Source organism: Salvelinus fontinalis, chromosome 22, assembly GCF_029448725.1.
Source record: "Salvelinus fontinalis isolate EN_2023a chromosome 22, ASM2944872v1, whole genome shotgun sequence".
NCBI classification, from domain to species: domain Eukaryota; kingdom Metazoa; phylum Chordata; class Actinopteri; order Salmoniformes; family Salmonidae; genus Salvelinus; species Salvelinus fontinalis.
The window spans coordinates 10,345,105-10,633,462 of record NC_074686.1 but is presented as its reverse complement, the minus strand read 5'-3'; the positions used below and the strand labels follow the sequence as shown (position 1 = coordinate 10,633,462).

The window sequence follows — 288,358 nt, the reverse complement described above, 5'->3', positions numbered from 1 at the left end:
AAGGGATTACAAAAACCGGTAACTGTAATCCGTTACGTTACCAGCAAAAATATTGTAATCAGATTACAGATACTTTTGAAAAACTTGATGATTACTTTGAGGATTACTTTTAAATTCATTAAGTAGGTTTGCGAAAAATAATCTCTGACACGTCTATGTTTTATCAATGACATTCATTAATTGAAAAAGGTGCAAGTTTAAGTTTGTTCCACCTGAGCGAGTCTGACTATAAGTCAGAGACCACTATGATGACCCACCAAATGTGTTTGATCAATCGCGGGAAAAGAGCAGGAATAGGCTTTTGTAGGCTACAGTCCAAGCTATGTCTTCCAATGGGGCGACTGCTGTCGGCATCCAAATATTATCCAACTTGAATAAACTCTTGGAGGTATGGATGACAGCACTGGTGTAGTCTACAGCAATACAGATATCAAGTATTATTGATATCTGTATAGTGCATTGATTTGAGTCACACTGTTGCTCTCTTATTTTGCTATTTGCGCCTTACAGACTGTGGTTGTTGTGGATGGCAGTTCACAAATCTAAATGTGTATTTCAATCCAATAATGGTTGAATTCAAGAAGTTTAAAATGCCTATCAATCATTGCTCTTACAACAGCTGTGTAGTTAGGATCCCAGCCTTTGGAATAAAAGTGGGGCTTTTATTGCTCAATCTAATTCATGCTGATAAAATAAATGAATCCATAGGCCTAATGGACACATGCTCAAACACAAACACTTTTGATAGACTTAAAGGAGCAATCTGTAGTTGCTACATCCATTTTTGTACTTATGAATTATATATATGTGTATATGTATGTACAGTTGAAGTCGGAAGTTTACATACACTTAGGTTGGAGTCATTAAAACACATTTTTCAACCACTCCACAAATTTCTTATTAACAAACTATAGTTTTGGCAAGTCGGTTAGGAAATCTACTTTGTACATGACACAAGTAATTTTTCCAACAATTGTTTACAGACAGATAATTTCACTGTATCACACTGTATCACAATTCCAGTGGGTCAGAAGTTTACATACACTAAGTTGACTGTGCCTTTAAACAGCTTAGAAAATTCCAGAAAATGAATTCATGGCTTTAGAAGCTTCTGATAGGCTAATTGACATCATTTGAGTCAATTGGAGGTGTACCTGGAGATGTATTTCAAGGCCTACCTTCATACTCAGTGCCTCTTTGCTTGACATCATGGGAAAATCTAAAGAAATCAGCCAAGACCTCAGAAAAATCATTGTCGACCTCCACAAGTCTGGTTCATCCTTGGGAGCAATTTCCAAACACCTGAAGGAACCATGTTCACCTATACAGACAATAGTACGCAAGTATAAACAACATGGGACCACGCAGCCGTCATACCGCTCAGGAAGGAGACGCATTCTGTTTCATATAGATGAACGTACAAAGGTACTTTGGTGCGAAAAGTGCAAATCAATCCCAGAACAACAGCAAAGGACCTCGTGAAGATGCTGGAGGAAACGGGTACTTAGGACTCGTTTTACTGGGGATATAGATACTTATGTCGACATAACCCGAAAGGTCGCTTGGCGTCATACCCATGAAGAGGAAGAAGCCACTGGTCCAAAACCGCCATTAAAAAAAAACAGACTACGGTTTGCAACTGCACATGGGGACAAAGATCGTACTTTTTGGAGAAATGTCCTCTGGTCTGATGAAACAAAAATAGAACTCTTTGGCCATAATGACCACCGTTATGTTTGGAGGAAAAAAGGGGGACGCTTGCAAGCCGACGAACACCATCCCAACCGTGAAGCACGGGGTGGCAGCATCATGTTGTGGGTGTGCTTTGCTGCAGGAGAGACTGGTGCACTTCACAAAATAGATGGCATCATGAGGTAGGAAAATTTTGTGGACATATTGAAGCAACATCTAAAGACATGTCAGGAATTTAAAGCTTGGTCGCAAATGGGTCTTCCAAATGGACAATGACCCCAAGCGTACTTCCAAAGTTGTGGCAAAATGGCTTAAGGACAACAAAGGCAAGGTATTGGAGTGGCCATCACAAAGCCCTGACCTCAATCCTATAGAAAACTTGTGGGCAGAACTGAAAAAGCATGTGCGAGCAAGGAGGCCTACAAACCTGACTCGGTTACACCAGCTCTGTCAGGAGGAATGGGCCAAAATTCACCCAACTTATTGTGGGAAGCTTGTGGAAGGCTACCCTAAATGTTTGACCCAAGTTAAACAATTTAAAGGCAATGCTACCAAATACTAAATGAGTGCATGTAAACTTCTGACCCACTGGGAATGTGATGAAAGAAATAAAATCTGAAATAAATCATTCTCTCTACTATTATTCTGACATTTCACATTCTTAAAATCAAGTGGTGATCCTAACTGACCTAAGACAGGGAATTTTTACTAGGATTAAATGTCAGAAATTGTGAAACTGAGTTGAAATGTATTTGGCTAAGGTGTATGCAAACTTCCGACTTCAACTGTATGTGTGTGTATACATATATGAAAATGCCTGAGCTTAGTTCAACTGTCACACTCCACGAGAACCCAAAATATATGCTTGTTTTTGTCCAATGTTTGTAAACATTGTACATGTAAACGAACTCGGTAAAGCCTCATAACATGGTTAAAACAATAATTTTGGATGATCAGTCCTTGCATCCATAGCTATGCCTATTAATCTGAGAGTGGTTACATTTCTCCAGGCCCATCCCTCAGCTTTTTACCAAAACAGCGGCGGGGCAACCATTTTGTTATTGTTTCATTTGTGGATTTGCCCTTTAAACAGCCCTCAAGATATCAAAGTGTCACCAACAAAATTTAAACAATAGGCCTAAAGTAAATGCAGCATATGGCCTTCATTTTTCACATGTAAATAGCACTTTTCAGTAGTGCTCAAAGCATGCCATTCCATGAGTGCAGCATTTGACAACATGACAACAAAATCATAAACAACAGAGTAGGGCTGGCTAATAAAGTCCTTCGTTTTGGGGTTATGAGCAGGTAAAACAATTTGGCTAATCTATACTTCCATATTTCCAAGTACTTTTCTTGAAGATCAAGGGGTCTAACATTTACTGGAATGACTGGAATTCCGATAGACTTTGATTTTGTAAAGATATAATTTAATCATATTATTATATGTAGTAGAAAGCGATGGCTTAGAAGAAGCCTACATAACCAACTAATAAAGTAACATTTAACATCCATATATGGCCAGCTATGTAAACTTTAACATTAATTTATCCTGCAATAGATGTAATTCAGTTAGTAACAAACATTTTTGTCTTCTTCTAATGCCTCTTAAGGGGGAAGTAATCTAAAAGTAACTGAATGTAATCAGATTATGTTACTGAGTTTGGGTCATCCAAAAGGTACGTTACTGATTACAATTTTGAACAGGTAACTGTACTGGATTACATTTAGAAAGTAACCTACCTATACCTGAAAATGGCTCATATCGTTAAAAGTACCAGAGAGCCCACTCTAGAAATGCTGCTCTAGAAATGTGTTTGGAGAGTATATTGTTGCAAACAAAGTCTAAAAATAAGACAAATCTAAAAGGGTACTTTTGAGATATTAATATGAATATTTTTTATGTTAAATAAATTCATATTAAATGGTTTGTGATACAAATGTAAAAGGCATTTCAAATGAAGTTACTATGTGAGAATTGCCAGAAGAATCTGATATACCAACAATATATAGTTTAGTACACGGTCGTTCTTTTATTCATAAAATAAAAATAATTCCATCCATATCTTTCTTGGAAATTCAACATACTGTAGTTCGACATCCACCTACTAAAGGGGAGTGAACAAGGTCAGAAGGGAGAGAGGAAGCAATTGTTCTGGATCAAAACCCAAACTTTGTTGGGACACGCAAGCTCTTTCTGCCTTTGAACCACTTTTGAATATTTTCACCCCTTGTTGTGACCGTCTTACATTAACACACTCAGACAGGTCATTTGATTGTTGTTCATTTTGTGGCTGCAAGAAAGCAACATATCCTTATAAGCTTGAAGAGAATCAAATTGCACGGCAGTCCATTTCGTGGTCATCCCCGAAAGTCATTTAGGGATATGACACAGTGGGTCCCATTACAACATTCTGGCTACTTTCTGGTGCAATAATTTACAGCTGTGATGAAATTGATGACAGAAGGCCTATGTGGTTCAAATTACAGTGAATTTGCAGTTTTCTTTGTAGTCTCTTCATTATTAAGATCATTGGCCTCATTACTTTTCCTGGTCATTGGATTTAGTGAGAAACTCTGGAGCAGACAGTGGTTGGATTCAGCTGCGTAGAAGTGAAGGTATCCTGAGCTTTTTACCCAAAAATGTGCTTTGTAGGCCACCAAAATCAACAGTCATTACAATGGTATTTGATCTGGTTAAGATACAATGTTCTGTAACTTTTTCAATGGGTAAGTTTATGTGTTGAACTAAAGTGACCAAGTCGGTCTTGCCCTTGACCCAAGTACATTGCTCAGGACCATGATGACATACAGTGCATTCGGGAAGTATTCAGACCGTGATCATGGAGAATAAGAGCACCTCCTCCCAGCTGCCCACTGCACTGAGGCTAGGAAACACTGTCACCACTGATAAATCCACTATAATTGAGAATTTCAATAAGCATTTTTCTACGGCTTGCCATACTTTCCACCTGGCTACCCCTACCCCAATCAACAGCCCTCCACCCCCCACAGCAACGCGCCCAAGCCTCCCCATTCCTCCTTCACCCAAATCCAGATAGCTGATGCTCTGAAAGAGCTGCAAAATCTGGACCCCCTACAAATCAGCCAGGCTAGACAATCTGGACCCTCTCTTTCTAAAATTATCTGCCGAAATTGTTGCAACCCCTATTACTAGCCTGTTCAACCTCTCTTTCGTATCGTCTGAGATCCCCATAGATTGGAAAGCTACCGCGGTCATCCCCCTCTTCATAGGTGGAGACACTCGAGACCCAAACTGCTACATCTATCCTACCCTGCCTTTCTAAGGTCTTCGAAAGCCAAGTTAACAAACAGATTACTGACCATTTCGAATCCCAGCGTACCTTCTCCGCTACGCAATCTGGTTTCAGAGCTGGTCATGTGTGCACCTCAGCCACGCTCAAGGTCCTAAACGATATCATAACCGCCATCGATAAGAGACAATACTGTGCAGCCGAATTCTTCGACCTAGCTAAGCCTTTCGACTCTGTCAATCACAACATTCTTATTGGCAGACTCAACAGCCTTGGATTCTCAAATGATTGCTTTGCCTGCGTCACCAACTACTTCTCTGATAGAGTTCAGTGTGTCAAATCGGAGGGCCTGTTGTCCGAACCTCTGGCAGTCTCTATGGGAGTGCCACAGGGTTCAATTCTCGGGCTGACTCTCTTCTCTGTATATATCAATGATGTCGCTCTTGCTGCTGGTGAGTCTCTGATCCACCTCTACGCAGACGACACAATTCTGTATACCTCTGGCCCTTCTTTGGACACTGTGTTAACAACCCTCCAGACGAGCTTCAATGCCATACAACTCCTTCCGTGGCTCCAACTGCTCTTTCGTATCGTCTGAGATCAACTGCTGTTAAATGCAAGCAAAACTAAATGCATGCTCTTCAACCGATTGCTGGCTGCACCCGCCCGCCCGTCCAGCATCACTACTCTGGATGGTTCTGACTTAGGTTTTTGTAGTTGTCTACATATTCTATTATCTGGTTAGACTGTAAACTCTCCTTCCAGACTCACATTAAGCATCTCCAATCCAAAATTAAATCTAGAATCGGCTTCCTATTTTGCAACAAAGCATCCTGCACTCATGCTGCCAAATATACCCTCGTAAAACTGACCATCCTACCAATCCTTGACTTTGGCAATGTCATTTACAAAATAGCCTCCAACACTCGACTCAACAAATTGGATGCAGTCTATCACAGTGCCATCCATTTTGTCACCAAAGCCCCATATACTACTCACCACTGCGACCTGTACGCTCTCGTTGGTTGGCCCTCGCTTCATACTCGTCGCCAAACCCATTGGCTCCAGGTCATCTACAAGTCTCTGCTAGGTAAAGCCCCGCCTGAAGGAGATCCCACAAGCTTTGGTAGCGGGCCGTGTCAGTGGCACTGTATTGTCCTCAAAGCGAGCAAAAAAGTTGTTTAATTTGTCTGGGAGCAAGACGTCGATGTCCGCGATGGGGCTAGTTTTCTTTTTGTAAACCGTGATTGACTGTAGACCCTGCCACATACATAGTAGAATATTAGTGAAGACATCAAAACAATGGAATCATATAGTAACCAAAAAAGTGTTAAACAAATCTAAATATATTTGAGATTCTTCAAAGTAACCACCCTTTGCCTTGATGATAGCTTTGGACACCGTAGGCATTCTCACAACCAGCTTCATGAGGTAGTCACCTGGTATGCATTTTAATTAACAGGTGAGGCTCATTAGAAGTTAATTTGTGGAATTTCTTTCCTTCTTAATGCGTTTGAGCCAACCAGTTGTGTTGTGACAAGGTAGGGGTAGTATACAGATAATAGCCCTATTTGGTAAAAGACCAAGTCCATATTATGGCAAGAACTGCTCAAATAAGCAAAGAGAAACTACAGTCCATCATTAATTTAAGACATGATTGTCAGTCAATCCGGAACATTTCAAGAACTTTTCAAGTTTGATGAAACTGGCTCTCATGAGGACCGCCACAAGAAAGGAAGACCCAGAGTTACCTCTGCTGCAGAGGGTAAGTTCATTAGAGTTACCAGCCTCAGAAATAGCAGCCCAAATAAATTCTTCAGAATTCAAGTAACCAACACATCTCCACATCAACTGTTCAGAGAAGATTGCGTGAATCAAGCCTTCAATTGCTGCAAAGAAACCACTACTAATGGACACCAATAAGAAGACGATACCTGCTTTGCCCAAGAAACACGAGCAATGGACATTAGACCGGTGAAAATCTGTCCTTTGGTCTGATGAGTCCAAATGTGAGATTTTTGGTTCCAACCGCTATGTCTTTGTGAGACGCCGAATATGTGAACGGATGATCTCCGCATGTGATGGTGTGGGGGGTGCTTAACCAGTATGTCTACCACAGCATTCTGCAGTGATACGCCATTCCATCTGGTTTGCTCTTAGTCCCACTATCATTTGTTTTTGAACAGGACAGGCTGTGTAAGGGCTATTTGACCAAGAAGGCGAGTGATGCAGAACTGCATCAGATGACCTGGCCTCCATAATCACCTAACCTCAACCCAATTGAGATGGTTGGTACTACATGATTCCATATGTGTTATTTCATAGTTTTGAAGTATTCACTATTATTCTACAATGTAGAAAATAATAAAAATCAAGAAAAACACTTGAATGAGTAGGTGTGTTCAAATGTTTGACTGGTACTGTATAAATTATTATGTATGAAGATGAGTCCACCTCTCCTTGATGTACAAGATGTTTGTAATGTGATGTAATAGTTTATAGACACAGAGCCATATATCTCTAGGGCTTTGGTTGGGTGAATGGCTATTGACATAAGCATACGCAACAGTCAAATCAGGTGGGATAATTTTGGCCCAATTTTTTTTTTATTCAAATTGGCACAATACACAAGACTGAAGTACTAGACACGACTGAGTTACTCAATTTCCTGCTAGGTGATCTTGAATTTCTCAAAGGTCATTGACCACCAGATTGCAGTATCAGATGTTGATGTGACAATCACTTCACATGCAGAATAAAACTTTTTTTCAATATTATTCTGTTCGGTACAATATCTTCAAATTTAGTATTTTATTAGGATCCCCATTTAGCTGTTGTAAAAGCAGCAGCTACTCTTCCTGGGGTCCACACAAAACATGAAACAGAACATAATACAGAACATTAATAGAAAAGAACCGCTCAAGGACAGAACTACATACATTTTTTTAAAGGCACACGTAGCCTACATATCAATGCATACACACACACACTATCTTGGTCAAATAGGGGAGAGGTGTTATGTTTATCTGTTTTTTGAAACCAGGTTTGCTGTTAATTTGAGCAAAATGAGATGGAATGGAGTTCCATACAATAATGTCTCTATATAACCAAGATGGCGTAGCAGTCGGACGTGTGTTTTGTCTTGTCCTGTCCCGTGTAAATATCGTTTTTCCTTGTTTTTTTTTGTTTTTTTAAACTCTCCTTCCAGACTCACATTAAGCATCTCCAATCCAAAATTAAATCTAGAAACGGCTTCCTATTTTGCAACAAAGCATCCTTCACTCATGCTGCCATAACATTCCCTCGTAAAACGGACCATCCTACCGATCCTTGACTTCGGCGATGTCATTTACAAAATAGCCTCCAACACTCGACTCAGCAAATTGGATGCCGTATCTCAGTGTCATCCATTTTGTAACCAAAGCCCCATATACTACCCACCACTGCGACCTGTATGCTCTCGTTGGCTGGCCCTCGCTTCATATCCGTCGCCAAACCCACTGGCTCCAGGTCATCTATAAGTCTTTGCTGGGTAAAGCCCCGCCTTATCTCAGCTCGCTGGTCACCATAGTAGCCCCCACCTGCAGAACTCGCTCCAGCAGGTATATTTCACTGGTCACCCCGAAAGCCAATTCCTCCTTCGGCTGCCTTTCCTTCCATTTCTCTGCTGCCAATGACTGGAACGAACTGCAAAAATCACTGAAGCTGGAGACACATATCTCCCTCACTAGCTTTAAGCACCAGCTCATAGATCACTGCACCTGTACATAGCCAATCTGTAAATAGCCCATCCAACTACCTCATCACCATATTGTTATTTATTTTGCTCTTTTGCACCCCAGTACTGCTACTTGCACACTCATCTTCTGCACATCTATCACCCCAGTGTTTAATTAGCCATACTGTAATACTTTTGACACTATGGCCTATTTATTGCCTCACCCCCCTTATCCTACCTCATTTGCACACACTGTATATAGATGTTCTCTATTGTATTATTGACTGTATGTTTGTCTATTCCATGTGTAACTCTGTGTTGTTTGTGTCGCACTGCTTTGCTTTATCTTGGCCAGGTCACAGTTGTAAATGAGAACTTGTTCTCATCTAGCCTATCTGGTTAAATAAAGGTCAAATAAAATATATAATACTGTATGCTTTCTTGAATTTGGGGACTGTGAAATGACCCCTGGTGGCATGTCTGGTGGGGTAAGGGTGTGTGTCAGAGCTGTGTGTAAGTTGACTATTCAAACCGTTTTGGGATTTTCAACACAATGTTTCATATAAAAAGAAGAAATTGTGGAACTCATTAGAAATAGATGATAAAAGCACAGAGTTTTTTTCAATGGTTTCATAGAATGGTAATTTCTAAGTAATCAAAGCCAGGCAAACTCTTCAATTTGCGTAGAAGGGTATGGTTTGTGTTTTTTATGGGCAGCAGGTGAGTTAATATATTTAGATCACATTTCTGGTGTACGTTGGTAAAATGTTTTGTTTATTAGGGTGGTTTCTATTTTTGAAGTTACATCTACTCAGCATGCACCTCTAGTCAAATTAACTTTTGCGAAGTAATTTGCATAGACTGAATGCTCTGTCAGGTGTGCGCTGGGAAAACCCAGCCTGGTCTCATGAGATCATGTTGAGAAACCAGACAACCCCATTCAGGTAAAATGCTTTTGTGTCAGCAGCATTCATATTGTACTGTACTGTCTCTGTACCTATAGTAAAAACATCTGCATCAAATATTTACTAAACAAATGCATGGTTGGCTTCGTGCGGTGTCTGTTTTCAGAACAAGAACAGCACAGAACTGATAAAACAGAACTGCATTAGGCTATGTAATAGCTACGTTAACAAAATGCAAAAATAGAACACTTTGCATGATACACTACACTTACAGTGCATTCGGAAAGTATTCAGGCGCCTTGACTTTATTGCATTGGCCTTCTTATCAGTCAACTGGACAATACTAGAAAGTGTGTAAACCGTAGTGCTTCAGCATGGACATTTGGTTAAGGGACTTCATGGACGTATTGACTATGGAACGAGTGGCATCGGCCCTCCAGAGCTATGAAAATGGCCTAGAGGGTATTTGGGACGTTATAAGAACTTAGGTGAATGGCAGTGAATAGTACTTGGGAGCATAGACCAGAAGCCCTCCAGTTACCAGATCAGTTCTCACTTTTATCGACCGGCACTGGGCTTGAACCTTCCGGCTACTGATCCGCCTCTCTAATCTTCCTAAACCTAGAGAGGGACCAGGCTCTGAGGGCAGCCCAGTCCTCTTCTGGCTGTGCCAGGTGGAGATTATATGAGTACATGGCCGTTGAGGCCAGATCATTCTTTAAGATGTTCAAATATTCATAGATGACCAGCAGGGTCAAATAATAATCACAGTGGTTGTAGAGGGTGCAACAGGTCTGCACCTCAGGAGTAAATGTCACTTGACTTTTCATAGCTGAGCATTCAGAGGTCAAGACAGCAGGTGAGACAGGGAGGGAGAAAGACAGAGAGAGAGGGTCGAACAGCAGGTCCAGGACAAGGTAGCAGGTCTGATGAACAGGTCAGGGTTCTATAGCCGTAGGCAAAACAGCAGAAACTGGATCAGCAGCACGACCAGGTGGACTGGGGACAGCCAGGAGTCATCAGGCCAGATAGTCCTGAGGCAATGTCCTAGGGCTCAGTCCTCTGGGAGAGGAGAGACTTGAGAGAGAGATTTGAGAAAGATATTTATAGAGAGCTATTTATAACCGGTCAGACATTTCCAGTTGATCACTAGGCTAACCAGCTATCTAAATCTTGTAGTTATCATGGCCAGGGGCCTCAACCCCTGGGGGCCCACATTTGATTTTGTTTGGTCACTCAAGTATCATATGAACACACATAAGACATGGCAAAATGTGTAGAATTGCAGCAGATTAGCTATAAAACTGCAATGTTTTCTCTCCGCCCCATGGTAAAATGTGTAGAATTGCAGTGAATTAGCTTTAAAACAAGTGAACAAGAAGGTTGGGAACAGTTTGGGGTCGCATGGGTTGTGAGCTGGAGGTTTGTTACTATGCCGATAAATGACAATATCCATCCGGAACTTACCCATCTAGGAAATGTGCGTGACCGGAGCTTCTCAAATAATATTTGCGTACCCTTGCTCCAGGTCCACAGATGCTCTTGTTTTGTTATATTTAATGAACACTTTAGCCTCTTTGCCACTTTTCAGCAGTGGATAATCCAGTTTCACTGTTCACCGGCCTTTATTTAAGGTAGTAGGCCTGCACATGCTGTCTCATGCACATGTACACACAGAGCAAAGCAATGAGACCTTTTTATGGGTAGAAGGAAACAGGAAATAGGAGCTTCACTGTCTCTGGGGACATTTCCCTTTTCCTTCTACCCAATAAAAGGCATCATTGCTTTGCTCTGTGTGTACATGTGCATGAGACAGCATGTGCAGGCCTACTACCTTAAATAAAGGCCGGTGTTGTGATACAGTATCTGCGTAACGCACACTCCCTTATTCGCTCATAAGAAGAGAATGTTGTCAAACACTATCAGTCAGCGTCACTGATCTTGCCAAATACATGTCTGTGTAACATGGATAACATTGTGCACTGTCAGTGATGATGACCATGACTGGTGAACATGTGGTGTACTACCTTAAAAGGATTGGTATGTTCTGTATGTGGTCTATCACACAAAAAGTGGTCGTGATGAAGCCTGATAAAACGGAAAGGTATCTGATGAGCAGATGATGGACAGGTGATGACTAAGCAAATACTACAACACTGTGTTGAGTATTTATTTGCTAGGTGGTCACTGTGCACTCGGTGACGAACATGGAGGAGCTGTTCTTTAAAACTTGAACATTTAGAAGAAGCTAACCTCTGTGAGCCTATAGCTCGGGTTATTGTCTGTAGCCTAGGAAGAAGTGATAACCTAGATAATACTGTATTAACAGTTTGGGTTATTGACTGGATTATTTGATTGCGGATTGTTTGTGTAAATGGAGAGTTTGTTATTTGAGTGGAGAAAGCACTGTGCTCATGTCAATGCCAGCGTTATTAAATTGAAAACCTTTAGCTGAAATAATCATTTCAACTCTTCCCAATCCATTTGTGTATGTTGAATTGTTTGAATTGACTACAAATTCCAAGGGTAAGACTCCATGAGAAATGACACTAGCAGATCAGAAACGTGTACTGTAAGTGTATCTATGTCATGTAGAAAGAAAAATAGCTACCTTGAAGTGTAGAGAGACGTTTATGTAAGAGTAGACAAAAGTGCTTGTGTCTCACATGAACAATTACATGAAAAGGACGTTTAAGAAAGAATAACCTTTTATTGCAAAAAGCATTTCAAGACTTCATGCTATACTATTAGAATGTTGTATATTTCATTTAAATATTATGTAACAATCCATATATTAGAAGTTAAATACACATTTTCATTCTGCAACAATTGAATTTTCTATATCTATAAAGTGTGCCTTTTTAAAATCTTTCTTAAAATGCAACAAAATCACAAAACGCCAACATTATGTGTGTTTGAATGTGTAATCATTGACTGCCACAGAGATCAGTAGAAACATGCAATCAATGAACGATAGGTCTAGATCAGGAGTCCCCAGTTACATATAAATAATTAAATAAAGGTATACCCAAATGCGCTTCAGCCCAGTTTAAACGAAAAGGCTGGTTTGTTCCATCAATAAATCTATCAGATTTACGCAGAAACAGAATGCTCTTTTTTGTTGTTGTTATTCTGCCGGATAGTACCCAGTATGCTGGGGTAAGGAATGTTTTTTTGGATAGTTAGAAATAATTTGTAAACTGCAAATTGACCACAAGAATCCCAAACAGATATAGTATTTGACAAAAACAGAATACTTTCAAACCTTGATTACACTGGGATATGATCTCACATGCCTCTATTTATGCATATGAATACTTGGGAACATACACTACATGACCAAAAGTATGTCGACACCTGCTTGTTGAATATCTAATTCCAAAATCATGGGCATTAATATGGAGTTGGTCCCCCTTTTGCTGCTATAACAGCCTCTACTCTTCTGGGAAGAGTGAAGAGGTGACTCCGGGATGCTGGCCTTCTAGGCAGAGTTCCTATGTCCAGTGCCTGTGTTCTTTTGCTCATCTTAATCTTTTCTTTTTATTGGCTAGTCTGAGATATGGCTTTTTCTTTGCAACTACGCCTAGAAGGCCAGCATCCCGGAGTCGCCTCTTCACTGTTGACGTTGAGACTGGTGTTTTGCGGGTACTATTTAATGAAGCTGCCAGTTGAGGATCTGTGAGGTGTCTGTTTCTCAAACGCTAATGTACTTGTCCTCTTGCTCAGTGTGCACCGGGGCCTCCCACTCCTCTTTCTATTCTGGTTAGAACCAGTTTGCGCTGTTCTGCGAAGGGTGTAGTACACAGCATTGTACGAGATCTTAGGTTTCATGGCAATTTCTCACATGGAATAGCCTTCATTTCTCAGAACAAGAATAGACTGACGAGTTTCAGAAGATAGTTCTTTGTTTCTGCCCATTTTGAGCCTGTAATCAAATGCTGATGCTCCAGAAACTCAATTAGTCTACAGAAGGCCAGTTTTATTGCTTCTTTAAATAAGAACAACAGTTTTCAGCTGTGCTAACATAATTACAAAAGGGTTTTCTAATGCTCAATTAGCCTTTTAAAATGATAAACTTGGATTAACTTACACAACATGCTATTGGAACACAGGAGTGATGGTTGCTGATAATGGACCTCTGTACGCCTATGTAGATATTCCATTTTAAAAAATCAGCCGTTTCCAGTTACAATAGTCATTTACAACATTAATGTCTACACTGTATTTCTGATAAATTGATGTTATTTCAATGGACAAAAAATGTGCTTCTCTTTCAAAAACAAGGACATTTAAGTGACCCCAAAATAAATAAATATATATATATATAGATTTATGATAATTCTTCAAATGTTTTACTTTTTTTGCTCAGAAGACTCGGGAGGCCAAATAAAATCACGGCCACATATTGGGGAACCCTGGTCTAGACTGCATAGCCCACGTACCCTATATGAACCATTTTAAAATGGACAACTTACTTTTTCCTGTCAAGATATGTTATTAAGAAGATGGGGATGAGAGGCTACTTTAACCCATTTTAGGCTACTTCAACTAACCCTTCACAGAGTTTGAATTGTTGGTCTATATATTTCAGTTTAAGCTCTAGTTTGTCTGCTGCATTGTGGGCCCCTGTCTTCCTTAACATCTCTGGAAGTTTCCTAACTTGGTCTTTCCCTGCACCTTGGTCCCAACTGTTCATAAAGTCATTAAGACCCCTCCTAGAAAGTTTCATGACTGTTCCTCGGAGCGGTTTCTTGCCTCCCTCTTGTGGCAGCCTCATCGCTAACCGACGTATTCTCTTAATGCCCATCTTCTGGTGAAGTTGAGTGAAGAACGCAGGAAGGATTTCCTGCAGATATCCAGCTCCATCTGAAGAAAAAATAAACATGGTTGAGAAACGTAAACTCAATTGAGGCCACAAATGATTAGTCTTTCAGTATAGATATTGTTATTCATAATGTGTTTTACCACGAGTTTTGAGGTCATCACATGAGGCACACAGTGTATCGTGCCAGCCCCTGCCTTTCAGCACCACGCGCAGTCCACCAGCTTCGCAGTTTGAGTGGGCAACACAGATTGCTTTTGCCGAGGAAACGTTAGAATAGAATCCGGGTTGACACTGCACACATTCTGTATCTTGTTGTGGTGTACCTGAGGAAATGTTTTGATGTGTATGCCACAATATTTATCTCAACATTATTTTAAAGCAATTCATTGAGGAACACAATCCATTTAAGATTTGATTATGGCATTTGATACATGCTAAACGGGGGGGACTGATTTGCATGGGGAATTGATAAAACATTGCTAATATTTGCTAATTGTTTGCAGTGGCTAGTTTAACAAACCCGAAGTGTGTTTTGCAGTCACTACTTGTCCATATGTTGCATTAGACTGCTATAATGCTATCTACATACAGTGCATTTGGGAAGTATGCAGACCCCTTGACTTTTTCCACATTTTGTTACATTACAACATTATTCAAAAATATATTAAAACATTTTCCTCATCAATCTACACACAATACCTACCCCATGATGACAAAGTGAAAACAGGTTTTTATAAATGTTTGCAAATGTATTAACAATAAAAACATACCTTATTTACATAAGTATTCAGACCCTTTGCTATGAGACTTGAAATTGAGCTCAGATGCATCCTGTTTCTATTGATCATCCTTGAGATGTTTCTACAACTTGATTGGAGTCCACCTGTGGTAAATTCAATTGATCGGACATTATTTAAAAGAAACACACCTGTCTATATAAGGTCCCACAGTTGACAGTGCATGTCAGAGCAAAAACCAAGCCATGAGGTCGAAAGAATTGTCCGTAGAGCGCCGAGACAGGATTGTGTCGAGGCACAGATCTGGGGAAGGGTACCAAAACATTTCTGCAGTATTGAAGGTCCCCAAGAACACAGTGGCCGCCATCATTCTTAAATGGAAGAAGTTTGGAACCACCAACACTCTTCCTAGAGCTGGCCGACAGGCCTAACTGAGCAATCAGGGGAGAAGGGCCTTGGTCAGTGAGGTGACCAAGAACCCGATGGCCACTCAAAGAGCTCCAGAGTTCCTCTGTGGAGATGGGCGATCCTTCCATAAGGACAACCATCGCTGCAGCACTCCACCAATCAGGCCTTTGTGGTAGAATGGCCAGACGGAAGCCACTCCTCAGTAAAAGACACATGACAGCCCACTTGGAGTTTGACAAAAGGTACCTAAAGACTCTCAGACCATGATAAACAAGATTCTCTGATCTGATGAACCCAAGATTGAACTCTGACCTGAATGCCAAGCGTCATGTCTGGAGGAAACCTGGCACCATCCCTACGGTGAAGCATGGTGGTGGCAGCATCATGCTATGGGGATGTTTTCAGCAGCAGAGACTGGGTCACTACTCAGGATCGAGGGAAAGCTGAACGGAGCAAAGTACAGAGAGATCCTTGATGAAAACCTGCTCCTGAGTGCTCAGGACCTCAGACTGGGGGCGAAGGTTCACCTTCCAACAGGACAACGACCCTAAGCACATATCCAAGACAATGCAGGAGTGGCTTCGGGACAAGTCTCTGAATGTCCTTGAGTGGCTTAGCCAGAGCCCAGACTTGAACCTGATCAAACATCTCTGGAGAGACCTGAAAATAGCTGTGCAGCAACGCTCCCCATCCAACCTGACAGAGCATGAGAGGATCTGCAGAGAAGAATGGGAGAAACTCCAAATACAGGTGTGCCAAGCTTGTAGCATTATACCCAAGAAGACTCATGGCTGTAATAGCTGCCAAAGGTGCTTCAACAAAGTACTGAGTAAAGGGTCAGAATACTTATGTAAATGTGATATTTATTTTTTATTTTTGCAAAAATATCTAAACCTGTTTCTGCTCATCATTATGGGGTAATGTGTGTAGATTGATGAGAAGAAAAAAAATATGTAATCAATTTTAGAATAAGGCTGTAACATAACAAAATGTGGAAAAAGTCAAGGGGTCTGAATACTTTCCGAATGCACTGTAAAATAATTGAAGTATTCCTTAAATTCGCCTTAATTAGTAAATTCGGTATTGATACCAAATGCCATTTTTCTCTTTTTACAATCCAAACAAAGACAAACGCAGTCAGAATAATACTGAGACATGTGAACATTCAATGTATGCATATGGAACTATCGACTATTATGATTAAAACACTTTGTTATCATAGACTTAAGTGGAAATAGTCATTTCTCGTAGGCCTATTATTTTTTTCCGTGCGTATAACTGGCTATTTTTTAGTCATACCTGTAGTATTCGCTCCATAACCAGGGGGGCATTCTTTATGTTTGATGCATGCTTCGTATCTCTTGTTGAAGTAGGAACCCTCCTTGCACTCGCACTCGCAGTTGTTGGATGGAGAACACTCCTGCTTGACAACCTGGTTCTCGGCGCACATGCTGCAGCGCAGGCACATGGAGATGTGGTTCCAAAATTCTGTGTATGCCCCTTTGGGACATTTCGCACAGTCGCTCTTTCGGGTGGCACTGCAGGGCGCGCGGAGGTACGTTCCAGGTGGACAGCGATCACACACTAACGAACGACCGGAGTACGGATCATCTTTTTTGAAAGTTTGGGCGTGAAGTGCCATACTGGCATCAGCACTGACTAGCATCACCGTAAAAAAGAGCTGTGAAGAAAGAACAGACAGGTTGTCATTCAGTTTGTTTATAAAGCATTCGGTTCACAATTTCATATTCCGTTAATTGCAATGAACTAAAACCACCGTTTTCAATACAGACTAAACATATGTTTCCACATACCATCATTGTGTAGGCTAATGCAGTTCTCCTTGGATTCAAAAGGATGCTTTCTTTCTTTGGTCCAGAAACGAGTCCGGCTATTTAAGCGCGCGCCTACAAGCGCATTGAGCGTGGGCGTCACTGCGGTTGGTTTTAACGGAACCTATTTTACTTATCAATTAAACGTGTTGACGTGGATATCTGTAACCTATTTTAGGATTCTGCTCAATCTATAACATTCCTCGAAAGAAATGTAAAGGTCATTTCCTATTGAGATGACACATCCAGCGTTTATCCTTTATCCTAACGCAGGAACCATACGTGATGGTAGGTAGACTATTCATGGAATCATGCATTAATTGCACTGATAGGAAAGAGTGGTTCTGGTTCTCGTTAGTCTATTCATTGGAGGAAATCTCACTAAGATACCAGGAAATGCCAAAGAACATATTCCTGCTTCCTGATGCGTATTTGCTATTAGCCTAGAAACCGGGTTGGTGTGTGACTGCCGTCAAAGGAAGTAGATCAAAGCGCAGAGTGTTGAGCGTACATATTCCTTTGATTTAGAAATGACGCCGACAAAAACAATAAACAATACAAAACAACCGTGAAGCTTAAGGGCTATGTGCCACAAACAAAGTTAACTTCCCACAAAGAAAGGAGGGAAAAGGGCTACCTAAGTATGGTTCCCAATCAGAGACAACGATAGATTTAGATTGAGAACCATACCCAGCCAAAACATAGAAATACAAAATCATAGAAAACAAAAACATAGAATGCCACCCCAAATCACACCCTGACCAAACCAAATAGAGACATAAAAAGGCTCTCTAAGGTCAGGGCGTGACATGGTGAGGTTACTTTCTAAATGTAACATGTTAGTTACTAGTTACCTGTCCAAAACTGTAATCAGTAAAGTAACTTTTGGACTCAGTAACACACTGATTACTTTCTGTTACTTTTGGCTTACTTTATCCTTAAGAAGCATTAGAAGAAGACAAAATGTATCCATCAAACGCATTTGGTGTGTCATCATAGTGGTCTCTGACAGGTGCTCAGACTTCCTTAGGTAGAACAAACTTGAACTTGCACTTTTTTTCAATGCTAACTTGAATGTCATTAACAAAACAGATTGGTGTCATAATGTGTATATATATTTTTTTTTCACTAACATAATTTCTGTATTTAAAAGTAATCCAAGAAGTAATCATCTAGTTTTTCAAAGTATCTTTAATCTGATTGCAATATTTTAGCTGGTAATGTAGTTTTTGTTTTTTATTACATTTTTTGTACTTACCAAACCTGAAAGACATACAGTACCAGTCAAAAGTTTGGACACACCTACTCATTTTGGGGGTTTTCTTAATGTTTTACTATTTTCTACATTGTAGAACAATAGTGAAGACATCACAAATATGAAATAGCACATATGGAATCATGTAGTAAGCAAAAAGGTGTTAAACAAATCAAAATACATGTTATATTTGAGATTCTTCGAAGTAGGCACCCTTTGCCTTGATGACAGCTTTGCACACTCTTGGCATTCTCTCAACCAGCTTCATGAGGTAGTCACCTGGAATGCATTTAATTTGTGGAATTTCTTTCCCTCTTAATGCGTTTGAGCCAATCCGTTGTGTTGTGACAAGGTGGGGATGGTTTACAGAAGTTAGCCCTATTTGGTAAAAGAGTCCATATTATTAACCATATTATGGCAAGAACAGCTCAAATAAGCAAAAAGAAATGACAGTCCATCATTACTGTAAGACATGAAGGTCAGTGAATCCTGAAAATGTCAAGAACTTTGAAAGTTTCTTCAAGTGCAGTTGCAAAAACCATCAAGCGCAATGATGAAACTGGCTCTCATGAGGACCGCCACAGAAAAGGAAGACCCAGAGTTACCTCTGCTGCAGAGGATAAGTTCATTAGTGTTAACTGCACCTCAGATTGCAGGCCAAATGAATGTTTCACAGAGTTCAAGTACCATATACATCTCAACATCAACTGTTCAGAGGAGACTGCGTGAATCAGGCCTCCATGGTCGAATTGCTGCAAAGAAACCACTACTAAAGGACACCAATAAGAACAAAATACTTGCTTGGGCCAAGAAACACAAGCAATGGACATTAGACTGGTGGAAATCTGTCCTTTTGTCTGATGAGTCCAAATTTGAGAGTTTTGGTTCCAACCGCTGTGTCTTTGTGAGACGCAGAGTAGGTGAACGGATGATCTCCGCATGTGTGGTTCCCACCGTGATTCATGGAGGAGGAGGTGTGATGGTGTGGGGTTGCTTTGCTGGTGAGACTGTCTGATTTATTTATAATTCAAGGCACACTTAACCAGCATGGCTACCACAGCATTCTGCAGCGATACGCCATCCCATCTGGCCTGGAGGTCAATCTGACCAAGGAGAGTGATGGAGTGTTGCATCAGATGAACTGGCCTACACAATCACCTGACCTCAACCAAATCGAGATGGTTTGGGATGAGTTGGACCGCAGAGAAAAGCAGCCAACATGTGCTAGGCATATGTGGGAACTCCTTCAAGACTTTTGGAAAAGCATTCCTCATGAAGCTGGTTGAGAGAATGCCAAGAGTGTGAAAAGCTGTCATCAAGGCAAAGGGTGGCTACTTTGAAGAATCTCAAATGTAAAATTTACTTTTTTTGGTTACTACATGATTCCATATGTTATTTCACAGTCTTCACTATTATTCTACAATGTAGGAAATAGTAAAAATTAAGAAAAACCCTTAAATGAGTAGGTGTGTCCAAACTTTTGACTGGTACTGTATATTAGAAAAATAATTGTTCACCCATATGCAAAACCTACCTTTTGAAAGTTCCACGTGGATGTCTTCTTCAGCTGACCCTTGACAGGAAGACTTTCACAGCTCTCTGGTCCATCTGGGTGAAGTAACTGATGTTGCCCAGGCTGCTATACTTGGGCTGCATCCTCAGTGGGCCACACCTGCAGACAGCAGAAAAAGGTTAACACTAGGCAGCAGTTGTACATACCTGTACATTTGACCCAGAGTTTTTCATGAGTCTCACCTGAGCTGTGGGTTTTCTTCCTTTGCAAAACTCATGGGTTGTTAGACACTGACTAGTTTACGGATTACCAGAGGCATACTGTACCCTCTTCTTAGATGGTCTGTTCATTGTAATTAATCTCTGACAATGTCCCAGAGGTCTTTATTTTAATTGGTGTTTTGGGGGTCATTTTAATTAACGTGCTATGCAATGCAGAACAACAAGTTGTCATTGCATTGCCTGTTTGTGCAGGATGAGTCTTCCATTTCAAAGGCAATAGTTAAAACGATAGATCACACAAATCCATCAACAACACAAATAGACAAATTGTTTTATTGGGTGTTTGTTTGTGCCAAAAACAATACCAATTTCATGGCAATGCCTCCCCATTTGAAGTTCCACACAGTATGACTGTGCTAAGTGCCTTTATTGGCATTTTCCATAAAACACTTTTAAACAATCTTTCGCTGTATTTATTTTCAAAAGTGCTGATGTAAATGGAAACAATTATTTGGCATAGGATAATGAACAAATCATTCCTCAAGTATGCCCAACAGACTTTCCTATTGCAAAAACACATTTGTGTCCACAACTATATTTGATTCCATTGGTGACTCCGGAGAAGACCTTTCTCAGGTACTTAACCGTTATTTGATTACACACACATGTGCATTGCCCTAATTTGGATGACAAACTGACCACTTAAATAAAAAGCCTGTAAAACGAGGTTTACATGAAGTCTGGAAGGTTTATGAAGAACCTTCATAGGTACGGCTGGTGAAAATGCCATTTGTTTTATTGCAGTTGATCCTCAACTTGTTTACTCAGAAGAGTCTTCAAACTGTAAACATTTGGACAACATTGAGAACCCGGGTTAAGCTGTAAGTATAAAGTATGTTACACTGTAAGAGCATTCATATCTGTTACACAACTCAGTGCAGCCATATTGGCTGTTTACCATGTTATTGTATAAGAACCAACTGTACTGTAAAACCAGGGTCATGTTCAGTTGAGAAAAAACATTTGACAAAAAGTAGCAGTATTTACTGTAAAATAGAACAAAGATTTTTGTTTTCCATTGCAAAACATTTTGTCATGCTTTGCCCTTCTATACACAACCCCGGTGAATGGATTCTATAGCCAATCGTCCCAGCAGCAGAGAGCGAAGGATGGTCTGATTGCACAATGTGAGATCTGTGTCAGCAGATAAGTTGTGCAAAGGTGTGTTTTCTTGGCCCGATCCAATTTTTGTTGCCATTTATTTACACCTTAATCTCCACCTCCATCATTTCCTTCTGTTCCGTCATTTACGATCAGCTTCGATCAGCGTCATTTCCATTTTTAAAGTGAAATATCAAATGTCATCCACTTTTAGCCTCAGGATATAAATTGAGGTATTACATACATCAATGGTTACTTTATTTGAATGACAGTGAAAAAAGGGCCTTCCAATGTCCACTCAAAATCAAAAGGATAAATCAATTACAATACACATACCTACCGTACATTCTTCCTGGGTAATGCAAAATATATTGACTATGTGATGTCCCTAGGTTGATCAAACTGATCAACCTACTCTTTGACTGTCCTTTTAACCAAAATATGGCTAACATAGTCCAAGACTAAAGTCAGAAAGAGGATAGAGGAATTTTTGCATGACAACTTCCACAGTGGTGTGAAGTACTTAAGTAAAAATACTTTAATGTACTACTTAAGTAATTTTGGGGGGTATCTGTACTTTACCTTACTATTTCTATTTTTGACTACTTTTACTTCACTACATTCTTAAAGAATGTACTTTTTACTCCATACATTTTCCTTGACACCCTGAAGTACTCGTTACATTTTGAATGCTTAACAGGAAAATTGTCCAATTCGCTCATTTATCAAGAGAACATCCTTGGTCACCCCTACTACCTCTGATCTGGCGGACTCACTAAACATAAATGCTTTTTTTGTAAATTATGTCTGAGTGTTGGAGTGTGCCGCTGGCTATCCGTAATATATTTTTTTCATTGTGCTGTCATCTGGTTTGCTTAATATAGGTAGGTATATTTGAAATGATTTATAGTTTTACTTTTGATTATTAAGTATATTTGAGCAACTATATTTACTTTTGATACTTAAGTATATTTAAAACCAAATACTTTTGGAGTTTTATTCAAGTAGTACTTACACTTTTACTTGAGTCATTTTCTATTAAGGTACCTTTTTACTCAAGTAGGAAAATGGGGGACTTTTTCCACCACTGTAACTTCCCCATTTTAGGTAAGCAGAATACCACAGTATTTGGTCATTGGATTTCAAGCACAGGCTGCGTCACCTCCTCATAACATATTTTCTCAATTCATTCACTTTCACTCTACTCATTTTACCAAAGTTGTAATGGTCTTGTTCACAGCCGTTGACACCAAGATGTGTCACTTGACAGCATATTCACTGCAATATCATGAATGCCTTGAAGAGATTGGCACGATTGTGGTAGGCCTACTTCCTTTCTCTGTGGGATTTTAATAACATTCAATTTAGTTACTTTAGTTGTGAGTATATAACACACACAATGATAGACTCAGAGGGAACACATGATGATGCCCTGACTAACTTAATTGACCAAAAGTATACATGATTACACATGGATAAACAAACTGATTTATATGACTATGACTTGACCTATGAATAATGTTGGTACGTACAGTATTTACCTGTCTGGCACCATAGACAAGGCAGGAGGCAGTCTTTTGGATGCTGAAGCAACGCTGGAGAAATAGCCCTCTGTACACTCTTCCCACACTGTCACTTAGCGATGTTCCTGTATGTAAGAAATGCTCATTATTACAAGGAATGGTACAGAACTGTGTATACAAGCATGGCATATTTGCCTGGATATTGGGTATTATGATTTTTTTCTTGTTTTGTAAAGAGAGCACAGTCAACCTTTTGTAATAACTGCACCTCCTCCACCACAGGTCAGTTCACTCCTGACTTTCTATTTACAGAATACAATTCTATCTCCACCTGCTGGTTGTATCCATCTACATGTAAGACTGTTAGCTTCTGTCCCTGAACAAATTAGATCCCCACTTGTACACTTTAGAATGATGGAGGATGACTGAAGGACTTTGCGAAATTATACATTCAGATAATCTTTTGCAGAATGATTGCATGCTGTCAAGACACCTAATTTATGGGTTTACCTGTTGCATAATCAATTGACTGAATTTGGATCTTGTCCATCACTCATCTTCAAATTATTAATTGAGAAACTCCCAAGAAATATTTTGCAAAGTTCTCAAGAATATAAAGAAACTATCATAAGAACTGGCGACACACAGTTGAGTGAGACGATGAGAAGCTGTGAGGCAGAGGGCAAAGAGAGTGAGGTCACACCATTACATTTGTATGGACAAAGGTCAGGGTCAAAGGTAACATGAGGCACACGACACAAACATTGCGTAATCAGTGTATCAATGCATGCAGGCACATAGGTTTCAGAGGCCTCACTATAACAACTGCATGCTCTTTGTCTTTTCTCTAAACAATGTTACTGTTTATAAACTGGGTGGTTTGAGCCCAGAATGCTGGTTGGCTGGTACTGTTCTTATTACATACAGTACGCACAAAAAGCTTATTTCTCTCAAATTTTGTGCACAAATTTGTTTACATCCCTGTTACGGAGCATTTCTGTTTTGCCAAGATAATCCATCCACTTGACAGGTGCACCTTGTGCTGGGGACAATTAAAGGCCACTCTAAAATGTGAAGTTTTATCTGTGACATTGTGTTGTGTGACGTCTCAAGTTTTGAGGGAGTGTGCAATTGGCATGCTGACTACCAGAATATTAATTTCTCTACCACAAGCCAATGTTGTTTTAGAGAATTTGGCAGTACGTCCAACTGGCCTCACAACCACAGATCACGTGTAACCACTACAGCCCAGGACCTCCAAATCTGGCTTCTTAATTTGCGGGATTATCTGAGATCAGTTACCTGGACAGCTGATGAAACTGTGGTTTTGCACAACCGAATAATTTCTGGATAAACTGTCAGAAACTGCCTCAGGGAAGCTCATCTGCATGCTCGTCGTCCTCACCAGGGTCTTGACCTGACTGCAGTTCAGTGGGCAAATGCTCTCCTTCGATGGCCACTGGCACGCTGGAGAAGTGTGCTCTTCACGGATGAATCCCGTATTCAACTGTACCGGCAGATTTGCTGACGTCAACATTGTGAACAAAGTGCCCATGTAGTAGATTGGCATATTATAAGGTTAATTGACCCCACCTTGTGGTACCACCGTATAGTGTCATTTGTGACTGGATATTCCTAATATGCAGTGCACTGAATTGGTAAGGGACATTGGTAAGGGTTGTTAGACTCTAGCTTGAAATGTACTGATTCATGTTACTATACTAGTGAACACATTAATTACTTTACATGTATAAGGAATGTATATGTTGGGTTCAATGAAGGGTAGATGGGACTAGGGAAATGGAAAGTTATTGATAGTAAAAGCTTCATATTCTGTTCCATGTTTCTGAGAGGAGAGGTGAAAGGTATTTGTTAGTCTCTGATAAGGCAGGATGGCTGCGGAACTAGGGAGGAGTGAGGAATGCGTCTCGAGGTCAAGTCAACAGATGAAGTGTGTAAGGACAGACACTGAGAGACGAGAAGCAAGTACAGGGAGTGAATATTTAATGAATAAACAGACAGGAAACAAAACACGAACTACGTTGTCTGGACAAGGGACACATAACAACATTAATGCTGACTCGGGAAAGAAACTGAGGAAGTGACAGATATAGGGGAGGTAATTAATAACGTAATGGAGTCCGGGTGAGTCCGATGAAGCGCTGGTGTGCGTAACGATGGTGACAGGTGTGTGTAATGATGAGCAGCCTGGCGGCCTCGAGCGCCAGAGAGGGAGCAGACGTGACAAAGTGAGAAGAAACCTCTGGGAGGGGGGCCAGAGAGGCACGCCACAATGCCACTACTGCTGCAGTACTACCGCACACATACATTCCACGCCCATGAATGTTTTAGTAACAGGCAGGGCTGTGACTACACCAGTGAGTTGAACCAATTATATTCCTGCCTAGAAACAGAAATATATTAGTTGTCTAGATGTGTAAGGAGTTGACCGCGCCTATTAGGTTATAAATATATGTGCTTGTGTAATCATTCCTTGTTTTTGCAGCTGTATGACCAAGTGGGTGAATAAACTTGGTTTGAGCTTTTTCTAGTTGTCCATTTGGGTTTTTACTCAGTTAGGTTCTGAACAAACAGGGTGAACGAGCAGGTTGTTGGGACGTGGGTTGATCGGAGCTCCTGTATCAATCGTTAATGAATGTATGTGTGAGACTGATTGGCTGAGAGAAATGTATGATAAAATGATTGTGGGGGCTGTCTTTTTAGACTTCAGTGCAGCTTTTGACATTATCGATCATAGTCTGCTGCTGGAAAACGTATGTGTTAGAGCTTTACACCCCCTGCTATAATGTGGATAAAGAGATACTCGTCTAACAGAACAGTGTTCTTTAATGGAAGCCTCTCAAACATAATCCAGGTAGAATCAGGAATACCCCAGGGTAGCTTTTTTTCCAATCTTTACTAACGACATGCCACTGACTGAGTAAAGCCAGAGTGTCTACAGTACGTATGCGGATGACTCAACACTATACACGTCAGCGACTGAAATACTCAGTTGCATTTAGTTTCAGTGGGTAGCAAGGAATACGCCAGCCCTAAACATTTCTAAAACTAAAAGTATTGTATTTGGAATAAATCATTCACTGAACCCTAAACCTCAACTAAATATTGTAATAAATCATGTGGAAATTGAGCTCTGAGGAAGTGTAAGGTGGTGTTGGGCAGCTGGACTGATCAAACAGGGAAGCAGTGGATTAAAGGGGTGATAACAGGAGTGCCTGTGAGTGTTAGCACTAAAGAGGTCAGCAACAACTTGAGGCGTTCTAGTGAATGTTCAAAGATTGCAAGCAACAAGGGATGGAGCCTTTAAGATGTTCTAATTGCCAGAGGTTTGTGCATGTGGCAACAGCCTTTAAAAAGAAAGGTGTGGAGGGGAGCATGAGTATGGGAAGTGGGGGGGGGTGGTGTACAACCAACGTGCTGCAGCTGTGGGGGTGCTCATAGTGTCCCATATGATGGTGTGAGGCAATGGAGCAGGCAGTGGAGGTGCAACAAGTGAGTGGAGAGAAGGGTGTCATATGCTGAGGCAGTGAGGGTGGTACAGGTCCAGGGAGATACAGGTTCAACGGAGAGATGTTAGGAGCATCTAGACCGGGGATTACGGGGCAGGTGGGCGGCGATATGGCATACATAGTGTTAGCAATTTGTTATTCTTCAATAACAGAAACTTCAAAGCAAATCAGGTGGAGGAAAATAGGTTTATTCAAAAAGGAGAAATCATATAGGGAGGTAGATGGTCATTTCTCTCCTGTCCTCGGTGATTCTCTCCAGTGGTTCTCTCTCTCGACAGAACAGCATGTAGTTTTATAACCCAGCCCTAGCCTGTGGTTGACCAATTAGAATTCCTTGCAATAAAATTAGCCAATGGCCAAATAACAAGTATCCCATTTCAGAAGACATATTCCTCCCATGTTTCTGAACCATTGATCATAAATTCCCTATTACAGAAAAAACACTTTCCATTGATCGTTATGACTCTTGTCCTCTGTCTCTGCGTTGTGTATTTATCTTCGACATTCTTACTCCCCCTAGACCATTTTTAAAGGAAATACTTCAAATGTATTTTTTAGAAAACAATTTAAAAACAAGACAAAAAATATATATTTATGCAGTAAGCATAGTCATTCACATTAAACACCTTGTATTTCTATAAAACACAAAGGGCACATTGTACTTGCTGTTACAATAAGAAATAGTATTAACAGGTGTAATGGTGATGTACATCTTGTGTTAAGAAACTCACAAATGTTTGTCTACAAGACAATAATATTCAAATCGTCCTATTGGCAAGGTAATCATTCACCAAGTCCTTTAAAAGTGACCAGCTCTTCCACACTGGTATCAGTCCCACATAGATAACTATTAGACATGATGTTCTGACAGTCTGCCGATAGTGAGGAATTCTTCTTCCGTTCCACTGGTTGCACTTCAGGTACAGTCCTTGAATCAAAGGATATTGCTGCAGTCTCAGACGATAGATTCTCATAACCTGTAACGAATGAAACAAAAGTAACATGTCCTGGTTTCAAGAGAAATTGATATTTCACAGATTTCCATAAGTAAGCATGTCCCAATTTTCAGGAAAACGTTGGACATTTCACCTAGATATCCCTAATATGACGACTGCGGTATACAACATAGAAGCTTATCAGGTTCTGATCATCTTACTATGCTTCTTCACCCGAGATTGGCCCCAATTGCTAATCAATCAGTTCTTTATTCTCCAGGGTCCACTTTGTCATCAAAATGGACAACCTTGCAATGAATGACATGTATCCATCGTGATTTTCCCTTAACTTTTACTGCTGACATCGTTATGAGCAAAACTTCATTAGGACCTTCCCATTTTGGCCCTAATGTGTCTGTTACATACAGTTGGAAGTCAGAAGTTTACATACGAGTTTTAATGACCCCAACATAAGTGTTTTTCAACCACTCCACAAATTTCTTGTTAACAAACTATAGCTTTGGCAAGTCAGTTAGGACATCTACTTTGAGAATGACAAGTAATTTTTCCAACAATTGTTTACAGACAGATTATTTCATTTGTAACTCACTGTATCACAATTCCAGTGGGTCAGAAGTTTACATACATTAAGTTGACTGTGCCTATAAACAGCTTAGAAAGTTCCAGAAAATGATGTCATGGCTTTAGAAGCTTCTGATAGGCTAATTGACATAATTTACATAATTTGAGTCAATTGGAGGTGTACCTGTGGATGTATTTCAAGGCCTACCTTCAAACTCAGTGCCTCTGCTTGACATCATGGGAAAATCAAAAGAAATCAGCCAAGACCTCAGGAAAAAAAAATGGTAGACCTCCACAAGTCTGGTTCATCCTTGGGAGTAATTTCCAAATGCTGGAAGGTACCACGTTCATCTGTACAAACAATAGTACGCAAGTATAAACACCATGGGACCACGCAACCATCATACTACTCAGGAAGGAGACGCATTTTGTCTCCTAGAGATGAACGTACTTTGGAGCAAAAAGTGCAAATCAATCCCAGTACCTCAGCAAAGGACCTTGTGAAGATGCTGGAGGAAACGGGTACAACAGTATCTATATCCACAGTAAAACGAGTCCTATATCGACAACCTTAAAGGCCGCTCAGCAAGGCAGAAGCCACTGCTCCAAAACCGCCATAAAAAGCCAGACTACAGTTTGCAACTGCACATGGGGACAAAAATCGTACTTTCGGAGAAATGTCCTATGGTCTCATGAAACAAAAATATAACTTTTTGGCCATAGTTATGTTTGGAGGAAAAAGGGGGAGGCTTGCAAGCCAAAGAACACCATCCCAACCGTGAAGCACGGGGTGGCAGCATCATGTTGTGGGGATGCTTTGCTGCAGGAGGGACTGGTGCACTTCACAAAATAGATGGCATCACAAGTGTTACGAATCCCTTTTGCTCTACAGTCTAGGGGGGGATGGCAACGAGACCCGTAACATAACTCATGCAAATTATAACAGTGAAAAAGTGAAAAGTGAGAACGAAAAACCAGACAACTAAATGACCGTCAAACACTCATGGTTTATTTGCTAAACACACGGTAAAGGGGGGGCAGGAAGAGGGGCTGAGCTGGACCCAAGGAAAGAAACAAATATCCAAAAACACCCCTAAGCTAGACTAGCCTACTTCAACAACAACTAACTAACCAAAAATATACAGTGGGTTCTAACTAGTGTTCTTAGACAAAGTATTCCTACGGGTAGTGTATGACCATGGGCGACTTGTCTTTCTACCCCCATCAAACAAACACCATAAAAACAATACACAGGGTAACGGACAAAGTGACATGTAGTTGCACAAACAAGAGATCTACAGAGAGATTGCATGACAGAGATTGAGCTCCAGAGAAAACTGAATGGGTTTTTAAACCAAGGGAAAGGGGTTGTGATTGGATAATGTAAACAAGAGGAGATGTGTCTTCTGATTGATGACTGACGAATGATTTTTGCCACCTGTGAGGGGAGAAGGGGAGAAAAGAAATACACGAGCACCCTTAAAAGAGCAACCATGGGGATTGCGAACAAAGTATTTACAATGAATACCCACAAGAATAACAAAGTTAACCTTACAAAAATCATTTTCACACACGAGACAAAGCATCTGCTACTACATTATCAGAACCCTTGTGGCGGATCTCCAAATTATAATTCTGCACAATAAGCGCCCAATGCATAAGGCGCTGGGTCTGGTTGTACATACGGTGGAGAAACACTAAGGGGTTATGATCAGCATATACGATCACTGGTAGGGCACTGGAACCAATATATACTTCAAAGTATTGCAGAGATAACAATAAAGCAAGAGCTTCTTGTTCAATAGTTGCATAGTTTGCCTGACATTGGTTAAACTTACGAGAAAACAAACAGGATGATCCACTCAACTCTTGTCCTGCTGCAGTAGAACAGCACCAGCACCTCTGGCACTAGCATCTACCTCCAGTTTAAATGGTCACTCAAAATCCGGAGCAGCAAGTACAGGGGTATTACTAAAGAGTGCTTTAGCAGATAAAGCTACCTTGCAATCAGGGGACCACTCAAACACTCTAGCCGGACTGAGCAAATCGGTTAATGGAGCAACTACCGCAGAGACATTTTTACAGAAACTACGGTAGTAGCCAACCATCCCTAAAAAGCGGCGTAGCTCTCGTCTGGAGGTAGGTGCGGGAAATGCAGTTATAGCCAAGACCTTGGCATCAACAGGGCGCACCTGTCCATGGCCGACCTCTTTGCCGAGATAGGTAACAGTAGCCTTCCCAAACTCGCACTTTTCCAAGTTCAGGGTTAGAGAAGCAGCTGCCAAACATTCACATACTACCCTTAGAGAGTTAACATGATCTGACCACTCAGACGAATAAATTACTAAATCATCAAGGTATGCACTACAATTGGGAACGCCAGCTAATACGGAGTTAACAGGATATCTGTATCCGTAACATGGGGGCTCTTCCGGGATCTGTCATTACTGACACCCATGCCGCTCGTGCAGATTGTTATAGTGGTATAGTTCAGTGTTGAGCGTCATAGCTGATGTAGCATTAGTGTTTGCTATTTGTTGGCTCGTGCGTAGTAGTTCAAGATGGCTACTTTTGATTTGAAATCCTTTTTGGATAACCCTTCATGGGAGGTTTTTGACAAATGTCGTAGAGTTGATTTACAGACCTTGGCTGACCATTATTCTGTATCGATTCCGCAGAGTGTAGTTAAGGCGGAGGTTAAACAGCTAGTGTTAAGTTGTTGGAAGAGCAGGTGCTTGTATTACCGCTGCCTGAGTCTACTACCCCTGTAGGGGATGTTGCTGCTCCTGTAAGCCCGTTGGTGTCTGAGAACGAGGGCAAAACTCCAGCCACATTGCCCCGTTTTGATCCACTCTCTCCAATGAGCTGGCAGAGTTATCCACATGTGTTCCCCGCTTGTGCTGTCACTCGTGCTCAGGCACGACAAGTGGGTGACGTGATAGATTTGTCGAACACTGTTCTGTTCAAAGAGTTTGATCAAGAGGATGGGTTGGGTGCTACCTCTGGGAAGCTGATCACCTGACAAACAGCCCAGGGAAGAATCGAAGTATGTTGAAATTATTGCTGATGCAATACAGTTACCAGTCACTCGTGAGCAGCTGATTGCTAACCAAAAGGTTGACAACAAGTTTACTAAATGTTTTTCTAGTGCTGTCTCATTGGAAGACGTAAAGAAGAACGTGGCTTACTTCATTGATGGTCATCTCCTCATGCGTAAATGGACATCCCATGTTGACGTGGGCGGAGACTGGAATGCTGTTTACCAAATAGTGATTCCTACAGCCTTTCAACAAAATGTGTTATCCCTTACTCATGATCACCAGTGGTCTGGTCATTTAGGAATCACCAAAACTTATGATCGGATCCTTCGACATTTCTTTTGGCCAGGTTTAAAACAAGATGTGGCTCAGTTCTGTCGGACATGCCACATGTCAGATAACAGGAAAACCAAATCAGGTTATTCCTCCCGCTCTTCTTTGTCCAATACCTGTCATAGGTGAACCATTCGAACATGTGGTGGTTGATTGTGTTGGACCGTTACCGAAGACAAAATCGGGTAACCAGTTTCTGTTAACGGTTATGTGTATGGCAACAAGATACCCAGAGGCCATTCCTCTGCGAAGGATTACTGCTCCGGTAGTGAGTAAAGCCTTAATTAAATACTTTGACATTCAGGTTACCTAAGGTGGTACAAAGTGATCAAGGTACCAATTTCCTATCAAAGCTCTTCAAGCAGGTGTTAAAATCCTTGTCAATTACGCACCATGTGTCAAGCGCATATCACCCAGAGTCTCAGGGTGCGCTTGAACGATGGCATCAGACACTGAAGTCTATGCTACGTAAATATTGTTTGGAATCTGAGAAAGATTGGGATGAGGGAGTTCCTCTAGTTTTGTTTGCTGCTCGTGAAACTGTGCGAGAGGTCCCGGGTTCAAATCCCAGACAAGCCCCCACTTGTTACAAATCCCTTTTGCTCTACAGTCAAGGGGGGGATGGCAACGATACCCGTAACATAACTCATGCAAATAAGTGAAAAAAGTGAGAACGAAAAACCACAGACAACTAAATGACCGTCAAAACACTCATCGTTTATTTGCTAAACACACGGTAAAGGGGGGAGGGGGGGGGGGGAGGAAAAGGGGCTGAACTGGACCCAAGGAAAGAAACAAATATCCCAAAACACCCCTAAGCTAGACTAGCCTACTTCAACAACAGCTAACTAACCAAAAATACAGTGGGTGGTCCGCCCAGTTCTAACTAGTGTTCTTAGACAAAGTATTCCTACGGGTAGTGTATGCCCATGGGCGACTTGTCTTTCTACCCCTTTTTCCCACCATCAAACAAACAGTCAAACACCATAACAAAACAATACTCACAGGGTAACGGACAAAGTGACATGTAGTTGCACAAACAAGAGATCTACAGAGAGATTGAGCTCCAAAGAAAACAACTGAATGGGTTTTTAAACCAAGGGAAAGGGGTTGTGATTGGATAATGGAAACAGGAGGAGGTGTGTCTTCTGATTGATGCCTGATTGGTGACTGATTGGGGAATGATTATTGCCACCTGTGAGGGGAGAAGGGGAGAAAATAAATACACACACAGGATACACACACACACACACACACAGGATACCTGTATCCGTAACAACAAGGAAGGAAAATTATGTGGATATATTGAAGCAACATCTCAAGACATCAGTCAGGAAGTTAAAGCTTGGTCGCAATTGGGTCTTCCAAATGGACAATGACCCCAAGCATACTTCCAAAGTTATGGCTTAAGGACAACAACGTCAAGGTATTGGAGTGGCCATCCAAAGCCCTGACCTCAATCCTATCGAAAATGTGTGGGCAGAACTAAAAAAAGCGTGTGCGTGCAAGGAGGCCTACAAACCTGACTCAGTTACACCAGCTCTGTCAGGAGGAATGGGCCAAAATTCACCCAACTTATTGTGGGAAGCTGGTGGAAGGCTACCCTAAATGTTTGACCCAAGTTAAACAATTTAAAGGCAATGCTACCAAATGCTAATTGAGTGTAAACTTCTGACCCACTGGGAATGTGATGAAAGAAATAAAATCTGAAATAAATCATTCTCTCTACTATTATTCTGACATTTTACATTCTTAAAATAAAGTGGTGATCTTAACTGACCTAAAAGAGAGAATTTTTACTTGGATTAAATGTCAGGCATTGTGAAAAACTGAGTTTAAATGTATTTGGCTAAGGTATATGTAAACTTCTGACTTCAACTGTATTTATTTACCATCACCCACTGTCCTGGCACTATGACATGCCCCCCCCCCCTAGGAGTTATTTCCCATTAGAGAGTTGTATAGTTAAGCATTGTGTCATTCATAAAGTGAACGTCTGCTTTTCTCAAATCTAACGTGCCTGGTATTATCACATTGTCCATTGTAGTAACTGCCAAGCCTGCCTCACACCCCCCTCCACAATGCTTGAACCGTCTGTGTATAAGATAAACTCAGGGTTTTCCAACGGATGACTGTATAAACCTATCAGAAAGCTGATCCAAAACCAACTCACAACAGTCGTGTTCAAGTAATGTGGTATCTGTAGGATACATCAGAGTAGCTTGGATTACATGGTGTCTTTTCAACTATACCCATGTCCTATAGATCTTTGATCACTACTTTAGTAGAGTCCATAGCTTCCTTGCTAATGGGATATTGTTTTGTGCACAGTGGGGCAACACCTGTCAAGCAGACTGTGTTAAGCAGACTGTGTTTGTCTATTGTTGTCACTTAGATGAAGATCAGATCAAGTATTATGACCAATTTATGCAGAAATTCAGGTAATTCCAAAGTGTTCACATACTTTTTCATGCCTCTGTAACTCTGATAACCATATCCCGTGAATGCTTAAAAGTTTCTGACCATTCATCCAGCTGTTTTGGAGATGCTGATTTATGTGTGATTACTGTCACTAGAAGTTTATCTTTGCTTCCTTTTACAGCTTGTGTTCTTGTTGCCTAAGACATCGTTCGTCACTGCTATCAGAATCTGTTGACTCAAAGCCAGGCAGTGCCGACCAGATGCTTGAAACCTGATCTGCCTTGCCCGATTCAATGGAAGGATATATAGAGGAGACAGAGAGCCCAAAAGTGGGGGTCAAATCTGACTTTTTCACCCATGTCTCCTGCTGCATTAGTTGAATTTCTCCTTTTAAGGTCTTTATTTGTTCACGAGAGCTTTCAAACTATCCTTTTCTCTCTGCAATGTACTGTCATGAACTGTCATGATTCTCCAGAAATAATTTCTCATCCCGTTTTTTTACTTTGGCCAATACAGTTAAAGACCATCGTGTCTGTGTCAAGGAGTTAGACATTCTCTGTATTGTTCCCCAAGCTTTTTATATATCAGACAGATTCCATATTCCATCTTTGTCAACAATGATGGAATGTTTCTTTATTATCTCTTGCCTACACTTCTCTACTTTGAAATGGTTTTTCATATCAATAGACATTGAATTTAAAATCTTTTTCAATACTCACATCTGGAGGAGCTGTCCCAAATTTATCCAGAGTGGTTTTCTCACTTAACAATGGCATTGCATTAACTTCAAAAGTTGTATAATATATATCTATATGTTTAGATATTTATTTAACCCCAATATATATGTGGGAGGCAGTAATTGTACCAATCCAGAAGCCAGGGAAAGACCCAATGAGGCCAACAAGCTATCAGCCAATAGCTTTATCATCACATGTATGTAAGATTATGGAATGTATGATTACGGAGAGGCTAACTTACTTCCTGGAGAGCAGGGGGCTAGTATCGCCACATCAGAGTGGGTTCAGGAAGGGTAGGGGAACTATGGACCCAGTGCTCTGCTTAGAAGCAGAGGTCAGGAAGGCTCAGGTGAACAGGGATACTGTTGTAGCTGCCTTTTTTGATGTGGAGAAGTATGATATGATGTGGAAGGAGGGGTTGTTAATCATTATTGATATTATGGGGGTCGGAGGAAGAATGTACAACTGGATATAGGATTTCCTGTTTGGAAGGTCTATCCAGGTGAGGGTGGGGAAGTCTCTATCAGGTATCTACCTGGTGGGTTAACGGTACACCACAGGGGAGCGTGATTAGTCCTCTGTTGTTCTAAATCATGATCAATGATGTTTACTCTCAGGTATGGCTGGACATTGGGAGGTCGTTATTTGCAGATGATGGGGCCTTATGGAAAAGGGGAAGATATGTCCCATACATAGTCAGAAAGGTACAGGAAGCAACTGATGAGGTAGATCAGCGGGCATTAATGTAGGGATTCGGGTTCTTTGTAGAGAAAAACCAGACAGTGTTCTTTACCAGGAGGAAGGTGGGAGGTTATATGGGAGAAACTTAGAGAGGGTGGGGGCCTTCAGGTTCTTTGGGATATACTTTGGCACTAGACTGATCTGGGCAGAACACATTGAGAGAGTGGTGGGAAAGTATAAGGTGCTAAATGTGATGCGCTGTCTGACGGGGAAGGAGTGGGGGGCTGGGCGTTCCTCATTGAGGACCAGGTATGTTGCATTGATCTGATCTGTAATATACTATGGCAGTATAGCGTATGGTTCGTCAGCCCGGACCTCATTGGAAAGGCTAAATGTCATACAGGGGCAAGGACTCAGAATATGTAGTGGGGCGTTTCGGACCTCCCCAGTGGCTGCACTACAGGTGGAGATGGGGAATAGGTCATTGCAGATTAGGAGACAGCAACTGGCAATTCATTATTGGGCCAACCTACAGGGACATGGGGTGTCTCATCCTGTGAAAGGGATTTTACAGGCATGCTGGGAACATAAGCAAGGATGAGCTTTGGGTGCTTTGGGTGGGTGGGTAATACCCAGGCGAAGGAAATGGGGCTGTATGGAAGGTAGTTTAGTCCAACGGTAGCGATTCCTGTAAATCCACCATGGCTACACTCACCTCCAGTAGTTGATCTAGAAGTGTTGGAGAGACTACAGAAATATAGGGAAGGTGTTGATCTCATCTGATTTGTTTAATAGACATCTGGATACTGTGTATCAGGATTTTGGAGCCATTTACAGATGGCCATACTGTTGGCCTTGCAGTGGGTGGAGGAAGTCAAGCCAGACAGAGTAGTTATTTGCTCTGATTCATCTGCAGTGTTGATGAGTCTCCAGTCCTTTACTGTACCTCGCGTTTATGATGTACTACAAACCCATGACAGGATTAGACAGATGGGTATAAGGATAAGATTTACTTCGGTCCCAGCCCATGTGGGGGTGGAGGGGAACGAGGCAGTTGATATACTGGTAAAACAAACACTTAGTAGTGGGGATGTTGATGTTGTAGTTTCAATGAGCAAGACCGAGGCAAAAAGCTTGATATGGAGAGTGATGGTGCAGAGATGGCAGGATCAGCGGAATAGAGATAAGGGCGTACATTTATTTCAAGTACAGAGGAAAGTCGGGGAGGGTAGGACGGCAGGAAGGGACAAAAGAGAGGAGGCTATTTTTACAATATTAAGGGTGGGACACAGCCAGTTGAATAAGACTTCAACAGGAAAGTGTGATTTTTGCCAGGAAACCGAGATCGTGGGGCATGTATTGCTACAGTGTGGGCAGTATCAGAGGGAAAGAGAGAGAGGCTGAGATCTAGTATGAGGGAGAAGGGGATACAGGAAATTAGTTTAAAGAGTATATTGAGTAGAACTTTATTAGATATAGTCTCAAATATATTTTTTAAGAGCAACAGGGCTGGCAGGTAGGATTTAGTTTGTCTCTGGCTGACACTCCAGTACAATAGGTGGCGGTAATGCACCATAACATTGGATGCTAATCGCTGATAAACCCCACAGAAGAAGAAGTAGAGGATCTTGACATTAAACTGACCAGCATGGCAGCATCCAGCTTACTTTCGGTCTCGCTCTCTTTTATTTAATATCCCCAAATATATTACAGTGGCGACGAGGATGGGATGCCTAAAACCATTAGGTTTCTCATAGATGAGATATGAACCCGTAGCTAGCCAAGTTAATAGAAAAGTGTATTTTGAGGCACAGAATTTAGCTAACGAGAGACTGGCTAAGCTAGCAAACATGGTGTCAATAGGCAACATATCCGAATATAAAGAAGGACAAGAAGATTTTGAGTCTTACCTTGAATGCATGGAACAGTGGATGTTGGCAAACGATGTTAAGATGAGAAGGTCGGTGTATTCCTATCAGTCATAGGACCTAAAGCCTATAGACTACTGAAGAATCTCTCCATGCCAGATAAGCCTAGCGAGCTCAGCTACCTGCAGCTTAGTGAAATACTATCTATCTGACCATTACAAGCTGAAACTGCTCACACTTGCAGAAAGATTTCTTATCCAAAAGGTGGACAAGCAAAAGGGCGAGTTAATCGCTGACTACATTGTAGCTCTAAAACAACTTTGTACTGTGAGTACGGCCGAAATGTAAATGAATCAAATCAAATTTATATAGCCCTTCTTACATCAGCTGATATATCAAAGTGCTGTACAGAAACCCAGCCTAAAACCCCAAACAGCAAGCAATGCAGGTGTAGAAGCAGGAAAAACTCCCTAGAAAGGCCAAAACCTAGGAAGAAACCTAGAAAGGAACCAGGGGTGGCCAGTCCTCTTCTGGCTGTGCCGGGTGGAGATTATAACAGAACATGGCCAAGATGTTCAAATGTTCATAAATGACCAGCATGGTCAAATAATAGTAATCACAGTGAACAGGTCAGGGTTCCATAGCCGCAGGCAGAACAGTTGAAACTGGAGCAGCAGCACGGTCAGATGGACTGGGGACAACAAGGAGTCATGGACTGGGGACATGCCAGGTAGTCCTGAGGCATGGTCCTAGGGCTCAGGTCCTCCTCCGAGAGAAAGAAAGAAAGAAAGAGAGAATTAGAGAGAGCATACTTAAATTCACACAGGACACCGGATAAGACAGGAGAAATACTCCAGATATAACAGACTGACCCTAGCCTCCCGACACATAAACTACAGCAGCATAAATACTGTGCGACCGTTTTGTGAGTGGTTTGAAAGCGAGGCAATACAGAGAAAATTGCTAGCGGAAAGGGAGCATGTGACATTGCTTTTTCAATGGAGAGGGCATCTAGGAATACTCTTGAATTTCCTGGGAAAGTGAAGGAGGCGGCAACAGTAAACAAAGTGTTTTCTCCGAAAAAGAAAGGGGACTGGGAAAAAAAATCCTACTCAAGGAGTGGGGAAAAACACGGATGATAAGCAGCACCAGCCCTGTTACTGATACCACATGGTGATGCTGCTTATCATCCTTGTTTTTCCCCACTCCTTGAGTAGGATTTTTTTTTTCTTCTCAGTAATCACTCAACCCAGGTAAGCAAATTCAAATAGGAAATATATATATTTTTTTCATGTTTTGAATAGAAAAACGCAAGCCCAGACTCAGTATGTTGAAAATGAAGTTAAACGAAAGTAAAATTAATATTAACTTTTTGTAGTTTATACAGTATACACAGCTTCAGATGGAAATAATGGCATTGCTGTAAATGTACATTTAGAGGGCAAGAGAGTAGAAATGCAGTTAGATAGCAGAGCTGCAGTGAGACTAGTGTCTGAGAAGGTGTATAGTGAATCACTCTCTCACCTACCCCTTGAGAAAAGCAATATGCAGCTCTCTACCTTCTCTGGTGAGAACATACCCTTACTAGGTTATATTGTGACTCACCACCTGGATTCGGTCTTATATAGCAACATTTGAAATAGTTTTGGGACCCAAGTCAGCCATCCCTACCTTAGCAGCATTGAGGATGCAGCGGTGGGCACTGATCCTGATGGCATACGCCTATGAGGTTGAATACCGAAAATCAGAGGGCCATGCAAACACACACTCGCTTTCCCGGCTGTTGAGAGGCAATGAAGACAAAACAACCAACGAAGGTAACGTCTTTCACATCTCTTTCGTGGATGAGTTGCCTGTGCAGGCGAATGATATTGCACAGAGCACACGCAAAGACCCAACTCGAAGCAGAGTGCGAGAGTTCACTTTAAATGAATGGCCAAACTACAAAGAGGATGAAGCTCTACGACCGTTCTTCAACCGAAGTACCGAGCTGAAGAACATGAATGTGTATTATGGGTACTGAGATTCATCATTCCCTCAGCACACTGAGAACGACTGAGTGATGTACACCAAAGACACCCAGGCATTTGTCGCATGAAGGCGTTTGCAAGAAGCTATGTGTGGTGGCCCAACCTAGACAGTGACATCGAAAAAACAGTACAAAACTGTGGTCAAGCAGTGTATGGCAGAAAACACACATTGACTTTGCTGAGATAGACAAACAGGATGTTTTAGTACTCGTCAACAGCCATTCAAAATGGTTGGAGGTAATCCCGACGTCTGCCACGACCTCAGCCAAAACCATAGAAGTTCAGTGAAATCTATTTTCTTCTCATGGGCTGCCAGAGGAAATGGTCACTAACGGACCACAGTTTACGTCCATGGAGTACAAAATATTCCTGAGGCGCAACGGTATCAAGCAAACGCTTGTACCAGCGTACCACCCTGAAAGGATAGTGCAGACTGAAGTCGTTCTGGGAGAAGAGTCTTGTAGAACTGTGACATTACAACATTGACTGGCAAACTTATTTTTGATGTACAGAAGCACACCACACACTGTGACGGGCTGCAAGCCAGCGGAACTCTTCCTAAAATGTCAGCTATGGACCAGATTCATCCTACTCAATCCTGATCTTCCAGAACAGTGGAAGACAATCAACAAAAACAAAATACTTATCACAACAGATCCCTTTCCACTCTAAGAAGCCTGACAGGAGACAACTCTGTTCATGTCAGCAACTTCTGTGACAGGAAAGAAAAGTGAATCAGAGCAACAGTGCTCAAGCGCCTTTGACTAGTTACTTACCTGATTCATGATGGTCTGAGACAATGCACAGTACACATTGACCATCTGTTGCTTTCAAAGGAAAATGTCCTGGATTTAACAGATAATCAAGGTGAAGACCTGAAGACAGACTTTGCCGTTCCAACCACAAGCAGAGCCTCAGCAGGAGCTGTACCCACCAGAGAGTTCTTATGTCCAACAACTCACTCACAAAGGATGCCTGCAACAGAGAACTATAAAGACATTCCAACCTTCCCCCTTGTCCAGTAACAACCCTGCTATGTCTGTGGAAATAGCCACAGCATCTCCAGTGCAGGAACTCTTTAGGTGCACATATCCTGACTGAGTGCGCAAAAGGCTGACCCTGTGAATAATCCCCTAGACTTGCTGTTGCAAGGCCAGAGAGGTCTACCTCTGGTTTGTTTCGTTGAAGAACTGTTTGCCAGAAAATATTTGAAAACAAAAAAATTGCTGGGATTTGAGAAACAAAAGTTTGTGTATATGTATGGACAGTTGAAGTCGGAAGTTTACATACACTTAGGTTGGAGTCATTAAAACTTGTTTTTCAACCACACACATTTCTTGTTAACAAACTATAGTTTTGGCAAGTCGGTAAGGACATCTACTTTGTGCATGACACAAGTCATTTTTCCAACATTTGTTTACAGACAGATAATTTTACTTATAATTCACAGTATCACAATTCCAGTGGGTCAGAAGTTTACATACACTAAGTTGACTGTGCCTATAAACAGCTTAGAAAATTCCAGAAAATTATGTCATGGCTTTAGAAGCTTCTGATAGGCTAATTAACATCATTTGAGTCAATTGGAGATGTACCTGTGGATGTATTTCAAGGCCTACCTTCAAATTCAGCGCCTCTTTGCTTGACACCATGGGAAAATCTAAAGAAATCAGCCAAGACCTCAGAAAAATAATTGTGGACCCCCACAAGTCTGGTTCATCCTTGGGAGCAATTTCCAAACACCTGAAGGTACCACGTTCATCTGTACAAACAATAGTATGCAAGTATTAACACCATGGGACCACGCAACCGTCATACCGCTCAGGAAGGAGAAGCGTTCTATCTCCTACAGATGAACGTACTTTGGTGCGAAAAGTTCAAATCAATCCAGGAACAACAGCAAAGGACCTTGTGAAGATGCTGGAGGAAACAGATACAAAAGTATCAATATCCACAGTAAAACGAGTACTATATTGACATAACTTGAAAGGCCGCTCAGCAAGGAAGAAGCGACTGCTCCAAAACCACCATAAAAAAGCCAGACTACGGTTTGCAACTGCACATGGGGAAAAATATTGTACTTTTTGGAAAAATGTCCTCTGGTCTGATGAAACAAAAATAGAATTGTTTGGCCAAAATGACCATCGTTATGTTTGGAGGAAAAAGGGTGAGGCTTGCAAGCCGAAGAACACCATCCCAACCGTGAAGCATGGGGGTGGCAGCATCATATTGTGCGGGTGCTTTGCTGCAGGAGGGCCTGGTGCACTTCACAAAATAGATGGCATCATGAGAAGGGAAAATTATGTGGATATATTGAAGCAACATCTCAAGACATCTTTCAGGAAGTTAAAGCTTTGTCGCAAATGGACAATGACCCCAAGCATACTTCCAAAATCGTGGCAAAATGGTTTAAGGACAACAAAGTCAAGGTATTGGAGTGGCCATCACAAAGCCCTGACCTCAATCCTATAGACAATTTGTGGGCTGAACTGAAAAAGCGTGTGTGAGCAAGGACGCCTACAAACCTGACTCAGTTATACCAGCTCTGTCAGGAGGAATGGGCCAAAATTCACCCAACTTAGTTAAGCAATGTAAAGGCAATGCTACCAAATACTAATTGAGTGTATGTAAACTTCTGACCCACTGGGAATGTGAGGAAAGAACTAAAAGCTGAAATATATCATTCTCTCTACTATTATTCTGACATTTCACATTTATTAAAATAAAGTGGTTATCCTAACTGACATAAGACAGGGCATTTTTACGATGATTAAATGTCAGAAATTGTGAAACTGGGATAAAATGCATTTGGCTCAGGTGTATGTAAACTTCCGACTTCAACTGTACATACATGCATACATACATACATAAACTCAGCTAAAAAAGAATCGTCCTCTCACTGTTAACTGCGTTTATTTTCAGCAAACTTATCATGTGTAAATATTTGTATGAACATAACAAGATTCAACAACTGAGACATAAACTGAACAAGTTCCACAGACATGTGACTAACAGAAATAGAATAATGCGTCCCTGAACAAAGGGGGGGTCAAAATCAAAAGTAACAGTCAGTATCTGGTGTGCATCTCCTCCTCGTGGACTGTACCAGATTTGCCAGTTCTTGCTGTGAGATGTTACCCCACTCTTCCACCACGGCACCTGCAAGATCCCAGACATTTCCGGGGGGAATGGCCCTAGCCCTCACTCCGATCCAACAGGTCCCAGACGTGCTCAATGGGATTGAGATCATTAATTGTTTATGGTTCATTGAACAAGCATGGGAAACAGTGTTTAAACCGTTTACAATGAAGAACTGTGAAGTTATTTGGATTTTTACGAATTATCTTTGAAAGACAGGGTCCTGAAAAAGGTCTGTTTCTTTTTTTTGCTGAGTTTGCTGAGTTTACATACACACACACTTTTTCCCCAATCCCAGCTAATTATTTTGTACTAATCATAACTGTTGCTCCTCAGGAATGTTTTGTATTTCATGGACGTAAACAGTACCAGTCAACAGTTTGGACATACCTACTCATTCAAGGGTTTTCTGAAATAACACATATAGAATCATGTAGTAACCAAAAAAGTATATTTTAGATTCTTCAAAGTAGCCACCCTTTGCCTTGATTACAGCTTTGCACACTTGTCATTCTCTCAAACAGCTTCACATGGAATGCTTTTCCAACAGTCTTGAAGGAGTTCCCACATATGCTGAGCACTTGTTGGCTGTTTTTCCTTCACTCTGCGGTCCAACTCACCCCAAACATTGCTGTGAAAAAGTATTATCCCCCTTTCTAATTGTCTCTACTTTTGCATATTTTGCATACTGAATGTTATCAGATCTTCAATCAAAACCTAATATCAGATAAAGGGAACCTGAGTGAACATAACAATGACAGTTATTTCATAAACAAAGTTATGCAACACCCAATGCCCCTGTGTGAAAAAGTAAATGCCCCCTTACAGTCAATAACTGGTTGTGCCACCTTTAGCTGCAATGACTCCAACCAAACACTTCCTGTAGTTGTTGATCAGTCTCTCATGTCACTGTGGAGGAATTTTGGCCATGCAGAACTGTTACCAACAGATGCATTTCTATATTCCCAGTCATGTGAAATCTATAGATTAGGGCCTAATGAATTTATTTCAATTGACTAATTTCCTTATTTGAACTGTAACTCAGTAAAGTCTTTGAAATTGTTGCATTTATATTTTGGTTTGTAGGCTGACAATCCTGTGAGATCATTGTATATTCTTCCCAAGAGAGCGCATAAACACTCATAATCAGTTTATATTCCTAGAGAGTTTGTTGGAAAGGATTTCTCACCGCACAAATCTCAAACAAGGTGTGTTTGTTGTGTGTATATAACCATCTGCCACATGGTAAAGAAAACCACCGACCAGAAACAGTCTCACAGATACTTCCAGACTACCAACAGTCATCTGCTGTTTATTATGCTTTCAGTGAGTCAGTGATAGCTCATGGTTAAAAGATCAAGTCAACATTACCTCATTGTCTACATACAAACTAAGCCACTTTGTTATTACATCAGATGTTATTCTTCTGGTAGTTTCCCCTCCAATGTATTTTATACAAGCATCTCACTGGTTCACATTGAGACGAGATAGGAGGAACTGAACAAAGAGAAAATAAGAGGAATAGTCAGTTGTCCAACTGAATGTATTCAACTGAAATGTGTCTTCTGCGTTTAACCCAACCCCTCTGAATCAAGAGAGAGGGGGCTGCCTTCTTCGGGTTCCCGGAGAACAGTGGGTTAACTGCCTTGCTCAGGGGCAGAACAACAGATTTTTACCTTGTCAGCTCAGGGATTCAATTCAGCAACCTTCCGGTTACTGGCCCAACGCTCTAACCACTAGGCTACAAGCAGTGAAAAGTGATTATTCGCACATGTCGGAATTGTAGTTCACATGCAGCCATTCGGGCCAAAGCTAACTCCTGAAAACCCTACAGATAATAGAGTAGCACAGTATGAGTCATATTACCCATAAAACCTAGCAGTCAAACAGGGAAATGTTTGCAATCGTTTTTCCACAATTCATTTTCCCATAGGGGATTTTAGAAACACTTAAAATATGGGCTGTGTTTTGTGTAGGCTTACGCTGGTGTGACGTTTTGATAACCATGTAAATCTCTCTAGGCCAAGGTGACTTTTATCAATATATTTGCCTGTATTTACCCACAAAAAATGTATGGCTATCATAAAGAACTACAAATACCACGGTGATCTGGACGAGACTCTCTGGTTTAACTTTTTAATGTTAGCTAAATGTAGTAATGAATTGGCTACATTTCTTTAAATGGACAATTCTGTGAACTGTTATGTGCAAGTTATAAATTGACACAATACTTGTTTAGCAAAAGGTTTCAGCTAGAGATTACGTGCAGGAGCTTGCAGGGATTTGTAGTCTTGCATGATGTCTACTTTGATGTTAATTAGTATTTTTGAATATGAGAATAAATACAGCCGAAATATATTGATAAAAGTCACCTTGTCCAAGAGAAATTTACATGGTTATCAAAATGTCACGCCAGGGTAAGCCTACACGAAGCACAGCCCTTATTTTAAGTGTTTCTAAAATCCCCTACGGGAAAAATGAATGGTGGAAAAACGATTGGAAGCATTTCCCTGTTTTGAACGCTAGGTTTTATGGGTATTATGACACCTTCACTGTGGGGCTGTATAAGGTTTTTTGAGAGCTAACTATCAAGTAGCCAAGAGCAGTGTTTCCCAACTCCAGTCCTCAAGTACCCCCAACAGCACACCTTTTTATTGTAGCCCCAGACAAGCACACCTGATTCAACTTGTCAACTAATCATTTTTATGTTTGGGGCTACAACAAAAATGTGTGCTGTTGGGGGTACTCGGGAACCAGAGTAGGGATACACTTGCCTTAAGGGTGCTAAAAGTGCATGTTGTTTTCCTCAGAGATTGTCACAAGCTATGTTTCCATTAACTTATCCAGGGATTTTGGGGGGGGATAGAATATCTGCAACAATTGCCTGCTATGGTGCGGTTCCATAAAGACCCATGACACCGGAAAGATAAAGAGCTGCTGTTAAACATCTGAATCCTGTCCAAAAAGAGTGTCACACCCTGACTTTAGTTATATTTGTTTTCTTTATTTTTTGGTTAGGTCAGGGTGTGACAAGGGTGGTTTGTTTAGTTGTTGTATTGTCTAGGGGCTTTTGTCTTGTCTAGGGTTTTTGTTTATCTATGGGGATTTTGTATGGTTTAGGGGTATGTAGGTTTATGGTGGCCTGAATTGGTTCCCAATCAGAGACAGCTGTTTCTCATTGTCTCTGATTGGGGAGCCTATTTAGGTTGCCATTTTCCATGTTGGTTTTGTGGGTAGTTGTTTTCTGTTTTGTGTTGCTGCACCTGACAGGACTGTTTTGTTTTCGTTTCACTCTTTTTGTTATTTTGTTTAGTGTTTCTGTTCTAATAAAAATAACATGAACACTTACCACGCTGCGCCTGTCAGGAGACAGGCCAGTACATCAGGAGACGTGGAGGAGGCCGTAGGAGGGCAACAACCCAGCATGCACATTTGTGGCCTGCTGGAGGTCATTTTGCAGGGCTCTGGCAGTGCTCCTCATTGCACAAAGGCGGAGGTAGCGGTCCTGCTGCTGGGTTGTTGCCCTCCTACGGCCTCCTCCACGTCTCCTGATGTACTGGCCTGTCTCCTGGTAGCGCCTCCATGCTCTGGACACTACGCTGACAGACACAGCAAACCTTCTTGCCACAGCTCGCATTGATGTGCCATCCTGGATGAGCTGCACTACCTGAGCCACTTGTGTGGGTTGTAGACTCCGTCTCATGCTACCACTAGAGTGAAAGCACCGCCAGCATTCACAAGTGACCAAAACATCAGCCAGGAAGCATAGGAACTGAAAAGTGGTCTGTGGTCACCACCTGCAGAATCACTCCTTTATTGGGGGTGTCTTGCTAATTGCCTATAATTTCGACCTTTTGTCTATTCCATTTGCACAACAGCATGTGAAATTTATTGTCAATCAGTGTTGCTTCCTAAGTGGACTGTTTGATTTCACAGAAGTGTGATTGACTTGGAGTTACATTGTGTTGTTTAAGTGTTCCCTTTATTTTTTTTGAGCAGTGTATGATTTTCATGGTCCAATTCTGAACATTGAAATATTGAACATTGAAATATTTGCCTTGAAATGCCACCAACATACATTGACTCACAGTTTGCATACACACTTTCCAACTCAATTACATAAAATACTTCATGCATATTATAAATATGTTCCTTATCAACCTAATATTTTACATCATGACGAATGTGGGCCTTCTCTTCCAGTGTCCCCTTCAGTTATGAAAAACAAACAGATCAATTTGAAGAAGAGTTCTTGTGCTCAATCATCTCAGAAGAGCCTTGTTGTTTTGTGACCATCTGGTGCAGATAATTCAATGGCCCACTGAGACACACACACACACACACACTTTGCTAATTGTGTCCCAGCCCTGGGGAGTTTCCCAGATCTTAGGTGCAACAGATGTGGATCAGAGAGACAGAATTCTTGGAACATAATGAAACTTTAAACCCAAATAATGAAGACCGTAATCACACAAGCAATTGACTCAATCTCCTTCCATGAGAATACAATTTTACCAAAATATCTGGGTTTCTCATGTAACCTCTGTTCTTTGTGATTGAGGAGTTTTCACCCTGTGGCAATTTTGGTTGCATTCCCCATACAGCATTTGTTTTGTTTCTGAAAAGAATGTTCAGCCCTCATTTCCTTGTAAGAGAAAGAAGCAAATATCTATTCCGAAGAAAGCCAACCCTGTGATTATTCAAAGTATACTGAACAAAAATATAAACGCAACATGCAACAATTTACAGTTCATATGAGGAAATCAGTCAATTGAAATATATGTATTAGGCCCTAATCTATGGGTTTCACATGATTGGGAATACACACATATATATAGATAGATCTCTGTTGGTCATAGATACCTTAAAAAGAATGGGCCTCACAATGGGCTTCAGGATCTCGTCACGGTATTTCTGTGCATTCAAATAGCCATCAATAAAATGCAATTGTGTTGGTTGTCTTTAGTTTATGCCTGCACATACCATGGGATACTCTGTTCACAACATTGACATCGGCAAACCGCTCGCCCACACGACTCCGTACACGTGGTCTGCGGTTGGACGTACTGCCAAATTCTCTAAAATGACATTGGAGGCGGCTAATGGTAGAGAAATTAACAGAAAATTATTGGGCAACGCTCCCTCAACTTGAGACATCTGTGGCGTTGTGTGACACAACTGCACATTTTAGAGTGGCCTTTTATTGCCCCCAGCACAAGGTGCACCTGTGTAATGATCATGCTGTTTAATCAGCTTCTTGATATGCCACATTTGTCAGGTGGATGGATTATTTTGGCAAAGGAGAAATGCTCACTAACAGCAATGTAAACATTTGAGAAAAATACACTTTTTGTGCGTATGGAAAATATCTGGGACAAACACTTAACATGTTGAGTTTATATTTTTGTTCAATATAATTATCAAGATTAATGAATATCACTCTGGTAATTGTCATCTAAACGATAAAGAAATGTGTTGGAAGTAATTTTCTCCCTCAAGCATTTTCCGAATAAATGACTGACTTTCAGTTGTATCATTGTCTGTTTCTTCTGAACTGAACTAAAATGATCTCTGCCCAAGTTGTTGCACCAGGTGCACAATAGAACACCAGCTGGGTAACAACACCTGCAGAGCAGCAATGGATTCTAGTATGCATGATGAAAATGTAGCCTATAGGCTTTTCAAATGATCCTGTTTATGTTGGGTTAGGTTTATTTGGAATTGATCTTCACACATTTCTATTGATGTCTAATGTATTGATGTCACAGTCCTGATCATTAATAACCATAGCTGTTCTACACCAAATTAGATTTGGCAAGACGCCATTTTTTTATTATGTGGTCCCATATGTAACTTTTAGTTCAACATCCTCTTCCCCAGATCAAGCTATGGTTCCACAAGCTCCATACTCACTATTTCAACTTCCTCTACCTTGACAATGGTCTATGAATCACATCCAAATAAATAATCTCAAGGCTGGAGTTGGAAGATTAAGGGGCGGTTTCCCGGACAGAGTTTAATTTAAATCAAGACTAGGCTAAATCCACTTTAAATTAATCCTGATTTTTTACAAATATTTCTGAGACATTGCTTAGCTTCAGATTAATTCATTCTAGACTAGGGAGTCCCAGACTAAGGGAAGTAAGGACTAACCCGTTAATCTTTCTGAAACCTAATTAGATTAATACTGTGCACTTAGTGCTAACCTGAGTATGCTTTGAAAAACAGGGATGGGACACCAATACATAAGACTTGTGTGGAATTGGACCAAGTCACCTAAACCAAACAATGGACGGAGGTAAGAGAAAACGTTTAAAAATGTCAGTGACTTTGAAAAAAAACCTCTTCAAGCAAATTGTGCCAAACCACCCAATTATCAAGAACAAACAGAATGATTCATCAACAGAAAACAAGAAAATTAATCGCTGGACTACTATTTGTAATTAATTAAACAAAAGGACTCTTCAACAGCTTGTACAAATCAGTAATTTTTAAATGTTTGTTTTCTTCTGTAAAAAAAAACACAGTGGGGCCGAAATGTATTTGCAACACAAATTATTTTTATAATATAATATTATTGTTTTGTCTTTCTAAGGTCCTGTGGCTAAACAATCTATTTACAGAAGACAAATGCTCTTGCTCGTAGGAAACGTTTCAAGACTGGTGGTGGTCCCAGTAAGATCAGAGACAGATGAGCGTGGGGACTTGATAGCTAGCAACCCCTGGAAGGTATCCCCGATGATGACCATTTGGTCAGATAGTCAGATGGTGGACCGTTCATTCAAAAAATTCATTCAACATGTGCAATCCCCGGACTGCAGGGAATGTGTAATATTGCTAGTCATCTTTTGCACTCCCATAATACAATTATGTAATGAACTAAACTCTTGAAAAAATTGTTCTCTAATGCAGCAATGTGATCATTTCTTGAGGCAGATGATCACAATAGCTTGGAGGGGATAAGACAGGATGAAGGTTGATGGGAATATGACATCCATCTATACAGCCAATGACTCCAGGGAAGTTCCCCCCATATTCATAGAACTCTACCTGGTAGTTGGCTTGGGCAGCAGCATCAGGGAACTTTATGTAATTGTCTTTCAGTTCACATATAGCATTGCAGACTTTGTAGACTATTCTGATACTTACACCACACAAATCTCCTATTTCACGATGGAAGGTTCAAGATGCCAAAAACCTCAAGGTGATCAGTACTAGTAGGAAAGGAGGGATGAGCCTTCCCCGAAGAGAGTCAGATGAAAGCCTTGGCTCAAGCAAGCAAACAAATGATGTCAGTTGCATTTTCTTTGTACATGCGTAAATGGTCATGGATATGCATTTCATTCAGTGGGTTGCTCTGTCAATAAAATAAAATGTTATTTGTCAAATGTGCTGAATACAACATGTACCTTACAGTGAAATGATTACTTACGAGCCCTTAACCAATTTATTTTATTTAACCTTTATTTAACTAGACAAGTCAGTTGAGACCAAATTCTTTACAATGACAGCCTACCCCGGCCAAACCCGGACGACGGTGGGCCAATTGTGCGCCGTCCTATGGGACTCCCAATCACAGCCGGATGTGATTCACCCTGGATTCGAACCAGGGACTGTAGTGTCGCCTCTTGCACTGAGCTGCATTGCCTTAGACGACTGTGTCAGTCAGGAGTCCAAAACCAACAATGCAGTTAAGAAAAATAAGTGTTAAGTAGAAAATAGATAAGTAAATGTTTTTAATAACAAACAATTAAAGAGCAGCAGTAAAATAACAATAGCGAGGCTATATACCGGTACCGGTACAGAGTCAATGTGTGGGGGCACATGTTAGTCGAGGTAATTGAGGTAATATGTTATTGTAGGTAGAGTTGAAGTGACTATGCATAGATAATAAACAGAGAGTAGCAGCAGCGTAAAAGAGAGGGGGGGAACAATGCAAATTGTCTGGGTATCCATTTGATTAACTGTTCAGGAGTCTTATGGATTGGGGTAGAAGCTGTTAAGAAGCTTTTTGGACCTAGACTTGGCGCTCTGGTACGGCTTGCCGTGCGGTAGCAGAGAGAACAGTCTATGACTAGGGTTGCTGGAGTCTTTGACAATTTTTAGGGCCTTCCTCTGACACCGCCTGGTATAGAGGTCATGGATGGTAGGAAGCTTGGCCCCAGTGATGTACTGGGCCGTACTGACTACCCTCCGTAGTGCCTTACAGACTACAAAGGGAAGCACAGCCGTGAGCTGCCCAGTGACACGAGCCTACCAGACAAATTACTTCTATAAATCGCTTCGAGGAAAGCAACACTGAAGCATGCATGACAGCATCAGCTGTTCCGGACGTCTGTGTGATCACGCTCTCCGTAGCCGATGTGAGTAAGACCTTTAAACGGGTCAACATTCACAGGGCCAGACGGATTACCAGGACGTGTACTCTGAGCATGCACTGACCAACTGGCAAGTGTCTTCACTAACATTTTCAACTTGTCCCTAACTGAGTCTGTAATACCAACATGTTTCAAGCAGTTTTTAATGTCCCATTCGTGATCGTAGTTTGTCTATTTTGCTATTTTGGAGGCAGAAACAATATGTACAAAATAAGTTACAAATAACACGAAAGAACACACAATAGCACAATTGGTTAGGAGACCGTAAAACGGCAGGCATCTCCTCCGGCGCCATTATTTAATATAACCACCCTTCTGTCTGGCCTTGGTGGTGCTCTTTGATCATCATTGAAATAGTTCATGTAATCATTGCTAAGGTCAACCTGGGGGCCAGCATCCATTAATCTGAAGATAAACCTGCCTCTGGCCAGGTTTAATTTGAGCCCTCACTTAGATCTAGATGAACTTTAATCGTTCGTCTGCAAATCAGACTTTTTGAATTTAGACTAGGGCAAGTCTGGGACTATTTTAAACCATGTCTGAGAAATGCTATTTCAATTAGTCCAGTTTTAAAACTGCCATTTAATCCAGGATTAGGCTTAATCTATGTCCTCGAAACTGCCCCTATGTATCGGTTGGAAAGAAATTCACCTGGCAACACCCTTTCCACGCTAATTGAGTCATTAAAAACCCATGAGTATGAATGGTGATAACTGGATACAATACGTTGCTCAGCCTTTTACATAGGGATAGAGTACATTGGGCATAAAAGTACATTGGGACAATTTATTTTCTGGGAATGTGATGTCAGGAATAAAAACTGAAATCTACTTTGCCATCATATCCTCCTTTGAAATGTTCATAAGAAGTTGAATACTCAATATGTTACACTGCACTTACAATAACCAATAATCCACTCAATGCTACTGCAAAGTGTATTACTCATCAGACTGACTGTGGACATAAGGCCAAATGCTCATTACTTGGAAGAACCATAACTGTTCATAAATACATTTTACACTATTACATATAAATCATGATGCATTATTAACATGTTCAACAAATAAAATTAAAAAAGTCAAAAGGTCTTCCACAGCATTGCTGTATCTATGCCAGCAGATAACAGTAATGCCATGTGAGGGTTTGGCTGAGTGGAAATACTGCATTATACAGTGCCTTCGGAAAGTATTCAGACCACTTTTTGTTAGGTTACAGCCTTATTCTAAAATTGATTGAATCGTTTTTTCCCCTCAATCTACACACAATACTCAATAATGACAAAGCAAAAACGTAAAAATCACATTTACATAAGTATTCAGACCCTTTATTTGTTGAAGCACCTTTGGTAGCGATTACAGCCTCGAGTCTTCTTGGGTATGACGCTACAAGCTTGGCACACCTGTATTTGGAGAGATTCTCCCATTCTTCTCTGCAGATTCTCTCAAGCTCTGTCAGGTTGGATGGGGAGAGTTGCTGCACAGCTATTTTGGGGTATTTCAAGAGATGCTCGATCGGGTTCAAGTCCAGGCTCTGGCTGGGCCACTCAAGGACATTCAGAGACTTCTCCCAAAGCCACTCCTGCGTTGTCTTGGCTGTGTGCTTAGGGTCGTTGTCCTGTTGGAAGGTGAACCTTTGCCCCAGTCTGAGGTCCTGAGCCCTCTGGAGCAGGTTTTCATCAAGGAATTCTCTGTACTTTGCTCCGTTCATCTTTGCCTCGATCCTGACTAGTTTCCCAGTCCCTGCCGCTGAAAAACATAACCCACAGCATGATGCTGCCACCACCATGGTTCACCGTAGGGATGGTGCCAGGTTTCCTCCAGACATTACATTTAGCACTCAGGCCAAAGAGTTCAATCTTGGTTTCATCAGACCAGAGAATCTTGTTTCTCATGGTCTGAGAGTCTTTAGGTGCATTTTGGCAAACTCCAAGCGGGCTGTCATGTGCCTTTTACTGAGGAGTGGCTTCCGTCTGGCCACTCTACCATAAAGGCCTGATTGGTGGAGTGCTGCAGAGATGGTTGTCCCTCTGGAAGGTTCTCCCATCTCCACAGAGGAACTCTGGAGCTCTGTCAGAGTGACCATCCGATTCTTGGTCACCTCCCTGCCAAGGCCCTTCTCCCCCGATTGCTCAGTTTGGCCGGACGGCCAGCTCGAGGAAAAGTCTTGGTGGTTCCAAACCACTGTGTTCTTGGGGACCCACAATGCTGCAGAAATGTTTTGGTACCCTTCCCCAGATCTGTGTCTTAACACAATCCTGTCTAGGAGCTCTACGGACAGTTAGTTCGATCTCATGGCTTGGATTTTGAGCTGACTTTCACTGTCAACTGTGGGACCTTATATAGACAGGTGTGTGCCTTTCCAAATTATGTCCAATCAATTTAATTTACCACAGGTGGACTGCAATTAAGTTGTAGAAACATCTCAAGGATGATCAATGGAAACAGGATGCAAGTCTCATAGCAAAGGGTCTGAATTATTTTGTAAATAAGGTATTTCTGTTTTTTTGCTTTTAATACATTTGTTAAAATTTCTAAAAACCTGTTTTCACTTTGTCATTATGGGATATTGTGTGTAGATTGAGGATTTTTTTATTGAATCCATTTTAGAATAAGGCTGTAACATAACAAAATGTGGAAAAAGTCAAGGGGTCTGTACACATTCCGAAGACACTGTACATTAAGTCATTTAGCTGATATGTTTCCTGTAATTGTCAAACACGTCTTTCTGTGGAAGTCAGAAGATTAGGGGATAATCTCTGCACAGGAATTTAAAGGTGGAAAAGACTTGTGTGGTGATTGTGGCCTACAGAAGCATTGTACATGTTTCATGACATTTGCATTCCTCCCTGCATTGATTTGAATCATTAAATATTTATTAACAAGTGGATAAATACCCACACTAGACAAACTAAATAAAATGTATGTTTTTATAATGATCAAATACCTCTACCAATACATGTATATTTCAAAAGGTCATTCATTTCAAGGCCTTCTGTGAATGGCAGCAGTTGGCCGAGTCTTTACTTTTAGAAGTTCCGGGATAGGCCTGGTGCTGCCTTGATAGAAATCCAATCCTGTGAGCCACTCTACATCTCTGACACGTGATTGGTGGAACCACAGGTGGTCTTCAACCCATAGAGATGCCGTGTCACCATTCTGTGGAAGTATAAAAACAAGCGGATCAGTGACACAGACCCTAATTATCACTACTTAGGTGTTGACAAGACAGAGGTACAGACAAAAACAATGAGATCAAGTTGCGAACCAGAGGTTTTCCACCAAAACATCATGATAGTTGCCAGGTGTTGGGAAAGGGGCATGCAAAAGTTGACTGTGTTCAAAACAGATGAACGTATGGGTGTTCTCACCCATACTTTGGGTGAGAAAGGCATGCTAGCTAACTTTTTAGCTAATGTTAGCTTACCTAGCTAGCTAGCTCATTACAAATTAGTTAGGTCATAGCTTATACAAGTGTATTGTCTAGATACTACTGGTTATGTGACATTATAATTGGATAATGCTAGAGAGGCAGGCTAGCTAGCTACAGGTTAGCTAACGTTAGACACAATCCACATCAATGTGCGAACCAGGGTTTCTCACCAAAACATCATGATAGTTGCCAGGTGTTGGGAAAGGGTCATGTAAAAGGTTACACTGTCTTCAAAACAGATGAAAGTATAGGTGTTCTCAACTTTACAACACAATTGTTTTTGCATTTCACTACGTGTTTGTCAGTAGTAGGAGAGAGTACAGAATGTACATCATTCCAAAACACTCTGTACTTGCAATTCAAGTACTTAGACCTGTCCAGTTTTTCTTGTTTTTTGTTATTTTTTTTACAAAGAAAGTGTGCAGTGCTTTGAGGTGATATGGTTGCCTTACATTACAACTCTCTGAGTTGTCCGCTTTGTGTGGTATCAAGAAGGAAACTGTCTGTAGCTCATTGTTACAGCTGCTCACTGGTTGCGAGTCCTTACAGCTCGTGAGAACTGCAAAGTAATGGGTTGGGATTGGAATCTGTGTACCTGTTACAAACCTTAATGAAAACAAGAAATAAAACACTGGTTAAGACTGAAGTGTCTGGCATCGCTGCAATCATCTGTGCCCCATTGATAGCGCTCTGCAACACTATGTGTTTCATGATTGCCTTTTGTGAGATTTATAAACTTCGCTTCCTCTCTGCTCCATGGCATGTTCCCCATGTTAGAACACACAATTGGCTCTGTTTTGTATGATAAAGAAAAGCTCACATACTGTTGTATCTGGTCTTGAGAATCAAACTGTCCGTCGTAGTTGTAGTCAAATGCCGGGCCTGTCACCACATTAATGCCATTATATTGACCGGCATATTTTTTCAGCAATGTAGTCTGGAAGTAATCCCAGATCTCTATAAAATAAAGACATGTGTATCTATTTATCATGAGCTGAAGCTACTTGTATGACGTGTGGTGTTGACTGTGTTTGTTGTGTCTGTTTTATTTGTTGATGTTCTTCTTTTATGTTGTGTGAAAACTAAATACAAATGTAATTTCAAAATAAAAGTACATATAAATAATAGAAATTAAATGTATGTTTAATCATATAACATGTAGGAGATGTGAATAAGGGAGAGAAGTAGAGAGACAAGCTGAATTCGAGTACAGTGAGTGAACAAGAGAGGAAAATATGAGTTTGAAGGAAGCAAGAGAGAGCTGTCTCAGACTGTGAAGAGTGTACGTACTCTTAAACTCAGGATACATGGGTACAACATTGCTCATCAACAGGCCATCATACTCCTCCTGTGCTGTCTTGTTGAGATCTGGACGTCACAAGAAATAACAAACGAGATACTTCAATAAGACTAAATTCCTCATTATTTTGACAGCTGGATGCCTGGGGGGAGAAGTATATTATTATTTTAGTGGGGGGGAGACCAGATGAACAACAGTTTCTTTTTGACATACATTCTACTATTACATCACTTACAGCAAATCTCTCTGGTTATGAGTGTCTGCTAACTAAATGACATAGAAAAACAAAGTTAAGGGGGTGGGAGTTAGACTTTTTTGTTGTTTCAGCCTTATTCTGTTTGCTTAAGACTAGTGTATTTGAAAGTATAGATGTGAAATCATCACACGTACTGGGAGGGTAGAGGAAACCGTGGGTAATGTTCCTGGCTGGAGCATACTGGTCACATCTGGGACTTTTATCTGCCGCGATGCGGACATCAGCCCTCAGACAGTCTGGTGTGACTGCTGGCAAAGGGTCCATGTTTTCCTACAGAGGGTGACAAAGAGGAGGAAATTACAAAAGTCCTTCCTGCATTACTCACATCCACCCTCCACAAACTTTTGAAAACATCCAAGGGAAGCAAGGACAACATTGGAGAAGACAATAGCAAAAGAGCAACTTTGGATCTTCTCCAATGCATTTTGACAATGATGACCCCTGTACTTTGTATGTCAATTTACATTCTAACCTTCCTTTAGATATAATTTAATCAAAGTTAGCTTCTGTGGATGATCTTTGAGAGGCAATATTTAAACTCATCATAGCTCATGTTTGACTAAAGAATAGGTAATTTGAAGACTTGTGGATGTGCAAGTGTCATGACATTGACATATCAAAGTAAGAATTAACTGAAAGTTCAAATGAATGTGTCTAACAAATTACACTTGATCAGTTACTGATTTGTAAAAATGATGGCCTTTAGATGAAATGACTTACAGGTTTGTCCAAAGTGTATGAGTTCCACACTGGCATGAGGGATTTTTTGCTATAGGCGTTGACAAAGCCCTGATGATACAGTAAGCAGTAGTCATTGCTGGGTTGCAGCATTATTGGTCTTCCAAACAACATGTGCTTCTGCTCAACAGCCTTCACTGAAAGTGAGTAGACAAACAGATGTCAGATAAAGATGCACTATACAGAAATCACTCTGCCATTTCCTGGTTGCAGAAATTCTAAAAGTTTGCCTAATTTCAGTTTATGTAACAAAACAATCATTGTACCATATAACCAGCTGTGAATTTCCCATAACCATACGTATTATTGTATGTTTGAAGCTGGTGTACAAAATCTAAAGTAAAAGACGCAAAAAACAAATTTAAGCATGCGAAGATTAGAAATAGTTCACATAGAACGCTTCTTAGATTTGCTTTCAATGAGAAGGACAGGACTATATCTCCAAATTCTGTGTGAATTAGGTCGGGTTGGTCAAAAAGTTACATATTGCAGCTTTAAATGTTTTTTATATTGGACAAGACCTAATTGTCCAATAAGATTCAGCATATAGGATGTACTACATAACATTCATTTTGTTTGACTCAAACTATTTGTTTTGGAGGAGCAGTAGGCTATTATTGGCACTATGTAAAGGATAATCAACAAGGGATTCTATGTCAAATAATAAACATGTGGAAGGTGTTTTCCACGACGCACTAGCAGACTAGCAACACGGAGTTTTAGATATTTTAGATAGAGCGCCATGTTCGTTCTCCCTTGCTATCAAGTTTACCAGATAGCTGCAGTAGTTGCCTTGGTAACCAAACAAACAGACTTGCTAGTTTAGCTAGCTACACCTACCGAGGTAAAGTTGGTTTGATATTCACACATTCGGACATTCAACAGACATTCATCAGGCATTCAGACATTCGCCAAAAGCCATTTAAAAATGTATAAATCAATAACTAATTCACCGTTTGTCACAGAAACATCAAGCTAGGTATGATTTATTCTATAAATGTCTAGCATACTTTTACAACCTTTGTTTTGAGGAAAAATGACAGTTTTGACTTGATAGAAATACATAAAATCTATAAAATGCCATTTCAAGCAGTCTAAATCAATAATTAATTCACCGTTTGTCACAAACATCAAACTAGGTATAATTTATTCTATAAATGTCTAGCATACTTTTATAACTTTTGTTTTGAGTACAAATTCCAGTTTTGATTTGATAGAAGGCATGTAGTCAGTCTAGAGGACGTGTGGTCAAAGTCTGCTGTACCCTATTAGAAGGGGCCTGGCAGAAAATTCTGCATCTTCAGTCATATTAAATTAAATTACAGGAAAAACTACGTGATGAAGGGATCAGGCCTGACTGGCTATAGAAGACAGGTGGATGGATCAAGAGGACCAAGATAACCAAGAGGATCAACATGGACATTCCACAGTGGAGATAAGGAAAACTAAGAGTGAACCATAACATATACTGTATATATATATATATATATATATATATATATATATATATATATATATATATATATATATATATATATATATATATATATATATATATATATATATATATATTAGCATGGGTATTGAAAGATACCAGAGGGTGGATAACAAAAAAAAGCATTAATATAAGAAGTAGATGGTACATGTTTGGTTTTTGGGCTAAATGTATACATTATGATTTGCCTCTTATCTGTATGTGAACCCCTCTGCAATCTACTGGCACAAACCATTAAAAAGTAGGACTTCAACCAGGCTTTCCCTATGCTATCTGCTCTCTTAAACTGCTAGCCCAAAGCCTACGTGAAAATGTGGTTTTTCACAAAAGATCATGAAAAAACTGGCCCAAATCAGCTCTATATAATTCAGCAGGGAGGTGTGCAACTACCACACATTATGTTTTTTGCAATGGATATATTTACCATATCATATGGAGACAGAAACCTTTACCTTATCATAAGTAGGCAAATTGCTAATTATTAAATCCTTCCAATAGAAAAAAAACAATTTAGTTACGAATTGAATTAAATGAGTTGACTCTTCACATGAGATGAATGCACTGAACAACAAAAGAAAGGGAATATTGAATGATCCCCAATGATCCATCGCATTTCCCAAAAACGTTTTCAACATACATCTGTAAAATGATAGTCTAGAAACTAAAGCTTTGGTTGTCTTCTTCTCAGTCTTCTCCCTGGACCTCCTCAATGTCCACCGCTTGAACAGACTCTGAGGCCTCATCTTCACTGTCACTTTCCAACCTTGTTGAGGATGGCTCGTTGTCAGGCTCGAAAAGCTTCAAACTTGCCTGGACGGCCACCAATTTTTCAACCCTTGTATTGGTCAGCCTGTTGCATGCTTTGGTGTGTGTTCCCAAACAAGGACCAGTTGCGCTCTGAGGCGGCTGATGTTGGTGGGTTTTGGTGGATGATGGAGGCAACAGGGGAAAGAGCCTCAGATCCACAAAGTCCCTTCCACCAGGTGGCCGATGAGATATGCTGACACGACTGCCATATTGCATCTCCATCCCAAAGCCCTTGCTTGGAAGTGTACTTCGCCAGACTGCCAAGAACCTTGCCCTCATCCAGGCCAAGGTGCGAGACACGGTAGTGATGACACCATAGGCCTTGTTGATCTTTGAACCAGACAGGATGCTCTTGCCAGCATACGTTGGGTCCAACATGTATGCTGTGGCGTGTATGGGCTTCAGGCAGAAGTCTTCACGCTTTTTGATATATTTAATTATTGCAGTTTCCTCTGCTTGGAGCAACAGTGAAGTGGGCAGGGCAGTACGGATTTCTTCTCTTACATCTGCAAGCAGAGTCTGAACATCAGACAGGATGGCATTGTCTCCCTCAATCCGTGCAATGGCTGCTGCTATAGGTTTCAGGAGTTTCAGGCTGGACTCTCTCCCAAAGTACATCATCCAGGAGGATCCTCTTGATGGGGCTGTCCATATCAGCAGATTGTGATATGGCCATTTCTTGGAGAGACTCCTTCCCCTCCAGGAGACTGTCAAACATGCTGACAACACCACCCCAACGGGTGTTGCTGGGCAGCTTCAATGTGGTGCTCTTATTCTTCTAACTTTGCTTGGTGAGGTAGATTGCTGCTATAACTTGATGACCCTTCACATACCTAACCATTTATTTGGCTCTCTTGTAGAGTGTATCCATTGTTTTCAGTGCCATGATGTCCTTGAGGAGCAGATTCAATGCATGAGCAGCACAGCCAATGGGTGTGATGTGAGGGTAGGACTCCTCCACGTTAGACCAAGCAGCCTTCATGTTTGCAGCATTGTCCAACACCAGTGCAAATACCTTCTGTGGTCCAAGGTCATTGATGACCTTGATGACCTTGGTCATTGATGAAATCTCTTCCAATACACATTGCCTGTGAGCATCAGAGGTGAACCAGTTGCATATACAGCTAGAGCAAGACATTCATCTGCATCTCTCTGACTACGTTCCTCCATTGAGTCAAAAAAACTTCTGATTCCAGGAGGACCATGAGCTCTTGCTATCGATAAGGTGTCTGGTTCATCATTTTCACCTTGAATAGAAGTAGAGGGACTTTTGTCAGAGGTTGTGAGCGAATTTAAGCAAAATTCCCAAAATTCCCGGGCTTAACTTCCCATGGAAAATTTCCAGAAAAATTCCAGCCCTTTGCAACCCGAGTTAATGCTCTAATGTTCTATTATCATTACTCTATTTTATTATTCTACTATGAGAGATACTAGATACATACTATGACAGAAATTCACTATAATAGGTACACACATTGTATCTGGCACAAGTGACGATTAAACTGATTTGGATTTCAAAGACTGCCATTATTGTAAGGTTTGATATTACAACATTGATGTGTGATACCTTTTTTATCAACGCATATGTTTTTTGCAAATGTATGCCTTTATTACTATGTGATTTATATTGCCTGAATACTCAACGATGATTAACACCTTAGTTATGGGTGCTTCTGTCAGGGTTGTGGTCAAATGCATGTCATTTATTTGAGATTTTATGTATTTCTATCATATCAAAACTGGAATTTCTACTCAAAGCAAAGGTTGTTAAAAGTATACTAGACATTTATACCTAATTTGATGATTCTATCATAATCAGTGAAAACGTTATTGATTTTATATAGTTTTAAACTGAATTTTATAGATTTTTTGTATTTCTATCAAGTCAAAACTGGACTTTTTCTTCAAAACAAAAGTATGGATATAGAATAAATCATACATCGTTTGATGTTTGTGACAAACAGTGAATTAGTTATTGATTTATACCGCTTTAAATGGCATTTTATAGATTTTATGTATTTCTATCAAATCAAAACTGCAGTTTGTCCTCAAAACAAAGGTTGTAAAAGTATGCTAGACATTTATAGAATAAATAATACCTCGTTTTATGTGACAAACAGTGAAACAGTTATTGATTTTTACATTTTTACATTGACTTTTGGCGAATGTCTGTTGAATGTCTGATGAATATCTGTTGAATGTCCGAATGTGTGAATATAAAACCAACTTTACCTCGATCCAAACCTTCAGTCCAAGCTTGCTATTTATGAAATTCAAATTCAGCCATGCCAATAATGTTTTCAATTCGACTTTTGATTTCAAAAGCAGCTCAAACATTGAACATGCAAGATTGAACTATAGCCATTGAATTCTACCAGTACTGATATACTGTACTGTCCGTTATAGGGAATTATAAACTGGGTGGTTCGAGCCCTGAATGCTGATTGGCTGATAGACGTATACCACGGGTATCTATTCCACAGTTTACCAGTGGCTAAATCTATGACGTTAAAATGAGCTGATGCAGCTACGACGTTAAAATGAGCTGATGCAGCTCGGCAGGGCTAGGCTGTCTCCAGCCGAATGTGTACGCAGACTTGACACCCAATACAGTTGTCTGTATTGCGGTCCTGCCGGTCATTTTGTGTCTACCTGTCCCTTCAAGTGACCTAGCTCATTCGTTGGAGTGAGTACTCTAGTGGGTCTTAAAGATAATTGTTCTTCTCCCCTTACTCACCCCCCTCTCCATGCCACCCTGTTGTGGGGCGATCAGCCCAAGTCTCTCCAGGTACTCATTGACTCGGGGGCCAATGTGAGTCTCATGGACGTTACCCTTGCGTCCGACCTGGGTATCCCCACTCAACACCTCTCCATTCCCATGGGTGTTAGAGCCCTGGATGGGCGCTCTATAGGCTGGGTCACCCACCAGACCAACCTACGAGTGTCGGGGAATCACAGCGAGACGATCCAATTCCTACTGGTTGAGTCTCCGCAGGTTCCCGTGGTATTGGGATTCTCTTGGCTCCAGCAATACAATCTCTCCATTGACTGGGCTACTGGTGCCATCGTGGGCTGGAGCCCGTCCTGCCACAATCATTGCCTGAAGTCAGCTCTGCCTGCCCCGGGACGTCTTCCTGGGGGCTTGGAAATTGCCCCGGACCTCTCCGCCAGCCCCACGGAGTACCAGGACCCCCGGGAGGGGTTCAGTAAGGCCTGGGCCACTTCACTTCTGCAGCACCGACCGGTATCCAAGAAGGTCAAGCCAGATGCGCTGGCACGCCGCTATAGCCCCGCGGCTACACCCCCGTCCCCCCTGCTCCAAGATCATTAGCTCCTCTGTTGTTCGTCTTCTGTTGCCTGGTACCCTCTGTATACCTCCTACCCTTCCTGTGTTAGGAATTAAAGCCATGTCTCACAGCCCTTTGTCTTCTGTTTCCAAGTTTGTCCTGTCAGCTCCTGTCTTTTCCCAGCCTCTCTTTTTCTCGTCCTCCTGGTTTTTACCCTGAGCCTGTACCTTTGCTCCTACTCTGGATTATCGAGCCCTGCCTGCCTTGACCTGTCGTTTGCCTGCCCCTGTTACAATAAACATTGTTACTTCACACAGTCTGCACTTGGGTCTTACCTTGATACCTGAGAGTTTGAAGTGATTGTGTTAGCTGTGTTGTTGGCTAGCTCATCTGAACAACAGTGTCCTGACGAGTGAGCACGTTTTTTATGCCAGTCAAAATCACGCCTTAATTAGCTCATTGCTATGGATGTATCCAAATAAATGTTACTAGAAAACAGCTTAAACAAATAAAAACGCAGCTACATTGCTGTTATTCTGGCTGCACTTTTTGACTTGACTGTAAGTTAGCCGTAGTTGGCTAGCTAGAAAGCATGGGATAAGAACGTTGCCAGCCAGTATGGCAATGGAACATTTAGAACCAACGACTGGGTCGTGTCCATAAAAAAAAAAAGACTGAACGACTGGGTCTTGTCTCTGGCAACCGAACAGATAGAACGAACGAGCAGCCGGCTTGGGTAGCAACTCTAGATTTGTGTCGGGACTATATCTTGTGGAAGGATGAAATAGTATGAATAAATTCATCAAAATAATGTTTATGAAAATATGACAATCATTATTTGAATATGTTGGTAACCCATTGCATAAAAGTGATAATGCCCTCGAATCCAGTGTTTGGAGGATATATTGGCACGGTTTTCTAACAACACCCATGCCAATATATCCTCCAAACACCGGCTTCTCGGGTATTATCACTTAAATAATGCACGCTCTAGAATGCCCTTCAAGGCAATCAGAAACGGGTATTCAACAATGCCATAGATTTGGTAAAGGAGTCAATGGGATGCAGACGCATTGACCAGATTGGCGCACATTCAACAAATCTGTTCTAACAATGTGGCTATTCTTCAAATCTGTCCTGATTTATGTATTGTAACAGGGCCACAATGTGGTTACTTAAGTCCGATTTGGATATATTTGGCTGCATACCATGTAGAAGTTGTCCCTTTTCAGGTTAAGAAGTGACTGCTAAATGCTAACTTTCGTTCCTATAAGCTGGTTAGCATAGCTAGCATACAGAAATCGATGGTGCTCATTTGCACTTCCAGAATTTAAATTAATTTCTTAATTTCCTTTACTAATGTGTTATACTTTTAGCTAGCAGTGTTCAGCTGTTAGAAGCCAATGGCTAGCAGTGTTCAGCTGTTAGCAGCCAATGGCTAGCAGTGTTCAGCTGTTAGCAGCCAATGGCTAGCAGTTTCTTACTGGCAGTAAAAACGGATGATTGACATCATTTTTTTGAGCCATTACTGAATTATTTAAATCATTTATTTAACAAATCAAACATTACATCTTGTAAACAATTCATGGTAATTCACAGTAACCTCGTAAACATTTCATTTAGTCAGGGCGTTTATTTGAAACAGGCGTTTAATTTGCTGAAATGTGTGCTCTTGTTCGGCTATTAAAAGGGACAGGTGACTATTTCAGACTCTGCTTTTAAATTACGTTTTACGGTATACCACAACCCCCCTTAGTGCTATTATAAACTGGTTACCAACGTAATTAAAACAGTAAAAAGTATTTTGGGGTCAGACCCGTGGTATACCACGGCTTTCAGACAATCAGCATTCAGGGCTCAAACCAACCAGTTTATAATGAAGTATTATTGCTAAACTCAATGTACCATATGGTATCATAATTGATTGTTAATCATGACAATATTCCGGCAATAATCTGTCCATACTCTCTCTCTCACACAATATTTACCTTCAGCAGCTGTCAGATTCAGACGACTATTTGGATTAGTTACACCCTGGAAAGAAACAAGATATGATGTTGTTATAGATAAGACTGACAATATTGATCCTTTAATTAATTGATTCTTTCATGAATATCAACAACATTGGAGACAGAGACGTTCTATGGTTAGCGTAATTCATATGTGCTTAATATACTGTATAATACCAGCTTCTTATCACTATAGGATTCAGAGGTGTATACTGTAACTTCAAAGCAGCGGTGTAGGCATGGGAGGACCATCGTAAAAAAAAAATAATAATAAAATAAACTTTGTTTGTCATAGATGGACAAGATTAATATGAGATGAAAGGCTAGTTCAAGAAGTCAAGCTATAGAGCTGTGTGATGTCCATATTTTCTCTAAGACTGAACATAGAAATATGTATTTTGCAGTTATAAGGTGAAATGTTATAGTTATTGGTTTTATCATTTGTTTATACTATATTTAGAAAGCATATACGTCATTTCAAGCCTTATTCATACAGTTGTATTGAATAGGACATATGTCATATAACATATTTCATATTTTTATCATATTGTACTGTATACTTGCACTTGTGTCCTCAAAAGTGACTACTACACCTCAGCAATTTATATAAAAAAACTATTCCAGAAAGGTGAGATTTGAACCTTTCTTGGCATATGCAGCATTACTAGATATTGTTTATGGTCCTCTAATGAGAAATAATTACTCTTGGGGATTATATAGATTACATTTTAGATGAACATGCCCTGAGGAATTGAGGCTGTTCTGAGAGCAAAAGGGGGTGCAACTCAATATTTGGAAGGTGTTCCTAATGTTTGGTGTACTCAATGTAAGCAAGGGGTACTACCAGGGAGGTGCATGTGCAGTCCAGGGTATCTGTGGGTTCAAGGATCACCAGAGGGCACTGCCCAGGGGTTGTCTGCTCTGCGGGGTGTATGGGAGTGTGCCAGGGAGTCCTCAGGAGATGGTTCATACTGCCATGGCTTCCATTGTTCTGCGATGGGGAGATCCCCAACACATCTGAAAGGGTTTCACATGGACAATGTTACAATGCACATACTATTCATGTTTGAGATCAAATAAAATGAAATCTTATTTGTCGTTTGTGCAGGATACAACCGGTGTAAAACAGTCCGGTGAAATGCTTACTTACAAGCTCTTCCTCAACAATGCAGTGTTCAAATACCAGGAGTTATATTTTCGTCTGGCGTTAAAGCAGCGCAATTGTCAAACTTCGTCACGTAAAAACTGGCGCTCTGGCATTTCCACACCTTGCGCCAGGTTCAGCTATTTACCTGTCTTACATCAGCTCACTTGTGCTGTGGGAGGGTTGGTAATATGTGAAGTGTGTCCTTAAAAACTAGCACAACAGTGACAATTTCATTTAGCACAAATAGGGAGATTTAAGACTCCACAAAAGCTATTCTTATAAGTAACAATGTTGATTACGGCATGGATTTTGACGGCGGAAGCACAGCCTATTCAGACTTGATGCATAGTGCCCATGGAACAAGAGAGATGTGCTTTTTTGTGCGGTGAATCTACTATTTAGAAACCTAAAAAACGTTGTTTTTGTTAGCATTTTGTTTCATTTGATTAAAAACCCAAAACATCCTCAATCAGGATTGTTTTTTGTCCTGCCCAATGCATTCATTAAGCAGCCAAGACTATCAATAAACGGGTTGGCTCATGAGACCGTTTTGAAATAAATCTTTATCACCAAAGCTTTATTAAACAGATCAAGGGAGCAGTAAAACAGTAAGCAGACATCCCCTTTTGTATCTATGTCTTGTACCTTGTTTTAGCCAGCTCCTGTTATTATTTTGGAACCTTTTATCCATAAAAGGTTTCTAAGTGGTCTTCTAGAGAGGCTTTTGCTGTCATGCTTTTGCATTATTCACAATTAACATAGGCCTACCTGCATACTCCATTTCACTTGTATCCATCCCCATTTACAAAGAGCGCCTATTGTACGGTTAGTGGGGTTACCAAAGATGCGCTCCTCCAAACCTATTCAAAATATTCAGTCCCATAATGCAATATCAACGGTGGTATATCTTGATATTGCGAACTAGCCTCACATATAGCCTTCAATACATTTTAAGGGGAGCCTAGTATTTTTTATTTCAGGAGAAATGCGATGCGTAAAGACATGTATAGGCCTATAGGTGAAGCGATTACAATGTTGACTGCCAACACTCCAAACATATTATCAAAAACTGGATGTATATAGTTGTTGCTGTTATTAATTACAGTGGCCTATGCTATTTAATAAACGGATTAGGACGAGAATATTCCGTGGCCCCAGCCGAATTGGAGTTGATGACATCGAAAGACCGTCAATAACCTCCACAACTTGAGACAACCTCATGCAATATTAAGCCATGGAACACGTTGATTGGCCAGTGAATGGTCAAGCCTTCGCCCCGCGTACAACTTACTTATTAATCAAAACCCAGCCCTTTCACAACAAATTCTGCCACTTAATGATGGACTGACAGAAACAATTTCTTGGTTAACACAGACAACTGACACTGTAATTTACTGCTATATTTACTGCTACTCACCACACATGAGATTGTAGAGCTCAATATTGGAGAATGGTTCTATTTCGGTTTTATAATGAAACTTGGGTCCATAGCTTAAGAACATAGCCTGAGGAGAATAAAGAGGGTATTCATCATAGGGTTAAGTTGTCAATTTTCCATCTCTTAAATACAACAATATCAATATACACGGAGTGTAAAAAACATTAGGAACACCCTCCTAATATTGAGTTGCACCCCCTTTTGCACTCAGAACAGCCTCCTCGTGGCATGGTATCTACAAGTTGTCGAAAGCGTTCCATAGAGATGCTGGCCCGTGTTGACTGCAATGCTTCCCACAGTTGTGTCAAGTTGGCTGGATGTCCTTTGGGTGGTGGACCATTATTGATACACTGTGCAGCATTGTGGTTCTTGACACAAACCGGTGCGCCTGGCACCTACTACCATATCCCGTTCAAAAGTACTTCAATCTTTTGTCTTGCCCATTCACCCCCTGATTGGCCCACAAACACAATACATGTCTCTATGTTTAAAAATCCTTATTTAACCTGTCTCTTCCCCTTCAGCTACACTGATTGAAGTGGATTTAACAAGGGACATCAATAAGAGACCATAGCTTTCACCTGGTCAGTCTATGTCATGGAATGAGCAGGTGTTCCTAATGTTTTGTGCACTCAGTGCAAAGATGTGTGTGTATGTACAGTATATCACAAAAGTGAGTACACCCCTCACATTTTTGTAAATATTTGAGTATATCTTTTCATGTGACAACACTGAAGAAATGACACTTTGCTACAATGTAAAGTAGTGAGTGTACAGCTTGTATAACACTGTAAATTTGCTGTCCCCTCAAAATAACTCACACAGCCATTAATGTCTAAACCGCTGGCAACAAAAGTGAGTACACCCCTAATTGAAAACGTCCAAACTGGGCCCAATTAGCCATTTTCCCTCCCCGGTGTCATGTGACTCGTTAGTGTTACAAGGTCTCAGGTGTGAATGGGGAGCAGGTGTGTTAAATTTGGTGTCATAGCTCTCACACTCCCTCATACTGACTGGTCACTGGAAGTTCAACATGGCACCTCATGTCAAACAACTCTGAGGATCTGAAAAAATAATTATTGCTCTACATAAAAATGGCCTGGGCTATAAGAAGATTGCCAAGACCCTGAAACTGAGCTGCAGCATGGTGGCCAAGACCATACAGCGGTTTCACTGGACAGGTTCCACTCAGAACAGGCCTCGCCATGGTCGACCAAAGAAGTTGAGTGCACGTGCTCAGCGTCATATCCAGAGGTTGTCTTTGGGAAATGGACGTATGAGTGCTGCCAGCATTGCTGCAGAGGTTGAAGGGGTGGGGGGTCAGCCTGTCAGTGCTCAGACCATACGCCGTACACTGTATCAAATTGGTCTGCATGGCTGTCGTCCCAGAAGTATTTCTGTCTGTGATAAAGCCCTTTTATGGGGGGAAAAACTCATTCTGATTGTCTGAGCCTGGCTCCCCAGTGGGTGGGCCTATCCCCTCCAAGGCCCACCCATGGCTGTGCCCCTGACTAGTAATGTGATATCCATAGGGTCTAATGAATGTATTTCAATTGACTGATTTCCTTATATTAACTGTAACTCAGTAAAATCGTTGAAATTGTTGCATGTTGTGTTTATATTTTTGTTCAGTATATTTTTTAAACCAATCAAATTAAGTTTGTACTCATTAACTAACTGATTTATTTGAGTAAATGGCTCTCCTTCCTACTCACATGCATACTAGCATCATCATTGTCATACCCATGAGCTCCACCTGCACAGAAGGTCAAAGACCCTGGGTATCTATAACATAACACAGAAATATGTAAGAAGCCAACATTTTGCTACATCATGCCCTACTAAAATCCACACCAGGATTATGTTTATAAAGTAGGGTGGAGTTTCTTAAATCGGTACCTCTCGAACAGCCATCCTGGATTGACTATCACGCTGACGTCCTCAATGCGTCTACTGTTTGCATAGTGGAACCGCTTGGGCAGATGGTTTTTCAGGTAAGCCTTGACCTTCTGACCGTTCTTCTTGCACTGGAATCCCAAGAAAACAACATAATGTTTTTGATCAATCACTAGGTTTCTATAACAGATACAGTATTAGGGACAAAACATTATGGGACTGAATACAAACAACATACAGTGGGGAGAACAAGTATTTGATACACTGCCGATTTTGCAGGTTTTCCTACTTACAAAGCATGTAGAGGTCTGTCATTTTTATCATAGGTACACTTCAACTGTGAGAGACGGAATCTAAAACAAAAATCCAGAAAATCACATTGTATGATTTTTAAGTAATTAATTTGCATTTTATTGCATGACATAAGTATTTGATCACCTACCAACCAGTAAGAATTCCGGCTCTCACAGACCTGTTAGTTTTTCTTTAAGAAGCCCTCCTGTTCTCCACTCATTACCTGTATTAACTGCACCTGTTTGAACTCGTTACCTGTATAAAAGACACCTGTCCACACACTCAATCAAACAGACTCCAACCTCTCCACAATGGCCAAGACCAGAGAGCTGTGTAAGGACATCAGGGATAAATTGTAGACCTGTACAAGGCTGGGATGGGCTACAGGACAATAGGCAAGCAGCTTGGTGAGAAGGCAACAACTGTTGGCACAATTATTAGAAAATGGAAGAAGTTCAAGATGACGGTCAATCACCCTCGGTCTGGGGCTCCATGCAAGATCTCACCTCGTGGGGCATCAATGATCATGAGGAATGTGAGGCATCAGCCCAGAACTACACGGCAGGACCTGGTCAATGACCTGAAGAGAGCTGGGACCACAGTCTCAAAGAAAACCATTAGTAACACACTACGCCGTCATGGATTAAAATCCTGCAGCGCACGCAAGGTCCCCCTGCTCAAGCCAGCGCATGTCCAGGCCCGTCTGAAGTTTGCCAATGACCATCTGGATGATCCAGAGGAGGAATGGGAGAAGGTCATGTGGTCTGATGAGACAAAAATAGAGCTTTTTGCTCTAAACTCCACTCGCCGTGTTTGGAGGAATAGAAGGATGAGTACAACCCCAAGAACACCATCCCAACCGTGAAGCATGGAGGTGGAAACATCATTCTTTGGGGATGCTTTTCTGCAAAGGGGACAGGACGACTGCACCGTATTGAGGGGAGGATGGATGGGGCCATGTATCGCGAGATCTTGACCAACAACCTCCTTCCCTCAGTAAGAGCATTGAAGATGGGTCGTGGCTGGGTCTTCCAGCATGACAACGACCCGAAACACACAGCCAGGGCAACTAAGGAGTGGCTCCGTAAGAAGCATCTCAAGGTCCTGGAGTGGCCTAGCCAGTCTCCAGACCTGAACCCAATAGAAAATCTTTGGAGGGAGCCGAAAGTCCGTATTGCCCAGCGACAGCCCCGAAACCTGAAGGATCTGGAGAAGGTCTGTATGGAGGAGTGGGCCAAAATCCCTGCTGCAGTGTGTGCAAACCTGGTCAAGAACTACAGGAAACGTATGATCTCTGTAATTGCAAACTAAGGTTTCTGTACCAAATATTCAGTTCTGCTTTTCTGATGTATCAAATACTTATGTCATGCAATAAAATGCAAATTAATTACTTAAAAATCATACAAAGTGATTTTCTGGATTTTTGTTTTAGATTCCTTCTCTCACAGTTGAAGTGTACCTATGATAAAAATTACAGACCTCTACATGCTTTGTAAGTAGGAAAACCTGCAAAATCGTCAGTGTATCAAATACTTGTTCTCCCCACTGTATGAACATCTTCAGTTTGCCTAAACATTTGATTATTCCTCAATTGGAGCATTTCCAGTCAATATGGCAGTCACGGCTAGTTTAAATCAAGGTGAATGATTTATTGTAGCTTCTTACTCACCGTCATGTTGGCTACAAGTTGGGCCGAGTCCACTGTCAAAGGAAACAACAGGAATATGTCATTTTTATTGCGATACAAAGAAAGGGTACATTTTCTACATGTTTGGTCTTACACTCACAGGGTTGGTTTTTGTCATTGGATCTAATTCTCCCAAATGGTCCCTCGTAGACATATAGATCACGAACATTTTCCACCTGGAGTAGATCCTGGAGGACTTCCTTCCTGTCACAACTTGTGTCCTCCATACCTATTGGTGTAGCCCAATAAAGTTTTTGTTGAAGTTTCCACACAAACTTATTTGTACAGCCTTGAACTATTAAGCCACAACACGAGTACAACAATGCTCACTATTTTTTCATGTTTGTAGACTAATTCCATATTATTCTAAATACGTTACATTTTTAGATATACTAGGTCTATGGGAAAGAGGTCCATTTGCTGTCCAGATGTCAGATTTGTGGAGGTAAAGGGCGAATACATTTGATTCCTTTGATTTATTAGCCTCCTACCGTGGTCCGCTACGATGATGATGTTGAGACACTGATGCAGGTTCAGCTGTTTGAGTCCGTTCATCAGTTGACCAATGACCTTGTCCACTCCCGTGAGAGCCTCGATCAACTGAAATACAGTGAGAAACTTGTGAGACTGTTATATCTGTGACTGTAGTCTTCAATGACCAATCAAACCTTGATTATTGTTAAGTACCAGTCTATTTACAAAAAGTAAACACACTTTGACGTGATTTATGCATGATTATATGAAAACAAATGTTGAGTTCTATAAAAAAAATAACTATGTAATTTTCTCTTGGGGTTACTACAATATGTAAATGTCATTAGATCATAACTTTGCATCATGATGATTTTACAATATGTTTGCATTTATAAGGCAACTGATTTGAAGGGGCCTTTTCAATGGAGAAAAAGTATGCCCAACTTAATTTTCAATGGCACCATTTGTTCACATGTGAGCAAGACATTGAACTTTCACCTTTTGGTGAGCACTTTCATTTGGCGGTCAGCATTGAATCTAAGCCATGTGTTTTGTATACAGTGGTCATGGATATGTATACAGCGGTCATGGATCAAAATCATTCAGTGGGTTGCTCTGTCTATCAAATCAAATATTTTTTGTCACATGCACTGAAAACAACAGGTACCTTACAGTGAAATGCTTACTTACAAGCCCTTAACCAATTTATTTTATTTAACCTTCATTTAACTAGACAAATCAGTTAAAAACAAATTCCTATTTACAATGAAGGCCTACCCCGGCCAAACCCGGACGACACTTGGCCAATTGTGCGCCGCCCTATGGCACTCCCAATCACGGCCGGATGTGATTCAACCTGGATTCGAACCAGTGGGGGGCTTAGAACCAGGGGCTTAGATTGAGATGCAGTGCCTTAGACCGCTGTGCCACTCGGGAGGCCAAAACCAACAATGCAGTTTTAAGAAAAATAAGTGTTAAGTAGAAAACAGATTAGTAAAAAATAAAAATAAAAAATAATTAAAGAGCAGGAGTAAAATAACAGTAGCGAGGATATATACAGGGAGAACCGGTATAGAGTCAGTGTGTGGGGGCACAGGTTAGTCGAGGTAATTGAGGTAATATGTACATGTAGATAGAGTTAAAGTGACTATGCATAGATAATAAACAGAGAGTAGCAGCAGCGTAAAAGAGGGGGGCAATGCAAATAGTCTGGGTAGCCATTTGAATAGCTGTTCAGGAGTCTTATTGATTGGGGGTAGAAGCTGTTAAGAAGCCTTTTGGACCTAGACTTGGCGCTCTGGTACCGGTTTCCGTGTGGTAGCAGAGAGAACAGTCTATGACTTGGGTGGCTGGAGTCTGACAGTTTTTAGGGCCTTCCTCTGACACCGCCTGGTATTGAGGTCCTGGAAGGCAGGAAGCTTGGCCCCGATGATGTACTGGGCCATACGCACTACCCTCTGTAGTGCCTTGCGGTCGGAGGCTGAGCAGTTGCCATACCAGGTGGTGATGCAACCAGTCAGGATGCTCTCGATGGGGCAGATGTAGAACTTTTTGAGGATCTGAGGATCCATGCCAAATCTTTTTAGTCTCCTGAGGGGGAATAGGCTTTGTCATGCCCTCTTCACTGTCTCTTCACTGACTGTCTTGGTGTGTTCGGACCATGATAGTTTGTTGGTGATGTGGACACAAAGGAACTTGAAGCTCTCTATCTGCTCCACTACAGCCCCGTCGATGAGAATGGGGGCGTGCTCAGTCCTCCTTTTCCTGTAGTCCACAATAATCTCCTTTGTCTTGATCACGTTGAGGGAGAGGCTGTTATTCTGGCACCACACGGCCAGGTCTCTGACCTCCTCCCTATAGGCTGTCTCATCGTTGTCGGTGATCAGGCCTACCACTGTTGTCGTCAGCAAACTTAATGATGGTGTTGGAGTCATGCCTGGCCATGCAGTCATGAGTGAACAGGGAGTACAGGAGGGGACTGAGCATGCACCCCTGAGGGACCCCCGTGTTGAGGATCAGCGTGGTGGATGTGTTGTTACCTACCCTTACCACTTGGGGACGGCCCATCAGGAAGTCCAGGATCCAGTCGCAGAGGGAGGTGTATAGTCCCAGGGTCCTTAGTGAAGAGCTTTGAGGGCACCACTATGGTGTTGAACGCTGAGCTGTAGTCAATGAGTAGCATTTCCACATAGGTGTTCCTTTTGTCCAGGTGGGAAAGGGCAGTGTGGAATGCAATCTATATTGCATCATCTGTTGATCTGTTGGGGCAGTATGCAAATTGGAGTGGGTCTAGTTTTTCTGGGATAATGGTGTTGATGTGAGCCATGACCAGTCTTTCAAAGCATTTCATGGCTACAGATGTGAGTGCCACGGGTCGGTAGGTATTTTGGCAGGTTACCTTAGTGCTCTTGGGCACAGGGACTATGGTGGTCTGCTTGAAGCATGTTGGTATTACAGACTCAGTCAGGGACAGGTTGAAAATGTCAGTGAAGACACTTGCCATATGTTGTGTAAATGTTATGTCAGGGGTTGATAGTGGTGCTATAAAAGCATGTTAAAAGCAGTTACGAGAACAAAAACAAAGGGTAGTTTCGACACATTCCTGACCTAAACACAAGAAGTGAGCCTTTTTGGATTACATTACGTAACAACAAAGCAGTACATCATGACCTTTTGCTGTTTTGTCCTCGACAGGAATCGAACAACACCTTTGAGGTGGCAGCCTTAATGCTTGACTGAAATAGGTGCCAGTACTCATTTTGTGTGCTGGTACTGTTTCTATTTAGGTGCAGGAACTCTGCAGTAGTGTTAATTCTAATATTAGTTATTTTGTCATTTTGGTTATTTTATTAATAAAGATTTATGGACCATTTCATCAAAGTACTTCAGAGCGTCTGAAGTGTATCTTATTAATGCGAGAGCTTTGGACTATAAAGTTCTATCAGAAAAAAATATTATTCTGAGATAATTAGCTTTAATGTTCCGGACTCTCATTGGTTTGAATGGTGTCAACAATTTCTTGTATTCTTTTGAACTTAACAACATGAATTGTTGCATTTAGAGTACTTTATAGGTAGAGAACATTGAACAGAACAAGGCTATGTCAATAACAACATATATATTTTTTTTTTATGCAGATATAGCTTTATTGTCCCAAGCTCTCGAATGGTAGATACAGTATAAGCTTAACAATCCAGAACCTGCTTTGACCTGCAGGTTGTTGTAAGGTTGTTGCACCAGAGGTATTTCAATGATCTGAGAACACAGGGCAGGAGAAAGCAATATGGTGGACAGAAACCAGTTTTTTGCCCTTCGCCTCTCAAGGTATTTCAGTTAATTGCATATGAAATAACTTCAGACTAATGAGATGCATCCTGGTTGTTTTCCTATTGACCTTACCCCTCCACTGACAGGACCAAAGCTGTGCCCCGACTTGTCCGGCTCCTCGAGGTACAACGTGAAGAAATCTGGCCTGCAGGGACAACAATTGTTATACACCACGACATTATACACAATGCACTTTAGGCTTGAATGTCTCTGATAAAGGCTTGCTAGTAGCTGGGATGCCTCTAACTTAAATGGGGGATTTACCTCTCATTATCTGGCAACTGTAGCCACTTCAGGAGTGTGAAGACCCTCTCCTCAAAAGGTATTTTTCTGAAATGAAATTAAAGGCATGACAATAGAAAATGACAGTTCTTATCATCCAAGGGCAATAAAGCTATCGGTCTATTCATATATGAGAAACAAGATAATTTATTCCTGATTATATTACCCGTTGTAGTCTTCGTTGATGTCTGGGAAACTGCCATTGATTTTGACATCTGAGCCAGGCCAGAAATACGTCCCTGCTCTCAGTCCTTGGTAACTGGCAGTGTGCCAAATCTACAATGACAAGGTTATGAGCGAGAATATTTTCGAATCACTCCTCAGTACTGATCGAAGTATTCTGTTGAGCAGAGAGTTGTGTTATTTTGTGAACTACAGCAACACACGTAAATGCACAACACACAATGAAAAATAAATATTGACGTCAGGCTGACTTTCAACGCTATGGTCAAAAGATGGCAGTAGGCCCCGTATCTGACTGTGGGAAACCAAATAAAAGTATTCTTATCTTGCTTATTTAGCTCTCTAAAGGTCTCAATGTGAATGGCAAAGCAGGAAGCAGGAGGGTGGACTCACCGGCTGACCAAGGTACCATCTGGGGTTGGACTTCTCATCGTTTGACAGACTGAAGGAAGCGTCGAACACAGGGTCATACATCTTGTTGTCAACCAGCCCGTGGGACTCGGAGTACATGCCCTAAAGATGACACAGTGGACATTTTGTGAAGAATACAAAATTAATGACACAGTTTTGGTAATGACACAAACTGCTGCATATTTTTTATTTCTTATACAGTTGAAGTCAGAAGTTTACATACACCTTAGCCAAATTGATACAGATCAGTTTCACAATTCCTGACATTTAATCCTAGTAAAAATTCCCTGTCTTAGGTCAGTTAGGATCACCACTTTATTTAAAGAATGTGAAATGTCAGAATAATAGTAGAGAGAACGATTTATTTCAGCTTTTATTTCTTTCATCACATTCCCAGTGGGGCAAAAGTTTACATACACTCAATTAGTATTTGGTAGCATTGCCTTTAAATTATTTAACTTGGGTCAAACGTTTGGGTAGCCTTCCATAAGCTTCCCACAATAAGTTGGGTGAATTTTGGCCCATTCCTCCTGACAGAGCTGGTGTAACTGAGTCAGGTTTGTAGACCTCCTTGCTCGCACACGCTTTTTCAGTTCTGCCCACAAATTTTCTATAGCATTGAGGTCAGGGCTTTGTGATGGCCACTCCAATACCTTGACTTTCTTGTCTTTAAGCCATTTTGCCACAACTTTGGAAGTATGCTTGGAGTCATTGACCATTTAGAAGACCCATTTGCGACCAAGCTTTAACTTCCTGACTGATGTCTTGAGATGTTGCTTCAATATAGCCACATCATTTTCCTACCTCATGATGCCATCTATTTTGTGAAGTGCACCAGTCCCTCCTGCAGCAAAGCACCCCCACAACATGATGCTGCCACACACGTCCTTCACGGTTGGGATGGTGTTCTTCGGCTTGCAAGCATCCCCCTTTTTCCTCCAAATATAACGATGGTCATTATGGCCAAACAGTTCTATTTTTGTTTCATCAGACCAGAGGATATTTCTCCAAAAAGATCCATCTTTGTCAGCATCTACAGTTGCAAACCGTAGTCTGGCATTTTTTATGGCGGTTTTGGAGTAGTGGCATCTTCTTTGCTGAGTGGCCTTTCAGGTTATGTCGATATAGGACTCGTTTTACTGTGGATATAGATACTTTTGTACCTGTTTTCTCCAGCATCTTCATAAGGTCCTTTGCTGTTGTTCTGGGTGTCACGATCGTCGTAACTTTGAAGAAGAGTGGACCAAGGCGCAGCGTGATAGAAAGACATCTTCTTTTATTATGAAGACGAACAAACGAACAAAACAACAAACAGACGACCGTGAAGCTATTCAAACAAAATAGTGCTGACACTAAACACTACACATAGACAATTACCCACAATAGCCTAATGCCTATGGCTGCCTTAAATATGGCTCCCAATCAGAGACAATGAAAGACAGCTGTCTCTGAGAACCATTCAGGCAACCATAGACTTACCTAGACACCTACACTGAACACAACCCCATAACCTCTACAAAACCCCCTATACAATACAACCACCCAAGACGAGACAAATAGACACAAACATCCCCCCTGTCACACCCTGACCTAACCAAAATATTACAGAAAACAAAGAATACTAAGGCCAGGGCGTGACACTGGGATTGATTTGCACTTTTCGCACCAAAGTACATTCATCTTTAGGAGACAGAACGCGTCTCCTTCCTGAGCGGTATGACAGCTGCGTGGTCCCATGGTGTTTATACTTGCGTACTATTGTTTGTACAGATGAACGTGGTACCTTCAGGCGTTTGGAAATTGCTCCCAAGTATGAACCAGACTTCTGAGGTCTTGGCTGATTTCTTTTGATTTTCCCCTAATGTCAAGCAAAGAGGCACTGCCTCTGAAGGTAGGCCTTGAAATACATCCATAGGTACACCTCCAATTGACTCAAATGATGTTAATTAGCCTATCAGAAGCTTCTAAAGTCATGACATAATTTTCTGGAATTTTCCAAGCTGTTTAAAGGCACAGTCAACTTAGTGTATGTAAACTTCTGACCCACCGGAATTGTGATACTGTGAATTATAAGTGAAATAATCTGTCTGTAAACAATTGTTGGAAAAATGATTTGTGGCATGCACAAAGTAGATGTCCTAACCGACTTGCCAAAACTATAGTTTGTTCACAAGAAATGTGTGGAGTGGTTGATAAACAAGTTTTAATGACTCCAACCTAAGTGTATGTAAACTTCCGACTTCAACTGTATATTTGATATCCCCTTTTTGGCTGATATACAATTCTGTGGGTCTTTAAAAATGCCTGTCATTGTGCATAACAATGGGTTTGTGTGTGAGGATATGAGGCTAACCGTGGCAATGGTGTAGTGATTAGGGAAGGTAATGCTGGGGAACACAGGCTGCATGTAAGGTGCAGAGGTGCCACAGGTTCCTGTTAGAGGGATAAGGACAAAGATGAGCCCTTATGTGCAAGCCCATTGGTATGGTTAAGGCAGTTGAATAGGGATGATGGCACAAACTGATCCCATCTGACAAAGGGATGATGGGACTCACTCAGTTTGTCCAGGACGGGGATGAGGGAACTCCATGTTTGTTGATACTCTGCTCTCAAGCCGTCCAGTGAGATGAGGAGCAGCGGCTGCAGTTTAAAGCTAAGGGTAAAAATATAGATTTTAGAAACATTTAGAAAATATGTAGAATTTTACATTTTACATTTAGTTTAGTAATTCAGGTAGATATTGAAGCCTTTTCTAATCATCTTGGCATTCTTGTTTTTTTCAATTTTGTGCATTCCTTAATGCGCTAAACCATACTTCGCTGGACATTTAGGGCTCGTCAAATCCACACAGTCATCTGCCACCCATTCTGTCTCTCCTTCATTTATGGGAAAACAAGTACAAGTGAGAAAATTGAAGGAAAAAAATCATTTCATCATTTCAAATCAAGTCTTCTTCCAAATCTGTCTCAATGCAAACATTTGAGCTATTGAGGATACATGGATACATGGTAATGTGTACATTGACGTGTACATTTCATAAAGTTCTTCTCACCTTGACAGACATGTTTGAAGTTGGTACAACAGTCACCAGCACCCAGGCAGTCGTCAGAGCAGTGGCACCTGCTCTCCGCCAACCTCGTTTCTCCACAGCGCAGTTTGGTGCACTCCCATTGTTGAGCTGTTGGATTAAACCATTAGAAGTGGTGAAGCTAGCTAAACCATAATAAGCTGACATGTGAACAAGGTAACAATTCTGTCATCAAAGTTCAGTCTTTTCTTAGTTTAATAAAGTGGTAGACTTGAACCCTATTGGTCATAATATGCTATCATAAAAAATTCTACAACATGACAACACCCAGTGGCGGTCGGTGCCGTTTATGATGAGGGAGGAAGTTTTTTTTTTCATGAGCATGACCTTATTTCTATTACAGCGTATTGAATGACTGTCATTCATATTCTATTCACCCAGCTCAATGTAACATCGATAGGTTTAGGCTACTACATAATACTCAAATTTTCACTATAATATCATGAGGTTGCTAAAAACCTAGCCTATGAATGAAAGCTTACAACGTAGGTGCACACAGGTCAGGAGAAACATGTGAGGCCTTGCACACTCTTGCCTGCATCTAGCTGGTAAAGAGGGTGTAATCATTAGTCCAACAGTTGCAAACGAGAGTTCAGATATGTTCATCCCTGTTTTGTTCTGTTTGCTTCCGTTTAAGAAACGTTTTTCAACAGAATTGGCGGAATGAATACAACCCGCTAAACACAGTTCACTTTCATAGCAGCCACATTGTACTCCTTCTCGCATCTATTCACTCTCCTCCTCTCACCTTGTCCCGTCGTTTGTGGACTTCAATGCACAACACATCAGCTGTATGTGACCAGGTGAAAAAAACTCATTCTCTAATTCATTCTCTAATCCTTTGATTGGGTGGACAACATGTCAGTTCATGCTACTAGAACTCTGATAGGTTGGAGGATGTCCTCCGGAAGTTGTCATAATTACTGTGTAAGTCTATAGAAGGGGGTGAGAACCATAAGCCTCCTAGGATTTGTATTGAAGTCAATATATCCAGAGGAGAACGGAAGCTAACTGTCCTCCGGCTAAATCATGGTGCTACCCTACAGAGTGCTGTTGAGGTGTAATGGCTTTCTTCCTGGGATGAAGGAGAGGACCAAAATGCAGCGCGGCTAGTGTGCAACATGATTTAATAAAGAATAGACAATAACGTGAACACTATACAAAATACAAAATAACAAATGTGAAAACCGAGACAGTCCTATCTGGTGCAGAACACAAAGACAGAAGACAACCACCCACAATCCCCAACACAAAACAAGCCACCTATATATGATTCTCAATCAGGGACAACGATTGACAGCTGCCTCTGATTGAGAACCATATTAGGCTGAACACAGAAACAGACAAACTAGACACACAACATAGAATGCCCACCCAGCTCACGTCCTGACCAACACTAAAACAAGCACATGAGGCTACTGCAGACTTTCATTGCAAAACTGTGTTTTTCATTGCAAAACAATTATTTGGTGACGTGAATATATTTAGTTTAGTTTTATCTAAACTAAATATATTAAATTTTTATGAAATTCACTGAGGAGGATTGTCCTCCCCTTCCTCCTCTGAGGAGCCTCCACTGATAACACCATACTTTTCAAAGGTATTCATATCAGTATGCCAATGTATGAGTTCAATTTGTGAGGACATTCAGTGGGTGATATAGGGCAGGGGTTCCCAAACTTTTTCACTCCGGGTCCCTGTTCCAGCATTGGGTAATCCCGCGCCCCAAATTTCTGACAAGTTATAAATAGCTTTCTAAGGTATGCAATGACTAACATGGCAAGAGGAACTGAGAATGCACTATGCAATTTCGAAATTGCACCTTGTGCATTCTACTATTACTGCCCCCCCCCCCCCCCCCCCCCCCCCCCCCCCGCCCCCGCTAGGTGGCGCGCCCCACAGTTTGGGAACCACTGATGTAATTTACAGTAAACATGGCTCACTTGGTTGGAAACAGGTGTCCTGAAAGTCATAGCAACAGTTATTGTTGATGACACACTGAGTATCACAGCGACAGCCTGGTGTCTCATCGTCGAAGGGCTCGTAGCATCTGTTCTTGCAGGAGGTAGTGGGAACCACTGGAACACATGAAGGTACATTGAGCACTTCCAGTGTATTTCACAGGTGCAGCTTATACAGTAGAACAGGGGGCACCAACTGATCAGGGGGCCAAATCCGGCCCACGAGCCAATTTGATTTGGCACACCAAGGTAGTCTTTGTTTTATTGTTGAAGTGGTGATATCAAATATCACATATAATTGTAATTATACATATTGTGGTTGTGTATGTGATTTTTTTACAGAATATGCTCCAATAAGAAATAGTGTACCTTTGTTTCGACAGTCCTCTAGTTGTAAACCAAGCCCCAGTCCGAGCCCTAGGATTATGGTGACCATGGAGATCGCCAAAGCACCTATCTACACATACAGACACACACAGACACATACATGCGTGTAAGCGCGTACACACACACACGCACACACACACACACACACACACACAAACATACACACACAGTATAAGTACAAGTATCAACCACAAAGACACTAGTTGTACTATTTTCTAATACAAAATGTTTTTGAAAAAAGGGCATCCCATTTACTGTGGTATACCAAGACGGTAACACTTTACAATGTTCCATTTGTAAAGGGTTTATAAAGGGTTTGTAATTACGATACTAACACTTATTTAATCATTTTTAAATGCATTATTAACCATTAATAAATGGGTTATAACAAATTAGTCAAAATAGTGCTTGCCAAAAAGTGAGCCACTATTTACCTCCAGCTATTAACCATTTATAAATGCTCTTCCAAATGCGTATACTATTGAACCCTTATGTATCATCATGCAACCTTATTTTCAATGGTTGCACAGTTAACTATAGTCATTTTCTCACTTTTGGGTGTGATGCATTGTTGCCCTGTCCCAGGAACAGAAGAGGTTGGTTTTCAGACCAACGGTCAACTCCCATGATGTGTCTTTCCCCCACGTTTGAAACCCTGATGATGCATTGGTACACATATTTAAGGACTCATCTGAAGAGACCTCATCTGAAGATCTCAAGCCATATTACTGGTGTGGTTCGCTGGTTTCTGAAAAATGTCCCCTACTTTGTGAGATCTGGCCATCTGTGAAACGTGCTTGAAATAAAGATGACCTGGAACGTGTCCAGAATGTTGTGTTGGCACTGACATTATGTGACAGTGCGTAATGAAGAATCATGATGGACGTGGCTATGAGAAGTGTGCAAAGTCCAGACAGAAGAGATTACATGAAATAATCATTGGTAATCATTGGTTTCTCATTTGCAACTGCGACCTGGCCAAGGTAAAGCAAAGCAGTTCGACACATACAACAACACAGAGTTACATGTTAAACACTGGCTATTATTAGTTTTAGCTTGCAGTGGTTAACATAACTAGCTAAGGCTAAATGGTGAGAATCATGATGATGATATCCAAGCACGACTCCAACACCATCATTAAGTTTGCCGACGACACAACGGAGGTAGGCCTGATCACCGACAACGATGAGACAGCCTATAGGGAGGAGCTCAGAGACCTGGCAGTGTGGTGCCAGGACAACAACCTCTCCCTCAACAAGATCAAGACAAAGGAGATGATTGTGGACTTCAAGAAAAGGAGGGACGAGCACACCCCATTCTCATCGTCAGGGCTGTAGTGGAGCAGGTAGAGAGCTTCAAGTTCCTTTGTGTCCACATCACCAACAAACTATCATGGTCCAAACATATCAAGACAATCGTGAAGAGGGCACGACAACACCTATTCCCCCTCAGGAGACTGAAAAGATTTGGCATGGGTCCTCAGATCCTCAAAAAGTTCTACAGCTGCACCATCGAGACCTTCCTGACTGGTTGCATGACTGCCTGGTATGGCAACTGCTCGGCCTCCGACTGCAAGGCACTACAGGGGGTAGTGCGTATGGCCCAGTACATCACTGGGGCCAAGCTTCCTGCCATCCAGGACCTCAGAGGAAGGCCCTAAAACCCAATGGAATCTGTTTTTCTTCAATATAGCCACGCAGCACACTGAACATCCCCTGTGCCGTTTCATGCTCGCGACCCCATTTTCATATCAGGGAACCCCACATGGGGTTGTGACCCTTAGTTTAGGAACCGCTATAGTAGAGTAATGTAGCTATTATCTATGCTAAATTGTCATAAATTCCTCTTATCTCCCAAACATTCCCATAAGGTCTGCGACTTCAGGATGGGAAAATGCTTAACAAGAAAGAAACGGATGAAGACAGAATGAGACCCTATGTGGTATTTTAAATAATTAATCTGTCAATTTCTCTTCTGATTTGTAATGTTAAAAAGGGGAGAAAAAGACACCCCTGTTTATCTGAATTAGATAGGCTACTCACTATTCCAATGATAGGCTACAGATTTGAGTCACTGCAATTAAAATTGTTTTCCCAATGTATCCTTCTATTCAATTCTTTTTTTTTTCTTACTATGTATTGCAGGTTTGAGGAGATTACTGTATATACTGTTAGAAATGTTTGTAACAACATGAATAAATGGCCAGAAGTTTTCTACTTTCTTTTAAGCAATTTAATGTTTTTAAGTTATAAATACTGGTAGGCCTAACTCGTGAATAAATGGTCAGTATGTTTCCACTTTCTTTAAAGTTTATAGATCTGTCATTCTCATTGAAAGCAAGTCTAAGAAGTGATAGATCTGTTTTTATGTGTGCTATTTCAATGCTTCCTGTTCTTATGTTTCATGTCTTTTACTTTCAGTTTTGTACACCAGCTTCAAACAGCTGAAAATACAATATATTTGGTTATGGAAAATATATTTCATAGCGGTTTAGATGGTACAATGATTCTCTACACAATGACTGCTTGTTTTGTTACATAAACTGAAATGTGTCTAACTATTTGAATTTTAGCAACCAGGAAATGGTGGAGCAATATTGCAACTTTAAAAGTATTTTTTGATAACTTAGTTATAAATGTTTACAGGCCTGTTGTTTAAGAAACATGATACTTTTAGCAGTTATACATGTTGATAACTCAGTTATAAATGTTTATAGGTCTGTCACCTTTAAAATAAGGTATACTTTTAGCAGTTATACATGTGGGTAAATCATTTATAGATGATTTGAGAGTTCAGTCAGAAGTTAGACATACTTATAGACAGTATTGGGTACTCATCACTACATACATGAGAGAAGATTCAACACTTTGTTAAATATGTTCAGTCAATGAATGGTGGGTGTGAAGACCAAAACAATCAACGCTGTGAGAGGATACCTCCTCCAATGTTTCACCAACCAAAGGTATTACGGTTACCGTTTCACACCAGAGCGTTCACCATACTTAGACTATCACAGAGAAGTGATGTGTGTTGAATCGGGTAATCTGTTAAGGGGTAATGATGATTGAATAATGTCCTGGATGTAAATGACCAGGGTATCAGGGTTTCAAAGGTCTGTCAAGACACGTCAGAAAAACCAACCTCTTCTGTTCCTGGGACAGAGCAACAATGCATCACACCCAAACGTTAGAAAATGACTATAGTGTAACTGTGCAACCATTGAAAATGAGGTTGCAAGATTACATAGAGGTTAATCTTATAAACATTTGTAAGTGCATTTATAAATGGTTAATAACAGGAGGTAAATATTGGCTTACTATTTGGCAAACACTGACCAGTTATTACACTATTTTGGCCAATGTAATATAACTGTTTATTAATGGTTTATAAGGCATTTACAAATGATTAAATAACCGTTCTAACCCATTTATTACCCCTTTACAAATGGAACCTTATTGTAAAGTGTTACGAAACAAAATGTAGGGTTGCTGAGTCACTGTGGAGAAAATATGGTAAAAAATGTGCAAAGGACACAAATACACTGGGCATGTGGAGTGGGCCATACACAATAAGCACACATCTGTGATGGTAAAGCTACCAGTCCCACTGAAAAACCTTTCCAAACAATGACCCTTCATATGCCTTACGAGTATCCTTTTGATTGTCATGAGCATTTTTTTGTAGTGCATTTCATGAGTAGTATAAGTATTATTCTAAGAGTAGTTTATTTGTATGCATTATAAAGTACAATTACACCCTTTCCCATAAATCCAATCAATCTTATGCATTTCCTATCTCGATAACATTTAAACTACTTAAAACCTGCTGGTATGTTTTATAACTTACATTAAGCATTTATGAGCCTTTGTAAGGTTTTATAATAACGATTATAATATCTTATGTCTATGTATCAACATTTCAACTGGCTGGTATTTACATAGGATTGCGATGAAATGATGATGAGACAAAAGTCTCACAATACATTATGACTGCATCATGATAAATATTACCTGCAGGCTTTAAGTTTAGTATTACCCATATCTCATTATACACCATTTCCATTAGTGAAACATTCAAAAGAAGCTGGATGTTGGATGCACTTACGACAATAGTCTTCTTTCCCTGCAACTCCTTGCTTATCCCCATACTTGAGAGCTGTCCAATTCTAAACACAGTCAACACGAGGTGCTACTTCACCACAACAATGAACTCTGGAACTGAGTGTGGGAAAGTAACTTATTGCCAGAAGAGGGAACCTCATGTTTCTGCAACTGTAAAATGCAGGAGACCAATTGAAAGCTTTGGGAACCTGTCCAGAACTCACCTGATATTAAGCTTCACAGGAAAAGCTAATGATTTACAGGGAAGACATTTTGCAACTCTGATTTTACAATGTTCAGATCTGATTGCAGAGGGCTAAAAGGTTAGAGAGGCGAGCCAGCAACCGGAGGGTTGTGAGTTCAAATCCGGGGTCCGACAAGAAAATCTGTTGGGAAGTGAGCTAGCAGCCAGAGGGTTGCTGGTATCAAATCCTAGATGCCATTGCCTGCTGTTGTGCCCTTGAGCAAAACACTTAACCCCCCACAATAGCTCCCCGCACCTCTCCAAAAGCCTGTGTATAAATGTGTCTTTCAGAGTGGTTGGGTTGAAAGTGAAAGTCATATTTCGGTTGGACCCAGTGTGCAATTGACCAATAAAGTGATCTTAATCTTAAAATCAATATTTTCTGAGAGTAGGAGACTTTATTAATTTATAGGGGAAGTATTGCCCTGGTCGTATTAGGAATTGGTGACCAATTGTTGATGGTGCAATTGTTGAAATAAATAAATATAGATCATTTAAATCAGCAATCAGCAGTTGAAACAATAATAAAGCATTTCCCCCGCCCCTGTTTCAGTAAAAAGCTGAGGGATGGGGCTGGAGAAATGTACTGTAACCACTCTCAAATTCATATACAGAGCTATGGATACAAAAATGACAGTGTTATGTACAGTGGGGCAAAAAAGTATTTAGTCAGTCACCAATTGTGCAAGTTCTCCCACTTAAAAAGATGAGAGAGGCCAGTAATGTTCATCATAGGTACACTTCAACTATGACAGACAAAATGAGAAAGAAAAATCCAGAAAATCACATTGTAGGACTTTTAATGAATTTATTTGCAAATGATGGTGGAAAATAAGTATTTGGTCAATAACAAAAGTTTATCTCAATACTTTGTTATATACCCTTTGTTGGCAATGACAGAGGTCAAACGTTTTCTGTAAGTCTTCACAAGGTTTTCACACACTGTTTGTCACGTCTGCTCCCGCTCTTTCCCTCCCCCTGGCGCTTGAGGGTGCCAGAATGCCTTGCATCACTCACTCCTGCCATCCATCACGTACACCTGCCTTTCCTTGTCACGCGCATCAGCGTTATTGGACTCACCTGGACTCTCTTATCACCTGTTCATTTCCTCCCCTATATGTGTCAGTTCCCCAGCTCTGTTCTGCATTGATTGTTTTTCTGTTTGCTAAGCTGTTTATGTCTCGTTCCATGTCCGTTATTTATTAAATGTTACTCCCCGTACCTGCTTCGTCTCTCCAGCGTCATCCTTGTGATAGATCGTGACACTGTTGCTGGTATTTTGGCCCATTCCTCCATGCAGATCTCCTCTAGAGCAGTGATGTTTTGGGGCTGTTGCTGGGCAACACGGACTTTCAACTCCCTCCAAAGATTTTCTATGGGGTTGAGATATGGAGACTGGCTAGGCCACTCCAGGACCTTGAAATGCTTCTTACGAAGCCACTCCTTTGTTGCCCGGGCGGTGTGTTTGGGATCATTGTCATGCTGAAAGACCCAGCCACGTTTCATCTTCAATGCCCTTGCTGATGGAAGGAGGTTTTCACTCAAAATCTCACAATACATGGCCCCATTCATTCTTTCCTTTACACGGATCAGTCGTCCTGGTCCCTTTGCAGAAAAACAGCCCCAAAGCATGATGTTTCCACCCCCATGCTTCACAGTAGGTATGGTGTTCTTTGGATGCAACTCAGCATTCTTTGTCCTCCAAACACGACGAGTTGAGTTTTTACCAAAAATTTCTATTTTGGTTTCATCTGACCATATGACATTCTCCCAATCTTCTTCTGGATCATCCAAATGCTCTCTAGCAAACTTCAGACGGGCCTGGACATGTGCTGGCTTAAGCAGGGGGACACGTCTGGCACTGCAGGATTTGAGTCCCTGGCGGCGTAGTGTGTTACTGATGGTAGGCTTTGTTACTTTGGACCCAGCTCTCTGCAGGTCATTCACTAGGTCCCCCCGTGTGGTTCTGGGATTTTTGCTCACCGTTCTTGTGATCTTTTTGACCCCACGGGGTGAGATCTTGCGTGGAGCCCCAGATCGAGGGAGATTATCAGTGGTCTTGTATGTCTTCCATTTCCTAATAATTGCTCCCACAGTTGATTTCTTCAAACCAAGCTGCTTACCTATTGCAGATTCAGTCTTCCCAGCCTGGTGCAGGTCTACAATTTTGTTTCTGGTGTCCTTTGACAGCTCTTTGGTCTTGGCCATAGTGGAGTTTGGAGTGTGACTGTTTGAGGTTGTGCACAGGTGTCTTTTATACTGATAACAAGTTCAAACAGGTGCCATTAATACAGGTAACGAGTGGAGGACAGAGGAGCCTCTTAAAGAAGAAGTTACAGGTCTGTGAGAGCCAGAAATCTTGCTTGTTTGTAGGTGACCAAATACTTATTTTCCACCATAATTTGCAAATAAATTCATTAAAAATCATACAATGTGATTTTTTCCCCTCAGTTTGTCTGTCATAGTTGAAGTGTACCTATGATGAAAATTACAGGCCTCTCTCATCTTTTTAAGTGGGAGAACTTGCACAATTGTTGGCTGACTAAATACTTTTTTGCCCCACTGTATGTTGCTCTGGAGGAACTGCCCCTCCCTACCTTCAGGCCATGCTCAAACCCAACACCCCAACCCGAGCACCGTTCTGCCACATCAGGTCTCTTGGCCCTCCCTCACCTACAGGAGTATAGCTCCCGCTCAGCCAAGTCCAAGCTCTTCTCTGTCCTGGCACCCCAGTGGTGGAACCAGCTTCCCCCTGAAGCTAGGACAGCAGAGTCCTTGCCCATCTGTCACGCCCTGACCATGGAGAGCTGCTTATTCTCTATGTTGTTTGGGGCGTGACAGTGACTTGGGTGGGTTATCTAGGTGAATAATGATCTATGTTGGCCTGGTATGGTTACCAATCAGAGGCAGCTGTTTATTGTTGTCTCTGATTGGAGTTCATATTTAGGCAGCCATTTCCCCATTGTGCTTTGTGGGATCTTGACTATGTTTTTGTGTAGCTGCCTGTGAGCAGCCCAGAACGTCATGCTTAGTTTTTTCTTCTGTTTTGTTTGGTGAGTTTATTCTTTATTAAACATGTGGAATTCTACGCACGCTGCGCATTGGTCCAATCATTATAACGATCATGACACCATCTTCTGAATGCATCTGAAACCCTACCTCTTTAAAGAGTATCTTAAATAATCCCCCTCCTCACCTAGACCCCCCCCAAAAAACAAAATCCTGAACCAACACTTGCATTTGACTCCCCCCCCCCCCTCCCTTTCCTAGCACTGACTTTGCTGATAACTACTTTATTGAGGAAAAGTGTACTACTATGCCTGTGATATGTGCTTGTCCCACCTAGCTATTTTAAGATGAATGCACTAACTGTATGTTGCTCTGGATAAGAATGTCTGCTAAATTACAAAAAAATAAAAAAATTAATGTAAAAGTCAATAAATCGTTCATAACCACTGACTTTGGAACTTTAAGAAAACCTTTGAGTCTCTGTATGTAAGATCAGTGTAAAGACTGAATCAACGTTTTTTTCCTTCAAAGCATAATCTAAACAGTAGCCTAATCCAGCAATGATTCCACTGAAGGAGGGAATTAAGCTTTGTAAATTATCTGGAAAAACACTTTGCAGAGCCACTGTCATCTAAATCTGAAATAACAACCACCCAGATTCTAGTGCGTAGCTTCCACAATTATTCCTCATGGATAAACAGACAAGTACAGTGGGGAGAACAAGTATTTGATACACTGCCGATTTTGCAGGTTTTCCTACTTACAAAGCATGTAGAGGTCTGTCATTTTTATCATAGGTACACTTCAACTGTGAGAGACGGAATCTAAAACAAAAATCCAGAAAATCACATTGTATGATTTTTAAATAATTAATTTGCATTTTATTGCATGACATAAGTATTTGATCACCTACCAACCAGTAAGAATTCCGGCTCTCACAGACGTGTTAGTTTTTCTTTAAGAAGCCCTCCTGTTCTCCACTCATTACCTGTATTAACTGCACCTGTTTGAACTCGTTACCTGTATAAAAGACACCTGTCCACACACTCAATCAAACAGACTCCAACCTCTCCACAATGGCCAAGACCAGAGAGCTGTGTAAGGACATCAGGGATAAATTGTAGACCTGTACAAGGCTGGGATGGGCTACAGGACAATAGCCAAGCAGCTTGGTGAGAAGGCAACAACTGTTGGCACAATTATTAGAAAATGGAAGAAGTTCAAGATGACGGTCAATCACCCTCGGTCTGGGGCTCCATGCAAGATCTCACCTCGTGGGGCATCAATGATCATGAGGAATGTGAGGGATCAGCCCAGAACTACACGGTAGGACCTGGTCAATGACCTGAAGAGAGCTGGGACCACAGTCTCAAAGAAAACCATTAGTAACACACTACGCCGTCATGGATTAAAATCCTGCAGCGCACGCAAGGTCCCCCTGCTCAAGCCAGCGCATGTCCAGGCCCGTCTGAAGTTTGCCAATGACCATCTGGATGATCCAGAGGAGGAATGGGAGAAGGTCATGTGGTCTGATGAGACAAAAAAAGAGCTTTTTGCTCTAAACTCCACTCGCCGTGTTTGGAGGAATAGAAGGATGTGTACAACCCCAAGAACACCATCCCAACCGTGAAGCATGGAGGTGGAAACATCATTCTTTGGGGATGCTTTTCTGCAAAGGGGACAGGACGACTGCACCGTATTGAAGGGAGGATGGATGGGGCCATGTATCTCGAGATCTTGACCAACAACCTCCTTCCCTCAGTAAGAGCATTGAAGATGGGTCGTGGCTGGGTCTTCCAGCATGACAACGACCCGAAACACACAGCCAGGGCAACTAAGGAGTGGCTCCGTAAGAAGCATCTCAAGGTCCTGGAGTGGCCTAGCCAGTCTCCAGACCTGAACCCAATAGAAAATCTTTGGAGGGAGCCGAAAGTCCGTATTGCCCAGCGACAGCCCCGAAACCTGAAGGATCTGGAGAAGGTCTGTATGGAGGAGTGGGCCAAAATCCCTGCTGCAGTGTGTGCAAACCTGGTCAAGAACTACAGGAAACGTATGATCTCTGTAATTGCAAACTAAGGTTTCTGTACCAAATATTCAGTTCTGCTTTTCTGATGTATCAAATACTTATGTCATGCAATAAAATGCAAATTAATTAATTAAAAATCATACAATGTGATTTTCTGGATTTTTGTTTTAGATTCCTTCTCTCACAGTTGAAGTGTACCTATGATAAAAATTACAGACCTCTACATGCTTTGTAAGTAGGAAAACCTGCAAAATTGTCAGTGTATCAAATACTTGTTCTCCCCACTGTATAGCATAAGAAAACACACCTTTTAAACTTAGCGTTTTGGTTACTTAGCTTACTCTTATACTACAGCCAAGGTTAAATGATTAAATGATTGACAAGATGGTGCTCTCAAATTTCTCTATACATAAACATACATTCTAATTGAATGGTCACCTGCAATATAAGAATTTATTCTGATCAGAACCTTGCCACATGTTAATAATACACAATTTAGAAGGGAAAAACATATCCAGATACCATCAACATACATATCAACCATTTGAGGCCGTCAATGGAGCTTGTATTAAGTGACATGAAAATGATTGTTAATTGTGATGAATCTCTATGACTGGCTGAGTTAAGTGTGCTGCAAGCAGGGCCGTCATCAGTAATAGATGTAGTACGGTACGCTCAATGCCAAACAGCCAATCATTGCACTTGACTCCACTGTCATAAGGCCTACGTAACACTGTCATAAACATCATATACCGGTTGTTAAAGTTGTTATAACACAGTTCTAAGATCTTATAACAACTGACTTAGCACTTATAACACCCATAACACCAATGCACTAGCCTGTTAGCTAACCTGAACAACGCTTTGTGTCACCAATAAAGTACTACAGCAAGTTGTCGTTGATGCCTCGACTGTTTATAACATTTGCTCTGTCATCCTTATGTAAACCTTATGTAGGTGTAGGAGGTGGCAATAAAGTCTTCACACGAATTACACAGATACTTCAGGCTATAGTACATCATCACTGTGCGGCATTAAGAGATATGACATCATCTTCCTGCAACCAAAAGGGCCCATTACCTAATCCAACCCATTACTCCACTTCCCCAAACAAACACTCCATTCACGACACAACACTTTCTCTCAAACCACACACAACAAAAGTCTAATTCCACTTCTACACAAGAGCTCTCTGAATTAGTGTGACTATAAGTGGTAGCATTATTATCTTCTACCTAATAAATATGACAAATTGTATACAAATATACACCTAAAGATCAGAGATGTACTGGGGAGAGAGAGAGACCCCACTGGGCACACGCTGGTTGAATCAACATTGTTTCCACATCATTTCAATGAAATTACGTTGCACCAATGTGGAGTAGACGTTGAATTGGCGTCTGTGCCCAGTAGGACAGAGAGGGGAAGTGAAACACAGTAACAAGATTGAGAAGAGAGTGAAAACAATACAGAGATACAGTAAGAGTGAGTCTGTGTGTGTCTGTTTTAGGTGTCACTCTCAAAGGTGTGCAGGAAGGTCTTGAGGGAGAGGGTCTGGGTGTAGTTCAGGGTGGTGGAGCGGTACATGTCCAGCCCTGTGAGGATCTCCACATCTCTGACCCGCGCTGTGTGCAACTTCAGCAGCTCCTCCACCCACTGCGACTCGTCGTCTGAGCTCTGCAGGACCACCACAAGTCAAGATGAAATTGTTATGTACGTACAGTACCAGTCAACTTTGGACACACCTACAGTACTCATTCAAGGGTTTCTATTTATTTGGACTATTTTCTACATTGTAGAATAGTGAAGACATCAAAACTATGAAATAAGATATGGAATCGTGTAGTAACCAAAAAAGTGTTAAACAAATCAAAATATATTTTATATTTGAGATTCTTCAAAGTAGCCACCCTTTGTCTTGATGACAGCTTTGCACACTCTCGCTTCATCTGGAATGCTTTTCCAACAGTCTTGAAGGAGTTCCCACATATGCTGAGCACTTGTTGGCTGCTTTTCCTTCTCTCTGCGGTCCAACTCATCCCAAACTATCTCAATTGGGTTGAGGTCGAGTGATTGTGTAAGCCAGGTCCTCTGATGCAGGACTCCATCACTCTCCTTATTGGTCAAATAGCCCTTACACAGCATGAAGGTGTGTTGGGTCCTTGTCCTGTTGAAAAACAAATGATAGTCCCACTAAGCGCAAAACAGATGGAATGGTGTATCGCTGCAGAATGCTGTGGTATCCATGCTGGTTAAGTGTGCCTTGAATTCTAAATAAATCACTGACAGTGTCACCAGCAAAACACTCCCACAACATTACACCTCCTCCTCCATGCTTCACGGTGGGAACCACACATGCGGAGATCATCCGTTCACCTATTCTGCGTCTCCCAGAGACACGGCGGTTGGAACCAAAAATCTCACATTTGGACAGATTTCCACCGGTCTAATGTCCATTGCTCATGTTTCATGGCCCAAACAAGTATCTTCTTCTTATTGGTATCCTTTAGTAGTGGTTTCTTGCAGCAATTTGACCATGGCCTGATTCACATAGTCTCCTCTGAACAGTTGATGTTGAGATGTGTCTGTTACTTGAACTCTGTGAAGCATTTATTTGGGCTGCAATTTCTGAGGGTGGTAACTCTAATGAACATATCCTCTGCAGCGGAGGTAACTCTGGGTCTTCCATTCCTGTGGCGGTCCTCATGAGAGCCAGTTTCATCATAGCACTTGATGGTTTTTGCAACTGCACTTGAAGAAACTTCCAAAGTTCTTGACATTTTCCAGATTGACTGACCTTCATGTCTTAAAGTAATGATGGACTGTCGTTTCTCTTTGCTTTTTTGAGCTGTTCTTGCCATAGTATGCCATAGTTTTACCAAATAGGGCTATCTTCTGTATACCACCCCTACCTTGTCACAACACAAATGATTGGCTCGAACGCATTAAGGAAAGGAAAGAAATTCCACAAATTAACTTTTAACAAGGCACACCTTTTAATTTAAATGCATTCCAGCTGACTACCTCATGAAGCTGGTTGAGAGAATGCCAAGGGTGTGCAAAGCTGTCAAGGTAAAGGGTGGCTACTTTGAAAAATCTCAAATAGAAAAAAATATTTTTGATTTGTTTAACCCTTTTTTGGTTAGTACACGATTCCATATGTCTTATTTCATAGTTTTGATGTCTTCACTATTATTCTACAAAGTAGAAAATAGTAAAAATAAAGAAAACCCCTGGAATGAGTAGGAGCAACTTTTGACTGGTACTGTATGTTACATATAAATCACATGTAATTCTGAAATTATTATGATCATCACCTGGCTCATTAAATCTCTTTGTATTATTTATAGAAAGCATTTCAAAAGACTACACTACATGGTAATCAATTTCGAAAGAGCGGAAATTACAATGATGTTACCAAAACAAGCATAGCTGCATTCATAGAAAATTCACTATATGACCGTCACAAGACAAGGTCATAGTTCAACACAGATAGACAAGAGGTCACGGTCATAAACTGATACCATGGGATAAATGGTGATAGTCATGTAGCCTCAGATGACCAATTACAGTACGTTTAGTAAAGGTCACAAACAGATAAGTGATCATGCTCATAAACAGTAGCACTAATGAAAGACCAAGGCACATAACCCAAATTGTTCTTGTAAGTTGCTCTGGATAAGAGTGTCTGCTAAATAACTATACTATGCAACCAAAAAACTGTCGCCGGCAGGGAATTCATAAAATAGTGCTTTTGGAAAGTATTCAGACCCCTTGACTTTTTCCAATTTTTTTTACGTTACAGCCTTATTCTAAAATTGATTTTAAATAATTTCCCTCGTCAATCTACACACATTACCCCATAATGACAAGGCGAAAACAGGTTTTTAGAAATGTTTGAAAATGTATTAAAAAAAAACTGAAATATCACATTTACATAAGTATTCAGACCCTTTACTGAGTACTTTGTTGAAGGACCTTTAGCAGAGATTACAGCCTTGAGTCTTCTCGAGTATAACGCTACAAGCTTGGCACACCTGTATTTGGGGAGTTTCTCCCATTCTTCTCTGCAGATCCTCTCAAGCTCTGTCAGGTTGGATGGGGAACGTTGCTGCACAGCTATTTTCAGGTCTCTCCAGAGATGTTCAATCGGGTTCAAGTCCGAGCACTGGTTGGGCCACTAAAGGACATTCAGTGACATTACCCAAAGCCACTCCTGCGTTGTCTTGGCTGTGAGCTTAGGGCCGTTGTCCTGTTGGAAAGTGAACCTTCACCCCAGTCTGAGGTCCTGAGCACTCTGGAGCAGGTTTTCATCAAGGATCTCTCTGTACTTTGCTCCGTTCATCTTTTACTCGATCCCAAGTAGTCTCTCAATCCCTGCCGCTGAAAAACATCCCAACAGCATGATGCTGCCACCACCATGCTTCACCGTAGGGATGGTGCCAGGTTTCCGCAAGACGTGACGCTTGGCATTCAGGCCAAAGAGTTCAATCTTGCTTTCATCAGACCAGAGAATCTTGTTTCCCATGGTCTGAGAGTCTTTAGGTGCCTTTTGGCAAACTCCAGGTGGGCTGTCATGGGCCTTTTACTGAGGAGTGGCTTCCATCTGGCCATTCTACCATGAAGGCCTAATTGGTTGAGTGCTGCAGAGATGATTGTCCTTCTGGAAGGTTCTCCCATCTCCACAGAGGAACTCTAGAGCTCAGTCAGAGTGACAATCGGGTTCTTGGTCACCTCCCTGACCAATGCCCTTCTCCCCTGATTGCTCAGCCAGCTCTAGGAAGAGTCTTGGTGGTTCCAAACTTCTTCCATTTAAGAATGATTGAGGCCACTATGTTCTTGGGGACCTTCAATGCAGCAGAAATGTTTTGGTACCCTTCCCCAAATATGTGCCTCGACACAATCCTGTCTCGGAGCTCTACGGACAATTCCTTCAACCTCATGGCTCAGTTTTTGCTCTGACATGCACTGTCAACTGTGTGACCTTATATAGACAGGTGTGTGCCTTTCCAAATGATGTCCAATCAATTTACCACAGGTGGACTCCAATCAGAAACATCTCAAGGATGAATGCACCTGAGCTCAATTTCGAGTCTCATAGCAAAGGGTCTGAATACTTATGTAAATAAGGTATTTCTGTTTATTACATTTCTAAAAACCTGTTTTCGCTTTGTCATTATGGGGTATCGTGTGTACATTGCTGAGGACATTTAAAAAAAATCTATTTTAGAATAAGGCTGTAACATAACATGAGGAAAAATTCAAGCGGTCTTAATACTACTCGAAGGCACTGTATTGTGAAATTTGAACTGACACAGAAGGCTGCAATAAATGCCACCTTCTGCTGACAATGCAAAGCTTAATACATCCTAATCAAACTTCAAAGAAATTGAGTTCCAAACTTAATGTGTAATCTGCACATTGTTTAAGTCATTAACGTGAAGGTCAGAGTTGTGTGGATATCTCGGCCCTGAATCAGACCCTTTATGAGTTTGTGTGGCAAACGGTTAGTGAGAAGAGTGACAGGTAGCCTACAGAGATAGTCATCTGTATTCATTCTAAATGTCACTCCAATAATTCAGTAGGGCAAGGGATGTCCCATGAATGGAAGTCTGAACATAAGAAACTGTAGTAAAGGTTGTTAGATGCAGAGTTGACTCAAGGACTGTGCACTGGAAACAACAAAGTACTTCCCCTACACCCTTTAAGTGTTCCCTTGAAATGATTCTAGGATGTCATGCTAGTACTTTCCCTAAGATTCTTAAGAACTCATCAGCATGAAAGTATCATGTGGTGCCAAGAGTTTGTCAAGGGAATAACGTCAGTTGAGTTAGTTCACATAAATACCAACCGTTGCCATGTAATTTCTAAGTAAATAACTTTTTAATTATGTGGTATTGTTCTGTGAAGTAAATACGCACTCTGAGGTTGGATTCTATTTCTATAGAATCCTGAGGTTAAAGCAACTGTGGTTGAATATAGAGAGTCACAGCCATGGGGAAGAATGGGGAAGAGCCAGTTCCAAGTTACACATAACCACTCATACAGGGTCAGATACTATTTCATCTATCTAATGGTTACAGTAAGGGCTAGCAGTAGGATAACCTGATCCTTGATCTGCGGTGAATGACAATTTATTATGTAGGCTTCTTCAAGCAGAGAGCTAGTCATAGACATAGTGCCCCCATGTGGTGAGAGAATTACCTTGCAGCTCTCATCATTATCTGAGCGGTGGGGTAAGAGGAAGGAGAAGACATTGAGGGGGCCGTCACACGCCTCGGCCGTCTTGTTGACATCCTGACAGTTGGTGATCACTACGTAGTAGTGGGTGGGGACCGGAGCCGAGACTCCGGCGTACCTGGGGGTGACAGTCATTAGTGGTCACTTCAATGAATATACAGACACACACACACACACGATGGTGCTGAAGGGAATAGCAGATGTTTTACAGGCTCCTGACTATTTTGTGTATTTTTTTGGCACTGATCTTAACTTTGTTTGTACATAATGTTTCTGCCATTGTTTCCTATGACCGAAAAATAACTTCTGGACATCAGAACAGCTATCAGCTATCACAGAACAGCTATCACTAACCTCGATTTGGACGAGGTCTTCTATTTCAATGAGTCGGAGGCAAAAGACATATTGATTTTCCCGGACCAGGCCCAAATCCCCGACACTCGAAGGAGACGGCGCTATACAATTATCAAAATGCCACCCAGAGGTGGCGCTCCTACTGGCCGGTGACTTTAATGCAGGAAAACAGAAATCAGTTTTACCTCATTTCTACCAGCATGTCACCTGTGCAACTAGAAGCAAAAAAAAACCTCTAGATCACCTTTACTCCACACACAGAGATGCATACACGCTCTCCCTCGCCCTCCATTTGGCAAATCTGACCATAACTCTATCCGCCTGATTCCTTCTTACAAGCAAAAACTCAAATAGGAAGTACCAGTGACGTGCTCAATACGGAAGTGGTCCGATGACGCTACGCTACTGGACTGTTTCGCTAGCACAGACTGGAACATGTTCGATGGCATTGAGGAGTTTACCACATCAGTCACCAGCTATATTAATAAGTGCATCGACGACGTGGTAACCACAGTGACTGTACGTACATATCCCAACCAGAATCCATGGATTACATGCAACATCCACACTGAGCTAAAGGCTAGAGCTGGAGCTGTCAAGGAGCGGCACACTAATTTGGACACTTATAAGAAATCCCACTCCGATGAACCATCAAACAGGCAAAGCCTCAATACAGGACCAAGATCGAATCCTATTACACCAGCTCTGACGGTCGTCGAATGTAGTAGGGCTTGCAAACTATCACGGACTATAAAGGGAAACCCAGCAGTGATGCAAGCCTACCAGACAAGCTAAATACCTTCTATGTTCGCTTCGAGGCTAGCAACACTGAACCATGCATGAAAGCACCAGCTGTTCCGGGCGACTGTGTGATCATGCGCTCCATAGCCAATGTGAGTAAGACCTTTAAACAGGTTAACAGACCACCATAGTCCCTGTGCCCATGAACTCCAAGGTAATCTGTCTAAATGACTATCGTCCCATAGCACTCACATCTGTAGCCATGTAATGCTTTGAAAGGCTGTTCATGGCTCACATCAATACCATCATACCACCCCAACAGATCCACAGATGATGCAATCTCTATTGCACACCACACTGCCCTTTCCCACCTGGACAAAATAAACACCTACGTGTTCAGCATTCAACAGCATAGTTGAATGGGTGGCAGGTAGCCTAGTGGTTAGAGCGTTGGACTTGTAACCGGAAGGTTGCAAGATCGAATCGATGAGCTGACAAGGTAAAAATCTGTTGTTCTGCCCCTGAACAAGGCAGTTAACCCACTGTTCCTAGGCCGTCATTGAAAATAAGAATTTGTTCTTAACTGACTTGCCTAGTAAAATTGAAAAAAATAGTGCCCTCGAAGCTCATCACTAAACACTGGGATTAAACACCTCCCTTTCCTGAAGTGCTGCTGAGGGTAGGCAACAAGACATCTGTCACACTGACCTCAACACGTGGGCACCTCAGCCCCTCAGCTGTGCATGTTTAGTCCCCTCCACATCACTAAGGAATTACCATGGTCCACACACCAACACAGCCATGAAGAGGGCACAACAATGCCTATTACCCCTCAGGAGGCTGAAAAGATTTGGCATGGACCCTCAAGTCCTCAAAAAGTTCTACAGCTGCACCAGTGAGAGCATTTTGACTGGCTGCATCACCACTTGGTATGGTAACTGCTTGGCATCTGACCACAATGCGCTACAGAGGGTAGTGCGTACAGACCATTACATCCCTGGAGCCAAGCTCCCTGCCATCCAGGACCTCTATACCAGGCAGTGTCAGAGGAAGACCCTAAAAATTGTCAAATACCAGCCACCAAAGTCATAGACTGTTCACTCTGCTACCGCACGACAAGCAGTACCGATGCACCAGGTCTGGAACCAACAGGACCCTGAACAGCTTCTACCCCCAAGCCATAAGACTGCTAAATAGTTAGTTAAATAATAGCTACCCAGACTATCTGCAATGACCCTTTTTGTACTAACTATTTTGACTCATCACATAAGCTGTTGTTACTGTTTATTATCTATCCTGTTGCCTAGTCACTTTACCCCTACCTATATGTACATATCTATCTCAATTACCTCTTACCCCTGCACATCGACTCGGTTGTGGCACCCCATGTATATAGCCAAGTTATCGTTACTCGTTGTGTATTTATTCCTCGTGTTAATATTTGTATATTATTTCTATTATTTTCTCTCTGCCGTGTTGTTCACACCTGTTGTTTACGAAGCATGTGCCAAATACAATTTGATTTGACACACACACACACACACACAGAGAAACACGCACAGCTGCAGACACAAACCAAAAAATCACGACCAGAGGAACCGGACCTGGTCGGTCTTATTAAACAAACAAAGCAGTTATGATCAGAAATATTGCCTCTGAACAATTCCAGAATTCAGATGCTATAATTTATGAAATGTCACCCCCAAATGTATGTATGCATATTTATATTACAGTACTTTCCCATTTATCTGAACTTCAATCGCTACTAAAATGGATGGGCGTCAGTACCATATTCAGCAACCCATTCCTCCACTAGTTGGGAGGACAAGCCCATACATTTATCCTGGTGGTTATGCTTGTGACACTCATTATTTAGGTAAAAGCAGTGGCGTGTTGTCACGCCCTGACCTTAGAGCTTTTTATGTCTCTATTTTGGATTTGGTCAGGGTGTGATTTGGGTGGGCATTCTATGTTCTATTTTCTATGTTTTGTATTTCTTTGTTTTGGCCGGGTATGGTTCTCAATCAGGGACAGCTGTCTATCGTTAGGTACCCCTTCTATACTTAGGTACCCCTTTTCCCTCCTTTCTGGGTGGGAAGTTAACTTTGTTTGTGGCACATAGCCCTTAAGCTTCACAGTTGTTTTGTATTGTTTTTGTCGGCGTCATTTCTAATAAAAGGAATATGTACGCTCACAACGCTGCGCTTTGGTCCAGTTCTTTCGACGGCCGTGACACGTGTATTCATGGACGTCAAGGGAAGCCAAGCTTCCCCCCAAAAAGAATTATATACTGTATATATATATACAGTATACATATAATGACTTAAGTCGCTGTGTTTTATAATTTTCATTAAATTCGATTTTGTAAAATTGTCATTTGAGCAGCAACTGAAAATCAAGGTGAATGGGAAGCCGACCCCAAAATTGGATATTGCGCAGGGGAGAGGAGTAAGGGGTGGGACCGGATATTTCAACACTGAGAATTACAATACGACTGGCTAACTGGGAGTGCTAAGTAAAAAAATATGTTTTGCTGACCATGCCTTCTATTTGACAAGAGCACATGCTTGCTTAACAACCCTTGGGCCACCACAGGTTTTTCTGATCTTGCAAATCTGGGCAGGTCCCTTGACCAATATGGAAAATCTAAAAAACACATTATGGCGAGCCTGAAACTAAAGCTCTTTGGTCGAGTCCGGATCAAAAAGGCTCTCGACCAGGCCGCAGTGATCAGTGTCCAGAGGCACATCAAACAGGTGAATAAAGCAGAGACATTCTGAAGAAACTGTTAACCGCAGTAATATACCTGGGACAGCAGGAGCAAGCCTTCAGGAATCATGACGAGTCAGCAACAAGCCTTAACAAAGGTCATTTTGTGGAACTTGTCAATGCATTTGCAGAGTTCGATACTGCCATGACTGAACACCTTGGGACAAGCCCCATATTTACAGGTACAGTACAAGTCAAAAGTTTGGACAACTGCTCATTCAAAGGTTTTTCTTTATTTTTACTATTTTCTACATTGTAGAATAATAGTGAAGACATCAGAACTATAAAAAGAACACATATGGAATGAAGTTGTAACAAAAAATTATTTAATCATAATATATATAATAATTTGAGATTCTTCAAAGTAGCCTTGATGAGAGCTTTGCACACTCTTGGCATTCTCACAACCAGCTTTATTAGATAGTCTCCTGGAATGCATTTGAATTAACAGCTGTGCCTTGTTGTTACAAGGTAGGGTTGGTATACAGAAGATAGCACTATTTGGTAAAAGACCAAGTCCATATTATGGCAAGAACAGCTCAAATAAGCAAAGAGAAACGACAGTCCATCATTACTTTAAGACATGAAGGTCAGTCAATCAGGAACATGTCAAAAACTTTGGAAGTTTCTTCAAGTGCAGTCACAAAAACCATCAAGCACTATGATGAAACTGTCTCTCATGTGGACCGCTACAGGAAAGGAAGACTCAGAGTTACCTCTGCTGCAGAGGATACGTTTATTAGAATTATCTGCACCTCAGATTGTAGCCCAAATAAATGCTTCACAGAGTTCAAGTAACAGACATCTCAACATCAACTGTTCAGAGAAGACTATGTGAATCAGGCCTCCATGGTCGAATTGCTGCAAAGAAACCACTACTAAAAGACACCAATTGATTGGGCCAAGAAACACGAGCAATAGACATTAGACTGGTGGAAATCTGTCCTTTGGTCTGATGAGTCTAAATGTGAGATTTTTGGTTCCAACCGCTGTGTCTTTGTGAGACGCAGAGTAGGTGAAGGATGATCTCTGCATGTGTGGTTCCCACCGTGAAGCATGGAAGAGGAGGTGTGATGGTGTGGGGGTTCTTTGCTGATGACACTGTCAGTGATGTATTTAAGATTCAAGGCACACTTAACCAGCACACTTAACCATTCTGCAGCGATACACCCTTCCATCTAGTTTGCGCTTAGTGGGACTATCATTTGTTTTTCAACAAGGCAATGACCCAACACACCTCCAGGCTGTGTAAGGGCTATTTGTCCAAGAAGGAGAGTGATGGAGTGCTGCATCAGATGACCTGGCCTCCACAATCACCCGACCTCAACCCAATTGAGAATGTTTGGGATGAGTTGGACCGCAGAGAGAAGGAAAAGCAGCCAACAAGTGCTCAGCATATGTGGGAACTCCTTCAAGACTGTTGGAAAAGCATTCCAGGTGAAGCTGGTTGAGAGAATGCCAAGAGTGTGCAAAGCTGTCAACATTTTGGGACTCACAGAACCGCTGTTTCAGGCCCTGTAGAGCAAATCTCTTGATGTAAGACATTCTTGTGTACAGGTTGATAGTACACTAAATGCATTGAAAGCCAATAGAAGTGATGCAAAGTTTCAAAGGATATATGACAACACTGATCAGACTGTTGAATGGAAGATGAAAGACGCAAAAGAAGCAGCCGTGGCTGGGATGACTATGAACAGGGACTCAACCACCGGGACAACACTGACAATGCCCCAGGCTTCCTGGACAGATACCAAACGACTGTACTTCGAAACAACTCAATTCAATCATACTACACATGACCCAGAGGTTTGCTAACATGAAGAGCCTCGACCTCTTCTGTGTTCTTGATCATGGGTCATTTCCCGAGGTCTCCAAGCAAGAGGGGTTTCCTGACAGAGTATTCACACAGCTGTTCCAGACGTACCCTTTCTTTGACAACCAGAGGTTGAAACATTTGCTGCAGGTAGTCTATGCTGATGCCTCCTTCCATAAACCACTAGGTGAGCTGCTGAAATCACTCGTGAAAAATTACGTGACCAACACTTTACCCGAGGTATGCAAGCTCCTGAAACTGATGATCACCATCCCTTGTCACAAGTACATCGGCTGAAAGGCCATTTTCCTGTCTGAAAATGATTAAAACCTGCCTAAACAATAGCTGTGGACAAGAGAGACTCACATTTGGCAAAAATGTCAATGGAAACGTGTGTGTTGCATGAACTTAAGTCCAGCGGAGTACTGTATGACAAAGTCATTGACCATTTTGCCAGCATGAAAGAGAGGAAGGTGAGTCAACAAGTAGGGTGAGTCAACATGTTTTTCTCTTTGCACACAGACGGCTTGATTGGACTAAATTGTTTTTCGGTGTTTTTATATTGCCATTGTATTAGACTAGGCATATACTTGATGTTGTTGAAATGTTGTTTTTTAAATGGTTTGTGTTTTCATCTTTGCCGTAAGATGATCAATGTCTATATGCTTACAATTTCTGTACCATGTTATTCATTATTTTAGCTCGGTTTATTTCATGTTTGCTTCCATCTTCGCCGCCAGATGATAATACTTAACTATTTATCTAGTCTGGACTGTGGGCATATATTCTGCACAGGTTTATTCTAACTTGCATATATTTTTGTGATGAGTCAATGTGAATGTGCTCGTTGAGATGCGGCCTCCGCCAGAAAGGCGCTGTCCAACTTGAGGTGCTGATAGTGGAGGCCGCGCTTTCCGGTAACTCTCCGTGGTCCTGAATCAATAGTTAGACTGTTCAGAGTCTGTTTTAATGCACTTCTTGGGGTTACCACAAGTTAACATCAGTATTCCGGGGGGCTTCTCCCTAAAGTTAGCCTACAACATGTCCAAGTTGAAGTGCATTGCAGTTGTATTTCCCAATAGGCTATTATAATCTTGCTGCTTCAGAAACATTTTAGTAAGGATGTTATTGTAACTTGAGCAAACCGTTGGTCAAATGAACTTTTACAACTAACTTTAACTTTCATTTGACCATGCTGTGTAGGTCAACTGTTTGTTACATGCAATATTATCTTTGTGGACTTAAACAGGACAGAAGTTGCTCTCTGGTTTTAACTGTGATGAAACACAAATGTATGTGGTTGAATTTATTACGCCACTGTGTGACACTTGTCTTTTGGGACTGTCTGTGACACGATGTAGGCTATGGTTTATCAGCCTTATATCGGCTATCACGGTGCTGTATAAATGCATTTCTAACAGGTTATAGTGAAAACAACACAGGTTGTAAAAAATAATATTTGCCTGGCTTGGCTTCCCCATTGATTTTACACACACATCGCTACTGTGTAAAAGGAGATATCATAGCTAAATGTACCAGCCAGTAAAAAAACAAAATACATCCAAATGAATCCAAATCACTCCAATTGAACAGCCATAACTATTTGAAAATAGAAATAGAATAACACAAAACATGATCCCCTTTGTTTGTAACATCTTACAAACACAGGTCAAAGGGCATCATCTTGACCTGTCACTAGGGCTGGGAATTGCTAGGGACCTCACGATACTATATTATCACGACACTTAGGTGCCGATAAAATATGTTTTGCGATTCTCAAGATTCTCACGATACATTATGCATCGGGATTTGATACTGCGATTTTATTGCGATTTGATGTTATGAACATATTGATTACCATATGTCTGCATCAGAGAGAAAAGAGAGAGCATGAGAAAACAAGTTTTGATCAGTCAGGGAATTAAAAGGGCTGAAAACATGTGGGCTCACTATTTAAAAAGAAGACGGGGGAACAAACTATAGGAGGGAAATACTGGAGTTTTGGCGCAGGTACAGCCGACTAGTGCCAGCTAACGCTACCTAGAGTTGCAAAATCGATACTTGTAATCAAATATTGACATAATATCGTCCCAGAAATAATATTGCGATATGTGACTTGCTTCAGGGAACTAGGCGTATGTCACACTTCACTACTTCACAGGAGAGGCATTTGAATGTAAACATGTATTTCTTTTAATCAAAATGCGTTTTTGGTCAGAAATGCCTTCGGGAACATGTATACTTTCATGTGCTTTAATAACAAACTTGTATTCCATACGTAAATACAAATAAAAGTGTTAAATTACGAGCCTCGTTGGTCTAGCCACGGAAAAAGTCAGGAACCTTCCCGCTAGCCATGATTGGCAGAGATAATGGATGGGCTGCACATGCCGGGAGATGAGTTTGGATTGGTCTGCATGTAGCATGCTTCTGTCTATAACATGAGCTGCTCAGTATGTGTTGATAGTCCTTTCCACGGTGTGGTTTTTGAAAGATATAACATCGAGAACTACAAACGTTTTGCTACTTTGCTCAACAACATTGATGCACTGAATTTAGCAGGTGCTATTGGTAGATCAGTTGGAAAAGGGAAGGGCTACTTTCTGCACACGCCACGGTCAGTGTGAACCGGAGTGACTTGACAACGCTGGCCAAACAAGATGTAGCTACAAACAAAAACATAGTTAAATGGTTCCAGTCTGCTGTGAAGCGTTCATCCAACTATAGGGGTAAGCGTCTAGCTGCATTTTCAGATTTTCTAAGTTTAAAATTTTGTCAGAAAGTCATTTTCCTTGCAAGTTAAAGTGTACTGTTCTCTAGCTAGCGAACGTTATCTTGCTGGTTCGCTAGCCAACGTTACGTGTATGATCTGTGTAGTAATATTATTCTAATCAGAAATCCATTTGCATTGCTAGTTATAGCCTATTGTTAGCTTTAGCTACCTGCAGATTTATACTACAGCTATGACAATGTTTGTATTGGTAGTAGTACGAATTGGGATTATGCCGATTCATTGTTTGGCTAGCACCATTTCTAAACAAAAGGCTCCACTTCGCCAGATGATTACATGATCCATCAAGTTAGCCAGGTGTGTCTGGGGGTGATTAAGGCCATATATTGTATTTAATCAACATGTGTACATGTCTAGACAATAGTGACCCATCCACTTAGCTAGATGTGGCTGGGGGGTGGTTATAGCATTTCCTTCACATGACCCATCAATTTAGACAAGTGTGTCGGGTGAGCATCGTCTAATAATTATACAATATTTATAAATCATTTTTATCTGGACACTTTCTGTTTTTAATCTTGCAAATGTGCAAGTAACCATTTCACTGTACCACCTTCTGTATCCTGTGCATGTGACAAATAAACTTTTGATTTTATTTGATATAGTGTGTGTTTACCATTGAAGAACAACATGACCTGCACCAAAGTCAGATTGGGATATAGGCAAAGGAATAGATAAAGTGTGATTTTACCTGGAGTTTTTCCTTATTATAGGCTACTACTTTTACCACTTTAATCTTGAAATCTTTGGTTGTTTACTAAACTACTCACTTAGTTTAGCACATGGCCACACATGTGAATCCTCAAAGAGATGGGTGGGGCTAAGGCTTAAGAGGGTGTGAACGATGCTGAATGGGTGTAGACAAAGAAGAGCTCTCCAGTAGGTGTACCAAAACTTTCAAGTGCCATTTTCTCAAAAGTGGGGTTACAAGTTTATCAAGTTTCAAAGCAGACATACTTTCCCATTGTTCCTCAACTGCGGCAGGTAGCCTAACCGAAAGGTTGCTGGATCGAATCACTGAGCTGACAAGGTAAAAATATGTTGTTCTGCCCCTGAACAAGGCAGTTAACCCACTGTTCCCTGGTAGGCCGTCATTGTAAATAAGAATTTGTTCTTAACTGACTTGCCTAGTTAAATAAAGGTTAAATAAAAAAAACTGCAAGGTACGATATACCATTTTCTAGCTCTGAGTCTCTACTTTTATCCAATGTAACACCATTACAAATTTTCATCTTCCCCCATCACTACCTGTCACCCTTATAGCTCGCACACATCGCACCAAATGTGGATATAGCAGTCATCTGCCGATCGTTCAGCATGCTGTGTTTTAGGGACTACCCGCCCGCTGTAGATGTAAAATCGGTGTAAAATCGGTAACGCACTCGGTTCGCAAATTACTTTCAAAGGTGCTAAGTACTCTCGGCCAGCAAACGCTGTTGTTATGTCTGAGTCCTTACTCTTTGATTTTCACAGTGGTGTCGCGGTGGCCATCGTAGTTGTTGTCAAAGATGGGACCGGTGACCACGTTTATGCCGTTATTCTCCTCTGCATAGCGCTTGAGAAGAGTCCCCTGGAGGTAGCTCCATACTTCTGCAGAGTTGAAGGGAAAAGAGAACAAGGGAATAAGACAATCAACAATTAGAGAACCAAATAATGTTTTGCAACATTATGTGTAGGTCAGGAACTGAAATGAATGCTTATAGCCAACCTTGAAAAATGCTCTCTATACTGCATTTGCGTATAGCATTTTGGGAATACATGTTATTAATGTGTTATTGCGCCATTTGAATCATGACAGGGCACCTTCTAAGCATTTCAAAAGCCAAAGGCTGCTGGTCTGATCTTGATGCTAATTCTTTCACGAGGAAGTAAAAGCCATGCCCCACACTAAAATTCCCCAGACAAGGCAACTGACCTTCACATCCTTTTCTAGTCTTTCACCACACCAGGCTTCACTGGCCTAGACTGAGGCTCTCTTTGTATGTGTGTGTGTGTGGGGGGTGTGTGGGGGGGGGGGGGGGGGGGGGGTCAGCCTGTCCATTCTCCCCCAGACCTGAGGTCATCCTACTAGCCTCCCGCCTCACTCCTCCTCCCACCTCTCCCTCCACACATTAGAATGGGCAGTCCAAGCAAAGACGCAGAACAAGAGTCCAGAGGCCCACATGTACTATATATGATGTGATTGGTAACCGTAAAAGCTTTGGAAGGAAGCATCTACCAGAGAAAAACAGAAAGTGAGCAACAAGGATCTCCTTTGAGAACCTTACAGCATAACAACTTTCTTAACAAAACGCAGTGACAGATTTATTACAATTGATATAAGTAGATATAAATAAATGAATACTCACTTTTGAACGCAGGGTACATGGGAACAGTGTTCGTGATCAGTGATGCATCATATTTTGATTCAGAAGACATGGCCAGCTCTAGCATAGAAAATACAAATATATACTTTCATTTACCTCCCATTTAAGCCTGGAACAAAAGCCTGCACACCATGTAGCGCCACAAGACCAGGGTCGTCTTCATTAAGCACAAAACCGATTGAAAAAGGAGGTACTATCTAACTCCAATAAGAAATGCTTGTTTTGCTTCAGTGTGCCTTAATGAACATGACCAGTGTGCAACCCACCTGGTGGATAGAGGAAGCCATAGGAGCCATCGGTGTCCTGGCTGTAGGTGGTGCAGGCCTGGCTGTGTTCAGGAGCGACCCGCATGTCTGCTCTCACACACTCAATCACTGGCTCAGGCTCAGGGAGGGGCATGACTTCTTCCTTGGAAGGGTTGTCATTTGTAACACATAGTGAAATCCCATCGCCAAATGAGAGAGAACCGGTACACAAACAGCCAGTGTTAAAAAACAGCCAATACAGTGTTGCTGTATGTGATTGGGACCACACCATTAGTTGGTATTTGTGTGCTGTATCGTGTCTGCGTCTGTATAGGGTTCTGTTAGGTTAGTGTTACGCAAGTACCTATCCAGATTCTCTCCCCCCAATAAAACAAAACCAGGCTCATTTTAATACAAAATGCAATTAACCAGTTGAGTCAAAGACCAAAATAACATTTACGATCTCCCAACGGGAGTAGTAATTATTTTCACACATGCTTCTCCTTGTAACCACTCAAGTAAACAGAGACATTTCAAAAGAGCTTTGGAAAGATATGACCTAATGCTTCCCAAATGGTGGCTCTGGACCGACTGGTACGTCATAGCCAGTCCCTGTGACTATGATCTTTTTTGTGTGTCTATTCTGTGGGTAAGAAGAAAACTAGAAAAGCCTTGTGGGTCACAATTCAAAAACCGTTCGGCAACCACTGATCAACGACTCAACATGACCCAGGTCTGAGGACAAGCTCTCAAATCATATGGATCGACTCATTAAATTACTACTACTAGTTCCATTTGTTGTGTTCCATGTGATGAATAGCCTACTTGTTTGGGCACTGTGAATGATGTCCATAGGGGCATGGAGAGCTCCTGGCTGTATCCACTGATGAAGTCACTGTGGAGGAGGAGGCTATACGTCGTTTGGAAAAGAACCGCTGGTCGACCGAAGGGGAGGTGTGTGGCGTCTGTGAAAATACCAGTTAATCAAGCAAGTAGGGCAGTAGTTAACCTGGGCTCAAAATCAGTCATTTTGTTTTTGAATTCTACAGCAGGCTATGTGACTATATAGTATTTCATATTGTCTAAATATTGCAAACTGGATCGTTTTTTTATTTTTAGCTTTCGACTTACCTGAGTTTCATCCAAAGTTCTAAGTTCGTTAGCTGGTTCAATAGAAGGTCCAGAATCCCCTGGCTAGTGTTTTGGGGGGATGTAGCAATGCTAGTGGAAACTAATTGTATCAGTTAGGGCATTAGTATTAGGATTAGCATTAGCATAAGTTCGTGTATTCAAAAGCATGGGGATAAGGCGTTGGAGTTGGCTGGAGTAACTCAGGAGTGTGTACAATGTGTAACGCTCTGCACTACGGGCTCTCGACTAATCACATTCACATTGTCATGGTGCAACCGAGTTGAGTTGGTAAAGCTCACTCTTCAGCTTGAAATACCACCCCCCGTGCCATTGAATTGCTTTTCGGTGGCTCAGCTGGCTAAGGTGTTTCAAGAGGGCGGTCACGTGTATTTGCGAGACAAAGTGCCCAAGATCAATCCCTTTCAGTAGTGGACTTGTTAGCTAGGAAGCAAAGCTGTTAAGCAAGTAGCATGTAGCTGTTACAGGGGCACCGTGCCCTGGATCTGCAGTGCGTTCATTTCAAAGGCTGGGGTGGCTGTGGACTGAGAGGGGCGGGTGTAACCGAGTTGAGTTGGCAAAGTTCACTCAGCTTGAAATACCACCACCAGCAGCATGGAATTGCTTGCATTATGGTGGTGCAGCTGGCTATGGTGAATCGAGAGTGTTCGGGATACATAGGACACAAGATCAATCCCAGTAGCAGACGTGTGAGCGAGGAAGCAAAGCTGCTAAGCCACACATACCACAGGTTACACGTCAGATGGTTGCTAAGCTCCTAGTCACTCAGTAAGTGGGAAAGTCGGGGTATGAGTTTAAAAATAGTTCAAAAGAGTTCACCCAAATTACAAAATTACAGTTTCCCTGTGAGCAGTATATGGACAAGGTAAGACAGCAAACAATGTTTTTGTTTTGTTTACCTGGTTATTAGTGTTTAAAAACACTGATCAATATCACCGATATTAGCATTTTGGGCGTTTCATGGCATACCTTGTCACGAGAGACTAGGCCAGTTGTAATACTTTTGAATGCACTGCTAACTGATACAATCTTCCACATTTTCAAAAACTGTTAGCCTGGAGATTCTGGAAGTTGGTAAATTACCAGCAAACAAACGTTTAAATTATTTGGATTACTCCATAACACCCTAGGTAAGTGGAAAATAAGCACAAAATGTAAAAATAAAAGGGAACTATCACTTTAAATAAACTGTAACCGAACACACTCTAAAAGATTGACACTTACCATCTACGGCTGGGCTGAATCTCTGATTGTTCTCCTCTACTTTGTTCTGTAACAGAGGAACAGAGATCTTAGTCCCAGTGCAGTCAAAAGCATGATTTTCCTGTGTGTTATATACACTGAAAAAAAATGAAAACGCAACCTGCAACAATTTCAAAGATTTTACTGAGTTGCAGTTCATATAAGGAAATCAGTAAATTGAAATAAATTCATGAAATCTGTGGATCAGTAAATTGAAATAAATTCATGAAATCTGGGAATACAGATATGCATCTATTGGTCAAAGATATATTTTTAAAAAGGTAGGGGCGTGGATTAGAAAACCACCATTTGCCTCGTGCAGCGCAACACATCTCTTTCGCATAGAGTGGATCAGGCTGTTGAATGTGGCCTGTGGAACGTTGTCCCACTCCTGTTCAATGGCTGTGTGAAGTTGCTGGATATTGGTGGGAACTGGAAAATGCTGCCGTACACGTTGATCCAGAGCATCCCAAACATGCTCAATGGATGACATGTCCGGTGAGTATGGAAGAACTGGGACATGTTCAGCTTCCAGGAATTGTGTACAGATCCTTGCAACATGAGGCTGCGCATTATCATATTGAAACATGAGGTGATGGAGGTGGATGAATGGCACGACAATGGGACTCAGGGTCTCATCATGGTATCTCTGTGCATTCAAATTCCCAACGATAAAATGCAATTGTGTTCATTGTCCGTAGCTTATTCCTGCCCATACCTTAACCCCACTGCCACCATGGGGCACTCTGTTCACAACACTCGCCCACACAACGCCACCTACCCGGTACAGTTGAAACCGGGATTCATCCGTGAAGAGCACACTTATCCAGCGTGCCACTGGCCATCGAAGGAGAGCATTTGACGCAGATGAGCTTGCCTGAGACGTTTTCTGACAGTTTGTGCAGACATTTTTCAGTTGTGCAAACCCACAGTTTCATCAGCTGTCCAGGTGGCTGGTCTCAGATGATCCCTTAGGTGAAGAAACTGGATGTGGAGGCCCTGGGCTGGCGTGGTTACAAGTGGTCTGTGGTTGTGAGGCCGTTTGGACGTACTGCCAAATTCTCTAAAACGACTTTGGTGTCACGTATACTCCCCCTCTGGCCTCTAGGTCACCAGACTGCTGATTATTAGGCACACCTGTCACCATCGTCACACGCACCAGTGCTTATTGACACTCACCTGGACTTCATCACCTCCTTGATTACCTGCCCTAGTTATGTCACTCCCTTTGGTTCCTTCCCCAGGCGTTATTGTTTCTGTGTCTGTTTCATGTCGGTGCGCTGTTCATGTTTCTTGTTTTGTTCTGTTCATGTTCATGTTCGTTAATTTATTAAATGTCTTCACTCCCTGAACTTGCTTCCCGACTCTCAGCGTACATAAATCATGGGACCAATACAAACACATTGCATAACAGATTCCCTACAAGGAACAGCAGATAGTCCCCCCTAAAAAAATCCAAAGGAAGTTTGTTCTGAAGTGTCTGTCCTATATTTACATTTAGCAGACTTACAGCAGCAATTAGGGTTAAGTGCACATTGACAGATTTTTCACATAGCAGCTCAGGGATTTGAACCAGCAACCTTGTGGCTACTGTCCCAATGCTCTTAATCGCTAGGCTACCTGCCACCAAAGAGAAAGTTCAGAAAACATTTGCTTTTTTTTTTTTTTTTTTACATGTATTTAACCCCTTATTTTTGCCACTAAACAGTCTCCATATATACTAGCATTCATCGGACATCAACCTTATGGGGTTTAAAATGGAATGGACCCCGACCCTGTTACTCAATAAAACTCTTTGAGTTGGTTCCCACTCATGACCTCCCCACTGACCTCATTGTCACAGCTACATCCCAGGTCGTAGGTTGTGGCAGAGGATGTGTCAGAGCTGGTGGGAGCAGTCACTTCCTCTGGCATGGTGGGTGTGAAAGGAGGGGCTTTCAGCATGTCATTCAGACTGCCATGGGTTCCATTGTTAGGGGCAGGGGTCAAGCCCAGGAGGTCTGAGAAAGAAGGGCATATGAGATTGATTTAGTATGGAACAAAGTTTCCACAGAAACTTTCAATTTCCTAGTTCTGAAATATTTATTGTAAATATCTGTTTCAGAGTAAGGGGGTGGTGCCAACAAATAAGCTCTTAAGTACAGAAAGAAATCGTACCGCACATGACATTGTACAACTCAATACTTTCAAATTCTGCCACTTTTGTCTGGAACATAAAGCTTGGTCCGTAGCCCAAAAAGATTGTCTATACAGGGAACAAACATTGAAAACAATGTAAACACAAGCAGCTAAGAATATGATATCTGGAAAATGTTACGATTATAGAATTTTTATTTAAGTGGTTTACCCGCATACTGGTGATCTTATTGTCAAATCCGTGGTCACCAAAGAAACCACATCTCCCAGGATGCCTCCTGTTTTCAGGCACTTTCCTGCATCACATAGAATATACAAAATAAAAAGCATTAGACAAATGCCAATTTGTCCCCAAATTCCACTTTTTAACTTAATCTAAACTCAGCAAAAAAAGAAATGTTCCTTTTTCAGGACCCTGTCTTTCAAAGATAATTCGTAAAAATCAAAATAACTTCACAGATCTTCATTGTAAAGGGTTGAAACACTGTTTCCCATGCTTGTTCAATGAACCATAAATAATTAATGAACATGCACTTGTGGAACGGTCGTTAAGACACTAACAGCTTACAGATGGTAGGCAATTAAGTCACAGTTATAAAAACTTAGGACACTAAAGAGGCCTTTCTACTGACTCTGAAAAACACCAAAAGAAAAATGCCCAGGGTCCTTGCTCATCTGCGGGAACGTGCCTTAGGCATGCTGCAAGGAGGCATGAGGACTGCAGATGTGACCAGGGAAATAAATTGCAATGTCCGTACTGTGAGACGCCGAAGACAGCGCTGCAGAGAGACAGGACGGACAGCTGATCGTCCTCGCAGTGGCAGACAACGTGTAACAACATCTGCACAGGATCGGTACATCCGAACATCACACTTGCGGGACAGGTACAGGATGGCAATAACAACTGCCCGAGTTACACCAGGAACGCACAATCCCTCCATCAGTGCTCAGACTGTCCGCAATAGGCTGAGAGAGGCTTGACTGAGGGCTTGTAGGCCAGTTGTAAGGCAGGTCCTCACCAGACATCACCGGCAACAACGTCGCCTATGGGCACAAACCCACCATCGCTGGACCAGACAGGACTGGCAAAAAGTGCTCTTTACTGACGAGTCGCGATTTTGTCTCACCAGGGGTGATGGTCTGATTTGCGTTTATCGTCGAAGGAATGATCGTTACACCGAGGCCTGTACTCTGGAGCGGGATTAATTTGGAGGTGGAGGGTCCGTCATGGTCTGGGGCGGTGTGTCAAAGCATCATCGGACTGAGCTTGTTGTCATTGCAGGCAATCTCAACGCTGTGCGTTAAAGGGAAGACATCCTCCTCCCTCATGTGGTACCATTCCTGCAGGCTCATCCTGACATGACCCTCCAGCATGAAAATGCCACCAGTCATACTGCTCATTCTGTGCGTGATTTCCTGCAAGACAGGAATGTCAGTTTTCTGCCATGGCCAGCGAAGAGCACGGATCTCAATCCCATTGAGCACGTCTGGGATCTGTTGGATCAGAGGGTGAGGGCTAGGGTCATTCCCCCCAGAAATGTCCGGGAACTTGCAGGTGCCTTGGTGGAAGAGTGGGGTAACATCTCACAGCAAAAACTGGCAAATCTGGTGCAGTCCATGAGGAGGAAGATGCACTGCAGTACTTGTTGCAGCTGGTGGCCACACCAGATACTGACTGTTACTTTGGATATTGACCCCCCCTTTGTTCAGGGACACATTATTCCATTTCTGTTAGTCACATGTCTGTGGAACTTATTCAGTTTATGTCTCAGTTGTGGAATCTTGTTATGTTCATACAAATATTTACACATGTTAAGTTTGCTGAAAATCAACACAGTTGACAGTGAGAGGACGTTTCTTTTTTTGCTGAGTTTAGTTGAGTTGATAGTACTAGTACTGTAGAAAAATACAATACTTGGCAATGTGCCACTTTCTCTCCATGAGTAAGTGGACATCCTCAATTCTGCGGTTGTTGGCGTAGTGAAGCCGTTTCGGGAGGTGTTGTTTCAAGTAAGGCTTAAAGTGCTGGGTTGGCATTTTACACTGTAAAACAAGGTCATTACATGGACTACGTGATCGCTCATGTAGATGACTTACAGTAAGTTATACACAGCCAGCAAAATAACTAACAAAAACATAATAATTGTTTTGTTTCGTAAATGTTTCATGTGTACTTACTGTAAGATTCGCCACAACTACTTTTGGGTCGTCTGAAAAATTGTAAACATAAAAAAGTAAAACAGCTATATAGGAAAATATATACTATAAAGAAAGAAAGATGCATGAACACATTGTAGTTCACACATCTATCCAGCTATGTCCATTCTCTTACAGTACTGTGTAACTCACAGGTGGTTGACTTGGGATCCCGGGCCCGGATTCTCCCAAGAGATCCAGGGATCAGATTGATCTCGTCCACGTTCACAGGATAGGTACTGAGGAACTCAGTCCTTTCACAGTGGGCCTCCTCCATTCCTAGGGGCAGAAAGAGACAAGTTATTTTTATTTTTTATTTTTTATTTAACCTTTATTAACTAGGTAAGTCAGTTAAGAACAAATTCTTATTTACAATGACGGCCTTACGCATAAGCCAAGGTTAGTAAACATTTCCCATGGAACAAAAGTCGACATGGGACTTCATAATAACTTCATTTAATGGTTCTAAAATGTTTTTCTGGTTGCAGACATCAAGTAACAAGATTACAACAAGGTAAATCTGTATTTTTTCACATTGTTATCAAGACATCAGGGAAATATGTTTTTGTGTTATTAGGTCAGTTAACCAGAGTAGACATAGGCTCGTTGTGGTTCTTGTGGTCCGTTGTTCCATACCATGGTCTCCAACGACGATGATGTTAACACATCGGTGGAGTTTCATCTGTTTCAGGCCGTCCATCAGCTGACCAATGATCTTGTCAATCTCCTTCAGAGGGTTGTCCAACTATAACACACAAAACACAAAAGTTACTACAGTAAGTCATACCTCAACAACAATCTCTGGAATTTGTCATTTGTGGTTCATGACAACATTTTACCTGTATTTACAGTATTAATGTGTAAAAATGCGTAAATATCACCAAAGTTAGAGACCGCAACATGGTTTAGCTCTTTATCCCCTTAAGATGAGTTACTCTTACGTGAACCGCTCCCCGCACAACACCCACCCCGCCCCATAGCATCCATCAACTATCTCTGGCCTAATCTCATCCACCAGCCGGCTCTCTCTCTGTCGAACCAATTCGGGACTGGGGACGAGGTTATGTCTGGCCCAATCAAAGGAGCTCACCTCGTTGCTGAAGGGTCCCAGTCTGTGTCCGAACGTGTCGGGCTGCTCTGAGTGGACAGCGTACACATAGGGCCTAGAAATATCACACAGACACACAGCTCAACCTCTGACCTAATCAGTACAGTACAGCAGCTTGATTCTCTATCTATTAACGCTTTTATAAGGCTGAGTAGCTTAGTCCATCTCTGAGTCTTTTGGGGAAATTGGTGGAAGTGAGATTGGCGCAGATTGATGTTCATATTTAATGAGCCTTGGGGATGAATATCTAACCTCTCATCGTCAGGAAGACTAAGCCAACGCAGGATGGTCAGGATTCTCCTCTCCAGTGGAATCACCCTGCAACGACACAGACATGTCAGTCAAGTATACTTGCAAGTATCTCATGACTTAGTTCTAGAATAACTACACGTTATGAGGGTACATTATTTTGCAAAAAGAAATATCAACAAAAGTGTTTGCCTGGCAGTCTAACATGTGTTTATGCTAATGAGTGAAACTCGCTAGCAAAACAAACTGGGCTCTAGGCTACCATGCTTTGGAAGCTCAATGGCCAATGTGTCTGATTGTGTGGGGGGGGCATTGTTTGTATGGATGTGCCGCAGGAAGGACCAGCCCCCTCGTCATTATTAGTTCATAGATATGCAAATGATTTGCATTATTTCAGTAAAATCCCAACTTATTTGTATTTATATTGACCCTTATTATCATCTTTATATTAAGTTTCACCACTCAGTATTAATGTTTTATAAATAATTAATGGTCTTGGTTTTTTAATCAACTGATCAATTATTTGTTGTGTCATTTTGCTCTAACAGGCCACCGTAGTTGACGGTCAAAATAGTCATTGACAAAGAGACCGAGTTAACTCACCACGGCCAGAAGAAGGTTCCTGCCTTCACCCCTTGCTTCTCTGCAGTGATCCAGATCTACAGACATACAGGGAAACAGGTCATGTTCCAAGCACAGATATAAAACATGAAGCATACAGTATGCAAAAAACCCATTCACGTATTATCTTATCCATTCCTAACCACTTGATGCTGCGCCAAGTTACTATCTTACATTAGAAATGCCATTGTGATTCTGCAAACCTTTAGTGTATTTCCCTAAGTTTAAAAACGGTGTAAGTGTGAAGAATTGGACAGTATCTATACACTCACAGGTTGGCCACCCCACCAGCGGTGGTTCAGTTTCTCCCTCCCCCTCAGGCTGAAGTTGGCGTCAAACACGGGGTCGTGCATTGAGTTGCCCACTATTCCATGAGACTCGGGATATAGCCCCTTGAAAACATCACAACTCATAGATTTACCAGCGAAACATAATTGACGAAGATCTGTATAAAAGCTGTTACAATGTTATTATAATGTTGCTACATGTTGTTACAATGTATATGACTTGGAAATTGGAAACCATCTAATTGAAAACATATTTTATTTCAAGTTTCAATAAAACAGTGGTATATTCATATGGACATGCATCGGAATAAGTAACCATACCGTGGCAAGAGTATACAAATTGGGGAAAGTTTTGGAGGGGTACACTGGTCTCATGTAGGGTGCGTGAGTGCCACATGTTCCTATATGGAAAGAAATTAACAAATGATCAATATATTATCAGTAGCCTAGAATCTTTCATCACACTGCATGAAATCTAAAGTGAAAGCACCTCACTTCAACTCATCCATTACGGTCTAAAGTCTAATAGTAGAGTAGAGTAGAGTAGAGTAGAGGAGAGGAGAGGAGAGGAGAGGAGAGGAGAGGAGAGGAGAGGAGAGGAGAGGAGAGGAGAGGAGAGGAGAGGAGAGGAGAGGAGAGGAGAGGAGAGGAGAGGAGAGGAGAGGAGAGGAGAGGAGGACATTGTTTTATTCCTAGAGACCCTTATGCCTTCTAGGGAGTTTTTCCGAGCCACTGTGCTTCTGCCTCTGCATTGCTTGCTCTTTGGGGGTTTTTAGGCTGGGTTTCTGTAAGGCACTCTGTGACAACTGCTGATGTAAAAAAGGAATTTATAAAATACATTTGATTGATATGTAACTAAGTCGCTTGGGTTCCTGACTTTGTCTGCCTTCAACAACAGTATAGCTACACTATGGCCTATCTAGTGTCAGGATGTGAGTGGGAGTGACTTACTCAGTTTCTCCATGTTGGGGATCACCGCTTTGCCCTTCTTCATGTAGGAGTCCCGGAACCCATCCACCGACAGCATGATCAGAGGAGGGCGGATAAAACTGGGAATAAGGACCAAATACTCAAAAGCTGTCATGGAAAATTAGCTGTTGATGGGATGTCACTTGTTTAGTTTACACAAATGATATGGGAACCAAATGGCCTTGTAGTGTTAGGTCAAAAGGTGCCCACTGGGCTACTGGTTCCAGTCCAAGTTGGAGCTGACTGCTCAGCTGCTGCCCCTTTCCCCCAGACCATAAAGCCACTGTCACTGTTTCTGAGGATAAAATCATGAACGTTTATTGAGTTTTTGATTCAAACTTACCCTGCAGGACATTCAGGGCCTGTGATCTCCTCACACTCATCGTCCACCCATTTAGTGTCTCCTGCTAATAGGAGAATTTGAAAAGTTAAAGTCTAGCGCAAGTCTGCAAAAGTCTGTTGACGGTGCATTGGAATTTGATTCAAAAGAAGAATTGTTGCAACGTTGCAAAGTTTCACTTCTTCATTTTGAAAGTATTTGGATGATCAAAGCTTGTCAGAGTGTGAGAAGAATAGAAAACATGTATGCAATGTAGAACCCTCAAACTCAACTCTGGACCTCGAAGCCAGTTTCACTGCGTCTTTTTCACTGTTGCCCTTTAATCAGGGACTGATTTAGACCTGGGACACCAGGTGGGTGCAATTAATTATTAGGTTGAACAGAAAACCAGCAGACTCCGGACCACAAGTGTAAGAGTTGAATACCCCTGATGTAGAATGTGAAAGTTACTATGTATATAAGAGACTCACAACTTTTTATAGGTTCATTGTAGTGTAAACAACAAAAGTGAAACTAATGGACTTCTGCTGTCCAAAGGTAAAATGCACAACAAACCCAAAGGCCACATTCTACTTTTCCTTCTAACCGACTGCCTTCTCATTTGGTTCCCTTGTGTGTCCAATACAGAATGAACTGACCTAAATTCACTTTCTTCAAAAGCCTTTCATACATCCCTAGTTTGAGTGTGTACCTTTGCAGAGGGCTTTGTAGTTGGTGCAGCAGTCTCCTTTCACCAGACAGTCTTCTGAGCAGTGGCAAGCGTGGTCATCGTTTCTCGTCTCCCCACAGCGATCTTCACTGCACTCAAAGCCACCCGCTGCACCAGGGAAGGGACATAAGAGTCTGTATTCAGCATCAACAACTAGCTACTACAAAACCATAGTCATGACTCATGCACACACACAAAATCAGAAAGCAAATTCAATATCAGCCATTGTTTAATTTGGTGTACATTATTATTAACAGTAGTGGATGGTTATACTCTGTGCATACTGAGGAATATAAACTGGGTGGTTCGAGCCCCGAATGCTGATTGGCTGAAAGCTGTGGTATATCAGACCGTATACCACAGGTATGGCAAAACATTTATTTTTACTGCTCTAATTACATTGGTAACCAGTTTATATTAGCAATAAGGCACCTCGGGGGTTTGTGGTATTTTGCCAATATACGTATCACGGCTAAGGGCTGAATCCAGTCACTCTGCATTGCGTCGTGCGTTAAAACAGCACTAAGCTGTGGTATATTAGCCATATACCACAGCACTTGGGCCTTATTCCTTCATTACACCATAGCACCAGAGTAAGATATACAGTACAAGAAAACAGTTCAAAGACAAGCTGGTATACAAACCTGTTTTTAAACAGTGCTCGTCGAAATCTGAGCAGCAGCTGTAGTAGGTTTTGCACAAGTTGTCACATCTGCAACCTGGCGGTAAAGCTTCCTCCAATTCAAAACATCTGCCCTTACATGATCCTGCTGAGCTAACCCACAGGGAGTCTGAGAGAGCTGGGACAATCGAACACAATTAGCATCAACGCTAACGAGACACACTAACACACCAACAAGTGATTGACACAACGTCCGTGGATGTGTCCTTAATATGGACACCATACTCACTAGCAAAGGCTTCAGCGTACTGAAAATGTAGCCTGGTAAACACAGTTTGTGTGCTACACATAATAGGCTATGGCATCATGACAACACAAATGACCAAGGCTAAAGGCAACCAGGCTGCAGAAAATGTAACGTCAATCTTAAATATTGGGTTACTACTGTAAGTCTATTAGCCTACTGTTCCAGAAAAAAGGTGCAATGTGGAAGAAAAGGTACAGTGGTGATGCCAACGAACAATTTCCATCCTTGAACGGACAAAACAGTTCTATTACTCTCTATTTTATTATACTGTAATAAAACCATTATTAGTCAACTGTGTCAGAGCAGGAAAGGCCAAATGTCAACGCATCGATCCATGTCTCACTTTTGGTTTGGGGCGGAGATCCAGCATCTTCTCCAGGTCGACTTGCTTGAAAGACATATGCCACACTAACACTGGATCCCGTAAGGAGTGCGAAGAGAACAACTGCCTGAGAATAAGAGATAGACGTCATCCTAAAGTTGTTCACGCAACATCAGAATCAAGGAGTCAAGCCTAGAACATTAGGTAATCCACCTGATGAATTCAAACAAATCCCCAAATCCCTTTTTACTGGTACAAAAACACCCCTTATAGGTAGGTACTGTGACAACTTAAATATGTGTACACTGGTTGATGTCAACTACATTCAAATACTCAAGCTGGGCATGATTTAGCCTACACTGTACAATGGAACCAATGTAATAGTCCCAAAATCAAGTGCCCTTAAATAGGGTAGTTGAAAGCATTTGACCTATAGCCTATATTTGACTCAGGTCTGATGATAGCACCGTCATATTGACAAATATTCTGTTATTACTAGTGTGTGTTGAGCTTGAAATATGATCAAACAAACCAGAGTATCATTGAAGAGAGGAACATAATATTGTTTACCTTGAAGTACTCCTTTAAAATCATCACAACTAGTGGTTGCCTTTTGTTATTCCATAAGCAGCCCACGGTTTGAAGTTTGAAGAGAGGTTTGTTTTTCAATTGGAGGACAGAATAGCTGAATTTATGTATAACTTGATTATCATGGCAAAATATTTCATACACAAATATCGCTATTTGAAAACGATCCCCCTGTTTATTGTCTTTTTGAAAGTTATAGACAATCGTTTAAATTAGTCCCAACAAGCCCTTTATGTTCACAATCTTTGTAATTTGATCCCTGATTAGACCACCCTGTGTATTTTTTATGCTCCGTCTATGTGAAATTGTCTAAAACAAAAATGTAAGCAGATACTGATATTTGTGTCAGCGAAGAGAAAAATTAAATGAATGTGATTCATTATATAAGCTAATCAGTCTGAGCAGACGATTCCTGTCACTCATTGATTGCATCGATATTGATTCAAGTTCATCTGAACTGCTGCACTTAAAATGATACATCTGACACATAGGCCTATTCAGTTTCAGTTGAAACATTTACTCTCAAATAAAAGCTGGTATCGATTAAGAACATAAAAAATAATGTGTTGCAGAACATAACGGATACTTACATGACTATACAAAATATTAATCACTAACCAATTTAGCATGTTTACTTGCCCGGGTAAACAAGTGCGTGTGCCACTATTTACAGACTGTATGTAGCCTACCGACAATTTGGCTATTCATCAGTTGTTTATTTTCGTTGTTAATGCATTATGCATAGGATGAATCATTACATACGTTTTCTTAAAGCTCGCTTGCAAGATCTGGACCGCTGTTGCAAGGACGCATTTAGCATTTTGTCAGGTTGCCCAAAAGAAATCCAAGAATTTCATGACTACATTTCAGAATACAACAATTATGAAACAATCTTACCGTACCAATTTTCCCAGTAACATGTTCCAAATAGCTTATCCTCTTAGTGCATTCCCCAAAAGTGTCAAAAAAAATGGTGGGCAAAGTCCACCCTGACCGTTCTGAATCGATGGACAGGGCGCAGGAGTTCAGCGCTGTTCAGTTGTCTTGCTCAATTTGGTTTTTGCTGCAAACCAATGCGGATTAAGTAATGGTGACAGCTGCGCTCTGGTACAATGGTGCTGCTGGCAGATGATCTGTTAACCATAGTCAGCACTAAACTGTGGGCTCACTCCTACGCACGACCCGCGCAATGACCGAGGGAGAAGGAGAGAGAGAGACGCTCAGAGAGAGAAGGGGTGGGTTTTTATAACACTTTCTCAACTACAGTTTATGTTGAAATGACAGCTGTAAAAATAATTTTTGAAAACACCACAACAATAACTTGTGGCCTTGGGAGCATAGCGAAATTTCCAGGGGGGATGGGGGGACATGTCCCCCCCAATATTCAGAAAAGGTAGACTGTCCCCCAAATAATTTATTTAAAAAATATTAATTAGCTTTAATGGTCGACTTTTGCCAAGAAAAACACTCTCAGAAATGGGGTGTGCCTTTGGTGGTTCATCAATGTATCATTCTGGTCATGTGCGCTGTGACCGGCATAGCTAGTTCGTTAGCTAAGTTAGCCACTTGTAGCTAGCCAGTAACTCCTTCAGTATGTGTTGATGTCATTTCACATAATTTTGGGGGGGACGGAAGCTGTAGAGATCAGTAAGAAATGGCACTTCTGTTGCTAAATATCTTATTCATTCATTTATTTTGGCTTTTATGCACTACCTGGTATGATTGTGCATTGATCAGTTATACAGTGTAAAGCTGTTATTTTTGCGATTTTGCTCAAGGCAACCTTTAAAGTAAGTGTCCAGTGTTAGCAGATTAATATGACCTATAATTAATTACAATATAAGTTAAATAGTTTTCCTTACAAAATATTGTAATTAAGTATGTTAAAAAAGCAGCTTTTCTGTGTTGGAATGGTGTGGGTGCACCCAAACAACAGAATTGTGTGGGCGCATACTGGTCATTAAAAATATTAATGCGAGTAAAACGCTGATTGGCCAGCTCATCCTCCTCAGCATTTTTGAAATACCAAGCATTTTGAGGTGAGGGTTTTTAAGTGTTTTTTTTTCTCCAATTCATTGTGTAGCCACAAATATGAGTATAGGATGAGTCAACAACATTATTTGGGTATGGGTTAACATAATATGAACTTTTAAAAGTTCGATTTTCACTTGACAATTACTTTAAAATGGCAAAAATGTATGTCAGCGACATGGAAAACTGTGTAGAATTGCAGGAAATGCATTTTAAAATGTAAACAAAAATTCTGGGGGAGGACCCCCAGTCTACTGTTCGCCCTTCCCAGTATCTACACCCTTGCATGGGAGGGTGAGCGCACAGGGTGATTCCATGTTTATCATAGGCCTGTACTGTATGTCAGATACCCCATGTGTACCCTTGTTGACCTCTACTTGTGGTGCTAGGGGTTTGACTTGAAATTGACACTTTATTGAAATATGTTTTGGAAATGCATGGAAAGCACTCCTTTTGCCATTTGTAATTTCCTGTGTGATTATGCTCTAAATTCATCAAGCCCGAAAAGCAAAGATGAAAGTATTTTGATACTGAACGGGGCAATGCATATTTGAGGTAAGAGTCCTCAATTGTATTTACTACAACAAATACACCCCATTCTGTCTCGTTCACCAATCATTCTGTTCTGTTTATTGAGTCAAAGGGGATGTCACAACGCAAAGGGAACAGTTACTCAATGCTACTCTCAAGGCTAGAAGTATAGAGGGTTCAAACAGCACACAGGGGCATCCTTCAGTGCATGCTGATATACAGTACAGAACACAATGTTATATTCCACTCATTTAGCAGGGGCTCTTATCCACAGCCTTGTAAAGGCGCCAATGTTACCAATTCTCAGAAATCTATTTTTTTCTGGTAGTCAAGGCCTTTACAGGAGGCTCTCTGTCACTGCTTTATTGTTTTGAAACTAATCAGGACAAACTTTGCTTGAGGGCATCCACTTTATTGTTTTGAAACTAATTAGGACAAACTTTGCTTGAGGGCATCCACTTCCTAAAATGTACTCCGATGTTATGAAATATTTATCAAACAATGGTGTTTTGTTCAGTTGTTGGAGGCTTAGGTAGTTATGGGTAGCTGTTGAATGACACAGCATTAAGACTAAAAGCTTGTCCTGTCTCATTCGGCTATTCGGCCTTTGGAGTGGATTACCTGGCATGGCCATGGAGCAATTTAATTGGGCAGTGAACCTCTGCTACCTGGGGCTATGCTTACCTCCCTGATCCTATAGGAAGTTGGATCGGATAGGGTTTCAACCTACATGTCACCTGGGGACCAGATTCATAAAAAAAATCTCTCTCTCTCTCTCTCTCTCTCTCTCTCTCTCTCTCTCTCTCTCTCTCTCTCTCTCTCTCTCTCTCTCTCTCTCTCTCTCTCTCTCTCTCTCTCTCTCTCTCTCTCTCTCTCTCTCTCTCTCTCTCTCTCTCTCTCTCTCTCTCTCTCTCTCTCTCTCTCTCTCTCTCTCTCTCTCTCTCTCTCTCTCTCTCTCTCTCTCTCTCTCTCTCTCTCTGAAAAAGAGCAACTTCTGATACGGGCAAAAATTACAGCCTGTCTTGGATTGGACACGGTCCCTTTCCCCCTCAGGCTCTGGTTGACAAACTTTACTATAAGGACACTTATTGGATATGGTTTCTAACAATGTTATACTGTGAATTTTGACCAGGGAATCCTGCATGTTTTATGAAACTCCAGATGCACACCACAAGTTTAAATGGTTAAAGAAAATACCTTAGACAAAGAAGAATATAATGAATTTGTGAGTTTGTCTCTGCTCTACATGCAGTAACCATTGCTCAGGACCCACCCTGTCTCAGTCTTTGTGCAGTCAAATGTGTCAACCACTATGATAGACCTTAAAAGGAAACATTGTTGTCGCTCTAGATTAATTGAACATATTGAGAATTGTCCAGGAATAAAATGGACAGTGATATGGTTATGGGAAGTGATGTCAAGAGTATACTCAAATAAGCTTATGCAATAAGCTTATGCTGACATTGGTTGAGAGCAAAGTGAAAGAGCACACTACAGGTCAGTAAATATTTGCCCCACCACACACATATACACACACACACATACACACACACACACATACACACCAGTCACCTGTAACAACGTAAAGATGACTTGTCCTCCTATGAGGTGTTTCTATCATTTTTATTAGCCAGTGTACCTTACTGCTGCCATTGGGTTTCTTTTTGACAATGATGGTGGCTGTCAGCTAATCCCAGCAAAGTTTGAAGGTCTATATGCCTCAATTAAAGTGAATGGAGAAGATAGGATTTTATTTGGTGCTTATCCATCTATTCATCTGGGGCATGTAGCTGGATCTACGCAACCATGGAATCATAATGACAGACTACTTTTGAGGTCTGAAAACTCTCTTTACTGTCTCTTTAAATACAGCATGGTACGTTTGTGTATGTTACCCTTTTCTTGGAATATGTATTCCATGTAATGTTTACAGAGGACTAATCCTATTAAAGGTAATCTCAGCAACCCATAACCAAATCTGGCTTGACCGCTGGCTTTCCTGCCAGCTTCTTGATTTGGGTCTGGGAGGAAAGGCTTGAGATGTTTCACCTAGTACAACTGGCGGAACCACGGTGGATCCTATCTGGTAGCAGACAAGTCAACACACCCTCACCTCTTAAAACATCAGTCAAGTCTATTGCTCAAATGAACCCCTCCTTTTTGGAAAATTCTAAAGATGCCAGACAGGTGTAGGTGCACTCATGCATGATCCGTCCAAATGAACAGTGATGCAAAATCCAGCACACCGATAGAATTGTTCCTCGTAATACTCATATCCCACAGCCTACGGACAGACGCGACATGTTATTGTTTTATGTTATTCACGTTGTTTATTGCTCCTAGTGTGCAGTGGCGAGTTGACTTCAATTTCGCCCACACAGCCCACTGACGTAGTGCAAACAACACAATGTAACTAAAAAACATACTTGAACTACCGCATGCTGAGAGGCTGGTTCAGGAGTATCATTTCTTTCTAGTATTTTTAAGGCCAAGCCAGTATTCACGAGTTTGACCATTGTGAGAGTTGACAGTTCGCTGCTTGAAAGGCATGCAGGTTTGAGGCTGGATGTCTCTATGCTCTGCAAATCTTAAAAATCAGCAGCTTCAAAAGACATGTCTCAGCATGGAGTTAGTGCAAAACGCAGCATCATATGATGCAAAATGCCTCATACGGAGAACGATTTCTGTCCTTTGCAAGTTACATATCTTGAAAACGTGATTGATGACAAGCAAAACATTCTGGGACTGTGTCAACAATGGACTAATGAAACAAATACCAAAAGATAGTTTTTGGGTGGAGTTTTCCATTAACCATTTGTGTGATAAAATAAATATCTGACGCTGTATCAGTTGTTAGGAACTTCAACGTCATTGGAGGAAGTGGAGGACCATTCCTCCTGTATTTGAATTTAAGAAAAAAATATGAGACAAAAACAATTTTAGATTAATCTGTACTGAATAAATATAATGTCTTGTCACTAACTTCAGTATCTGGATAAAAACACTGTTTTTCAATGGTCTACAGTTGTCTCAACAGCACACCCTATAGGTGAGGGTGGCTTTTTTCTGTCCTCCTCTAGATTCCCATTCAGTATTTAAAAACGGTCCATTGCTTTATAATTGACACATTCCTGAAATCCCAATTAGTTTGTTTAGCCAAAGAGTTTGAAACCTATCTGGTTTAACTGTTCATGTAAACAGCTGATGACGAGGTTGCATCACTGCACTAAGCAGACACAATCTGATACATATGTTGTGAATGTTCCCTTCTGTTCTACTGCTTTCAGCACCCATGTGTCTTCATCTGTCCATTTGTCTATAGTTATTCAACTTATCTGTGGGACATTTAACAAGTTTCTGGTCCAACTACCCACCATTGCTGTTTTGAAAGGTAATTCGACTTTTGGATCTTTTAAATTATCCAGGGAAGAATGAACAGATAGCCATTCAGATCTCTTGTAGTAGCAATTTACATATTTCCCATCCAATCAAATGATGGCATGAACTGACATGCGCAATTCAGAAGATTTTTTTATTTGCGAGAAGATATTTGGGGGAGAGAATCATTTTTGATAGCATTTAGTGAAACACCCTGCCTCAGTTTCAGTAAAAGGCTGAGAGATGGGGCTAGAGAAATGTAAATACTCTCAAATTTATAGACTTAGCTATGGATGCAAGGAATGACCATCCACGATATCAAAAGTATCATGTTAACTATGGTTTGAGGCTATACAGTGTTTGTTTACATTTACTTTATTTATAAACATTGGAGTAAAACAAGCTTTTATATTGGGTTCTGATGCAGTTGAACTAAACAGTTGAACTGAACTCATGAGGCATTTATAAGTTAAATTCTTCATGAATCAATTGGAACATATCCTTCATTTATAAGTCCAAATATGGATGTAGCAATTGCAGATTGCCACTTTAAACAAATGTGCACCTTGGTGCTGTAGTGTCGACAGCTAGATTAAAAAAAGTATTTTTCCAAATAATTTTCATCCATCGTCCTCAATTTCACAAGTCTAAACCTGACACTGATATAAATGCACAGAAACATATGATGTACCATCTGCACTGGGACTCTTGAACTCCTCAATCTGAAACGTACTCTCTCTGCTGGTGAATAGTGGTACTGGTGGTAAATAGTGGTAACATAATTTCTACTTCTGAGTAAACTAGGGTCATAGGAGTCTTTGTTAAAGCACTGTTACTATACAACTACAAATATAAACCTGGCTGGATCATGACTGCTTGTCAGTTAACTTGTCCATTGTTATGAACAAATGTAGATGTCCTCAATAATTCCCACCGGACTAGTATAAAGATCTTGGATGGAGACTGTCTGCGAAAGTAGAGTTTTTTTCTTACAACCCAATAAAGAGTATAAAGTATTTTTTTTATTTTTTTTTATATACCTTTATTTAACAAGGAAGGGCTCATTGAGATTTAAAATCTCTTTTTCAAGAGCGTCCTGGCCAAGATAGGCAGCACCAAGTCATTACAAAAAATTACAGACAGACAACATGAAAAACTACAAGTAATCTAGTAAAAACCATTGAGTTCACAAGAGTATAACAATATCAAAAACAGCAAATTAAAAACATTGACAGGTCAGGGAATCAGCCTCAAAATCCTTCATCAGTGATTTAAAAACACCAATCGGGACAAGTTCTTCCAGTTTAAAATTATTTTGTAAGGTGTTCCAAGACGATGGCGCAGAGTACACAAAAGACCTTTTACCAAATTCAGTTCGGACATTTGGAACAGTTAGCAGGATAAAGTCTAGCGAACGAAGAGAGTGAACTTCAAAGAGTGGTTTCTAGCAGAGAATTACAAACTATGATCGCATTATTAGCATATTATTACGATCAGAGGAGACGGTGGAACGACTATAGGAGGACAGGCTCATTGTAATGGCTGGAATGGCATACATGGAACAGAGTCAAACGTGTGGTTTCATATGTTTGATACCATTTCATTTATCCCATTACAGACATTACAATGAGCCCGTCCTCCTATAGCTCCCACAACCAGCCTCCACTGATTATGATCAACAAAATGGTAGTCATGTTTTGAATGGATCACTGTTACTCAGTCAATGGCCAGTCGATGGCAATGTTATCTATAATACAAAAGCATCATAACAGTGGTCACCAACCCTGGTACTGTCAAGCGCTACACTGAAACCTGACCGAAACACCACATCCAACTGACCAACCATTGTCTCCTGAAAATTGTGTCATTCCTTCAACTGTCTCTCAACTGACCTTAAATGGCAAATGATTAACCATGTATAAGACAAACAGAAGTGGCACGTGTTGACTGTTGAAACAAGCCCCGCTGTAAAAATTACTGTGAAATGACACTGCGCGCCTGCCATTGCTATCATGTAGGCCTATAGCAGGGATGGACTCTGTTACACATGATACAAAGCAAGGACAAATCTAAACTCCATTTGTGGTTCCAATGTAGTACACGTGCTGATAAACAGTAAGACATGTTGTCAAATCAAATCAAATCCAATTTTATTAGTCACATGCGCCGAATACAACAGAATACAACCTTACAGTGAAATGCTTATTTACGAGCAGCTAACCGACAGTGCAGTTAAAAAAAATATGGATAAGAATAAGAGATAAAAGTAACAAGTAATTAAAGAGGAGCAGTAAAAAATAACATTATATACAGGGGAGTGCCGGTACAGAGTCAATGTGCGGGGGCACCGGTTAGTTGAGATAGTATGTACATGTAGGTTGAGTTAATTAAAGTGACTATGCATAGATGACAACAGAGAGTGGCAGTGGTGTGGAGAGGGGAGGGGGGGGGGGGGGGGGGGGGGGCAATGTGAATAGTCTGGGTAGCCATTTGACTAGATGTTCAGGAGTCATGGCTTGGAGGTAGAAGCTGTTTAGAAGCCTCTTGGACCTAGACTTGGCACTCCGGTACCGCTTGCCGTGTGGTAGCAGAGAGAACAGTGTATGACTTGAGTGGCTGGAGTCTTTTGCAACTTTTAGGGCCTTCCTCTGACACCGCCTGGTGTATAGGTCCTGGATGGCAGGAAGCTTGGCCCCAGTGATGTACTGGGCCGATCGCACTACCCTTTGTAGTGCCTTGCGGTCGGAGGCCGAGCAGTTGCCATACCAAGCAGTGATGCAACCAGTCAGGATGCTCTCGATGGTGCAGCTGTAGAACCTTTTGAGGATCTGAGGACACATGCCAAATCTTTTCAGTCTCCTGAGAGGGAATAGGTTTGTCGTGCCCGCTTCACGATTGTCATGGTGTGCTTGGACCATGTTAGTTTGTTGGTGATGTGGACACCAAGGAACTTGAAGCTCTCAGCCTGCTCCACTGCAGCCCCGTCGATGAGAATGGGGGCGTGATCGGGATTCTTTTTCCTGTAGTCCACAATCATCTCCTTTGTCTTGATCACGTTGAGGGAGAGGTTGTTGTCCTGGCACCACACGGCCAGGTCTCTGACCTCCTCCCTATAGGCTGTCTCGTTGTTGTCGGTGATCAGGCCTACCACTGTTGTGTCATCAGCAAATGTAATGATGGTGTTGGAGTCGTGCCTGGCCGTGCAGTCATGAGTGAACAGGGAGTACAGGAGGGGGCTGAGCACGCACCCCTGAGGGGCCCCTGTGTTGAGGATCAGCGTGGCGGATGTGTTGTTACCTACCCTTACCACCTGGGGGGCGGCCCGTAAGGAAGTCCAGGATCCAGTTGCAGAGGGAGGGGTTTAGTCCCAGGGTCCTTAGCTTAGTGATGAGCTTGAGGGCACTATGGTGTTGAACGCTGAGCTGTAGTCAATGAATAGCATTCTCACATAGGTGTTCCTTTTGTCCAGGTAGGAAAGGGCAGTGTGGAGTGCAATAGAGACTGCATCATCTGTGGATCTGTTGGGGTGGTATGCAAATTGGAGTGGGTCTAGGGTTTCTGGGATGTTGGTGTTGATGTGAGCCATGACCAGCCTTTCAAAGCACTTCATGGCTACAGATGTGAGTGCTACGGGTCGGTAGTCATTTAGGCAGGTTACCTTAGTGTTCTTGGGCACAGGCACTATGGTGGTCTGCTTAACATATGTTGGTATTACAGACTTAGACAGGGAGAGGTTGAAAATGTCAGTGAAGACACTTGCTAGTTGGTCAGCCCATGCTCGCAGTACACGTCCTGGTAATCCGTCTGGCCCTGCGGCCTTGTGAATGTTGACCTGTCTAAAGGTCTTACTCACATCGGCTGCGGAGAGCGTGATCACACAGTCTTCCGGTACAGCTGGTGCTTTCATGCATGTTTCAGTGTTATTTGCCTCGAATCGAACATAGAAGTAGTTTAACTCATCCGGTAGGCTCGTGTCACTGGGCAGCTCTCTGCTGTGCTTCCCTTTGTAGTCTGTAATGGTTTGCAGGCTCTGCCACATCCGACGAGCATCAGAGCCGGTGTAGTACGACTCGATCTTAGTCCTGTATTGACGCTTTGCCTGTTTGATGGTTCATTGGAGGGCATAGCGGGATTTCTTATAAGCTTCCGGGTTAGAGTCCCGCTCCTTGAAAGCGGCAGCTCTAGCCTTTAGCTCAGTGCGGATGCTGCCTGTAATCCATGATTTCTGGATGGGGTATGTACGTACAGGCACTGTGGGGGCGACGTCAATGATGCACTTATTGATGAAGCCAATGACAGATGTGGTGTACAGATGTTGTAATACTATCATGTTGTCTGTATGGTCATTTTGCAGCTCTGTAAACTGAGCTTATCTTCTATATTTTTGTCACTGTTCAGTGCAGGCTTTTATGGTCATCTTGACCTGGGGAAAGACATGTCTTGAAGGAAGTTGGGACACATACAGTATGGTACGTACTGTACAGTGTGAATTCAGTCAAACCTGCCATAGCAAGTGTATTTACTATTATACAACAGGTGGTTCTAATCCTGAATGCTGATTAGTTCAAAGCATATTCCAGCTGGTGTCTATTCCAAAAGTTACCGCCGTCTAAATCTACAACGTTAAAATGCCTATTTACTCTGTTCCATCTGACTGCGCAATCCACTGTCTCATCAGCCCAGCCAGGCAATTTATAAACTTGAATTCCACTATAAAATGCATCTAGACATTATCTCACGTTTCTTTTAGACTAACATTTAGTTTTCAACAGCAGAGATTTGTATAAAACTTGCTGTCTATCTCTCTGACATTTGCAACATTGTTTCAATATTTAAATTTGATTTCCAGCTGTCCCATAGTAATGAACATGTCGGGAGTCGGGACGAGACAGACAGACAGACAGGCAGCATTTCTCAGCCAGTCGTTTCTCAGCCAGTCATGCGTCAGCTGGCATAATTCTTATGGTTATATACAAAGAAATGTCAATTGAAAAAAGGTCAAACAAATGAAGTGCAGCTAGTTTGCGGTCTTTCCAGCTATACTGTTTCAAGTGACTGTAAATTAGCCGTAGTTGGCTAGCTAGTAAGCAAAGGATAAAAACGTTGCCAGCCAGTATGGCAATGGAACATTTAGAATGAACAACTGTGTCGCGTCCATGTTTACAGAACAAAAAGACTGAATCAACTGAATCGATAGAATGAACAACCGACCGGCTTGGGAAGCAACCCTAAACTTGTGTCAGGACTATATCTTGTGGAAGGATGAAATAGTATGAATAAATTCATCAAAATTAAAGTGATAATGCCCTCGATGCCAGTGTTTGAGGGATATATATATACCCTCCAAACACCGTCTTCTAGGGCATTATCACTTAAGCGGATCTGTGCACAGTTACACACACACGCTACGTTTTCGGAAATCCGGAGGCATCTACCTTTGAGCAGAGCCTAACTGTTACTAATAGTAGTATAATATCCAGGAACATTCTGTTGTTTTATTTGGGGACATGGGGAAAGAGCTTAGCGCTACATTTGGGATTTATTGAATTGAGCTCCAAATCTACAGACGTAGGATCTTAATTTGAGCCAATTTGCTACTGTCACGCCCTGGCCTTAGTATTATTTGTTTTCTTTATTATTTTAGTTAGGTCAGGGTGTGACATGGGGTATGTGTGTGTTTTGGGTGATTATATGGTATAGGGGGTGTTGGTTGTAGTGTATGGGTTTGTGTTGAGTGTATGTGTCTAGGTATGTCTATGGTTGAGTGTAGGTGTTTAGGAAAGTCTATGGTTGCCTGATTTGGTTCTCAATCAGAGACAGCTGGTTATTGTTGTCTCTGATTGGGAGCCATATTTAAGGTAGCCATAGGCTTTAGGTGTTTGTGGGTAATTGTCTATGTGTAGTGTTTGTGTCAGCACTATTTTCTATTATAGCTTCACGGTCGTCTGTTTGTTATTTTGTAAAGTGTTTTGTTTTGTGTTTTTTCTCTTCTAATAAAAGAAGATGTTCTTTTCACGCGCTGCGCCTTGGTCCTCTCTCTCACGAAGACGATCGTGACAGCTACAGCAGGAAAGTAATCCTGCAGCAACAGAAAATGTGAATTACTATATGGATTATAACGATGGACTTTTTTTTTTTTATAGGGGTTGATGCATTTTTCTTTAAGGCAAATCAAATTTGACATTTTAAAGTGAAAATTACAAACTTTAGAAGCTTTTTTAAACATTAAATACACAACAAGTTTGCATTTCCTGCTGTGCAGGATGATTCTCAGCAACAAAAGAGTGATCATCCTACATCTGTATGTAAGAAAAGGCCTATGTAAAGTTATTGAGCTGTATGTTCTCGAAATACCTCAGGCAGTGTGACATCCATATCAGACTTTATAAGCCTATTGATCATGACTCACCTCTATACATTATGAATTATGTCTCTACCTTTTAGCAATGTGAGAGGAGAGAGATATTGCTATTGGATATTGCTCTCTGGCTGGGCAACCAGGCAAAGGAGCCACATAATAGAGGTCATCATGTTATACTACTGATCATGATGCACTCAGTGTTGGTGTGTGGTCAATGAACATCTTGGTTTGATGATCATCTTGGTTTGTCATTGAAATTATACAATACACGTTATTTTATTTCTTTCTTTCATCACATTCCCAGTGGGTCAGAAGTTTACATACACTCAATTAGTATTTGGTAGCATTGCCTTTAAATTGTTTAACTTGGGTCAAATGTTTCAGGTAGCCTTCCACAAGCTTCCCACAATAAGTTGGGTGAATTTTGGCCCATTCCTCCTGACAGGGCTGGTGTAACTGATTCAGGTTTGTAGGCCTCCTCACTCGCACATGCTTTTTCACTTCTGCCCACAAATTTCCTATAGGATTGAGGTCAGGGCTTTGAGTTGGCCACTCCAATACCTTGATTTTGTTGTCCTTAAGCCATTTTACCACAACTTTGAAAGTATGCTTGGGGGCATTGTCCATTTGGAAGACCCATTTGCGACCAAGCTTTAACTTCCTGACTGATGTCTTGAGATGTTGCTTCAATATATCCACATAATTTTCCTATCTCATGATGCCATCTATTTTGTGAAGTGCACCAGTCCCTCCTGCAGGAAAGCACCCCCACAACATGATGCTGCAACCCCCGTGCTTCACGGTTGGGATGGTATTCTTTGGCTTGCAAGCCTCCCACTTTTTCCTCCAAACATAACGATGGTTATTATGGCCAAACAGTTCTATTTTTGCTTCATAATTTCTCCAAAAAGTACCTTATTTGTCCCCATGTGCAGTTGCAAACCGTAGTCTGGCTTTTTATGGTGGTTTTGGAGCAGTGGCTTCTTCCTTGCTGAGCGGCCTTTCAGGTCATGTCGATATAGGACTTGTTTTACTGTGGATATAGATCATTTTGTACCTGTTTCCTCCAGCATCTTCACAAGTTCCTTTGCTGTTGTTCTGGGATTGATTTGCACTTTTCGCACCAAGGTACGTTCATCTCTAAGAGACAGAACGTGTCTCCTTCCTGAGAGGTATGACGGCTGCGTGCTCCCATGGTGTTTATACTTGCGTACTATTGTTTGTACAGATGAACGTGGTACCTTCAGGCATTTGAAAATTGCTCCCAAGGATGAACCAGACTTGTGGAGGTCTACATTTTTTTTCCTGAGGTCTTGGCTGATTTCTTTTGATTTTCCCATGATGTCAAGCAAAGAGGCACTGAGTTTGAAGGTAGGCCTTGAAATACATCCACAGGCACACCTCCAATTGACTCAAATGATGTCAATTAGCCTATCAGAAGCTTCTAAAGCCATGACATAATTTTCTGGAATTTTCCAAGCTGTTTAAAGGCACAGTCAACTTAGGGTATGTAAACTTCTGACCCACTGGAATTGTGATACAGTAAATTATAAGTGAAATTATCTGTCTGTAAACAATTGTTGGAAAAATTACTTGTGGCATGCACAAAGTAGATGTCCTAACCGACTTACCAACACTATAGTTCGTTAACAAGAAATTTGTAGAGTGGTTGAAAAACAAGTTTTAATGACTCCATCCTAAGTGTATGTAAACTTCCGACTTCAACTGTAATTGGGTAAATACATTGAATATTGTATTTGTAGAGGCAAATACCTCATGCTGTCAACAGCTAGGAATGTTCTTGATTTATCTCACAGAAGGCCATTATCATTAGGCCATTATCATCAGTTTGTTTGTCCATATGTCATTGTGGATGTAGTCATTGTTGATATGGATGTTGTTGAACCTTCCCACTGACCATGTCTCTCATCCATGTACCATGACAGAGAATGTGTGTGTGCGTGTGTGTTTGTTTGTGTGCGTGTGTGTGTGTGTGTAATAGAGAATGGCCAGTCCTTCCACTCCACCTTGCCTGGCCGCAGTGACCAGTGGAAAACTCCACTGATTCTTTCCCTACCTCCATTAGAGCATTAGTGATCCCAATATGCCTTTCTCAGCTCTTATCGCCTACCCTGGGATAGCCTGGCAACAAGGCATCCCTCAACCCCTCCCACTCCCTCCCGGCCAGCCTAGACTGTTTACTCTCTCTGGGGGTTAACATTTAACATTTATACCGGAGCACCACAGCTGACTACATCATCAGAGATTGTGGACAACAACCTTCCCAAGTTACTTGGCACTTTGGCTGGCAAACCTTTGAAGTGAATTGTACGATGGGACCTCGGACAGCTGGTAAGGGCAACTTTTATTGCGCGAGGCAAATACGTGAAAGGTGGAGATTGTAGGTTTACTGAACTTGTTTTCCTTGCTATGGCTAATGTAATATTGTGTCTCTTGTTAAATCATAAGCATTGGTGTTGAGTTCACCTATATGAGTGCTGTGAATACAATGGTATCACAAGTGGCTGTGGACATGTTTTTACTCCTAGTTGGGCTCTTGTTAAGTATTTTTAAATGATAATGTTTATTCCTTTTTTTTTTGTGAGACTGAGAACCATTTTATTGATGAAAAATTATAGATTAGTCCAATTATATGCAACTACAAATTAGAAGAGATATCCAGCACAGAAGAAAGCATTATTACATTGTGTTTGACTGGGGGTGAATTTGACCTTTATTCTATATGTCATCATAATAGTATGCTGGTGATTGTTATGTAACTAAGTGCAGTAACCATAGCTTCCACGATAGGCTGGTATAAATATAAGCTTGTCAGGAAGTGTTTCTGTGATATCAATCAGTTCAGGGAGTGTTCATCAACACATTATGTGGCTATATTTGATTAGCAGCAGACACTTAGTTCTTTCATAACACTCAGATATGAAATGGGAGGCAGAGGGGTATATGGTGTGTGTTTGATGTGTTCTACTGTAAACTACAGCACTGCTAACAGTTCTGAAACTGGAGTGTGTGTCTGTGTGTGTGTGACATTTCAGAATGAATAACATGGTGGCTTCCTTTTGTTATTCGTGCTTTTTCCTCTCAGTACACTTTGTCAATCACTCTCAATCATAAAACAAGTCTATGCTCTCTGTGTGATATCTCTATATGTTCTTCTTTTCCTTCTCTCAGTCACTCCATCTAAGGAAAGAAAGATGGTGTCCGGGGGGCAAGATAACAGTCTTAGTAGTGGCAACAGCGGGTATTGTAACAGAGGTCCCATGCTTACCCCTACCTCACCTGTGCTGTCAAACCCCAAATCAGGTAAGAATCTCTCTGGTCTTCACCTAAAGCTGTATCACGTCCTCTCTACTGTACAGATTCAATTTAAACACCACTGTTCATGATTACACTGAGAATCTGCTAACAGTGTCTGTGTTCCATTGACAGTGCTAAAGAGACAAGTAAGTCCAGAGGAGCTGCGGAGACCAGGAGGTTCATACATAAAGAGGACGTTTACAGTACGTTACCACAGTGTTATTTCTTATTCATGCTAAAATAATGAAACACAACCAAATATCAATAAAAATCCATTATATTTTTTCACAATTCTATTCCTAAGTCATGTGATCAATCTATCTCCAGATTGTAGGTGATGCGGTGGGCTGGGGCTTCGTGGTCAGGGGGAGTAGGCCATGTCATATCCAGGCAGTGGACCCCAGTGGCCCTGCAGCAGCAGTAGGAGTGAAAGTGAGTACCATGGCATTGTGGGACATTTAGTGCAAAGAGCATCGCCAGGGCCTACAGGTTGATAGCTTTGTCAAATCAATATATTTGTTAGACTGGTAGACAATAATAAGTATGCCTCTGCTATGTGCAGCTCTCATAAATTCTCTTCATTACGTACAGTATTTGACCAAAGTCCGTTTTCCAGGTGTGCCAGTTTGTGGTCTCTGTCAATGGTCTGGACGTCCTGTCTCTGGACTACAAGACGGTCAGCAACCTCATCCTCACTGGATCGCGAACCGTGGTCATGGAGGTTATGGAGGAGTCTGATTGCTGAGGTTGAGGTTGTATTGTATTCGGTTACAGTCAACTTAAGGCCTCAGTAACCCATTGGCTCTTGGTGGTCGAAAGCTTAGAGTAAGAATGTGGACTATATTGGCCGAAATAAATCCATAGAAACCTTACGACCTTGATATGGAGCCAAATGGACTTAGCTACATGATCGACTTGAGACGCGGGTCACAGCAACAGAAACCTGATGAGCCCCACTGTGAAGCCATGTGTGCTTACATCATCAGTCTGAGACTCTGACCAGTGTTCCGTGGTTAACATGGATACAGCTTGTGTTTTTCGCTCTCCCACAGCAGTTTAGACTTTTGACCTGTGCGCCTACTCCTTGCCTGCTGTTTGCTTTTCCATCCACTCCCTTGTTTGCTCCAATGGAGGGTTCCTTCCTAGAAAGACAAGTACTTAGGGTGTTGTTGATTAAGTGAGGTGGCACATATTGTAAACAACACCGCACTTTGTGACGTGGCAAAGGTGATTTTGAGTAGTGTAGAATTTCTTTTGATGATTTAGCTTTGCATTTTGCTTGGAATATGTTTGGCATTGAATGCTAAAGTTTGGTAGCAGGAGTAACTTAAACCTTGTATTCATATTGGACTGAAAATAGCACAATACTGTCAAACTGCAGATCACATACTTTCTAGCAGCATAAAAAGGCTTGGATGTCATCTTGGCTTCTGATTCCACTGCAATATTTTGGGAAACCCACAATACTGATAAAAGTTCAAATAATCAAACAGTAGTAGCCTATCAACATGTTAATCCTTTTTTATTTTTGAAACAACAAATCCATGTGTTATGTCAATGCACTTTACAGGGAAATAGATAGGTTATAGCAGTGATATTGTGCATTTGTAATGCATGATCACATAGTCCAACATAAGATATAAAGGACCCAAAGCACTAAAGGAGTTGTACTTTTATATAGCCATATAACCCGACACTATACATTTGCTATGGTCAACTGATCTTTAAAGGGTATTAGTGCAGACCAGGCCAGCAAAGAGTATCTGAATTTGTGTTAGCGTCTGATCAGTGTGAAAATATTTCAATTAGCCAATGAATTAATAAAATAAAGTAATTCAATTGAAAATGTTAGCAAATGTGTATTTGAATCAATGTTTATGATATTAAAGCAATAATATGATTCATCACTTGCAAATAATCAATCTTATTATCGTTAAAATAAGGGCTCACATCAACTGAAGCAAATTATTTTAGCAACATTACCGGAAAATCAATATTATGGATAGAAATGTAACTGCTTCAATCTAATAGCAATAAAGTAAGAGCATTTATTGAACCCTGACAGGAACTTTAAACTGCAATAAAAGTTTAAATAACCTTGAAGATCAAGATCAACAGGATCACATTGGCATTCCTAGATTATGTGGTTAAAATATCTGGTCAAGGAATGTGCATTGTGCAATAATATCTGTAGATGGCATGTGAACTACAAGGAACAACATTCAATCACGTAAGCAGACTATATGTCTCTGACCACCAGGTGGCAGTATGTACCATATATACAACTGATATTTCCCAATTGGATCTCATTGACTGAATATCCAAATCTCTTTTACAGGCGTTTTACTGTAAATACCTTTCCAGTACTTTGAGAAGTTTTTTTGTTTGTCATGTTTGTTTGATGTCACTTTTGCCACAATAATATTACAATAACAATCCACAAGCTGCATTATATGTTTCCTGCAATATTAGTAGGGTTGCTATCACTACAGATTACTAAAATATCCAGCCTGTTAGTGTAGGAAACTTATGATAAGATAACCCCTCTGCTGCCCTCATCAGAGTTCAGGGGTCAAGGGTTTAAGTGCAGTAGCATGGAATGCTCTTAAAATGGGTCAGGGCTTGTGTCAAGGGCAGAAATTGTGAGCTATTTCAAACTCCATCTAGTGATGAGCTCAGCATTCTGAATGCACAAGGATCTTCAAAAGCAAAAAGAGTAAGTGATATAGTGTAACCATATCCTACTGTAACTACAGTAACTACAGTAACAACTGTGAATTCTATAACTGCAGGAATGTTAACCCCATAAGAGGCCTCCAATAAAAAAGAGTTATAGAGGGATTCCACAAGTAATTGATTTTAAAAAGATGATTCTTTATCACTTCTGTCATGACCATGACCTTGCTGTCATGGCGATGCATAAAACACAGCGTACCTAACTACCCCTCTGTGCTTGTAGAAACACATTCGACATTGGGTCAACTGGGAAAGGTGTGTAGCCCAAGGAGCTCTCGTAGACCCTATGACTTCATGGGGCTACCCATGCTAACATACTGTATTCAGTCACAGTCAGGCTTTAGTCAATGATGTGTTAACTGTCCATTGATGAGTGGGATCTAGTTTGCTGTGAGATGGTCTAATCAAAACAGCTATGTAGAAGTTACTCCGATAAGTCTAAACTACTATCTTTTTCAACAGCAAGACTAGAGCCTGTGTGTTTGGAACCATTTAAATTAAAAATAAAATATTTATTGAGTGAAACATTAAACTTCATTGGATATTCATTCCAAAAATGTAGGCTGCACCGGAGTGCCATTCCACTCATAACACCAAAGTGGCAAATTCGGGGGTAACCTGACGGGCATTCTGACCGTCAGTGCAACACCTTATCTGTTATTCCAAGAGGTCCAAACCTCTTGAAGTAGATGCTAGGTTGCATTAAGGTTGCTGCAACATGAGTGAATGGTACTATATCTTAACTTGGGTCTGTGCTATCTGGGATCCTTGGGACGTCACTACCCCATTGAAGTTGACATTTTAAATTGTTACGGTAAGGGTTAAGGTTAGGGCTAGGTAAGGGTTATGGTTAAGGTTAGGGTAGGGGTTAAGGTTAGGGTTAGGGTTTAGGGTAGGGACGTCCCAAAGATACCGGATTGCACTGACCTCTTAACTTGACACAGATAGGGGCTTATTATTAAAGGCATTAACACATTTAATGTGGTCAAGATAGGTAGTTAGTTCATTTTTTTAAACAAAGTCACTTTCCAGAAATTATTTTATTTCTTACCCAACCAATCAAATATAATTCAGACTGATGGTACATATAAAAGTTTGGACACAGCTACTCATTCAAGGGTTTTTCTTTATTTTGACTATTTTCTACATTGTAGAAGAATAACATCAAAACTATGAAATAACACATATGGAATCATGTAGTAACTAAACAATGGTTAAACAAATCAAAATATATTTTAAGTTTGAGATTCTTCAAAGTAGCCCCCCTTTACCTTGATGACAGCTTTGCACACTCTTGGCATTCTCTCAACCAGTTTTATGAGGTAGTCACCTGGAATGTATTTCAATTAACAGGTGTGCCTTGTTAAAAATTAATTTGTGGAATTTCTTTCCTTCTTAATGCTTTTGAGCCAATCAGTTGTGTTGTGACAAGGTAGGGGGGTATACAGAATATAGCCCTATTTGGTAAAATACTAATTCCATTATTATGGCAAGAACAGCTCAAATAAGCAAAGAGAAACGACAGTCCATCATTTCTTAAAGACATAAAGGTCAGTCAAAAATGTAAGAACTTTGACAGTTTCTTCAAGTGCAGTCGCAAAAACCATCAAGCGCTATGAGGAAACTGTCTCTCATGAGGACCGCCACAGGAAAGGAAGACCCAGAGTTACCTCTGCTGCAGAGGATACGTTTATTAGAATTATCTGCACCTCAGATTGCAGCCCAAATAAATGCTTCACAGAGTTCAAGCAACAGACACATCTCAACATCAACTGTTCAGAGGAGACTATGTGAATCAGGCCTTCATGGTCGAATTGCTGCAAAGAAACCACTACTAAAGGACACCAATAATAATAAGAGACTTGCTTGGGCCAAGAAAAATGAGCAATGGACATTAGACCGGTGGAAATCTGTCCTTTGGTCTGATAGGTACCAATTATACATTTTTGGTTCCAACCGCCGTGTCTTTGTGAGACGCAGAGTAGGTGAACGGATGATCTCCGCATGTGTGGTTCCCACCGTGAAGCATGGAGGAGGAGTTGTAATGGTGTGGGGGTGCTTTTTCTGCACAGCATTCCTCAGCGATACGCCATCACATCTGGTTTGCGCTTAGTTGGACAATTATTTGTTTTTCGACAGGACAATGACCCAACACACCTCCAGGCTGTGTAAGGGCTATTTGACCAAGAGGGAGAGTGATGGAGTGCTGCATCAGATGACCTGGCCTCCACAATCACCCAACCTCAACCCAATTGGTTGAGAGAATGCCAAGAGTGTGCAAAGCTGTCATCAAGGCAAATGGTGGCTACTTTGAAGAATCTCAAATATAACATATTTTGATTTGTTTAACACTTTTTTGGTTACTACATGATTCCATATATGTTATTTCGTAGTTTTGATGTCTTCACTATTATTCTACAATGTAGAAAATGAATGAGTAGGTGAATGAGTAGGTGTGTCCAAACTTTTGACTGGTACTGTATTGATACAACACTTTCATACATGTCCCATTGCATATTGAGCCAAGAACAACTTGCTGCACCCTGATGATCGTGATGGCCAGATAGATGGAATGCAAACAAGTAATAGAGCAGAGATGAGGATGTATTGTCAATTAAAACCTTGAAACCTGAAATTGTTGCATTTTCAGGTCTTGAGAATACTAAGCTAATCATGAACCAAGGTTGACAGTTAAATATTGTTGTTATAGGCCTACATAACAACACGTATCTATGTCTGTGTGTGCGTAATATAATAATAATAACATTAAATAATAATAATAATATAAAATATGCCAAGTCACCATATGGCTGGCTGATTAAGCTACCTCAAGTATTACTGCCACATTAGTAAATTCTCCCCTGAAAGGAGGAATGAACATTTGCACGCAGGTAGCGCTCGTACTGACCAGAAAGCGCGAGAAAAAAAGACATACCTGAAAAAAAGCTTATGGACGAGGAGTGAAAGCATGTAGCCTACCCTGGGGGCGGTCAGAACAGAATTCACATTTCATAGCTTATCGCCTCTTTTATATTGGCTGCCGCCGAAACACATTTTTCTGCCTCAGTCAAGATTAAACGAGGTGAAGGAATGAATCGCTCAAGGGATGGGTGAATGAATACCAGCACGGGATACACCCACCATAGCAAGTCTGAAACTGAAGGAGCTGGAGATAGTTTTCCAACAGCCCGCGAAGCAAGACACACAGGAAGGGTCATTTGGGAGCAATATTACCTGTAAACATATGTTTTGAAAAGGTATGAGATATTTTCTTTAGTTTGGGATAAAGTCCGTGTTTAATTACAACACATTTCAAGTAGAAGTGGTCGGAAACGGAACCTCACCTGTCAGTGGTGGTCGTGGGGGCGCGTTTGACAATATATGCAAATTTGGTTAAGTCAATTTATTACATCTGTTTTTGTACTTCGTCGATACTGTTTGTTTATCACATTTATAATTAAAATATAATGTACAGTCGTTTTCCATTTTTCCCTAAGTCTATAGGCCTACACGAACCATCACCGAGGACTGTGGACTACTACTGTGGTTTACCTGTAGGTTAGCCTACTTGTACACCTGCAATTTGTCATAATCGCAAGATTAGAAGGCTATTTAGGTACATTGAGTAGTTGAGGAGAATGATTAGGCACGGCGAACTGAAGTGCTGCTTTGAAATACCAGCTAGCCTAATGATGAAGTATTCCTATCGAAGTGTTTGCATACGTTTGAGAGAAAGGTGTGACATCATGCTCATCTATTTTTTACATCCTCCATTTGTTTGAGAAAATACTACTGCCACAGTACTCTGCAGAAGCATGCCACGTTTCAAATATAATTTGAGTGATTTTTGGGTGTCATTATGGTTATGCCAAAGTTTAGATGCTTTGTTGAGTTTATTTCCAAAACTATTTGAAATGTAATTGGGAATCTACTGTTTATCAACCTACAGTTGAAGTTTATCAATGATATTCATAAAATTGCTCTATAACTTCTAGGGATGTGCATCTTTCCCTTTCAAGACGATTCGATACTTATCTAGATACATGGGCTCCGATATGATACAGGAACGATATGTTTTAGTTTGAAACGATTCATGCAATTCAGTTTGATTAGAGAACAAATCGATGCGATTCAGTTCGATGTGATACAATTCGATGCACTAACATTTGTTGCATAAACACATTCATTTGCCATTATAAACTAAAATATGCTGTTGATGGAGCTCATGAGCTGGGCCTCTCTGAGCTGGATCGGTCTGAGCTGACTTCTGTGTGTGTGTGTGTGTGTGTGTGTGTGTGTGTGTGTGTGTGTGTGTGTGTGTGTGTGTGTGTGTGTGTGTGTGTGTGTGTGTGTGTGTGTGTGTGTGTGGTGTGTGTAAATTATGTATGTCTATGGTGTACTGTATGTACTATGTAGGCACCTGAGCTGAGCTATAAGTGAGACTAGGTATCTATCATCCTACTACCACTATCAGATTAGGGCGGCAATGTAGCCTAGGTCTCCCCCCCCAGATTAAGTGTTTGAGCTAGTAATATATCAATATTTATTGTTTACAAATGAGCTATGACATAGCCAATGAACATATAGCACAATTTTGGATTTCACCCCCATCTCAAAATTGAATGATTTTGACCATTTGGATGTTTTTATGGAGGGATCTTCTCTTTTCTTCTTGCTTCGGCCATACAGTGCGCCTCAGTGATTTCTGTCCTCATTATGAAATCATCAATTTTACCCTGTATATCTAAAAATGACTATTTACACATACTGTTTAAAGCAAAATTACCAGAACTATTGCTGATGGTGAACCTGAACAATCACAATAAAATAGATTGTAGTAAGCCCCGTTCAGCAGGCATAACCTGGGCACAGACCTCAGTTCAATGTCTAGTTTTGAATTACATTTGGTTAAGTTTTCAACATAAAATGTTAAAAAAAATAATAATAATTTTTTAAGAATCACCATGTCTGTGGATTACGGTTAAAAGTTGGGTGAAAGAAAGACAAAATGCCATTACGTTGATTACTTTCTTCAAATCCAAATCAGTTTTTCACGTTGATAAGTCATTACATAGATTTTTGGGGGTTGAAATTCCGGTAAAACACACTTTTCAACAGTGCTAAGATAACAATAACTAGCGTTAGCACAATGACTGGAAGTCTACATGACTTCCAGTCAAGCTGTTCCTCTAGACTTCCTTTAATAATGGAGCTTATCTATTCATTTTCAATGGCATCAGGCATTGTCATTCCGTTTGATGTCTCGTCAGGTTTTCTAAGCTCCTCTCCTATACCAGTGTGAAGGATGCCGGCTACAGGACTGAAGACGTGGGTATGGAATCCTCTACTCTGTCTGGCTCTTATCTCTCTCTCACCTGCACCAGCTCAGGGTCAAGGTAAACACAATCATATAGGCTGCTTCTTATCCTCAGTCGTCCCGTGTGTGTCTTTTTGATGTGAAGCTTTTGTCAAAGCGTTTGTCTTTGTGTCACTGTCACTGGGATTATTTTATTTCAAAAGGGAAAAGTCACTATTTTCTGGTAATATGAGTAAATATTTGTGTGTAAAATCAAATCATTAACATTCCATTTGATGTGCCGCTTTTGTCGAAGCATTTGTCTTTGTGTCACTTTCACTTTGTGATTATTTTACTTCAAAGGGAAAAGTCACTATTTTCTGGTAATAAAAGTTCATTTTTGTGTGTAAAATCACATCATTAACATTCCATTTGCAGTCAACTCAAGTGTTTTGAGATTATGCTTTTACATGAACTACCTACCCTTATGGTCTTTGCCCATATATACAATGTTGCAAACAATATCTGCCTTTGGCCTTATCCTTGTTGATGTGAAGACAAACAAAAACTGCACCCTCAAACAGCTGCAGTTTGTTTATCTGGGCTTGTCTTGACACCGTTGCCCAGTCCTCAAGTGAAACGAACCACAGCATTCCTGTGCTAAGAGTGCACTCTGTACTGTGCTAACCTGGGCTACAGCATAGTGCCGCTTTGTGTTGTATTGTAGCATTACACCTTGGACAGTATCCATTGGGTGTCGGCAGAAGCCTTCTGGTCAGAAGGGCCGGCCTCTTGTTTAAAGTAAACAACCTGTCCTTTTTACAGTTCAGAGTTCAAAGTGTACGGTCAGTGGGCTTCAATAGAAGTTTCCTTCAAAGTGCGCTAAAGACGTTTAACTGAAAGCATCCGGCCCTTGAGGCGATAGACAAGGGAGGGATGTCTGGGAACACAGGCCACTGTCACCCAATGGCATGTGGCCACGTGCCCATCCCTACAGTGTCAGCATCTCAGCCAAAATGTCCCTTATAACTAATTCTTACATATGAATTAAAATGCATTAAACATTCTGTACTGTATCTGACTTCCAAACTCCCTATGGGTACTTGTGGCCTCTTAAACCCTCCGCAGCCTGCTGGCTGCTTGCACAAGATGGCTATGAAAAATATATGAGAACTTAAGCCCATCTTCACACAGGCAAGTCCTTTGTCTTGGAGATGTTGTTTACCGAGCGTACAACTAGTCTGAGACGTCTGTTCTGGATATTTCCTGGCTCACTGTACATGGTGATGCATAAAGTCTCTGAAGGTTTAAAAAAAAAAAATACACAAACAACACACATGCTAATTCTCTCACTCGGGGAAACGACATTCTTCAGAGAAGATCTTTTTTTCAGAGAGAGTTAAGCCCTGCTGAATACCCACCCCCCATTTCAGGTTGGTGAGCTCAGTACAGTATTATTATTCGCCTGTTTGCACCATGTACCATCTCCGGGCTCTTTACCTTCCGATGAGTTACTCCATTCTATGTGCTTGGTTGTATTCTTTCCATACCTACATCAATGTCTCCAAATATAATCTCATACACACATCATTATTCTGTATGTTTCAACTGTAGAGCTTCGCTCTCATTTATGTCAGTCATAGTGAAGGTATTTAAAGAATACATTGGCACCAGATAGCTTGCCTGCTCCTAATGAGGACACAAACAAGACAAGTTTGTGGGACTGTTTGCAGAACTTTCCATTATTACCAAATTAGATGGGAATGTTTATTTGTATTTTATTTTACTCTGGGATTTGGTCATGCCTAGTATTAACTACTGTGCGGAGCTGTGGGATGTTGACCCAAGAGGAAGTGGTGAAGTGGTATATTGCTCTACTTGTAGATAGATATCTTCTTGAAGACAGGAATAGATGCTATTCCAGTGCCTTTCCCTTTGTCGCTGCTACAACTGAAAAAAAGTCACATTCTCCTCTGAAAAGGCCTCAAAGTAAAGAGCACACGCTTTGTAATACACCCTCAATTCGACTGCTCCGGCCAAATGCAATCGTGATGAGATCAGGGATGGTCCTTTGATGCTGAGATAAGTGCTGCACAAAAGACCCCCACCCCTCCAAAAGAGACATGAGAGCTATCAATGGCAAAGGGAGAGAATGTGACTGCTTTTTTTGTGACATCTGTGGTACTCTTTGAATCTGTATCTTTTTTATTTGGCCAAGATACAATCTTTTAGGACTTGAAACACAGATGGAGTGCCTGTTACCTCGCCAAACTCTGGCTGGAGTTCAATCTAGCTGCTAACAGTTTTATAATCTCTTTTAACTTGGGAATCTCAGGTTTCATGCATTTTCATTGGCAAAAAAAAATCACCAAACCTGTCGCACTCTACTAGTTACTGAATCCGGACAGTTTTTTCAAAGAACATTGTTTTTTTTTTTACACTTGATTGAACCCCAGCCACTGTCTTGGTGTCATATTAACCATGCATTCAATATTACTATTGAATATTATATACAAACGTTTCTTGAATTAGTCAATTATTGTTAAAAACTGTGTTTTGTGCCTTTTTTTTTGTCTAGTTGCCACTCCACGAAGACTTCGTTTCAAAGTCCTGAGCGCAACCCAGCTGCATGTGTCATGGAAAGAGCCGAAAGGAGACTTTGAAAGCTACAGATTTATTTATAGCACACAATCAGGTAAGGTCCAGCAATGTTACGATCAAGTTACGATTCGGCCCTGAAGGACTACGCTTTCTAACTTATGTTCCGTGTTTCACAAACGGCTTCATACTTGTAGTGTAGAAAACAGAATGACATATCAATTACATGTCAGATAATGATGTCATCTGGTTATAGCCCGTCTCCTATGACGTGAATGACTTCTGGAGGTTTGACTATAGTTCATTAACGGTAATTGGAGTAGGAGTTGAAGAAGACACAGACTGATTGGTAATGATCATGAAGAAATTAGGAGAGTGAGATAGCCAATGTCTTTGGCACACACTCTCAGTAAAGAAATAGGAGTACTTCAGAGTATGTGATTTTCCTCCATTTTATAATCACGTTGAGAAATGAACTCCAAACATCCATTTTGTAATCTATGTTAATCACTGTGATTGATACACGTAGTAAGCCAACGACGTGTATCAACTTGAGAAACACTGTATTAGGCGAATTTGACTCAATGTGTAGTACAGCCTACCATTTCACTTCTCAAGTTGTTCTTAAGGAAAGATATTTATAAATTGCCAATTCTCAATGTATAGATAGACTCCATGACATTCCACCATGGCTTTTACTTTGAGTCCTTACAGTACCATACCTGCAGCTAGGGGGAAAGCTGCAGCTCCAGTGGCTTGCCTGGCCCTTGATCTGGTGTTGATAAAGATGATGGAGTAAGCGCCAGTGAGCAGAGCACAAGCAGCTGTATCTAAACTGCCTGAGGCAGGCCAGGGTGGGGGGCACAATCTTATCCCAGCTCTGGCACCCTGCTAAAGGAGCACATCTCCCCACCAAGCCTGCTTCCTCTGGTGAACTTCTCCTTATGCCAGCTGCAAAATAGAGGATATTTCAACAGTCAGAATTGTCATATTCTGTGTGGGTTGAAATGGGAGCTCCTGAGAGAGGCTAGTCAGTGAGCCTTTGTTCATTGAATAAGAGTTGCTTTGACAGAGGGCAACACCCGCATACATACACAAACCATTATGATTGGGGTGGAATTGAATGCAGCCCTAGATTGTGGGTAGTAACACTGGCAGTAGGATTATAGGTTCAGGGGTGTGTCAGAAATATTCACAACCAGAATTATAGGCGCAGTAGCTGGCGGTGGCAATAACGGTCTGGGATTTGACGATTTAATTAAATACATTTTTTTACCCCAATTTCATGGTATCCAATTGGTAGTAGTTACAGTCTTGCCTCATCGCTGCAACTCCCGTACGGACTTGTGAGAGGCGAAGGTCGAGAGCCATGTATCCGAAACACAACCCAACCAAGCCGCACTGCTTCTTGACACAATGCATATCCAACCCAGAAGCCAGCCGCACCAATGTGTCGGCGGAAACACCGTACACCTGGCGACCTGGTCAGCGTGCACTGCGCCCGGCCCGCCACAGGAGTCGCTAGTGCGCGATGAGACAAGGATATCCCTGCCGGCCAAACCCTCCCTAACCCGGACGACGCTGGGCCAATTGTGCGCCAACCCATGGCTCGAACCCAGAATCTCTGGTGGCACAGCTAGCACTGCGATGCAGTGCCTTAAACCACTGCACCACCCGGGAGGCCGGGATTTTACAAATTAATACATTTGAGGTGTGACGAGGGCGTAGCCATTCACTGGCCAAACAACGCGGTTCATGGAGTAATATTGCATGCCGTTGTACCAAGTTCTGTAGGTTATTGACAGTCTTTGCATTGTCGTCAACTCCAATGCGGCTGGGGGCATGGAATATTCTCATCGTAGTCCATTGTGGATTGATACTACAGTTTATTAAATAGGATAGGCTATAGTAACAGTGTTGACAGTCAACATTGTTCAAATTGGCTTCAACGAGTACAGGCCTACATGTATTTAAGCGTCGCACTTCTCCTCAAAAAAAAGACTACCATACTAGACTACCATAAATTGTATTGTATGTGTGAGGCACGTTCTCAATAAGCACGTTATAGGACTGAATCATTTGAATATGTTTGGTGGAGTGAGTCTTTGGTAGGCGTGTTCTGAAAATGGGGACGGATACAAGCCGAATAGAGTTTGAATTGTGAATAACGCAAAAGCATGACGGCAAAAGCCTCACGAGTAGACAATTATTTTAGAAACCTTTTATGGATAGGCTCCTTGGCAAATGCATGAAATACACCCAACGCATTGCTGTTGAAACAGCTTTCGTTATAGTTGGCCTAAATGTTTCTAAATAGGGTCACTGCCAGCATCAGCTAATCTCTTTTGAGGTTTAGGGGCACAAAAAGCACATCTCTCTTGTTCCTTGCGCATATGGGCAATGTCCGTCATGGCTGGATAGGCTGCGCTGGTTACAAGAAAGAGACGTTGATTTCAGACTTTTGAAAAGGTCCTGAGGACGTCGATATATGCCTATATGCCCCCCCCCCAAAAAAAAAACAATAGCACTGGGCTCAAACTCACAAGGCTCAGAGCCAGAGCATGCGGCTTAAATCACTGCGCCACGGCAGTTCACAATTCTCTAGCAAGCAGGGAGAGTACTTGATGATACTTAATGGAAACGGAGCATTGTTTTTAATTATTTTGTTATAAGCCTTCCCCAAACCATAGCCGTAACCTTAACCACTTGAAATGAATACCTAAACTTAACCCTTTAAGTTGTTGTTGTTTTAACCCTGCAACGATGCAGAATTAATCGGTTTAAAAAAATCGACCTTCATCCAATTATGGCAAATTCCGTGGTGAAATTATGACATCAGGTTTGTGAAATCCATGCCATAACCAACCTGCTAAGACCAGCTTTTGGTTGGTCTTATATATCCCCACCAGCGCCGCCTGAAGTTGGCACTTTGGCGCACGTTTTTAAGGACACACCTCAGATATTGCCACCCCTCCCACCTCAGTGCAAGCGAGCTCATATAAGACAGGCAAATTACCAATCCATTCCTGGCGCAAGTGTTTGAAAATAGACAAGCGCCGGTCGAAAAGAAGGAAAGAGAGGAAGGCTCCACACCACTTTCTCTCTTGAGTATTTTACCTAGTTATTTACAGATTATCTCATTTTTCTCTTTTGTAGCTTTGTCAACTATGTGTCTGTTTTCTGACCTGTTCGCACCACTCCCTGTAGGCTTTAGAGACGCTCCCCACCGCTTCGCTGCAACCCTTCTAACGTAGTGTACCCTGTGCGCACAACCCATGTGGAATTCCCGGTCTCTGGCAGCATTTGTAACTGCCGATCTGCGGTCAAGAACCAGAGTTCATCTCAGCCTGTGCTGCACTTCAGTCCCTTGACTTTTTGTCCCTGACGGAGACAAGGATCACCACAGAAAACACTGCTACTCCGGCTGCTCTTTATTCATCTGACTATGTTTTCTCTCATAGTCCGAGAGCATCTGGTCGTTGCGGTGGTAGCACAGGTCTACTCATGTGGAGATTTTCTCTTTTCTCACTCTCTCACCTGTCCATCTCCTCATTTGAATTCCATGCTGTCACTGTCACTTGTCCACTCAAGCTTAACATTATTGTAATCTATCACCCACCAGGTGCCCTTGGAGAGTTCCTCAATGAGCTTGACACCTTGGTAAGCTCATTTCCTGACGATGGCTCACTGCTCTTCGTACTTGGCAACTTCAACCTCCCGACATCTGCCTTCAATTCATTTCATTTCTCTCTTTCCCCTCCTTGCCTCTTTTGACCTCACCTTTTCCCAATCCCCTCCAAATCACAAGGCAGGCAATACGCTTAACCTCATCTTTACAAGAGGCTGCTCGCCTACTAATCTCACTGCAACCCCCCCCCCCTCCTCCAGGTCTCTGATTTCCCTTTCCTCCAACCCTAACCACTCAGCCCCTACCCAGATGGTCATGCAATTTTTCACTCTCTCTCCAACTACTCTCTCATCTTCTATCCTATCATCTCTCCCTTCTGCTAAATCCTTCTCCCTCCTGTCTCCTGATTCTGCCTCTTCAACCCAACTCTCCTCCCTTTCTGCATCCTATGGCTTGCACTGTTCCCATTTCTCCTGGCCGGCTCGGCCCTCCCCTCCTGCTCCGTGGCTGAGTGACTCATTGCGAGCTTACAGAACAGGGCTGCGGGCAGCTGAGCAAAAATGGAGGAAAAATAAACTTCGGAGGACCTATCATCCTTTCACTCCCTCCTCTCTACCTTCTCTTCCTCTGTATCTGCTGCTAAAGCCACTTTCTACCACTCTAAATTTCTGCCTGTAGCTTCTGCCTATAACCCTAGGAAACTCTTCCACCTTCCCCTTAATCCATCCCCGCTCTGCGGACAACTTTGTCAACCACTTTGAAAAAAAGGTTGACAACATCGACTACTCATTCACTCAGCCTATTGAGTCCACTGGTCTCACTCACACAGAACTACCCTACGCCTTGACCTCTTTCTCCCTCTCTCTCCAGATGAAATCCTGCGACTAGTGAGGTCTGGCCACCCGACAACCTGCCCGCTCAACCCCATCCCTTCCTCCCTTCTCCAGACCATCTCCGGAGACCTTCTTCCATTCGACCCCTCTGACTTAAAAATGGCTTGAGTTGTTCCCCTCCTCAAGAAACCAACACTCGACTCATCTGACATCAAAAACAATAGACTGTATCCCTTCTTTCTTTTCTTTACAGAACACTTGAGCGTGTTGTCTCTGATCAACTTTCTTGTTATCTCTCTCAGAATGATCTTCTTGACCCCAGCCAGTCAGGCTTCACGACATGTCATTCAAACGAGACTGTTATTCTCTGTGTCACGAAGGCTCTCCGCACTGCCAAAGCTGACTGTCTCTCCTCTGTTCTCATCCTCCTAGATCTATCCGCTGCCTTTGTCACCGTGAACCATCAGATCCTTCTCTCCACCTACTCAGGACTGGGTGTTTCAGGCAATGCACACTCTTGGATTGCATCCTACCTGGCAGCCGCTCCTACCAGGTGACGTGGGGAGGATCTGTGTCTGCACCACGTACTCTCACTACTGGTGTCCCCCAGGGCTCTGTTCTAAGCCCTCTCCTCTTCTCTTTATACACCAAGTCACTCGGCTCCGTCATATCCTCACATGGTCTCTCCTATCATTGCTATGCCGATGACACTCAACTACTTTTCTCCTTCCCCCCTTCTGACACCAAGGTGGCGACACGCATCTCTGCGTGCCTGGCAGATATCTCAACTTGGATGTCGGTCCACCACCTCAAGCTCAAACTCAACAAGACGGAACTGCTCTTCCTCCCAGGGAAGGCCTGCCCGCTCAAAGACCGCTCCATCACGGTTGACCACTCCACCGTCTCCCCCTCCCAATGTGCAAAGAACCTTGGCGTGACCCTGGACAACACCCTGTCATTCTCTGCAAACATCAAAGCAGTGACCCGCTCCTGCAGGTTCATGTTCTATAACATCCGTAGAGTACGACCCTACCTCACACAGGAAGCGTGTCCTCTCCCATCTGGGCTACTGCAACTCGCTGTTGGCTGGGCTCCCTGCTGTGCCATAAAACCCCTGCAACTTATCCAGAACGCAGCAGCCCGCCTGGTTTTCAACCTTCCCAAGTTCTCTCTTGTCACCCCGCTCCTCCGCACACTCCACTGGCTTCCAGTTGAAGCTCGCATCCACCACAAGACCATGGTGTTTACCTACGGAACAGCAAAAGGAACTGCCCCTCCCTACCTTCAGGCTATGCTCAAACCCTACACCCCAACCCGAGCATTCCGTTCTGCCACATCAGGTCTCTTGGCCCTCCCATCCATACCGGAGGGCAGCTCCCGCTCAGCACAGTCCAAGCGCTTCTCTGTCCTGGCACCCCAATGGTAGAACAAGTTTCCCCCTGAAGCTAGGACAGCAGAGTCCCTTCCGATCTTCCGAAAACATCTGAAACCCTACCTCTTCAAACAGTATCTTAAATAATCCTCCTCACCTTCTATTTGACTATTTGGAGAATGCATTGGGCAGGACATAAAAACAGCCTTCACCCCCCCCCCCCCCCCCCCCCACTAGCTCTGACTCTACCGATAACTACTTTATTGGGAAAAATTTACATTATAATGCCTGTGATATGTGGTTGTCCCACCTAGCAATCTTAAGATAAATGCACTAACTGTAAGTTGCTCTGGATAAGAGCATCTGCTAAATGACTCAAATATAAATATATACGGAGTGTGCTGCAACACAGACATTTTGCTGAAAAAGACAGAAAAATATCAGTGCTTGCTTTTCAAGTATTCTGCGGTACATTCGGAAGTATTGGTCAAGATTGTTTGAATCATTCATACGGGTGCGTCTAAGGTCCAGTTGTGTCAGATAAGGCCTCCATAATACCTATGAATGACCTATGATGGGCGCATCATCTTTAAGCAAGACCTGACAAGACTTGACACCCCCATTTCTACAACATGCCTACACACTTCCATTTGCAACACGTTGGCTTCAGGCCGTGCTTAGCAGCTATATCAAAATAGTAATAAAGAAGGAACTGTACGTGTCAGTGAACACCGTTAAAGACGAGTGTTAAATGTCAGGATAATTGTAATTCCGTAGTTCTGTTCTGATATGCAAAACAAGAATGATGAAACCTAGGGTCAATGCATAAATAGTACATTTTAGCTACATTCCCTTAAGTGCTTTAATGGTCTGCCAGGCTCGATTTATATAAATTGATTTAGAATCAGTAGGCTACACGGGGAGTGCGTTCTCTCCTGTTTTCACACAGCCCTGTTAAGTTGTTTTCGAAGAGAGAGACAGTTGAGTGAGTCCAACTGAGTGTCTCCATGTACTGTGCATACTGCTTCTTAAAGTAATTCAGGTGTGTTGGAACACTGAGGCCTCACTTTACTTGTCCTGCAGCAGCCTGCTGAGCCGCTGCCCAGTTCATTTACTGCCGTATCCAGTGGTATCCTTCATTGCAACATCAAATGTCATTCCTGACATTCCACCTGAAAAGGAGATTTCAAAATAGTCAAAATATCCCAAAAAGTATATTTTTATTATGGTAAACTCATTTTCAATCGAATGTACTTAATAAACAATCAGGTGAAAACAATTTCTTGGATATTTACAAAGATTGGTCTTGTTTGTTACTTTCTCCCGATTACAGATGCAGAGGAGACTGAACTAGAGGTGACAAAGAAGGAAGCCAAAGTGATCATAGACTTTGACCCCAGAAAGTTGTACACAGTCAAGGTCACTGCTCTGAAAGGTGCTCGGGAGAGCAAGCCACTTCTAGGAACATTTGAGGGTGAGAAGAGCCTTTTACCTTTTACAACCTATTCCATGATTTCATGAACTTGTTCAATCAAAGGTAATAGCTGGTCTGTGTGATTGCCATTGTTCCAACACATTTGACAAAATGTATTCTACGGTATGTGTCAATGGAAATGTGTTTGCTTTGTTTCAGCCCAACTTTCAGAGCCTGACGTTAAGAACGTACAGCCCCAGAATGTACAACCCAAGAACCAGAAAGACACCAGTGTCACAGAGGAGAACAATGAGATATCTGAAGGTAAGTATGGGATGTATGAGTGACCAACCTGAAATCTGGAAATTGCCATGGCTCAGTCTTCAAATCAACCAAGAAATCAACATGGAGAAGATTAGCTTGAAGGCACACAGGTAAGTTGAAGCTCCAAAGGGCTCTTGGTTTGTGCTGAGGCTATACCTGGTGGTGGAGTGGACAGCTGTACATTTTTCATTGGGAGTGGATGCGACAATTAGAAAACATTGCCCTTGTGATGTATTCGTTCGAACTTTTCTGAAGAAGAAAGGCCTTGAATGTGATCCCACTCACTCCTTGGAGCAACAACTGCAATGTGCTTCATTTCAAGTGGACTTTGAAGGAAATTCCAGGGCTGAAAAATTGTCAATTAAAGTAAGTCTACATTGGATCCCAGTATACAAAACTTCTAACTGGACACCAGAGGTACCACAGACACTGTCTTGTGGTCCTGAAACAGACAGAGCCTGAGAGGATCTGATTAAAACAAAAGCACTGGATATTGAAGCATTTTGGAGCAATGATCTACTTGTGATTGCCATGTTCCGTAAAACCAAGGTAAGCATAAAACTGTTTTCCTTTTAAAATGAGCATGAAGTTGTTATAAATCTGTTATGGTAAACGATCGGCCAGGATGTAAAGACTGGAATGACAAAGTTTAAAACCAGTCATCATGACACTGATACAAAGCTGTAATGTTATAGGAGTCTACAGTTATGTCTCAGGGCTAATACTGTATAGGAGGATTCAGCCCCAACTGAAATAACATCTGTCAGGGTAAAGGCTGTGTATGCAATAGTTGCAGAGGTATTTTAACACACCCTTCCAGCTGAGTTTTTATTTTTATTTTTTATTTTACCGTTATTTTACCAGGTAAGTTGACTGAGAACATGTTCTCATTTGCAGCAACGACCTGGGGAATAGTTACAGGGGAGAGGAGGGGGATGAATGAGCCAATTATAAACTGGGGATTATTAGGTGACCATGATGGTTTGAGGGCCAGATTGGGAATTTAGTTCAAACAGATAAAAGAGACCTGGAGACTAAATATTGATTATTTGCAAAGGATTGATCTCAAAGTGTCTGCCACAGTATTGCCCCTTGTCTGTAACCAGTGTCAATATATTTAAAAAAAACAGGGATATTGTAAAAGCTGTTGGTGGGCTGAAACAGGCTATTAGTGGTAGATTTAGGATTTTGTTTTCAGACAAAGATAGTAACAGTGTTTATGAAACGCCTGTGGAGTGTGTGTTTCATGGTGACTTGGATCGTCTGTGCTTCTGGCTTAAAGAGCTATGATTTGGCCGAGGTGTCAAAAAGTGTTTTGCAGTTATGGAGTGTGGTGTAAGGATCCCTGTGGTGCTTTGAGGTCTGCGATGGATCACCTGCCGTCTCTTAAAATGCTGGAATTGCCTATGAGTAAAAGACAGAAGGGGAAAATAACTCGGATATAATGATGCTGCTTTGCTTTCTCCTTCACTCTCTATCTTCTCTCTTTCTCCAACTCTTTCTTTCCCTGTCAAGCTCTCATTTCTTCCTCCTCACTGTTTCCCTCCCTCCCTCCCTCCCTCCCTCCCTCCCTCCCTCCCTCTCTCCCTCTCTCTCTCGACTCTCCCTCTCTCTCTCCATTGCATGTAGACAGTTGACACAGGCAGCTATCTCCTTGCCCACACTTGCAGAATACCTTTGCTATGTTATCACAGGGGCCCATTCTTGGACAGCTCCAGGCTTGCTAAGTAAACCCCCTGTAGCTCCCTGCCTGCCTGGGTGTGCAGATATACCAGAGGGCATAAAGGTGTGCCCAAGGCCTGGCAGACGCCTCAGTCCCACACAACCTAGCACTTACCTCCACGCCTACCCTCTCTGAACTGGGCCCAGGAAGGATATTAGGCCCCTATATTTATGCCCTAATTGAAGCTGCTGGGGCCGTGCTCGGCAGAGTCGGCGCATCCAGAGGTGGCGATGGTGTCATAAGGGACACAAATAGGTAATTAAGGCCGGATGACTCATGCATCGCCATGGCAGCGCTTATGTTGTGCAGTGGCCGGGGTTTGGGATCCGAGGCTCAGGGTTGATTGACACATTTTTGAGCGAAAAGTAATTGGTGTCAGTCAGTGAAGGGATAAAATGGCGTAGTTTATGTATGACACATTGATTTTTAGCCCCTTTTGGCTCTAGATGAGTATATGGGTATGGGCGTGTGCCATGTGGTATATTACACTGCCATAACATTATCATAGGCATTACTTAACCTCTTTTCATTTCTTTCCAGTTTATGTTTGCCCTTCCAGCTTTGAGGTATATTCTATATGCAGCGGCATAAGCAGTTACCAGTACATCTGAACCAATAACCACAACCAGTACCAGACCATATCCTTTACCTTTCAGCTAGACGGCTTTCAGTTCCCGCTGGCTACACTGCTACTTGCTCAAGTTAGCGCAGATAGCATTAGCTTATCATCCGCCCTGTCGCTTGGGGGTCAAGGAGGATATTACGCTTCCTCAATGTCCCTTAACTAGCAGGTGGTTGGGGAGGTGGTGCTGCCAGACAGTATTACGCTGCGATGACATGGCCCATTTGTTTAACTTTAATTACACGGTCATTTGTTCACACGGAGGTAATTGGGCTGTATCCGGAGAGGCCGGCGAGATAATGAAATCACAGCTTGCTCCTGATTTCCCCCACTCTTCAGGGGACCCTAACGTGCTGTAGTGTCGCCCCCCAGGAACCACAGGTCATATTTTAAGCATAGAAGACATTTAGTGGTCTGTAGTAGCCTACAGGCAGGGCTGCTTAGAGGACAGAGAGGTTCTCTCTAGGCTCATGAACAACAGCTAAGAGATGGGTACAGAATATGTTATGGTAGTGGTGTCTTTTGTGGCAATGTTTAGCGAAGGAGGAGGTCGTTATTTCGCTTTTTTGTTGATTAAGATGCGATTAAATATCTGTGCAGTAGTGAATGAAAATGTGACAATTTGCCTTGTAAAACAGCACAAATTCAGCAATAACAGGTGCAAACTAGTGTTTTGAAGCATGGCTTACTTTCCTAATTCTCTTGGATGTCTGGAAAACACAGTATTTTCACAAGACATAAGAGCAACCTGAGGTATTTTTGTAACCATGGACACAGTCACAGGCATGTTTTTTTTAAGGCTGAACTCATGTAACTGTTGGAATTCTCTGTTCAGTGTCAAAGGCACACAATTCCCTGTAATTAATTAGTTTGGTAACAGACTGTATAGTACTTTTGATCTTCAGCCGTAATGCTGTTCATGTAAGACACGCAGGAAACACTGTTATGAAATGGAAATAATTTGATGGACAAATGGAGCATTGCAACTTTTATGCTGGACTCTTGGGATACTGCTTCCTATTGAGTGACAGGTATTATGTCATTCATTTGATGGTGTTATAACAGGTTTTATAACAGTTTCATTGCAAAAGAAATTCACCTGGCTGGCTCGGTCTGTCAGCTTGTCGTGAAAGGAACCCGTTTACTGTACATGGCTCTAGCTCAGGGATGGACAACTTTGATGGGGGTGGAGGCCACAACAAATCGGACTCATCATGAGGGGCTGCGTACCCACATCCATACCCACACATGCAGTCAGAGTCGGCCCTAGCCTTTTGGGGGCTCTTGTTAACTAATTTCATGCAATTCTACTCATTTTGCCATGAGGTGGAGAGAGAAATTCGCAATTTTACAGCTAATTTCCTGCAATTCTTCACTTTTTGCCAAAGGGTAGAGACAAATGTTTGCCGTTTTTAATATGATATCTGATGATCAATGGTGGCCCCCAGGTCGATAATTCGACCATGATTTAGATAGCTGGTCGCTAGACTAACATTTCAATAAAAATAATGTTAGCTGACATGGGCTAATTGAGTGACTGTCATTGACTGAAATAACAAGAGAAAAACTGCTGATGCACAACCAAATTTCGAAATTACACTTTGTGTATTCTACTATTGATCTGCAGGCCTACAAAAAGTGGTACACGGTCCATCAGTTGCCCATCCCTGCTTTAGCTGATGCATATACAGACCACAGCGAACTTACCGGATACATTATGTACAAAATCAACAGCAATCAACAAACAACTCAACGCAATGTCATTTCCCCCTGCTACAAATCACGATGAACGATGAATCAACAGAGCATGCCTCATCGCAGATGGATCCACTGTTGATAAAGCCAAATTGAAAGTGAGCAAAATAGTGCTGTGGCCTAGACTGAGAGAGTCTGGCATTCCATGAATGCAAGTGCGGGCTTTACTGAGTTATGAAGCGTGGAGAAAAATCTCCATCAATGGAACTTGACATTCAGACAGAGTCATTTGGAGTCCCAAGTAGAAATAGAAGGGTTAGGAATGTGACAGGTGACGGATGCTCTCAGGCAGTTAGACGGGCACACGTTTAAAGTCACCTAGTCAACCCCATCCAGAGAAAAGATGCCACGTGATCATGTCCATCTTGCCCGAGGGAATGGGCCTCTGTTGACCAGCATCATTCATTAGGTGGACGTGTTTAGCCTCGGAGGCTTGAACTTTTGATGACAGTTTTCTTATGAAAAAAATGTGATGTTTCCTTTGTTGTTATTGGTGTTGGTTTTGGGTGAGTGAGTGAGTGAGTGAGTGTACACTTTCTGAGATGTCACACACACACACACCTGCCAGGATGTTGTGTGAGTCAGTGTGGCTGTCACATCACCCAACTCCTCCAGTCTGTTGTTAATTGTTTCTAGCGACAGAAGTGCATTTGAATATTCGCAGGACAAGTCTGACTTACAGTAATTTCCCCCGGGTTCCCACGACAACGTCTGAACGTTGTCACATTGTCTGCTCATTGTTCGGTTCTCTACCGTATGGGGCTGACAGATAAACGAGTAACATCCTCGCTTGGTTGACAGCGCGGCCCTTTCTTCATATGCTGCATCGCCTCACAGTCACAAAGCCAATACCCAGAGGTGAGGCTTTACCTGTTCCACTCTGCCCCAGTCGCTGTAGTCCCATCACTCACTGGGAGTGGGGCCGTGTGGCCTCTTAGCTTAAACATCTTCACAAATAAGCTTATGGTATGAGAAAGTATGGTGGAAAATATGCAGACAGAAGGCCATACATTTTGTAGACACATTTTGGATTTTATTGGACAATAGGAGATTCTTCTGTCACAACATCCTTCATCAGGCCCGATGATGAAGTCAATTTTAAGTCGATTCTTTTCAAATTACCCATTGAAAAACATTAGCCTATACCTGCATTGTTTTCAGAGAAATGCATGAGGAAAAATCCACCTGGATCCCCTAGAGAATTATGAATGCCATAGAGACCTATCATAATCTGATATCAATGGACCAGTAAGAACCGTACAGATGAACCATACACCATTCGATCACTATTAATAAGACACTGCTCATATCTAATGCCTTACATATTTCAGCCACATATTCCATATACTAGAATAACATTAAGAGAAAACTAGCATTGCTATATTGAGGCTTGTATTATTGGTTTTACTGTCGTCTGCGGGATGCCTGTGGGAGGGAAGCATGGAGAGTCCTCCTTATATACTGGAACAAAAATATAAAGGTATAAAGGTAGGGACGTGGATCAGAAAACCAGTCGGTATCTGGTGTGACCACCATTTGCCTCATGCAGCGCAACACATCTCCTTCACATAGAGTTGATCAGGCTGTTGATTGTGGCCTGTAGAATGTTGTCCCTCCTCTTCAATGACTGTGCGAAGTTGGTGGATATTGGCGGGAACTGGAACGCGCTGTTGTACACGTCGCTCCAGAGCATCCCAAACATGCTCAATGGGTGACGTGTCTGGTGAGTATGCAGGCCAAGAACTGAAAGAACTGGGACATTTTCAGATTCCAGGAATTGTGTACAAATCCTTGCTACATGGGGCCGTGCATTATCATGCTGAAACATGAGGTGATGGCGGCGGATGAATGGCACGACAATGGGACTCAGGATCTTGTCATGGTATCTCTGTACATTGAAATTGCCATCAATAAAATGCAATTGTGGTCGTTGTCCATAGCTTATGCCTGCCCATACCATAACCCTACTGCCACCATGAGGTACTCTGTTCACAATGTTGACGTCAGCAAACCGCTCACCTACACAATGCCATACACGTACTCTGCGATTGTCAGGCCAGTTGGACGTACTGCCAAATTTTCTAAAAGACGTTTTTCAAATTTTCTAAAAGACTTATGGTAGAGAAATAAACATTTGATTCTCTGGCAACAGCTTTGGTGGACACTCCTGCAGTCAGCATGCCAATTGCACGCTCCCTCAAAATTTGAGACGTAAAACTGCACGTTTTAGAGTGGCCTTTTATTGTCCCGAGCACAAGGTGCACATGTGTAATGATCATGCTGTTTAATCAGCTTCTTGATATTCCACACCTGTCAGGTTGATGGATTATCTTGGCAATGGAGAAATGCTCACTAACAGGGATGTAAACAAATTTGTGCGTTTGGAAAATGTCTGGGATCTTTTACTTCAGCTCATGAAACATGGGACCTACATTTTAAATGTTGCGTTTATATTTGTTTGTTTAGTGTAGTTTATTCTGCATGATTTCATTATTCTCCTGTATGGTAGAGCTCCTCGGAGACAGCTCCTGTGAATAATGTCAACCCTATGAGATTATTAGGCTTAGATTTGCCACTGGGGTAGGAGGGCTGGTGTGGAGCTCCACTGGCTAATCACATCTATTATTGTCAGACGGACCACTGGCTAATCACATCTGTTATTGTCAGAGGGACCACTGGCTGATCACATCTGTTATTGTCAGAGGGACCACTGGCTGATCACATCTATTATTGTCAGAGGGACCACTGGCTGATCATATATATTATTGTCAGAGGGACCACTGGCTGATCACATCAATTATTGTTGGAGGGATCACTGGCTGATCACATGTATTTTTGTCAGAGGGATCACTGGCTGATCACATGTATTTTTGTCAGAGGGATCACTGGCTGATCACATGTATTATTGTCAGAGGGATCACTGGCTGATCACATGTATTATTGTCAGAGGGATCACTGGCTGATCACATGTATTTTTGTCAGAGGGATCACTGGCTGATCACATGTATTATTGTCAGAGGGAGCTAGTTTGTTTCGAGTAGTTGCATAAATTCATGGTATATGTGACCAGATTGTATATTTTTCTTACCTGCTTATTTACACTGAGTGTACAGAACATTAGGAACACCTTCCTAATATTTAGTTGCACCCCATTTTGCCCTTAGAACAGCCTCAATACGTTGGGGCATGGACTCTGCAAGATATCGAAAGCGTTCCACAGGGATGCTGGCCCATGTTGACTTCAATGCTTCCCACAGTTGTGTCAAGTTGGCTGGATTGGCTGGATTGGTGGACCATCCTTAATACACACGGGAAACTGTTGACAGCAGCGTTGCAGTTCTTGGGACAATCAAACCGGTGCGCCTGGCACCTACTACCATACCCCGTTCAAAGGCACTTCAATCTTTTGTCTTGCCCATTCACCCATTCAATTGTCTTAAGGCTTAAAAGTCATTCTTTAACCTGTCTCCTCCCCATCATCTACTCTGATTTAAGTGGAATTAACAAGGCATCATAGCTTTCACCTGGATTCAAATGGTCAATCTCTGTCATGGAAAGAGCAAGTGTTCCTAATGTTTTGTACACTCAGTGTATAGGAATAAGCAAGTATGTGTGTGTATATACAGTACCAGTCAAAAGTTTGGACACACCTACTCATTTTTTATTGAACCTTTATTTAACTAGGCAAGTCAGTTAAGAACAAATTCTTATTTACAGTGATGGCCTACCCCGGCCAAACCCGGACGAAGCTGGGCCAATTGTGCACCGCCCTATGGGACTCCCTATTTTCTACATTGTAGAATAATAGTGAAGACATCAAAACTATTAAATAGCACATATGGAATCGTGTAGTAACCAAAAAAGTGTAAAACAATTCCAAATATATTTTATATTTGAGATTCTTCAAAGTTGCCACCCTTTGTCTTGATGACAGCTTTGCACACTCTTGGCATTCCCTCAACCAGCTTCACGAGGGATGCTTTTTAAACAGTCTTGAAGGAGTTCCCACGTATGCTGAGCACTTGTTGGCTGCTTTTTCTTTTTCTTTTTTTTTCACTCTGCGGTACAACTCATCCCAAACCATCTCAATTGGGTTGAGGTGGTGTGATTGTGGAGGCCAGGTCATCTGATCCAGCACTCCATCACTCTTTTTCTTGGTCAAATAGCCCTTACACAGCCTGGAGGTGTGTTGGGTCATTGTCCTGTTGAAAAACAAATGATAGTCCCACTAAGCGCAAACCAGATGGGATGGCGTATCGCTGCAGAAAGCTGTGGTAGCCATATTGGTTAAGTGTGCCTTGAATTCTAAATAAATCACTGACAGTGTCACCAGCAAAGCACCCCTACACCATCACATCTCCTCCTCCATGGTTCACGGTGGGAACCACACATGCGGAGATCATCCGTTCACCTATTCTGCGTCTCACACAGACACAGAGGTTGGAACCAAAAATCGCTAATTTGGACTCATCAGACAAAAGGACATATTTCTACCAGTCTAATGTCCATTGCTTGTGTTTCATGGCCCAAGCAAGTCTCTTCTTCTTATTGGTGTCATTTAGTAGTGGTTTCTTTGCAGCAATTCGACCATGAAGGCCTGATTCATGCAGTCTCTTCTGAACAGTTGATGTTGAGATGTGTCTGTTACTTGTGAAGCATTTATTTGTGAAGCATCTGTGAAGCATTTATTTGGGCTAGATGAGAGCCAGTTTCATCATAGCGCTTGATGGTTTTTGTGACTGCACTTGAAGAAGAAACTTTAAAAGTTCTTGAAATTTTCCAGATTAACTGACCTTCATGTTTTAAAGTAATGATGAACTGTCGTTTCTCTTTGCTTATTTGAGCTGTTCTAGTCATAATATGGACTTGGTCTTTTACCAAATAGGGCTATCTTCTGTATACCACCCCTACCTTGTCACAACACAACTGATTGGCTCAAACGCATTAAGAAGGAAAGAAATTTCACAAATTAACTTTTAACAAGTCACACCTGTTAATTGAAATGGATTCCAGCTGACTACCTCATGAAGCTGGTTGAGAGAATGCCAAAAGTGTGCAAAGCTGTCATCAAGGTAAAGGGTGGCTACGTTTTTGGTAACTACATGTTTCCATATGTGTTATTTCATAGTTTTGATGTCTTCACTATTATTCTACAATGTAGAAAATAGTAAAAATAAAGAAAAATCCTGGAATGAGTAGGTGTGTCCAAACTTTTGACTGGTACTGTGCATACGTGTCACTTTTGTCACGTGTAGCTTTCACTAATCGATCACTTTAACCCTGCCATGTTCATACTGTAGATTAATGAGCTGACCTTTGAGGTTATCTGCCTAGTGGACATACATCTTTGGAATCTGCTACTAGCCGCTGCACACAACTACTTTGCCCTTTCATGTTTTTGGAGAGGAATGTTAGGCCCTTATCTTGAGGCGATGGTGACTTCTCTCCTCTGTGTTTGTAAATTACACACATTATAAATCTGGATGCGGATGAGGGAGCGGTGCATGGACCAGCTTTGACATGGAGGAATGGGAACTCTTGGTTCCCTCTCCCTCTAGGCGTTACCGCAGTCACCTTAACCCTGACCCCGGCTTGGCCTTGACTGTTGACCCTGTGACCCATCAGAGCCACAAGCGCCTGAGGTCCTCCACTAATAGCTATGTTCTAAAAGAATCTCTCCCTCCCTCTTTCAACCCTCTCCCTTTCTCTATTCTTACTATCCCCTCTACTTTTCAGTGTCCTTCTCCTATCCGTCTGTCTGTATAGTGTCTACCACTCTCTCCACCCTCTGTCCTCCTATACCTTGGAAAGGTGGCATCCTATGACGGTGCCACGTTGAAAGTCACTGAGCTCTTCAGTAAGGCCATTCTACTGTCTGTCTATGGAGATCGCATGGCTGTGTGCTCGATGTTATACACGTCAGGAACGGGTGTGGCTGAAATAGCCGAATCCGCTAATTTGAAAGGGTGTCCAAATACTTTCTTATATATAGTGTATTCAGGAAAACTGGTTTGAATGTGAAGCCACCTGTTGTGACAACTACTCAGTGTAGTGATATGTCATCTAGAGATGTCTTGTTCTACTCATCTCTCTCTCTTTCCTTCGCCCTCTCTCTTCACACTTCTCACTCCCCATCTCCCACCGTCTATCCACCTGGCTATGTTTGCTGCCCTGCTATTAAGGCACTCAGACAATGCTCTTTCATTCACTCCAAAATGGTGCCCTGCCCTTCAATTAAATGTTCAGGAAACAGGAGGTTATTTTATGAGGTTGACACACACAAAACACTTTTTTGTTTTACTTCCTTTACTAAGGTCTATTATGCTGAGATATTGATTGGTTTGGAAACAGAGATTCCAGGACTGTACAGACTTGTAGGAAGTGATAGACCACTCTGTTTCTGTCAGTGACAAATTAAATGACTCTTAAAAAATGCAGTTCTACCCTAGATTGGGTAAAATGTTCCAGCCTGATAAGTATTTGTTCTACATCTGGGGGATAAGATGGTTATTGAATTATATATTATATATTTTCCAACCAACATCGTATTGTTCAGTATGTCTTTTGCATGGATTTGAACCCAACCACACCTTTTTGATTGAAATATTGTTTAAGTGATGATCTCGACATTGATGTTATGTACTGTATTTCCTCTCTCCCCAGAGGTAGAGCTAAACATCCAGAAGATATCGGTCCTCTCAGCTCAGACGGAATTTGTGTGCCACTGCAGCTGTGTGCATGGAATGCTCGATGGGGAAAAGTGGCACATACCACCTACAGCTAATTTACAATCTGAAATCAATCATTGTAATCCACCATAAAGGCTGATGGAATGCTGGATTACTTTTACAGTATTTTGCTTTTAAACAATAAACTGCTGCCCTATTCTAGTTATCTGTGTCTTTCCTGGTCACCCAATTTCACAATTCTCACACACAATAATTGGCATAGGAGAAATATACTGTCAACAAAAAAATCTTGATTCTGGGTATATTATTTCCTATAAGACTCTGAAAGTTTTCTGAACTGTGAAAGTCAGAGTTTCTTTCATGAATTATTTCCTGAACTTAAGATACATACAGTATTCAATGCAGATTTGTGCATACCCTGCAGAAACCTTCTGAATCCACACAGAGAGAGAGTTCTGGCTCAATGGCTTTCACTCACGCTCTCTGAGTATGTCGGATCAGGATAATATCCAGCACATTGCTGTCATCATGTCTGTTTATGGTCTAATGACAGGCCTCTCTACTTTAATAGATCGGCACAGATTGTGAGAGGAGGCATAATGAGATATGTTATTATGTGAAAAGCTATGTAGCATAGAGTGTCTAAATAAAATGTCACCTAATCAAGGCCTATTTTCTCTTCATTGACTGGGTGTATTCATGAGCACTAGCATTATTTTGCATGAATTATGCACTAAATTACCCCTCAGGGAATTTTATGGGAAGATGTATTGAACTGAATAAACAAATGCTTTGGACCTAAGCTGCACTTCAAAGAATTACAAATGTTTTTTAAATTGTTTTTAAATCATGATAACATTGTAATTGTTTGATTCAGTTTACCATTATTTGATAAGTTACTCTCTTCAGTGACCTTACTTTCCCCTTTACGCTCAGTAGTGGTATGTTGTATATTCTTGTGTTTTATCTAGGCTATTGTTTAAATGCTTTGTCATTAGTATGTTGGTTTAAACATAATCTGGTCTGTATGTTTTTCCTTTACAGAGCAGTTCATGTGTAAGACCCCGGCCATAGCGGATATTGTGATCCTGGTGGACGGATCATGGAGTATCGGACGGATAAACTTCCGTCTGGTCCGCATGTTCCTGGAGAATCTGGTTAGCGCCTTCCATGTGGAGTTTGACAAGACACGGATAGGTGAGGAAACGATCTGTCAGCCATTTTACTGGTGTCTTTATTCATCGCCATTGGTGACGTTGTTTCCCTATCATTGTCATCATCATTATAATTATAAGCATGAGAAAGCAGCGTTGCTAAAGCGCTCATGATTAGATGATTAGCCTTTCTATCCCACCCACTCAAGTCACGGGTACTGTAGTTTCTGTGTTGTTGTGCTGCTGTGTTTCATCTGGGTAATAAATGATTAGCTGCTCGTCAGTACAATAACAGCGTGTGTTTGTGTGTTGAGAGAAGCTACCCTGAGTGTTGATTCCCTTTGCACAGGTCTGGCCCAGTATAGTGGTGACCCCAGGATTGAGTGGCACCTGAACACTTTCACCACCAAAGAAGCAGTCATCGACGCTGTGAAGAACCTTCCCTACAAAGGAGGGAACACACTGACGGGTACTGGAAAGGAATCCTTTCTTCCTCTGTACTCTGTAATACCACTGAACTCCACATAATACACATTACCCACTCTGCAACAAATTACGCTCATGATGTCATTCTACCACATTTTATTACATGTCCAGATAACCTGATTGACAATCCGTTTTCCATTACATTTTGACCATATCTTAGAGATTTAGCCAGGCAACCCAATAACCCAACAAAGACGCTAATACTGTATGTGACAGCCCTCAAGAACCCCTGTGTATGCAAGAGTTAGACAGTATACTGCTCTTCTCTACTGTAGGTCTTGCATTGACATACATCCTTGAGAACAGTTACAAACCCGAGTCCGGATCCAGGGCCGGCGTTCCCAAAATTGGAATCCTGATCACAGATGGGAAGTCTCAAGACGATGTCCAACCCCCGGCGCGGAGTCTGAGAGAGGCGGGAATAGAGCTGTTTGCCATTGGTACGAGACAAAGCCTCATCTTAGTTTTCTCTAAATGCTCATATACTACTGTAGTTAAACAGATTGAATGCAGATGCACTTTTCTTGACGGATGGAGGGCATTCTTTCACCTTTTACATTCATACAGTATTTGGGAAATCTGGTTTGAATGTGAAGCCACCTGTTCTGACACCTGCCCAGTGTAGTGATATGTCCTCTAGATATGTCTAAATCTATTCATCTCTCTCTCTCAATTCAAAGGGCTTTAATGGCATGGGAAACATATATTTACATCTCTTTCTCTCTCTATCTCCCTCTCTCTCTCTATAAAGGTGTGAAGAACGCCGATGAGAAAGAGCTGAAGGCCATTGGCTCGCCTCCAGAGGAGACGCACGTCTACAACGTGGCTGACTTCAGCGCCATGAGCTCCATCGTGGAGGGTCTGACCAGGACCGTCTGTGACCGGGTCGAACAGCTCGACAAGGCCATCAAAGGTGAGCCAGATTCAAGTAGAGTAGTAGATTCAGAAAGGAGAATTGAGAATGTTACATCCAGACCTAGGTTCAAATACATGTGTATTTGACTATCTAGTATTTAAAATTATTTTCTGTGTATTTTTGTATTTTCAAATACACAGCCCAAACAAGTACAGTACTTTTATTTGAGTATTTGAATGGTTATTTGTAAAAAAACAAATAGTTTCCCATACCTGGGTCAAATGCATGGGATTGTATAGACATTTAGTCATATAGTATACCTTTGTACAAGCAGACATTGTTTAAATAGTGACACTTCAGTGATTTTGGATAGATCCACCGGAACACAAACAAATCCATCCTCCCATCCTTTCTATTTCCTCTGCCATCCTACATCTTCTACCCTTTCTATTTCCTCTGCCATCCTACATCCTCTAACCCTTTCTATTTCCTCTGCCATCCTACATCTTCTAACCCTTTCTATGTCCTCTGCCATCCTACATCTTCTAACCCTTTCTATTTCCTCTGCCATCCTACATCTTCTAACCCTTTCTATGTCCTCTGCCATCCTACATCTTCTAACCCTTTCTATTTCCTCTGCCATCCTACATTTTCAAACCCTTTCTATTTCCTCTGCCATCCTACATCTTCTAACCCTTTCTATTTCCTCTGCCATCCTACATTTTCTAACCCTTTCTATTTCCTCTGCCATCCTACATCTTCTAACCCTTTCTATTTCCTCTGCCACCCTACATCTTCTACCCTTTCTATTTCCTCTGCCATCCTACATCTTCTAACCCTTTCTATTTCCTCTGCCATCCTACATCTTCTAACTCTTTCTATTTCCTCTGCCATCCTACATCCTCCCATCCTTTCTCTCATTCTTCTCCCACTCTACAATCTCTCAGGCGACACAGGCCCAGAAGTCACCATGGCTGCTCCCAGAGACCTAGTGACCTCAGAAGTGACGGCCAGGAGTTTCCGGGTGTCGTGGACCCACTCCCCTGGCACGGTGGAGAAGTACCGGGTGGTGTTCTACCCTGCCAGCGGGGGCCAGCCCGAGGAGAAGGTGGTGCAGGGCACAGTGGACACAGTGGTGCTCAACTACCTCCTCTCCCTGACTGAGTACCAGGTGGCCGTGTTCGCCATCTACGCCAGATCAGCTAGCGAGGCCCTCCGAGGCAGCACTACCACATGTAAGTCTAGTTACAAAACTGAATCTCATCTAATTTAGTGGGGGCTAGAAGTTGATGAATGGCAATGAAATCCCCCCATGGAAATCTGTGAATACTAAGTACACAATTGACCTTGTCTCAAAGTTAATGGGGATGGTGAGTAACCTACCGCTGTCAAGACTGACATACAGATGGAGGAGGAAGTAAGACAATTTATGACATCCAGACATCCAGTAATGCTGTAAAGGCTCTCACTTTTTGACGCTTAAGTAGCCCGTATTGCGTTTAGGCTCACCATTTATGTATTTCTATAGACAGGTTAAGGGAGGGGCTAAGGCCACTTTTGGTCAAACAGGTTAACAGGAATGGAGATTGCTTTGCTGTGTGAATTGTGAATTATGCCAAATTGTTTACAATTTGACCTTTGCTTTTCCTCTTAGTATGTTACGAAACTAGAAAGGGTTCTTCATGGAACCCAAAAGGGTTCTACCTAGAACCAAAAGGGTTATAACTGGAACCCCAAAAATATTTTTCAAAGGGTTCTCCTATGGGGACTGCTGATGAACCATTTTAGGTTCTAGATAGCACCTTTTTTTCTAAGAGTGTATATAAACTCTGGCCAATCAAGGGAAGCTAAGACATTCTAACGAGTCTGTAACCTTGAGGTGTGCGATCAGGGTGTTGTATGTCTTTGTCCATAGACAGTATAGCCTACTCACCAAGGTTCAGGAAGAGCTCAGTTGGGAATCCCTAGTCGGCCAGCACAAGCAAGTTATTAGGTTCAAATGGGGACAAAGATAATAGTTTACAAAAGGAAAAACAAAAAGGCATGCCAACCTAAGGAAACAGATTCAGACACAAATGGGAAAACCCTGCCGGGTCAGGAGGCTACTTCCAATCAGCTTCTCAGCTAGGTAATCCCTCTCAACTGTGAGTAATCACTCCCTACTGGTACTCTGAGCACCTGGCCCTGCTGCTGCTGGGATATGAATAATGGACTGCTAGTGAAATGTACTGCTAGTGTAACTGTGTCCTAACCCACTTCCTACCGCTAACCCCTGATCAGCTGCACGTCAGGACCTTAATTAGAGTAGAAGCAGGGCTGGAGCAAAAACCTACAATGCAGTAGGTAATCATTTCACTCTTAGTCTGCACCTGTTGTTTACAAAGCATGTGACAAATAAAATTTGATTTGATTTGATGTTAGTGCTCCATAAGGAGGGTTTTGCTAAACCTGGTCTACTGGTCTAAGTCAGGACCTAGTCTGAACCCTGTGTGAACTGTGTGTGACTCGTAGAAATAAAATTACTAGAACGGGCAAAGCCCCTCTGACCAATTTGACTGCACCCTCATTGGTACCCTCAATATGACTAATATAGAATTGTAATCCTGAATGTTGACTTGAATGTTGATGGCTGTTGTAGTAGTTCTATGGCGTGACCCCTGTATAACCCTTGTGTGTTACAGTGGCCCTACCCATGGTGAACAACCTGGAGCTGTTTGACATCACCCACAATAGCATGAGAGCCCGCTGGAGGGTCGCAGAGGGGGCTTCTGGCTACATGATCCTCTATGCCCCACTGACCGAGGGAGACGCCGCCGACGAGAAGGAGGTGAGAGAAAAAAGAGAGAGAAGGGAGGACGGAGAGGATAGAGAAAGGAGGATGAGAGAATGAGCGAGATGAGGAATGAGATGGTAAAATAAAGACAGAGAGAAGGAGAAAAGACTGTCAGAAAGAAAAGGAAAGAAGAAATATAATCCAAAGCACAGATGGAGACGGAAAGAGAGAGAAGAGGATTTAAGAAATGGAGTGGCTAAATTTAAATACAGAGGAAAATAAAGAAGTAGCAAGGGAGGGAGTTTAGACTCAAATCAAGGAAATATTTAGAATACATTGTAACTAGTACAGTGAAAGGGGGTGTGGGGAGAGGGAGAGAGAGAGAGAAAATGAGGGCAAAGTCCTCCACCGCTCAAATTCCACCCATCCTGTTAGTGCTCATTAAAAAAGAACACTCCCTCCAGGCACAGTAATCAGTTCAGGTTCACAGTTTCACTTGCTCAGCCTGTTGGGGCACAACATGGCTTCCAGGACTTTTCTCTCTTTTTCTCAAAGTGATGCTTGAAGTTTTTGTGCTAAATGTTACATTGACTGTTGTCGATTGATCCAGACAGGTTTTAAGTGCATATCTGGGTTGTTTAGTTAAAATCTGCAGCCTCTATATAGAATAGCCTAAAACGAATGCAATCTTGGGGCAGTATGGTTCATTCTGTAAAATGCAGGAAAAATCACTTTTTTTCACACCCTCGTGTATCACGTCTGGCTGGCTGGCTGCCACTTTATCTGGCTGTGTGACTGCCTTGCCCTTGTCTGTTTGATGGTTGATATTCTGTCTCTGTCAACCCCCTGTATATATCTTGCTCCTTTGCCAACCTCTCTGCGTACCTGTCTGTCACCCCGTCTAAGGTCTCTGATGACTGTTTGTGCAGGTGAAAGTGGCTGAGACTGTGAACGAAGTGGAACTGGAGAACCTGACTCCAGACACAGAGTACACAGTGACCGTGTACGCCATGTATGGAGAGGAGGCCAGTGACCCTATGACCAGTCAGGAGACCACGCGTGAGTAACCGCCTCATACACTCGTACGCATGCACGTGTACACACAGATTCACATACATTATGAATAAGCTGACACACATGTACAGTACCAGTCAAAAGTTTGGACACACGTACTCATTCCAGGGGTTTTCTTTATTTTTACTATTTTCTACATTGTAGAATAGTACTGAAGACATCACAACTATGAAATAACACATATGGAATCACGTAGTAACCAAAAAAGTGTTAAACAAATCAAAATATATTTGAGATTTGAGATTCTTCAAATAGCCACCCTTTGCCTTGATGACAGCTTTGCACACTCTTGGCATTCTCTCAACAAGCTTCATGAGGTAGTCACCTGGAATGTATTAAAATTAATATGTGGAATTTCTTTCCATCTTAATGCGCTTGAACCAATCAGTTGTGTTTTGACAAGGTAGGGGTGGTATACAGAAGATAGCCCTATTTGGTAAAAGACCCGGTCTATATTATGGGACGAACAGCTCAAATAAGCAAAGAGAAAAGACAGTCCATCATTACTTTAAGACATGAAGGTCAGTCAATCCGGAACATTTCAAGAACTTTTAAAGTTTCTTCAACTGCATGTTGAAACTGGCTCTCATGAGGACCGCCACAGGAAAGGAAGACACAGGCTTACCTCTGCTGCAGTGGATAAGAAATTGCAGCCCAAATAAATGCTTCACAGAGTTCAAGTAACAGACATATCTCAACATCGATTGTTCAGAGTAGACTGTGTGAATCAGGCCTTCATGGTCGTATTGCTTCAAAGAAACCATTACTAAAGGACACCAATAAGAAGAAGAGACTTGCTTGGGCCAAGAAACACGAGCAATGGACATTAGACTGGTGGAAATCTGTCCTTTGGTCTGATGAGTCCAAATTTGAGAGTAGGTGAACGGATGATCTCCGCATGTGTGGTTCCCACCGTGAAGCATGGAGGAGGAGGTGTGGGGGTGCTTTGCTGGTGACGCTGTCTGTGATTAATTTAGAATTCAAGGCACACTTAACCAGCATTTCTACCACAGCTTTCTGCAGCCATATGCCATCTGGTTTACTCTTAGTGGGACTGTCATTTGTTTTTCAACACAACAATGACCCAACACACCTCCATGCTGTGTAAGGGCTATTTGACCAAGAAGGAGAGTGATGGAGTGCTGCATGAGATGACCTGGCCTCCACAATCACCAGACCTCAACCCAATTGAGATGGTTTGGGATGAGTTGAACCGCAGAGTGGTGAAGGAAAAGCAGCCAACAAGTGCTCGGCGTATGTGGCAACTACTTCAAGACTGTTGGAAAAGCATTCCAGATGAAGCTGGTTGAGAGAATGCCAAGAGTGTGCAAAGCTGTCATCAAGGCAAAGGGTGGCTACTTTGAAGAATCTCAAATATAACACTTTTTTGGTTACTACATGATTCCATGTGTGTTATTTCATGTGTTGATGTCTTCACTATTCTACAATGTATTTTTTATATTTTTTATATATACTTAAAAACCCTGGAATGAGAGAGTGTGTCCATACTTTTTACTGGTAAAACAGTTGCGGCACTTGTAGGTAAAGCTGTCATAATAATTGTAAATCTCTATCAGAACAGGGGATGCATATTTACTGGCTGAGCATGAGATACTTACTGTAGGTATTTAGATGTTTTGTTAGCCATCAGGCCTAGTGAATGTTCATGCTTCTGCCTGCACCTTGATGTCAAGCCCTGGCAAGCTTTAGAGCAAGACCTAACGAACAGGCTGCCAAAACAATGGTGTTTGTGCTAACTTTGCACTTCAGAGCTATTACGGTTGCATCAATTTAGTGTTGACGTTGACCAACTGTCAGTCACCCCCTTGCTAGTTAATGTGTTATTGTCCTTCTTTGAACGCTTCTAAGGGCGGTGTCACGACACGTGTTGTAGATATACAGAGGCTTGAAAACAGTTCAGAAAGTAGTTGTCCTTAGACGTTCTGTCTGTTTTAAGGGAACAGGATAGTGCCTTAAAAAGGAACAGTTCACTCCTGAATTCAACTTTGTTGGATGTGGTGTAGATCCAGCCTATTTATCTCAACCCCAAAAGAAGGGGAAAGATAAACACTGTCTAAGAATGCTGCTAGTATGTCCAGTTCATTTGGAATGGAGGTATGTAACATGATCGAAATAACAGAGTGTGTGTTCTCAACTCATCTCAACATTGGACCACTTAGGAGATCTGTAAACATTAGACAAACAGATTTTTTGGAGTGATCTGTCACATGTAATAAATGACAGCATTGAAGTATAGTAGGAATAGATCGTTGCCAAACTTTAATACCCTCCTTTCCGACTTCCCCCCCTCCCCGATTCCCTCATGAACCCAGTCCCCCTTTACTGCATCCTTTTCATGCTCCCTGCTTCTAAAGCTAAATGCTGACCCTCATTTATATTGAAGAGAATGAACCGCAGCAAGAAAAAACAGGGCTAATTGTAAGCAGGACTTCTAGCCCTACCTAAAGCTCCTTGTTAAATTCTAACTCTGCCAGAGAATGTACTTTGTCCGCAAAAGGCCATTCTCCTGCCCTTTTGTTTTCTTCGGAGAGGAACTCTCAATCAAAAAGAGTCAGGTCATGCACCAGCGGGAGGGTGACTCAGGTTATTGTGTTTAATTACAACTATATTAGGGTTGACCCGTGTTCCTGTTCTCTACCCCCCTCATGTCCCAGTACCCCTGACCCCGGCGCGGAACCTCCGCTTCTCTGACGTCGACCACAGCTCGGCCAGGCTCACCTGGGAGGCGACGTCCAAGAAGGCCAACGGCTACCGCATCATGTACGTCAAGACAAACGGAGTGCAGACCAATGAGGTGAGAGCTCACGGCACTTGGCCAATAACGTAACTCGACTTTAAACCCATGAATAGATCGTGTTAATGTTAATGTTGCGGACTTTCCCCCTAAAGAAATAACTTTTCAAAGACAGTTCTGTGTTTCTGCACGAATAGCATCTTGCAAACATGTAAACCTGATAGAATGTGATATATAATCTGGTGCTGACTGATTTATAGAAAACTAGGCATCACTGGAATGGATACCAAATTCATAAGTTAAATAAAATATATATACTGTTTTATTGTCACATAGAGGGACTCACACTGACCGTTAACTCTGACCTCTCTCTTCCTTGGCTATAGATGGATGTTGGCCGCATCACCACCCTGTTGCTGAGGAACCTGACGTCATTGACAGAGTACACGGTGGCCATCTTTGCTATCTATGACGAGGGCCAGGCAGAGCCCCTTACTGACAGCTTCACCACTAGTAAGAGTGTCTCTACCCATATAAGCAATGCTATTGGCAGCTCTTGGCTTTCAACAACAGCCTTTATAATACAAAAAAAAGGCTTTAAATGCTGCGGCTTGTAGAAAGTGCCATAGAAATATAATTAATAGAACGGACATTCCCATTCAATTCAACGTTCCGTGATGGGTGGGCATTCTATTTCTATGGAAAGTGCTAACAAATGATCTAACTGTATTTGAAAATGAAACGCTGATGTAAGTGAACAGTTTCTTACACGTGATTAAGTGTATCTAAAAGTGAGTTCAGACTGTGAATATGACCACTCATATGGGGGATGCAAAGTGGTGGCACTCTCCTTCCATTATTTTGAGGCATCTTTACCCTTTGTGTGTAATCCAGAGACAGTCCCAGAGCCTCTGAACCTAAAGACCAGTGAAGTCTCCACTGAGAGCTTCAGGGTCACCTGGGAACACTCAGCCCAAGACGTGGTCCTCTACAGACTCACCTGGACCCCAACCAGAGGAGGAGACACTAAAGAGGTCTGTGTCTGATGGCTGTTGGTTAGTTGAATGGATGGATATTTGTCTGTCTGTCTGTGTTTCTGTCTATCTGTCAGTGCAGTTAGTGTCTCACATCAGCTAAAGGAGCTCTGACGGCAAATGAATTGCTTCTGCTAGTGTATTTTCTGCTACGTGATTTCTCCCACACTGCTTGGCATACATTCTATCACATCCCTGAGCACTTAAACACCTCACACACATGGTTACGGGCTTATAAAACGAAGACACCTGCACGATGTCTGATATAGAGTTGACATTTATTACATTTTGAGTTTGCATTCCAATATTACACTTTATATACATCACAGAAGACTAAAATATAACAAAACTGTTTGACATAGAAACACCAAATTGTCTTCGTAAAAAAATGCATCTTTATTAACTTTGAAATTATGAAAACGATTAATAACATTCCACCCATGTGGCCACAGAGGGCGCTTTTCGTCATTGACCGCAGGAATGGGCTATAGTGCTATTTTGAAGCCCTTTTGGTGACTGTAGAATTCCAGTCCATTCGGTAGCAGCAGAAATATCTGACATTTTTGACTCAAATTCTCACTACATCCCCCCTTCCCTCCCCCTCTCTCCATCCCTCCCTCCCTCCCCCTCTCTCCATCCCTCCCTCCCCCTCTCTCCAACTCTACCTCCCTCCCACTCCCTCCCTCCCTTCTCCATGGTGAAGATGCTAGTGAATGGTAACAGGAACAGCCACCTGCTGACTGGACTGAGGCCCATCACTGAGTACGAAGTCTCTCTGATTGCTGTCTTTAGAAACGAGGAGGAAAGCGACGCCGTGACCCTCACAGAGTCAACAGGTAATTAAGGGAAACTCCACTCCAATCAGGGTTAATTGAACATTGGGGATTGTATTGATTATTGTATTGATTTAATGTTGCCACTGTGCTACTGCTTGCTCTTTGTTAAAATCGTGCATGTCCACAACACAGCTTTTTTACCCATGTGTTGTATGTTTGCTACAGGGCATTGTTCATTAAGACTGGTCTTGAGAAACACCTTTGTGCTGAAACATTGACATTAAAGTCAAAACTACACTACATGACCAAACGTATGTGGACACCTGCTCGTCGAACATCTCATTCCAATATCATGGGCATTAATATTAAGTTGGTCCCCCTTTGCTGAAATAACAGCCTCCACTCTTCTGGGAAGGCTTTCCACTAGATGTTGGAACATTGCTGCGGGGACTTGCTTCCATTCAGACACAAGAGCATTAGTGAGGTTGGGCACTGATGTTGGGCGATTAGGCCTGGCTCGCACTCGGCGTTCCAATTCATCCCAAAGGTGTTCGATGGGGTTGAGGTCAGGGCTCTGCAGGCCAGTCAAGTTTGGGGAGCATTGTCATGCTGAAACAGGAAAGGGCCCCAAACTATTGCCACAAAGTTGTAGGCACAGAATCATCAAGAAGGTCATTGTATGCTGTAGCATTAAGATTTCCCTTCACTGGAACTAAGTGGCCTCGCCCGAACCATGAAAAACAGCCCCAGACCATTACTCCTCCTCCAGGTAGCGTTCTCCTGGCATCCGCCAAACACAGATTTGTCCGTTGGACTGCCAGATGGTGAAGCTTGATTCATTACTCCAGAGAACACGTTTCCACTGCTCCAGGGTCCAATGGCAGCGAGCTTTATACCACTCCAGCTGACACTTGGCATTGCGCATTGTGCTCGGCCATGGAAACCCATTTCACAAAGCTCCCGATGAACAGTTCTTGTGCTGACGTTGCTTCGAGAGGCAGTTTGGAACTCGGTAGTGAGTGTTGCAACCGAGGACAGACAATATTTGCAATGCACTTCTGTGCGCTTGTGTGGCCTACCACTTCACAGCTAGGCGGTTGTTGCTTCTAGATGTTTCCACTTCACAATAACAGCACTTACAGTTGACCGGGGCAGCTCTAGTAGGGCAGGAATTTGAAGAACTGACTTGTTGGAAAGGTGGCCTCCTATGACGGTGCAACGTTGAAAGTCACTGAGCTCTTTAGTAAGGCCATTCTACTGCCAATGTTTGTCTATGAAGATTGTACAGCTGTGTAATTTTATACACCTGTCAGCAACAGATGTGGCTGAAATAGCCAAATCCACTCATTTGAAGGGGTGTCACATACTTTTGTATATATAGTATATATCTCCTCTAATTCTTCTTCTGAAATGCTCACTATACAAATCAAAATGTATTCATTAATTGATTGATTTATTGATTGACCCAACCAATTTATCTGTTTTTCAGTGGCAAGAACAACGACTACCACAAAAGCTACTACAACCACGACTACCACACGAGCTACCACCACAGCAGGTAAACTAGATTTTTTCCAGTCATGTACTGTATCGATTTTTATAAAGTTAATTTTGTGGGAGCTTTTAGTAGTAATTTCCCCAACTTGTCCTGTTGTTTATAAGAGTGATAGTAATGTATTATAGTGATGATGGATTACATTTATATCGTGCTTTTCACTTGGTTTGAAATTGCAATTCACCTCATCCATCATCAATGAAAATAATTTATTTCCAAAAGGCTATATCCCCCCAAAAATCTTCATTTGTGTTTTTTCATCAGAAATGATTGCTTATGGGTACCTTCATGTGTAGGTAAAATAAACATTTTCTCAGATTTTTTTATTCATAGATTTGAGAAAATGTGTTGTTTTGCAAGACGCTGTACATCCATTGTTTAGCTGGTATGGAACTACGGATCCTGTATATTTGACTGTGATATGTGGTTGTCTCACCTAGCTATCTTAAGATGAATGCACTTACTGTAAGTCACACTGGATAAGAGCATCTGCTAACTGACTAAAATGTCAAATATAAATGTTTTACATACAGATCTCATATTACTGAATATATATATATATATATTTTTAATTATGTATGTTGGTGTCACGAATGTATCATTTGTACATTTTTTAATGAATATGTTTGTTATTTGACTGTGTAAAACTTGCTACTTATTTCTCTGAGAGTGAGGCGGAAATATAGCATAAAAAAAATAAAAATTGTCTCAAATTAAACCATGAAGTAATAGATTTTAAACACATCTGTCATTGAACAACCCCATGCCATGATTAGATAGGGAAAAAATACACCAATCTCTTTAATAATTTCTTTAAACAATAAAAGCAACTTTACCAACATTTGTGAAAATGGATATGTATAGTTTTGGATTGAAACTCTTCATCCTGTATGTAGCTATGATCTCATCAGGATCCCTGTGTTTGTGTGCCCTCTCTTTCTGCACTGTTGCATCATTGGTCTATTAATATTGTGTTTATTCAAATGTATGCATGCAACCACACAGTCTGCATAGTAAAGCCACCTGGTGTCTCTATCCTATCTCCATTTTCCACCTCCCTTTCTCAACTCATCCTCGCTTCCCTTTTTCCCCCTCCCTCCACCCTCACTACCCTCTTTTGCTACCTTCCTCCAACCTCCTGTACCCTCTCTTCCTCCTTTCCTCCATGCCACCTTCCCTCTACCCATCTCCCTCCCTCCTTCTCCCAGTTGTGCATCTGGGTGTGAGGAACCTCCTGCTTAGTGATCACACCACCTTCAGCATGGAGGTGTCCTGGGAGATGCAGGACCGCAATGTGCGTCAGTACCGCGTCGCCTATGTCACCGCCAGGGGCGATCGTGCCGAGGAGACGGTAAGACGCATACAGAGGAGACTTTGTTGTCTGTTAGTACCCCCCCCTCCCCCCCACACACACACACTCACACACACAAACACTTCCATAAACACTTCCTAGAGATTGGGGTTGTATGGTAGTCTTTAAGCGTTTATGCCAGATGCATAGTGATATAGTGTTTAATCAGATTCCTTATCTATTGATATCAGAATGTTGTAGTCCGGTGAGAATGTAGTCGATATGTATTACTTATCTGTTGGATAAACCTTGCTGATTTTGTGATGCGGCGTCCCAAGCCAATGTAACATGCCCATTTGAAAGATAATAATGGAAAACAATACAATGAAATCGTGTCTTGAAATAGGATTTCAATGACAAAACAACAATTCATTCCTAGTCCAATGCTATAGTACAGGAAAAGTCGCTGAAGCCTTGCATTTGGTTTCTCAAATCACCGGCAACTTCCAGCACCACATAGCCTGAACAACTCCTATCCAATCACAGTTCACTAAAGGCCAGCCCAGCAATAGAAGCAGTAGAGTGGAACCCACAGCGCTACTCTGTAGCAAAGTCAATGCGATGATAGTTTGCATTCTTCACAGATACTTCATTCCAAACTAGATTGAACTGCCCAAATTCTAAATAGTTTATGAGGAAGCGCCCGCATAATAAAAATAATCTAATTTGGCAATGGCGGTGGCATTGGGACTCAGCCATTCGGGTCGCACTCCGTCCTGCGGTCCCCCCCTTCGAAAAAGCTAACTGCTATTTTCATCACGTTTGCCTGAAATTGATTTGTCAAGCTCGCCGCTCGCCGCTTGTCATGGCTGTGAAACTTTTTGGGACGGAGGCAAGGCTAGACCGCACACGCTCGGAATGCAAACAGGAATGAGAGGAGGAATGGAGAGTGGATGAGAGAGTTAGACGGAGAGAAACAGGAATGAGGGGAGGAATGGAGAGTGGAGGAGAGAGAGACAGAGAAAAAGAAGATGAGAGAGAGAGAGAGAGAGAGAGAGAGAGAGAGAGAGAGAGAGAGAGAGAGAGAGAGAGAGAGAGAGAGAGAGAGAGAGACTGTAGTTCAGAAATTACAAACATTCTAGGTGATTCTGAAATTAGACAGCCTGCACTACGAATTCACAGTGTTCACATGTCGAGTTATGCATTGTGCAATACATTACTCAATTAACTTCTATAGCCTAACTCCTGAAAGTTTAAAAGTATATATTTTTCCAATTAAATTTACTGATATCAGTGTCTAGGTAGTCTATACCTTTATTTCAAATTCAATGTCTATTTATAATTAAAATTGTACATAAATTGGGGGCAAAGTACCCCAAAAAACATACTTCTTTTCTTTTGTAGTAAGGCAAGCTTAGCATTATTTGTGATATCTAACTTCATGTAGATTTCTATGAGTGTTTCCTATATGACTTTGCAATGAATTGCTGTTTAAATCTATATTCCTGTCAGCTATTAGATGTGGATATGAATTAATAATTGTTTAATTCATGTTTATTATGTACATACAAAGATTCATACGATACCAGAACCAGTATGATTCAAATTCTAGTTTTCTGCTCAAGTGTAGACCTGACATGTTCTTAACTATTTTGGGGAGGTATTCTTTCTTGTCATTCACTGATTGCCTAAAATATGTTGTCTTTAAGTCCTAGACTAGAGTTTCTCCTAGATACAGTATTAACTTAATCTTGTGTCTGCTCAATTTTGTTTCATGGCCTTAATCATTCAATTCACTCAGTCATTTGCTGAATGGTTTTCTCCAATACAGCATGTTCATATCACACGTTATTGCACATGACGTAAGGACATGAAGATTTCCTTAACATACAAAAGATGCGAAAACAGAAATCAGATCAATTGATCTTTCTGTTATCACTAAAAACAAAGCCATCACAGAGCTCCTATTAGCTCGCTTGGTCCCAGACTTCACCTCTATATGTCATGCCAAACAATGACCATAGTTTGGAGTTGGAAAGACAGCACAGACAGTCTGGTGCAAGGCTACCTACTAGCTTCATCTGTTCTTCTGATACAACTCCAGTACATTTAATCACCAGTCACATCGACCCAGCATGTCCCTTAACCGGCCTCCACTCCAGACAACACCAGAACCTTGTCCTAGTATCGTGATTTGCAGTTGTGTGTGTATCTGTGTTCTAGAAAATGGTCCCCGGTGGTCAGAACAGCCTGCTGCTGCAGCCACTGCTGTCTGACACGGAGTACAAGGTGACGGTCACCCCGGTCTACGCCGACGGAGACGGCCCCGGTGTCAGCCGCATGGGACGCACCTGTAAGTCTGTCTGCGTGACCTTCTCTCCGTGGTGACATTTTAGTGACAGGCTCGGACTCCGAGATATGTGTTCTGTTCTCTTCGGCACAATGGAAGCCTCTGTTGTTCTGTATTTTTCTTTCATGTGGAATATGGAACTTTAAAGATATATCATGAAGTAAACCCAGCAGGTAAAACTGCTCAAACCATGTTGAATGGTTGTAATGACTTCATTTCAACCAGTGTACATTGGGAATGAGTCTGTTAGTTAGTCCATGAACCCTCGCCGAAGGTGAGATAACCATGCTCTGTATATCATTGACACATACCGAGTAATCCAATGGAAGCTTTTCACCTCTACATCAGAGACCTCTCGTAGGCTTAAATAAACTGTTGATTTGACAGGAGATGGTAATTCCGCCTGTGGAGGTTTTCAGAAGCTTAGCAAAATCATTTTTATGGATTTCACATTTACATTCTTCCTCAAATGCAAACATGAGTAGTTGCTTTTTATTTTCCCTGCTCTGAAAATGACAGTCCCCTTTAAGAATGAAAATTGAGGCTCATCCCTCAAACGACGTGTCACATTGGTTGTGTGTGTGTGTGTGTGTGTGTGTATGAACAGGTCTGGACACGTTCTGCTAACACTACTGAATCCATTTGTAATTCAGTCCAACGCTGTGAGGCTGTGACTCAAAGTTAGTCATCTAAAAGCCCATCAGACGCGTATCGTGTTTAGAACTCCCAACATGCCTCTCATTTTAGGACAGGAGACTGAGTGACTCATATGTACACAGAGTTTCTCATCTACAATTCATTGCTGTACTTGATGAAAATGTACCTTTTCTCTGAGTGTGTTCTGTTCTCTCTTTCTGTCCATCGCTCACTCGCGCTATGCCTTTATCTCTCTCTATCCCTCTGTCTATCTCTCTTTCTTTTTCCCTCTAATTCCTTCTCTATATCTATCTGTCTCATGTCTCCATACTTTTTCCAACCTCTATCCATCTCTAATTTCATTCTCTCTTTCCCTTGCTCTTTCATTCATCCTGCAGTGCCGCTGTCTGCTCCTAGGAACCTGAGAGTGTCGGAGGAATGGTACAACCGCTTCCGTATCACCTGGGACACGCCCCCATCCCCAACTATGGGCTACAGGGTCGTCTACAAACCCATCTCTGGTACACACACACACACACACACACACACACACACACACACACACACACACACACACACACACACACACACACACACACACACACACACACACACACACACACACACACACACACACACACACACACACAGTACTGCTTATTTCAAAAGATAGCCCATCTAACCCACAAAAACCCTACAACACACATCAATACTGCTTATAACAAATATATATCATACTACTACTACTACTACTACTAGTACTACTACTACTACTACAACTGCTACTCTTACAACTAAAGGTACAACTACTACTACTACTACTACTCTTACAACTACTACTACTACTACTACTACAACTACTACTACTACCACTACTACTACTACTACTACTACTCTTACAACTACTACTACTACCACTACTACTACTACTACTACTACTACTACTACTACTACTACTACTACTACTACTACTACTACTACTACTACTACTACTACTCTTACAACTAAAGGTACTACTACTACTACTACTACTCTTACAACTACTACTACTACTACTACTACTACTCTTACAACTACTACTACTAAGACTACTACTACTATTATTACAGCTACTACTACTACTACTACAACTACTACTACTACTACTACTCTTACAACTACTACTAACACTACTACTACTACTACTCTTACAACTACTACTACAACTACTAATACTCTTACAACTACTACTGCTACTATTACTACTACTACTACAACAACTACTACTACTACTACTACTCTTACAACTACTACTACAACTACTACTCTTACAACTACTACTCTTACAACTACTACTCTTACAACTACTACTACTACTACTCTTACAACTACTACTACTACTAAGACTACTACTACTATTATTACAGCTACAACTACTACTACTACTACTCTTACAACTACTACTAACACTACTACTACTACTACTCTTACAACTACTACTACAACTACTACTACTCTTACAACTACTACTACAACTACTACTATTACAACTACTACTACTACTATTACTACTACAACTACTACTACTACTACTACTACTCTTACAACTACTACTACAACTACTACTACTACAACAACTACTACTAGTACTGCTACTAATACTAATACTACTACCACTAATACTACTTCTACTAATACAACCATTACTATTACTGATATGAATACCGATACTAATACTACTACTACTACCACTAATGCTAATACTACTAATACTACTACTACCACTACTACTACTAATGCCAATACTACTAATACTACTACTACTACACACACAAACACATGGTGTGAAAGTGCATCAACCCACATTCAATATATTGTGTTAACTACAAAGGATAATATTCTGGGCCACCTCCTACGCTTGTGATCCCACTCATATGTGATCTGGTCAGTTCATCACCTTCTAAGCACGAAATGTTTATTAAAATAAGTTCCTACCACCCTATTTATATATCTGCTAGAGGGGAAAATCGCCTTGACACAAAACATGTTTAAAACATTCCACACAATGATGTCTAAAGCTGTTTTCTGACTGACAACCCACTACTCAAACTCCACTTCACCCTTAATACAATGCAGTATTCATGAAATTCTAGCAATCACAGTCAGCTGCAAAAAATCAATAACGTCTTAAATGCTCCTTAGGCGAGAGTAGCCTACAAGTTCTGCAAGCAGTGTGTAGCCTACAAGTTCTACACACACACACACACGAAACCCTCTCTTCTCCACAGCTCCGGGACCTGCTCTGGAGACCTTTGTGGGCGAGGACGTGAACACCATGCTGATCCTGAACCTGATGAGCGGTACAGAGTACGGCGTCAGGGTCATCGCCTCCTACACCACCGGCTCCAGCGAGGCCCTCACTGGCAAGGCCAGGACATGTGAGTAGACTATCAGCAGCCCCAGGTAGAAAGGGACTCGAGAATGGATATATGTTAATTAATCGATTATTCAACACAACACCTCCAAGTAGAACAGGACTCCAGAATGGATACCGTGTATACTGTGACTGCGTAATTACTTACTTATCCCCTTTGTGCATAACAAACTTTATTAATTATTAAACACTTTCTGGTCACATTGATCACTGTCAAGGTGATTGGGGCACAATGTTTGTCAAATACAATTCCGTTATTCATCATCTTCTTTCCAGGTAGGCCCCTCGACATTTTCCAGGCGCTCTTATCCATAGCGACTTACAGGAGTTCAGTGCCTTGCTCAAGGGAACATCAACAGATTTTTAACCTAGTCAGCTCAGGGATTCAAACTAGCAACTTTTCTGGCGTTGCTGGCCCAACGCTGTTAACCACGAGGCTACCTGCCTCCCTCTCTAATTTTAATCCCCAACTTTCCCAGCAAGCATCATTTGGATCACATGTAGGTCAACTGGTGCTGTCTGAGATTGAATCAGTGTGAATTATTGAGTAGCACAGCTTCACTCCATCGGAGACTGCAGCCGCCACAATGATATCAAGTGGCCAGGCAGGCGTGCCTAATGTAGTACCAGTGTCAGCGACTCAGCACTGTAACGGAGATCATTGTCTTATTAGGGCTGGCAGCTCCCAGATAATCAGATTGGAAGGGGGAGTGGAAACTAGAGACTCGCATTCGTTTGCATGTAACTACGATATCACCTTGTGCATGATAATTAAGTAAAGCACGCTTGGGTAGTGCGTGATTTGAAGGGCATAGATAGAGATATAGCAATCAGGATAGGGGTGTCTCTTGGGTGGAGTTTGATGCCTGACTGACATGCAGTGAGCATGTTAATGAACCCTGCACTACAATAAGAGAAAATGGGGATAGCTCAATGTCATGTTCAAGATCTCCTTGTTTTACAGTCATGTATGTGTATAGTTATTTTGCGAAAGTCAATGAATTGTTGTATTGTATGTTATGTATTATGTAACACAGTCTACTACCTGTGTAAACATTATTCATTTATTCATATGCATTGGGAAATGTGCATGTTCCAATATATGCCGATTAGATTATTTACCAAACAGTTGTAAGTAAATTTGTTTTCACGACTCTGAATACAAAATATGGACATCAAGCTCCCCAAGTTAAATGGAGTTTATTTCCAAAACGTTACATGCACAAATTTTTCACGTTTGTGTTTTTTCATCAGAAATGATTGCTTATGGGTACCTTCATGCGTGGGTAAAATATTACTGTTCTCAGATTTTTTTATTGATATATTTTCGATGTGTTAAAATGTTTTATTTAGCAAAATGCAATATATCCATTGTTTAGCTGGAATGGAATATCCGTATCATGTATATTTGACTGTGATACTGTATGTGGTTGTCTTACCTAGCTATCTTAAGATGAATGCACTTACTGTATGTCTGGATAAGAGCATCTGCTAAATGACTAAAATGTCAAATGTAAATGTTTTACGTACAGATCTCATAATACTTTATTGAATGTATTTATTTAAAAAATATACGGTATATATATTGATGTCACAAATATATAATTTGTACATGTCTTTGTTAAACATTTAGTTGTTTGTTACATTTGACTCACTGAAACATAGCAGTACTACTTATTTCACTGAGAGTGAGGCAAATATATAGCATTTTGCAAAAAAACATGATTATTTGTCTCTTTGAAATGAAACCATCAAGTGACAGATGTTAAACAAATACATGTCTGTCATTGAACAACCCTTGATTAGATAGTGAAAAAAACACACCAATATGTTTCATAATTTTGTTAAAAAATTAATTTACCAACATTTCTGAAAATGTATATATAGCATTTTGGAATGAAACTTCAAATGTATGTCCCCACTGATATATTCAAATCGATAGCAGCACGCAAGAATGAGATTAAGAAATGCATGCAACATTTGCATAAATGGATTTGTACTGCTGATCATTAGGAGTAAGATACCGGCACCATATTTCAACTCCCCAAATAACTTTCTCGCCGTATGTTTAGAGTCCAACCCAAATGGAGACATATGCTGTGTGGCGGTAGATGCACTGCCTGCGATAGATGTCTGCTCATTATCGTTAAGGATATGTTTATATTGCAGGGCTTTATCATTTAGTCACTTCTGAGGGTATCACTGGTGTATTTACCATCACTGCTCTGGTTAAAGTCAAGTCACGATGACAAGATTACATTCCACTATGTTGCAGTATAGCAAAACAATCTACTGAATACTGATCCATAGACATTCTTTTCAGTCTTAGGCCCAGGTTCCAGTATGATATGGTGGGTCTGCCACATCCATGCTCACATTTTTTTTTAAATTGTAACCTCATTTAACTAGGCAAGTCAGTTAAGAACAAATTCTTATTTACAATGACAGCCTACCCCAGACAGCGCTGGGCCAATTGTGCACCGCCCTATGGGACTCCCAATCATGATGCTGCCTGGATTTGAACCTGGGACTGCAGTGGCGCCTCGTGCAATGAGATGCAGTGCCTTAAACCACTGCACCACTACAGGAGCTCAATGTTTCCAATGTGATGAGATGGATCTATAGTGATAATGTGCCTGTCTCTCTCTGTCACAGTATACCTGGGAGTGACCAATCTGAACACCTACCAGGTGAGGATGAACAGCATGTGTGCCCAGTGGAGTGCCCACCGCCACGCCACTCTGTACCGTGTGGTCATCGAGTCGCTGCTCAGTGAGTGCCCAGCACCACACAACCACATACACACATCAATTTTCCCTGTTCCATTTGAACCAACAACAGTCTTTTACAGTATTGAGCTTGCTATAAGCAAGTCATTTGTCATGGCAGCACAATATCCACACCCTCTCCTTGACAGTATGCCCTTACTTCTGTGTGTAGACGTACACTGTACAGTACACTATATGCAACCAAATCCACATTGGTATTCCCCACACACTGACACAGCCACTCTAGTGGAAGGAGGTGATTACCATGCGGCCACACGTCTCCATGTGGATAAGGCTGTCAACTCCCCCCTAAAATCCACATGTGATCCCGGTCAGGAATTATGCTCCTGGCAGGGAATCTCGGTCGGGACACGGAAACCTGCAGGGAGGAAGATTCACTTGTAATAGCGACAGGGATTTCACACTTCCCCAGCAGAACTGTATTAGGAACTGGGGGATTGTCATTTGTATATCATAGCATTTGATCAATATTCAAATGCTATGATATACCATGTTAAATTATGCTATATTATATACAGTATAAAGCATAAGATATAACGTCAATAGGACAGACTCTGGGGGCTATATTTTGGGTTTCAGTTTAGAATAATATACATTAGGCCTACTACATAGCTTTTTAACAGGCGAGCTTAGTTGACGTTTACATATCCTATGGTTAAATAAGCGAACGTTGGCTAGCCAAGATATACTTGTTATGTAGATGACCGTAATTGCACCTCATTGCATCTTTTTGAAGAAGTAAAACAATTGAGTTTCTGGTTCAATGTGCTCTGACAGGGGGAGTTCCAGATACTTCTGTTTCAGCTTGTAGTTAACTAGATACTGTATTTGCGTCAAAGCAGAACATTATGAGGTAAAACAATTATATTCAGGAAAATAGTGTAAGCGCCTTTTACCTTCTAAGTCATAATTATCACCTCACAGACGTGAGACTTCCAACCAACTGTCAGTGTGGGTGGGTGTCTGGAAGTGAAATCAAGGTTGTTTTCAAAGTGATAGTTTGCTACTCAGTCAGTGCAGTAGTCGTAAAGGGATATTTAAAGTTTGTGAAAAGTTTTGAATGCCCTCAAAGTGGTCTAAAGTTGTACGTAGTTCATATAAACTCAGCAAAAAAAGAAACAGCCCTTTTTCAGGAACCTGTCTTTCAAAGATAATTCGTAAAAATCCAAATAACTTCACAGATCTTCGTTGTGACTGATGTGGTGATGTGGTGTACTCCTCAATGCCATCGGAAGAATCCTGGAACATAATCCAGTCTGTGCAAGCAAAACAGTCCTGTAGTTCAGCATCTGCTTCATCTGACCACTTTTTTATAGACCGAGTCACTGGTGCTGCCTGCTTTAATTTTTGCTTGTAAACAGGAATCAGAAGGATAGAATTCTCGTCAGATTTTCCAAATGGCGGGCGAGGGAGAGCTTTGTACGTGTCTCTATGTGTGGAGTTAAGGTGGTCTAGAATTTTTTTCCCTCTGGTTGCACATTTAAATGAGGTAAAACTGATTTAAATTTCCCTACATTAAAGTCCCCGGCCACTAGGAGTGCCGCCTCTGGATGAGCATTTGCCTATGGTGGTAAACAGCTCATTCAGTGCGAGCATCGGTCTACAGCTTATCATGAAATAATCTACCTCAGGCGAGCAAAACCTCGAGACTTCCTTAGATATCGTGCACCAGCTGTTATTTACATAAATGCATAGGCCCCCGCCCCGCGTTTTACCAGAGGATACTGTTCTGTTCTGTCGATGGTGTATAACCTGCCAGCTGTATGTTCTTAATGTCGTCGTTCAGCCACGACTCGGTGAAACATAAGATATTACAGTTTTTAATGTCCCGTTGGTAGGATAAATGTGCTTTCAGTTCGTCCCATTTATTTTCCAGCAATTGAACGTTTAGGGTTCCCATGCTTGTTCAATGAACCATAAACAATTAATGAACATGCACCTGTGGAACAGTCATTAAGACACTAACAGCTTACAGACGGTAGGCAATTAAGGTCACAGTTATGAAAACTTAGGACACTAAAGAGGCCTTTCTACTGACACTGAAAAGCACCAAAAGAAAGCTGCCCAGAGTCCCTGCTCATCTGCGTGAACGTGCCTTAGGCATGCTGCAAGGAGGCATGAAGACTGTTGATGTGGCCAGGGCAATAAATGTTTTGGTGAGTTTCAGTTTATAAAAAATATGTGGAACTCTATTCATGCTGCGCCTTGGTCTACTCATTACGACGAACGTGACAAAAGATCCCACCAACAAAGGACCAAGCAGCGTGCCCAGGAGGAGGAAGTATCCTGGACTTGGGAAGAGATCCTGGATGGGAAGGGATCCTGGACTTGGGAGGAAATCCTGGCAGGACAGGATCGCCTTCCTTGGAAGGAGTCGCCTAGGAGCATGAGAGGAAAGCAACGACGTCGGGGAGGAGGGCCACAGAAACCCCAATAAAACATTTTTGGGGGGGAGGGCACATGGAGCAGTCGGCAGAGCCGAGGAGTGAACCAGAGCCAGTCAGGGAGTCGAGTGAGGAGCTCAACGCAAGATTCCGGAGAGAGGTGCTGGCGTTGAGAGTGCTGCAGAGCGGGCGTGCTGAGGTGCGTGTCATCAGCCCGGTACCACCTGTACCGGTCCCACGCATCAGGTCTCCAGTGCGTGGGACTTCACAGCCAATGCGTCCTGTGCTAGCTTCCCGCACTTGCTGGGCTGGAGTGAGCATCCAGTCAGGAAGGGTTGTGCCAGCTCTGCGCTCTAGACCTCCAGTGCGCCTCCACAGTCCAGTACGTCCTGTGCCTCCTCTCCGCACTCGCCCTGAGGTGCATGTCATCAGCCCGGTACCACCTGTACCGGTCCCACGCATCAGGTCTCCAGTGCGCCTCCACAGTCCAGTACGTCCTGTGCCTCTTCCCCGCACTCGCCCTGAGGTGTGTGTCATCAGCCCGGTGCCACCTGTACCGGTCCCACGCATCAGGCCTCCAGTGCGCCTCAACAGTCCAGAGCTTCCGGCGACAGTTCCCAGTCCAGAGCTTCCAGCAACAGTTCCTAGTCCAGAGCTTCCGGCGACAGTTCCCAGTCCAGTGCTTCCGGCGACAGTTCCCAGTCCAGAGCTTCCGGCAACAGTTCCCAGTCCAGAGCTTCCGGCGACGTTTCACAGTCCGGAACCTCCAACGACGGGCCACAGTCCGGAACCTCCAACGACGGTCCACAGTCCGGAACCTCCTGAGACGGTCCACAGTCCGGAACCTCCTGAGACGGTCCACAGTCCGGAACCTCCTGAGACAGTCTACAGTCCGGAACCTCCTGAGACGGTCCACAGTCCGGAACCTCCTGAGACGGTCCACAGTCCGGAACCTCATGTGACGGTCCACAGTCCGGAACCTCCTGAGACGGTCCCCAGTCCAGAGCCTTCAGCGACGGTCCCCAGTCCGGAGCCTCCAGCGACGGTCCACAGTCCGGAACCTCCTGAGACGGTCCCCAGTCCGGAGCCTTCAGCGACGGTTCCTAGTCCAGAGCCTTCAGCGACGGTCCCCTTTCCGGAGCCTCCAGCGACGGTCCCCAGTCCGGAACCTCCAGCGACGGTCCCCAGTCCGGAGCCTCAAGCGACGGTCCTCAGTCCGGAGCCTCCAGCGACGATCCGCAGTCCGGAGCCTCCAGCGACGGTACGGAGTCTTCAGCGACGAGCTGCAGTCCAGAGCCTCCAGCGATGAAGCCTCCAGCGACGATCTGCAGTCCGGAGCCTCCAGCTACGATCTGCAGTCCAGAGTCTTCAGCGGCGAGCTGCAGTCCAGAGCCTCCGGCAACGATCTGCAGTCCGGAGCCTCCAGTGGTGGTTCCCAGTTCAGAGGCTCCGGCGATGATCCACGGTCCGGTGCCTCCAGCGACGAAGCCTCCAGCGACGATCTGCAGTCCAGAGCCTCCAGCGATGATCGGCAGTCCAGAGTCTTCAGCGACGAGCTGCAGTCCAGAGCCTCCAGCGGGGGTTCCCAGTCCAGAGCTTCCGGCGACGATCTGCAGTCCGGAGCCTCCAGTGGTGGTTCCCAGTTCAGAGCCTCCGGCGATTATCCACGGTCCGGTGCCTCCAGCGGCAAAGCCTCCAGCGACGGTCGGCGGTCCAGAGCCTGCAGCGACGATCTGCAGTCCAGAGCCTTCAGCAGGGGTTCTCAGTCCGGAGCCTCCGGTGACGATCCACAGTCCGGTGCCTCCAGCGACGACCCACGGTCCGGAGCTTCCGACGATGATCCCCGCACCAGAACCGCCATGAAGGAAGACGTAACTACGAGCGGAGTGGGTACTTCGTTCCGCACCGGAGCCGCCCCCGACGCCCTGCGTCATCCAACATAGATGCCCACCAGGACCCTCCCCTATTGAGTCAGGTTTTGCGGTCGGAGTCTGCACCTTTGGGGGGGGGGGGGGGGGGGGGGGGGGGTACTGTCACGCCCTGACCATAGTAAGCTGTTTTTTCTCTGTGTTGGCTGGGGCGTGATAGTGACTTGGGTGGTCATCTAGGTGTTTTTTGTATTTCTATGGTGGCCTGATATGGTTCCCAATCAGAGGCAGCTGTTTATCGTTGTCTCTGATTGGGGATCATATTTAGGTAGCCATTTCCCCATTGGTATTCGTGGGATCTTGTCTACATTGAGTTGCCTGAGTGCGCACCAGTAGCTTCATGTTTCATTTATGCTTTATTGTTTTGTTTTGGTGAGTTTCAGTTTATTATTAATATGTGGAACTCTATTCACGCTGGGCCTTGGTCCACTCATTACGACGAACGTGACACTCAGACTGTCCGCAATAGGCTGAGAGAGGCTGGACTGAGGGCTTGTAGGCCTGTTGTAAGGCAGGTCCTCACCAGACATCACCGGCAACAACGTCGCCTATGGGCACAAACCCACCTTCGCTGGACCAGACAGGACTGGCAAAAAGTGGTCTTCACTGATGAGTCGCGGTTTTGTCTCACCAGGGGTGATGGTCGGATTCGCGTTTATCGTCGAAAATATGAGCGTTACACCGAGGCCTGTACTCTGGAGCGGGATCAATTTGGAGCTGGAGGGTCCGTCATGGACCGTCGCCAGCAGCATACCACCCTGCATACCACTGCTGGCTTGCTTCTGAAGCTAAGCAGGGTTGGTCCTGGTCAGTCCCTGGATGGGAGACCAGGTGCTGCTGGAAGTGGTGTTGGAGGGCCAGTAGGAGGCACTCTTTCCTCTGGTCTAAACAAAGATCCCAATGCCCCAGGGCAGTGATTGGGGACACTGCTCTGTGTAGGGTGCCGTCTTTCGGATGGGACGTTAAACGGGTGTCCTGACTCTCTGAGGTCATTAAAGATCCCATGGCACTTATCGTAAGAGTAGGGGTGTTAACCCCGGTGTCCTGGCTAAATTCCCAATCTGGCCCTCAACCATCACGGTCACCTAATAATCCCCAGTTTACAATTGGCTCATTCATCCCCCTCCTCTCCCCTGTAACTATTCCCCAGGTCGTTGCTGCAAATGAGAACGTGTTCTCAGTCAACTTACCTGGTAAAATAACGGATAAATTAAAATAAATAAAAATGGTCTGGGGCGGTGTGTCACAGCATCATCGGACTGAGCTTGTTGTCATTGCAGGCAATCTTAACGATGTGCGTTACAAGGATGACATCCTCCTCCCTCATGTGGTACCCTTCCTGCAGGCTCATCCTGACATGACCCTCCAGCATGACAATGCCACCAGACATACTGCTCGTTCCGTGCGTGATTTCCTGCAAGACAGGAATGTCAGTGTTCTGCTATGGCCAGTAAAGAGCCCGGATCTCAATCCCATTGAGCACGTCTGGGACCTGTTGGATCGGAGGGTGAGGGCTAGGGTCATTCCCCCCGGAAATGTCCGGGAACTTGCAGGTGCCTTGGTGGAAGAGTGGGGTAACATCTCACAGCAAAAACTGCCAAATCTGGTGCAGTCCATGAGGAGGAGATGCACTGCAGTACTTATTGCAGCTGGTGGCCACACCAGATACTGACTGTTACTTTTGATTTTGACCCCCCCTTTGTTCAGGGACACATTATTCCATTTCTGTTAGTCACATGTCTGTGGAACTTGTTCAGTTTATGTCTCAGTTGTGGAATCTTGTTATGTTTATACAAATATAAAGTTAAGTTTGCTGAAAAAGAAACCAGTTGACAGTGAGAGGACGTTTCTTTTTTTGCTGAGTTTAGTATGCCAGTCCATATGATAAAACAAAATACGTCCTAAATTAATGAGAGAACCTGGCATTAATCTAATTCTAGACAATTCATGACATTCAATTTACATTTTATCCTAACATACAGTTAGCATATAGTGGGATTTATGCAACAGAGGGCATGGAATATTTCAGCAATGGAACATTTAAAATGTCAATGTCTTATCGATGCTGTGTTGATCCCAATATGAGTATCATCTGCCAAATAGGAAAATAATGCGAGCAATTCATCAAGTTTAACACTGAGCCCCAAACATCATTATTATCGTGTAGCGTTTCGCACATTGCAATTTCGCAGCATTACCGTTGGGAGCTCCTGAAATATTAGATCTATCAGCCGGTATTAAGCCCAAATTAGGATTTATGATGGCTAGATAAATATATAATTACCCAAAGAAAATACCACCTCGGTGTATGAGTGAAATTGGCTTAAGTTGAGGCCTTAAGGGGAAGGTTCCGAAATTAAAATTCTGGGGTGAGAAATGAACCCGCCACTTCCACAGGAGACCTCATAATGAGATTCTACTCATGGAAAGGCCACTGCTCGGGTTGCCAGATATTTGAATAACCCCGAACAGTTTGTGTAAGAGGCACAGGTCTTAATACATGGTTTGTGTGAAGAACTGCAATGCTGCTGGGTTTTTCATGCTCAACAGTTTCCTGTTTTGTACACTATATACACAGTGCATATTGTGAGGGTTATTCTGTCTTCATTTTAGATGGACATAAACAGGAGGCAAGGCTGGGAGGAGGAGCCACCCGGCACTGCTTCAATGACCTGACAGCTAACACGCAGTACAAAATCAGTGTGTACGCCCAACTTCAGGACACAGAGGGACCTGCAGTCACCACCACAGAGAGAACCTGTAGGTGTCCCCATCAACTGCTGCTTAGTATACACTCTACAACAGCCCTACAACCGACTTGCTACTATTCTCAGAAAGGATTCTTACAACATTGTGACAATGTTGTAACGACATAAGTTCCAACATCACCTGTCGGGCAACCGGCAGCTCGCAGGCCAAAGCCAGCCCCGAAGTGATTTATTTTGGCGCCCCAAAGTTTTTAGTTAAAACATAAACAAAAAAAGTATTCCCTCTAGACTGTAGCAACATCGCTACAACATTATCCACACCAAACATACAGTACATCAACATGCCTTACAGACAGTCACAACATATACAATATTTTCAAGACATTATTAGCCTCCTGGGAGGCACTTGAATGCCTCTCCCAGGAATGAATCATGATTCGGTCTGTGGGCAACCACAACAGTAATCAAGGCACTCTCTCTAACCCACCAGGCATTTGTTTGCATTGAGTTGCTTTACTCTAAGTTTAGACACTGATTTATAGCTTTGTTTTGATGCAGATTAGAGCTAAAGGCCTTTTTTAAATTACCCTGCGTTTCCCCAGGCGGCCTTGCAGGCTGCCATCAAAAGTAATTCCCAGTTTCATGTAGCTGAATAACTACGGCGGTAAAGTATATGCGGGTTCCAGCAGGGTTCCAGAGCTAGAAAAAAATTGTTAAATTCATTTCAATTTGACTGCCGCTGTTGGTAGTGATCAAGCTAGCAAATTACTGTATATAGGTCACTTAATCATCACCTCGGCATGCTGCTAAGCATAAGCTACCATCTCTGATTTATTCTCTGAATTCCTTCTGATTCTTCTATCATCTGACTGATTATATATGTTATGTTTGATGCTATTACCAATGTGGTATCTTCTGTCTGTAGCCATTTTATTTTACTGTAAATGAAAGCCTCACCAAGCATGTTGTTAGGTGAGGTGACATAGACAACTAATGAGGATGTTATAATGATTTGTGTGTGTCTTATGTCATTGCTTTCATGCAGTCCCTGTTCCCACCCCGGCACCCACCAGACCGCCCACTACCACCCCTCCTCCCACCATACCCTCAACCAAGGAAGGTAAGACAAAAGGCCTGTTGTAAACACATACCTGTTGGTCCGAGTGTGGTCCACTCCCTTCCTAGTACTGATGTCATCAGTGTTTTCCCTAGTAAACATTGATGCTTGGTTGGGCTGCTGGAGAGAAAAACTTTAGGTCTGTATTGCGTTTAGTAAGCTATAGTGCTTTTGGCTTGGCCTCAAAGCCCTTCATGTTCCTTTATGGGGTAAAGGGAACTAATACTGTCCATTGTGAACATCTACCTGGGTGATGTAGCGCAGCAATTTTGCACTCAAATGCTCACAAGTCTCCACCCATCGGCGTATAGATACTGTAGAGATATCCCCTATGGTAGATTATCTATGTATTTTTGTTCAACTCACTTAGAGTGGCATTAACCTTAACATACAGGGCCTTCAGAAAGTATTCACACCCCTTGACTTTTTTTCACATTTTGTTGTGTTACGAAGTGGGATTCAAATGGATCTACACAAAATACTCTGTAATGTCAAAGTGGAAGAAAATTTCTAACATTGAAAAAACAAACACTAATATACCTTGATCACATAAGTATTCAACCCCCTGAGTCAATACATGTAATAATCACCTTTGGCAGCGATTACAGCTGTGAGTCTTTCTGGGTGAGTCTCTAAGAGCTTTCCACACCTGGATTGTGCAACATTTGCCCAATGTTGGCCATTGGCTGGCCGGAATGTCCTTGTCCCATCGTGCTCTAGCTACTCCTGTGGCGGGAAGGGCATATGCACACTGACACGGTCTCCAGGTGTACGGCGTTTCCTCCGACACATTGGTGCAGCTGGCTTCCGGGTAAAGCGAACAGTGTGTCAAGAAGCAGGGCTGTGTTTCAGAGGACGCATGGCTCTCGACCTTCGCCTCTCCCAAGTCCATACGGGAGTTGCAGCGATGGGATAAGACTGTAACTACCAATAGGGGAGAAAAAGGTGTTGAAAAAATAGGTTGTAGATCATTGCTAGACAATCATTTTCAGGTCTTGTCATAGATTTTAAAGGAGATTTAAGTCAAAACTGTAACTCGGCCACTCAGGAACGTTCACTGTCTTTTTGGTAAGAAGCTCCAGTGTAGATATGGCCTTTTGTTTTTGTTTTAGGTTAATGTCCAGCTGAAAGGTGAATTCATCTCCCAGTGTCTGGTGGAAAGCAGACTGAACCTCTCGGATTTTGCCTGTGCTTAGCGCCATTCCGTTACTTTTTTATCCTGAAAACTCCTTAATGATTACAAGCATACCCATAACGTGATGCAGCCACCACTATGCTTGAAAATATGGAGAGTGGTTCTCGGTAATGTGTTGTATTGGATTTGCCACAAACCTAACACTTTGTATTCAGGATAAAAAGTTGGCTTTGCCAGATTTGCAAAATCTGCTTTTCCCAATTTTTTGCATTATTACTTTAACGCCTTGTTGCAAACAGAATGCATGTTTTGGAATATGTTTATTCTGTACAGGCTTCCTTCTTTTCTCTCAATTAGGTTAGCATTGTGGAGTAACTATAATGTTGTTGATTCATCCTCAGTTTTCTCCTATCACAGCCATTAAACTCTGTAACTGTTTTAAAGTCAGCATTGGCTTCATGGTGAAATCTCTGAGCTATTTCCTTGCTCTCCAGCAGCTGAGTTAGGAAGGACGCCTGTATCTTTGACTGGGTGTATTGATACACTATCCGAAGTGTAATTCATAACTTCAACATGCTCAAATGGATATTTCATGTCTGCTTCTTTTTTTTTACCCATCTACCAATAGATGCACTTCTTTGCGAGGCATTGGAAAACCTCCCTGGTCTTTGTGGTTGAATCTGTGTTTGAAATTCACTGCTCGACTGAGGGATCTTACAGATAATTGTATGTGTGGGGTACAGAGATGAGGTAGTCATTCAAAAATCATGTTAAACACTAATATTGCACACAGAGTGAGTCCATGGAACTTAAAAAGTGACTTGTTAAGCAGAAGTTTACTCCTGAACTTATTTAGGCTTGCCGTAACAAAGAGGTTGAATACTTATTGACTCAAGACCTTTCAGCTGTGTAATTAATTTGTAAAAATGTCAACAACAAACAATTACACTTTGCCATTATGGGGTATTGTGTGGAGGCCAGTGACAAAACAATCTAAATTTAATCCATTTTAAATTCATGCTTTAAGACAAGAAAATGTGGAAAAACTCAAGGGGCGTGAATACTTTCTGAAGGCACTGTAATTTTGTTTGGTGAAAGGTTAAAGTAAACTAAAGAGCCCTCAGAACAGGCAGTTACCATGGAAATCACTCTGTCAGGTTGCTTGGTCAATTTTAAACCGGTCCCTGACTGACATTCAAACCTCAAATGATTCCTGACACAAATATGTGAATCTGATACAAGTGCATATAACACAGTGTCTATTGCACCGTCATGACTACAGACATCTGAAATGATAGTAAAGCTGTTTAATGTGCTTTTAGAATAATCACAAATCTATTCAGACTTTCAAAAACGATCCCATATGAGCTTTTTAGTCTGAGATAATACCATAAACTGGAACTTGTGTGACCTTGTGTCTTGAGTTTCAAGTCAGAATATCTCAGAATATTTACAATTCTCCAACAAACACATGCAACATATTATTATTATACTTGTAGAAAATGTGTATAAGTTTAACTTTATTTGCTGTTTTAGAGAACGATAATCTTAGCAGTTTTCTTTTTTCCTACACAGCTTTCCCGGGATGAGTCTTGTAAAAGTTAACTGAAAACTCAGTCCCCTCTGTTGGAACTTCCAAGCCTGTAATTCTTATTGTTTTATTATTGTCATTGTATGCCTAGGAAACATCAACAAATGCTACTTTTAGTTCACTTTGCTTCCCACGTACTAGCAACTTGGATACTATTTTTTGGTTCCTTTGAAAATGACAGAGCAGAACAGTAAACAACAGGAAATGAGGTATTCTACTGGTCAATCTGTCCCTGGCTGGCGCTGATATGAGAGAGGGAAGTTGTTGAGATAATTGCCAATCATCGCAGCTTCTCTCTCGTAACCTGTGGAGAATGAGAAAGCTCTCTCCATTCTCCATTGTGATTCTTCCACTGCTGCCTTTTGAGGCTAGAGTGTGTGTGTGTGTGTGTGTGTGTGTGTGTGTGTGTGTGTGTGTGTGTGTGTGTGTGTGTGTGTGTGTGTGTGTGTGTGTGTGTGTGTGTGTGTGTGTGTGTGTGTGTGTGTGTGTGTGTGTGTGTGTGTGTGTATATTGTTCTCTTTCTTTGTCAGTTTGTATTATATATGCTGTCTATTGTAGGAACTCTTATTGTGGGCACTGAATTTAAATTGCTCTTGATAAGAGCATGTTCTAATTGCCTTGTAAATGTAAATGTCCTGTTCTGTCTCCCTCTGTCTCTTTTTCCGTTTGTATATCTCTCACTCTTCCACTCTCTCCCCTCTTCTCCTCTCATTTTCTCACTCCTCATCCCTCTCCCCCTTTCCTCATATCTCCTCATCCATCTATCCCTCTTCCTCCTCCCTCCACCTACTTTTCTCTACTTCTATCACTCTCTCCTCTCTCGCTCCTTTCTCTCATTCCTTCTCTCATGCCAGTTTGCAAGGCAGCCAAGGCAGACCTGGCGTTCCTAGTGGATGGCTCCTGGAGCATCGGGGATGAAAGCTTCCTGAAAATCATCCGCTTCCTGTACAGCACCACAGGAGCCCTCGACACCATTGGACCAGATGGCACTCAGGTAAATATTGACACCTAGATCAACCAATGGGTGAGGTCCTGTAGCCGGCTAGCACTTACAGTACTGTAGTGATATACTCAAATAAATAGTAATTAATGGTCTTAAAATGTATGAAGGTACATTTATGTTTGACTATGTGTCACCTGTGCTTTTATGAACAATGTCCCATTTTTCATTAAACTCATAGTATCTTTCTCCTGCCAGGTGGCCATTGTCCAGTTTAGTGACGATGCTAGAACCGAGTTCAAACTCAACTCCTACGACAACAAGGAGAGGCTACTAGAGGCCATTAACCGCATCTCCTACAAGGGAGGGAACACCAAGACAGGCAAGTGGACTTTATTAAAGCCAAACCTTTGTCAAACCTTATTCACTCCCTACCAATGTAGAGTTTTCATATAATTGCTCTGAAGCATACATTAAGTCCCCATTTCTTTTTCTTTGAATTTCTAAAGGGACTCCCATAACAGTTAATTAACAGGATAGCTGAATCCCATTGAGACAGCTGTAGCCGCCAGATGAACAGAAATACCCCTTATTGACTTTCCTTTTGTAACCTGCCAAAAAAGAATCAGTCATTGTAATCAGACAGGCCAGAGTTGGCTTCCGGAGAACAGTGAGACACTGTCACTAATCAGTGTTTCTAAGTACCAAACCCAGGAACCCCAAGGGGAGCGATAATGCATTCTCCAAGTCATCCAGCAATGTTTTCTTTTTTTCAAACGGGTGCAACAAAGAAGTCCGCTTGGTAATGATAATTGTTGCATTGTGTTCTCCTTTGATTCTGCTGTATTTGTGTGTGATGTGTATAGTTGCAGGTGGGGTGGGAATAATAACTACATTGTATATTTTTTGCTGAATCATTTGCAGTGATAGTGGTAACCCAAAACCATGATCCTCTACCAAGTAACCTGGCAGTAACTCCTGCTGTCAATCTCACTTTGAGTGTAACACCTCTCTTCATCTTCCCCTCCTCCCTCTCTCTCTCTCTCTCCCTCCATTCCCCCCTTCATCCCTCCTTCTAATTCTCTTACTCTAGGGCTAGCCATCCGGCATGTGAAAGACACCATCTTCACGGTGGGGGGAGGGATCCGGAGGGGCATCCCCAAAGTAGTGGTGGTGTTGACTGACGGGCGCTCTCAGGACGATGTCAACAAGGTCTCCAAAGAGATGCAGATGGAAGGTAATGCACATGATGCGAGAATTAAATTGAATAGAAGGTTGTACAAAAAAGTATCTGTTTATGTTAATCCACCAAAATGTTCTAGATTTGTATGCACATTACACACAATTGGCAATATTGTATGCTTGCCTTCTTCACAGGGTACATTGTCTTTGCCATTGGTTTTGCGGATGCGGACTACGGGGAGCTGGTGAGCATCGCCAGCAAGCCCAGCGAGAGACACGTTTTCTTTGTGGACGATTTAGACGCCTTCAAGAAAATTGAGGAAAAGCTGGTCACCTTTGTTTGTGAGGCTGCCACTGCCAGTGAGTCCTACATCCATGTTATTTGGAAACAGGGGAGGGACATATTATTGTGTCTATTTTTATCCATGGAGTGACATAACTCTTTTGTCTTTCAGCTTGTCCTTCGGTGGCGATGAGTGGCAGTACCTTGCCAGGTTAGAGACTGGAGCATACTTACTTATAGAACCTCTTCATGCCTCCTAGCATATAGAGCACAGTCAAGACCTCTACTCTCTGACCCGTTGACTAGTTCCGACCCCAGTATAACTGTTATGCACAACATCATTGTAAACTGGACAGGTACAGTACAGTTGACACAGATCATTTCAAACACTGGACTCTGAAGTGTCAACCCGTACCATTAACACTGCGTAAAATGGCCTGTTTCGAAGTGTGTACCAGTAAGTCAGAACAGCTTCAATGATAAGAAGTAGAAGCCCAGTATTGAGAAGTCATGATAAAACAGATTCTTTTTACTTATCAGTAGACAACTGTGTATGGATATATCTGCTTTTACACCGACTCACGGTTGTTTATGTTGTGGCTGCAGGTTTCAGGATGATGGAGATGTTTGGCCTGGTGGAGGGTATGTATGGACATGTATCAGGAGTGTCCATGGAGCCTGGCACCTTCAACAGCTTCCCCTGCTTCCGCCTGCACAACAACTCCCTCCTCGCCCAGCCCACCAAGTATGGACACTAGCATCTTAACTAAAAGGCATTACAGCGCATTATCTTCCATCAATCATGTAGAATTTTGTAGATGCTCTTGTCCAAAGTGACAAAATGTCAGGGACTACAATGATACAGGTTGCTTAACACAAGTACATGACACTTCATATATATTATAACTTTATGACAATGTATTTAAGTATTGGCAACACTTACCCAATGATAACATAAACATCACCTTATAGCATACAACTAACCCTACTCCCCCGAATTTAATCCTCTTTTCCTGTCATGTGGCCTAGAAATGCAGTTATTACAATGAAGAGGTGGTGATAATGACAGACAGCTGGCCTTGCCTGGTGTATTTCCTCTCCTTTATCTCCAACAATCCCCACACCACATCACACAAAGCATAGTCATTTTGTGTTCCATTCTCAAATTATAATGCAGCAAATGTGGTCCAAATACAGTATGGAGAAACAATAGCTTCCTGCTCCTAACCTCTCTTTCGAATTGAAAGACGCTATTGAAAGAATTTAATTGGCAAGTTGAAACAGCATTTGAAAATGTGTTTAACAACAGTTGAACTCGGTGAAGGTGCTACAGTACAACCAAACCTGCAGTATGTTCAGACGAGAGCCTATTGTTCTGTGAACTTTCCACCCCAGGTTTATCCACCCTGAGGGCTTGCCTTCCGATTACACCATCACCATACTGTTCCGCCTACTGCCTGAAACCCCCAAAGAGCCCTTTGCATTGTGGGAGATCCTCAACAAGGACAACGAGCCCCTGGTGGGCGTCATCCTGGACAGTGAGTAGAATGCCGGGGGGCGGGGCTGGGACTTGGTTGCTGTCACAAGATAGACAAAGCCAGGGACATTTCCCCAGGTGTCTCTGCTCATTTATCAGTTGTGAGCAGCAGAAACATTTTGTCAATGTAGGCTACATTTTCAAAAGGTATCCCATTGCTCAGATTGCACAATGTCTACTAAACCATCCGTGCCTCCTCTATTTGAAACGAGAACATTCCTTACTAAATTCGAGTTGTACTGTATACTGTCAAACGGTTCTCTTTCCAACTCTAGACGGTGGCAAGACCCTCACCTTCTTCAACCACGACTACAAAGGACAGTTTCAGACTGTGACCTTCGAGGGACCTGAGATCAAGAAGCTCTTCTACGGCAGTTTCCACAAGGTCAGAGTTCAAAAGCACTCCTTGTTGTCTCACTTCCTCAGTGCAAACGCTGCTACAACATCACCCTAACACCTCAGAGAATGTCCTGCTTCCTGGCTATAAGCCAGCTTGTTGAGTGACGTTAAGTCACTCTTGTCTGGCTGTCAGTGGAGCTTACAATACCTTTGCCCACATCCATGGCCTGCTGCTAAAATGAATGAGGATGTGCTTTATCTCTTCACTGGCACAGTTATTTGATAGTGTATTCAGGTCACCCACTTGCCAATGTCATAATCATCCTCTGTCTACAGATAACTAACATTATCATCCTTGAGTGAGATGTAGCACCTGAAACAAACACCTACCTTTTTTGGAGCAGTTTGTAAATCACTTTTGTTTTGACTGTTCAAATTGTTTCAACTTTTTTGCCTCACAATAATAGTACTATATGTCATTATAGCAGGCGCTTTTATTCAATGCGACTTACAAGCCATGCGTGCATACATTTTACGTATGGGTGGCCCAAGTGGGACTAGAACCCACAACTCTTGGTGTTGCAAGTGCCGTGCTCTACCAACTGAGCCACACGGGACCAGTACACAGTGTGTGGCTGTAACAGTAATATATACTGTGGGTAATACGGTGCCATTATGATATTCACAAGGAATCCCCTTCATATTTCACCTGCTATCTGCTGAAATTCATTTTTTTTTTAAATGCAAACCATGTGGAATGAAGCTGGCACCCCAATATTGCCAGAATAATATATTCGTATTTGAATCATAGCCTCTTCCAAACAAGCTTAACAACCTAAACTATGTAGGGAGGAGGAAGTTGATATGACTGAAAGTGACTATGGCCTGTATTCACTGTTGCCTTTTTTCTCAGCAAATTATCACCAGTGATTACTGCAATTCTTTGCCCTGCCAATCCATAAGTATTATCATGTGTCATCTTGTCAGCACTTTGGTGATAATGTGGTAACATTTTAGATGACCTCTCAAGAAGACCTGATTGATGACCAGATACTTTGCTGACTCAAGTTGCCTAATTCGAATGATTCATCAGGAATCTGTTTTTGTAGGAACAAAGGTGTAAATGCAAAGGAAATGCTACAGTTCCATCATTATCAGAGCTTTAGCGTAGTAATGCACCAATTTCAACAAAGCTGAAAGTGCTGTTTCATAAAGACACACATTTACATTTGATATTCAGGTAGAATAGATACACTACATGGCCAAAGGTAAGTGGACACCCCTTCAAATGAGTGGATTCGGCTATTTCATCCCCATCTGTTGCTGACAGGTGTATCAAATTGAGCACACAGCCATGCAATCTCCATAGACAAACATTGGCAATCAAATGGCCCGTACTGAAGAGCTCAGTGATTTTCAACGTGGTACCGTCGTAGGATGCCACCTTTCCAACAAGTCAGTTCTTCAAATTTCTGCCCTACTAGAGTTGCCCGGTCAACTGTAAGTGCTGTTATTGTGATGATCACCATGTGCAATGCCAAGCATCGGCTTGGAGTGGTGTAAAGCTCGCGGCCATTAGACTCTGGAGCAGTGGAAACGCGTTCTCTGGAGTGATGAATCACACTCCACTATCTGGGAGTCCGACGGACGAATCTGGGTTTGGCGGATGCCAGGAGAATGCTACCGGCCCGAATGCATAGTGCCAACTGGAGAGTTTGGTGGAGGAGGAATAATGATGGTCTGGGGCTGTTTTTCATGGTTCGGTCTAGGCCCCTTAGTTCCAGTGAAGGGAAATGTTAACGGTACAGCATACAATGACATTCTAGACAATTCTGTGCTTACAACTTTGTGGCAACAGTTTGAGGAAGGCCCTTTCCTTTTTCAGCATGACAATCCCCTTATGCACAAAGCGAGGTCCATACAGAAATGGTTTTTCGAGATTGGTGTGTAAGAACTTGACTCCACAGCAATATTCCCTCTAAACTGCGCGCAGGCGTGCAGTATCCCCCGAGACTGCCGCAGACGGCCGTGCAGAGCGCAGAGGAAATATCAGCCCACGGAGAGAAGCACAAAATGTAACTTCACTCAACTTTCTAGACTTTTCCCTGTTAGTTAACACTATCAACGTTTCCCTTTACTGTGGCAATTGTGATCGAATCAATGCAATATTAGCCACTTGCAATGCAACACACCGAAAACAAAACAAACTATACAAGAGATGTTGTTGTAGGCATCGGACTAGGATTCTATTGTGCATGACCCAGACCATACTCTACACAGACCAGTGCGGCATAGCCAATCAGACCTGCGGTAGACCATTGCCATATATGGATCCGTGAGTAGATGCGCTTGTTTTGAGATCAAAGCGAGAGCTGCATGTAGCCGCATGTGCACATTTTGTTCATATCCTTTACTAGTTAGTGAGTTAATAGCCCAGTTTCAGATCCTTTGTAGTCAGCAATAGGGGAGGGATTGCTTTCTACAAGAGCACAAAAGGTGTACATTTCTAGACATTTTGAAAAGCTAGGTAAAGAGCTTTTTTTTGTCTTAAAGGGGCAGTGTTGTATTTTGAGACAGGCTTGAATAAGCTAAGTAGGCAGAGGGTAGCATAATTTGTCTGATTCTCTGTAATAATGGTATGGGAATAATAATGGATTTTATTTTGTAAAGTGGTTTCTTGCATCAAACAACACAACAAAATGTTCAGTCACCTCCTTGTCTGAAGGACAGGTGGATAAACAGGTTAATGTCAAGCTCTGCATGTTTTCTTTATTCAGTCTCATGGAATGTAGGCCTACATTGAGTCCCACACATTGGCTGCTACGGTAGGCTGAATGATTAAACAGTTATTTCCATGTTAAAATGTTATGGGAGGCATTTTCTCCATTGTTTTTGATAGTAGGCCACTCTGGTAGGCCTATATTATGATCAAATAGCCACAGTAGCCTACTTGGCCACTGTTACAACTGTAACTTAAAGAGGGTACACAGTAGGGTAGGGTACACAGGAGGGTACACAGTGTTCACAGTAAATGCACGCTGGAAGTTGCACAGAATTTTCACAACGTTCAAGTTTGTGCTCAGCCGACCTGAAATTTGCTCAGTGCGGAATTTCTTTTAGGGAATATTGCTGCGCAGAGCCCTGACCTCAACCCCATCGAACACCTTTGGGATGAATTGGAATGTCGACTGCGAGCCAGGCCTAATCGGCAAATGTGATTTTGCTAATGTCTTGAAATTCCCCCATATACAGTATTTCCCCATGAGACATCCCATTTCCACGAAGCATACAGTAGAAGCTTGATGTGTCAAGGGTATAAAAAAAAGCTAATATTTTATTTGTCACAAAAACGTCTTAAATCACCCGACTTCAAAACCGACTCTCTCGTTTCGGGTGACTGGTGCAATTCTCAGAGCAGACCTTATTTTACAGCCTGTGTCTCTTTGAACCGCTGTCTGCGTTCTGGACTATTGGGAAAAAAGTATGTTCGCCCGCAACTCTGTAATGCTCCCCAGTGATTTATTGAGACTCACACATAAGACGTTTCAATCCCACTGTGTCTGTGTTCCAAACAGACCTGGGTTCAAATACTATTTTAAATAATTTAGGATCATTTAGCTGTGTTTAGGATTGTGTAAACCCTGCCAAACTGGCACTCCAGGCAGGCTTTGTCAAACGCTCAACGTATTTGAAAGATTTCAAATAGGATTTTAACCCAGATCTGGTTCTTAAACTTCCCTGTAGCTGCACCTGGCTATTAGCAAGACCAACGCCAAGGCTGTCATCGACTGTAAGCTGGTGGGGGAGAAGGCCATCAACGCGGCGGGCAACATCACCACAGATGGCCTGGAGGTGCTGGGACGAATGGTGCGCTCCCGGGGGAAGAAGGACAACTCTGCACCGGTAAGCCCTATAGTCAGACACAGCTGTTTTGACATAGAATTACTAGAATATACTGTAGTTCTAAGGACATCCCCATTCAATATCCATGTCAACATTCCGTAATTGGATTTCTATGCATTTTTAACCTCTTGATTCACCTTATTTTACATGTATAGTCGGGCTGAATTCTAACGTGTCTTACAGTACAGTAAGATGTTTAGTGTCATACAGTAATCAAAACACTGGTGGATAAACTATCTACGGCCTAGGTTATGAATTCCTATAACAGCATTAAGACAGAGGGTTTGAGTGATGTATAATCACATCAGCACTTCAAGGTCCATTTGCCACTAAATATAAACAAGTCATAGAAACAACAGAGACACACTACCAACTGAACTTTCATATCCAATCGCCCAGTTCCATAAATAGCCCAGATATCCTCATACAGGAAAAGCAGTGAGATGTACTCTCTGATAGGCTTGATCATTTTCTTCCTTTGACAAAAACTCTTTTTTTTCAAATGGACCCCTTTCTGCAGAGGAGGAGAAAACAGAGCAATCTGTTTGGAGAGACCAATTATTGATTCTTCCTCCTCAATAAGAGTTGTGCAATGGATCCGTTAGCTATGTGTAATACTTGAAGAGTTATCATACTTTCGCTCAGGTCTTATTTAGGAGATCTGCAGCTTGCTGCTGGTTCTATCAAGAGACTAGTAGTAAAGTAGCACAACCTGTATATAATCTAAATGCAACATGCAACAATTTCTAAGATTTTACTGAGTTACAGTTCATATAAGGAAATCAGTCCATTTAAATAAATTCATCAGGCCCTAGTCTATGGATTTCACATGACTGGGAATACAGATATGCATCTGTTGTTCACAAAAAAAAAAAAAAGGTAGGGGTGTGGATCAGAAAACCAGTCAGTATCTGGTGTGACCACCATTTGCCTCATGCAGTGCTATACGTGTCTTTGCATAGAGTTGGTCAGGCTGTTGATTGTGGCCTGTGGAATGTTGTCCCACTCATCTTCAATGGCTGTGCGAAGTTGCTGGAGATTGCCGGGAACTGGAAAGCGCTGTCATACACATATATCCAGAGCATCCCAAACGTGCTCAATGGGTGACATGTCTGGTAAGTATGCAGGCCATGGAAGAACTGGGACAATTTAAGCTTCCAGGAATTGTGTACAGATCCTTGTGACATGGGGCCATGTATTATCATGATGAAACATGAGGTGATGGCGGCAGATGAATGGCACGACAATGGGCCTCAGGATCTCGCCACAGTATCTCTGTGCATTCAAATTGCCATTGATAAAATGGAATTGTGTTCTCAAAAATGATGTTGGAGGTGGCTTATGGTAGAGAAATTAACATTAAATTATCTGGCAACAGCTCTGGTGGACATTCCTGCAGTCAGCATGCCAATTGCACGCTCCCTCAACACATAAGACATCTGTGGCATTGTGTTGTGTGACAAGTGGCCTTTTATTGTCACCAGCACAAGGTGCACCTGTGTAATGATCATGATCATTTAATCAGCTTCTTGATATGCCACACCTGTCAGGCGGATGGATTTTCTTGGCACAAGAGAAATGCTCACTAACAGGGATGTAAACAAATTTGTGCACAAAGCTTTACAACACTTTACGTTGTGTTTATATTTTTGTTCACTATAAAAAAAGATGTCTGTGTTTGTTGTTCTTTTTGTCCTCAGTTTCAACTGCAGTCGTTTGACATCGTCTGCAGCACGTCCTGGGCCAGCCGAGACAAGTGCTGTGAGCTTCCTGGTCTGGTGAGTTCAAGCCTCACTACTGATCTCATCTACTGACTGACATGGAATGACCCTAACCTTTGTTGTAATGTGTAGTTGCATGTTGTAGGATCATGTCATTTTGTGTCTTGTGGTCGTTATCCTCTTTTTTCCATCATTATGCTTTGGACATTATCGTAATCATTAGCTCATTGTCCTCTTGTGTTCCATGTATTGTCATTTGGTCGCACAGTAGCATAGTCATGTTATTGTGGTGTTTCTCTCATCTCTCAGAGGAAGGAGGAGGACTGTCCCGCCATGCCCCGTGCCTGCACCTGCACACAGGACAGCAAAGGCCCCCCCGGCCCCACTGGACCCCCTGTGAGGACCCTCCGTCTCTCCTTCATCGCCATCATTTGTTACTTAAAGCTGTTGTTGAGCTAGGAACTCATTCATTGCATTCAGTGTCTGATGAACAGAACACGCTGTGACATTTGGGGATGGAGAGGGATATATACATAGCTATAGTACATACACCCGGCGTGTGATAGTGTGCTTAGGATGTGTTGAAAGAGTGGGTCTTTAATGTCTGTGATACGTACAGTATGTTGATGGTGTGTGACAGAGGGTATGTGTTTGTGTGTTATCAACAGGGAGGTCCTGGGATCAGAGGAGGGAGAGGGGACCGTGGAGAACCAGGAGCTGTGGTACAGTACACACACACACACACACACACACACTCATGTAAATAAAAACCCAATGAAAGTCAATGCAGCTTGTAAAACTAAAACCACGATATGTTAGAATTCCACAAGCACTGAGTGGGTGGACAGACACATACCCACATTGATGGATACCAGACACATACCAACATTGATGGATACCTCTCTTCCATAAAAGATCCCTTATACGATGCTTGGCTGAAAACCCACTCTCTGAAAATGCCCCCTGCAATGTTCTAATCTTTTATTCATATCTCATTCTCTCACATGCTATTCGACTCGGGATTGCATGGGTCTTGAAAGTCCCAGAAAATTGCACTGGTGGTTGAATGGTGTGTTATTACAGCATGGGAAGGTCTTTGTAATGCAGGCGTCCTCGCAGTGCGCCCATGCTGTCTTCCTACTCTCATGAATTTTATATTCATCGGAGACGCAGCGTGCCCCCATGAAAGTCAATGGCCTGCGACTGGTTGGCTCACGACAAGACTGACAGAGAGTGGCCTCACGGCTCTCTGATTTGCAGTTAAATCACAGAGTTAGCCTAAAGCCCCCTCAGCCGCCAAGAGCTGGGTCAGATAATGTATAAAGGATGAAGACAGTTGTATGGAATAAAAGATTTATGAACATATTGCTCGCCCTCCATGAAACCTCGCACAGCACACTATTGATATTCATGTCGTCAACTTTTGAAAGCCTTAGATTGCAGTTCCGGTGTTATAGTCTTATATGTCATTAAAACATGTTTATAGTACTATATTACTAGCTAGCAGTTCAACATTCACAAATTGGTATATTGTTGTTGTTTAAAATTGTACTTTCATACTACATAGAGGTAATGGCTGTAGGAAATACGGGATTTATCTAGATCTGTAGTAAAATAGATCACTTTATCTCTTTGTTAACTATATTCAAATCTATTTTATCAATGTGTTCTTCTGTCTCTATGACAGGGGCCGATAGGTCCAGTTGGGGACGCTGGTACTCCTGGGCTGCAGGGGCCTCCTGGCCCCCAGGGCCCCAGCGGCCGCACCATCATGGGCCCCCCGGTAAGACACACACACAAATGCGCATACACACGCTCACACACACCATCTAATACTGCACATATTAGAGGAGTCTAGTTTCCCGACATACATAACACAGCAACAGTACCAGATTCACCTAGGCCTGCTATAAAGTCCACCTTGTAAAAGCTGTTGTAATACTCAGAGGTCGATTCTTTCTCTCTCAAGGACTGATGTTGAACATAAGCCATAAAGGAGGAAGGATGTATCGTAATCTAATAGACTTAACTTTACTAAGGCAATGTTTAAGCCAACCTATGTGTTGAGAAAAACTCGTCAAGGAATCAGGAGAACTCCTTTATCAGCAATAAGAAGTTTATTCAAGTAATTGCAAGGAAGATCACCCTCTCAGGATGAACCCGGAGAGGATCTTGATTATTTACAAGTCACTCAGTCTTTATATACTCCACCTACACAAAGAGCTGCTTAACCCCGAACAAGAGGGAAGTTTACAAAAGAGCTAAGGGTCATTAGCTCTACTCCCTTTAAACGTTCAAACAAACAAAAGCAGGTTCTAACCGGTTCTCACAGCCGATGTGTCTAAGATAGGGGATTGATCAGATCTTTAGAGCCTAAACAGACAGGCAAATAATTCAACCTGGATGGCTTGTACAGATAATGAACGAGTAACAAATCACTCCTTTGTAGGGTGTACGAAGAGGTTACTGGTCAGCTGTGGAGGATTACCAGTGACTGTAACAAAACCATTTTTCACCCACAAAAGCATTAGAATGTAATAAATAACTTTTGCTCCAACACATGGTACATTTTTCTCTCTGGTATAACATACGCAGTTTCTATATCGATGACATGATCTGTTTGTTGTTAATTCAGGATTATGGTGACAGTTAGTAAGGGTTATTAAGGGTTATTAAGGTACAGCTACTGTAAGAGCTTGTGAAACAAATGGCATTTGTAATTAGAACGCAGTGACGACCCCAACTTATGAAATAGCCTCCAAATAAGCTTGCTATTTGCTGTTGATATCTATTGTTGTTTTTTCACACTTCAGGGTGGTCCAGGAGAGAGAGGTGAGAAGGGTGCAGCTGGCGCTCCAGGAATACAGGTAAAGACCACCATTCACTTCCTGCCCTTTCAGACACACTTTCCCTCATCACAAAATGGCACTCAGTCTTCAAATGACATTCAAATGACACCATTGCACCAAAGGGAGATCTTTGAATGTCATATTTAATTTCTATCTCTGTAAGGTAGCTGTTAATAGGAACAAGTCATTCTGAGTTCTGGTGAGAGAGTTTTGTGTGAAGGGCTACTGCTCCCCTTTGGTTTATGTTATGTCGGATTTGCATAGGTAGCAAAAGGAGAAGGTAGAAGTTGGTCTTAACCACTGATAACGGGTCAGCTGTCTTCCCATCCCATTGATGGTAAATCTGAGCATTAGCGGATTGGGCAATCTGATCCTAGATCTGTGGTTATGGGCAGCGCCTGCCTGGACCGTAACAAGACACTTTTACAGAACAACAATAGCTATTTCCCCTCTGTTGTAATGATTCATGTCTAAGATGCCATGAACTTTCATTATAATCAATCTCTGAGCTCAGCCAATTAAGTTGGATCCTGTAAATAACTGTAGAGGTTGGGAGATGTGTGTTTTTGTTTGTAATAGGCTTTGAGCCATGCCATTGGCATTCAGTACCCGTTGTGTCTGAGTGAGGGAATTTGGCTTTGACGGCTGTGAAGGTCATGCAAGAGACTGTGTATTACAAACAGCTCAGGCCTCACAACATTAATTATCTGTAATGAGTTAGGATAATGGTCCAACCAACTGAGCCCGTCAATACAAATGTATTCATGCTGACACCCTTAACAGGCCTTTCTGTTTTCACATGCTCTCTCTCTCTCTACGGTTGCAGGGCATTCCTGGATCTCCTGGGTCACCAGGTCGAGAAGGACAAACAGGAACAAGGGTAAGGTGTTGTTTGTCAGTTTAATCCAAAGGAATAGATTTATGTGTATATAAAGTCATGGTATAGGACCTGGCGTAACAGCACAGTCTCATAGGTATGTATTTGTACATGTAACCCCTTTCCACAGGGACTGCCTGGTAAAGATGGACCCCAGGGGCGAACAGGACCTACAGGGACTATGGTAAATCAGATTGTGTGTGGATGGAGTATCAGGGACTGATGAATGAACTTGATTGAATTGAATTATAAAATACATTCATTCTGTAACTTTGAATTGTAAAATGTGATCTGCAACTTACAATACTTTCTGGTCAACAGTACTGTCCCTGTAGGTTACTTGTTTGTGCTTCTTGGCGAATGTAACAGTTTATTGTTTTGTTTCTTTGACAAATGTTTTTGTAGTACCTCAAGTTACCACTTGGAAAACTAAAGTTACAAATTGGAACTTTGAGTGATTGCTTAATCAGTGAGGTGGCAATTTGTTTGTTTGTGTTTTTCTCCTCCTTCACCCACAGGGCACTCCAGGAGCTCCCGGCTCACCAGGGTCAAGTGGACCTCCAGGGTCACTGGGAGACCAAGGACCTCCTGTGAGTCATCTCTCTATGTCCATGCATGTTACTACTTAAGGAGCTGAACCTCTAGCTAAGGAAATACCCAGCGAGCAGAAATGATGAAATTACATCATTACAACCAGATACGTCAGCATGATGTCATTTCAAACGGTTTTGCCCGTTGTGTGTAGTATTCGGGGGTTAGGTTTTGGGAGACAGCAAAGTCATATATGAATATATTGTACATAGTCCTACAGTACAGTATATATATCATAATTAGGACTTAGAGTTGTTCCTGACTGCCTGACTTGACCAATAAAAGTTACAAACTATAACAAGCGCCAGGCATTATTCTAGGGCAGGTCACATGGTCAGGAATATGTCGTATTTCTATGTATGTATAAAGACCTGGGAGAGAGGATAACAGTTCAAAGGGGATATTCGGAGGCAGATAAATAATTTAAGGAACTATATATACATCTCGTTCTACATCAAGAAAATCTAACATTGTAAGGGGAAGCTATGTCAAAGATGCACTGTATTTTATGTTCGCCAGGCTTGAAAAAGGACTTTGCTAAACTAATAGACACTCAGTCCACCAACTTCATTCTAAAGCTGTCTGTGTGTGATGCTGAAATGCAAACAGGATTATGTCTGCCTGCTTGCTTTTTGGGATCGACACGCCTGTTGTCTATCTGGTGGACAGAGGTGTGATAGACAGAGATGCCGGAAGCCAAGGAGTCTTCAGGAGATTGTTTTAAATGTAGGGGATACAAATAGTGGATGTCTTGACGTGATCTCCAAAAGAGTTCCAGACTAGTAATGCACATGTTGACTCATAACCCGCAGTCCCCGCGATTACATCAACGGGGCGGACATGTTTAGGGTCATTAAATATTGTGTGGCTGAAGGGCAGGTTGAACAAAGAGAAACAATACCTTAAAAAATCCATAAATGTAGAATTCTTGTGCAATTTATACAGGCTACATTGAGTTTTTTTCTTTCATTCATTTAGACTATCTGGTATTAGTGCACAAGCCTAAGCTTTAGGGTTTAACTGTACATGTGTCAAATAGCCGGCACCAAAAAAAATCATATTTTGCACAGAAAATCTTTCCCGATTTTTATTTTGCGTTATTGTATTTTCTCCCCGGTCTTTGCTCCGTGAAAGATGACAGAGCGAACTTTACCGATGTCAACTAGATTGAAGCATTCATTCTATCAATCTGATACATTATTCGGTTGAGCATGGGTTTATTTAGTCTTCTAGGGAAACATATAAAGACAAAAGAGAAGCTACATGTATCTAATTATAGACAAGTTGATTAACAAATAGGCTACTAAAATGTTGGCAATTTTAAGCAGAATCATACAGTTGAAGTCAGAAGTTTACATACACTTAGGTTGGAGTCATTAAAACTCATTTGTCAACCACTCCACAAATGTCTTGTTAACGAACTATAGTTTTGGCAAGTCGGTTAGGACATCTACTTTGTGCATGACACAAGTCATTTTTCCAACAATTGTTTACAGACAGATTATTTCACTCTATCACATTTCCAGTGGGTCAGAAGTTTACATACACTAAGTTGACTGTGCCTTTAAACAGCTTGGTAAATTCCAGAAAATTATGTCATGGCTTTAAAAGCTTCTGATAGACTAATTGACATCATTTGAATCAATTGGAGGTGTACCTGTGAATGTATTTAAAGGCATACCTTCAAACTCACTGCCTCTTTGCTTGACATCATGGGAAAATCAAAAGAAATCAGCCAAGACCTCAGAAAAGAAATTGTAGACCTCCACAAGTCTGGTTCATCCTTGGGAGCAATTTCCAAACGCCTGAAGGTACCAGGTTCATCTGTACAAACAATAGTACGCAAGTATAAACACCATGGGACCACGCAGCCGTCATACCGCTCAGGAAGGAGACGCGTTCTATCTCCTAGAGATGAATGTACTTTGGTGCGAAAAGTGCAAATCAATCCCAGAACAACAGCAAAGGAACTTGTGAAGATGCTGGAGGAAACAGGTACAAAATTATCTATATCCACAGTAAAACGAGTCCTATATCGACATAACCTGAAAGGCCGCTCAGCAAGGAAGAAGCCACTGCTCCAAAATCGCCATATAAAAGCCAGACTACAGTTTGCAACTGCACATGGGGACAAAGATCGTACTTTTTTGGAGAAATGTTCTCTGGTCTGATGAAACAAAAATAGAACTGTTTGGCCATAATAACCATCGTTATGTTTGGAGGAAAAAGGGGGAGGCTTGCAAGCCGAAGAACACCATCCCAACCGTGAAGCACGGGGGTGGCAGCATCATGTTGTGTGGGTGCTTTGCTGCAGGAGGGACTGGTGCACTTCACAAAATAGATGGCATCATGAAGCAGGAAAATGATGTGGATATATTGAAGCAACATCTCAAGACATCAGTCAGGAAGTTAAAGCTTTGTCGCAAATGGGTCTTCCAAATGGACAATGACCCCAAGCATACTTCCAAAATTGTGGCAAAATGGCTTAAGGACAACAAAGTTAAGGTATTGGAGTGGCTATCAAAGCCATGACCTCAATCCCATCGAAAATTTGTGGGCAGAACTGAAAAAGCGTGTGCGAGAAAGGAGGCCTACAAACCTAACTCAATTCCACCAGCTCTGTCAGGAGGAATGGGCCAAAATTCACCCAACGTATTGTGGGAAGCTTGTGGAAGGCTACCCGAAACGTTTGACCCAAGTTAAACAATTTCAAGGCAATGCTCCCAAATACTAATTGAGAGTATGTAAACTTCTGACCCACTGGGAATGTGATGAAAGAAATAAAAGCTGAAATAAATCATTCTCTCTACTATTATTCTGAAATTTCACATTCTTAAAATAAAGTGGTGATCCTAACTGACCTAAGACAGGGAATTTTTACTAGGATTAAATGTCATGAATTGAGTTTAAATGTATTTGGCTAAGGTGTAGTATGTAAACTTCCGACTTCAACTGTATCTAAATCAGGCAACAACAACAACAAAAAATGCACCCACTGTAAAAAAAAAAAATCATTATGTCATCATTGACTGTAGCGCAGATTCTATATTTGGTTAGGGTTGAGTGGGTCACATATTTTTTATTTTGAACCTTTATTTAACTAGGCAAGTCAGTTAAGAACAAATTCTTATTTACAATAACGGCCTAGGAACAGTGGGTTAACTGCCTTTTTCAGGTGCAGAACGACAGATTTTTATCGTGTCAGCTCGGGCCCAACGCTCTAACTACTAGGCTACCTGCCGCCCCAATGGGTGGTTGCGGATGGGATATTAGCAATTGCGGGCGGGTGTGGGTGAACAAACAGCTGACCCGCACCACTATTCCAGACACATGTAGAATCTATGCTTGTACAATCTATGCATCCTGTATATTCTGCCGGCTCGTGGTGGCCCAACGGTTTATGTTGGTGTTTCCTTTATTTCGGCTGTTAACTGTATGTTGTCGTTGTCTATTTCATTGTTGCCAGAAAAACTGACTTTTGTGTCACTGAATGGCCTGTCTTTTCTTTAGAAAATCGGAGGTTAACCTAACACTATCATGACTATAGAACAGAATATGTTTGTGGCGGTTTAAGTAAACCTTTAAATTGCCTTACAATGTCATGACAATATGCAATATGCATTTTAAGCTACATTGGTGGCTTGCAAGGCACTAACGTATTTATATTTTTTATTTGTATTTTTTTCACCTTTATTTAACCAGGAAAAAACCCATTGTGACACGTTGTCTATTTTGCAAGGGGAGACCTGACCAAGAAAGCAGCAGCAGTCAATACAACATTTTAACATACCAATACAAACAGCACAACAACACGTCATTAGGTGCTCATCCGGCCTGGAGGAAACATTTACACTCCTCAACAGAGTTTTGGGCCAGAGTTTTAAACCCACTAAGGGGCACTAGTATATCTAGGTGAAGCATATTTTGCAGACTTCCATGCCTCAGGTGCACAATCGGAATGGCAGTCTTGCTTAACTCGGCAATGGCCCTGTGGACTTTTAGTAGCAACCATCTAGTAGACCGCGTCTGGGAACTGCTGGTGGTGATGGTGAAGGAGAGCAGGCTACCCAGAAGGGCTTTGTAGATGAACAAATACAAATGTAGCTGTCTGCGTATGTAAAGCGAGGTCTAGCCCTCCATTTGATATAAGGTGCACTGGTGGGTGAGTGACTTGGCATTTGTAACATAACGCAAAGATGCATGATAAACAGAGTCCAGTCTCTTTAACACAGAACAGGCTGCATGCATATACAATATGTCACCATAATCAATTACAGAAAGAAAAGTGGCTTGAACAAGCTTCTTTCTGGCCTCAAATGGGAAGCAAGCCTTGTTACAAGAATAAGAACCCAATTTGAGTTTAAACTTCCTCACAATTATTATCTACGTGAACTTTGTAGGACAGCTTATCGTCCAACCAAAGATCAAGGTATTTGTAGGATGACACCTTTTTAATTGGTGTGCCCCAGATGTCAAAATGCTAACATTCTCTGGCTGAGAGCCATACAAGGTTAGCAGTAATTACATACTCTTGCCTACTATGTAATTACGATGTAATTACTGGTACTGCATCGTTATTATTTGTCATTATATGACCTTTGCAGATAAATGGTTATGACAGGGTTCAAATAATGACGGTAGCTTGCTTAAGGTAGCTTCTAGCTTACTGAAGGTGGCGTCTGTTCATTGTGCAGTGCTTTTTCCTAAGAAGAGTTTTTCATACCTGTCATCCAGATTGTCTTTCAGTCTTTCTTGTAATTCTGTTAACCTTTCCAAATTGGTTTTACTTCTCTGGGGAAAATGTCTACTTCTTGATGCAAGTTCTTGAAAGGAAAAAGATGGCAAAGAAAATGGACAACTCAAAAAATGTGTACAGTAAATGTACTTCATTGTTTTCTGTCCATTGTCATTCTTCCTCTTGTTCTGTTGCAGGGTTCCGCTGGAAACAAAGGAGAGAAGGGAGAAAGAGTAAGTCATAGAGATAACAAGCATATTGGTAATTTATGTAATTCTTCATATACATTGCTTTTGCAACAGTGGCAACCACCCATTCATGCCAGTAAAGCATTTATTAAATTCAATTGAATTGAGATATCTTATGATACTTATCTCGTTCTGTATAATATACAGTATACTATATATACAAATGTATGTGGACACCCCTTCAAATTAGTGGATTCAGCTATTTCAGCCACACTCGTTGCTGATAGGTGTATAAAATCGAGCACACAGCCATGCAGTCTCCTTAGACAAACATTGTCAGTCGAATGGCCTCACTGAAGAGCTCAGTGACTTTCAATGTGGCACCTTTCCAACAAGTAAGTTTGTCAAATTTCTGCCCTGCTAAAGCTGCCCCAGTCAACTGTGAAGTGCAAACGTCTAGCAGCAACAACAGCTCAGCCACGAAGTGGTAGGCCACACAGGCTCACAGAATGGGACCGCCGAGGACTGAAGCGCATAGTGCTTAAAAATCGTCCAAACTGCCTCTGGAAGCAACGTCAGCACAATAACTGTTAGTTGGGAGCTTCATGAAATGGGTTTCCATGGCAGAGCAGCCACACACAAGCCTAAGGTCACCATGTGCAATGCCAAGCGTCAACTGGAGTGGTGTAAAGCTCGCGGCCATTGGACTCTGGAGCAGTGGAAATGCGTTCTCTGGAGTGATGAATTCACCATCTGGCAGTCCAACAGGCAAATCTGGTACCTGCCCGAATGCATAGTGCCAACTGTAAAGTTTGGTGGAGGAATAATGGTCTGGGACTATTTTTCATGGTTCAGGCTATGCCCCTTAGTTCCAGTGAAGGGAAACTTCAGCATACATTAACATTCTAGACAACATTCTGTGCTTCCAACTTTGTGGCAACAGTTCCTGTTTCAGCATGACAATGCCCTTGTGCACAAAGCGAGGTCCATATAGAAATTGTTTGTCGAGATCGGTGTGGAAGAACTTGACTGGCTTGCACAGAGCCCTGACCTCAACCCCATCGAACACCTTTGGGATGAAACTCTGAATGCTTGGCTATGAACTGACATTTACTCCTGAGGTGCTGACCTGTTGCACCCTCTACAACCACTGTGATTATTGTTATTATTTGACCCTGCTGGTCATATATGAACGTTTGAACATCTTGGCCATGTACTGTTTTAATCTCAACCCGGCATAGCCAGAAGAGGACTGGCCACCCCTCAGAGCCAAGTTCCTCTCTAGGTTTCTTCCTAGGTTTGTGCCTTTCTAGGGAGTTTTTCCTGGCCACCGTGCTTCTACATATGCATTGCTTGCTGTTTGGGTTTTAGGCTGGGTTTCTGTATAGCACTTTGTGACGTCGTCTGATGTAAAAAGGGCTTTATAAATACATTTGATTGAAATAGAATGCCGACTGCGAGCCAGGCCAAAACGCACAACATCAGTGCCCAACCTCACTAATGCTCTTGTGGTTGAATGGAAGCAAGTCCCCGTAGCAATGTTCCAACATCTAGTGGAAAGCCTTCCCAGAAGAGTAGAGGCTGTTATAGCAGCAAAGGGGGGACCAATTCTATATTAATGCTCAAGATTTTGGAATGCGATGTTCAACAAGCAGGTGTCCATATACTTTTGTATATGTAGTGTAATTCTGTGAAGTATGTGTTCGATGCTTAACCTCAATGTTCAAGATAAATAATGCCCTCCTTTCAAGTAATTGCTGCTCCTCAGCTTGGCGGTATACAGTAGGTGTTCTCTGACAGCCTGACAGTATACAATTACCATTACAACAAGTTTACTGAAGAGCAATATCACACGGTGTACTGCACCCAGAACACATTTTGTAGAAGACCTATTCATGCATACTTTATAAGCTAAAGCTTTAGAGCTGTGTTACTCAACTTTAGAAATGATTTTCTACTTTACAGCAGTTATATTTTTAAAGAGCTATCTTTCTAGTGTTAAGTACTTTATGGATTGGTTTCGCCCATAACAGCGAACAGCGAATGGTTAATAAGGTTTTTAGACAAGGCTCAAAAAGCAACATCTATGCTTGTCAACAACAGCCATGTTTTCCAATCGAAAGAGTTGATGCCAAATTCACGGCTGGCAGGCTTTCAACCCAAGTAATGGTGGAGGAAATGTCACCTGTGGGATCGATGAAACAGGTTGGATCAAACACACAGTGTTATCTGTAGCCATGGTCTTGGTGTCACCATGTGTTTTTGCCTCCAGGGTGACCTGCAATCCCAGGCATCGGTCCAAGCAATCGCCCGGCAGGTCTGTGAGCAGCTGATACAGAGTGAGTATTTTTTAAATCCTGCATCTGACCCTCTTCCTGTGTGTGTTTGTGCGGGTTTGTGTATATGGATGTGGGTTTGCACAGGTCTTGTGTCTTTGGGTGTAATTGTATTCTATAGAAGGGGTGTACAGTTTGAAAAAAGGAGTGTTGTCTATGAGGGTGTAAATGTATTTTGCCATTGGCATCCATTCATGCGCCACTGACCTCAGTCTGACGTCTGTCCCACAGGTCACATGGCTCGCTACAGCTCCATCCTCAACCACATCCCCAGTGCACCCGTTTCGGTCCGCACCATTCCTGGACCCCCAGGAGAGCCCGGGCGGCAGGGCGGCCAAGGACCACAGGGAGAGCAGGGGCCCGCGGGCAGACCAGGGTTCCCCGGGTCCAACGGAGAGAATGGACAACCAGGAGCCAGAGGTACTGAATAGAGATGATTCAGATTTAACTCAAGCTATCGAGTAAAGATATAGTCATGTAGCCTGTGCCATAAGCTTGTGAGAGAAAATATTACAGTAAATGATACCGGCAGGTAATGTAAGAAAACATCACTAATATAATCAGAAAGAGGATTACGTATTAGGCTAGATCTACAATATTGGACATGACACTTGTAGTGCTGAAGGTGATATAATATGGAAAGGAGACAAGCATGCCCACTTCTCTGAATTTTGTCACGGTGTGTGTCCCCTCTGTCTCTGTCTCTGTCTGTCCAGGTTTGTCAGGAGAGAAGGGTGACAAGGGAAGCCCAGGTGTAGGAGTCCAGGGTCCCAGAGGCCCCGTAGGACCCCCAGGTAACCAAAGCAATGCCTGGTGAAAAACACCCCAAAAAACGAAAAACTGCACATTTCCAACTTACATTTTTCTCCAGGGACTTCCTTTGCCACCGAGCCTCTGCAGAGGAAATCAACATCTGTTAAGGGGGTGGATTAGAAAATGGGAAGTCATCCAATCTGTTTTTTGATAAAGCGTCTCCCTCTTGATTCAAGGGGAGAATATGACACGAAGAGGGTAGCCCAAGTAGGATTTAATTTACTTTTGTTTGTTGTTTTGTTGTTTTTCATTAAGCTGCCCCTACTGGTTTAATTAAACATTATTAGGGGGCATAGCTTTTGACTCCTTTATTGATTGTAGTCTAGCTGACGCAGTGTGTTGATTAAACTCCTGGAGCGGTTGCCAGGTTGGTCTACATGAGAGAACTCGGAGCGCTACTGGGAGAACACGTAGGTGTCTGGCATGCGCGAGATCATTGCCTCCAAGGATATTTGAAAAAGGATATTCATAGCCTTTGCATTTCCTGATGGAGACAGCTCAGTGATAATAGCATTTTGGGTCTGATGAAAAGGCACAAAAGCTTATGCTTATTGGTACTGACTGCTGGGTAATGATAAATGTGCTGATTCTCTTCCTTTTGTGGAGAGATGTTTGGTCTAATTATGGACTCTAGCTAGTTTTCTATTTCAAAGCACACTACTAGATTTGAAGAGATAGTTCACCCAAATTACAAGTTGACGTATTCGTTTCCTTACCCTGTAAGTCTATGGATAAGGTATGACAGCAATTCATGCTTTGGTTTAGTTTCCTTGGCACTGTTTCCACATGGTAATGTTTTATCATTTTTGGGCACCAATTCAATTCATGGGACCAATAGTAGCATTTTTCACACATTATGTTCAAAACATCTACAAGTGATTTTGTTGAGCTTTACAATAATGGGATTTGCGCCACAAATGCTAAAACGTTAGCATGTGGAAACAGTGCCAGGGAAACTAAACCAAAGCATGGATTGCTGTCATAACTTCTACATAGACTGCATACAGGGTAAGGAAACCAATGTGTAATTTTGTAATTTGGGTGAACTATCCCTTTAACTTCATGAATTCTACCTCAATATGCAGTGTTCTTAGTCACAATGAAAACAATAATAATGCCATCATGTTTTATTGGTTTGCCATAATGTTTCATATAATGATTTAACTTCGGGAATTTAGCTCAAAGTTAAAATCTTAATTGTTAATTGAAAATGTATTTGTTGTATCAAAACACACTCCCCCCACTTCTCCGCCCTCTCATCACTCCTGTTCGTTCTCCTCCAGGACCAACGGGTCAGGGGCGGACAGGTAGCCAGGGTCCATCTGGTCGGCCGGGGAACCCTGGAACTCCTGGGCGGCCGGGTATCCCTGGACCAGTGGGGTCGGCTGGACCTCCTGGATACTGTGACCAGAACTCTTGCGTGGGCTACAACGTAGGAGGTAATTATGACACTCATCCTCCCCTACCACTGTACACACACCAAAACACCACAAGGCAACATGAGATTTTTATAATATCAAAGTCCGATACATTAGATCTAATTGTTTAGCCATAGTGAACTCCATTGGCATTCCCATCAGCTTGTTGTGTAGATAACCTTTACCTGAGAATTCACTCTCTGAGAATGGGTTTCCATGTCTGTATATCTGACCTATTGTATCATACCCTGCCAATCAATCACCAACTCATTTAATCCAATAAAAGCTCTTTGAAAGGGAGACCTGAGCAAAGAGGTCTCATTGGGTTAAATCCGCCAGGGGGTTGACCCGAATCACACCCTTATCCACACTGTATTTCAAGGTGATGCTAAGACAACATGACCTATCTGACCTATCTTGAAAAGGAAGTTATCAGAATCGCCTACACTATAGTATGACTAACTTAACAGTTAACCAAGTTTAGTTTGGTTGCCCATACTGAAATATATTTAAGCAATTGGCATTTGTTTTCTGATTTACTTTATGCATAATAGACTTTGAATTCTAATGTATTGAGACCCACTTGATTAACCTCAGGACTGAACCTCATTAAAATAAATGAGTGGGAGCTCTTTATTCTCTGTTTACGACAGCTCAGGAAAATAATGAGCCCATTCTATTATCTGATGGTTTACAGTAAGATGGCCGTGAGCATATGGCTTATTTATGAATCCATTAGTTCCTGTTGCCATTTAAGCCTTGAAATACAAAATGTAACCAAGATGCAGAATTCAGCTTGGAAACAATGACTTACAATGTGGTGAATTCATATAATGGTACCTGAGAATATTTTTTTCAATGTTGCCATCTCAGTATCCCAGTATTTTAGCTTGTGAAATTGAATTTAAACAAGCCTGCTTGGTTAAACGTCTATAGACCCTACAGATATCTGTGAATGCTTGTGACATGTACAATATAGTTATTCCGACAAAATATCTATAAACTCTCAAAGCCTTATCACGATAAGTCATGTTTCAGTATTTGCATCAAGTTTGGTTACATTGTTTCAAAAATAAAATTCTGCATCTTTAAAGTCATGTGATCATGATTTATTCAACAATAGTTTGTCATCTAATACACATGGTTATTGTGAGTGTGGATACAATCTATAGCGCCCGAACTGTAAATGCATGTGTGCATGGACACCCATCAATGATGTCTTTCTCTATCGGCCATTTTCTCTGAGGAAAAGGCATTACGGTGAGCACACTGTATGGCTCGAAAGGCCTGCGGTGTTCTCCATGCACTCCACAGTGTGAGTAATACCAGCATGGTGACTTTATGATTTTGTCTCATCTGTCTGACCTGTGGTATGTGTGTGTGTCTCCCTCTCTCTCTCCTTCTGTCATCCCTCTCTCTCTCTCTCGCTACTTTCTTACTCAAGTCCAACAGTATGGGTAGTGAGCAGCGTTCAAAAGGGTTGTAGTGAAGGTGTTAGGGTAGACAGGCTTGTCCCTTGGCCCTACCCCCTCGCTATATCACTGTCAGCAATGACTACTGCCTTGTTTCCTATAAAGCTGTCCCTCTCTTTGTAGAAACACATTCTGCCTGACACAAAAACTAATTTAGCCAAAAATGCATTTTTTTTTTATCTCACCCCATATAAACTAATATATACAGTTGAAGTTGGAAGTTTACATACACCTTAGCCAAATACATTCAAACTCAGTTTTTCACAATTCCTGACATGTAATCCTAATCCTGGGTTAGTTAGGTTCACCACTTTATATTAAGAATGTGAAATGTCAGAATAATACTATAGAGAATTGTTTATTTCAGTTTTTATTTTTTTCATCACCTTCCCAGTGGGTCAGAAGTTTACATACACTCAATTAGTATTTGGTAGCATTGCCTTTTAAATTGTTTAACTTGGGTCAAACATTTCAGGTAGACAAGCTTCCCACAATAAATTGGGTGAATTTTGGCCCATTCCTCCTGACAGAGCTGGTGTAACTGAGTCAGGTTTGTAGGCCTCCTTGCTCGCACACGCTTTTTCAGTTCTGCCCACAAATGTTCTATAGCATTGAGGTCAGGGCTTTGTGATGTCCACTCCAATACCTTGACTTTGTTGTCCTTAAGCCATTTTGCCACAACTTTGGAAGTATGCTTGGGGTCATTGTTCATTTGAAAGACCCATTTGCGACCAAGCTTTAACTTCCTGACTGATGTCTTGAGATGTTGCTTCAATATATCCACATCATTTTCCTGCCTCATGTTGCCATCTATTTTATATAGGACTCGTTTTACTGTGGATATAGATACTTTTGTACCTGTTTCCTCCAGCATCTTCACAAGGTCCTTTGCTGTTGTTCTGGGATTGATTTGCACTTTTCGCACCAATGTACGTTCATCTCTAGGAGACAGAATGCGTCTCCTTCCTGAGCGGTATGACGGCTGCGTGGTCCCATGGTGATTATACTTGCGTACTATTGTTTGTACAGATGAACGTGGTACCTTCAGGCATTTGGAAATTGCACTGAGTTTGAAGGTAGGCCTTGAAATGCATCCACAGGTACACCTCCAATTGACTCATATATGTCAATTAGCCTATCAGAAGTTTCTAAAGCTATTAAATCATTTTCTGGAATTTTCCAAGCTGTTTAAAGGCACAGTCAACTTAGTGTATGTAAACTTCTGACCCACTGGAATTGTGATACAGTGAATTATAAGTGAAATAATCTGTCTGTAAACAATTGTTGGAAAAATGACTTGTGTCATGCACAAAGTCACAATGTCCTAACCGATTTGCCAAAACTATACTTTGTTAACAAGAAATTTGTGGAGTGGTTGAAAAACGAGTTTTAATGACACCAACCTAAGTGTATATAAACTTCCGACTTCAACTGTATTTTATCCAAGGCTTCTCTATGCTTCTGCAGGGAATGTGTACAGTTATTATATTCTATAAGGAGCCAATAGTTGAATACTGATTGTCATTTGATGCGTTATTCAGTTGAGGTGTCACATATATTTAATAAGAGATCCACTTAGACCTCCTGTCCCTGTCAGTGTAGCTCATCCATACCCCTCTTTAGCTCTTCTGGCCGCTTTGATGTCGTCGCTAACACTGTTCCTCGTGTGTGTCTCTTCCTCCTTCCTGTCCTGTCCCGCTAACCCAATCAAAAACTAACAAACAAATGCACGCTTTGGGGGTGGCCGCGGTGGCTAAAGAGGGTGGCAACGGTGGTGACCCATCTGACCACCGCAATCTTCCCTTAGTCCAATTGCCCCCCAACGTCTACCAGAACTATGACGAGGCGGAGGAGGAGGACCCCTATAGGTACGACGCGGGGGGCTACCCCTCCGAGTACTATCAGCCCAACTACCCGGCGCCCCGACCAGTCGAGCCCGAGGACCCAGCCCTGACCCAGGGCGACGAGGTGCTGAGGTCCCCCGGGATCCACCGCTCCTCCAGGAGCCTGGCTGAAGAGGAGAAGGAAAAGAAAGAGGAAGAGGGGCCGGAGGAGAGGAAAATGGTTGGTCCCATGAGGGAGAGCAGGCTAAGGAGAGTCTTGAGGAAGTCAGGGACACACAACTGAGGAGTTGGGACTATTCAGTTAAAGGGAGAAGTATCCAAAGGGGGTTCTAAGGACTATCATTAAGTGCCTGATGTCAATGTCAAATGGACATATGGGAGGGGAAGGGTGGAGGAGGTTGGAGGAGAGAGTGGGAGGGACCATCTTCTTCTCCTCTTCTTTCTGGAAGTGTTGTGGTTGGTGGTGTAGATAGGGTATGTGTACTGTTGGTTGTAGTGTGGTCAGATTTTTGTGTTTGTTAATCGGTTACTTCAAGAGATACAATTGTATTGTTATTTTCTTTTCGTTTTCAGCATACCACCTCTGTGCTTCATTCATCTAATTTCATGCAAATGATCAATTTCCTGGTCACGGTTTACTTCAAGTGCTTGTTTATGAGCTTAGTAAATACTGGAAGAACATAGGCCTACAGTGTAGTGTAGTATATTATAGTCTAGTGTATAGTATAGTATAATATAGTATAGTTTAGTAGTAATATTTTTGTTCAATTGTAGCTTTTATTGCTAGGATATTACTCAAGAGTGGATAGCAAGTGCTATTTGAACATTTTGAAAATAGAGTAGAATATTAACGATCTACTACTTGGTCATATTAGTAGTGAATATAACTACCTATATTGATAACTACCCAACTAACATTATAAATACACTCAATATGACCAGTTATTCTCCAGCTGTTCAAAACTTGACAATTATTATTTATTTTTATGAAATGTCCCATAGTGTAATATTTGCATGTGTGTTTGTTTCACATATAATTATTCAATATCAATTTATAATGCTATTTTGTACCCACCCATGGGAAACAACATATCTACATAGATATATGCTTTCATTTCTTGACAGGGTCATTCAAGCTACCAGCCATATAGCCCAACTAATACCCCCATTGCAGTGTTACGGTACAAACATTTTGCTCTTTGTATTTTTACGATACATGTATGTCTTTAAAGGGTGTTTGAGAAGGTGCTAAACATGTAATATAACACGATTATGAGTTACACATGTGAAAAATATATTTCTTTTTTAATGTATGTTTATTGTATTGCAAGTGTCTCGGAATATGGTCTCCAGAACGGGAGCGTTCAGCCTACAGTATTGTGATGAGTTGTTAGGCCTGTGGTCTATTCACCTTGCAGAGCTCCAGAGACTAACTATGTGGAATAGGCCACTGTAGTGTCTCTCATCAGAACATGTTTCAATCGAGGAAGTAATTTATTTTTTACTTGGTATTGATTTTTCAAACAATAAAATTGAAGTACAACCATTATTCGCGGTGGGTACTTTCAACACTGCTTCTTTGTTCATATGGATGTGTTTGTTTTCTCCTACAAGTAATAAAATGCACTTCAATTGGACCAATGGCAGAACTTCAATTACATTATCAGTTATAAGACGTTTCATTACTAAAGGACCCACACAGATGGCAACCCCAAAGCAATGTGTACTCACACAGATGGCAACCCCAAAGCAATGTGTACTTGCTACAGCTGAGAGTCTTCTAAATGACATCTGTAATCCTTGTTGTGGTTCTCTCAGCTATCGGCACTTGAAAAGGGATGCACTCACACACACACTGAAACTTTGTAAGCAAGCAGTGTGCAATACTTAATTATTTTGAATCCGTGAACCGCATAGGACTTACAACTAGGGCTGTTGCGGTGACCATATTACTGCAACACCTGCGGTCACGAGTCATGAAGGCAATCAAATTCCATGTGACTGTCACAGTTAGGCTTCTCCAAGCTCTGATGCTGCTGGTCATTAGTAGCCTACAAAACATGCTAACTGCCTGGTACTCAGCACTCTATTGTCCCTCTAATCACTTTGACATACGTGCAAATGTAATCGAAAATCGAATCAAACACTTCATGAGAGCCCATGAGCTCATGTTGCGCAACATTTCTATAGTCTATGCAATTGTGCGAGAAAACAGAGTGATGGCCTCTACTAAAAAGAGGATCCCATCAGCTAGGCCTAGTATATTTATTTCTAAACTTTCCTAATATTAAGCACATAGGCTATACTCCTGTTGTAAATATAACCAAACCGTCTGGCAGGAAAATTAACCACTCAAAAAAAGCTTCCTCCATTCGCTATTTAAGTGCATAGATGACATGTATTTTTTCCTGTTTCCATACAGGTGCATGATAATGGTCCATTCCAAATCAAAACAAATTTCACACACAAACTATTTAGTATATGTAACGACAAGATTAAATCAAGAATAGTCTGATGGTTAACAATATTAGCCTATCACTTGTGAATAATATATTATCACTTGTGAATTATGTCCAGCATAAGAAAAAATGCTTTTTTTGCAACTTTTTCTAATCATAGTCTGCACACCTCATGTAGCCTAGGCCATAGGCCTAAATGTTTTGATATGGTTTGTATCACAACTAAAGTTGCCAAATAACTTCTTAAAATGTAGCTCATTAATCCACTTTACAAGGGGTGTAGAGCCTAATTGGCATACATAAGCAGCGCGTGAGTTTCAAGTTTGGGGAAGATCATTTTCACCATAAAAATGCAGCTTTATAATAAAAGCATTACATGCATAATTGCATTTGCAGTCACTTTTGAGAATGCTGTTCTAATGGAACATTTGCACTTATGAGGGTGCATTACAGCCACACAAAGGGGATACCGCCTGCTTGTTGAGTGACGGATGTAGTGTGTACAGCCTGCGCAAAAAACAAAGCAGAGCTCATTCCTTTCAAGCAACTTTTTTCAAATCATCATTAGAGTCGCATCATGCAGCCTTACAATGTATTAAAAATCATTAATTAAGTTACATTAATAACTCTAAATTAAGCATATAGGAATACTTATTTTTTGTTAACCACTCAACACAGAATAGCCGTATGTGCGCACTCCCTCAAATCGTTTGGAGAAAATATCCTTTGTATTTTATTCGGCTTTCTTCACTTGTATTCTTCATACTATAAAATAATGCCATGGAATTCTAAGCAAATCTTGTCTGCTAAATTAACTAGTGTAGCCCATAGCCATTTGGCATAGCCAGATCAGGACCTAACATAAGGACAACTCAGAGTATGCTATTCTGTTCTTCTGAAATAGACTACTTTTTCTTCATATCATGCTTCTTTAGACCTGTCTAAAATAAATAATGGATTTATTGTGAATGTGTATGCTATATTACATGGATTTATTAGACTTTTTAGAATGTAGATGTTCCAAAGGTCTGCATCCGTGGCTTGTGGAAGCCAGGAGATGCTAAATGTGTTTATGTTAATTAACGGTCAATTACCGTGAGACCGACAGTTATTTGCTTGACAGTCACAGGCTGACAAAACTTTGTGACTGCCACAGTCCTACTTACAACCAAATGGAACTGACACACACCGTAACGTTGTGAAGCCAGAAACTTTCTTCCTCTGTCTAATTGCTGAGTGAGAGTAGAGTCTGCCTCGCTATTATTTCTGCCGCGTTCTGAGGGGAGGTGTAATTACATGATCTGCACCCAGGAAATCTCCAGGCCAGATGTTAGATCCCCTGGGGTCACGCTGCTAAGTGGACCCTGGTCACAGACAGACAGACAGACATGTGCCCCTGTACATAGGTCTGCCTTTTCACTCCAAGTGGGGGCGAATGAATGACGAGCTGACCATGAAGGCCAAGGGTGTGCAAAGCTGTCATCAAGGCAAATGGTGGCTACTTTGAAGAATCTCAAATATAACATATATTTTGATTTGTTTAACACTTTTTTGGTTACTACATGATTCCATATGTGTTATTTCATAGTTTTGGTGTATTCACTATTATTCTACAATGTAGAAAATAGTACAAATAAAGAAAAACCCTGGAATGAGTAGGTGTGTCCAAACTTTTGACTGGACTGTATATATACACTACCGGTCAAAAGTTTTTAAAATAAATGTATCCTGCTCTCTCTCCCTCTTATCACTTTCACAAACCCAAACACACAAAAAACATACACCCTATAAGGATTTTAAAAAAATCTGATTTCAGACAAGTCATGTCACGATCACTACGAGGTTACCAAGTATTTAGGTCAAGTGAAGAAAGAGAAGTCTCATCCTGGGGAAGGATACAGTGGCGGATGTTTCCCTCTCTACTGTGTGAGCTGTCAACGCTAACAACCAGGCAATTTACAGGTACATTCCGAGGACATATTGAGGCGCGGCGTTACATAAAGATGCCACAATCACCATGTTTTAGACCTATGTTTTTCCCAGTGAACGGTATTTGCTCAAATGCTTGGATTGTCCGGTTGTACAGAAGCATTTTGTAAATGTACATGTTATTGTTACTTCTACTTTAACTGTCAGAGAATGTGAAACTTACATCGGCAGGTCTGAAAATAAGCTTGAGATTTTAAAGTTTGGACCTAGTGCCCCACCTAGTGTGGATTTTCAGATAATTCATGATCGGGAAAGAAATGTCTGTGCTATACGTACATCCTGCATATATTATATATATTTATATATTTTATATATATGGGATACATACATTTTGAAGGACTTCATTATCTCAGATGATTACATGACTATAGGTCTGGTGAATGTGATTACCACAGTCATTCTTCAGTTTTGAACAAGACATTAGAAGGGCCAAACTGAACCTGGAAAACAATGTAATATTTTCAATAGGGTAGTCATTTGGGTTCTAATATATCAGAGCATGGGTAATTAGAGTACATTTTCATAATCACATTCAATTAAATTAGCCTCCCTTTAGACAATTTATAAAAAGGCTACGTGATTTGGGGTAATCTGATGTTGTGCCTGTTTATGTTATTACTGGGTCCAACAAAGGATGATACTGAAGTCCCTTACTGTTTACCATAGATAATACAAATAGATGTGGACTGTCTGAAGAAAAAGTGAAATTTCAATCATTTTAGTTTAGATGTTGGACTTTAAAACATATAAAATAAAAAACAAAATGTCACGTCGCGAATACAATAGATGTAGACCTAACTGTGAAATGCTTACTTACATTAACCAACAATACAGTTTCAATAAAAATAATAGTTAAGAAAATATTTACTAAAGTAACACAAAATAACAATAACGAGGCTATATATACAGGGGGTACCGGTACCGAGTCAATGTGCAGGGGTACAGGTTAGTCGAGGAAGGTTGTGAAGGAGACAGCAAGATAAATAATATATTCTCAGATATTCCAAAAAGGAGAGAAAATCTTGATGTAACGAATGTGCATACATGTGAATGTGATTTAATGGACATACGAAAAGATAATTGCAAAGCAAAACTTTTTCTTTGGCCTGGTGTCACTATGTAAAGTGGCTTGCGAAAGTATTCACCTTACTTGGCATTTTTCCTATTTTGTTGCCTTACAACCTGGAATTAAAATGTATTTTTTGGGGGGGTGGGGGTTGTACCATTTTATTTACACAACATGCCTACCACCTTGAAGATGAAAAACATTTTTTATAGTGACACAAACAAGTAATAAAACAAAAAAACAGAAAACCTGAGCGTGAATAACTATTCACCCCCCCAGAGTCAATACTTTGTAGAGCCACCTTTTGCAGCAATTACAGCTGCAAGTCTCTTGGGGTATGTCTCTATAAGCTTGGCACATCTAGCAACTGAGATTTTTGCCCATTCTTCAAGGCAAAACTGCTCCAGCTCCTTCAAGTTGGACGGGTTCTGCAATCTTTAAGTCATACCACAGAGTCTCGATTGACGTCTGGGCTTTGACTAGGCCATTCCAAGACATTTAAATGTTTCCCCTTAAACCACTTGAGTGTTGCTTTAGAAGTATGCTTAGGGTCAATGTTCTGCTGGAAGGTGAACCTCCGTCCCAGTCTCAAATCTCTGGAAGTCTGAAACAGGTTTCCCTCAAGATGCATTTAGCGCCATCCATCATTCCTTCAATTCTGACCAGTTTCCCAGTCCCTGCCAATGAAAAACATCTCCACAGCATGATGCTGCCACCACCATGCTTCACTGTGTGGATGGTGTTCTCGGGGTTATGAGAGGTGTTGGGTTTGCGCCAGACATAGCATTTTCCTTGATGGCCAAAAAGCTAAATTTTAGTATCATCTGACCAGAGTACCTTTTTCCATATGTTTGGGGAGTCTCCCACATGCCTTTTGGCAAGCACCAAAAAAACACCAAAAGCAATGGATTTTTTTTCTGGACACTCTTCTGTAAAGCCCAGCTCTGTGGAGTGTATGGCTTAAAGTGGACAGATACTCCAATCTCCGCTGTGGAGCTTTGCAGCTCCTTCAGGGTTATCTTTGGTCTCTTTGTTGCCTCTCTGATTAATGCCCTCCTTGCCTGGTCCGTGAGGTTTGGTGGGCAGCCCCCTCTTGGCAGGTTTGTTGTCGTGCCATATTCTTTCCATTTTTGAATAATGGATTCAATGGTGCTCTGTGGGATGTTCAAAGTTTCGGATATTTTTTTTATAACCCAAACCTGATCTGTACTTCTCCACAACTTTGTCCCTGACCTGTTTGGAAAGCTCCTTGGTCTTCATGGTGCCGCTTGCTTGGTGGCACACCTTGCTTAGTGGTGTTGCAGATTCTGGGGCCTTTCAGAACAGGTGTATATATACTGAGATCATGTGACAGATCATGTGACACTTAGATTGCACACAGGTGGACTTTATTTAACTAATTATGTGACTTCTGAAGGTAATTGGTTGCACCAGATCTTATTTAGGGGCTTCATAGCAAAGCGGGTGAATACATATGCATGCACCACTTTTCATTTTTTATTTATTTTTTGAAACAAGTAATTTTTTTCATTTAATTTCACCAATTTGGACTATTTTGTGTATGTCCATTGCATGAAATCCAAATAAAAATCAATTTAAATTACAGGTTGTAATGCAACAAAATAGGAAAAACGCCAAGGGGGATGAATACTTTTGCAAGGCACTGTAGATAAAATATTAATAATAGACCCTATACAGTGCATGCGATCATAAATATTAAACAGCGTGTGTGTGCGCGTGCGTGTGCTTTGGCGGGTATGCCCGGTGAGAGAGGCCTTATTATGCAGACCATGTGGATCCTTGCATGGATATGTATAAACACAATATCAAAAGACTGATGACGCAACAGTGCAGAAAATACACAATGCATTCAACCTGCTCCACGCACCAATAAATTGACAATGTTACTGTAAACAAGGAGGCAAATGATCACTTCAACAAACTTGATTAAGTGCTCAAACACACTAGCAGAGAACATACTCCTTCGCCTTACAATAACACTGATACTGTATTGTGTAGTGACATTTATAATTGGCATCCACTACATCAGTGGAGCCGAGGAAGAAGACGCCGGCCGAAGACAGCAGCAGAGGGGTGTATAAATAATGAATTCAAAGCTCATTTGTATGTAAATGTACCCAGACACCATGGCGATCCAGTTTGGCCTCATGAATTATGCATGAGGAGAGCCAACCCGTGCTGCAGTGGAGTGCAAAGAACTTCTCCCAATTTATCACACCTATTTCCCCCCTCTGTAATTCATCAGATCATAACAGGAAGAGTTAGAGGCCAACTCCCTGTGCTTCATCAAAAGTGTAGCCATCCACCTCTCTCTGCTTATTCAATGTCACCCCTGGTCTTAAGGTCACTGAATCCAGAGGAGTAGCCTAAGACTGACTGTAGGGGTTTTTGTCACATTCCTATTGTAGTATCAATGCCTAATCATCAATGACAGTCAGCTACATACTCCTCTTCAATTTGTTTATATCAAAATAGACATTTTAAGAGTTAAAATATTATGATACGGTGGTATCCCTAGACTTGGCTGTGTGTACTGTATAAATGTATATACATCTTGCTTGCTATTCTCCGTATGGACAGAAGATGTCGCTATCAGTCATGTTTTCACTAGAGCTTGACAGTGGACACATTGATGTTGCATTATTATGTTGAATTTGGTCATGTACATTAAGTTCACAGACAATATAAATTGCAAAATGATATTGTTGAAACACTAAGCTATAGGCATTGATGCCTTTCTCCCATCAAAGTAAATTGCACTGATGACCATACCTGCCAATCAATTTTCCATATTAGGTTTATATATTTAACATAACATATCTGTAATAAAATTGATGTCCCATAATATTGTTAATGCTAGGTTTATAATATTCATATTATGCCTAAATAGTTTAGTCTGCCTTATATTTATTTTGCTATATCTTATTTCAATGCATGGTAGTCTACATTATGAATTAACAGTTTTGGCACAAGTCTATACCCATAGAATTCACTGAGTAAAACATGATTCATGAAGATTCATTGGATATAACCAATCAATGGAGAAAATGTGAAAATGACTTGAATTCATATTGTGTATTTCAGCGTAGATTTGACACTTTATTTCTTATGTAGGTTATGGTATATACACACGAAGTTATTTGATATGTAGTATGGTCAATGTTTGAACATGCATTCGAATATAATCCACTCACCAGAGGAATTCAGACATTTTGTCCAATTGTCAATTGCCAAATGTATATTGCCATATCTAACTTTTAAATACATTTTCATGGCACTTGACTGAAACATATTTTTGGCGTCGTATGCAAATATATGCTGACGTAAAACATCATGTGGTTTTTGTCGTAGATCATGAACGACGACTTTTTTTTTTTTTTTTACTGTTGTCTTTAGGTTATGCCAGAATCTTTAGAATTACCAGCGGAATATGCGCGTTACCACCGACTACTTACAATTGGGAATTTTACTGCTAGCTTATCGTCCCAGCATCAAAAGGCTCTAGGCAGGTAAGCATACTATGTAAACAGTTTTTCAAGAATGGTGAAGAATATTGGGCAAATAAATTACTAAAATGAAGTTATAAACGGTTTGGTAGCAAGCGAGACTAGCCGCCTGGTTTGCCCAGCTCGTGTGGTTATGCTAGCGACATCCCTTTCATCACTACTCGCGCGCTGTCACACTTGAATTAGAATCACCTTGCCATCAAATCATGCCAATAAAACCTTAAAGTCTAGTTTACCCTTTAACTACATACATTAACTTTTCGTTTAGGTAAATATTTAACCAATTAGAATTAAGTAAATGTTTTTAGTTTGACGTTTTAACTTTTTGTGCCCATTTGAAGTGGGCACCTTAATGTATTGGTGCTAGACATTTAGCTTGCCTTGTCACCTAACGTTAGCTAGCTAGCGACCCAGCTCACTTCTGAAGTTTGAAAACGTGCCAAACAAAGATTCGTGCTTCAACACTACTTCTGAACTGGTTAGCTATAGAATGTCTGTTTTACATAGTTAGCTAACTCGTTAAATAGTCCCATCATTATTTTAAGATTCGGCCTCCGTTTGTCCAGCTTGTTGACAAGTTCTGGGTTTATACTATAGTAACTAGCTATAGGACAGTAATGTGAATCATCCTACATATTAGACAGCCTTCCTATTGTCACCAGCGAAACGTACAGTACCTAACTATGTGAATATTTTGTCTTCCTTTATTGTCACAGTGCATTCGTTAGTTACATGTATTGTGTAACAAGAGGCGCAATTTGGATTAGGTAACTAGCTAACGTTACTTATAGCTAATTAGTTATTGTAAATGTTACTTGCTGCTGTTATATAGCTCTGGTTTTATTTGTCGCGTAGCTGGTTGACACTAGCTTGCTAGCAGCCTGGCTACAGCAGTTAGCCAGCCAGGCAGGCAGATGGGTTAAATGTGGTGACGCCTTCCGCGGTATGGATTGGTGGTGGCACACTGGCAGCGCGGGCTATGCTGCCCGGTGACAACAGTGTGGTAAATTCCACCAGCAGTGGCGGACTGGGACAAGAATTCGGCCCTGGCATTTTATCCACACCAGCCTATGTCACTGCGTCCAGCTTAAACCGGGGGAACACTACACAACTTTCTAAATCCTACTGTTGAGCCTCTCACATTAAACGACCGTCTTTCCAGTCGTTTTTGTGTGTGTTGCCAACGTAGTGGTGCACACACTAAACGATGTGGCATGGAGATGGTCACACACTACAATATTCTTCACTTGGTCATGAGGATTCTCGATACCATGCTTTCCCGGGAAAACAATGATGTGATAAGATTTAACGTAGCTACGAGCTGTGGCTCAAAGCAGCCTCATGAACTTTGTCAGACATTTATGCTTGCCATACAGAGTTCAAATATCTAGCCAACATTTTGAATTGAATAACATTGCTTGTGATCTTCAGAGCTGTAACAATTTGACGCTTTGGTTAAAGGCAAGTGCAAACGCATACTAGTAGTAGTCATCGCTCCTACTCGAGAGTCTAGTCTACACATTCTGGGTGATGCGAAACATCTCACTGACTTCCTCTGGCAAGCTCTCATTGGCTGTTGCTGATCACCATTCTCAAAATGTGTCATTGCACATCTCACTCTACAAGAGCATTGCATATTTTGTGCTGATAAAATCAAACATGTTTGAAAATATATTGATGTTTGGAACTTCTCAAAGATGAGTTTGGTAGCCCTCTCACATGATGAGTTTGACCCACTCACATTAAGCGAGCGTCGGTGACAGACGCGCGCCCCAAGTAGGCAACGACATGGGGATTTTATCTCCGATCTCAAAAACTTGTCTGGGGAACTAAATCGTGGCCAAAATGGTGTAGTCTACACCCGCCTTTAGACACAGGCAGTAGTGCTGACACAACATTGGTAGTACAGTACAGCTTTTCGCAACCGATGCTATACCAGTGACTGGCAAGACATGGTCCTCCTCTTGTAATTTTATTTTTTCCCAGCTCATGTTTAAAACCTACAATATGCAAAAACACCACTGGAGCAGGCACGTGCACAGATGGGGCTCAACCAGTGCTCAATCACCTGCCTGTTTGCCTTCCTATGAGAAAGTGCTGCTCAGTGGATTTAGTTAATTTGATACATTTTACTGAATAAAAATTATAAATGCAACATGGAAGAATTTCAAAGATTTTACTGAGTTACAGTTCATATAAGGAAATCAGTCAATTGAAATGCATTCATTGGGCCCTAATCTATGGATTTCACATGACTGGGACTAGAGATATGTATCTGTTGGTCACAGATACCTCAACAAAAAAAGTAGGGGCGTGGCTCAGAACCCGACAGTATCTGGTGTGACCACAATTTTCCACATGCAGCGCAACGCGTTTCCTTCGCATAGAGTTGATCAGGCTGTTGATTGTGGCCTGTGGAATATTGTCCCACTCATCTTCAATGGCTGTGCAAAGTTGCTGGATATAGGCGGGAACTGGAACACGATGTTGTACACGTCTATCCAGAGCATCACAAACATGCTCAATGGGTGATATGTCTGAGTATGCAGGCCATGGAAGAACAGGGACATTTTCAGCTTCCAGAAATTGTGTACAGATCCTTGCGACATAGGCCTGTGCATTATCATGCTGAAACATGAGGTGATGACGGCAGATGAATGGGCCACAGGATCTCATCACCATCTCTGTGCATTCAAATTACCATCGATAAAATGCCATTTTGTTCGTTGTCCGTAGCTTATGCCTGCCTATACAATAACCCCACCACCACCATGGGGCACTCTGTTCACAATGGTTGTGAGGGCGGTTGGACCATGGAGTTCAATGCCCACAGCTCATTGCACTTTACTTATAAGGTATACTGTATGGGAAAGTTTAGCTGGAAATGGTTTACATGGTTTCTTATTTGCAAGTGAACAAAGCACTATGACATGGATTAACTATACTGAACAAAAATATAAACACAACATGTAAAGTGTTAGTCCCATGTTTCATGAGCTGAAATAAAAGATCCCAGAAATGTTCCATGCACACAAAAAGTATATTTCTCTAAGATTCTGTGCACAAATGTGTTTACATCTGTTAGTGAACATTTCTCCTTTGCCAAGATAATCCATACACCCGACGGTGGTATATCAAGAATCTGATTAACAGCATGATCATTACACATGTGCACCTTGTGCTGGGGACAATAAAGGCCACTCTAAAATGTGCAGTTTTGTCATACAATGCCACCGATGTCTAAAATTGAGGGAGTGTGCAATTGGCATGCTGACTGCAGGAATGTCCACCAAAGCTGTTGCCAGAGAATTTAATGTTAATTTCTCTACCATAAACCAATGTTGTTTTTGAAAATGTGTCAGTACGTCCAACCAGCCTCACAACCGCAGACCACATGTCACCACGCCAACCCAGGACCTCCACATCCTGCTTCTTTACCTGTGGGGTCGTCTGAGACCAGTCACCCGGACAGCTGATGAAACTGAGTATTTCTGTCTGTAACAAAGCCCTTTTGTGGGGAAAAACTCATTCTGATTGGCTGGGCCTGGCTCCCCAGTGGGTTGCTTATGCCCTCCTAGGCCTACCCATGGCTGCGCCCCTGCCTAGTCATGTGAAATCCATAGATTAGGTCCTAATGAATTTATTTCAGTTGACTGATTTCCTTTTATATGAACTGTAACTCAGTAAAATCATTAATTGCTGCATGTTTATTCATTCATTTTTTTCACGAGTGGATGGTCGGTGGGCCGGAGCATAATTACAAGTAATTTGTAGACTGTAAATTGACCGCAGGAAGCACAAACAGAAATATTTGACTGAAACATAATCATTTCAAACCTTGCTTACATTTGTTTATGATCACGTCTCTAATATGCGTGGAAATACTTGAACATATTTTACACATTTGAAATCAATTTTCTGGTGTTTTTACATTTATTTTTATGTCCAACAATGAAATCAGAAAATTTGGAGGGCTAAGTAAAACCACCTGCGGGCCAAATTGGGGAACCCTGCACTACAATGTCAGGCTCAGGCTACTTTTATGTTGTATCTCTGTAAGGCCTGCTTTGAATTACCGGTAGCCCTGTCCCTTGTATGACTTCTGTTTGCACTCACTAAAAATAGACTCAAACCTCCTATAGCCTGGGCCAGATATGGTGAGATAAGTGACTAGTAGTAAGTCTATACTATTGTTGTTGTAGTTGTTTTTTGTAGCCTTAATTATGTAAGCCCAATGATAGATGGTGTTAATAGTTTTAAAAGTTATATTATGTTGATCAGTTACTTGTTGGTTTTGAATGATTTAAGTATTGTCTAATATTCTTATCAGAAAAACAGGTATTTCCATTTTGTCTTCAGACTAGCCCTTAACGAACATTTTTCTGCAAAATCTGGTACTGCTCGGTTTTTGGTTCAAGCTCAAGGAATTCATTAATCTGCATCTTATTTGAATTTCCTGCTTGCATAAGTATTGGTTAATGTGAGCTCCAAAGAGCTGCTTGGCAAGCATGCACTTGTGCAAGTCATGTGGTGCAAATACAATGTGCTCTGATGAGCCCCCCCCCAACTGAGCATGTGCAATGCTGGAAATCACAAACCCAGTGCTCAAATTCTCCAGCTTGGTTCTTGCTCTCCTCCACTATGCCAGGCTTGCCTAATTGGATGTTAACACGCATAGCCTACTCCATTTTGCAATATGCATCCCTGCAGACTAACAAGCAAGGTGTAGTAGACCTATCCTGTAAATACTTTGTATGACTAAGGCTTGCAGAATCTTCTGCATTAGACTAATATATTTAATGCTCCAGTAAATGCATTTGCATTCAGTTGTCTCACTGAATCAAGTGGGTCTGTTTCTTCCCAGAGAGCTGAATGTGGGACCTAACTACTGTAGCCATGGAGGCTGTAGTGTAGAGCCATCTATTGCAGCATTCCCAACATCATTCATTGCATAGTTACCTCTGTTTACACAGAAATGATGTCTGCTCACCTGCTTTGAATACCATAGTCAATTAATTGGCAGCACCAATTAAGATATGCTAAATATTTTTATTTCAGTGACTAACATTGTTAGTGAAATTCCGAACACTTAAATGTAGATCATATCTCTCAACAGCAGTTTGTTATCTAAAGCATTTTGTATTTCACATTATGATTCAGTGTAAGAGAAGAGAACCATAATCAACTAAATTTGCCTCCAAAAGCAGCTCTATTGCTTTAAGACTTCATTTGAGGGTCAGAAATGACATAAGATTGGACACAGCCTTACACTGTTCTCCTCTTCAACTCTGCCTCCAACAGTGTCCTCAAAAGTAAACACATGGCGTAGGCGTAAAGTACTCCTTGGCTGAACCTTCACTTCAGGGTTGTCGATTCTGGCAAACAGGAGGGGCTGTCAGGACCATCATATTTATTGGTAGTTATCACAGGCCTAGCCTTGGGGAGAGAGTGCAGTGGTTTTCATTCAATAACGGTCAATTTTGATTCTCCAAAAGAAAATGAATTTCATTGCAGCTACATTACCTTGAATAGGCCTACTCATTTATCAATACATTGAGTGGTGAGTAGGAGGTAGTTCTATGTGGCAACCACTTGCTGCGGTTCACATGTGGATGCTATGCTGTTGGTGACTAAGCAGTCGTTTCAGGTGGACGGATGATGTCACTTCTGTGGGCTTAAGCTCCCTTGAAAGCTGCGTTGTTGTGCTCTGTCTGTAGCAATGACCTCATCCTGAGGGGGAGCATCTCAGTGGCTCTCTGGTTGTACTGTATGGTCCTCAGCCCCTCTTGTCATAAGTGCTGCATGTGGGGTGGATCATAGGCTGGGATGATACCAGTATTGCGAGACTCGTTAGTATCATGGCAAGGAAACAAAAGAAGAAGCGGATTTAACTTCTTTAGGAAAAGTAATGTTGGAAACAATCATTATGTTGTCATCCAGAGTTACACATTTATTTTCCAAGCTATAGCGCACAATATTGTACATTCACAGGTTTTTAAAGGACCAAAGAATTTGGTCTGTTTCGTGTTTAAAAAGAGAGAGAAAAAAAAAAATATATATATATATATATATATTGCAATACTGGTATCATCCCAGCCCTAGGTGGATGACTCCATTTTGTAAATGTCAAATCAAATTTTATTGTTCACATACACGTGTTTAGCAGATGTTATTGCGAGTGTAGTGAAATGCTTGTGCTTCTAGTTCCGACAGTGCAGTAATATCTACAAATACCTAATACACACAAATCTAAGTAAAGGAATGGAATATATAAATATATGGATGAGCAATTTTAGCGGCATAGGCTAAGCGTGTTCGTGTTAAGACGTTATGTTTTTGTTTGCCATAGATATCCTGTAACACATTTTTGGTATATTTTCTATAACATGCACTGTGTATTGTAATTTCGGGTTAGTTTGTTACATCTTCGAATAAGCAGCAAAGATGTGGCTTGCTGCCTAGCTCCATTTTACACAGATTCCATCTTCATCGCTTTGGGCTGATTGTTATAAACTGGTCCTGGTTTTACCCCAGTCTTGCACACACTTTTTAAAGTAACCTAACTGTATCGGCGATGAGCTTAATTCCTAACGGCGTTCATTGACAAGTTGTAATGTGATTAATTCTGATAAGTCAAGCGCAATGAAACGATACATCCCAGGTGGTGTTTGTCATTCAAATAACCTTCCAAAGCTGTCCGGCTCTTTCTTTCGGCACGTTTCCAAGGTAACAACCTTCAATTTTTCGGCAAACACAAAGCGGTGCAGTTTTCAGGGCCTTTGCAGGGCTCTGCCTCCGAGCTACCGCCCCCCCCCCTGCCACTGACATTCTTGTCTCGTCTCAGATTCCAGAAGAGACTACCCAGAGTGCCGCTGGACCGGAGACCAAAAAGGAGCTGGAGAGAGTGGAGGCGGAACTGGAGCAAGATAGGCAACCCCCCCCCAAGGGAAGCCCCACCCTACTGCGGAAGTGCAGTGAGTGCCCTTTCACAACGGGGCAACACTCGGGTGGGGGCGGGATGCTCAGGGGGGAAACCGGTACTACTCTACTGTTGTAATTGCTATGCTTGTTCAAATAGGCCCTTTAGACGGCGCTGCCTTTCGTTGACATCAGATTTGCAAGTTTTCTATTTATATTATCCTTAGAACATCCTTGGATGTGGTATGGGCAAAGCCACGTTCACGCTACGCAGCTTTAAGCCCACTCAACATACCGTAAATATCACAATAGATAGCTATAACTACAAACAAAGCGAACAGCTGCTCATCTAAAACATATTGAACATAATATATGCAACAATTCAGAAGTCAAATTTTCCATTCAGCAAACTCAACAGAATGTACAGCACAAAGCTGCATACTAGCTACTATTCCTAGCTAGCATAGTTAACGTTAGTTGGCTGATTTTAATCTTCTCAGTCATGCATCGAGTAGGGCAGGCTATTTATTCAAATACAAACTATCAATCTGCATTTTAACACCATGTTTTGCCATGGTAAACATTTCTCTGCATTTACTTTTTTAACACTTCAAAACATCTATTTGCCTAGCTAACTAACTATGTACTGTTTTCCTTTTTTTGTCAATGAGAAAGTAACAGGCTGTTACTGCAATTAAAACTAGGCCTAATAGCTCGATAAACAAGTCTCCAAATGTATGGTATTTCTGTTTTAGATTTGAGCTGTTTTACTTGTCTGCTTCAAGAGACATTCTCTTTGCACACCACAAACACACTGGGGGATATGTGGTGCAGAAGTGTCCCAACCGACCTGCAGACCCAATAACCCCCTCTCGTTCGACTGGATTCCACTGGATTTCTGGATCAAAAGGGGCTAAGGTGGTGGGCGTGGTCAGCCCAGCTGAATTTGAGAACATTTTAGAGGCCCCCATCTTGGCGGTATAGACATTTCTGAATTTAAGGCAATTTCCTGAAATTCTAAAAGTTTATCCATGGAGCTGAGAAAAATGTTTGCAGTTTAAGCTAATTTCCTTAAATTCTATGCATTTTGCCTTGGCTAATGCTGTGTTATTTCGTTCAAACTTAATAACAAATCAAAACTGCCAAATTCATTGTTTTTGGAATTTTCCATTCTACCTGGGTGTCTAGCTTTTTTGGGTGATTTTGTTGGTTCTCAAAGATGGTATTATTACAAAAAAAATTTTTTACATACTTTATATCTGGTTTTAGTCATTTAGACTGAAGGCGCTTTTCCATCCTGAATTATAAAAATAAATAAAAATACAGTTTGGTGGTCCGAAAAAAGGCCTAGGCAGCCCACCCAAGGATTTTGATGGCAGAAAAATCCCTGTGATGGTTAGTCAGATTGTTCAACATGCAGCAAAGGGAACTTCAGTGTTACCAATATAATACTGTATATAGTAATCACCACACACTTCATTGTAGATGCATCAGACTTTTTCAGGGGAACAAGCATAATATATAGCATCTAGTCTGTTTTTCCATCTACTAGAAGTAATGGTTTTTGGTACAGATAAGTGAATATTGTATTTGGCGCTCACTTGAAATTCCACTGTAATTAATGGGCCGCATAACAAATGACACTTTACAGTATTTATTTGAATGTTGGCGCGAGACCCATCTGGGTTATGTTTATTTGTGCAACGACGCGTCACCATGGGTCATCACGCCGCAGTGACAGTCTTTGATCCGTCTCACACTTCGCAACATTAGTTCTCCTTGACCTCCGCCGTTAAAGTGGTTCACCCAAGTAATGTCTCCTACCCAGCCAGGGCTAATAGAATAATTCATATTTGGCAGGAAAACAATGATTTTTGGTGCATAGTTAGACTTAGGAACCATATCTCCGGTCTTTCAACAGCTGACATGCCAGCACGTTTTCCCTTTCAGTCAATCCAAGTCCTGAGTCACCAGGTAAGTTGACTCTCGAATCACTGACAAGCAGCCACTGCTGCCTACTGCAACTGGAGTTACTGTGTGTACCCTTGATCAAGGCCACATTTAATAATTCATCAAGGGGGTGGGCATTTTTATGTCTTCCCACTCAAAGCGCCATAATAGACGGCTATGCATACAAACATGAAGAATACTCACTTTAAAAGCCACGTAGGGAACTGTTAAATAAATATATATTTATTCATACTTGTGTACCACTTTTAATGTTGAGTTGCACCCTCCCCCCTTTTGCCCTCCGAACAGCCTCAATTCGTCAGGGCATGGACTCTGTCAAGCGTTCCACAGGGATGCTGGTCCATGTTGACTCCAATGCTTCCCACAGTTGTGTCAAGTTGTCTAGATGTCCTTTGGGTGGTGGATCATTCTTGATACACGGGAAATTGTTCAGCTTGAAAAACCCTGCTGTGTTGTAGTTCTTGACACAAACCTGTGCGCCTGGCACCTCCTTCCACCTATAACCCATTCAAAGGCACAAATCTTTTCTCTTGCCCATTCACCCTCTGAATGGCACACACACACAATCCATGTCTCAGTTGTATCAAGGCTTAAAAACCCTTTAACATATCTCCTCCCCTTCATCTACACTGATTTATTTTAAAGTGACATCAATACGGGATCATAGCTTTCACCTGGTCAGTCTGTTATGGAAAGAGCAGGTGTTCCTAATGTTTTGTACACAGTGTATATAAACATACCTGCAGTGAAGAATTTTCCCTTATCACTTTAACAAGATGACAAGCACACCGTGTTAATGCCAGATGCTTTCCCCAATTGGTTCTGTGGCATCAAGTGATCTATGTTGTGCTTCTCCTTGAGTCTCACCTGTGTGCTTGTCCTGGGTACATGGGAGGCTTAATTCCGCTCTCCTCCATACTTTGTTTGCCATTGTTTAGCTATATTTTTAACTGCTCTCATTATTCACTTACGTCTGCTGTCTCACTTGTGCATTGACAGTGTTTGTGACTTGATCTCACATGTATGTTACATGCATACGTTGTTGGATGGACTACAGTCTCTCTACAGTCTCAGACTACAGTCTCTTTTAATTTGTCTAAAAAGATAAACATTTAGGCCTGCCTGAAGATTCTGTTGTCCCCATTTGAACTACTATGAGTTCTGATACCGTCTTGTTCCTTAGACCATGTGTCTGGCAAAAGATACGTATTTGCTGTCGAACAACAGCCGAAAACTCAGCCCACTCCTTCCCCCTTGTCTCCATCAGACCCCCTTCTCCCCCCCCCCCCCCCCCCCCCAGACACCCCCTCGGATCCGTCAACGTTGCTTTGCCTCTAAACTCTCTGGGAAAGAAGCCATGGGAGTCTGCCGCTCCACTGGATCCAGTTCCTGCTGGACATCCCCACATGTAGAGAAGCAGCTGGCCACCACACAGTTATTCAGCACATACCCCTTCCAGCTCTCTCACACACGTGCTCCTGTCCTTTACGTAGCTCTTTTCTCAGGCTGTTTACACTTATACAAATGAATGGTTTCTCCACCACAGTTAACACACTTTAATGGGCTAATGTATTGTTTCATAACTTTTCATAAGCGAGCTCCAACGTTTTATTTTGAGTCGCTGGACGTTTTAGCCTTTCATCCGCAGTTCAGTGGTCAGCAGAAAACCATTTCCTGCGTTTTTGCCATTGTTTAGAGTGACCACAAACCCTGCTTTACCACAATGTAAGGATCAATGGTTTCTTTGTCTGCAGGGGTGTAAGGAGGAAAGCATGGGGGAAGAAAAAAAAAACGTTTTCCAGATCGGAGCTTAAACAAGCAGCACAGGATGTGCAGCCAAACTATTTCCCTGCTTGGCTGGCGTTTTTGAAATAAATGTCTTTAATGTGTGGAGTTTGCAGACAAGATGGAGTCCTCTGTTCTCGGAGAACAGCAGTCCCTGTGGATGTCATGTGGTCTCGTCCCTTTTATTCACAGGTGGGCGGGACGGGATCCTGCCTAAAAACATACTTCTAATCCTTTGTCTGATCTTGTGTTTGTCTCCGTGGTTTAGTTTAGTTTTTTTCAAAGACCAAGTTTAGAGATATTTTCATGAACTAAGAGACAGTCAGACATTAGTTTGAGACATATTCGCAGGAGAATAAATGTGAATAATCACGACGAAGGACAAGGAATAGGAATATTAGTCACCAGATTATCGTTGGCCCAAAATTTGACCATTATACTCCGAACCAAAATCTATATGAATGTCCTTCAAAAGTATGAAAAAGAAGACCCTCACATCTCTAAATCCAAACAGAGCGAAACAATTGCCATCAAAAGGTCTTGGAGGAGATTGAATCACTCTTATCTCCGGTTTGGCAGTTTCCATAGCAACATGCCAGTCCCATGGCCGTCTGAGGAGAATTAAACCCCAGTAGCCTGGACCCAAATCTGCCATCAAAGTTTCAGGGGCATTAATCTGAGCGTAATGATTGAACGTCGTAAGAGTTGTTTGGAATAGCCCTTACACACTAATGCTGCCACTGACTTTTCCCTAACATTTATATTGCTATGGGGAAATAGTTTTTTTTATTACATCCTTACATGATAGTATGGAATAGCCTACACTATATTTGTGTGGTGTACATTTGTATGACTGCATTTGTTTTGTATAATTAGTTTTTTGTTGTATTTGACTCGTAGCGCTTTGGGTTTGTGGGAGTCTGTGTATATAATGTACAGTTCTACACTGTGTGAAGATATTAAACCCGACCTATGTTGCCAGAGACAACAGCACAGTGCATAACTTCCCCATGAGCTCTTCCCTTAGAAGGTAACTGTCTAACCACTTCAATTAGGCTACAATGACTTACGAAACACCAAAGGGGGACTAATGCAATTACCTCTGTCGCCATGCAGAACTGATAAGGTATTAAAAGGGCGGCCTGATGAGATTTAAATTAATTCTGTGCTCATTCAAATTCTTCTGTCTCATTGAGATGAGCTGCTCTGTTATTTGGGTTTAGTCTCCTCTCACTGGCGAAGCAGTTCTTAAAACGTTTAACCAAATAGAGCAAGATTTAGCCGATGAGCTTGTACTTAACATGCTTTAGAAATCAAACACATGCAACGTTTCCTCAGTGCAGTGCACTATTTGAGGACTTTGATATTGCATGTCAGTCAGTCACCACCTTTTGATATGGAAATGACTCTACACGAGAAAATAAAACATGATCCTTTCTTGAACTGCTTGTTTGGATTGCATGATGCTCTCTGAGCTTTGAGGACAACAGCTAACTAAGAACGTTGTCTCTGAATGAACCTGCATTCATTTGAGGACAAATTATGCCTTGTCTTTAGGAAGTGCAGCCTAAATCCTATATGAATCCTTATCCTTACTGGTGTTGATAAGCATAGTTTTATAGTAACTAGGAAGTTCCTTTTGTGTTACTAATTAGCCTACAGTCGATTTACAAATGCCATTATCCACTTGTCAAATTTGTTTGAGCCCTACATGACATGCTCAGATTGACTCGGTCGGTCTTTTTTCTTGTTTTTCTCTCTCCCCTCTTACTTTCTGTCTGTCATTTTCAATGTTGTGATTGAGAGAGCTGACCGCGGGGCAGGGCTGCGTGTATGTGACTTAGTAGAGGCTGCCTCTGGGGTTTTACACAGTCTGCTCTGGCTGTACAGGACATTGATCATCCACGATGATGCATTGTGTTTGTTCTCTGAACTGGCACCGGAAGAGTTCAACGCACTATTTTAGAAATCTTCAGCACTAGTCTTTTCCACTGTATACATCCCTGGCATATGTCACTGTCAGCCTTTAGAGGGAATTGTCTTGCCCAGATTTTAGGTGGCGTTGTCTTGCCCTGATTTTAGGCGGTCAGTGTTGCCACCATTTATGAAGTGAGTTAATCGGCCAGTATGCACAGATGAGGTTTAAGTCATATCCCAGGCAGTCTGGAGGCCGGCTTATGTCCCCCGTGGCTGACTGGCGCTTTGAGAGTTGCCAGAGGACACGAGACAGACAGGCTCATGCATGTTTGATCAGCCCAGCACTGCCGCCTCCGTGGCGAAGGCCTACCCAGGCGAGCGTCACGGATCAGCCGGAATGGATCGTCCCGACAGGGTTCGCGGAGGACCCTTCGCCACACGCTGTTCACTTTGTCTGGCCCCAGCTCCGCTCGACCGCAGTCCTTCTCGTCCAATTAGCACCTGTGAGAAGAAATCGTTAATATGCAGTGGTGAGGTAGCAGAAAGGCACCTCGCTGCCTTGGCTGTTGCCATAGTGACACCATGGCAATGAAGGCAGTCTAATTATTTTTGATTTTTTTCCCTCCCATTTTTAATAAGGAGCCACTGAATCAATTTCATTTATGAGGGAGGACTGATACAATTATTTATTCATGTTTTAGTTCATCATTCAGTTCTGGGCAATATGGGCATGACAATTCAAGTTTGGGTAGAATTGAGCGTGCCCTTGATGAGGCTGGATAGTATTTGTGAGGCAAGTGTGTGTTCGAACACAATCTTCCAAATTTAAAAGAAAATAAATTTGTGGCCATGTCATAGATTGTTGTTTAGGTAGAGGTGACGAGATGCCTGGCATGTTGCATTCTTAAGGTGCAAGACAGCATAATCCCTGCTGCCCAGCATATTGACAGACCTAGAGCTGAGGACACTGTTGCCGAGCTTTTTACAATTAACAATATTCCTTTTGATTACTGAATATTGGCCTAGATCTGTCCGTTCCGTTTTAAAAACATGGTGTGTTTTTTTTCTGCATCACATGAATAGTAAATACTGTATGCAAACTTCAGGAAGGCAGTCATATGGCCCTGTCTTGGTGTGTCGTGCACCTTTAGGCACATTAACACTATGTAGCCTAATTACTGTTTCAGGCCCTGTGTGGATAATGAATGATTGATCAATGCTTTTTGTCATGCGTCTCATGGTGCTACTGAATACAAACTCAGCAAAAAAAGAAACATCCTCTTTACTGTCAACTGCGTTTATTTTCAGCAACTTAACATGTTATGTTCATACAAATATTTACACAAGATTCAACAACTGAGACATAAACTGAACAAATTCCACAGACTTGTGACTAACAGATTTTGAATAATGTGTCCCTGAACAAAGGGGGGGTCAAAATCAAAAGTAACAGTATCTGGTCCTCATGGACTGCACCAGATTTGCCAGTTCTTGCTGTGAGATGTTACCCAACTATTTCCACAAAGGCACCTGCAAGTTCCCGGATATTTCTGGGGGAAATGGCCCTGGCCCTCACCCTCCTATCCAACAGGTCCCAGACGTGCTCAATCCAAGCTCTTCGCTGGCCATGACATTCCTGTCTTGCAGGAAATCACGCACAGAACGAGCAGTATGGCTGGTGGCATTGTCATGCTGTAGGGTCATGTCAGGATGAGCCTGCAGGAAGGGTACCACATGAGGGAGGAGGATGTCTTCCCTGTAACGCACAGCATTGAGATTGCATGCAATGACAACAAGCTCAGTCGGATGATGCTGTGACACACCGCCGCAGACCATGACGGACCCTCCACCTCCAAATCGATCCCGCTCCAGAGTACAGGCCTCGGTGTAACGCTCATTCCTTCGACGATAAACGCGAATCCGACCATCACCCCTGGTGAGACAAAATCGCGACTCGTCAGTGACGAGTACTTTTTGCCAGTTCAGTCTGGTTCAGCGACGGTGGGTTTGTGCCGGTGATGTCTGGTGAGGACCTGCCTTACAACAGGCCTACAAGCCCTCAATCCAGCCTCTGTCTATTGCGGACAGTCTGAGCACTGATGGAGGGATTGTGCGTTCCTGGTGTAACTCTGGCAGTTGTTGTTGCCATCCTGCAGGTGTGATGTTTGGATGTACTGATCCTGTGCAGGTGTTACACGTGGTCTGCCACTGCGAGGACGATCAGCTGTCCATCCTGTCTCCCTGTAGCGCTGTCTTAGGCGTCTCACAGTACGGACATTGCAATTTATTGCCCTGGCCACCTCTGCAGTCCTCATGCCTCCTTGCAGCATGCCTAAGGCACATTATCACAGATGAGCAGGGACCCTGGGCATCTTTCTTTTGGTGTTTTTCAGAGTCAGTAGAAAGTCCTCTTTAGTGTCCTAAGTTTTTTCATAACTGTGACCTTAATTGCCTACCGTCTGTAAGCTGTTAGTGTCTTAACGACTGTTCCACAGGTGCATGTTCATTAATTGTTTATGGTTCATTGAACAAGCATGGGAAACAGTGTTTAAACCCTTTTCAATGAAGATCTGTGAAGTTATTTGGATTTTTACGAATTATCTTTGAAAGACAGGGTCCTGGAAAAGGGACATTTCTTTTGCAGAGTTTATATGGTGGTTTTCCTACAGAGAATAGTCATGCTACTTTCAGACTGGTGTTGAAAGTTCTAGGGATCTAAGTTCAGAGTATTTTAATCTTTTGTCAGACTGACCTTAGGTGTGCAATTGATAAAAGCATACTGACACGACATCATAATTATACTTTTGTCTATTAACCTGAACAAAAAAACTAGAGGCAATTAGTTCAGCTTGTTGGTAATAAAATGTAGTTGTACTGTAGGCCTAATTATTGTAATAATTTTGTAAGTGTCAGGCTAGCTTGGGTAGGACCATTGCATGTAGCGTAGAAGTTTAATTATTAAAACGACAAAGCTAAAAGTGATAGTTTTGTTTAATGACTTAAAATGGCTAATACACTAAGATTTGTAATACTGTCATTATTAGATAAATAGGTTATCATGTGTCTTAGATTTTCTCTCTCTTCCTCCCCCGATCACGACGGTCTCACTCACACTCAGGCCATGGCCTAGTTTATCTTCTGCTTTGTGCTCACATTGGCGTACATGTTACGCTTCAGAATGCCTGAATGAGACTCTTTCGGCACTCAAACTTCTCCACTTTTGAATTTGTGTGAATGTCAGTCTTGCTTCAAACGATATAAGGATTTTCTTTGAAGTTAAACTTTGTACTGAAAGTCACACCTCAGTACTGCATTTTAGGCCCACTCTCTGTAGATAGTGAATTATATGTTGAATTTATAGACCTACTGTTTTTCCAGATTGGGTGGTACAGCTATAGTTTTACAAGAGTGAAAATAAAAGGTGATGTCAGTTAAAGAGCCAATCTGTAGTTGCTCCATACATTTTTGGACTTTAATGATATATTCTTCAAGAATCAATGGGTACATAACTTAGAAATGCCTCATGAACTTAGTTTAACTGCCACACTCCATGAGAACCCAAAATATAAGCTTGTTTTACTCCATTGTTTGTAAACAAACACTATAGCCTCAAAACATGTTTAAATGAATGGTCAATTCTTGAATCCATAGCTCTATGAGTTTGAGAGTGGTTACATTTCTCCAGCCCCATCCCACAGCTTTTTTCCAACTGCCCCTTTAACATTTCCTATTTTCCCCTTTTATTCCAGGTGAATGCCATCTGTGATGAACTCTCATGAAGCTGCACACGGGAGCTGACGTCCACAGTCGGCAGGAGACACCACTGCAGACCAAGGACAGTAGAGGAGCAGGGTCTTCTTCAAACACTGGAGACTTACCCTCCCCCTGACCGAAATAACATCCCACATCAGTCACCAGCAATGTCCAGTCGCAGGAAATCCTTCACCCCCTGCATGATCCGGGTTAGTGACATAATAGAGCAGGATGACTCTGACGAAATGGAAGTGTCCACTGCCAATGTGACTAAAAATGGGTCTTCAGAGTCTGTGGAAAATCAAGACCATACATTACAAGGCACTATAGAAGATCTAGGAAGTGCGATTGAAGCAAAAGTTGTGGCGGAAGCTGATCCTATGCCCCAGCTGAGGCAGCATGGAGGTTATGAGTGCAAATACTGTCCTTTCTCCACTCAGAACCTCAACGACTTCAAAGAGCACGTAGACTCCAGTCACCCCAATGTCATACTCAACCCCCTCTACCTGTGTGCCGTGTGCAACTTCAGCACCAAAAAGTTTGACTCTCTTACAGACCACAATGAGACCCAACACCCTGGAGAGACCAACTTCAAGTTCAAGAGGGTAAAAGTAAATAACCAGACTATCTTGGAGCAGACAATCGAAGGCAAGACCAATTCAGTTCTCTGCAATACTGTAGACGGACAAGGTGGTAACGGCTTTGTCACTTTTCCACCGAGCAAACCAATTACGGTGAATATCGGAAAGCCAAACATGGACAACATACCCTCTACATACCCTCTACAACATACAACATACCCTCTAAAATCCCTCTACCAAGGGAATGATTTGGAGAAGAGGTTGGAAAACTTTATCCCAAAAGATCAAATCACAGCTGTGAACATAAACGGCACAATGATCATCCCTGAACCAACAATCATTCAAGGGCTCTCGTATGTAATGCCATTGCTTCAAAGACCACCCAATTTGTGTTCTGTACCAACAATTGCTGTTCCTCTGAACTCCACCAAATATAATCCTTCACTGGACAATAACACAACCCTAATGACATCTTTTAACAAATTCCCTTACCCAACCCATGCTGAGCTGTCCTGGCTAACTGCTGCGTCCAAACACCCAGAGGAGCAAATAAAGGTGTGGTTCACTACCCAACGGCTAAAGCAAGGCATCACCTGGTCACCAGAGGAAGTCGAGGAAGCCAGGAAGAAAATGTTTAATGGCTCCATCCCACCCATACATCAGACCTTCACCGTTCTGCCTACCCCAATCTCTCAGCCTGCCAAAGCCACCCAGTCCCTTATTCAGACTAGCTTTGGGCAGTCTAATCTAGTACTGACAAGTATTGCTAATGGCTCAACCATGACCTGTGCTCCTGTTGCAGTGACTGTAGCCAGTTATGTGCAACCTCTCAAGCGACCCCTGACAACTTCCTCATTCGCCCCAGAATTAAAGCGCCCCATGGCGGCCCCTGCAGAAGACCCAAAGGAGAAGATACTAATGGCCCCTCCTCCAGTTCCACAAAAAGAGAGACTTCCCATGGCCCCACCCCGAGTGCCCCCAGAATTAAAGCGATCTCTAGCACTTCCTATTATCGCCTCGGAGATGAAAAGGTCCTCGGCAGCACCTCTCATGGCTTCTAAAGGAAAACTGCTCTTGGCCACTCCACTTGTGAACCCCAAAAACCAGCTGCCAATGGCACCTTCTCCAATCTTCCCTAAAATGAAGAGGCCTATTGTCACCCCTCAATTCAAAAGTTACATGCTGCCTCCTCCTTCATTCGTTTCCAAAGACAAACTTCCAATCACCCACTCTCTATTGGCTTCAGACTTAAAGTTACCAATCTCACCCCCTCTCATTGCCCCTCAAGTGAGGAGGCCAACAATAATTCAGTCAGTGTGGACTCCCCTCAAGGGCCCATTCCAACTCCCTAGCTTTTCCCAAGACGGCAAGAAAACAAAAACGCAAATAACAGAGATGAAGGCCGGATATGTCAGAGGACGTCTCTCTGAGGACAAAGTGCTCACCCCTCTTGGGGAAGCCAATGGTGTCTCTCGTGGGGATGCAAAGTGGGTTCATGACCAAGGGCCTCATGCACAGAACGGCATTCTACAGTTGTACAACGAGCTAGCATCGAAACCAGAACAGCAAAAATCAGTACAGACTCAATTTCCACTCTTGGAGAGAATGAAAGGGAAGACTTCTGAGCAGTTGAAGATTCTAGAAGAGAACTTCCAGAGAAACAGCTCTCCAACATACAATGACGTTGACAATCTAGTGACTGCAACCCAACTGTCGCGGGAGGAAATTGACAGCTGGTTTTTAGAGCGGCGGGCGCTGCGTGACAACCTTGAACAAGCTCTTCTAAACTCCATGGGCTCAAAGAGACTCAACGTTGATAAGCGTCAGCAACAACACGGACCGCTGAATGGTGTGCGCAAGCAAGGTGGCCATCCAAGAAGCTCTCCCTTTGCCATCATTGCCCCCACCACCACTTGCTCAGTGCCTCTAGACAGCAAATCCTTGGCTCTTCTCAAGGATGTTTTTGCACAAACTCGGTGGCCTTCCCCTGAAGAATACAATCAGCTTGAGGCCCAGACAGGCCTGGCTCGCACAGAAATCGTCCGCTGGTTCAAGGACAGTAGGTCAGCACTGAAGAGTGGGACCTTGGAGTGGATGGAGTTTTTCCATAAACTGAACAGCAGTGGGCAAAATGGCGAGGGGGCGCTACTGAGCACAGAGAATGCTTTCAGCATAATCCAGCGCTACCAGGAAGTAAAGGCACCCAAGGTGGAGGATATTGGGAGGCTAACGGAGCATGCCAGTCTTAGCAGCCAGGAGATCAAGGAATGGTTTGCCAGCAAATTGAGACAAAACACATCTGATATCAGCCAGAATTGTGGCCAAAATGGAGGCTCTCGAGAGGGGTTCGGGAGCTGGATGGAGGAAACCAAGGGGATGGATGCACGCATGGGTGCTAAGGAGCTGGTCTCGGACAAAGACAGGATGATGGAGGATGCTTCTGGAAGGGTGACTGGATAAAGGGTAAGAAAGTGTGTTAGTTTTGTAGACATTTATATTTTAGTCATTTAGCAGAAGCTTTCATCCAGAGCGACATACAGGAGCAATTAAGGTTAAGTGTCTTGCTCAAGGGCACATTGACAGACTTATCACCTAGTCAGCTTGGGGATTTGAACCAGCAACCCTTTGGTTACTGGCCCAACCTCTTAACCGCTAGGCTACCTGCTGCCACTAGAATAGGGCATGTTTTTCTTACCGTAGTAGCTGCATTTCACAACGTGTCCTAGTTACTAATGGGACCAAGGCACTGAGAGCCCTGACTGTTGGCAGTAGAATAGAATTTTAATCCCTTTTGGGAATTATCAGTGCTCTTGTGAAAGTGTTATTCCAATTGTGTAAAATGTAATAACGGGACCATTTTTCTTCCTTGCAGGTGAGAACAGTTGCCACTGTCAGTTGCACACAGGAGCTGAAAAGGAAAGAGTTTAATTATTGAATATTGTATTTTCTGAACAAATAATTTCTTGCTTGTTCCATCCCAGTTTGTGCCCAACATTTCCTCAAGGTTGAGTTAACTTTGTAGAACGTTTTCAAAAACATGGTGGTAATGTTGTGTGTGATTTAGGATGAGGTAGAAGGCACAGTGCACTGAATGTGTGCCTGAAGCACTGACCAGGTGGTGATCGTTGAGTGCCAAAGCTGGATTTGCTGCATTATTACACTTTTAAAAAAAGGTTTCTTGTAAATATATTTTTTCTGTGTTGCTACAGATTTGTACAATTTTGGGGGAATTTTGTTACATTTTATAATGGGAGCAACTTGCCCCTTTTTTTCGCTCCAGCTGATCTTAGTGGTCTGTCCTACATTTTGTAATGAAACACCATGAACCACTACAACCGTTGGCAATATTTCAGTCAGTTTTCCAATGCTGAACTTCCGTTGCAGTTCCCTCCTGTCAGGTGGACTTATATCAAATCAAACTATTTACTGTTCTGAAGTGCTATTGTACTCCCTGGACTCTAAGCCAACCTGCACTCTGGTAAGGAACATGCATGCTTGTTTGACCAAGTGATGTTGTGGATCATTGTTAGAGAAAAGAAACGGTCAGTGGCAAAACCAGAAAGAAATAATCACATTGAACAAATCCAGAATCATGCTGCCTGCATCATATTCTAATCTCTTTCTCTATTTGATTTATTTGTTGTCCTGCAAATGAACATACACATCTGTAATAGCCTTTATACCTATGTACATGTTGACTTAATAGAAGTAGTGCTAGTTCCATTCCGACATTAGAAACAAACCAATACAAGCTCTTTATGTACCGCTTTAGTGTCATGGTCAAGACATACAGTGCCTTCGAGAAAGTATTCAGACCCCTTGACTTTTTCCACATTTTCTTACGTTACAGCCTTATTCTAAAATTGATTAAATATATAAAACATCAGTAATCTACACACAATACACCATAATGACAAAGCGAAAACAGGTTTTTAGAAATGTTAGCAAATGTATTAAAAATAGAAATACCTTATGTAAATAAGTACTCAGACCCTTTGCTATGACATTCGAAATTGGGTGCTGGTGCATCCCCTTTCCTTTGGTCATCCTTGAGATGTTTCTACAACTTGATTGGAGTCCACCTGTGGTAAATTCAATTGATTGGACATGATTTGGAAAGAGACATTCCGGTCTATATAAGGTCCCACAGTTGACAGTGCATGTCAGAGCAAAAACCAAGCCATGAGGTCGAAGGAATTGCCCGTAGAGCGCCAAGACAGGATTGTGTCGAGGCACAGATCTGGGGAATGGTACCAAAACATTTCTGCAGCATTGAAGGTCCCCAAGAACACAGTGGCCTCCATCATGGAAGAAGTTTGGAACCACCAAGACTCTTCCTAGTGCTTGCCGCCTAGCCAAACTGAGCAATCGGGGGAGAAGGGCTTTGGTCAGGGAGGTGACCAAGAACCCGATGGTCACTCTGACAGAGCTCCAGAGTTTCTCTGTGGAGATGGTTGTCCTTCTGGAAGGTTCTCCCATCTCTGCAACACTCCACCAATCAGGCCTATATGGTAGAGGGGCCAGACGGAAGTCACTCCTCAGTAAAAGGCACATGACACCCCGCTTGGAGTTTGCCAAAAGGCACCTAAAGACACTCAGACCATGAGAATCAAGATTCTCAGGACTGATGAAACCAAGATTGAACTCTTTGGCCTGAATGCCAAGTGTCACGTCTGTCGGAAACTTGGCCCCATCCCTACGGTGATGCATGATGTTGGCAGCATAATGCTTTGGATGTTTTTCAGCGGCAGGGACTGGGAGACTAGTCGGGATCGAGGCAAAGATGAACGGAGCAAAGTATCGAGAGATCCTTGATGAAAACATTCTCAGGACCTCTGACTAGAGTGTAGGTTCACCTTCCAACAGGACAACGCCCCTAAGCACACAGCCAAGACAACACGAGTCTCTTCGGCACATGTCTCTGAATGTCCTTGAGTGGTCCCGCCAGAGCCCGGACTTGAACCTGATCGAACATCTCTGCAGAGACCTGAAAATAGCTGTGCAGCAACACTCCCCATCCAACCTGGCAGAGCTTGAGAGGATCTGCAGAGAAGAATGGGAGAAACTCCCCAAATACAGGTGTGCCTAGCCTGTAGTGTCATACCCAAGAATATTCGAGGCTGTAATCCCTGCCAAAGGTGCTTCAACAAAGTACTGAGTAAAGGGTCTGAATACTTAAGTAAATATGATATTTCATGTTTTTTAATTAGCAAAAATTAACCTGCTTTTGCATTCTCATTGTGGGGTATTGTGTGTAGTTTGATTCGTTTCCCCCCCTCATCAATTTTAGAATAAGGCTGTAATTTAACAAAATGTGGAATGTCAAGGGGTCTGTACTTTCCGAAGGCACTGTATAACAAGAAATACTCCACTTATACCAAGATCCTGCTTACTCTTTTCAAAAACCAGTTGTCTGCTGTAATCCAATAAAACAGAGCCTTTTTAAAGGTAACTCACTGTGTTTACTCTTTGTCCCATGTATGCAGCATGTCATGAGGTAACTTGGATGCAACGTATTGTGAAGAAACCTTTCTGAGCTCAGTTAAACTCAATCTTGAGCCAAATCCTGTGAATACTTTCTGCTGGACTATCAAATTACCCTAGCCTTTCAGTATTAGTCCTGTGTGAAAGCATTATGTAACCATCTTATTTGTGGTTATAATTGGGAGAACCATTTGAACGTGACCATCTTTCAATATAGCATACAACAGTTTGAGACAGCCAACAGTCTAATTTGTATGCAATTACCATGTGTAATTGTTTTATTGGATTTGTTTGGATTTTTCATTCAGATTTAATGTGGTCATTTCCAAACAATCATTGAACTGTGTAATGTTACCTAAACATACTGTGTGGATTTAAGTAATTCATGCATATTGGAAGTGTGCACTCTTTCTTTTTGGATAGAATAAGCTTGTATAGGGTATATCAATTAGGATTTATTTTTTTTGGCCTTTACTCAACCCATATTTTACCACTTCAGACCATATGGGACTTTTCTATTATTGCAGGAAACTTGCACTATTTCAGTACTAATGCATTCTGTGATTGCAGGAAACTTGCACTATTTCAGTGCTAATGCACTAATCTGCAGCCTGCTTATTTGATTTACGAAACCCAGATTGCTTCTCTAAACGGACCACTTCACCAATGTCATAGCACGAGAGGGGACTATTCAGCCTTTACTCTACAATGATGCATATAACTCAGCACAGCTTTCAATCCTGTGCCACTATCAGGCAGTAATGTGATTTCTGGCCTTTGCCATCCACTTCTAAGGAAAACATTTTTTGGGCATCCAATATAATGGTGTCTCACCTCCTGGAAATCCTCCACTTCCTGATGGCTAAGGCCAATTTTAAGAATCCATTTTGGGATGTCAGTTCACTATCTACTGTACCAACCTTATTTTAAAGTCTAGTAGGGGCTTAGAGAGTAGAGTAACAGCTGTAATAGGACACAGAGGGCACTGGCCTGGCATTCTCTCCTCTGCTCTTGGCAGATGTAATGTGTCTCAAATGGTTTACCTCGATTTGAATGGTAAAGGACAGAGCTAATCACTCCGGGCTGACTGGCCATGGGCCCACCAACAGAACCCGATACGCCAGTAAATTCATTTAGGCAAAGCGCAAGCCTCCTGTTTTATAGTATTCTTAAGCCGAATTCAAGCGTCATTAATTACCATGAAGTTGGCAAAGCCTTAGTTTAAAGTGTTAAAGCACAAATACAGCCTCAGCCATTGGGGTTGTTTCTGCATGTCATCAGCAAAAGCAGGAGAAAAAGCTGACCTTTCAGCTTACCATCCTGCAAAAGAAATGACAAGCATCACTGGAAGGATTTGTTCACCTTGTTCATTTCCACCACTGTTGACTCGAGACCATCAGACAACAGAGCTGGAGTTCTGTTACTTCCCACTTAGTTCCGCTGGGATACATCTAATATTGGTTAGAGGTCCTGAGGCTCTGTCTGCTGGGATATTAGTGGTCAAAGGAACACAGGTAAGATGCACACTGGAGATGAAGTTTGGGTCTTAACAGAAGCAGCCAACATTGTTGAGAAGAACCGGAGATTTAAATGGCGTTGCTCATGCTTCACTTGTTATTTTGCCACAATATCAACAAGAAGATGGACTGCCCTGCACAACCTGCTGCAATTCCTGCAGGCCTGTGTTTCAGCTTTTGATAAAGAGATGGTTGAATTTTAAGGGACTCAGGCACAGGAATAATGGGCCAGGTGGAACAGAAATCAGATACCCCTCCAGGCCCCTCGCTGTTGGGCCTCTGAGCCAAGGTCGGCCAACAATGCAGAGTGCTTAATAGGAGGAAGTGATTATAAGCTCACAGAAACTCCGGTGTCAAGAGAAAGGCGCTGCCGCCCATGTCCACTCAAACCATTAGGAAGCTGAGCAGGTGCTCCCTCATCGTGTCCCAAACAACTGGATGGATTGATTCTTAAACCCGTATCGTAATGTTTTGGTCCAACATCTGAAAGTGAAAGATAAGGGTATGAATGTGTATGATGGACTAGTTTAGTTTATTAATTTGACCATTTTTATAAACAAGCACACAAACTTGAAAAAGCCATACATGCACATGAGGTAAATCATCGAGGATAACACAAAAAAGTCGGACTTATTTCCATTGTGGTTCTCTTGAGGCAAGATGGCTAGGCAAGATCGAACACGGTTGAACACAGTATGACAGTTAGATCTTTTTTGTTTTTTTGTTTTATTATCGATCTCATCATTGCAGTTACATCATAGAGGCCACTCATATGGGACCAGAATACTTTATTTTTAAAGCTTCCCAGAGAGGATGTTGTTTTTATGGGCAGAGGCAACTCATTCCACTCTGGGCTCCAGTATACAAGAAAGTACCTTTCCCATCATTACTCCTGAACCTGTATAAGCACACATTAGCAACACCTGATCTGGTACTGTGATTATGTATCCCTAACACAGGGAAATTAATCAGTTAGATATCTGGGCACAGAACCATAAATACTACTGTAAACCAAACCCGGTCTAATCTGGGACACCCTAGCCTCAACAGGCAGCCAGCTGAGTTCCTGAAAGCAGCTCCTGCATATGTGAGTATGTGGACTCACCTTCAATACTACCCTGATCAGCTTATTCTGGGCTATCTGAAGCTTCCCCTTCATAAGCTTGGATAAGCCCCCAAACTAGGAAGTACTAGCGTAGTCAAAATGGCATTGAATGAGCTAGCACTTTCAAGTCGTTATCAAGCAGCTTGGGCTTTCTGGCCAAAAACTTAGTCCTAGCATTAACCTTCCCTAGCACTTTAGTGGCCATGCTCACACCTCCCAAGCTTCCATCAAGGATGCATCCCAGGTAGCTAACATAGGTTTTAGTAGTCAGCACCTCACCCCCTAACGCCATTCTGATTTTAGAGGACCCACTCGATTTAGGTCTGGATCCCAAAATAATTGCCTCAGTTTTCCCTAAGTGCAGAGATGGCTTATCTCCAAGCCATTTGCTAATGTTAGTAAGCTCTGTGCTAAATATGCTCTCCAACATAGTTTAACTTTTGTGAGACACCAGAAGTGTAGAGTCATCCGCATAAAGGAAGACGGCAAGAACAAGCATCTTTCATATCGTTAATATAAAGTAAAAACAGTAGAGGCCCAAGCACGCTCCCCTGCGGAACGCCCCAACTCATTGAATTTGCCTGAGACAGTGAACCATTAACCTCTACTACTTACTCCCTACCTGATAAATAGGACTTTACCCAGCCTAGAGGAATACGGCTTAACCCCAGTGCCTCCAGTTTGGAGATTAGGATACAGTGGTTAACTGTATCAAAGGCCTTCTGTAGGTCAAGCAGTACCATTCCACAGAGATTTCCTTCATCAATCTATTTCCTGGTGAAGTCAGTGAAGTAAAGTATACATTAATTTTTCTAAAACCTGACTGAAAATCATACATTAGACTTTGTTTGTTGACATATTTATACATTTGCTCATGTACAACTCTCTTCAGTATCTTTGATGTTATACTGAGGATAGATACAGGCCTATAATTACCAGGGTCAGACTGTATCGCCTTCTTATACAGAGGTATAACTTTAATGTGTTTCATGTCCCTGGGAAAGATGCCTTGTTCAAGAGAGAGATTAACAATATGCGTAATATAAGGGGCAATTTGCTCAGCAGAATCTATAAGAAACCTTGCAGGAATATTATCCAGGCCTGTGGCTTTGGAGCATTTAAGCTCTGCTAGCATACTGGCTATTTTGGCTGCTGCTACCTTTGCAAAAGAAAAAGAGTTTGGCTGAACCCCTCACTCGGCATAATATTTTTGACTTGGTCGTTTCCATACAAACCAGAACAGGTGGCAGGCAGCTTGCTGGCAAAATAAGTTTTAAAAAAAGAGCTGAATCCATTGGCATCCTCTGCTTTTTCATATTCCATCTCCCCCTGATGTTCAGTCCTTTATGCAGACATCAGTATTGAAATCCTCTAACAAAATGATTTCCTTCAGCAGAGAATCATTACAGTTTGACAACACAAGTTTGAGACCTTCATAGAATGCATTCTGATTGGGCGGCCAGACAATCTCCAGATCAACGCTTAAATCCGATCTGACGTGATAAGCAATGTCCGATCTTACAAACGCACATATCCCCTCCACCTTTCCGATTCCGGTCCTTACTATCTCAATTTTTGAGTCCCAAACAGATGAATCCAACCATGTCTTTGTAAAACATAAGACACCCACCTCTGATTTGCGAGCCAACAGGCGTATCTCATCGATCTTCGATAGCACAGTCGTGGCCAAAAGTTTTGAGAATGACACAAATATACATTTTCACAAGGTCTGCTGCCTCAGTTTGTATGATGGCAATTTGCATATACTCCAGAATGTTATGAAGAGTGATCAGATGAATTGCAATTAATTGCAAAGTCCCTCTTGCCATGCATATGAACTGAATCCCCCCAAAACATTTCCACTGCATTTCAGCCCTGCCACAAAAGGACCAGCTGACATCATGTCAGTGATTCTCTCATTAACACAGGTGTTGACGAGGACAAGGATGGAGATCACTCTGTCATGCTGATTGAGTTCGAATAACAGACTGGAAGCTTCAAAGGGAGGGTGGTGCTTGGAATCATTGTTCTTCCTCTGTCAACCATGGTTACCTGCAAGGAAACACGTGCCATCATCATTGCTTTGCACAAAAAGGGCTTCACAGGCAAGGATATTGCTGCCAGTAAGACTGCACCTAAATCAACCATTTATCGGATCATCAAGAACTTCAAAGAGAGCGGTTCAATTGTTGTGAAGAAGGCTTCAGGGCGCCCAAGAAAGTCTAGCAAGCGTCAGGACCGTCTCCTAAAGTTGATTCAGCTGCGGGATCGGGGCACCACCAGTACAGAGCTTGCTCAGGAATTGCAGCAGGCAGGTGTGAGTGCATCTGCACGCACAGTGAGGCAAAGACTTTTGGAAGATGGCCTGGTGTCAAGAAGGGCAGCAAAGAAGCCACTTCTCTCCAGGAAAAACATCAGGGACTGACTGATATTCTGCAAAAGGTACAGGGATTGGACTGCTGAGGACTGGGGTAAAGTCATTTTCTCTGATGAATCCCCTTTCCGATTGTTTGGGGCATCCGGAAAAAAAGCTTGTCTGGAGAAGACAAGGTGAGCACTACCATCAGTCCTGTGTCATGCCAACAGTAAAGCATCCTGAGACCATTCATGTGTGGGGTTGCTTCTCAGCCAAGGGAGTGGGCTCACTCACAATTTTGCCTAAGAACACAGCCATGAATAAAGAATGGTACCAACACATCCTCCGAGAACAACTTCTCCCAACCATCCAGGAACAGTTTGGTGACGAACAATGCCTTTTCCAGCATGATGGAGCACCTTGCCATAAGGCAAAAGTGATAACTGAGTGGCTCGGGGAACAAAACATTGATATTTTGGGTCCATGGCCAGGAAACTCCCCAGACCTTAATCCCATTGAGAACTTGTGGTCAATCCTCAAGAGGCGGGTGAACAAACAAAAACCCACAAATTCTGACACACTCCAAGCATTGATTATGCAAGAATGGGCTGCCATCAGTCAGGATGTGGCCCAGAAGTTAATTGACAGCATGCCAGGGCGGATTGCAGAGGTCTTGAAAAAGAAGGGTCAACACTGAAAATATTGACTCTTTGCATCGACTTCATGTAATTGTCAATAAAAGCCTTTGACACTTATGAAATGCTTGTAATTATACTTCAGTATTCCATAGTAACATCTGACAAAAATATCTAAAGACACTGAAGCAGCAAACTTTGTGGAAATTAATATTTGTGTCATTCTCAAAACGTTTGGCAACGATTGTAGGCTTCGGACGTTGAAGTGCACCTTTCTTCCCAAAGGCCTGACTGAATTCCTGATTCACTTGTAACTCTCCACCTACTGCACTACCATCCTCCTACTGCACTACCATCCTCCCGCTGCACTACCATCCTCCTACTGCACTACCATCCTCCCGCTGCACTACCATCCTCCCACTACACTACCATCCTCCTACTGCACTACCATCCTCCTACTGCACTACCATCCTCCTACTGCACTACCATCCTCCTACTGCACTACCATCCTCCTGCTGCACTACCATCCTCCCGCTGCACTACCATTCTCCCGCTGCACTACCATCCTCCCGCTGCACTACCATCCTCCCGCTGCACTACCATCCTCCCGCTGCACTACCATCCTCCCGCTGCACTACCATCCTCCCACTGCACAACCATCCTCCTACTGCACTACCATCCTCCCGCTGCACTGCCTCTGGTGGCCTCTGCAGTCATGGAGCAACCCCCCCCCCCAGTTTACTCTCCACCCTAGGTAAGTCCTCTGGTCCCACTCCACCTTCAATGCTCACACACCCCGCGGGTACAGCACACAGACGGCAAACGTAAGTTTCATTGACCCCATGCCCAAAGCTAGGATCACTGCATTTAAGATGAATCCACTGCGCGCTTTCCAAACATGCCAGACCTTTGCTTTTACTCTTAATCCAACGTTCGCATGAGGAACATGGGTGCATAGGCCATTTGATGGTGTTGGTGATAAACTGAGGTCCAGGGCATTGATGGATATCACCCGATAAGAGAAGGCATAGAGTTATTATAAGATCTCCACCATTCATTTGAGTTTTCAGACTGGCTTTCGATTATCGTTTTGGTTTGTGCCTAGGTGTTATGAAAGTTTGGTATAAAACATTCCTTCCAAACCCGAAGTGTTGGACACCATCAAAAGTGTCGGCATGACAGAAGTTGCTGAGAGTTTACAGTTCTTTCATCTAGATTGCAGCTGCCGCCATGCCGAACTTGCCGGCCACCATTTTGAGTGAGTATGAGGTGTGTGTGTGATAGCTTGTGTGAGTGAGTGAGTGAGTGAGTGAGTGAGGGAGCATGCATCACCTGGTAGAAGAAGGCTAGTGATGCTAATAACCAACTCAGTCCATCATCAACATTAGGGGATATTTTATTTAATAGAGAAGACAGATGAAGGATCATACCAGTGGCACATAGTCATTTGATATGGAACATATTTCCTGGTCAATTTTTCAGAAGTCAGACACAGTTGTGTGATTTGCTGAAAGCATAAATTTAGATATTTTCATTGATCTGAGATTTGTATTTGTCAGGTCTATGAAGTCAGGAACAAGGTCAGATACAATCTACGTCAAAGAAAACCTTGGGGATTGGTGACTGATGAGATTTTCTTTTAAATACTGTCTTGACCTCCATAGACACGGATGCACCACAGGAGGAAACTGCACAGGAGAATGTCAGCGGCACTTTGAGGACACTGCATTCTCTTTGACGACCAATGACATTTGCGGAGCCTGAATTGAGAGTTGATGTAACCAGTTTGAAATCAGGCTTTACTATCTGTGGCAGTGCAGCAAATGCATTGACATGAAAACTAAGGGGGGGGACACAACATTGTTCAAAACGTCTGGGAATGGTTTATTAAAACTGTGGCATTGAAGGATCGGTTAGAGCGGGCGTGATTAAAATGTCTGTACCCACGACACGCTTTCATGTCAGCTGTGACCTAGAAAAACCGGCACACTGTGTGGTGACTTGGTACGATCGTAAAAGTACCTCGCTGACACAATACAAAACTCCAGGCAGGTGAACTGGTAACAATGCAGAGTGGACTACTGGAACCAGGGTTAGGGGGTGACACTTCTCCAACCCCAAGAGGAACTTTGTCATAATTGTATATTATTGGATTGTATGCACTGACTGCATTGAAGGAACACATCAGAGGCAACACAATCTATTCAGGACATATCATGTTCAGCATATGAACATCTATATTATTGGATTGTATCACTGGGGCAATGAATACATGCATAGATGTCAGTCCCTCGGTATAATGGCGTAGGTTGTGAGCAGAGAGAAGAAAGTTAATGCTAGACATGAGCTTGAAATTGGGTCACTACTCTGGTCATGATTCTTTATTTGATTTGTCTATTTATTCTTGATATTGGAATACTTGAAACCAGTGGAACCATAAGCGATGTCCCAAACGGAAGATGGTGAAGTGAAAAGATCATCTGCTTCCTGTGACCAACTGTAAAGCTTGTGCAAGAGTCACAATAACATTACATCATTATACTACAGTCGCTGTAGTAGCAACACATTACTCCTTCATCCAAGTCATTTTCAATACCGTTCCACTGCGATACATTGATGGGATGCTCTGTTCTGTTTAAAATTAATTCAGGTTAATTTGGTCTCCTACCAATTTGAATGGTATCGCTATGTAACATTATTCAGGTAATGAACTGATACAGCTGAGAACAATGTCCCTCAGCCACCAGATGGCAAATGTGATTTTAAACAGTACATGCTGCCCGAAAAATAGCACACTGTTTGAATACATTCTTTGTATACTTCAGATTTCAATGCCCTCATACAATTGTGTAACAGTCCCCTTTTCAGACACAGAGATCCAGCTATGGTGTCTTCAGCCCAGGCTTTTTAGGCTGGGTTCAACAGTGCTGTGCAGTACATTGAGAACAGACCTCTGTTCACTCTACCCTGGATCATATCCCAGTTTCAAACTCGGAACACAAAGGCAAATATGAGACGACAGACTGGATTCGGTGTGATGGGTGGCGTGCATGGACTGAACCGTTCGGGAGTCTAGAGATGGTGGCCTAATGGTATATCTGTCAACAGCTATACAGCATGAATCCCTTTTGCCTTGCGAGTCAGGGTAATGTAAGGACAAGTTCATGGGAGGCGCATCTCTGGACACTGCCATAGCTGCGTCAAAGCAGTCGCTCACGTTGTGGGTTGGTTCAGCCCAGTAAAGAACTCTGTGTTCTCTATTCGTCCCATATAGGCTACATAGTCATGTGGGGGCATTATCGCAGGTGGGGTTATTGGGGATTAACTGGATTAAAAAATGGTTTGCACTGTAGACCGTTGTGCGACAGACGTTGGGAATGCTTTATTTGCAGCGTGTCGCAACATGGGAGCAGGCAGCCAGGCATTTGAAATGTAGGCCGACGCAGTGCTCAGGGACCTCAGGCTGCAGCAGCAGATACGTGGGGGAGGGCGGGGAGACGGGGAGAGTCGTCCTTAACATGACCCAGTGAGCACCAGAGACTGGGTTGCTCTCTCCTCGCTCGCCCTCTGCTGCGTAATCGCTGGGGGAAAGCAGTGGCTGCGGCTGGCACAGATGCCGCTGCTGCCAAGATGAGAGCGTACAGCATTAACACATGCTCATCTGTACCGCCATGTGTGTTTACATAGCACTGCCTGGGTATGCATATCTGGGTCAGCAGAGAATGGGTATGTATTCTACCTCTCATTGCTGGTCGCTGACACCATTTATTTAACTTTCTTGCATATCTAATTATTTTCCCTCGCTCTCTCTTCCCCCCCTCTGATTAGGATGGAAGCCCACAGCTGGTCACACCCTTGATTTGGCCGGTTCTCTTTAACATTAACTCTTCGATGGCCAAATATCAAGCAGTCTCCCATTGAGCAAGGCAATACATCTTAGTGGAGATTTTCAGCCTGCCAACACATTTTTGTGGGGAATTTCAGCACAACGGGACATTTCTCTTTGGGTAAATGCATCTCCAGTGAAATGACACTGGACTTGTTACTGTGTGAAGTCATAATATAACAAATTATATGAAGATAATATAGATTGACCGCAAAAGTAACTTTAGTTTTACCAAGCCAGTCCCCTACACTATGTCCATCATTGTAACACTGGTAGGACGGGTGATAAATGTATGGTCAAAACTGTACTTCAAATGTTATATCACCCCACTCTGGCTTACCTTATTCAAAGTTGGTTTAGAAAAACAATAACATTGCAAATAGCTCCACCTCCTGGAATAAAAAGACAGCCATACCAGAAGAATCTGAACCATAGAGTATACCTCAGCATGGCTCATTCTTAATAAACCTACTTCAGCATGGCTCATTCTTAATAAACCTACCCCAGCATGGCTCATTCTTAATAAACCTACCTCAGCATGGCTCATTCTTAATAAACCTACCCCAGCATGGCTCATTCTTAATAAACCTACCTCAGCATGGCTCATTCTTAATAAACCTACCTCAGCATGGCTCATTCTTAATAAACCTACCCCAGCATGGCTCATTCTTAATAAACCTACCCCAGCATGGCTCATTCTTAATAAACCTACCCCAGCATGGCTCATTCTTAATAAACCTACCTCAGCATGGCTCATTCTTAATAAACCTACCTCAGCATGGCTCATTCTTAATAAACCTACCCCGGCATGGCTCATTCTTAATAAACCTACCTCGGCATGGCTCATTCTTAATAAACCTACCTCGGCATGGCTCATTCTTAATAAACCTACCTCGGCATGGCTCATTCTTAATAAACCTACCTCGGCATGGCTCATTCTTAATAAACCTACCTCGGCATGGCTCATTCTTAATAAACCTACCTCGGCATGGCTCATTCTTAATAAACCTACCTCGGCATGGCTCATTCTTAATAAACCTACCTCGGCATGGCTCATTCTTAATAAACCTACCTCGGCATGGCTCATTCTTAATAAACCTACCTCGGCATGGCTCATTCTTAATAAACCTACCTCGGCATGGCTCATTCTTAATAAACCTACCTCGGCATGGCTCATTCTTAATAAACCTACCTCGGCATGGCTCATTCTTATTAAACCTACCTCGGCATGGCTCATTCTTATTAAACCTACCTCGGCATTGCTCATTCTTAATAAACCTACCTCGGCATTGCTCATTCTTAATAAACCTACCTCAGCATGGCTCATTCTTAATAAACCTACCCCAGCATGGCTCATTCTTAATAAACCTACCCCAGCATGGCTCATTCTTAATAAACCTACCCCAGCATGGCTCATTCTTAATAAACCTACCTCAGCATGGCTCATTCTTAATAAACCTACCCCAGCATGGCTCATTCTTAATAAACCTACCCCGGCATGGCTCATTCTTAATAAACCTACCTCGGCATGGCTCATTCTTAATAAACCTACCTCGGCATGGCTCATTCTTAATAAACCTACCCCGGCATGGCTCATTCTTAATAAACCTACCTCGGCATGGCTCATTCTTAATAAACCTACCTCGGCATGGCTCATTCTTAATAAACCTACCTCGGCATGGCTCATTCTTAATAAACCTACCCCGGCATGGCTCATTCTTAATAAACCTACCCCGGCATGGCTCATTCTTAATAAACCTACCTCGGCATGGCTCATTCTTAATAAACCTACCTCGGCATGGCTCATTCTTAATAAACCTACCTCGGCATGGCTCATTCTTAATAAACCTACCTCGGCATGGCTCATTCTTAATAAACCTACCTCGGCATGGCTCATTCTTAATAAACCTACCTCGGCATGGCTCATTCTTAATAAACCTACCTCGGCATGGCTCATTCTTAATAAACCTACCTCGGCATGGCTCATTCTTAATAAACCTACCTCGGCATGGCTCATTCTTAATAAACCTACCTCGGCATGGCTCATTCTTAATAAACCTACCTCGGCATGGCTCATTCTTAATAAACCTACCTCGGCATGGCTCATTCTTAATAAACCTACCTCGGCATGGCTCATTCTTATTAAACCTACCTCGGCATGGCTCATTCTTATTAAACCTACCTCGGCATTGCTCATTCTTAATAAACCTACCTCGGCATTGCTCATTCTTAATAAACCTACCTCAGCATGGCTCATTCTTAATAAACCTATCAGGTGGTATAAATACAACTGGATTGACAAATATTGCCATTTAATGATGTAAGGTTCAAATAATGACATCCAATATCTTATTAAAATCATATTTCCCTCAAGTATGTTTTGCTGCGTAGATGTCTATATTAAAATACTTCTGAAATGGCATGTCAGTTAAGACAAATTGTGGAACGCAATTGCATCAATACTCAAGTTGAGTTTGTAGTAGATCGAACAATAATTGCACAAAAGTCAAAAATCAGGGGGCAGTGTTGTCCACACTTCTAATAAGAAGCATGTCACAAACAAATGTATTGTCTGACTGTAAAACAAATGATACATTTAGTATTTTAGTTGATCTCAATGGCTTACAGTTAGTTGCAGTTTTCCTATAGCTTGACATTGACTACTGAAAATCTGTTTCTTCCCTGCAAAACCACTGGTCTGAAACTAAATACATTTTCTTGACAAAGTTTATTTTAGCTTCGGATAAAAAGTATTCATGAAAGATATAATAAATAGACTAATCATACTTGTCAATTATTACAGCAATTAAGGATGGCAAAAGGCTTATCATAGTACAGAATTTATAAGGTTCTCTGTCTACTGAAAACAGAGAAACAAAACAATAATTTACAATTCACCATCCCCCTCGATTGTTATTTGATGTACAGTTGCATATAACCTGTACATCCAGATTTTAGCATAGTCCTTGAAGATAAGAGGAAGATAAGCAGAGGAAAAAAAGTTAAAAAAGTTAACTGAAGTAAAATTGGCTCTCGATTATAAAGGAACCATACCAAGTGCTTGTGGTATCTTCACTCTATATATATTGTCATTGTACACCTGAAAGATTTTAACCCGTAATTTGGGGGGGGAAAGCACAAGTTACTTACTTTAGAAAAAAACTGCCATCTGAAGCAAATTGTGAATGAAGATGTTTCATGTGTATTTTTTATAACACATCTAAAATGAACAGTCACTTTCTTCAACTCATAGCTTAAAAGACTGAGGTAATGTTTACTAAGTCCTGAATTACAGCACACTTGCCTTTTTCATTTGGAAAGCCAACATACAAAAAAAGACACCCCAAAAAACTGAGCATAATATTAACCAAGCTTACTCCATATTTTGTAATTTAAGACTAACAAAGAACTTGAATACATATAAAAACAGTTTTGTAGAACTAAAGCACTGGTTCCATTTAAAACATAACCCAAAAACAGATGGCACTGATTTAAGTAATATTCACAAATCTGTGAGGTTTTAAAAACCGTTTTGTCAGTACATCAAAGAAAATACATGGGAAATTCCCTTGAACCTTGACACAATTTCACAATTAAAAAAAAACGGTTCAATGTTATCACATAACCTACAAGAAAAAGGTGAGGTTTAACCTCATCGACATGTCTTGGATTTAGTAAAGATAGCAAGGTCAAATATGACTAAAATGTCCCAAAAGACCAAATAGTATTTTAAACAAAGGTAAAACATACTGTATGTATCTATTATTCCTTGCTAAAATTATTTGGCATCATACACCTTCTCTTGTTTCTTTGTGTCTGGTTGGTCCATGCAGTATAACACAAACACTTAGTACATTTCACCTGTGTTTTTCATCTCCTCTTCTGTAGGCAAACATTGTGAATTCTGTGGGAGCAAAACACGTCACAAATGAGAAAATCTCATGTTTTCTTCTACTTAGTGTTCACATTTCCTCGTTGACTGTATAAAGAGGAAATCAAGGTAAAAAGGTAATTACATTTGTATTAGGCTAATTTAATTAAATTCAGAGGGGGAAAAAAACTTGCCGTGTTAAAAAAACAAAAAAACATCCAGGACACACAAGGAATGAATGCCTTTACAATTATTTCACACGAGCTCATTCTACCCATCCTTTTCATCGTCACTCACCTTTAATCACTGATCCTCTGACTCCGGCTGTGATTGCTCGATACATTGAGGCTCTTCCGTGGTTTCATTGTCATTATTATCAACTTCATCATTGTTATTTTCATCATCTTTGTTATCGTTGTCATTGTTTTTTTCATCAGTGACGACATCCCCTTGCTCTTTCACTTCCATCTCTGCCTCACTGTCGCCATGCGTCTCCTCTTCACCGTCACTGAAAGGGTCAAGGCCTTTCTCTTCCCTCCTGCTGATCTCCGCAAACCAGTCCCGCACCTGCTCATAGCTCATACTGGACTTGGCCACCAGTTCATCCAAATCTTTCTCATTTAAGACCTTATGCTTGAGGTAGTGCTCCTTTAAAATCTCTTTACCCGTCTTGACTTTGATGGCAGGGGGTGTTTGTTTGCAGGGGTATGGCCGCCTCGTCCTCCTGGACCAACCTCGAAAGCGTTTCCGTGGCTTCTTCTTAAGTTCACCTCCGTTCATTGCCTCGTTAACTTTTCCACTCTGGTACAAGTAGTACCACTTCAGGTTGCTGTTCTTGCAGGCATACCGGGTGTCTCCAAACCAGTTAACAATGTAGGTTCTGGGTAACCCGCTCTCCTCTGCCATCTTGTCGTACTCTTCAGCAGAGGGCCACTGGGTACGAACAAAGGTGCTTTTCAGGACGTGGAGCTGCTCTGGGGTTTTCTTCATTATCTTTCGACCGCTGGGTGGAGTCTGAGCCTCTTGCCCAGAGGAAGGCGCTTTGATCCGTTCACTCTCCGGCTCCTCTGTGCCATCAGAGTCCACTGGCATTTTTCTCCTCTCGGAGAACCAGGCGTCCACCTCTCGCCTAGTCAGTTTAGTCTCCATCCTAAGCCGACTTAGCTCCTCATCGCTAGGTGTGTCAGACGTCTGGTAGCTGGCCTCCAAAAGCAGAAGCTGCTCCGGAGTCTTTTCCTTGAACTTCTGAGGTGTGAAGTCAGGAAAGGCGTGGCGGAACTTGATTCGTGGATCATAAATGGGCCCTTGGGTTGTCGGAGAGGATTCACTGGCTTCGTCGCTGGAGTCGATCACAATGGCTGTGCTGCTGCTGCCGTCATTACTGTTGGCGCTGACTGAAATGTCATTTAAGGCAACGCCGTGGTGGTCCTTTGAGTTGCGTTGGTTATAGCGTGTGTCGCTGAACCACTTCTTTATTGCTCTTTTGGTGAGGTTAGTGACCTTCATCAACCGAGAGATTTCTGCCTCAGTGGCAAACTGTCTCCTTAGGTAACTGGCCTTCAGCTCTGCTAGCTGCTCCTTGGATTTTTTAGGTCGCGCTCCCAGGGAATCGGGACTGAGTGGAGAAGCAGTCTCAGAGGTGGAGGGTTCTGGCACCTTACTGACACTGGTTCTGGGGTTGGGGACCCCAGCTACAGCTAATGTGATGGGTGAGGCTACAGGGACAGCGTTGCCACCCCCTACCTGAGTCAAAACCATCCCTGGTTGCCCTACAATCTGACAAGTCTGAAAGATGGACTGCAGGCCATTGGCTGCTGTTGCAAAATTGGCTGGGATGACAGTGATGGTCTGTGGCACCGCCTGCACTGAGCCATTAAACTTCTTCCTCCTGGCCTCCTCCACCTCCTCTGGGGTCCAGCTCACACCGTGCTTCAGCCGCTGAGCAGAGAACCACACCTTTATTTGCTCCTCTGTGAACTTGGTTTGGGCTGCTAGACCCATGATTTCTGACACAGATGGGTAAGGGAACCTGTTGTAGGCGCTGACCAGCAGGACATTATTGTCCATGGCCCCATTATATGTGGGGATACTACTGACCGGGATGAGGAGCTGGGTCTGGGAGGTCTGCTGATTCTGTAAGGCAGACAGAACTTGAGCCAATGTCCCTGGGGGGAGCATTGTGGCTGAGTTACTAGTCTTTATTTGGAGCACGTTTGGGCTGTTGATCATTATGCTTTGCTGAATAGGTTGAATGGTCAGAGGGGTCGACACAGCCACTACATTGGGGGTGACAGGAGGGGGGACCACCTCCGTCTCTTCCTCCCCATCACTCTCCACTTTAATGACACTGTAATCTGCCATTTTGTGTGACCCTGTAAACTTCTTGGCCTCCGCCCTACTCTTAATCTTCATGATTGGCGTTTTGCTTAGGGCAATACCCTTACAGGATGTGTCCTCATCCTCCTCAACCTTAACAAAACTGCCATCAAAGGTCAAGTCATTGACTCTCTGCTCAAAGATGGTTTGATTGTTGCGTTTCACCATAGTCCTGGTGAAATTGTCTTCTCCAGGGTGGTGGCGTGCATTATGCTCCAACAATGCATCATACCTCTTGGTGTGAAAGTCACACTCAACACACACATAAGATGAGTTTAGAACTATATTTGGGTGCTCAGTGTCCACATGCAAGGTAAACATATTGAGCTGTGAGGTCTGAAAGCTGCAGTACTTGCACTCATAACCTCCTTCTGCCGTACTCGAGTCCATAGTTTTAATGAAGTGGTCGATGGCCTGTGAGTCCTCCTCATTCGGGATGCTTTCAGTTGAGTTTTCCACAGGACAGTTAGCGGCCCCCTCAGCCTCTCCCTCTGTAACGACCTCCATGTCAGGGTCTGAATCCACCATTTGAACAGGAGGGACCATGCAAGGCGTTGTTGATTTTCTTCTGCTCGCCATTATCCGTCTTATCTGAGCTTGTGTTGAATATATATCTTTTTTTAATCTAAATCTTGGTTCAGGACTTGTTGCTCCATTCAGGTGCTCAAACTTGAAAGTTGGCTAATTGTTAAATCCTGCAAGAAATAGAGCCATATTATGTGCACATAATTGAGAGAGAAATTCAAGGTCTAAACAATTTACATGAATGCCTATCTACTAGAAAATTTAGAGAGGGGGGAGGCTTTACTGAGCAAAAATATAAATGCAAATATTTCAAAGGTTTTGCTGAGTTACAGTTCATATAAGGAAATCAGTCAATTGAAATAAATTAGGGCCTAACCTATGGATTTCACATGACTGGGCAGGGGCGCAGCCATGGGTGGGCCTGGGAGGGCATAGGCCCACCCACTTGGGAGCCAGGCCCAGCCAGAGAATGAGTTTTTCCCCACAAAATGGCTTTCTAACAAACAGAAATACTCCTCAGCACCCCGCCCTTCCCCCTCTGATGATCCCACAGGTGAAGAGGTCATGGGATGGCGTGCTTACAAGTGGTCTGTGGTTGTGATGCCGGTTGGACGTACTGACAAATTCTCTAAAATGACGTTGGAGGCGACTTACGGTAGAGAAATTAACATTAAATTATCTGGAAACAGCTCTGGTAGACATTACTACAGTCAGCATGCAAATTGCATGCTCCCTCAAAACTTGAGACAACTGTGGCATTGTGTTGAGTGACAAAACTGCACATTTTAGAGTGGCCTTTTAGTCCCCCAGCACAAGGTGCACCTGTGTATTGATAATGCTCTTTAATCAGATTCTTGATATGACACGCCTGTCAGGTTGATGGATTATCTTGACAAAGGATAAAATGCTCACTAACAGGGATGTAAACAGATTTGGCAACAATTTGAGAGAAATAAGTTTGTGTGTATGGAAAGTGATGAGATGAGTGATAAGATGGCACCGAAGAGGATGGCTGACATTTTACATGCGCCGAATCAACTGTGCTATTTTGTTCGGGTTTTTTTGCGTTGTTTGTAACTTTTTTTATTTATTTTGTACATAATGTTGCTGCTACTGTCTCTTATGACCGAAAATCACTTTTGGACATCAGAACAGCGATTACTCACCAAGAACTGGAAGAAGCTTTTTCCTTTAACGAGTCTGAGAGGCTCAAATCCCTGTCATTTGCGTGAAGAAAAGACAGCGAAAAAGATGGCGCAGGTCGGGCTGCCTTCTGAGAGTCCGTAGGCGAGCGAGTAAACTTCCACTGCCATCCGTTCTACTTGCTAACATGCAATCATTGGAAAATAAAATTGATGACCTACGATTACAATTATCCTACAAAAGGGACATTAAAAACTGTAAAATCTTATGTTTCACTGAGTCGTGGCTGAACAACGACACGGATAATATAGAGCTGGCAGGACTTTCCATGCACCGGCAGAACAGAGAAGAAGCTACGTCTGGTAAGACGAGGGGTGGGGGTGTGTGTCTTTTTGTCAATAACAGCTGTTGCGCGATGTCTAATATTAAAGAAGTCTCGAGGTATTGCTCGCCTGAGGTAGAGTACCTTATGATAAGCAGTAGACCACACTATCTACCAAGAGAGTTCTCATCTGTATTATTCGTAGCCATCTATTTACCACCACAGACCGATACTGGCACTAAGACTGCAGTCAACCAACTCTATAAGGTCATAAGAAAAGAAGAAAATGCTCATCCAGAAGCGGTGCTCCTAGCTGCCAGTGACTTTAATGCAGGCAAACTTAAATCAGTTTTACCAAATGTCACATGTACAACCAGAAGGAAAAAAAAAAAAAAAAAAAAACTCTAGACCACCTTTACTCCACACACAGAGATGCATACAAAGCTCTCCCCCGCTCGCCATTTGGCAAATCTGACCATAATTGTATCGTCCTGATTCCGGCTTACAAGCAAAAACTAAAGCAGGAAGTACCAGTGACTCGCTCAATACGGAAGTGGTCAGATGACGCGGATGCTAAACTACAGGACTGTTTTGCTAGCACAGACTGGAATATGTTCCGGTATTCATCCAATGGCATTGAGGAGTATGCCACCTCAGTCATCAGCTTCATCAATAAGTGCATCGCCGACATGGTCCCCACAGTGACCGTACGTACATATCCCAACCAGAAGCCATGGATTACAGGCAAAATCCGCATCGAGCTATGCCCTCAGACAAAACATCAAACAAGCAAAGCACCAATACAGGATTAAGATTGAATCTTACTACACCGGCTCTGACGCCCGTCGGATGTGGCAGGACTTAAACTATTACGGACTACAAAAGGGAAACCCCGACGCGAGCTGCCCAGTGACACGAGCCTACCAGACGAGCTAAATGGCTTTTATGCTAGCTTCGAGGCAAGCAACACTGAAGCGTGAACGAGAGCACCAGCTGTTCTGGATGACTGTGTGATAACGCTCTTGGTAGCTGATGTGAGCAAGACCTTTAAACAGGTCAACATTCACAAAGCTGCGGGGCCAGATGGATTACCAGGACGTGTACTCAAAGCATGCGCGGACCAACTGGCGACTGTGTGGCCAAACACGACTCCAACACCATCATTAAGTTTGCTGCCGACAACAGTGGTAGGCCTGATCACCGACAACGATGAGACAGCCTATAGGGAGGAGGTCAGAGAACTGGCAGTGTGGTGCCAGGACAACAACCTCTCCCTCAATGTGAGCAAGACAAAGGAGCTGATCATGGTTTACAAGAAAAGGCGGGCCGAACAGGCCCCCATTAACATCGACGGGGCTGTAGTGGAGCGGGTCGAGTGTGTCCACATCACCAACAAACTATCATGGTCCAAACACACCAAGACAGCCGTGAAGAGGGCACGACCAAGCCTTTTCCCCCATCAGGAGACTGAAAAGATTTGGCATGGGTCCCCAGATCCTCAAAAGGTTCTACAGCTGCACCATCAAGAGCATCCTGACCGGTTACATCACCACCTGGTATGGCAACTGCTCGGCATCTGACCGTAAGGCGCTACAGAGGGTAGTGCGTACGGCCCAGTACATCACTGGGGACAAGCTTCCTGCCATCCAGGACCTATATAATAGGCGGTGGACCTATATAATAGGCGGTGTCAGAGGAAAGCCCATAAATATTGTCAGAGACTCCAGTCACCCAAGTCATAGACTGTTTTCTCTGATACCGCACCAAGTCTAGGACCAAAAGTCTCCTTAACAGCTTCTACCCCCAAGCCATAAGAATGCTGAACAATTAATCAAATAGCCACCAGACTATTTACATTGACACTCCCCCCCATTATTATCTATGCATAGTCACTTCACCACTACCTACCTACAAATTACCTAATTCCCTAAACTAACCTGTACCCCGCACACTGACTCGGTACCCCCTGTATATAGCCTCGTTATTGTGTTACTTTTGTTTGTTTGGTAAATATTTTCTTAACTCTTCTTGAACTGCACTGTTGGTTACGGGCTTGTAAGCAAGCATTTCACAGTAAGGTCTACACTTGTTGTATTCAACGCATGTGACAAATAAAGTTTGATTTGACATTTCTGGGATCTTTTATTTAAGCTCATGAAACAGGGGACAAGCACTTTACATGTTGCGTTTATATTTTTGTTCTGTGTACTTTAACAGATTGTTGTAGGTGTGGTGGGACATGTATATCAAGTTTAATTTCACTAATACGCAAACATTAAATCGTTACATTGTTTCCACTGCCATGACTGAACTCCACGCGCAACACTGATGCCAGTCTTTAAATAGCGCGAGCGCTGTACAAAACAAGCTTAATATGTGGCTGCTTATTCTGTATGCATTCTAGCCCAAAGCAAAGGGATGTGAGAACTGCAGTACAAAACATTTGATTCCTAAATCGATGGAATATTGATAATACTTCTGTATCATTAGTCTGCTAACTACCTGTGTGTTTAACAACTTGTCAGTCAGTTACACTGCAAAGAATATTCATCTGTTAGTTGTCCCCTTGTGCCTCTGTCACGAGTGTACGGTATTTTGCTGTTTTTGGGGGGATGGGAGTATTTTGCAAAAAGTGGGAAATGGTAGTCAAATCTTATTAATGGCAGCTATTATGTGAATGTATGATTAACTTCGCATGGTGTTCATTTTATTACATACCCGTGCAGATAAGTCGTTTACAAGCATCTTGCAACAACCAGTTAGCTTCCAATCTGACTGCTGATGCGCCTTCTTCCGCCTTTGCGGTCGTTCCCTCACCAACAAATGCACTGTCGACTCCGGCAGTGGCACACAGGCGCAGCGAGTCCATCTGTTGTTACCATAGACGCAGTGCAGAATAGTGAATGCGCCGAGATTCGTTTGGTTTTTCACTCCCTTTCCTTTTGCCTACAAAACGTCGCCTTGTTTGGTTTGTTCATGCATTAAAACCGAACTAGATGTAGGCATCGATAGTTCATCGAATCTAACGAGTCATTTTTTCTTCCACAGCGTCATGACAAATATTTTACGTCATAACGTCATCTTAAAGCGACTTCCTCCATGGAAAAAAAATAAAAACCACCAGAGAGGAAGAGGCTCATTATATAAATAATCTTTGAAAGAACTGACCTCTTCTCAATTATCCCAAAAGCCCGTAATTCTGACGTGAAATGTTGGAAAATTATAAAATTGCCCAATAAAAGAAAGTCATAAAAAAGGATGTATATAATATGCAATTAAATCAAATTGTATTTGTCAGATGCGCCGATTACAACAGGTGTAGACTTTACAGTGAAATGCTTACTAGCCCTTAAACACTTTCTTAAAAAAGCAACAATAAAATTACAGTAACAAGGCTACAGTTGAAGTCGGAGGTTTACAAACACCTTAGCCAAATACATTTAAACTCAGTTTCACAAATCCTGACATTTAATCCTTTTAAAAAGTCCCTGTTCTAGGTCAGTTAGGATCACCAGTTTATTTTAAGAATGTGAAATGTCAGAATAATAGTAGAGAATTATTTCAGCTTTTATTTCTTTCATCACATTCCCAGTGGGTCAGAAGTTTACATGCACTCATTTAGCATTTGGTAGCATTGCCTTTAAATTGTTTAACTTGGGTCAATCGTTTCAGGTAGCCTTCCACAAGCTTCCCACAATAAGTTGGGGAAATTTTGTTCCATTCCTCCTGACAGAGCTGGGGTAACTGAGTCAGGTTTGTTGACCTCCTTTCTCGCACACTCTTTTTCAGTTCTGCCCCAAAAATGTCTATAGGATTGAGGTCAGGGCTTTGTGATGGCCACTCCAATACCTTGACTTTGTTGTCCTTAAGCCATTTTGCCACAACTTTGGAAATCGAGTAAATTGAGTCCTATATCGACATAACCTGAAAGGCTGCTCAGCAAGGAAGAAGCCACTGCTCCAAAACCACCATAAAAAAAGCCAGACTACGGTTAGCAACTGCACATGGGGACAAAGATGGGTCTTTTGGTTAAATGTCCTCTGATCTGATGAAACAAAAATAGAACTGTTTGGCCATAATGACCATCCTTATGTTTGGAGGAAAAAGGGGGAGGTTTGCAAGCCAAAGAACACCATCCCAACCATGAAGCACGGGGGTGGCAGCATCATGTTGTGGGGGTGCTTTGCTGCAGGAGGGACTGGTGCACTTCACAAAATAGATGGCATCATGAGGCAGGAAAACTATGTGGATATATTGAAGCAACATTTCAAGACATCAGTCAGGAAGTTAAAGCTTGGTCAAAAATGGGTTTCCAAATGGACAATGACCCCAAACATACTTCCAAAATTGTCACAAAATTACTTAAGAACAACAAAGTCAAGGTATTAGAGTGGCCATCACAAAGCCCTGACCTCAAACCTATAGAAAACATTTGGGCAGAACTGAAAAGCATGTGCGAGCAAGGAGGCCTACAAACCTAACTCAGTTACACCAGCTCTGTCAGGAGGAATGGGCCAAAATTCACCCAACTTATTGTGGGAAGCTTGTGGAAGGCTACCTGAAACGTTTGACCCAAGTTAAACAATTTAAAGGCAATGCTACCAAATACTAATTGAGTGCATGTAAACTTCTGACCCACTGGGAATGTGATGAAAGAAATACAAGCTGAAATAAATCACTCTACTATTAGTCTGACATTTCACATTCTTAAAATAAAGTGGTGATCCTAACTGACATAAGACAGGGAATTTTTACTAGGATTAAATGTCAGGAATTGTGAAAAACGGAGTTTAAATGTATTTGGCTAAGGTGTATGTAAACTTCCGACTTCAACTGTAGATACTTTTGTACATGTTTCCTCCAGCATCGTCACAAGGTTCTTTGCTTTTGTTCTGGGATTGATTTGCACTTCTCGCACCAAAGTACGTTCATCTCTAGGAGACAGAACGTTTCTCCTTCCTGAACGGTATGACGGCTGCGTGGTCCCATGGTGTTTATACTTGCGTACTATTGTTTGTACAGATGAATGTGGTACCTTCAGGTGTTTGGAAATTGCTCCCAAGGATGAACCAGACTTGTGGAGGTCTACCTTTTTTCCCCCTGAGGTTTTGGCTGATTTCTTTTGATTTTCCCATAATGTCAAGCAAAGAGGCACTGAATTTGAGGGTAGGCCTTGAGAAATACATCCACAGGAACACCTCCAATTGACTCAAATTATGTCAATTAGCCTATCAGAAGCTTCGAAAGCCATAACATAATTTTCTGGAATTTTCCAAGCTGTTTAAAGGCACAGTCAACTTAGTGTATGTAAACTTCTGACCCACTGGAATTGTGATACAGTGAATTATAAGTGAAATAATCTGTCTGTAAACAATTGTTGGAAAAATTACTTGTGTCATGCACAAAGTAATGTCCTAACAGACTTGCCAAAACTATAGTTTGTTAACAAGAAATTTGTGGAGTGTTTGAAAAATGAGTTTTAATGACCCCAACATAAGTGTATGTAAACTTCCGACTTCAACTGTATATACAGGGGGACAATGTGGCTATATACAGGGGAGTCATGCAGTCAACGTGCGGTGGAACAGGTTAGTCGAGGTAATATGTACATGTAGGTAGGGGTAAATTGGGGGGGTGGGTGGGGTCAAGGAAAATAGTCTGGGTAGCTGTTCAGGAATCTTATTGATTGGGGGTAAAAGCTGTGAAGAAGCCTTTTGGACCTAAACTTGGCGCTCTGGTACCACTTGCCGTGCGGTAGCAGAGAGAACAGTTTATGACTAGGGTGGCGGAAGTCTTTGGCAATTTTTAGGGGCATCCTCTGACACCGCCTGGTATAGAGGTCCTGGATGACAGGAAGCTTGGCCCCAGTGATGTACTGGGCCATAAGCACTACCCTCTGTAGTGCCTTGCGGTCGGAAGGCCGAGCAGTTGCCATACCAGGCGGTGATGCAACCAGTCAGGACGCGGTCGGTGGTGCAGCTGTAGAACTTTTTGAGGATCTGAGGACCCATGGCAAATCTTTTCAGTCTCCTGTGGGGAATAGGCATTGTCATGCCCTCTTCACAACTGTCTTGGAGTGTTTGGACACCATTAATATTAGATTCCGTGCACCAGCTGGTAGATTAAAGACAGACAGAAAGTAAACAGCATAGTGGACAACTAGGAGCATTGAAGTGCGAGGCCAAACTTCTCAGCTGTTTTGGTCCTGTGGGTCCCACACACTGACTTGCACGTCTCAAGTCAATTCTGACTCAAGTCCATGCCTCAAATACTGTAAATGATGGAAAACCACATTTCAGACCAATGTAATGCATGATTAGGACCATTGTAATAGGTAAAAGAAAAGAGAATCTTTAAATGCATCATATTTTATTACAATATGGAAATAAGTAAAACATCAAGGGAAGTTAGGAAAAGTTGTCAATGTCTCTCTTCATTTCCTAAAATGAACGAAAGGAAAATTAACAAAGACTTCAAGTCATTCACGTGACTCACACGCACATCAATTAACTAAGCACACATTTCAATGTAGGGAATGTTTTTGGTCTCCATACTCAACGTACTGTATTTCCTACAACAAGTGACGTGAAAGAGTCATAAGTTGTAAGCCACATACCTGTACGAGCTCCGTCTTATCAAAGTTCTTGCGGTATCTGTAGATGCTCTGACACAACAACGCATAGAGCTTCTCCAGCTGATGCACCTCATAACCCTCAGTCTTGGACACAGCTCTTTTGAGCAATTCCTGGACAAGAAATATTACACAAATCACTGTATGAATATAGGATGAATGGTTAAGTGTTGTGGCTGTGACCATGATTGTTTTCTGGACCCATATTTCTGGTCTACAACATTCTGGTTGTAGTTCTGGTACATTGTAAGAAGCATGGCCTGACCTAAAAGACTGGTCAGGAGGATACAGTACCTTGAGTTTGTCGTGGTCCACAACCAGCTGAGGGGTCTTCTGGGTCAGGATCTCCAGGGCCTTGTCCACGTCAATCAACTGCTGTTGCTGCTGCACCAGAGTCCTACTGGCACGGGTCACACGCCTCTCTGTTGGAGGGAAATGCAGGAAGCAATCAGGAAGGTGTGGGGGGGGGGGGGGGGCTGATAAGCTGAAGTCCCCTGCTGGCTGAACAGGCTATTGCTAATGCTAACACAATGTGCAATTGGTGTTGACATGCACATCTCCTAACATGCAAATGAGGTTTCTACTCGAACAGTGGATCTGAAGCATTAAGTGGAGGCATGGTTTCCTATTCTAGACCTTAGAGGTGTCACTTTGAAAAGCGTTCAAACTAAGGCACGGAAGACCATTATAAGCATTTGCACTATTAATGTCGTTTGATATCTACAACCAAGTCAACCTTTCTGCATGCGTTCACTCGCCCTCATGCTGTGGCAAACACATTTACAGTACAACCAAAGGCACTCACTTTTACAGAGTATTTAAATAAGTCAAGAGGTGGGTGTATCCCTTTAACTGATGCGTTGTGCTGAGTTCGAGCTCCAACAGCAGGAGCCCCATAGAACAAAGGTCAGCGAGACTGACTGAACTGTTCCCGTCGGCCAGAAGCAGTAGCTTGCCTCGCTGCCCGTGTCCTGGACCCTAATACAGACCTATGTCCCAGTCCTCCTCCAACATTTCAGGCTCTTTGGTCTTTGCGTGGTGTTTCTCCCCCTGATCTACCTCCTTTGTAGGGGTGTTGTTAACTGGACTTGAGTCATGTTCCACTGGAGGGCTGATGGTGGTCTCCAATGACTGCCACCACTGGACCGGCTTAGACCCCAGATTGGACCTGTGTGAGTCTTCTGTGGGGTCTGGAGCTTGCTGTTGCCAGTCTCCATTGGGGATGGGGGTGGTGGGCTGCTCTAACACAGGTCTCTTCCACATCCTCGGCAGGCTTAGTGGTCTTCTCTGAGGTACACTCCATAGGGGAGTCTCCACAGCCGTTCTCTAGAATAGTCTCCAAAGGCTTAGCTTGTTTCTCTTCACCCTCCTCTATGCGATCCCTCTCATCCTCCTCTACCTCCCCAGAGTTTGTGATCTCCTTGTTGGAAGAAAGGGAAGACGTGGGTTTCTTTTTAATTCTTCTTTATGATGCCGGAGCTCCATTTGCTTTTGGGTCGTGTTTTGGGCCGTTTCTTCTCACGGGCTAGTAAAGTGGTTAAATAAAGAAGGTCATTTAACACGATAGAGAAATGGACAGGCAGAAAGACAGACTTCTCTGTAACCATGAATATCCTATTCCTCTCCTCCCTGGCTCTCAATGTCTGCTCTTCCCTGTCATCGTGGTTTTTTAACTGTTTGGTCTGGTCTGGTCTTCTGACTGGTCCACTCAACTGGAAAGACTCCTCCTCTTCCTCTGGCTACACCTACTTCTGTTCCTGTCCTGATCGTTGGTACGTCCACTTTCTATCACTCGCAACATATCTGGCTGGTATTAGTTTTCTGCCCTTACATTTTGAAACACTACTACTGATAATAACTGCTTATGTACTGTAAATCAAGCAGTAAAAAACCTTTGGTGGTTTCCCAGTGTCTACCATTCAGTGCCTTCAAAAAGTATTCACACCCCTTTACTTTCCCCACATTTTGTTGTGTTACAGCCCGCATTTAAAATTGATTAAATTTAGATTTTTTGTCACTGGCCTACTCACAATACCCCATAATGTCAATGTGGAATTATGTTTTTAGAAATGATAATAAATTAATAAAAAATTAAAACCTGAAATGTCTTGAATCAATAAGTGTTCAACCCATTTGTTATGGCAAGTCTAAATAGGTTCAGGAGTAAAGATTTGCTTAACAAGTCACATAATAAGTTGCACAGACTCATTCTGTGTGCAACAATAGTGGTTAACATGATTTTTGAATGACTACCTCATCTCTGTACCCCACACATATAATTATCTGTAAGGTCCCTAAGGTCGAGCAGTGAATTTCAGACACAGATTCAGCCACAAAGACCAGGGAGTTTTTCCAATGCCTTGCAAAGAAGGGCACCTATTGGTAGATGGGTAAAAAAACAACAAAAAAAACATACATTGAATATCTCTATGACCATGGTGAAGTTATTAATTACACTTTAGATGGTTTATCAATACACCCAGTCAATAAAAAGACACAGGCGGCCTTCCTTACTCAGTTGCCGTAGAGGAAGGAAACCGCCAATTGTGATTTTAAAACAGTTACAGTTTAATAGCTGTGATAGGAGAAAACTGAGAAATGGATCAACAACATAGTAGTTACTCCACAATACCAACCTATTTGACAGAGTGAAAATAAGGAAGCATGAACAGGATAAAAATATTCCAAAACATGCATCCTGTTTGCAACAAGTCACTAAAGTAATACAGCTAAAAGTTTGGCAAAGCAATTAACTTTTTGTCCTGAATACAAAGTGTTATGTTTGGGGCAAATCCAATCCAATACAATACATTACTGAGTTCCCCCCTCCATATTTTCAAGCATAGTTTTGGCTGCATCATGTTATGTGTAAGCTTGTAATCGTTAAGGACTGCAGAGTATTACAGGATAAAAAATAAACTAACTGGAGCTAAGCACAGGCAAAATCCTAGTAGAAAACCTGGTTCAATCTGCTTTCCACCAGACACTGGGAGATTAATTCACCTTTCAGCAGGACAATAACTTAAAACACAAGGCCAAATCTACACTGGAGCTGCTTACCAAGAAGACAGTGAATGTTCCGGAGTGGTCGAGTTACAGTTTTGACTTAAAATCTGAAAAATGGTTGTTTAGCAACGATCAACAAGCAATTTGACAGAGCTTGATGAAATTTGAAAATAATAAAAATGGGCAAATGTTTCACAATCCAGATGTGGAAAGCTCTTAAAAAGACTAACCCAGAAAAATTAACAGCTATAATCGCTGCCAAAGGTGCTTCTACAAAGTATTGACTCAGAGGTGTGAATACTTATTGAAAATGATATATTTCTGCATTTAATTTTCAATACATTTCTAAAAACATGTTTTCACTTTGTCATTATGGGGTATTGTGTGTAGATTGGTGAGAAGTTTATTTAATCCATTTTGAATTCAGGCTGTAATACAACAAAATGTGGAATAAGTCAAGGATGAATACATTCTGAAGGCATGTCATTTCCACTGGATGTTCCTCTGCTCTGTAACAAATAACCTACCAATAAACAGTTAAGAAGTAGAATGGTGAGACTTACGTGCGGGCCGTGGGGTGTTGGCAGTGAACGGGGTGCTGGCGTCTTTGCCAGTGTTACCACCTGGCCTCTTGGACTCTGCGAACCCTTCCTCTCTGGGCAAGGTCTGGTAGTAAGAGGGGGCGAACTTTGATGACGTGCACCCTGTTAGCAGACATTAACATGTTATTCGCTTTGTCAATGAAAACTAAGATGTTTCTGGGAAAATAAGAGAGGGTTCATCTCATCATTGGACAAATAGTTCAAGAAGCTGACACTAGACACTGAAACAATAACTAGCTGAACTCGTCTGGAGAGTGGTTGGTCACACTTTATTTGAATACTATCAACAAACGATCTGTTGATAAGCAACTGCTTGCTAAGGCTACGGTTGGGTTTAGGTTTAGAATAAGGGTTAGGAGATAGTTAGTTGAAATGTTACTGATAGTCCATCTGTAGATGCTCTACAGATGGACTATCTAAATAAAGTGTTACCTAGATGTTACTACTGTAGCTTTTAAATCCCAGCAATACGGCAACGTTATTACCTCTCTTGTTGCGTGACTCTCTGATCTGCTCACAGATCCTGTTAAAGTCCTCGTCCAGTTCGTCACGGATGATGGCGTGGGTCGTGTCCTTCAGGGCACAAGCCCGGTGACGAATCTGACGATCTGGAAACACAAAGAGAGAGAGAGAGACATTGATGACAAAGGTACATCGGTAGGGGGCCTTGTCATCCACGGGGCCGACTAACTGCAGCGGAACAACGAGAAGGGAGATTGCTACATTAGTTTTTGTTAGTTTACTCAATGGAGTAAGATAAGCTTGGTCCCAGATCTGTTTGTAATGTCTTGCCAACTCCTCCGGTCATTGGCAAGACAGCGGAAATCAGATCTGGAACCAGGCTAGAATTACATTTCAGTTATCATTTAATAATAATAGCAGCATTCAGTTGAATGAGCTGGAGATGATTGTAGGTATACCAGATGGGTCGCTGTCAGGGTTGTACTCCAGGGCGTTCTTCCAGATCAGGTCCACGTCGTTGACAAACTCCCTGACGGTCACGTACTTGTGGAGGTCGACCTTGGACAGTACAGTGGAGAGGTCCATGGGATGCCTGATCACCTTAATATAGTCAGGAACCTGGTGAGAGAAGAACACAAACCATTGATAAGATGGGGGACACAATACCACTCTGATAGGTTGTTTTGGATGAGCGTGTCGGTAAAGGAGAGAGGCTACAGATCTGAGGTGATAACAGTGCAGCCCAAGGAACCACAGCTCACTTAGACTGTATGTACTTGTATTCAGACTCGCTAGTTTAGTATTGACTAAGTTTGGGCCATTCAACTTACATTAGAGTAAAAGTAATCTTGACTATTTGCATTTATTTATTTTACCAGGTAAGTTCACTGAGAACATATTCTCATTTAAAGCAACGACCTGGGGAATAGTTACAGGGGGGGGGGGTGAATGAGCCAATTGGAAGCTGGGGATGATGATGGCCATGATGGAATGAGGGCCAGATTGAGATGTTTTCCAGGACACCGGGGTTAACACCCCTATTCTTACAATAAGTACCATGGGATCTTTAGTGACCACAGAGAGTCAGGCCACCAATTTAACGCCCCATCCGAAAGATGGCACCCTACACAGGGCAATGTCCCCTGGACTACAACACCCTATCTTCCTTCCTTGTTCCGCTCTCTTTTTCGGTGTTCTCTCCCTACCTCTTCGATGTCCACAGGCTTAGTGAAGGCCTTGAAGCGCTTGTCCTGGGAGAGGCGCTCGGTGACGTTGCGCAGGAACAGCCTCAGCTCCCTGAGTGTGTCCTCTTCCTGCTCCTCCAGACGCAGACGCTCCCTCTCACTCATCTGCCTGGGGGGAGGAGGAGGGGCAAGGGGGAGCACCTCCATGGCATGCATCACTGAGGTGGGGGAGGCAGAGCGGGTAAAGGAGGAGGAGGGCTCAAATGGAGATGGGACACAAACAGCAATTATACCAAGTGATTATCAAAAGGTATACGTGTATTGTACTTACAGGCTTTCTTCTTGGAAGCAGGTGCCCTGGCAGCCTGGCTAAGGATGAGATTCTCAAAGAACTTCCTTCTCTCCTGCTGGGTGGGAATTTGGATAGAGTGCACTTCTCCATACTCCAACCGGAACAGAGTCTGGATCTGCGAGAGACAAATTGTTGAATAGTTACCTCAGTGACCATTTAGGGCCTTCACCTCTACAAAGAGTATTAACTGAATGTAAAAAAATAAATATATTTTTTTTTAATGGGTTGAGTAGCCCAGTAAGGTACACATACCACTCCTCTACAGTACTTGTGATGTATGGTGGGGAAGGCCCAGGTAAGACCTACCTCGTCGGCCAAGTCGTGGTGAGCTACGTTGCTGGTGGCCAGCAGCATGATGGGGGAGAAGGAGGGGATGTCCTGCAACAGGCTGAGGAAGGTGGCCTTGAGGGCCAGGCCAACCGTGTCCCACCACTGCTGGATGTGGGGGATGTACAGGATGCTGGGGGAGGTCCGCTTGGCCTCGCAGAACACCTGGGGCAGGCAGGGCGAGAGGTCACCGACACTATCACTCACCAACCAATCTTGCTGCACTTGACTTAGTAATTATGTGCTTGATGGAGTTAGCCTTTCTACATTGAAGTCAACTCTGGGGCTATAGTTCTCTGCACCACAAATGAGAGGAGCATGTTAACATTTCACTTCTAAAAGACTACATTCGGTTCAGCCAGTACCTGAGCACAGGCCTCCTCGGGGGAGGTGCAGCTGACTCCAAACAGCACGGCCATGTCCAGGGTGTAGACGGTGAACTTCTCCAGGGCGTGGAGCACGGCGGGGGCCAGGTGGGAGCTCTGACCCGCCCCGGGACGCCCAGCCAGCAGCAGCCTGGGCCGGTAGGTGGTGGGGTGGCAGGTCGCACTCCTGGAACAGGAGGCGAGAGGTGAAGCGAATGGAGACTCCGGGATGTGATTATGAACGGAAACAACGAGAATAGGGGGTTTATTTAAGGTTAAAATGTATCTACGTCTTATAGGTAGGCTATACCTTACCTGGCAAAATGGAGGAAGCTCCCTTTGGTGGTGGTCTGTTTGGTGATGGAATTATTGGATGAGGGGCCCTCATCCCCACTGTACATGAGGTCATCCTCCAGAATGCTGGCTGTCAGATCTGACCAAAGGAAAAAGTTGATTGAGAAGTTGCATCAACTGAACTTAACCAACAATCCACTCTAACAGTGACCTAGCCTGGTCCCACATCTGTTTGTGCTGTATAGCCAACATTGGCATGACAATGACCATAGGAGTCGGCAAGACAGCACAAAATAACGACCGTGACTGTTCTCAGACCAAACTGAACCGCGACCCGGACCCACCTGTGTCCCTCTTCCTCTTGAGGCCCTGCTCGGCGTGGGGGAAGACCTTCTGCAGTGCATCCAGCACGTTGGTGAGTTCGTTGCCCAGCAGGGGCGTGACCACGGGGGTCAGGGCCTTGGCAGGGGACGACACGGCCCTCTGGGAGGCTGGCACCATCTTCCTCACGGCGGCCACAAAGTCCTGACTGTTGATGTTGATGGAGCCCACATCCAGCAGGAGCTTCTGGGACGTGCTGTAGATCTGGGGGTAACGGCGGCGCAGCGCGCAGAGGGCCGCCTCGGCGCACACCGCCTTGATGTCGGCGCCGCAGTAGCCTGGGGTACAGAGGGGGAAGACGTTGCGGTTAATACGTGGCATGTGTAGGATTGACTGTGGAACTGTGTTAAATCGATAGATGAATTGTGGTGAATATTATGAGACAACAAAATTACATAGTCCTTTTTGTTCTTACAATTAGTGTGAAATTTTGACTTCCCCAACGCTAGAGTTGATTTGGTATACATTAATCACCTACCGACACATTTATCAGCCAACTCTTCCAGGAAAGGATCGGAGGGTGTAGGATTCCACTGTCTGGTGTGAATCTTTAGGATATCTTTCCGGGACTGAAGTTGGAGAAAGAAATTAAAAGGTAAAGCACACAAATGAAACATAAATGCACGTAGGTCTCTGATTTCAGTGGAAGAGTCGGATAAACATTGGAGTTACACATGCACACATATCAACTCAAGTGATGATTCTCCCCCCCCCCCCCCCAACCCACCCACCGGGGATCAGTCTTACCTCGCGATCAGGGAGGCCAAAGAGGAACTCCCTGTCGAAGCGTCCGGGGCGTCTGAGGGCGGGGTCGATGGAGTCCAGTCGGTTGGTGGCTCCGATCACCACCACCTCTCCTCGGCTATCCAGGCCATCCATCAGGGCCAGCAGGGTGGACACGATGGAACTGCAGGAAGGAACCACAAGGGGGGAGTACACAATGTTGCATGC

General features: G+C 42.2%; 8 protein-coding genes across 18 annotated transcripts in view; 3 read left to right on the top strand and 5 right to left on the bottom strand.

Annotated features, from left to right (window-relative positions):
* Nucleotides 1–13,966: 13,966 nt before the first annotated feature.
* LOC129820368 (tumor necrosis factor receptor superfamily member 11B-like) lies at nt 13,967–17,559 on the bottom strand. Its single transcript, XM_055877437.1, has 4 exons — nt 17,375–17,559; nt 16,860–17,241; nt 14,556–14,738; nt 13,967–14,456 (listed from the first exon to the last, which is right to left on the bottom strand). Exons 1-4 carry the CDS (start codon nt 17,378–17,380, stop codon nt 14,125–14,127), a joined length of 903 nt encoding a protein of 300 aa, XP_055733412.1. The 5' UTR covers nt 17,381–17,559; the 3' UTR covers nt 13,967–14,124.
* A 34,425-nt stretch (nt 17,560–51,984) lies between these two features.
* Nucleotides 51,985–85,172, bottom strand: LOC129819777 (venom phosphodiesterase 1). Its single transcript, XM_055876357.1, has 25 exons — nt 84,737–85,172; nt 80,615–80,702; nt 80,228–80,362; nt 78,249–78,374; nt 78,012–78,072; nt 77,752–77,849; nt 77,550–77,629; nt 75,179–75,298; nt 74,769–74,878; nt 74,585–74,650; nt 74,393–74,465; nt 71,011–71,119; nt 70,620–70,748; nt 70,502–70,533; nt 68,542–68,669; nt 68,358–68,427; nt 66,622–66,709; nt 64,902–65,074; nt 64,037–64,082; nt 56,442–56,596; nt 55,856–55,991; nt 55,456–55,533; nt 54,990–55,122; nt 54,618–54,771; nt 51,985–53,891 (listed from the first exon to the last, which is right to left on the bottom strand). The coding sequence occupies exons 1-25, from the start codon at nt 84,776–84,778 to the stop codon at nt 53,718–53,720; spliced, it is 2,604 nt and encodes an 867-aa protein (XP_055732332.1). The 5' UTR covers nt 84,779–85,172; the 3' UTR covers nt 51,985–53,717.
* Nucleotides 85,173–91,016: 5,844 nt separating this feature from the next.
* enpp2l (ectonucleotide pyrophosphatase/phosphodiesterase 2-like) lies at nt 91,017–121,387 on the bottom strand. Of its 4 annotated transcripts, none has more exons than XM_055876351.1 (25): nt 121,078–121,387; nt 119,609–119,714; nt 118,981–119,136; nt 118,319–118,444; nt 117,631–117,694; nt 117,270–117,367; nt 116,640–116,719; nt 116,304–116,423; nt 116,014–116,069; nt 115,414–115,479; nt 115,144–115,216; nt 114,690–114,798; nt 114,207–114,332; nt 114,036–114,067; nt 113,773–113,900; nt 112,069–112,153; nt 111,879–111,966; nt 111,552–111,721; nt 109,704–109,749; nt 108,156–108,295; nt 107,352–107,493; nt 107,068–107,145; nt 106,177–106,309; nt 96,216–96,369; nt 91,017–91,688 (listed from the first exon to the last, which is right to left on the bottom strand). In XM_055876351.1, exons 1-25 carry the CDS (start codon nt 121,093–121,095, stop codon nt 91,518–91,520), a joined length of 2,565 nt encoding a protein of 854 aa, XP_055732326.1. In that variant the 5' UTR covers nt 121,096–121,387; the 3' UTR covers nt 91,017–91,517. The 4 variants fall into 4 exon arrangements, with proteins under 4 accessions (XP_055732326.1, XP_055732327.1, XP_055732325.1 ...); XM_055876352.1 differs by having other exon boundaries at nt 117,631–117,691; XM_055876350.1 differs by lacking the exon at nt 121,078–121,387 and adding an exon at nt 120,158–120,573 and having other exon boundaries at nt 117,631–117,691.
* Nucleotides 121,321–137,701, top strand: LOC129819776 (DEP domain-containing mTOR-interacting protein-like). 3 transcript variants are annotated; one of them, XM_055876355.1, is made up of 6 exons: nt 121,396–121,410; nt 124,189–124,234; nt 135,669–135,800; nt 135,927–135,997; nt 136,122–136,226; nt 136,411–137,701. In XM_055876355.1, the coding sequence occupies exons 2-6, from the start codon at nt 124,192–124,194 to the stop codon at nt 136,537–136,539; spliced, it is 480 nt and encodes a 159-aa protein (XP_055732330.1). In that variant the 5' UTR covers nt 121,396–121,410; nt 124,189–124,191; the 3' UTR covers nt 136,540–137,701. The 3 variants fall into 3 exon arrangements, with proteins under 3 accessions (XP_055732328.1, XP_055732330.1, XP_055732331.1); XM_055876353.1 differs by lacking the exon at nt 124,189–124,234 and having other exon boundaries at nt 121,321–121,410; XM_055876356.1 differs by lacking the exons at nt 121,396–121,410; nt 124,189–124,234 and adding an exon at nt 134,607–134,828.
* A 3,702-nt stretch (nt 137,702–141,403) lies between these two features.
* Nucleotides 141,404–226,254, top strand: LOC129819773 (collagen alpha-1(XIV) chain). Of its 4 annotated transcripts, none has more exons than XM_055876346.1 (47): nt 141,404–141,787; nt 143,801–143,926; nt 146,405–146,521; nt 153,591–153,731; nt 153,891–153,995; nt 165,829–165,981; nt 166,288–166,407; nt 166,700–166,864; nt 167,176–167,337; nt 168,228–168,515; nt 169,962–170,107; nt 170,983–171,112; nt 173,803–173,942; nt 174,269–174,395; nt 174,777–174,916; nt 175,620–175,752; nt 177,182–177,250; nt 178,456–178,598; nt 180,762–180,891; nt 181,923–182,045; nt 183,792–183,941; nt 186,593–186,709; nt 193,652–193,798; nt 194,792–194,866; nt 198,444–198,583; nt 198,788–198,911; nt 199,623–199,766; nt 199,907–200,071; nt 200,167–200,205; nt 200,601–200,739; nt 201,390–201,532; nt 201,807–201,916; nt 205,615–205,773; nt 207,474–207,551; nt 207,804–207,890; nt 208,163–208,216; nt 209,182–209,277; nt 210,308–210,361; nt 211,170–211,223; nt 211,351–211,404; nt 211,739–211,810; nt 216,744–216,779; nt 219,007–219,073; nt 219,302–219,490; nt 219,787–219,864; nt 221,167–221,322; nt 224,581–226,254. In XM_055876346.1, the coding sequence occupies exons 2-47, from the start codon at nt 143,836–143,838 to the stop codon at nt 224,898–224,900; spliced, it is 5,670 nt and encodes a 1,889-aa protein (XP_055732321.1). In that variant the 5' UTR covers nt 141,404–141,787; nt 143,801–143,835; the 3' UTR covers nt 224,901–226,254. The 4 variants fall into 4 exon arrangements, with proteins under 4 accessions (XP_055732321.1, XP_055732320.1, XP_055732322.1 ...); XM_055876345.1 differs by having other exon boundaries at nt 224,533–226,254; XM_055876347.1 differs by lacking the exon at nt 224,581–226,254 and adding an exon at nt 222,746–223,855.
* A 7,265-nt stretch (nt 226,255–233,519) lies between these two features.
* On the top strand, nt 233,520–256,035 carry LOC129819772 (zinc fingers and homeoboxes protein 2). Of its 3 annotated transcripts, none has more exons than XM_055876342.1 (4): nt 233,520–233,661; nt 240,503–240,632; nt 249,999–253,046; nt 253,456–256,035. In XM_055876342.1, the coding sequence occupies exon 3, from the start codon at nt 250,170–250,172 to the stop codon at nt 253,041–253,043; it is 2,874 nt and encodes a 957-aa protein (XP_055732317.1). In that variant the 5' UTR covers nt 233,520–233,661; nt 240,503–240,632; nt 249,999–250,169; the 3' UTR covers nt 253,044–253,046; nt 253,456–256,035. The 3 variants fall into 3 exon arrangements, with proteins under 3 accessions (XP_055732317.1, XP_055732318.1, XP_055732319.1); XM_055876343.1 differs by having other exon boundaries at nt 240,503–240,695; XM_055876344.1 differs by lacking the exon at nt 240,503–240,632.
* A 12,044-nt stretch (nt 256,036–268,079) lies between these two features.
* Nucleotides 268,080–272,801, bottom strand: LOC129819771 (zinc fingers and homeoboxes protein 1-like). Its single transcript, XM_055876341.1, has 2 exons — nt 269,735–272,801; nt 268,080–269,470 (listed from the first exon to the last, which is right to left on the bottom strand). The coding sequence occupies exon 1, from the start codon at nt 272,390–272,392 to the stop codon at nt 269,741–269,743; it is 2,652 nt and encodes an 883-aa protein (XP_055732316.1). The 5' UTR covers nt 272,393–272,801; the 3' UTR covers nt 268,080–269,470; nt 269,735–269,740.
* A 6,681-nt stretch (nt 272,802–279,482) lies between these two features.
* Nucleotides 279,483–288,358, bottom strand: part of LOC129819770 (ATPase family AAA domain-containing protein 2-like) — an 18,361-nt gene continuing 9,485 nt past the window's right edge. The window contains exons 15-28 of the mRNA XM_055876339.1: nt 288,155–288,314; nt 287,886–287,976; nt 287,371–287,685; nt 287,048–287,165; nt 286,733–286,919; nt 286,347–286,532; nt 286,020–286,155; nt 285,710–285,906; nt 284,963–285,122; nt 284,528–284,650; nt 284,004–284,144; nt 280,729–280,856; nt 280,420–280,548; nt 279,483–280,243 (exon numbers count right to left, since the gene is read on the bottom strand). Of these exons, the coding sequence (XP_055732314.1) occupies nt 280,211–280,243; nt 280,420–280,548; nt 280,729–280,856; nt 284,004–284,144; nt 284,528–284,650; nt 284,963–285,122; nt 285,710–285,906; nt 286,020–286,155; nt 286,347–286,532; nt 286,733–286,919; nt 287,048–287,165; nt 287,371–287,685; nt 287,886–287,976; nt 288,155–288,314 (2,104 nt within the window). The 3' untranslated portion in view covers nt 279,483–280,210. The remainder of the gene's footprint in view (nt 280,244–280,419; nt 280,549–280,728; nt 280,857–284,003; nt 284,145–284,527; nt 284,651–284,962; nt 285,123–285,709; nt 285,907–286,019; nt 286,156–286,346; nt 286,533–286,732; nt 286,920–287,047; nt 287,166–287,370; nt 287,686–287,885; nt 287,977–288,154; nt 288,315–288,358) is intronic.

Excerpts from the sequence above, each read along its gene's own strand:
- LOC129820368 (XM_055877437.1), bottom strand. Across the intron at positions 14,739-16,859 it reads TTATGGAGCGAATACTACAG|GTACACCACAACAAGATACA; the intron begins GTATGACTAAAA and ends ACATTTCCTCAG. Across the intron at positions 14,457-14,555 it reads TGATGACCTCAAAACTCGTG|ATGGAGCTGGATATCTGCAG; the intron begins GTAAAACACATT and ends TTTTTTCTTCAG.
- LOC129819777 (XM_055876357.1), bottom strand. The coding sequence starts at position 84,778 with ATGGGGATAAGCAAGGAGTTGCAGGGAAAGAAGACTATTGTC. Across the intron at positions 71,120-74,392 it reads TTGGTCCTGTCAGTGGAGGG|TTGATCGAGGCTCTCACGGG; the intron begins GTAAGGTCAATA and ends ACTGTATTTCAG. Across the intron at positions 55,992-56,441 it reads CATACACTTTGGACAAACCT|GAAAACATGGACCCTTTGCC; the intron begins GTAAGTCATTTC and ends CACCCTCTGTAG.
- enpp2l (XM_055876349.1), bottom strand. The coding sequence starts at position 120,181 with ATGATTTTAAAGGAGTACTTCAAG. Across the intron at positions 119,715-120,157 it reads TTTTAAAGGAGTACTTCAAG|GCAGTTGTTCTCTTCGCACT; the intron begins GTAAACAATATT and ends TCTTATTCTCAG. Across the intron at positions 116,720-117,269 it reads CCCCAACATGGAGAAACTGA|GAACATGTGGCACTCACGCA; the intron begins GTAAGTCACTCC and ends CTTTCCATATAG.
- LOC129819776 (XM_055876353.1), top strand. The coding sequence starts at position 121,365 with ATGACCGAGGGAGAAGGAGAGAGAGAGACGCTCAGAGAGAGAAGGG. Across the intron at positions 121,411-135,668 it reads GACGCTCAGAGAGAGAAGGG|TCACTCCATCTAAGGAAAGA; the intron begins GTGGGTTTTTAT and ends TCCTTCTCTCAG. Across the intron at positions 136,227-136,410 it reads CAGCAGCAGTAGGAGTGAAA|GTGTGCCAGTTTGTGGTCTC; the intron begins GTGAGTACCATG and ends TCCGTTTTCCAG.
- LOC129819773 (XM_055876345.1), top strand. The coding sequence starts at position 143,836 with ATGCCGGCTACAGGACTGAAGACGTGGGTATGGAATCCTCTACTCTGT. Across the intron at positions 174,396-174,776 it reads TACTGACAGCTTCACCACTA|AGACAGTCCCAGAGCCTCTG; the intron begins GTAAGAGTGTCT and ends TGTGTAATCCAG. Across the intron at positions 178,599-180,761 it reads GCGATCGTGCCGAGGAGACG|AAAATGGTCCCCGGTGGTCA; the intron begins GTAAGACGCATA and ends TCTGTGTTCTAG.
- LOC129819772 (XM_055876344.1), top strand. The coding sequence starts at position 250,170 with ATGTCCAGTCGCAGGAAATCCTTCACCCCCTGCATGATCCGGGTTAGT.
- LOC129819771 (XM_055876341.1), bottom strand. The coding sequence starts at position 272,392 with ATGGCGAGCAGAAGAAAATCAACAACGCCTTGCATGGTCCCTCCTGTT.